The sequence below is a fragment of the Esox lucius genome, chromosome 16 (genome assembly GCF_011004845.1).
Source record: "Esox lucius isolate fEsoLuc1 chromosome 16, fEsoLuc1.pri, whole genome shotgun sequence".
Classification (NCBI taxonomy): Eukaryota; Metazoa; Chordata; class Actinopteri; order Esociformes; family Esocidae; genus Esox; species Esox lucius.
Window position 1 is genome coordinate 10749715 of NC_047584.1, and position 288358 is coordinate 11038072.

Genomic DNA, 288358 nt, shown 5'->3' on the forward strand with positions numbered 1-288358 from the left:
CCCTACCCTATATCTTAAATCTAACCATTTACCCTAATCCTAACCGTAACCCAGACAAAACCTTCACCCTAACCATTTTTAGAAATCAACTTAAATTGTTTGAGTTTGAGTGTATGTTTCGCCCTCTCAATTGCATCACATTCATCTCTGCTTTCAGGGCAGATCTGGCTGAGGGACATGATCGAGTAAGCAAAACTCCCAACACCCAACTAATGTCCTGTTGCACAAAAAATGTGTCCCTTGACCTCATACCTTCCAGGCCAGTGTCGCTCACCTTCTTCAGAAACTAGCACATGACACCTCTGACATCAAAAACTGCAGACCAGTTTACCTTCTGCATATCCTTTCCAAAACACTTGAGCGTGTCACTCAGGCCAGCTCGCATGTTATCTCTCTCAGAATGATTCCGACCCTAACCAGTCAGCCCTCAAGACAAGTCACTCAATCTTAACAACTCTACTGTGTTACAGAGGATCTTTGAATTGCTTGAGCTGATTCTCTTCTCTGTTCTCATTTTCCTAGATCTGTCTGCTGCTTTCAAGAATGTGAACTGTCAGATCCACCTTCTCAGAGCTGGGTGTCTCAGGGCTCTCCGCACTCTTGGATCTCTCCCTGATCCAAGAGTACTCACAGTACTGGTTTCCCAAAGAGCTTGGTTCTAGACTCCATCCTTACTTCTCTCTATTCAGCAAGTTGGCCCTGTCATGACATTAGTTGGTGTTTGTTACAAACCTGATTTCTTCATCCCTCATGGAAGCAATGTGGCAACATTTATTTCTGTGTGCCTGGCCGACAGCTCTGCATGTATGTCAGTTCACCACCTCCAATTCAAACCCTGACCAGCCAAAGCTGGAACGGCGTGTGCGCTCCAAGACCTCTCCATCAAGATCAACAACTTAACGGTGTCCCCTTCCCAGAGTGAAATAGCTTGGCCTGGTCTTGGACAACACTCATTCTGTCATTATCTTTCTCCACTAAGTTTGGGGTCTACAACATTCGTAGGGTATGACCTTACCTCACAGGTTGCGGCACAAGTATTAATCCAGACATTTGTCACTTTTCGTCTGGATTATTGCAACGGGTTCTTTGCTGAGCCACCTCTATTATCTTGGCTTTCCGATCCCTTTGGGAGGGTTGGTCATACTCAGCCCAGTCAAAGCTCTTCTCTGTAATGACATGCCCATGGTGGAACAGGCGTCTGTAAAACACTGGACAGCAAAGTCCCTGCAAAAACATTTTAAAGAGTATCTAAAAAAAAACTACACCAGCATGTTCTTCTTCCTTCCACCACTGACTTTGCTGATAGCTTCTTCATCGAGTGAAGTGTTCCTATTATTAGGTTGTGTGGTTGTCACACCTAGCTCTCTTAAGATTAACTAACAATAAGTCGATATATTGTGCATTATGCATTACACATTTTAACAGTAGAAAATTCTTTAATAAAATAATTACGATTGTTAACAATTGTTTTTTTCTTTAAACAATTTCCACTAAGTTAAAGGATAGATCTATATGATTTTTTATCAGCATTTTTTTATATTTACATAGGGTGCCAATAATTCTAAGGGCACTGTAGATATTTTACAGTTTTATTGGACAGAAAGTTAGACCCCTGGACCACCTCAGCACCCGTGTCTAAAAGGGAGTTTATGTATGTTTACCATCCACTATGCAAGTTTATTTTATGTCACACAAAATACTATATTTATTTATCTTAATTGTAAAAGGATCAGTTGAAAAGGACAGAGAACCCTCATGGCTATTTAATGGTTGCACTGTAGATTGTCAAGACTCTTGGCTACATAATGTTGCAAAATATAAAACATTACTTTCTGCCAAAAGTGTCTTTTGGGTCTATTTTTCTAATATTTTTCCTAAGCAAGTATAAATATTATCTCATTAATTAGTTATAGATTTATGCATGACAAACATTAATTACATTCAAAATATCGAAAGCAAAACACTTTTTCTTTTTTTCCACAAAGATGAGAAAGTAAAAAAAAGAATAGGGGCATCTGGTAGATATGGCCTGTGGTTATCAGTGATAATAAAGACATTGTCATGCTCTATAGAGACAGGGAAATCATCTGTGACTCATAATCCGCTACTTTACATATTCCCAAGCCTGTTAACCCCATATGACCTAAATCAGTAGTAATACAAATAATACTAAATCAGAGGCCTGGTGGAAGGTTGGTTCTTTGTTAAAACAAAAGATGAAAAGGCTTAGCTACAGCTTGGCCCAGTGCTCTAAATTTAGTGCAATCAGTGCAAGTATTGTATGCTCTATGTGGGTCCCATACATACTTATAGATAACATAGTTTATGAACTAATGATGTGTGTGGTGTGTTTGTGAAACAACATGTGGGCTAATGTGATTCTGAATGCCCACCATGACCTACTGCTCATTCTAACAGGGCCTATCTTAGTGGGAAAAGAATAATGACAGGTTAAAAACCTGAAAGGCTTTAGAAAATTACTTTTTATTTTTGGACGACAATGTAGTAAAAACAGAAGCTCTAGCCCTGTAATAAAGTTGCATTTCTTTCTACTCCTAGATCTGTTCTGTATTGGTTAACCACATGTGTTACAATGGCCAAACCACATGTGAGGGAATGTATCAATGAGACAGTCATTAATCAAGCTACACCACGCCTGCCCTGTGTTTGCTGAGGTTTATGGCTGCAGCTTCAAATGAAAAAAGAGCTCAGTAAAAGCCCAAGTAGCCTAGGAAGGCAAGCATGAGAAACATCAGACGTATTGGTAAAGCAAAAAAAAAAAGAATGAATAGCCAGTTGTGTTATGATGTGTCAGAAACAAAGCAACATGTCACATGTCATATATTGAGGTTTAATGTTTCCCTTTGTAATACCACAAAGACATTCATAATTATCATAACGGGAGATTATTACAGATGTCGCTGTTTTTATTTTGGTACATGATTTTTTTGCGGCCAGAGCAAAGCTTTCAAGTCTGAAAATGTCTATGCAATGTGAATCTGGACAAGGAGATTTTTAATACGGGTGTTCTTTTTATTGTCTTCAGCTCCTTGGGTTGAAGACCCTAAAAGACCAATCCAATTAATAAAAAATAATAATAATATATATCAATAAAGACCACCACTGAAAATATTTTAAACAAATCCTAAGAGATCCTGTTTATTTTAAACATGTTTATTTTCATTCTTTCCTTTTTTCACACACATTCACACAAGCAGACAAGCACTCGTGAAAGGAGACATACACCAGAATTGGTGTGTTGTGTGATGTAAACGATGCTGATCTGATCATGGGGGAAGCCCATAATGAAGGCAGGGGACATGAACTGGCCCTCATCACCCGCATGCAGAACACTTTGGTCCTCCTTTAGCCCTTCTATGGGTGATCATCCCCTTATGAATGAAATAAGTCAAAACCTTTCATCATTCCTTTCTCTGTGTGCTCAGTTTAGATGGGATATGGCCAAAAAAAATAACAAAAATCTGAACTGAACTTTACCTGTAAGCCTGTACTGTTATGACATGTCGCACTGATCTTCAAAGTGCTTCATTGAACTTGTTTCTTCAAAAACTGTGGGCTTGTCTATCCCTACCTCTAGCCACACGCAGACTTTGTCTCCAGCAGGCCTGGTGGAGTTGGGTGTAGGGCAGTAAAGGCTTTATAGGATCTCAAGACTAACACTCCCTCAGGCAGCTCTCACTGACTAATGGGGGGGGTGACAAAAGCAACTCCGACTGTGACCAGAGCATAGCTAAATGCTAAAGCAGTGTAGGATGGTAGAAATTGGCCCCACACCTGTACTGTGAGAAGATGACGCCATACAGGACTGTCTCGATGTCTGTCTACAGTATGTGGTTCTTCTGTCTTAGGGGGCCGATAAAAAACCAGCCGGTGGGGTTGAACTGAAAAGTCTGGAGCATGAAGGTTTGGGTCTGGTTGTGTTGCTGACCTACTTTGTCCTGATATATGATGGGAATGCTTAAGAGGTCGGCACAACTATGGTCTTGATAGATGGTGAGGTAAGCTTACTAGGGGCTTTGGAGTTGTGCAACGCATTGAAAAAAGATCATATTTGCTCATAATTTTTTTTACAATCAAATTAGCTACAGCATGACATAATGCACAATGAAGGCATGCTTGATTGTTGATATGTTCAGTAGCTTAATTTAGTCTTAATCTGTCTGAATATTGTTCTTTCTGTCTGAATATTGTTCTTCCAATCATTCTTTTGTGGATGTGGAGAAAAAATACATAAACTATAAATCGATAGGGCTGTATCATTCCCTGGACTCATTTTGTGTGTCAAAAACTCATAGACGGTTGTCTTTGTAAAGTCAGAGGGTTGGGGGTGAGCCAATGGGCAAACTAATTTCTCTGAGTGATGTTGACTGATGTGGCTGTTCGTAGTACAATGTTTTACCACTATGGAAACCTGATATACATTAGCACCCCTGTTCATGTTAACCACTTCTCTTGTAGCAAGACTTTGGTTTGGTCCAACGAAACACAGCTTGTTACTTATAGACAACATAAAATTCATATTATACTGAAACGTGAAATATCACAAACAATGGGAAATACGTCTTCCCAAGTCGGTAGGTCTTTTGAAAATCTATCTAAATATTATAATTCCAACTGTGATTACGTGTACTGCATATTCACAAATTAAAAACATCTGGATTACAAATAAACAAAGTTTAGCGATAGGTAGAACACATGCAAAATTTGCCTATTATCTGCTTACAAAATGGCATACAGTATTTATATTAGCTAAATATGATCACATTTGTTGTTGCATGAGTACAGTTTTAATATTAGTATACCCACTCCCAATCCTCTGACTTTGGCCATGTTATTATGACACATAGAGTATTATGCTGATGGTGTGTAACAGAACCACAATATAGCCTCAGTCTGCTTTAGTAATGCCTTTGTTAATGCTTTCTCATGTTCACTTTCTGTAGGGTACTTTGGTGCCAATAAAGGGAACATGCATGCGTTAGGAATATCGTTAAAAAATGTAACCACGTCTGACAAGACCCTACTGTTGTGTAGCAGCTGGGAGCCCCACCTACTTTTCTATAAATAGCCTGCATACACATACATTCACTGATTTACAGGTCTTCCGGGTTCATTCAAATCACTTGACTACTTCTTTGCTATTTTCTTTGCATAGAAAGTGTTTTCCTACTCTTCTCAATGCACCTTGCTTCCGTGCAATTTAACTGTCCCTTTGAGTCACAATCCTCCCGGGCATTGTTATGTGTGGTTGTTTTTGTGAGATTGGGCCCTGTCTTCTCGGTTTGTTTGGATTTGGGTTGTGCCACCTTTGCTCTTTATAACTTAGTGTAGGACGAAGTCAGTGAAAAGTCTGGTCTGACTTTGTGAGTCTTGCTTATGTGGGTTCTATGTCACGGTCAAGGATCCCCACGAGTTGTGTTTTGTATGTCTCGGTCTGCTGTGCTTGGATTGGTGGCCTCGTCTTCGTCTATAGCCTCCAACTGCAGGTGAAGTGATGTTGTTGTGCTTACTCAACTCGCCGTCACATGGGTTCTCTGGTTTATCGGAGGCTGGCTTTCCAGGGGAGGTTAATGTCATTTCAGTGACCGACTCCAGTGGCTTTCTTGTGATGGTATCCTCCTGAGCAAACACTAGTTCCCTCACCTGTTGCAGTGTCAGCTCCGCTATACAATTCTGCTTTATGATCTTTGCAATCTGTTAGTGGAACGATTGGGGGTTGATTGTTCTACCACACTTACGGTTGTTTGATTTTTCTGTCCCTAGTCTCTGAATTGGCGATGTAATATCTAAGTTTTTCCAAGTTCCTCTAGGAGTTCACTGCTATTTGACGCAACATGGGAGTTGCATCCCTCAGGCTCCCAGCTGACACACCCATGGGGGCTGGAAAGATTGGAGCTCCTCCTTATTCCTTTTATAGAGGACTGGTTTGGAAGCTATATGTCATAGGTAGCTGGTAGTGCTGGCCCTTGTCCCCATTTTCTCCCTGATTCTCAGGCATGTCTCACGTGTGATCATCCCAGGAAATTGTGCTACATTGCAGGGGTGACATTTCTTAGCACCGTGTCCATGCTCCAGGTTTAACTTTATCTAATTGTCGGCAGTGGTTGATCGAGTTTTGGTGGCTGGTCTCCACTGCTCAAACTGTCTTACAGTTTACTGCAGCCACCATTCTTTATTTTTCTCTGAGTGTGGTCTTAGCTCTTGAGAAAGGCATGGCTTCAGCGTTTGTTGGGTAACGCCACCTTTGGTTGTTTCAGTTGCATCTCGCTAAACTTAACCAACAGGTTTTTTGGTCTGGCTGATATCCCCCACCTTGCTTTTTAGCCATATGTTTGTTAACCTCCACGCTTGCCTGAAAGATCAAGAGCTCTCAGGCTCAATGGCCCTATCCTTCGTCTTCTTCACGTAGTGCTGTCTATTCCACTAAAAGTGGGAGTAAGAGGCTCTCCTAGCTAACACCATGGGGGTATGCCTGAGTTCTCCCTCCTTTGTCTCACCGCAGGCGAGTGGCGCCCTGTGTGTCGCTCATGGTGCCCTGTACCTCGGCATTCCCTTGCCTTTGGGGTGTTTTGGGCCACCCATGAGCACTATTCAGAAACCACAGCAGCACACTGCTCTACTTCTCACATATTCTCTTGAGACTGAATCTAGAGGAGTATTGCTTGTCTCCATCCAGTGGATTCAGTTTTTGGGTTTTTAGGTGTATTAATCTCTAAAACGCTTTTGCAATTTCCTTCATCTTCTGGGGGTGATGAGAACCCTGGTGGCTGTCGTATCCCCTGGGCGGTTATGAAAGTGGCCAGTCCAGCGCTGGTTGTCTGCCAAACACCTGAACCCAAGTCCCTTTCATATGTATACCATTTACTGGTACATCATAATAAAAAGGCACATTTAATTGTGAACTGCTAACTTGCGGTAGTACTTTATTTTGGTAAACTATGCCTCCACTTCTTAATCTTCTTCCTGCACCATGCTATCATAAAGCTGATAACCCCACAATCACAACTGTCATTCCTAGACTGACACCTAATGGTACAACTTCGTCATAACAGTATACTACTAACTGCATATTGATATCATTACAATTGGTTTCTCCAGGTGTCCCCCCTTGCTTCAGGGCTCTGGTCCCTTGGAGGGATTCCCTGCAGTATTTTTACTGAGGCTTCAATCCTCTGTGGTATCTGGGAGAGGTTCAGCAGTGCTTGCGTTGATCTCTTTGCCTCACAGAAAATGCACAATGCCCACTGTTTTCCGCGATCGGGAATGCGAACACTTGTCTTTGAGTGGACATGTTCATCAGTGGACACAGGCTCCTCTTAATGCATTTTCCATAGATCAATCTCATCCTCCCACGCTGGAAATAATTTGTTTGTTCCTCCTTCTTGGCCAAAGAAGCTGTGGTTTCTAAACTGTCAGAATCTGTATGATGGGCCTCCATGGTATCTGTCTGTCTGTCCAGAGGGACATGCTTTACCTAGGCAACGCTTTACCTGCACTCACAACCCAATAGTGGGACATGTGGATCTTGCTCCTGAGTGGCTTTCCTTGTTGGGTGGCGGCCTCAGATTGAGCCATTGGTGGTCATCCCTTGCATAACTACCATAATTACACGCTTTAGCCAGGTAAATGCAGTAGTCAGTTGGTGAAGTAGTTAAATATATGTCTATGCAGAAGAGTGTTGATGTTATTTTATTCCATGTGGATGGTGTAATCATGGATGGTACAAGATAGCTAACCAGTTGGAGGTAGCCAATGTTGTTCTACATGTAAACTATAATTGCCAAACAAAATGAATCTTGAGGTGTTTTAGCATTCACTCTCGACACTAGAAGTGTATTAACAATATCTCGCTATCACCTTTGTGATGAAAGGCACTTTATTACAAACTTGGTGAGATTACTCAAATCCTTTAGCTAGTTAGAAATTCCACACTGGTGGAAATTTTTTTGGGTATAGATTTGTCTTTTATTTTTTAGATTATCTTACATGAAGACTGTTGTTACGTACTTGAGACAAGAGTAATTGTCCATATTAATGACAAGGCTGCTGCTGTTCTGTCATGAACTTATCCAGACAGCCTTGGCTGTTTAAATTCATAAATTTAAACAGTGTCTCAAGCAACAAAAACTGCATCGCAAGTGTAAACAAAAAAACTAAAAAAAAGAAACAGCTGTGGGAATTTGATGAATACAAACAGGCACTATGCAAACCATTTTCTGTAGCCACCACGTATAACCTCTGCTATTCGGCAATGTTGCCATCATTAGCTAGCGAATGCTAAATGGTTGTGGAAAAAACATGGATTGATACCATTGCGAACAAAACCAACTGGTAAACATAAGAAGTAACAGTTCAGTTGAAAATTAGATTTATATAGTGAAAATGAACATGTTTTTCGAGGTAAACAAGACCACTGGTCTTAGTTGGAAGTGTTTTGGAGTTGGTTTTCGCTTGCAATGCAATGCTAATATTTGCTGTTCCAGGCTGTAATAGAGTTGAATAATGACTTGTAAAAAAATACTAGATTGGCTTTCGAGATCAACTCAAGGTAAGTGCAATTTTTCACATTTGGATAGAAATATGGGACCTGGAAATGTTTCTGACAGTGAAGAAAGCAAATTGACAGTTAATGTGTTAGACAAGAAAAAAGACAGGGAATTTTACATACAAATCCATTTAGACACTTACTTTTTTTCCTTGGTGTCAATTCTCTGCCTATAAAACAAATACAAAATGACAATCTATAACCCAAATGCCACAAACTGTAATACAAAAAATCCAGACAGAGCACTACCAAACAATCATCATATCATAGGGTCAATATGGTATCTTTGGTTAAGGAATATGCACACTATTGCTACAAAAGTCACAAATGTCATCTACGAGAACAACGGTTGTCAATGCAGCTGTTCACGTTAATGCTGGATGCGTTAGAGCCTTAGATTTCCATGGGGTCTAATTAACTATATCAAAAATGTTTTCCGTAAACACAGTCGTACGGAGCTGATTTCCCTGGGCCGTATTCCCATATGAGGAGTGTAATGTGACCTTGATTCCCTTAGGAAACTTATCCGTCTGGGTCCTGAGCAGCAGAGCTCTGAGGGGCCCTCTTCTGTGATCCCTCCCTCCACTTAAGAATGTGGCATTACATTTGCACAGGAACTGCTGAGGACAACAAGAAAGACTTTGATGAGAGTAGAACTAACAAACTTTTAGCAGAGGTAAACATACTGCAACCGACCCCAGCCCATCCTGTCTATCTCCCCACTTCTACCTTCACTCCAAATCTACAGTTGTCTGTTTTGTCGCTAAAGGGGAGGGCTGGGATGCTCCTCAGTGCTGATGAATGTCACAAAGATTGTGCACTCTGTGTCCTCCTGTGTCCTAACAGTCAGTACGAAGAAGGGGGGAAGGGATGCCAAACTTGAGCAATGAGGTGTAGAGAATTAGGCAAATAAATGGGAGAAGGAAGAGAGGAGGGAGGGATGTCTAACTAGCGACTGTAGCACAAGGGTCTGGGGAACATAAACCCCATTGAAGAGAACAAAGGTCACGACTCAGAGGACAAGCCCTCAGCCCCTTCATCCCTTTCAGCCCTCTTTTCTATCCCCCTTTCTTTTTTCCTTTTCCCCTATTTCTCCCTTAACTATTCACTGATCTCAACATCCTCCTCCCGCAACACAACCATGTCTGTAAACAAGAAGAAACTGTGCAGCATTCTGTTGTGTGGAGCTCTCACATTGATTGCTCCCTGCCACTGGCTGAATTCATGTTACATACCATTCCACTATTTTCACATACTTCAATTGTCACATTCTTTGTATAATTACTTCAAATGTCGTCCTCGTCCCAAATGAAACATGGTTGATCCCGTTTGGTGGTCCAACAACAAACACACGCATGGCCAAATGAAGTGCAATAGGATGCCATATGTCACAACGGTATTTGGTGTCATTAAAAACAAGTTCGTACTAGACAATTCAGTCAACTCAGAGACATACTGCTGTCAACTTAATGTGCCAAGAACAGAGAAGGTGTTGTTTGGGCATCAATTTGTTTTGAATACCAACTTTGATATGATACGCTAATGATTGTTTAGTGTATATCTCTTCCAGCTGAATGGCAAGTATTGTTGGTGAAAGAACAAACAACAAAAGATGACGAAATCCAGCACACAAAGCCAGTAAAAGCACAGCAACCTGCATCCCACTGCCAGCTTTTTCTAAATGGTCTGATATGTTGGTCCTGGTTGGTCCCTGGATGTTAAAACAGATGCTGCTGAAAGTGGTGTTGTCCAAGAGTGGGTACTCTTTTCCAATTTTGATCCCATTGTTCCAGGACAGTGATATGGGACATTGCCCTGTGTATCAAAAGACAAAGGGTGTTAACCCCAGTTTCCTGCCACTATTTCCTATAACTGAGCCCTCATACCATTATGGCCATTTAAATTAACGGTCAAATCCATTAATTGATCTAGTGTGATCTCAAGAAATACACACGATATATTGCACATTTTTTAAACAGGCATTTCATTCTTTTGCTGTTTTTGGTCTGTGTTTATTGCATAATATGATTTTCCCATTCATTCTTATTGATGTCAGAGTGTTGGTCATTCCTGGGCTTCTGAGGAGGACATAGGAAGCACAGCAGTGTTCCTTATGAGTTGTCCCTGGTCTGTTCTTATCACAGAGCCTAATCCGATGAGCTCACACTCAGCGTGTTCACTCGTGAGTTCTGCATGACTTACGCTGCCCTTAGAGATAAAGGAGAAGGGGAATGGGGTGCATGCCTGCCTGCTCTCCTGGAAGGAGGAAGGGCTTGGGGAAGGAGGGGAAGGGAGAGGAGGCGGAGGGAAGTAATAGGGTGCCTGTCTGTCTGTCCTCTTGGAAGGGGGGTGGAGGGAGGGGGGTGAGTATATGGGGGAGTGCAGGGGGGACCTACCGCCCTTGGACACTGACCTCTTTGTACGGTTTATATTATAACTCTGGCTCTGGAGGTGACCCCAACCTCTAATCCGTTGACCTCCAGCGCATTAAAGTGACCGTTAGTGGACATGCAAGGCCAGTCTGTCACTCCACTTCTCCGCTCCTTTTCTGGACCCCCGGTGGGGCTGGGGGGAATATGGAGGTAGATTATTGGGGATATTGGGTGTATTGTGCATGCTTTTGGGGGTGGTTGGGGGTCCACAGAAGGCCAGGCACGGTCAATGCCCAATATAAGGGTCTATGATAGAATTTGTTTGGGGAGGGGTGGACTTGAAGTTGCTCTCACACGATATCCACCACTCTGTGTCCTCCTGTGTCCTATTTAAAATGAGTTGCATTCTTGAGGTTTGTGTTGTACCCGTGAATGGTAGTTGGGGAGTTCTTGATGTATTCCATATTAAATAAATAACTTAGAGTTATAACCTTATGAATCGTTTAAACATATTCAAAACATTTATTCTCCTGATCCACCTTTCTTTTGAGACTTTTTGAGAACAACATTCCCTCTTGCTAGCAAGCTAATGGTTTTGAACACTTTTTTCACACTGACGATTGCAAATTGAAATAGGTCTGTATCCCCACAAAAATAGCAATTCATCTACATCTTATAATATCAATGATAGAATCTAAATTACATGATAGATAGAAAAAACTGTAGATATCATACTCTATTGAATTAGCCAAGTCACGACAGCTTACAAATTAAACAAGTTAATAGACCCCTGTTATCTTCCAGGTCGGAAAATGCTGTACAGGCTCTTCTGCATCTGGGTCTAACTCTGCAGCTCCACTACTTCTCCCTGACTCTGTTGTGGCATTATTTCCGCCTGACTCTGTTCCTCCACTACCTCTGCCGGACTCATTTGCTCCATAATTTTGCCTGACTCAGTTCAATCAATCAATCAAATGTATTTATAAAGCCTTACATCAGCAGTTGTCACAAAGTACTTTTACAAAAAACCCGGCCATAAACCCGAAGGAGCAAAAAACAGTAGTGTTGAATTTCAGGGGCTAGGAAAAACTCCCTAAGAAGGTCGAAATTTAGGAAGAAACAGAGTGAGGAACCAGGCTCAGAGGGGTGACCAGTCCTCTTCTGGCTGTGCCGGGTGAACATATTAAGAGTACAAATTGTAATAATTAATAAATGCATGTGAGCTGAGCCCAAAGTCTAATTAAACCTAGTCCAGGTATGACCAGATGGACAAGGACAGGGACGGAGATCACCATATCTCCGTGGTCCAGTTCTTTTGATCAAGTGCCCATTCAACAGTGGACAGGGGTCAGCATGGGCTCCCTGACTGGTCTGCGGCTACACAGCCCCCTACGCAACAAACTGCGAAGCACTGTGTGTTCTGACACCTTTCTATCAGTAGCAGCATTAACTTTTTTTTTATTTGAGCTACAGTAGCTTGTCTGTTGGATCGCACCACACAGGCCAGCCTTCGCTCCCCAGGTGCATCAATGAGCCTTGGCCGCCCATGAGCCTGTCGCTGGTTCACAAGATTATCAGTAATATTCACTTCACCTGTCAGTGGTAATAATGTTATGGCTGATCGTGTATATTCTGCCAAAACAAGTTTTTCAGTTACAGTGAGGGAAAAGATTATTTGATCCCATGCTGATTTTATATGTTTGCCCACTGACAAAGAAATGATCAATCTATAATTTTAATGGTAGGTTTATTTGAACAGTGAGAGACTATAACAACAACAAAATACAGAAAAATACATGTCAAAAATGTTATAAATTAATTTGCATTTTAATGAGTGAAGTAAGTATCTGATCCACTCTCAATCAGAAAGATTTCTGGCTCCCAGGTGTCTTTTATACAGGTAACGAGCTGTATAAGACCACACTCTTAAAGGGAGTGCTCCTAATCTCAGCTTGTTACCTGTATAAAAGACACCTGTCCACAGAAGAAATCAATCAGATTCCAAACTTTCTACCATGCCCAAGACCAAAGAGCTGTCCAAGGATGTCAGGGACAAGATTGTAGACCTACAAAAGGCTGGAATGGGCTACAAGACCATCGCCAAGCTGCTTGGTGAGAAGGTTACAACAGTTGGTGCGATTATTCGCAAATGGAAGAAACACAAAAGAACTGTCAATCTCCCTCGGTCTGGGGCTCCATGCAAGATCTCACCTCGTGGAGTTACAATGATAATGAGAACGGTGAGGAACCAGCCCAGAACTACACAGGAGGATCTTGTCAATGATCTCAAGGCAGCTGGGACCATAGTCATCAAGAAAACAATTGATAATACACTACGCCGTGAAGGACTGAAATCCTGCAGCGCCCGCAAGGTCCCCCTGCTCAAGAAAGCACATGTACAGGCCCGTCTGAAGTTTGACAATGAACATCTGAATGATTCAGAGGAGAACTGGGTGAAAGTCTTGTGGTCAGATGAGACCAATATCGAGCTCTTTGGCATCAACTCAAAATGCCGTGTTTGGAGGAGGAGGAATGCTACCTATGACCCCAAGAACACCATCCCCACCGTCAAACATGGAGGTGGAAACATTAAGCTTTGGGGTTGTTTTTCTGCTAAGGGGACAGGACAACTTCAACGCATCAAAGGGACGATTGACGGGGCGATGTACCGTCAAATCTTGGGTGAGAACCTCCTTCCCTCAGCCAGGGCATTAAAAATAGGTCATAGATGGGTATTCCAGCATGACAAGGACAAAATCTGTGGAGGGAGCCGAAGGTTCGAGTTGCAAAATGTCAGCCTCGAAACCTTAATAACTTGGAAAAGATCTGCAAAGAGGAGTGGGACAAAATAACTCCTGAGATGTATGCAAACCTGGTGGCCAACTACAAGAAACGTCTGACCTCTGTGATTGCCAGCAAGTGTTTTGTCACCAAGTACTAAGTCATTTTTTGCAGAGGGGTCGAATACTTATTTCATTCATTAAAATGCAAATCAATTTATAACATTTTTGTTTCTTTTGTTGTTATTCTGTCTCTCATTGTTCAAATAAACCTACCATTAAAATTATAGACCGATAATTGTTTTGTCAGTGGGCAAACGTACAAAATCAGCAGGGGATCAAATATTTTTTTCCCTCACTGTGGCTATTGATACTTTGGGGCTGAAACGCATCACTTAGCTTGCATAGCAATGGTGAGTGCAGCACCAATAAGATCATAAGGATCCAGCTTCAACTTTTTGGCTTAAAATAAAAATTACAAAATATCTTGAGAAGACTATATTCTTAAACCGAACCTGAAAGTTGATTAGAATTAGCAGTATTGAAGTAAATTGATCTTATTCAAATCAAATTCTGCAGAGCTTCTCACCAGGCGCTAGTGGATATAACAAAAACAAAGAATCAGAGAACCCAGACTTTTTAAAGAGAACTTGTTGATTTGGTACACCTGTACTATGCAATGATAGACCACTTAGAATAGGCTTGTCCAAAAAGAGTTGATTTCTGGCAGTGATTTAGTGCAATACTGTGAATTGCATACACTACCATAACATGTTTTGGGGGCACTTCAAAATATCTTGTTTTTGAGAGAAAGGCATTTCTTTGTCCATTAAAGTATCAAATTGATGAAAACTACAGTGTAGACATTGTCAATGTTGTAAATTACTATTTTTGCTGGAAAAGTGTGATTTTCAACGGAACATCTACATTGGCGTACAGAGGCCCATTATCAGCAACCATCACTACTGTGTTCCAATAGCTTGTTGTGTTTGTTAATCAAAGTTTGTATTTTAAAAGGCTAATTGATCATTAGAAAACCCTTTTGCGATTCTTAGCACAGCTGAAAACTGTAGTTTTGATTAAAGAAGCAATAAAACTGGTCTTCTCTAGACTGGTTCCGTGTCTTCAGCATCAGCATTTGTGGGTTTGATTGCAGGCTCAAAATTGCCAGAAACCAAGAACTTTCTTCTGAAACTGAAGATCTCGTACAAAGATGTTCATAAAACAGCGCAAACTGGCTCTAACCAGAATAGAAAGACTCCCAGCACACAACTGCGCAAGAAGATCAATACATTAGTGTCTAGTTTGAGAAACAGACAAGTCACAGGTCCTCAAATGGCAGTTTCATTAAGTAGTACCCACAAACACCTGTCTCCACGTCAACAGTTTAGAGACTCCGGGATGCTGGCCTTCAAGACAGTGTTCTTACTCTGTCCACTGTCTGTGTTCTTTTGTACATCTTAATCTTTTTATTGGCCAGTCTGAGATGTCTTTTTCTTTGCCATAGGCCTCTTCTAAAGACAATCGGTTGCACCACAATTTAATCAGGAGTATCATAGCAAAGGGGGTGAATACTTGTGCAAAAATTATTTGATATTTGGAATTAGAATTTGTTTACTTTGACATTATGGACTATTTTTTATTTATCAATGGCAAAATAACTTTTAATTTCATGTTGTAACAATGTGGAAAAGTCCAAAGGAGGGGAATACTTTTTAGTGCCACTGTATGCAATGTTCGGTGACAGTCTTCATCGCAAAGCATAGTTTTTTAGTGTCCGGGATCAGTGCACCTCCTAACATGGCTCTTAAGGACACTTCACTTGCAGCAATAAACTATGTTCCACCGCCGGATCCTGGAGTAGATCGTCTGACAGTGAACTCATTGTTAAACACAGAAAACAGTTGGAGGTCCCTCTTTTCAAAAGGGATTAGCTTAGGGTCAGGTGCATTCAGAGCGTAATTGCCCTTGACATAATATTTGACCATTCCATTGCCACCCAGGAGCAGGAACAATTATTAAGGGATCCTGAGCTGAAAGGGCATTTGGGGACGACATGGTCGACATGGAAGCAGTGTTTGGTCCAATGCCTGCAAAGCTAACTGTAATTATTACAGTGCATGTGCCTCTGTGTCTCAACTGGCAAGTTATTCTATACTTGGTACACTACTTCAGAGCAAGACTCAGAGTTATGTTCAAAGGTGGTGCACCATGAAGAAAATAGGATGCAATTTGGGATGTAACTAGGCTAGATATAGTGAAGGAAGGACCAACTTCAGTAAATGGTTATTTATTTAAAGTGAAGACAGATTTGATTGGAGATATTTGTCACATAATATATTGCATTTATACTGTGTGTAAATGTTGCCTTCATGAAGTATTCAGACCCTTTTTCTGGCTCTACATTTTGTTGTGTTATAACCTTACCCAGATCTATTCCTCAACTCAATTCTTTCTCTAAGGTCCAAGGAGAATTAATTTGACTTAATGGCTTGTTTTTGTTCTGCCACGCACTGTGAAATGTAGGACCTTTTGTAGACAGGTCTGTGCTTTTCTAAATAAAGTCAGATCAGTAGATTTTACTACTTGCCAATCAGATTGCCAATCAGATTCTCAAAGAAGATCAAAACACAGATGATGCATGTGGGCTCAATTTAGACTATCATGGCAAGGGGTCCAAATACTTATGAACATAAGTGATAAACGTATAAGAGATACGTTTTTAAATTAAATACATTGCAGAACATTTCTATAACATTTTCGCTTTACACTTATTGGTTATTGTGTGTAGAATGTGGGTGTACACTAAACAGCCATAACATTATGACCACCTGCCTAATATTGTTTAAGCTTTTTTTATATGGAATAGAAACTTCAAATTTCAATGCACATGCCCATAGGAATGTGTTTCCAACTAATGAGACCAGCAAAGCATTACAAATCATCATAATTAATGTAAACCCTTACTACAGGACCATAGCATATGGATATCTTCAAATATGTAAGTAACATAATTGTCTTCATCAGGACCAAATTTGATTTTAATTGTAATGGGTGCAGGTTTATAGTTCACTAAATGAAAACAGCTAATAAGAACAACATACACCGATCAGCAATAACATTATGACCACCTGCCTAATATTGTGTAGGTCCCCCTTTTGCCCGCCAAAATAGCCCTGACCAGTCGAGGCATGGACTCCACTAGACCTCTGAAGGTGTGCTGTAGTATCTGGCACCAAGACATTAGCAGCAGATCCTTTAAGACCTGTAAGTTGGGAGGTGGGGCCTCCATGGATCGGACTTGTTTGTCCAGCACATCCCACAGATGCTCAATTGGATTGAGATCTGGGGAATTTGGAGGCCAAGTCAACACCTTGAACATGTTGTTGTGTTCCTTAGACCATTCCCGAACCATCTATGCTTTGTGTCGGGTCGCATTTTCCCGCTGAAAGAGGCCAATGCCATCAGGGAATACCGTTGCCATGAAAGGGTGCACATGGTCTGCAACAATGCTTAGGTATGTGGTACGTGTCAAAGTAACATCCACATGAATGGCAGGACCCAAGGTTTCCCATTGCCCAAAGCATCACACTGTCTCTGTTGGCTTGCCTTCTTCCCATAGTGCATCCTGGTGCCATGTGTTCTCCAGATAAGCGACATACGCACCCAGCCAACCACGTGATGTAAAAGAAAACATGATTCATCAGACCAGGCCACATTCTTCCATTGCTCCGTGGTCCAGTTCTGATGCTCACATGCCCATTATAGGCATTTTCGGCAGTGGACAGGAGTCAGCATGGGCACCCTGACTGGGCTACACAGCCCCATACACAACAAATTGCAATGCACTGTGTGTTCTGACACATTTCTATCAGTACCAGCATTCACTTTCTCAGCAATTTGAGCTACAGTACGTCGTCTGTTGGATCGAACCACACAGGCCAGCCTTCGCTCCCAATGGGCATCAATAAGCCTTGGCCATCCATGACCCTGTCGCCGGTTCACCGTATTACCTTCCTTGGACTACATTTGATAGGTACTGACCACTGCAGACTGGGAACACCCCACAAGGGTTGCACTTGCTGCCCCACCCACAGACAGGTGCCATGATAATGAGATTATCAGTTTTATTCACTTCACCTGTCAATGGTCATAATGTTATGGCTGATCGTGTATAAACATTTAATCAATTATGAATTGATAGATAACATTGAAATAGTGAAATGCCGGGTAGGCCACCCAGTCTCTGGGATGGCCTCCTATTGGCAGTTTGGGAGGAATGGGTGCTGGTTGTCATTGTCTTGGCGGGCTCTGCTCCCTCCATATCTTTCCTCCAACTCCATTTTGTGCAGCATTGCATATTTCATCATTTTCGTGTAGCCCTGCTGGCAGCCCATGCAAGATTTTGGAAGCTGCCAGCTTTCTTTTGGGCATTGGTGCTAATTCAGCAGGTGTTGGGAGCATTTACGCCACTGTATAGGTATACCAATATAGGTATGGTGAAATATATCTAAAGAGATACATCTAGAGAGATATCAAGAGAGATACCCATGACATCCTGTATAAATATGTGGTGACACTCGCTAAACAACCTTAGTCATTCATCAACTTGGGAAAGGCCAGAATTGACAACACATAAATGAAATGAGACTAAAGGTTGTTGACCTACACAAATCAGGAAATAGCTATAAAATATGCCTTATGAATTACAATACCCACATCCATTATTAGGGCAATAGTTAAGAAATGTAAAACAACTGAAGCTGTGATGAACCTGCCTGAAAGAAGATGCATGTGTCCTTTGGCCCTAAACACAGTTAATAGGAGGGTCCAAGAGGCAAGAAAATATCCAAGGATCACAGTAGGTGAATTTCAAGTTAATTATATATTGGGGTCAACAAGTTATTTGGAAAGGTTGTCAAAAGAAAGCATCTGCAGTCTATTAACCACAAACATACTGTACCAGTCAAAACCTACGCATTCAAGGGCATTTTTTATTTTATTTTTTATTTAGAAAAAGAACCAAAGTACTTGCACAGATGACATTGAAAAAAATTAAATACAATTAATTTGATGATTTAATCCTTACTGAAAACTAAAGAAAAAGGTGCAAAGTAATTCATTTTAAGTAATGTGAAGCAAACAGCAGTGCTGTACATAGCTGTGAGACACGCACCCTTTATAAGATACAAAAACATGGTTGGCTGTGCAGTTGAAGGCAATTAAGCCCTTTACAATCAAGCTGTGTAAACACAAGGCTGCATTCAACAATGAAGAAGACAGCAAATAGACAATAAACACACAGTATAAATAGCTTAAAACTGGCTGTCAGTTATATTAATGGAAAATAGCACTGAAGAGAAATCTATTGTCATCCAATAGATACCATATACATAACATAATGTTGTAGAAATGACAGTTATGAAGGTATAGAACATGAATACCCTACTGCAAGAAGGACAATTGCAAGGTACAGTTCTTCATTGAGACCCTGGGGATGCAGAGTCCTAAGATAAAAAAATCCACCTGGCTTCACATTGGAGAAGACGCTCTACTGCATTGTGGCATCTACGGCTAGAAAAGACAGATCAACAGCACAAAAATGCATGTCACCAACAGTGTGACTGGCGTCTTGAAAGGGTCATGCCATTGGCGATTTGGGGTCATTCCTGCAAATGGCACTGTGATATTTGTTGAAGCGTACACCCAGTTGTTTGTGCATGATGCCAGTGTATTGTAAACCACAGGGGCATGTAAGATAAACAACGTTGTTAGACCCACAAGTGATGAATCTGTTGAGTTTGTATTCCTTATTAGTGATGAAGGACTTAAATGTGTATTTTCTGATCCCGGTACCCACTGCACAGCGGCAACAAGGGAAGGATCCATGGGCATTATCATCATTACGTTCCTTAGGGGATTTGGATGTATCAAAGGTATCAGTGTGTACCAAAATGTCTCTAAGGCTATGGGCCCGGGAATAAATGAATAGTGTAGGATTATAGAATAACTCTGAGCCAACAGTGTGCAGTAAAAGCCAATGCTTGCTAATGATATTCTTAACATCAAGGCTTTGAGGTGGTGTATTACGTCATACAGCCAACCACCGAAGAATCTTTACCCTCACTTTTGTTGTTGCTATTGCTTTGAAGTAGGTTAGCTCTATCACTAACGACCTTATTCAGAGCTGAGTCCAAACACTCTTTGGATTAACCTCTATTGAGGGAGTTGAAATACAGTTTGTTAGATTAAACAATAAAATCCTCATTACGGGTGCAAATACGCCTGATACGTAAGAACTGAAAGTATGGCATGCCACACCTAGGCAAGGCAGGATGGTAGCTAGATGTAAGCAACACACTATTCTTGTAAGTAGGTTTTACATAGAGTAGTGTGTAGCGGATTGTTATCAAAGACCACAAAAGTGTCTAGGAAATTGATTTGGCAACAGTCACATTCTAAGGTAAAGATGATGGAGTTGACAAGGCAATTCATGTAATGATGAAAATAATCTAGTTGTATTCTGGTGCCATGCCAGATAATGAAGATACCATCAATGTAATGTTTAAAAAAGAAGTGTGATCAAAAAAGGGTTGTTAGAATGAATGTATTTATAATGTTACATTTATTATATATACACTTTTTTGGTTGCTACATGATTCCATGTGAATTTCTAAGTTTTGGTCTCCATTATTATTTATAATGTGGAAAATAGCAAAATGTAAAGAAATACTGAATTAGTAGGTGTATCCAACCTTTTGACTAGCACTTTAAGTGCTTGGAGTTTGTTAAATGTCATTGAAATGTTGATTGGAAACTAAATGTGAGTTAGGTGTCAAGCAGAAAATAAGCTAATCCCCACTGTGCAGTATGATGGTAGATCACTGATGTTGCGGGGCTATTTTACTTAACCGAGTGCCCAGGGAACGTTATTAGGACACATGGCAAAATTGACTCATCAAGTTTTTTGAGATTTTAGGCCAAAACCTGCCTGCCTCTGTCAAGCGGCTTAAACTGGGTCGCGGACCTTCTTTCAGGACAACGATTCAAAAGATACCTCCAAATCCACACAAATTTTTTCACTGACTAATCAAGCTTTTGCAATGGCCAACAGAGTCCTCTATTCTAAATCCCATTGCAAACATGAAGTAACCTGACAAGGAGAGTCCACAAACAAGGACAAAGGTTTCTGTATGGAGAAAAACCCTTCCTGTGTGTTTTCACCTTTTCAAACATTATAGTAGATTTTATTTAAACTTCCAAAGGGAAGATTCACAAAGTATTAAATGCACGAGTGCCAATATTTGTCACTCAGTTATTAGTAATATTATGGTTTGGCAACATTGCAGCACCTGAGACAAAACAGGTTAATTTTTACAAAGTTCCTTTAGAATTTCACTTAAAAATAAATCCCCAGGATTCCAACAAAAACTGCTGAATACAAAATGTTCAAGAATTCATTACAAATGTCAAATAATATGTCTGTGTCATAATATAATCAAGGTACAGTATGGAATGCAACTGAGTCTAAGATATCATCAGTTTGCAGTGTGTAAATGATATTTATAATTATTATTTTTATGATATTCTGGCTCCCCAACAAAACTGAATCCAGTTGCCTACCCCTAGCTGCCATTCACACTGTGGTGACCCAAACATGTATGTACTTTAACCCCTTGTAAGCTGTTTTACCGCCTTAGTCAGCACATGATTTCATCACATTCTGTTATGAATATCACTGTGTTTATAGAATAAACTTTTGTTTGTTTCACAGAATCCGACAGACAGTTCTGAATCTGACATTATAAGCTATTAATGCATTGAATTGCATGGGGCTTGGGAAATGTGATTTACATTATTAGAGTGAGAAGATTTGGAAAACCATCACAAAATAGTCTATATAAATCCCAAACATTCAAGCTAGAATTATATATATTACAGAGTCTACTTTCTGTACCTTCATACATATGTCAATACTATGGTACATAGGTCCTAAAACTGAAAATGTAATTGCTAATTAATCCATGGTGTGACTATCATACAAAAACAGGACAAATTATTGGCAAATGTCAAGCAAAGCAAGTGTTTATAGGGAGAATACTGTATAATCCCTGCACTCTGGTACTTCGTGTTTTTTTTTTTTGGTTTACTGTAAGGATGTAACAAGGATACAGTATAAACAGTTGATCAAGAATGTCCCTATTTAACCTTGCAACCAGTCTGAATTTCTCTTTATTCTTTAGATTGACCATAATATATTCAGCAGAGGTGTGGACTCAGGTCACATGACCTTGGACTTGAGTCAGATTCGAGTCACAAATGTGATGACTTTAGACTCGAGTTGACAGAATTCTGAAAGACTTGCAACTTGACTTTAAAACAAATGACTGGTGACTACTTGGACTTGAGCCTTTTGACTCAAACTTAAACAAAGTTTATACACTCCACAATCACAAAAAAGGGATGCTATTAAATAAAGTGTGCAGCACATCAACTCTGCATTTAATGGTTTATAGTTTTAAACAAATTGTGCCAGTGAAGAAAAAGTTGCAAGTTGGCAGGTGAATTCAGTTGGCAGTGCAGAGGAACATTGGCAGGTGAATTCAGACGGAGTGTGCTTGGAAAGATAATGCCCCAAATTATAATTTTTTGATATAAAGTCTACGCTGTAATCAACTAAAAACAGATTGCAACTTGCAAAACATGGGGGAAGAAAATTAAAGGAGGCGCAACAAATTCCAACTTTGTTTAATTTTTGAAGCTCCACAAAGAACAATAGGTGGTGGCTAATATAGTTGACAGCTTGTTTTAAGTGTCTACAGTATGTCTGGAGAGAGAGCACTACACTATTTAATTTTTGTTGTCATATTTATGTGTTGTTCTCATGTCTACCCATGTATTTCCATGGAAATATAAAGTTTATTTGGAAAGTAATAAATAATAAAGGTTCTATGCCTGTCTCGACTGGGACAAAAAAAATCCAGCCATTAAAGCTGAACTCCCCCATAACGACCCCCCCCCCTCCCAGTCTATGCACCACAGATGTGTCTCTGCACTGAGCAGGGTGAGCATGCAAGGTTGCTGGTCCTGATGGCGTCCCCGGGCGTGTGCTCAGAAAATGTGCTGGGCAGCTGGCCGAGGTCTTTACTGACATTTTCAACCTGTCACTGGCCCAGGTGGTTGTTCCAACGTGCTTCAAGACTGCAACAATTGTGCCAGTGCTGAAGCAAGCGACTGCGTCTAGCCTGAATGACTTCCGACCTGTCACACTCACCCCCACAATCATGAAGTGCTTCGAAAGACTGGTTCTGGCCCACCTTAAGTCCTGCCTCCTCTCAACACTGGATCCTTGCCACTTTGCCTATTGGTCGAACAGTGGATGTTATCGCCACTTCATTACACTCTGCCCTGACCCACCTGGACAAAACCAACACCTATGTGAGAATGGTATTCATAGACTTCAGCTCAGCATTCAATATGCTAGGCTGGTCAACAAACTTCATGACCTGGGGATCAGCCCCTCTCTCTGCAACTGGACTTTGGACTTCCTAACCAACAGACTCCAGTCTGTCAGGTTAGACAACTTCCTCCTCCACCCTGGTGTTCCACCAGGTTGTGTGCTGAGCCCTCAACGCAAAGAAGGCTGCAATCACACCCCAGTTGTTATTGATGGCACTGAGGTGGGGCATGTGTCCAGCTTCAATTTCCTGGGTCTCCACATCTCTGAGGACCTTTCCTGAACCCTCAACACCTCAGTCAATCAATCAATCAAATGTATTTATAAAGCCCTTTTTACAACAGCAGTTTACTTTTACTTTTACAGAGACACCCGGCCTTAAACCCCAAGGAGCAAACAACAGTAGTGTTGAATTTCAGTGGCTAGGAAAAACTCCCTAAGAAGGCTGAATTTTAGGAAGAAACCTAGAGAGGACCCAGGCTCAGAGGGGTGACAAGTCCTCTTCTGGCTGTGCCGGGTGAGATATTAAGAGTCCAACTGGAATAATAAATAAATACATGTGGGCTCTATCCAGAGTCTATTTACATTTAGACTAGGTCAGAAGTATGACCAGATGGACAGGGACAGCAACGGGCCCCCCAAACAAGGTACTCCGCAGGTGTGGACCAGGACATCATGTCCTCCTAAAGTTTAAAACGAAAATTCATAAGATACATTCCTCATATCAACAATGATTTAGAGAGACAACAACAAGCCAGTGACTCTTCCCCCAAAAGGCTTTGGAGGGAGGGCATCCCAGTGGCGACGAGAGCCCACCTGGCAAGACAGCAAGGTTGGACAGTATCAAGCCTTCTGGTCACCTTCACATCCCCGGGCCAGGCTACACCTAATCATAAACTGTGCTGTAGAGATGAGTTTTTAGTAGACACTTGAAAGTTTGCACTGAGTTTGCATTTCTAACCTTAACTGGCAGATCATTCCACAGTAGTGAGAAAAGGCCCTGCCTCCGGCTGTTTGTTTAGGAATTCTAGGTACAATTAAAAGGCATGCATCTTGCGATCGTAGGTTACGTGTAGGTATGTATGGCTGGATCATTTCAGCAAGGTAAGTAGGAGCATGTCCATGTATTGATTTATAGATCAACAGTAAAACCTTAACATCAGCCCTAATCCTTGCAGCCAGTGCAAGGACGCTAGTACAAGAGTAATGTGTTCAAATCTTTTTGTTCTAGTTAGGATTTTAGCAGCTGTGTGCAGCACTAATTGAAGTTTATTTATTGATTTGTCAGGGTAACCTGCATTGCAGTAATCTAGTCTAGAAGTAACGAAAGCATGGATTAGTTTTTCTGCATCAGTTTTTGATAGAAAGTTTCTGATTTTTTGCAATGTTTCGAAGATGAAAATAAATGATATTTTCATCAAAGGAGAGGTCAGGGTCAAGGGTAACGCAGAGGTTTCTTACAGTTTTTTGGGATACGACCATGCAGCCGTCGAGGTTCACAGTGAGATCTACTAACAACGCTCTTTGTTTCTTGGGTCCTAAAATGAGCCTTTCAGTTTTTCTTGAGTTTAAGTTCTCTGTCATCCACTTCCTAATATCTAAAACGCATGCTTCCAAAGTAGCAAATTTTGGGGTTTCTCCATGCTTCATTGAAATATATAACTGTGTGTCATCAGCATAACAGTGAACATTTACATTGTGATTTCAGATTACATCGCACAGAGGCAGCAAATATAGTGAGAACAATAATGGGCCCAGAAGCGAGCCTTGAGGAACACCAAAGCATACCTTTGACTTGTCAGAGGATATGCCATCCACACTAACAAACTGATATCTTTCAGATGAATAAGATTTAAACCAGGCTAGAACATGTCCACGTAACCCAATATGGGTTTCCAGTCTTTCTAAGAGAAGGGAGTGATCAATAGTGTCAAAAGCACTAAGATCAACAAGCAACAGGACAGATGCGAAACCTTTGTCCGAAGCCATTAGAAGGTCATTTGTTACCTTCACAAGTGTAGTCTCAGTACTACAATGAGGTCTGAAACCGGACTGGAGAATTTTATAAATGTTATTTATCTTCAGAGAGTAATTCAGTTGTTGGTAAATACATTTTTCTAAGATTTTTGAGAGGAACGGGAGGTTCAATATTGGCCTATAATTGTTTAATATGTCAGGATCCAGAATAGTTTTTTTTTTAAGAATAGGCTTAATTTCCGCTATTTTTTGTGAGTTTGGTACACATCCAGAGGAAAGGGAGCAAATTTAGTGAATGTGTCGAGCGATACGGTACCAAAAAATTCAAGTGTCCCCATTGACACCTGGTCAGGGAGGTTGAGGACATTTTTAGGACAACTGAGATTTTGAGGACCATAACTATTTAAGGAGGAGTCAGTTATTTGTTTTCTAATGTTGATGATCTTTTCATCAATGTAGTTCATGTATTCATTACAACTAAAGTGAAGACCCACTTCACTTGTTGAGCTTTGCTTTTTTGTTAACTTTGCAACTGTATCAAAGATACATTTTGGATTGTCTTTGTTCACCTCAATCAGGCTGGAGAAATAAGCTGATCGAGCAGACGTGAGTGATTTTCGGTATTGTAGTGTACTGTCTATCCAGGCTAATCTAAATACTTCCAACTTGGAGGAGCACCACTTTTGCTCCAATTTTCTGGAGGCTTGCTTAAGTGCTCTAGTATTGTCTGTGTACCAGGGAGCAAGTTTCTTGTTGCATATTTCTTTTGTTTTTGTCTAATGTATTTTGCAGTGTTGAGTTTACCTCCTCGATTTGATCGTTTACAGATTTATTTACTTGTAAGAATATCAAGGAATTTATTTGTAGTCCGAGAATTTATAGTACGGCTTTTGAAACTCATTGTTTGCGGAGCAAGTGGATTTCTTGTTTTAATGGTAAATGTAATAAGACAGTGATCCGATAATCCAGGATTTGGGGGCGAAATTATTAGATCTACAATATCTATTTCTCGTGACAGGACTAAATCTAAGGTGTGATTGTGCCAATGTATTGGACCTGAGACATGTTGGATAAAACCCATTGAGTCAATTATGGTTTCAAAGGCTTTTTGAAGAGGATCATATGAAATAGCCCAAGATTTGAATACTATCTGCCATGACTACAAGGTTAGACAAGAATTCTGGAAACTCATTGAGGAACATTGTGTATGGCCCAGGGGGCCTATACATAGTAGCAATGTAAAACAATTTATCAGCCTGGTTAACTTTCATGAGTAAAACTTCAAAAGAATGTAAATCAGTGATGTATTTGAGAGTAAATTTATATGTACTGTCATAAATATTAGCAACACCCCCTCCTTTTCGGGATGCACGAGGGATATGATCACTAGTATAGCGAGGAGGAGAGGCCACATTTAAGGCAGTGAATTCATTAGGCTTTAGCCACGTTTCACATAAACCAATAACATCTAGTTTATGGTCAGAGATTAATTAATTTACTGCAACTGCCTTTGGAGCAAGGGATCTAACATTTAGGAGACCCATTTTGAGATGCGAGGTGATACAGTCATTTTTATTTTTATTTGTGACCGAGGTGGAGGAAGGCTTTATCTTAATAAGGTTGTTTTTGTTAGCACTACCTTGTTTAACTTTTCTCAGCCTGGAATGTGTCACAGTGGCAATAGGTAAAGCTGTACTAACTACTCTGGCTATGCTATCGACAGACTCCACTATGCTAGCAGGCTGGCTAACAACCTGTGGCCTGACCTGCGCCTCATCTCATGGAGAGGCTATCAGAGTGCAATTTGTTTATGTGCTGCAAAATGTATTTAATAGCAAACTTTTTTTGTGATTGTGGGGTGTATAAAGTCAATTTGAGTCAAAAGGCTCAAGTCCAAGTAGTCACCAGTCATTTGTGTTAAAGTCAAAGTCAAGTTTTAAGTCTTTCTGAAATTTGTCAACTCGAGTCTAAAGTCATCACATGTGACTCGAATCTGACTCAAGTCCAAGTCATGTGACCTGAGTCCACACCTCTGCTGAATATATTAAGGACAATATAAAGAATAAAGAGAAATTCAGACTGGTTGCAAGGTTAAATAGGGACATTTTTGATCAACTGTTTATACTGTATCCTCATTACATCCTTACAGTAAACCAAAAAAAAAAAAAAAACACAGAAGTACCAGAGTGCAGGGATTATATAGTATTTTCCCTTTAAACACTTGCTTTGCTTGACATTTGCCAATAATGTGTCCTGTTTTTGTATGATAGTCACACCATGGATTAATTAGCAATTACATTTTCAGTTTTAGGACCTATAATTCTAGCTTGAATGTTTGGGATTTATATAGGACTATTTTTGGGATGGTTGTCCAAATCTTCTCACTCTAATAATGTAAATCACATTTCCCAAGCCCCATGCAGTTCAATGCATTAATAAGTTATAATGTCAGATTCAGAACTGTCTGTCGGATACCGTGAAACAAACAAAAATGTATTCTATAAACACAGTGATATTCATAACAGAATGTGATGAAATCATGTGCTGACTAAGGGGGTAAAACAGCTTACAAGGGGTTAAAGTACATACATGTTTGGGTCACCACAGTGTGAATGGCAGCTAGGGGTAGGCAACTGGATTCAGTTTTGTTGGGGAGCCAGAATATCATAAAATAATATTATAAATATAATTTGCACACTGCAAACTGATGATATCTTAGACTCAGTTGCATTCCATACTGTACCTTGATTATATTATGACACAGACATATTATTTGACATTTGTAATGAATTCTTGAACATTTCGTATTCAGCAGTTTTTATTGGAATCCTGGGGAATTATTTTAAGTGAAATTCTAAAGGAATTTTGTAAAAATTAACCTGTTTTGTCTCATGTGCTGCAATGTTGCCAAACCATAATATTACTAATAACTAAGTGACAATTATTGGCACTCGTGCATTTAATACTTTGTGAATCTTCCCTTTGGAAGTATAAATAAAATCTACTATAATGTTTGAAAAGGTGAAAACACACAGGAAGGGTTTTTCTCCATACAGAAACCTTTGTCCTTGTTTGTGGACTCTCCTTGTCAGGTTACTTCATGTTTGCAATGGGATTTAGCATAGAGGACTCTGTTGGCCATTGCAAAAGCTTGATTAGTCAGTGAAAAAACGTGTGGATTTAGAGGTATCTTTTGAATCGTTGCCCTGAAAGAAGGTCTGCGACCCAGTTTAAGCTTCTTAACAGAGGCAGGCAGGTTTTGGCCTAAAATCTCATAGAACTTGATGAGTCAATGTTGCCATGTGTCCTAATAAATTTCCCTGGGCACTCGGTTAAGTAAAATAGCCCCGCAAAATCAGTGATCTACCATCATACTGCACAGTGGGGATTAGCTTATTTTCTGCTTGACCTTGGCTTTAACACCTAACCCACATTTTGTTTCCAATCAACATTTCAAAGACATTTAACAAACTTATAGCCTGCAAACTCCAAGTTTTGTTCTGTACATGCTGCCCTACATCACTGGTTGCCGCTACTGTTTTGTTTCATTTTTCATTAAACTATGGATTACTACCACCCTTTCGTCTCTGCACCTATGTCCTACCACCACAACGTGGTGAAAGTGCTTTTACAAAAAACCCAGCCTGAAACCCCAAGCAGCAAACAACAACAGTGTTAAAGCACAGTGGCTAGGAAAAACTCCCTAAGAGGGGCCAAAATTATGGAACAAGCCTAGAGAGGAACCAGGGTCGGAGGGGTCACCAGTCCTCTTCTGGCTGTGCCGGGTGAACATTTGGGCTGTGTACAGAGTCTATAAAACCTAATTCCACTAGTACTATACATATACTTAATACTTGTAAATACATTTGTTGTACTGTACATGTTCAATTACAATAAAGTTGAATGTTATCTAAAAATCTAATATATATATTTAAAAGCATTCTTGATTTGTGTTAATTTAACTATTAATCATGTTAAAAATATGAAATTGTATTATATTTGGTGAAAGCACAAACATATGACTTGTTAAGGACTCGAAACTCCAAGGTCAGGACTTAAGACTTGACTTGGACTTGCCTGTCTTAACTGCTTAAGGACTTAATACTTGAGACATGGTCCCACCTCTGATATTCAGTATGGTGAAATAAATACAACAAACAGGTGGACCACACAGTGTTTGCCCCTCCAGAGTCCTCTCTTTTTTATCATAACAGTTAACAAAAAAAAAAATTGTATTTGACAAATTTTAAAGATTACATAAATATTTATTCTCTGGCTTATCTACTCCAAACTGGTCTCTGGTTCCCAAGACATTACAGCCCATCTGACTAATCTGACTATATCTACAATATCCCTAGAAACACTACTGTTTGAATAATAAACATCTGTCTGATGCAGTTCCCTATGGGAAACAGTCAGCCCTTGTGTATTCCCACAGACTACACTGATTAACCGCCAAAACATTATGAGCCTTCTACGCTCTTGGTCCTCCGCATGCCGCCAAAACCGAGGCATGGATTCTACATGGCCCCTGAAAGTGTGCTGTGGTATCTGGCACCAAGACATTAGCAGCAGATCCTTTAACCTTCTCACGCGTGAGTTTCAAATATTCCTTACCGACCCCCCAGCGTGAGTTTTTTTGCTTGTGACTTCAGTTCTCTCTCCAGCATTTGAACTCACACCAGCATTTGAACAGTCACCTTGCTAGGTAAGGAATACTACATGCATTGCATTGCAAGCTTCTCTCGTTGACTCGAATTCTAAGAGCTGCAAAAGTTGGTTGATTTATAACTGTAGCAAGCTCGAAAACATCAGCTAACCGCTAGCAAACGTCAGCTACCCGCTAGCTAACAAATCGTGACCAGTAATTCAGTGCAGTGAAAATGAATAAACTATATAAAATGCATACAACGGGTAACGTAACTTCTAGAAAGTCTTTGACATGGTTTTGATCGGTAGTAGTAGCTAATATAATTTGTTTTTGTGTATTAGTGTTGGCTGTCTGTTGGTACGTAAGTAACACTTCTTGTCCCGATTTGAATGCTTTCTACCTGGTTAATATCATAGTATGGTCTTGAAACAATTACAATCAGGAAATAAAGTTATAAACACTGTTTGAGCTAAATGTGAGTAAATAATAGCGCGGTTTTACCAGCCATTGTTACGTTACTTGTAGCTAGGCATGCTAAAGGTGCATTCTAAACATGACGTTCTAATCACACCAGTGTGATCGTACGCTTCAGGGACCACTCTAGCCTGATCACACTGGTGTGATCGTACGCGTCAAAAGGTTAAGTCCTGTAGGTTATGAGGTGGAGCCGCCATAGATCGGACATTTTGGTCCAGCACATCCCACAGATCTGGGGAATTCGGAGGCCAGGACAACAACTCTTCATGTTCCTCAAACCATTCCCAAACAACATGTGCAGGGCTCATTACCTGCTGTAAGAGGCCACTGGTATCAGGGAATATCATTGCCATGAAGGGGTGTACCTGGTCTGCAATGATGTTTAGGTACATGGCACGTGTCAATCGTCCCGGACCCAAGATTTCCCAGCAGAACCTTGCCCAGAGCATCACACTCCCTCCACTGGCTTGTTGTCTCCTCACAGTGCAATCTGGTGCCATCACTTCCCCAGGTAAACGTCAGATAAGTCCATGGCCAAGTAATGTAAAAGAAAACCAGACTCCTCAGTCCAGTCCTTCTTCCAGTGCTCCAAGATCCAGTTTCGACACTCTGCCAATGTAGGCGCTTTTGATGGTGGACAGGCGTCAACATGGGCACTCTCATCCATACACAGCAGGGTGCGATGCACTGTGTTGTAGCACATTCCTTCCATAAGCATCTGGAAACTGTCTTTGACTTGTGCCACAGAAGACTTTGTCAGTTCAGACCAGATGGAATAGCTTTGGAAGTCCACGTGTATCGATAAGCCTTGGGCACTTAACATCCGGTCACCGGTTGGTGGTTTGTCCTTCCTCGGAACACTGTCGCTAGGTATTCACCACTGCTTACCGGGAGCACCCCCTTGCCGTGTCAGAGATGCGATCGTCTGGCCATACCAATTTGGCTCTTGTCAAAGTCACTCAGGTCTTTAATGCTGCCCATTTCTCCTGCATCCAACATGACTATGAGATAGTTTGCTTAGCATCTAATATACCCAGACCTTGACATGCGCCCTTGTTAGGAGATGATCAACGTTATTTGCTTCACCTGTGAGTGATCAAAATGTTTTGGCTCATCAGTGTACTTCATATCTTTGGACGGATACAGAGACAACACTAGCAATAGATAAACTAGCCCGGTAGCACTTTATTTGTATAAGAAAAAATGGTTGAGTTTGCAATTACTACTATAACATATAGAGGCAAGTTGGAGAGTAATTGGAGTGTTGAGGGAAAATGTAAAATGTTTATTGTTCCTTGAAAAATATATGCCCATATGTAATTTGATGACAGCAACACGTTTCAAAAAAGCTGGGACAGGGCCACCAATAAAGAAATTGTCTAATACAAAAAAAGAACATGGAGGAACAATCTCACAACTAATTAGGTTATATGGAAACAGGTCAGTAACATGACTGGGTATCAAAATGGGCATGTATTTTTCCAAAGACAATCAACAATTCACCATTTCATATGTTGTCTTTGTACTACTATCTATTGAATATAGGGATTATATGATTTACACATCATTGCATTCTGTTTTTATTTACATTTTAAGCAGCATCCCAACTTTTTTGGAAACTGGGTTGTAAGAAAAAATATCCCAGGACCATAAATGTGCCTATGGGGGGACATTTAAGTATTCCAAAGGCTTTGATGGTTATTGAATTATACCAAATTAATTGGACCAATTACCTTAAACTGCTTTAATAGCACAAAACATTAATATTAATTCTCATTCTTCTCCGCTCTGCCACCATTCATTTTCCAGTCAAATTCTCAGTCTCAAACAACACCAATGGCCATCCAGTCTCCAGTCACCCGTTTTGTTGTTGCAGCTGTTTTTAATTAACACTTTTTTTCCTTCATCCATAACCGTCGATTACATGGTGTTATGGTGTTACAGTGTGTGCCTGCCTGAGATAAGGGGACCAAAAACAACAAATAGCAACCAATTAACCTTCAATTATCTTGATGACTGCCAGTGCTGTATTGAATGCATTTTAAGGAGATGCTTTCCAAAACCAAGTTTTTAATTTACATACAAGCATGCATGCATGTATGATTTCACACACACACACACACACACACACACACACACACACACACACACACACACACACACAGACAATGGGCACTACAGTTCTTTCAGAGATGGGCCATAACTGTGCTGACTTGAGGGCAACAATGTCGTCCGTTTTGGATTAACATTGTGTAAGGATTCATGCTTACCAAACCTTATATACATTTCTAAAACCCTAATATCATATCTTACATTAACATTTCCATTTATGTCAAACTAGTGGCCGAGAATCTCAGAATAAAAATAAAAACGGGTTAAGAAAAAAGTGTGCTTAAACCATGTAATTATGGTGTAATAACACGGTCTAAACTGCTGGATTATTGAGTTCTGTATGATTAATTGTAATATCATGCACAAAGCATGTAGAGGTCTGTAATTTTTATCATAGGTACACTTCAACTGTGAGAGACGGAATATAAAAGAATCCCTCCTGTTCTCCACTCATTAACTGTATTAACTGCACCTGTTTGAACTTGTTACCTGTATAAAAGACACCTCAATCAAACAGACTCCAACCTCTCCACAATGGCCAAGACCAGAGAGCTGTGTAAGGACATCTGGAATAAAATTGTAGACCTGCCCAAGGCTGGGATGGGCTACAGGACAATAGGCAAGCAGCTTGGTGACAAAAATAGAGCTTTTTGGTCTAAACTCCACTCGCCATGTTTGGAGGAAGAAGAAGGATGAGTACAACCCCAAGAACACCATCCCAACCGTGAAGCATGGAGAAGGAAACATCATCCTTTGGGGATGCTTTTCTGCAAAGGGGCCAGTACGACTGCACCGTATTGAAGGGAGGATGGATGGGGCGATGTATTACAAGATCTTGGCCAACAACTTCCTTCCCTCAGTAAGAGCACTGAAGATGGGTTGTGGCTGAGTCTTCCAGCATGACAACGATGTGAAACACACAGCCAGGGCAACTAAGGAGGGGCTCCGTAAGAAGCATCTCAAGGTCCTGGAGTGGCCTAGCCAGTCTCCAGACCTGGACCCAAAAAAATCTTTGGAGGGAGCTGAAAGTCCGTATTGTCCAGCGACAACCCCGAAACCTGAAGGATCTGGAGATGGTCTGTATGGAGGAGTGGGCCAAAACCCCCCCTGCTGCAGTGTGTGCAAACAATTTCTATACCAAATACTTGTCATGCAATAAAATGCAAATTAATTAAATAAAATTCATACATTGTTATTTTCTAGATTTTTATTTTAGATTCCATCACTCACAGTTGAAGAGTACCTATGATAAAAATTACAGACTTATACATGCTTTGTAAGTGGGAAAACATGCAAAGTCGGCAGTGTATCAAATACTTGTTCTCCCTACTGTAGATGCCATCTTGATAAGAATCTAGCTAGATCTTATTGTTTTACCAAGGGCCCTATTCTATAGAATATGAAAAGAATAGGGTGCCATTAAATTTACTGTCCTTATGTTTCTGTTGGGGCTGTGCTGACATTATCTGCCAAAAGAAAGTGGAGCCACAAACACCTTTGAACATTATCATATCCTCACACAATTACAGCACATAATTATCCTCACGCATACCCTCACACAATAATGATCATATCCTCACACAATTAACTACTAACTTCAACCCCCAAAATGCTTTTCAGCTGCAGAAATTACAATTCATGATAAAAACTGAGCCAAATCAACTGTGTAACTTGGTTTGGGTCTGAATAACAGAACAAAAATGCAGCAATGGTTTGCAGCAAGCAGTCAAACAAACTAGCCAAATGCTTCAAAAGGTCCCTTGGAGTCGGTCAACCCTATTAGACTAATGAGGGGATCAAAATGATGAAATTAATGCTTGTTTCAACCTTGTAATCACATGAGAGGGGAAAACACTTGTTAAGTCTGTGTGTGAACCAGGGAGAAATCCGCATACTTTCAACATTCCTTAGAGCTCCCATCTTTCAGAGCAGGAAATCTTATTAAAATGACAAAAAGTGCTAAATATGTACAGTTAATACTGTTTTAGTCACTGCTTTATGAGGACACCTATGAGGAGTTTTACATGCAACGTCACACAATGAATGAAACCCTGGGTCTGCATTCATTGAGCCAGGCCATTTTTCCATCTCCCCAAATAACAAGAGAGACGCCTTTTGTTCCTCCATCATAAATCTTTCACTGAATCTGTTAAGTGTTTCTAAAATAAGCTTGTTTTTTCTTTTACAGTATTAGGCAAACTTTGGCGAGAAGTAATTTGAGAGTAAAGGATTTAATGGACTCCGGCCCAGACAGGTATAATTGCGATAGTGGAATAAACGTGTTAACATTTCCAGATCTTAAATTTTTCACACACAGGGCCTAAGAGGATATTACCAGAGAAAGATTAATAACTTACTTGGAATTAATTAATTCCAATAGTTTTTTTGGAGCCATCAGGTTTCATCTCACTCTCTTTGAATGCAAGCAGAGACAAATAAGAGTGAAACAAATTATTATATTTTCTATAACATTGGCAATTGAGACATTCAGCCATTTGTTAGATAGTAAAACAACTTATGTAAACTAGGTAAAAATGTGTCTTATGGTGAAGCATGTGAATAAAAAGCGCTCTGTAAATTGGGATTCCCAGTCTATTTGGTTTTGAGCATTGTGTTTACAAGCAATGGTTAATTACTGTGATCATAAAGTTGAAATTATGTTCTGAGATTCCAAAAATTGGAAGTTCCATGGGAGCAACAGCTGTGAAACAGCTGCAGGGCCACATTGTGCTCTTAACCTTTCTAACCATAACTTCACAGTCACATAGACACCCAGATCATTCCTGAAAGGTTTGTCCGCCCTGCCTGCCGAACAACGAGAGAACAGTGAGTCATGATGAGGCTTCGGGTAGGAGGTAGTGAAAAAACAAGACAGAGAAAAAAGAAACGAGGCAAACACAGCTTGAACGTCGGAGTACTTCTATCTCTGTCTGTCTCCAGCTATCCAGAGCAACAGAAGATGCATGCACTGTTAACAGTGGACTGGGCAAGGCCTTCTGCACACAATTCCTCCAAATCCAGGTAACATTCTAAAACACTAAATGGACAAGGCCTTACTTCAAATCTGACACTTTGTATCCAACGCAACTTAAAAAGGGGAGTCCATATATTTTCTTATGTTCTCTGCAGGCACTTAACCAGCTGCCTTGTTTATAGAGCCCCATTGGTAACTAAGCCACAAAGGGGCACGGTACAGGATCTTTAGGCCCAGTCATCTTCATAGGGATGCACATATAAGACTTTTCTTAGCCAATACTGATAAGCTGTATTCATATAACACAATTGGCCGATGTCGACACAGACGTTTTGTCATTACGATATTTGTGTATCCTGGTCATTGTTCCTTATCTCCGTATGTTTCGTGTACGTGGTGAATGTTTCAGTCTTTCTTTGCGATTCAGTTTGTTTGAGTGCTCTGTGTTCTTTTCGATTAAAATCATTACATCGATTGCCACTCTGCCTGCGCCTGGTTCCTCCTCTCCACCACTACACCATCCCTGACAGAATGGCCGACCGAAAAGGAACCTGCAGGCGTGCTAATAAAACAACTACCTGTGGCCGTGGGAGAAGCCGGAGACGCTGGAGGAGGAAGTTCGGCGTCTCTGCGCTTATTCCCTCTACTCCCCCCCGATTCGTTCGACGAGAGGGGAGTACACCTGGAAGGGGGACTGGGGATCGGCCCCCCTCTCGTCGAACGACTCGGAGGTGGAGTAAGACCATTGGTATGACGACGAGACGTAAGGAGTTCTGGCATGGGACCCAGTGCAGTGCCAGCTGGTTCCAGCCTTCCCAGAGGCTGGCGGGGGCTACAAGACGCCAGCACGATCCCCAACCCTGGGTCCGCGACCCCGGAGGAGACGATGACAGAGACGACGTCACCGTCCCGCCGTGAGGCAGCCCCAAGACATTTTTCAGGGAGGGGGCTATGGGAACAGGCGGAGGCCCCCAAGGCACGGCTGCCACCCCCAGAGGGGTGGGAAGATGAGCCCTTGCAGCCGCTCACGTGGGGGGTGACAGAGGTGCCCCAGCTATGCCCAGGGCCAGCTCCAAGGCGTTGGGCTACGCCTCAAGTGGGGCCTGAAAAAGCCCTCCTGGATGTCGGCAGGTGTGAGGTCTGGTGGGGTTTCCATGAACCGCCGTACCTGGTCTTACTGCCAGTGGTGGAGCCCCTGGCCAGCCTGGAGCAACCAACGCCTGTGCCAGCAGTGCCCCCTCCAGTCCCGGCCACAGTGGCGCCCCCTCCTTTGCCAGCGGCGCCACCTCCCCAGCCAGTTCCTGGCGTGGGTTGGTGGGGGTACGGCTTTCTCCTGCCCGCCCGCCCTCTCCTGTGGTTGGGGGTACTGTGACGGTGAGGTGACGGACAGCCCCGTCATTATCCCGCTTTTCCCGGTTTTCTTTTCATCCATGAACACATCCCGGACTCATCCATGAACACATCCATGAACACATCCCGGACTTGTGTCATGTGTCTCTGATTATCACTCACACCAGGTCCCAATCCAGTCATTATTACGTGTTTAAATGTTGCTCCTCTGCTCCCCTCATTTGTCGGTCATTGTTCCTTATCTCCGTATGTTTCGTGTACGTGGTGAGTGTTTCGCCTTTCTTTTCGATTCAGTTTGTTTGAGTGTTCGGTGTTCTTTTCTATTAAAATCATTACACCGACTGCCACTCTGCCTGTGCCTGGTTCCTCCTCTCCACCACTACACCATCCCTGACATTTCTGTAATTGTATACGTTATTCTAAATATTACTAGAGGATATTGGATGCCATTTCAGACAAAAGTTGTTCTGAAGTAAATCGCAAAAACGTACTAAAAGTAATGAGAAGGTTTAGTAAATTTTTTTGCATTTTAGGGACACCCGATTTGGTTGAAACTGGACTAATTTAGTTGATGCAATACAATGCTACGGTACCGGTATGTTTAGCACGGTCCCTAGGTGTGATAATAAACCTGTGTTGCTTTGAACGAAGACGTTTTGCTAGGGAGTTATGGTGGATAGGTGCAAATTCAACCTACTCAAACCCCAATGCTTGCAAATCAGTGAGAGACATACAATTTGTTTCCGAAACTTAACTCTAACCTTAATCCTAATCTCAATCACACAGGAGTAGTTTGAATACTTAACCCATGTTCACGTTAACCCTAAGCTGTTTTTCTTTGTCTAACCTTACTGGAATATTACAAGGCACAGAGCTTTGTTGTCTATAACCTTCACACGAGTATTACGAAGCTCAGCGCTTCCCTCCAAGTGCATCTGAATTTTGCGATCAACGTCACCCACGTAAATTAGTGCATTTAACAAACTGGGCCGATATATCGGTGCATCCCTAATCACCACGGCCTCTTCTTCAGAAACAGAAAACCATTGATCTTCGACATGTGGGCTAACCCCCAGATTAGACAAGCAAAACAAAATCCCTCTCCTTTCTACAGAATGGAAAGGTAAGGGAACGCAGAGGCCTATATTCCTTTTAGCTTTTCTTTCATGAAAGGGGTTAGCTGTGATTGCCACCATCAAAGTGACAGCATCCTTTATGAGCTGCTGGATTTGAACCCCGCCCTGGTTTGAATAGCCGGGTACTGATAGCACTGCCCATTGTTGGGCTCCAGGGGAAGCAGCCGATCCTATTGAGAGGGCGGGGTCTGGCGCAGTATGTCGGGTGAATAGACAGCTAGTGTGTCCATGCCCCCCAGTGCCCTCGGAGGGGGGGGGGGGGGGGAGCGGGTGCGCAAAGCACCCGCAGCGTCTTCACACAGGATCGCGTGCCAGCGTTGGACGCCCTGGCTGCCCCGACGTGACAGTCAAAGTGACTGGGGGTGTCACAGAAACCCTCCGGCGTTCAGTATAAAGCCTGTGTGCTTCGTGTCAGGGTTTCAAAATGGAGCCAATTCCCACTGACCCAGACTGGTACACACAGGGTGCATGTGTAGAGTAAGCATAATTATGATATGGGTATGTGAGGCGTTATAAAGACAAAACACACATGCATACACCGACAATTGGTCAAATGCAAAGATAATGTACACATAGAGTAAACATTTACATGCATTCAAGCAACGGTATGCATTTCCCTGATGTCACATTGATGATTATACTACAGTCCCCATTAGTATCTGAAAAACAGTAGATACTCTTCCTTTGGTCTACACAAAACATGACATTCAACAATAATTGATGATAACAGCAAAGGTAACTACATAGGATGGCAGTGATTACAGTATAGCACTGGATTATAACCCTTAGCATTTTTTGCAATGTCACGTGATGTTTGTGTTGCAATGATGTCATTCCAGGAATTCCTGCAAATAACAGGACCCCATGAAACAGAGATGAACGCTGGAAAACAAAGAAACATTCCAGGGACAAGTTTTAACAAATAATTCTGGTACATCAGGTAAACATCACAGAGCACGTTTGCGAAGCGTCACCGAGCACTTTTGCTCTCTATTTTACATTAGCTGATAGTGATTATAATTGGAAACCAAAAGTCCCCAACTTTAACTATTGCAACACCACAGGGTATATTCATATTGTCCATCTGTCAGTCTAATATCAAGCTTCTGAATACAAAATGAGTCACAGCCATGAGGTAAAAGCAGGGTGAAACTACCTTCTAAAATGATTGTGTTTTTGAAAGATCCTTTAGGGATTCTTCATGCCGAAACGGTGGGTGAACACCTTCCCTGAAGTTCTTTAAGGAAACATTTAAATGGAATCACTTTCATACCTCAGTTAGCCATGACATTTGTACTTTGTAAGCAAGGGTTTTTTATTACATGGGGCACAAATCCAGTGGCGTTTTATATGTAAAAAATCTGTGGGGCACAAACAATTTCAAAATATAGGATACATACCAGTAAAGCTACAAAACTCCCTCTTGCTACTGATGTGTTTATTTAACACATCAACAAACAGCGTGGCCCCACAAAACACTTTTAATGACAGAGCGGCTTGCTTCTACCAGGTGTTATAGTACACATACTGGAGAGAGAGAGAGACCTTCTTGTGTTATTGCTCTCCTTCTCTCTCACACACACATGTAAAATTACCACTGTCACATTTACAAACCTAAATTAGGAATGCAATCAAGCTCAGAACCAATGTGCCTACAGGGCCATACGCGAACAGCAATGAGCTCAACACCACTGAAGGCCACAACGAAGCGGAAAGACAACATTTTGGGGATACAGATCCATTCTATGACAACAACCTTAATAGATAAGCATGGACACACTGACACTCTTCACCATCTATATCAATTGATCCAGCACAAAATTATAACCAATGCACGGACCAGCACCACAAAGGCAGGATGATAAAATATGTTTTCACTTACCAAGGCTGAGGTCTCACTTGAAGAGAAAGGTGGCACAGCGGTTCTTCCTCTGAGCAAACTTTTTGATGACTTTGGGAATGAAGTCATGTTGCTGACGAATCAGCTGGCTTTCGATGGACAACATGGCCAATGCGTTGAGTCGCGGCTGTCCCATAGTATTGCGAGTAAAGGTTTTTACCCTCTTTAAGGTGGATAAGTTCCTCTCTGACTCGGATGTCGTCATAGATGTTGTCATAATAATTTTCAGCAGAGTGACTGTCTCAGCAAAAGCCTCCTCTAGGTTGTTCTCATGGATGGATCTTAACAGAGACAGGGCCGTCTTACAGAGTGGTCAGCTGAGATTTAAAATGTCCTCATTTCCTAGAGGCCATAGTTTCTCCGCACAGTCAAGCTCAGATGTAGGGAATGACAGGAAAAATTGTGGGAAGAGCGAGCTGTCAACCAGCTTGGCAGCGATCAGGTGGTCACTTTGTGAAAACCTCTGCTCCACCTGGAAGATGATTGTGTCGCATGCCTCCTTTATCACCGGCGCTGTGTTGGTTACTCGTTGGCCTGGCTCGTCTGTTCCATCTTGAACGGTGGCAGCCCATTCATCGGTTTGCTTCTGCATATTCTGGACATTCTCCTTCAAACAGGTGAGCGCACTGCGCGTTTTTCCCAAACTGCATTGACAGTTCAACTTTTAAAGTTCCATCGTAGAGCAGGTGGCCTTGGAATTAATCTCTTTGTTGCCTCAGCAAGTGCCGCAACACGGTTTGGAGCACCAGAGAAAAAGGTGGCAAAAGCAGTCAAATCTGCAGAAAACACCTTCAGGATGCTCATCCTTGCTGAACAAAGTTGCTGCAAGGTCAGGTTCAGCTGGTGAGCATAGCAGTGAACAAACTGGGCATGTGGGTATGTCTCTTTCATTAACTTCTGTACCCCTCGGATGTTTCCACTCATTACAGCCGCACCATCATAAGTCTGAGCAATCAGCTTTTCTCCCAGCTTCAGTGGTTCCAGCACACCCTTGATGCACACCCCTTGAGGCTGAGTCCAGTTTTATCTTTGACTTCCACAAACTCCAAAAACCTCTCTGTCACTGTATTGTCAGGCAATATGTATCGCAACACAACCACCATTTCTGATTTACAGGAGACATCAGTTGTCTCATCTGCCGGCAACAAATTATGTCTTATCCACTTGCTTGGCTATCTCCTCCCTGTACACTTCATACATACAGTCTAACAGTTCGTTTTTTACATTGCTAATGTCACAGGACTCTGGACTCAGGACAGAGGTAGGATCCAGAAGCAGATTCAGACAGATTCAGACAGACAAACAGCTCAGGAGGGCTGATTCCTGACAGCTAAATGTCCCTTTGAAGATGGGCTGAGCGTCATAGTGCCTCTGAAGTCTCGAATCGCCCTCAAAAATGCATCTGAATATTCCAGGATTCAGGGAGTCCACCGACTGAGAACATACCTGTTTTCCTCCACCTGTTTGTTATGCTGCTCAAAGGAGCACCTGTATGCCCTGTCAACTTGGGCTGTGACATTTACCCTTCCATGTAAGCCCAATGTCACAGCATTGTCCAGATGACTCCCGCTGCTCTCATGTTTTGCAATCCTCTCAGAAAGATGTTTCAAATCTTTGTAACCCGTCCTTGACCACGACCATCTCCACCAAATAGCAGACATGGAAAACAGAAGAGTGCCTTCTTTTGTATGCAAACCGTTAGCCACTTTTTCTTCAAAAACCACTTCACATCAAACCTGTGGTTACTTTTACCAGCAGTTTGAGTGATGAAAATATCCCGTGGCTGATGGGCACCAAGTCGCTTTACTTCAAGTTTCTCCTCTAAATTAAGGGTTTCAAACCAGTGCTCGAGTATGTATGTAATCTGGCGTTTGTGAAGCTAACAAGCTAGCTAAGACAATCTACCCTCCTCGCTCTTCTTCCCGCTTAATGTTGGCGCCAGACAGACAGCCAATCAGGTCTGAAATACGAAATGACGCTGTAGTGGGGCTACCGGCTGTCAGCCCCACCTGGCATTAAATTTGTATGATGTACATTGATCACACTAACATTCTGAGCATGCGTATTCATATTTTCACACTTACAATGTACATTGCATTGTGAGAGAGGGGCTAGCCCCACATTTACGCTTAGCCTATGGCCTACTACTGCAAACTCGAATCGGCAGAATGCAGTCTGAAGCAGCAAGGCAGGGACCAATGAACATGAAATAAAATCCTATCACAAATTATATGCACTTTAGGAAGATGCTATATTCATAGATAATAAATTACAGGAAGTAATCTTCAACAAAATTGTTATTTTATTTCTCACAGTTCTTTCTGTTGACAACAGGTGAGGCTGCACCCCACCTCCCCCTAATGACCTGTTGCCCCTGCACAAATCAGCACATACATGACACCATTATAGCCAGTGACCAAAAATTGCAGAATGCATCTTTACCATAGTCAATTATCTATATAGGCTTAAACATTTGCCATGTTAGTTTTACAATGTACATATAATGTTATATTGTGGCGCATTCACAAATTAAGGAAATACTAATCGTTGTTTTGAGATTAAGCTGCTTGCCCAGTGATTTTCCTTAGAGACATTTGACTGAACACATTCTAAAGCCCTGAGAGCCTGGTGTCTGGAGTCGAGAAATAGTCTTACCTCACAATGTGTCCACTGTTCCAGTGAGTGTATATTACTGTAAACTGGTCACTTCTGTGGCTGCAGGGGCTGAAGAGTGGCCAAAGACTTCAGCAGGACAGCTTCCTAATCACTTATAGAGCACTTAATTGGTTATGGAAGGGCAATCTTTTGCCCTTATGAAAAGAGAACAACCCTGCAACATAAGTGCAAATCTTATGATGGTGGATTATGTTGTCAATATTATGTGGACAGGCAGATCTTACTGTCAGGCAGAATAAGGTGCACACTATGCTAGTAAATGTTGTGGCTCTGATGCCTTTTTGCTAAGTGGCAAGTCACTAAGTGGTTGAATTAATATGGTTACAACCAGTTAGAAACCAGAGCAATATCACATCAACCAGCTTTGCCTAGTGTGAACAGTGTGATGTTTGATCAACGGAATTGGTGGAGTTTTTAAGACTGAGGTGTGGCGTGAAAACACCAGGATTATAACCATGCAGAATTATCTCTAAGAAACAGCAGAGAGCACCTTCACGAATTAAATATTATCTTTGTGAAAACGCTGTCACATAAAGCCTTGGCATGAGCACATATGTAGTGACATATGCCCGTTAAAAGAAATGCATTTTTGAGATGAAATCGCAAGATAGCCGTAGGGGCATTTTAGGACATCATGTTGCTAACACATGTCAAAGCTGGGAGGCAACTATCGGTGTGTGGTGAGGGGGTGGGCGGGGGGTTGGAGAGGGATTATGGAAACCATCTGTTGACCAAAGCTTTTGAGAAGAACACTAATATGGATGTAGGATATTATTCTGTCCACAGGTGGGACTGGTGTAAAGGCTCCTTGGGTTTCTCAGAGGGTCAGTTAAGGACACAGAAGGGGAGAGGAAAACAAGAATTAACGACGGTGCTTAATTATTGAATATCTCTTAATCCATTTCCTCCATTCATAATCAAGAGGACGTACGAAGCTGAACGCCAATCTCTGAAACACAGTTAAGTAAAACCTTCAGACGTACAGAGACTCGGCCCTAGGGAGAATGCCCATTTAAATAAAATACGTCAGTCCGCTGCAAAATGTATTTACAGAATTATTCACATTACATACCATTTGACCTTCCACTTCCACTCTACACCTGGTTATGGTAAGGTTTATTCGGCTTCTGTATATTTGCGGACTTAGGCCAAGTATCCGTATTTTACACCTTCTGATGTAAAAAGGGCTTAATGAAATTAATTTGAATTTTGATATCCACTGAAACCCAATCGCAGAAGAACTGTTTGAAATTGAGGTTGGCCCTTTCCCAGAGAGTTTGCATGTCTTAAATCCATTGGTTGGGTTTATTCCAGGGGCAGACGTCTTGTCCTGGCTTAGAGGACAATTCTCCTTTTGCATATTTGTTTGTTTATCAGGCTTGTAAGGCTGTGGAGCTTTAAGCTGTACATTGCTTTCACTGCGTCTCAATGGGACTTAGAGCCGAGTAGAACAGGCCATATAGGGTTAACTACAGTAATGTAACAGGCTGGTTGGCAGACCCACACAAGACACAGCAAATATATCAACACATCCTGTACAGTAGACCTCCAACCAACACTGTATGAGATGACCAAAGGTGTAGTAGTCTTGAAAAGAGATGAATATCTTTCATACTGTAATGCGAAAACAACACTGTCTCTTACTCTTGAACGACAAGCAGGTACCTGTGACAATTGGCTTGTAATAAAACACTATACATTTACATACAGCAAAGCAAAGCCTGAGTTCTGGCCCAATTAGGTGGATGTCAATGGATGACGGGGAAGCTCCCGAAACTGTAGCTCTTTTCCGGCTCGGCTCCCAGTAAATTAAACTCTCCCTCTAATCCTGCGCTGAATACCCAGGCACCCTGGGTCCAGACCCTGCTTCCCAATTAAAGCTAACGAGGGAGCGATCTGATATTCCAGGAAAGGCCCATGTTGAGAAACAGATTGCAAATTGGTAGTTAACCTGTCAGATTGGGTGGAAACATGCCATGAGATTGGGATTGAGGTAGAGATTGATGTTGGGATTGAAGCTGGGATTTGTTTTAGACCGTTGTCTCCCTTTTGGTTACAAAACTGGATGGGGGAATGGGGGGAGTGGGGCTTTCATTCACCCCAATCTTAGCTAGACCTTAAGGTCAAGTAGGCACACTCTGAGTGAGTCACATGAGCAGAAAAAAATGGATCAATGAAAACTGTTTGCTCGGTCTGTTGGCTGTTGCCCTTTCAGTGACAAACGTTAAAGGTTTATGCTTGTTTGTTGTTTTGTAGGTTTCATCGCCCTTTCATGTATTCAGCATAGGCCCTCCTGCCCTCTCACACTTGTAATTTAAAAGCGTCAGGGATTAATTGATTAATTAGGACAAGGCAATCAAATAGTTCCCCCTACACCCACCCATTACCCTCCACACGGGCCACATTCAGAACAGGGAGGAGGATCTTAGCCTTAGATGATTGCTACAACATTAAGCCATTAAAATCGTGTCTCTGACAAATTATTTGAAGGGGTCTTAGAATGCATTAATGCTCAATAAAAAGGGTCTAAGCCCTGATTAGTGGGCTTTAGCCTCTGTCCGTTAGACATTAGAGAGGAATCCAGTTAGAGGTTTTAAATTCAGTTCATGTACACACACACATACGCGCGCACGCCCCTCGAGCCACCGCACACTTAAGGGGTTATGCGGTTTGGCAGATTATTTGTGTTCCCTCCTGATGCTGTCGGATATCCTGCTGCTTTCCTTTAACTACAGCTCTCTGTCTCTCTCACACACATAGACAGCTAATGCTAACTACAGTAGACAGGTCAACTTTTCCTCAAGCCATGTTTCCATAAAAACAAGATTATATTCGATATATTCGATAGCAAATTGCCCAATTTATAGATCAAACATTGAAAACCTCTGTTGTTAGTCTACATTAAAAGACATCAAAGTTGGATATGAATGAGTTACCAGAAGGGGGTACATTTGACTGATGCACATGATAATCAGAAACATATGTAAAGCTATAACTACACAGCATTACCACAAACCAACTCCTTCCAGTCTACCTCAATGGAATCAGATGAGGAAATAGAATCTCACAACATAAAAAAAAATCAGTAGTATCGTACTATATCTCTGAGAAGTACCTTGATTGTTTGATTATTTGCAGATAGGCTACATAGGTGAATTTTAAATAATCTATTAGCCATAGTTGTGTACACAGTAGGCTGGTCTGTATGTAGTCCTGGTAAACTGAAACTGTGTAGCCATCAGTTTTTTATGCTCTTCCGGGGACTCCAGAAACACAGTTTCTGATCTCACATTTTACCTAGTTAGTCAACTGACTGATTTTATATTTTGCATGTTTGATCTACTGATTATTAAGTGATTTTTTGTAACGGCTTGACAAAACAATTGCAAATGAATACATTCATCAATACATGCTGACAAGACTGGACCTTGTCAATCATGATATTTCACCTTAGTGTCAACTCATGAGAATAGATTAACTGTAAACAATTAATAAAATGAATAATAATATCACAGGATCATTCTGACTTTGGTTCTGACAGGCAGCACAATTCTTATATTTTATTCACCTTTTTTTATCAACCACGTCCTATTTTTTCCCAGACCTAATCTGAAAAGACCAACATCAGAGTTGGGCTTTTGGTCTGAGATGGTTGAGCGGTATTGGATAAAAAAATATATCAAATGAATACATAACATAATTGGTCTGCCTGTGTGAACACCACCAAGGTCACTCAGCGTAGAATACCTCAGATTCCAGAAACGTGTCATTACTATCATCATTGTGCTCTACACTATAACATGTTACACTGGAACAAGTACAACAGGATAAGACAAAGACAGCTTACGTCACAGTTTGAATCATGTGATATAAAGAAAGGACTTTTGGTGCTGTAGTCTATTCTTGACAGAAAAATGTGCAATATAATGGCACATATTGTTGAGAACGCTTATTTGACTTTGCAGCTTATTTCTAAAGATGCATGCATGAGAGAGGCACACACACCACACACTCACCGCAGTAATGAGAGATATTGCACCTTTGTCATGACCAGATGTGATTGTATTAGGTTACCTCTCTGGACTGCGGTGGAGGAGAGGATGACCTTTCAAAAGTCGCTGGCTGCATGAGTTTCATAAAAGTTATATGAGCAGTGGCATGAAACTGGATATGGACTGAAATGTAGGAACTGAGCATTCCGATTACCTGGCTCAAACAATAGTTGTGTCCCATATGTTACCCTCTTCTTAGTAAGGTGTAATAATGCAAAATAAATGTAATGTGATGATTTGCAAAGCATTTAAAACTTAATAGCAAGACAAAATACCAAATGTTGAAATTGAGGAATGTTATTATTTCTTGGAAAATACATGCTCACTTTGAATTTGATGCCATCAACACGTTTCAAAAAAGCTGGGACAGTCACCAAAAGACTGGATACTTTGAGTAATGCTAAAAAACTAAAGCTGGTGGAATATCACAATTAATTAGGTCAGTTGGCAACAGGTCAGTAATATGATTAAAAGATAATTCCAGAGAGGGTAGGTCTGTCCGTAGTGAGGATTGGGAGGGATTCACCACTCTGTGAAAGACTGCACAGGCAAACAGTGACACAGTTAAAGAATAATGTATCACAACTTAAAATTGCATAGAGTTTGGGGATCTCATCATCTATGGTATAGAATATCAAAGATTCAGAGAATCTGGAGTAATCTCCGTACACATGGGACAAGGGTGAAAACCAATATTGGATGGTCATTATCTTCGGGCCCTCAGGCAGCAATGCATTAAAAACAGGCAAGATTCTGTAATGGAAATCACTGCATGGGTTCAGGAACACTTCTGAAAACCATTGTCTGGGAACACAGTACGTCGCAGCATCAACAAATGCAAGTTAAAACTCTAACATGCCAAGAAGAAACCATATATTAAAAAGATACAGAACAGCCACCATCTTCTCTGGGTCCAAGGTAATTTAAGATGGACTGAAGCAAAGTGCAAAACTGTCCTGTGGTCAAAATTTGAAATTGGATTTGGGAATCATGGATACCACATCCTCCAGACTTAACCATCCAGTTTGTTATCAGTGCAGAGTTCAAAAGCCAGCATCCGTGATGGTATGGGGGTGCATCAGTGCACATGGCATGGGTGAATTGCACTTCTGTGAAGGCACCATTAATGCTGAACAATATATACAGGTTTGGGAGCAACATATGCTGCCATCCAGACGTCTTTTTCAGGGAAGGCCTTGTTTATTTCTGCAACACATTCTGCACGTATTACACCAGCATGGTTCTGTAGTAAAAGAGTCTGGGTCCTAAACTGGCTTGCCCGCAGTAAAGACCAGTCACCCATTGAAAACATTTGGTGCATTATTAAATATGACAAAGGAGACCCCGAACTGTTGAGCAGCTGAAATCCTGTATCAAGCAAAAACGGTAATACATTTCACTTTCAAAACTACAGCAATTGGTCTCCTCAGCTCCCAAACACTTAAAGAGTATTGTTAAAAGAGGTGATGCAACACAGTGGTAAACATGCCCGGTTCCAACTTTTTTTAAACGTTTTGCTGGCATCAAATAAAAAATGGGCATGTATTTTTCCAAAAACACATTTTTTGCATTTGATATGTTGTATTAGTACTATTTTCCATTAAATATAGGGAAAAATTATTTGCACATCATTGCATTCTGTTGCATTTGTATTTTGCGCAGCATCTCAACTTCTTTGGAAATGGGGTTGTAGAAAAAAATGAATACATTTTGCAGTAGATAAAAGCAGATAGATATTATATGGTTTTGGGGAAAAAAGATCCAGATGACAAAAACCATGATTCTCAAATTATTAAAAGTAAAAATATTGTTTTCAATAACTAGAGACCATCAGCGTACTCAGGAGCAAGCTATTAGCAACCTAGGGTGTTTGTGAGTTGGGTACTATCAATGCTTCACTGCCATTTAACAACAAAAATATAAGGAGATTCACATTACTCAATGGTTGCATGGAATCTGTGGTAATGACACATGACTGCCAGTTTGATGGTAATATGGTCACCGCAACAGCCCGAGATAATGCTTGTCCTTTACTTTGGATGGTTAGTTAGTATTCTACTTATGTCCCTTCGGTGGTGTGGGGGTTGTGTTTTGGAAAGATGGTGGGGCTATTTACTGCATGGTTAGCCCTGTCTTTGCACAGGGCCCCACTTTAAAGTCTGGCTCCTAAAGGTTTCTTTCTAGATTTCTGCCTTTCAGGGTAGGATTTGTACCTTCTGTGGTTCATCAATATTGCTTGCGCTTTTGGCTTGCTATTATAAGGATTTTCTTAAAGGATTGTCATTGTGTTTGTTATGACACTGACAAAGGAGTTATATGACTAGTCAAAGACATTTGAGACCAAGTAATTCCAACAGTTTCAAATCAAATTCACTTAACTAAGCACAGTTAATCTCTCTCTGTATAGTGGTCATTCTCTTTTTCTGTCACTTTATTAATCCTTCTTCCAGCTTCCTTACTGCTTTTATATCGGATTTGAAAATAATATGTAAATGTTGTTAAGCATGGTGTACATTTTAAGGCACCTAAAATTATGTTTTTGTGACATCTTTGCCTTGTTGCAACCAATACATATTAATTGAACAGAGCAGTCTACATATCTCCTTTTTGATCGCAATTTTTCACAAGGGCCTTGCTGGATTCCTGGAAATATTATATCAACATGATTGGTTGAGAGAAAAGCACAACAGTGAAAACACAGTTCAGTAGCAACTAATGTACATGTGGGTTGGCAAACCAAATGCCATACATTTTTTCAGAATTTCACAAAAGCATCAACAGTCACATAACTGTACAACTGGGTCAGGCTTTAAGACAGACATTATTACTTTGGTTTGATTTAAAGCTTGTAATAAGTGTTGCCTTTTGGCAGTGTTCCCCTCTGCTAAAGTACTTTAAGAACAGTGCATTATAGTCTGTAGGCTACATTACCTGTAAGGTCAATGTAGACTGCAGACTAAGAAGTAATTTCTGGAATTGAGAACCGCACATATTGAGAAAAAAGTAATGTACTGGTGAGCTCAGCTACACAAAAAGGCCTGGATGTCCACGGAAGACAGTGGTGGATGATCGTAGGATCCTTTCCATGGTAAATAAAAAACCCTTCACAACATCTAGCCAAGTGAAGAACAATCTCCAGGAGGTAGTCATATCAATATCCAAGTATACCATAAAGAGAAGACTTCATGAGAGCAAATACAGAGGGTTCACCACAAGGTGCAAACCATTCATAAGCCTCAAGAAAGGCCAGATTAGACTTTGCCAAGAAACATCTAAAAAAGCCAGCCCAGTTCTGGAACAGAATTCTCTAGACAGATAAAACTAAGATCAACCTGTACCAGAAGCATGGGAAGTAGGGAGAAGGCTTGGACGGCTCATGATCCGAAGCATATCATATCATCTGTAAAACACGGTGGAAGCAGTGTGATGGCATGGGCATGCATGGCTTCCAGTGGCACTGGGTCACTAGTGTTTATGGATGATGTGACAGAAGACAGAAGCAGCCGGATGAATTCTGAACTGTGTAGGGATATATTGTCTGCTCAGATTCCGCCAAATTCAGCAAAGTTGATTGGTCGACGCTTTGCTTTACAGATGGATGATGACCCAAACCATACTGCGAAAGCATCCCAGGAGTTTTGTAAGGCAAAAAAGTAGAATATTCTGCAATGGCCGAATCAATCACCTGATCTCAACCCGATCAAGCATAAATTTCACTTGCTGAAGACAAAACGTAAGGCAGAAAGATCCACGAACAAACAAACAACAACTGAAGACGGCCTGGCAAAGCATCACAAAGGAGGAAACCCAGGGTTTGGTGTTTTCCAGACTTCAAGCAGTCATTGCCTGCAAAGGATTCTTGACAACAAATTAAAAATAATTATATTTGAGCCCCTGAAATAAGGGGACTGTGTACGAAAATGGAATTCCTAAACAAATATGATATTTTGGTTGAACCCCTTGAATTAAAAATGAAACAGATTTGAAATGAAACAACCGAGATGCTTCAATTGAAAATTGTGTCAGTATCCAAATATTTCCGGACCTAACTGTATGTTTGTAAGTACTCAGATAATTTGCCATTACACTTCCAGTTGAGTTCATATTAATCCTACTGTCAAAAGGAGACTGCACCATGTGGGCCAAATGGTAGATCAGGAAGAAGCATCTGCTCTCAAAAAAATATATGATACTGATATTTGCCAGACAACACCTGGGGAAAAATCTAAACTATATACTCTGAACAGATGAATTATTTGGGTGCAATGCCAGGCTCCTTGTTTAGCAAATAATGAAACTGTCTTCTAACAGAAGAACCTCATAAAGCATGGAGATGGTGGCATTATGATATGCTTGCATGCTCAAGGGCCTGTCCAATTTATTTAATTCTATATTGTACCATAGAGTTCTTGAGAAATATGAGGTAATCTATCAAAAGGCTAAAGCTATACCAAACATGGATCTTGCAAGAGGGCAATGATTCACAAAATAATTAATGGAGGGTTACGGAATGGCTGAGTCAATGCGCAGATCTCAATCCTATCTAAATGCTTTGGGGGGACTAAAAGTGGGCCATGCATGCAAGAATTTCAAAAACTTTGAATGTTTCTTTAAGTATTTGTCAAGCACTATGATGAAACACCGTAAACTGCAGTCCAAAAAATGGTAACTGCCACATCTCAAGATCAACTGTCCAGAGGAGACTTTGTCAATCAGGCCATTATGGTCAAATTGCTGCAAAGAAAACAATACTGAAGGACACCAATAAGAAGAGACTTGCTTGGTATAAAAACACAAGAAATGGACATAAGCTTAGCAGGTAACACTATCTATGATTTGTTGAGAATTCAAGTCACACTTAACCAGCATGGCTACCACAGTATATGTATGGATATACAGCTCTGGGAAAAATGAAGAGACCACTGCACCTTTTTCTTTCCTTTCCAAAAAAGTAGAAAAGTAAAGTTTTGAGTGAGGAACAGAAGCATTCAATTTGCAGTGGTCTCTTCATTTTTTCCGGAGCTGTATATAAACATATACAGTGGGTAGAGAAAGTCACCACCCCCTTTGAAAATGGTCACCTTTTGTTGTCGTACACACTGAAATATATATGTATTTTTTACAGCTTTAATTACACACAGTATCCTACAATATCCAAGTAAAAAAATAAAGAAAAACATTTAACAGTAAAAATACCCTATTTAGATAACACTCCCCCACCCCCCGAAGATGTGTACTTGCTCCGATCAGGCCGTCCCTTCAAACCGGATGACCGAGCAAACCGGATGAAGCAGCTTCAGGCCATTATGGCAAAGACTGGTCAATGTGTGCATGTGACCACAATATTACAACCACTCCACAAATCTGGACTCGATGGAAGGGTGGCAACACCAAGTCTCGTTTGAACTTTGCCAAAAAGCACATTGTTGATTCGGAAGCCAAGTGGAATAAGAAAACCAAGGAGATCATTCAGGATTCCAGGAATTCTAAAAGCTGTAGTCACTCCCCTGTTCTCATCAATGGCACTGAGGTGGAGCGTGTGCCCAACTTCAAATTCCTGGATGTCCACATTTCCAAGGACCTGTCCTGGACCCTCAACACTTAATCCTTGGTCAAAACGGTGCAGCAACGCCTGTACTTCTTTGAATTCAAGAGATCCCTGAATTTTCCACTTCTTAATAAGTGAATGAACTGTACTGACTGGCAAAGGGTTTGGATATCTTTTTATATCCTTTTCCATCTTTATAAAGTTCCATTACCTTGTTACCTTTTGACAGTTCTTTTCTGCTCCCCATGGCTCAGTATCTAGCCTGCTCAGTGCATCCACGTAAGAGCTAACCAACGTATTGACTATTTATACACAGACACTAATTGCAATTTAAAAAGCGACAGGTGTGGGAAATTCACCTTTAATTGCAATTTTCACCTGTGTGTGTCTGTAACAAGGCCAAACACGGTATGTAAACTTTTGATCAGGGCCATTTGGGGGATTCTGTTATAATTACAATTTGAAAAGGAGACAAACAGCTATATGATAATGAATGGCTTCATATGATCACTATGATCACTATAAAAGACAGTTTTTTTGCATGATCAGGCATGTTTTCAAAATCAGTGCCAAAGTTTCACAATTTCTGCCAGGGTATACAAACGTATGAGCACAAAGTGCAGTCCCTAAGTGGTCAACATGCAATTTGAATGAGCTTGAATATTTCTGCAAATAAAATATTTTGCAAGCAAGAATGGGCAAATATTGCACAGTCTAGATGTGCAAAGTTAGTAGAGACATAATATCATGGCCATGATTCAAGCAAAAGGTGGTTCCATGTATTAACTCAGGGGGGTGTTCACTTATCCCCATAGGGTATTTGTCTTGTAATTTTAATTAACTGTCAGAGTTTTTTATCTGTTTTTCACTTGGATATTGTGGTTAACTGAAAATTATAAAAATTATTGTTATAGCTGCAGAGCGGGTTAGATATGATCCCAAACCTCTGGGTTTCAAAGCCCTTTAAGCCATGCAAAATCCTCCCTCTCCCCCCTCGTCCAACCTCTCCACAGGGGCATAGACAATAGGCCTTCGTTCAAGCTATTTTCTTTTAAATGGTAATAAAATGTTTTACATTTCCTCACCAGGCAGTTAAATTCAGCTTACTGCCGTATACAACTTTCTACACCACTCTTTCTCAGAACCTCCCCTTGCTACCTTTTAAATTAGCTTTCTTCATTTCATGTCATGTCATTTCATGTTTCCCAACTCAGCTTTTGAATCCATTGTTTTCTCTAATTCCCAGTATCTCCAGTATCATTTCAAACCGTATTATCTTAGCAAACTCAAGCCAAGATGTGTTAATGTATTAAAAACTCAAACCCAAAATGTTTTAAATTAAATGGGAGGACTGTCAAACTTTACAAGCCAGAAACTTTAGATACATTGTTTATGTTCTAGGATTGCTTTTGGGCACACTGGAAAGTCTTTTTGAAATTTGAGAAGAGTGCCATTGGCAGAGCACTGGATTTTATATGTGGCCTTGTTTGCTGGGCCTCTGTTCCCAGCCTGGTCACAAGTGGAGCTGCCTCATGACAGCAAACCTTGCCAAATCTGCCATACAGCAGTCCATTTTATGTCCCCTCGGCCCACTGCTTGAACAGGACAGGTCTACAACATCCATCTACCCGCTCTCTCCTCTACCAGCTTATTCAGTGGCTTTCTAGCCCTAGTATCTACAATAATAGTATTTTCCACAGCACTTACTCAAATAAAGTATTTTGTTTGTTTTTATGTTTTACAAATTTTCTAGCGCTATCACACAGTCCTCATGAATTCAAGTCCTCAACTCAACTTTGATCCACATTGTATGTTGCCTCTGCATTAAAAACATGGATACAAAACAACATCCTGTAGATCAACAGTTATTAAATGGAACTCCTCAATGTCACCAAATCCCTCCCTTTAACCATCAACTCTTGATCAATCGACATCTTTTAGTCATCCCCAAAACCCCCACCTATTTCAACCCGACGGACCCCATCAACACACACACAACACTTACTCACTTATTCACTCCTGTGTCCCAACCCTCTGTTTTGTGTTTCTGTTTTCTCTTCTGTAGCCTTGTCTTCTGCTGTCATTTTTTATGTTGTAATATTTAGCGCTACATACTGTAAATACCTTCTCTAATTAAAGTTCAAATCCAGGGTGCTTATTTCAGTGCTGTTCTGTACACACATATACAACTTGAGTGAGAATGGAACATATTCCAACTCATTTAGACACTAACCCTGATTACTGCTGGCTAATGAGCAGATCAACAGATTACCTCGTCAGCTCAAGTTTTCGAACCAGCAACCTTTGGACAACTGGCCCTATGCTCTAACCGCTAGGTGACCTGGTAGTGAAGACTCAATTTACACAAGTCCAATGGTGTGGTATGATGTAGTATGTGAATGCCAAAGCAGCTTGAATGTCAAGGTCAAATGCAGGAGTGGATGTAAAGTTAGGGACTGAAGAGAGCAGAGCTTGGCACGATTTCAACCAAAGCACCCCAAATTGTTATTTTGTTAAATGACTCTAAATGGACCAGCAAAAAGTATAGTTTACCTGAATCATTTTAATTCCCTTAGACAGAAAGCACAGACCTTGGACACAGTTATGAAGGTGCTTGACAGGGTGCTGGAGGATTTTCTCTCATCAGAACGGAACCACAAAATCTCTTCTGACAAGGTCATGTCACACGGTTGACCTCTGACCCATGAGTAAGGTGACTGGTTGCTGGACTGAGGCTGGCTTCTAGAAGCTTCATGGAGTGAGTTCTGAGCATCCTGAAGATCAGATCAGTGTTTTTGTCAGTTTCACACTATAGAAATCTAAACACTGCACAATAAGAGCACTCTGGGCCTTAATCCTATGAGTTCCAGGGTCCCCGGCACAAGAAAATGTGTTTCTACTGAATTAATCTGCTTACTCATATTTAGTGTTCTACCATACTCTTTTCAACAAAACCAGATCTACAACTACAACACAAAATAAACGCTGAGAGACACGTATGCCCCATATGTCCATAGATACACCAAATGCGGCATAGATGGTTTTCCCCCGTTCAATGGTGCTTTCATAACACTGAGCATATGGGCACAGATTTAACCAAAATAGATTGTTCTGAGAACTACAAAAAAGTTTGCAAATAGGGACAGCCGATGAGCAATAATCTGTACCTGTGTACCGTGACATAAATTTAAAAAATTGGTTCTGATGATGCTACTAACTTCAACAAATTCATTAAATCATGAAAGTTATTTCCATATATTTTAATAACAAAACACTCACAACAATAAGTCTGATAATATAAAAATTATATGAGAACATAGCAATACGATAATAAATACACATTCTCTTTTTGTAATTGCACATTATACAGTACAGTGCCGGAATATAAATGCAATAAAAAGGTATTAGACATCAAAACTGCATCAGAGAAAAATTTATAATAAGGAAACAATAGGACACATGACTTTAGCAACAAAAATAAGGTATGCATCTAATCTCATCCAAAAAGCATTGTCAGAAAGTAATTGGGTGAATATGTTTGTAAATATATTAAATATTATTTGTAAAAGGTATGGCCTACATAATTAGAATTGTAATGACTAAAACAAACAACAAGCTGTTTGTATGTAGCTAACAAGTTATCCCCAAATTGCAGATATACTGTACGAGCAGACAAACGTTCAGTTGCTAACTTAACAAAATGTTCAGAACTTTTGCATAGCCAACTAACTAAAGTTACTGACCTGATAGCCGATTATCGGATTAAATCTTCTTCCATGCATTATTTGTAGCATTTATGTCTCTATTAATATCGTCTGACAAATCAAAAAGGGCAGGATACCCGGGCGACCGCACATGTCAGCCTCTCCTCTATGTATAGATACAGTGGATATAAAAAGTCTACACACCCCTGTTAAAATGCCAGATTCTTTTGATATAAACGAAAGAGACAAAGTTAAATAATGTCAGAACCTTTAATGTGACCTATAACATGAACAATTAATTTGGAAAACTTTGAGGGGGAAAAATAAAAAACTCACAATAACCTGGTTGCATAAGTGTGCACACCCTTCAACTAAGACTTTGTTGAAGCACCTTTTGAATTAATTACAGTACTCAGTCTTTTTGGGTAGGAGTCCATTGGCATGGCACATCTGGACATGACAATATTTGATTGCGAGGACATCTCATGTGCACAGCCCTCTTCAGATCACCCCACAGATGTTCAATTGGATTCAGGTCTGGGCTCTGGCTGGGCCATTCCAAAACATTAATCTTCTTCTGGTGAAGCCATGCTTTTGTGGATTTGGATGTGTGCTTTGGGTCGTTGTCATGCTGAAAGGTGAACTTCCTCTTCATCTTCAGCTTTCTAACGGATGGCAGAAGGTTTTGTGCCAAAATTGTCTGGTATTTGGAACTGTTCATAATTCCCTCCATCCTGACTAAGGCCCCGGTTTCAGCTGAAGAAAAACAGCCTGAAAGCATGATGCTGCCACCACCATTCTTCAGTGTGGGTATGGTGTTCTCCAGGTGATGTGCAGTGTTGTTTTTGTGCCAAACATACCTTTTGGAATTATGGCCAAAAAGTTCGACCTTGGTTTCATCAGACCATTACACATTTTCCCATGTGCTTTTGGGGGACTTGATGTTTGTTTTTGCAAACTTCAGTCGGGCTTGGATGTTTTTCTTTGTAAGAAAAGGCTTCCATCTTGCCACACTACCCCATAGCCCATTCATATACAGAATACAGGAGATTGTTGTCACATGTAGCACACAGCCAGTACTTGCCAGAAATTCCTGCAGTTCCCTTAATGTTGCTGTCCTGACCAGTTTTCTTCTCGTCTTTTCATCAATCCTGGAGGGACATCCAGTTCTTGGTAATGTCTCTGTTGTGCCACATTTTCTCCACTTGATGAAGACTGTCTTTCCTCTGTTCCATTGTATATCTAATGCTTTGGACCCTTCTCCTGACTGATATCTTTCAACAATGAGATCCCTCTGATGCTTTGGAACTCTCTGCAGACCATGGCTTTTGCTCCAAGATGCAACAAAGAAAATGTCAGGAAAATCCTACTAGAACAGCTGATCTCTATTTGTGATTAATCAGAGTCACTTTAAATGATGGCAGGTGTGTAATGACTTATATTTAACATGAGTTTGAATGTGATTGGTTAATTCTGAACACAGCTACATCCCCAGTTATAAGAGGGTGTGCACACTTATGCAACCAGGTTATTGTAAGGTTTTTATTTTTAATTTTTCCCCCTTGAAGATTTCAGTTTGAATAGTTCACATTATAGGTCACATTAAAAGTGGAAACAGTTCTGACATGATTTATCTTTGTCTCACTTTTTTACATCACAAAAACCTGGCATTTTAACAGGGGTGTGTAGACTTTTTATATCCACTGTAAGTCTTAAACAAAAATTATGTGCAGCGATATGGAAAGGGTTTGCAACAAAACGATGCATACACAACACAATTGGCTTATTTGGTGTGGCCGAGTAAGTCTTCACCTAACTTTTTTAATTCAGCTTTTCCACACCGATTTGGATATAATAAAATGGAGCTACTCACCCTGGACCAGCCAAAGCTACGTATCACTATGCCTGCTCATTGTAGTAGTTGTCAATTAAACATGGAGAACTACTGCATCCAGGTTAAGATAGCAAAGTTAGAGACTTGACCTCAGGTGCAATTATCAGGCAAGGATTATCTTAGAGTATGAAACTAAAATGCAGCATCTGTACCACCAGACAGAAATGATAGTTGTAGGGTTAGCTCCCCGGCTACTTTTTCATCGTCACTGGGAAGGAATGCTACAGGCCTGCTAAGCTTTAGTCGCAGTTTGAGCCGATGGAGGCATTCAACCGGTTTTCTCCATTGGAGTTGAAAATGAGGCCAGAGCCATCTCCCGGAAAAATGAGGCCTAAGCCGTCTCCCGGAGAAATGAGGCCAGAGCCATCTCCCGGAGAAATGAAACCTGAGCAGTCTTCTGGACAAATGAGGCCTAAGCAGTCTCCTGAGGGGTTTGAGCGGCAGATAGTTAACACCAGTTCTCAATGAAGAATATTGATGTGGTATCAGGACTGTAACAGTTCGGCTGCCTGGTCCCGGCATCACGTCAGTGCCCCACTTCTCTCCAGGATGGTGTTCGAACCTTAGTGATCTAACCCTCAATCCCCTCTGAGCACAACATCATACAGCAACAAATACTAATAGTTACACAGACTAATCTCCCTCCGACTTTTCTATCTCACACACGTACATATTCATTACTTTCCTTCTTATTCTCTCCATCCTCCCTATCTGTCTGTTTCTTTCACACTCCTGTCACTGAAAGCGAGAGATGAAAATACTTGAGTTTGTTACACCATGCTGTAACTCTTCACCTCATTTTTACTGTGAGGCCACTTAGGGCACAACACAATTATCTCTGAATGGACTGACAAGGTCCCTCATTCAATATAAAGACAATACATGACTCAATGTACAGGACATTTCTGATGACTCCATCTTTTCGGCGCGCCTGTAAATTAAAGTGTGTATATGAGGGGTGTAATTTGGAAGGAGGTCGTATGGGAGGGGCACCGCACAGTGGGCTTAGTGGCAGCTGCCTGGAATGACTGCGGAGTGAGGAGTGGGGGGGGGGCAGGGAGGAACTGGCAAATGGGATTGGAGTTATTGGGCTGGCAGGAGGGAGGGTTAGGAGTATGGAGTAAATGGTAGGATGAAAGACGGATGGGAGGGTTGGAAAAGGGAGGGAGGTTTGTAAGTGCTAGAGCCTGAATGAGGGGGCAGGGGTGGGAGTCTAACAAGGAATGGAGCTTGGAGATACTCCGAGGAGGGAAGGGTAGGAGGAGTGGGTGTGTAGCGTCCGAGCTAGGCCTCCAGCTGCCCAAGTGTCAGGGTTACTGGGTCTTGAGCCATACAGATAATCAGCTTTATTAGCGCTGCCTGCCGCTAAAACCAATTTACCAGCAGACTGTGGGATCAGACGGGCCAGCTGGCTGTGTTAGCGCCTCCCTTCAACACACACACACACACTTCAGCCGACAAGCCGAATACACAAACAAGCAATTTGCTGACAATTACTGCCTTCATTATTATTACCAAACAGGTTGAGCATGCTGTGAGATAGGCCTACATACACTGTACAAATAATGTACAATGCCGATTTTAGAATTTCTGCAAATGTTTTAAGTTATATTTGGTAAAAGGTGTTGTGGTTCGTAGTAGTGTATAGAGGGAGTAACAGAGAAAAAATATGAGTATTTGGTACTTTGTTCATTTGTTTGGTGTGCAAGGTCATCAAACATGCAACTTTAAAAAGAAAGTTAAACATGCCATCTGAGAAATTCATTTCCATCTGATTAACTCAACCCAACTAAAGGGAAATTAGAGCGAGCAGTCTGAGTGCTTTGGTAAACAATCAGGCCTGATTTGGGCCAGCCCTGTCCAATATAAATCTGAATTTGGTACTTACCATCAGAGTGAAGTTGTCACCTCACAGGTTCTAGATGCAGAGCCCAGAGTCCAAACTAAACATGGTCAAGCTGCATTTAGCAGTTATACTGCACACAACTGGAATAAACTACCTGAAGATCTTAGACGTGCCCCAAAACGTATAACTTTTTTATTCTAGGTTAAAAACACTTCTATTTTCACGCACCTATGACTGAGCGTTTAAACTTAACTGCACTGTTTAGCCTTACAGTTTTTATAGCTTCCTATATTTTCATCCCGTTTTTATTCTATTTCTATTTTCTTATTCTATGTTTGATTATTATGATGTTGTTTTGATGTTTTCATTTGAGTATTTGTTTTCATGCTATTGTTTTTTTATATTTTTGTAGAGCACATTGTATTGTGAGTAAAAAAGGAATGGAATAATTTACAAATCTTATAAACTTATATTTAATTCACAATAGAATATCGATAACATATCGAATGTTGAAAGTGAGACATTTTGTAATGTCATTCCAAATATTGGCTCATTTTGGATTTCATGAGAGCTACACATTCAAAAAAAGTTGAGACAGGTTGCAATAAGAGGCCGGAAAAGTTAAATGTACAGATAAGGAACAGCTGGAGGACCAATTTGCAACTTATTATGTCAATTGGCAACATGATTGGGTATAAAAAGAGCCTCTCAGAGTGGCAGTGTCTCTCAGAAGTCAAGATGGGCAGAGGATCACCAATTCCCCCAATGCTGCAGCGAAAAATAGTGGAGCAATATCAGAAAGGAGTTTCTCAGAGAAAAATTGCAAAGAGTTTGAAGTTATCATCATCTACAGTGCATAATATCATCCAAAGATTCAGAGAATCTGGAACAATCTCTGTGCGTAAGGGTCAAGGCCGGAAAACCATACTGGATGCCCGTGATCTTCGGGCCCTCAGACGGCACTGCATCACATACAGGAATGATACTGTAATGGAAATCACAACATGGGCTCAGGAATACTTCCAGAAAACATTGTCAGTGAACACAATCCACCGTGCCATTCGCCGTTGCCGGCTAAAACTCTATAGGTCAAAAAAGAAGCCGTATCTAAACAGGATCCAGAAGGCGTTTTCTCTGGGCCAAGGATCATTTACAATGGACTGCGGCAAAGTGGTAAAGTGTTCTGTGGTCAGACAAATTAAAATTTGAAGTTTATTTTGGAAAACTGGGACGCCATGTCATCCGGACTAAAGAGGACAAGGACAACCCAAGTTTTTATCAGCGCTCAGTTCAGAAGCCTGCATCTCTGATGGTATGTGGTTGCATGAGTGCGTGTGGCATTGGCAGCCTACACATCTGGAAAGGCACCATCAATGCTGACAGTTATATCCAAGTTCTAGAACAACATATGCTCCCATCCAGACGTCGTCTCTTTCAGGGAAGACCTTGCATTTTCCAACATGACAATGCCAGACCATATACTGCATCAATTACAATGTCATGGCTGCATAGAAGAAGGATCCGGGTACTGAAATGGCCAGCCTGCAGTCCAGATCTTTCACCCATAGAAAACATTTGGCTCATCATAAAGAGGAAGGTGCGACAAAGAAGACCTAAGACAGTTGAGCAACTGGAAACCTGTATTAGACAAGAATGGGACAACATTCCTATTCATAAACTTGAGCGACTTGTCTCCTCAGTCCCCAGACGTTTGCAGTCTGTTATAAAAAGAAGAGGGGATGCCATACAGTGGTAAACATGGCCTTGTCCCAACTTTTTTGAGATGTGTTGATGCCATGAAACTTAAAATCAACTTATTTTTCCCTTAAAGTGATACATTTTCTCAGTTTGAACATTTCATCTGTCATCTATGTTGTATTCTGAATAAAATATAGAAATTTAAAACTTCCACGTAATTGCATTCTGTTTTTAATCACCAAAAAAACACTTAACAGTTTACAATTTTCTGAAGACAGATGAGTCAACAGGGGAATTATTTTGCCAAAATGGGCCCTGTTATGTCTGGCAATATCCAAACACTGCATTCCAGAGTAAGAACCTCATACCAAAGGTAAAACATAGTGGTGGCAGTGTCATGGTGTGGGGATGCTTTGCTGCATTAAGACCTGGATGCCTTGCCATTATTAAATTAACCATTTTACTGGAAAATGTCAAACCATCTGTCCATGAGCAGGAAGCTGTCCATGAGTTGGGTCATTCAGCAAGACAATGATCTGGAAACCAAAAGCAAGTTTAATTCAGAATGGTAGAAGAAATTAAACATTTTGGAAAGGCCTAGCAACAGTGCTGACCTAAACCACTTTATGGTGTTGTGGCACCATCTGAAACGCACAGTTCATGCACGAAAACATACACACACACACCACTGAGTTGAAGCAGTTCACCACGGCATTGTGAGGAAGTAGTCAATAACTACAGGAAGCGTTTAGTTGCTGCTACAGGTCCTGTAACCAGTCACTGGGTCTAAGTGGGGGATTACTTTATCACATGGGGCACTGGGTGTTAAATAAATACAAATTGTATCTCCTTTTTGTGTTATTTGTTCAGTTTGGGTCCTTTTTTCTAATATTAGGTTTTGGTTTAAATCTGGTTACATTCAGTGCAAAAATCTGACTGGGTATAATTTCTTCACAGCACTGCTCCCGTACACCAATGTTAATAACCCAGATGAAATGTATTCTACTGATCATTATTTTATTTAAAGCTTTGAAAAGTGTTCCTTAAATTCAATGGGGTATGTCTCATTTCATGAAACAATTTAAATAGCTTTCTTTATTGCCTGTATGTATAAGTCATTATAAAGCGAGAGTCATAACCATCACCTAGGTTTGGGAATGCTAATGCCTTTGCTCATCAGAAACTAAGTAATACTTGGTTCACGCTGCTCTGCTTTTGGGCCAAACAAACATACACACCTTGAGGTATTAAGCCCATGATCCTGACAGTGACCTCATTTAAGATGACCTCAGAGTTTCCTCAAACACTCTCAGCCATGTAACACTTTAGTAGAGAAAAGACTGCCCAGTACATGAGTGGATGGGGCTGTACGACAGTGGCTCAGAACTTCTCCTAGTAACGATCGTATCTGTAAGAGACGCAGATTAATACCTCTTAATGCTGCTCTGCCATATCACCCTCAACCTCAGTTTCAATCTCAGTCACAACATTCAGATACAGACCTGCCTATTCTCTCCTGAGTAAGGCCAGATGTGCCAGAAAGGACAAGTGAAAAACAGGACACACATGGAATAATCCGGGATGTCTCAGATACTACTGTGCATGGACTCTCATGCCCTGAAATCTCCATTTATGACTCTCGCCTGGTACATGTTATATAAAAGTCAAAGAAGAATCATAAACAAGTGCTTGTGGAGAAAGAACATCATGTTCCTATCTGCAACTTTGTGACATTGTATACTTTTGTAGGTCTGGAATACATCCCTGCATAGCTCCTTGTGTGTATGTGTCTGTGTGTGTGCATTAACTGCTAATTTCTAGTAACATTTATTAAAACTAAAATAAATAAACCTGCAGCAAGCCAAAGTGTCCAGAGCTCCATATCAGAGCACAATATCTTGCACATTACCAGCTTTTTCTAACCCCTAGTTAGGCATTATGTGCATACATGCTGCTGAGGACAGAGGGACTGCTTCATTCAGGTAAAACAAAAGGCTAGTTGAAAACAGAAATCCACAAGGCACAAAGAAATGGCTCATGCCACCTGGGTATCAGATAGGGGGAAGGTAAAATGTTTCAGTGTCAAAACAATGGTAGCATAGACTATGTTAGGTTATGATGGAGCAAAGTAATGTGATGTGCAGGCAGAAGAGGAGGGGGCCTAGAACAAAGCCCTGGGGGATACCAATAGTGTGTGCCAATGGAGCACAAAGGTAGAATGCGATACATGTGCAAATGCCTGACACACCCTTCATCAAAAGGATGAGGTAAAGCATCTGATCGTTAACAGCGAACAGAAGATATAGTCTGGACAAAATCTGGTGGCTAATTGTGTTTGTTTAGTTGACAGAGATACAACCCAGTCGTTAGTTGTTTTTACGTAGTAGCGATGTTGTCTGTTGCACTGTTTGAGGGTTATCTTTCTTAACATTCTACTCAGTGCATTCTCACTGAGTGCTAATGATTTGGTATAAGGTGCATTACATGAAAATACGATATCTCTAAAGAAGAAAATAAATTGCTAAATCCTTTATCATTATAATTATACAAGATTAATTTTAGATTCAGTATAATGATAGCTAGCTTGCTACAGTAACAGTGCTGGGGTGTCCATGGAATTTCAGCTAACGTTAGAGTAATTTTTAACTGACTTCACTAGTTAATGACAACACTGCCATCTGTCTAAATACCTTTAATGACATGATGAAGACAATGTTGTTTCACGCTTAATATTTGCCCATTTTAGCAATTTCAGTATATTTGTAAGTCCATAGTGTAATTTAGATTAAACAGTAATTAGCCCGTTTAAAGTCCTTAGCCCTATTAAAATTTTAACCATCACGGGTACATGACCCGGTCAGAGAGGGGCAATTAATGACAAGCTTTCTAAAACAAATTAACATTGTATCCTTTATTGATGTTACAGCGTGCAAAGACGTACAACATACATACAGATGAGGGAAAGATTTGTTGTTCAATTTTGTTGATTGAACCAAAGTATTCTTCTGCATTTCTAGGAACTGAGAACTTCGAAATCTCAGATGTCAATGGATTTGGGGACTCCAAAAATATGCCCAAACAGAGAAAAATAATTTTGACGTCACCCTACTGGGCAACATTCTTTCTGCCTTGAAGATCTAATGATTTGGCGTTGTTCTTTACAGAGTTGACAGTTGTTTTGAAATCCAACCGTCAATCCAATCGTCTTCTACAATGGTCTTCGAAGTCTTGATGGAGTAACTGCAGCCATAGAATCAGCAGACACATTAACCCAACACTGTAACAGTCTGTAACACTCACACACAGTGTGTAACGGGGTAAGGCTGCTAGTTCACAGGGCTCAGGGGAACAGAGTGATTTAGTGTTCCTCTCAGCTACATTATAAACGCCAGGCCAGATTTAATGAGCAAATGACATGCAGCACGTTTCCACAGTGTTGGCCTTTATTTCAGTAGAGCCACTCACTGATTGCTGCACATTAAGGGAATATTCACACTCACATGAACACATAAACCCCCGCTCTGCAGCCAACCACACCAAGGCAATCAGAGGCTACTGCTTCAGATGCTAAAACAGATTTGTACACACATACATGGACTTGATCCTACTTATTTCTGTGAATTTTTCTTGCTGTACGTACCTACACATACTCTACGGTCACAAGATGCGGGCCTTATTGCTCCAGGAACTGCAAAATCAACAGGGCGGGGCTTTCTCTTATAGAGTAAAATTTTTTGTGGAACGATTGATCGATTCATGTTTTTAATTGTTTACTGAAGGCTGATCCCGTCGGTCCTTCGATCCTGTGAACAAGGCATTGGATTGACAAACCACCCTTGCTGTTTCTGCCTTGCAGGCTCCATTCTCTCCACTGGTACACTCTGCACCCGACGCTGTTACGGAGGGCAGGGTCACTGAGTTACTTGTACTTTCCCATGGTGTCCCTTAGTGGGTCCATCACGTCAAGGCAGGCTTTTTGCCATACTCAAGGGGCCGGTTTTGCAGACACAGATTAAGCTTAGCTCTTGACTAAAAATAGAGATTCTCCATTCAAATGGGATTTCACTTCCCTAATGACTGCATCATTGTTGACTTGCTTAAAGGGGCATCTTGACAGGCCTAATTAGCCCCTACAGCTGCAGTCATTTTCACTCCCTCAGCTTTAAAACACTTGTGCAATTTGTGGTGGCACACCTGCAAGCCTAGCTGAAGTCGTTAGGGGAACGAGCGTGCTCTCACATTTGTTGACCTGTGTCACTTCCTTGGAAGCTTGAAGTGAGGCATTTTTCAAATTTCACATGGGAATCAAACCTACAACACAGGCTTTTCCAACAGCATGCACTTATCTCATGAACTACACAGGACCGCTGTGAACAATAAGGATGCTTGAACATGAGGTCAAATCAATGAGTTTAGTAGCCCTTTAACTCAGTTTGCCCTGTAACATATGTTTTTGGCCAGGGCTTCCACCATGTGTGGGTTGGCAGGACCAACCACCTCAAGCAAGTACATGGGGAGTTCCCAGAAGGCCTTACTGATTATCAGAATCCAGAGGAATTGGTAGGGGCCTTTGGCAGAATCTAACCAACAATTCACAGCCCATTTGAGGGTATGCAACAGTGTTCTAACTGGCTCCTATTCCAGATGCTGCCAACGGTGGAACTTTAACACACATATTATTGGGGTCATCCTTCAGAAACCCTGTATACTGTAACCTTACTGGCTTCGCCTTCACGGGCCATATTAATCAACACTCTGCCATTCATTTTCAACAAAGGCATGCAAAGAAATGTTTGGGGGATTGTGAGAAGTTGAGTGGTGTGAATGTAGAGTGCCAACTCTGAGGTTTTTGTAGGAAGCACTATTGCCAAACTTAGCGTCTAGCACTTAGCGTTTCGTCTTGTTGCATCTCGAGTTGCTAGTTGCCAGTGTTTTATAGTCTGGGATCATCTAGCTAACATCACCATGACATTGGCTGCAGATAACCTATCTGGGATGTTTATTGGACTTCCTGTTTATATTGACACTAAACTTATGGTTTTGAATGAATGATGAATGACCCTTAACCTTATCAAATGATGACTTCTAACATTATCACTGTCAAATCACAAGAAACAGTGTGAAAAGTTTATTGAATTAAATTGTCAATGCTTAACTGTCAATGCTTTACATTGTCTTCTTAATGTGAGAATTGGCATGTTTTAAAGTTTCCTGCACATACAGGCACTAAGGAATCACTCATATGCTTCAGGAATTATCAGCTCTCTCTCTAACAAGTTCCGATTAGCAATAATAGCATTCACACTGGCCATTCTCAGCAGCAAACACTACATAGAGGTTTTTCTCATGTGCAAGAAATGCAAAGTCTCCCTCCCACAAAGATTTTTACCAAATGTTTCTTCTCACATTTTCTGATTGACTTAGAGGTCATGATTAGCGTGTAGTAAATGAAACAGAACAATCGCAAAAGGCTAAGTGCTAGCTCCAGATGGTCAACAAAACAGCACGAGCACTGCATGAGGAAACTTACTAATCAGAGGTAAGATGAACGCCAAGTGATTGACCTCTAAGGCCTTGGCACACATTGGGTGATTGTAGACCTTCGACCGCTTGTCTTACCTCCCATTGCTAACTCACCTCATGCTGTATTTTGTTGACCACCCAAGGCTAATGTCCGGCACTTAAAATTTCGTCTTGTTGCATCACCAGTTGCTAGTTGCCAGCTCTGACCTAATCAGAATATGGGAGAAGAAATCACAAGTAAAAGTAAACTACAGTGAGAAGAGGGTATCTTTAACTTGTGCAAACTGCTGAGAATTAATCAGTAATCAGGATGAGGTGCTTATTGCTGTGACATCTGAGTGCCAACCAAGTGCCTATATATGTTGAACATCAATTCGTCAAACGGTTTAAATCCATTCATCTTGACCAATTTATCCTCATAGCAAATAGCTTAGTAAATTTTTTAAAACATACTTTTGTTCCTAAAAAAATGCATTAAGCAGTGTAAAATTAAACAGTGCCCTAACAACACAATCACATGGCACTCTTAATTACTCAATTGAATCATTATAAATGAATATAGATAAATCAATATCAGTCTGACTGCTACTTTACTATTTTAACTAATGACATAATATGAATTAAAAATGACCTATTTCATTAATGTTAGATAGTTTGGCAACAGAGATTAAGCCTTTGCCCCACCCTTCATATAAAAAACAGAATTCAAGTAAAAGTTTGTAGGCAGTAGGAATTGCTGATAAAATATTTATTTTGGGTGTGTGAACCCATTTCTGTGATTCGAATATCTTAAACAAAAACTAGTTGATGGACACACTTGCCGCTCACCTCTTGTATAGACTGCTTATTCAGTGTTGCCAATTAGGTGACTTTGTCACTATACTTTTGTACTTTTCTTTCAAAGAGTCTAGCAATGAAGTCAGCAGCTTTTCAAGATGCCACAGTGAATTTGGGGGTTTTGTTTATATGTGGTTTTCAAACCTGGGCTGCTGCTTGTGTGCTCATTGTACCCTCGTCTCTCCCCATCACTGCCTCTTCATCACGCCTTGATTGTGCTGGGCTCCTGTTGTGTGGAAACATAGTTCCCTTCTCCAAGGAACCAAGGTTATGGACGTAAGTTCCCTTTCAACAACACATATAGAGTTAACACAATCAGCCTATGACAGCCTACCCGAGGGGAACCAACTTGCACTGATAAACGGCCATCTGGATAAAAGCGGAATAAGCAGGCTACCTATTCACCCACTCCTGCCCTAGCCTACAGCACAGTATGCGCTAGGCTGGGAAATTCTCTGCAGTCCAGCAAGATAACTGTTTAGACAAAGAAAGCGCTGTTTGTTGCAACAATCCCCAGATGAAAAGCTGTAATTGCAGCAGTTGTACCTCTAAATGGAGAGAGGACGGCACTGCTTGCAGAGCTCTTGACCGGCCTTGTCGTAGCGAGAACATATTGTCTTAACTTTTCCTCATGGGAACTAAACCCACAACCGTGGTGCAATAGATTCTGGTGCACCAAATGCGCTTCTTAACAGAAAATTATAAAATTTTATCCAAGAGCACCTCCCCTCTTATGCATGTTTGTAAAGAGTTGTCTCATAGGGGACAGATTATGTTGCTGAGATTATATTTTGGTATCCATGGAAAATAGGCTACTTTGATACAACTGACCAGATACTAACAAACCAGATCAAGAAAACAAGACACGACACAGCCCCCACTATTTTGCAAGGAATGTTATGGCATTTATATTTTCTGGCATTGGCAACATTGCAAAACTGCTCTACGTTGCAAATCAAAGGGGTCTCCATGAAGTTTGTAGTAGCTATTATCTAGCCCTTCCAGGAGCTCAGAAGCACTTTCTTGGCTGAGGCAGCATCCAAAATAGCACCTTTTCCCTACTTAGTGCGAAACAGACTGACGCAACGGGTTTTAGGAAAACCGAAGGACTAGTTAGCTGGAGCTCAGGGATTACTACTTCTCCACACCTTGATAGATAGGACAATTTTCATCTCACTCTTTGATGTCTGACATCAACGGAAGACCGAAGGTGAATACCAGCCCCTCCCTCACCTACCTTAATTCTATGTCGGCACCTAAAATGGGATCACATTCCCTATGCGATGCAGTACTTTCGAGCAAAGGTTTATAGGCTTTATTGCTTTCTCTTTGCCACTTCATCTTACTACACAACAATGGAGATGTCCTGCTTTCCATGTGACAAGGGTTCGGTCAAGTTTCCCATAGCAATGACTTTGCAAAGGGGTGACAGTAGCCTATATAACTTTGAATGAAAGACAAGTGACCCATTCCATTCAAGGAGGGCACAGTCTCAGGCTCCTCTCCTGCACTGACAAATAGATGTCAGCAACATAAGCTCACAATGGGAGTCCATCCTATTGTAAAACACTGTTTGCATAACACCTTTTGTGCCCCATAGGGCGCCTTATGGACCTTTATTACCGATGAAAGCCCATAGGGCTCTGGTCAAAAGTAGTGCACTATATAGGGAATAGGGTGATATTTGTGGATAGAGCCGGAGCGGTGCTGTGTCGACTCAGCCTGGCGTTTGTGTGAAAAGCAATATGCCATGTCCTCAGGGAGGTAACGCACACTGGTATGACACAATTCTCCAAGGAATTGCCAAGTTATATAAATCCTAAATATGCATCGCGTCAGGACTAAAACGCGGGACAATACCTTCATAATTCACGTTACCGATACGATAGGGGAACACAATGGGATGACAGGCCAAGTCACAATATGGGAGATATAAGCTGGGCGCTGTTTCTCTGCGGGAAAGACTTTTGGCCTCTTGTACCATTGGAGCCGGACAGAAAAACAACATAAGTCATTAGAACAACAAATGTAATTGTTCCAAGTTGTTACAATTCCATGTGTTCCAAGTGGTACATTTTCAGAGCCTCTCTGGGACTGACAAGTCAAGAGAAGTCATACTGCCTACAGCTACATTTTAATTGATCTTCGCGCTGTAGATGAGAAACGCTGAAAACACACAGGCACTTAGAAACCCTGTAGCTCTACTGCACTATCAATAACAGGGCTAATAGATAACAGGTGAGTTACATTACGTCAACAATGCAATAGGAGTCCACCTCTGGCAGTAGGTCAGATCCATCTCTTCAGTCCCCACTCAACAATCAAAGTGCAGATGCTTACTTTAGTACTCTGAAATGCAAACATACAGTACTATGTAGAGAATAACTGAAAGCCAGGCCAGGGATATCCCTTTTCAGATGTCAATCAAACAGTGAACAGAAAAATCCTAGCCTCGCGAAGACAAATAATTACAACTAGTTATTTTGTCCAGAACATTTGGATGACAACCTCAGAATGCAACTGCTACCCACACTAGGCTGCCACAGAGAGAGGGAGTTGGTGCTTAATTCAGTATTCAACACAGTTAAGAATACTCATTCTAAAATACAATGAAATTAACTGGCATCTTTTACATTTATTTGTTACTGAGTAAGTTGACAGAGAACATCTTGTCGTTTAAAGCTACGGACTAGGGAAGAGTTGCAGGGCGAGGAGAGGAGATGAATGAGCTAATTGGATGCTGGGGACTGGACGTTTAATCAAAAGACCAGATTTAAGTGAAATGGGATCTCATTACAATGACTGCAATGGGATCTTTATCCACCACATAGTCAGGACACATACTCTAACATCCTATTCGAAAGCAGTTACCCTTTGCAGGGCAATGTCACCTACATTGTCACCCCCTTAGACCAGAGACACTCCAACACCCCTTCTAGCAGTATTTTGGTTTCATCCAGACCATCAGGTGAAACCCAGATACAAACAATGGGAGGCAGATTGATGAGAAACAAGAGTTCTCTAAAATGAGTGCTGTTGTATACGTTTCTGTGTACTTCTAAAGATGCAATGCTTGTTTGTGCTCATTATGAGAACAGCCCCATTGCCCCCAGGAGGGACAAACATGTTCTATTTAATCCACATGTTCCCATCTGGAACATTGTCTTCCTCATAAACCAGACTTTACTTTCTGTGCAAATCAATCAGCTCTGCTTAAAAAGAAGTGCCCGGAAACACAGAAAAATGAAAGTGCAACAAAATCCAGTAAATAAACAAGATAGGGAGTGCATACATAAATACCAGAATATGAAATAGCTTAGCAGTCTTCCAGTCATTCATATTATTTTTTAGAAAGATTACCAATCCCTGTCCTGACAGCAGCCGGCTGATGTTCCACGCAGATTACAGCAGTGATTTTATTTTCATGGGATTAAGCATTGGTTGGAACTGCTGTTTGTGCGAGTGCTGGCCGGTCCCATCAGTCCACTCACTCAACCACACACACAGTCATTCATACACGCACTCGCAGAAATACACAAACGGACGTTGCTGTTTGACTCATGGATGCTTGGAGGCTGTGAGAGCAGATAGATCAGTCAGACTGTCTAGACTCTGGTACCGCTATAATGGGATTTACTGTCATTAAGCTAGTAGTCATAATACAGGGAAGGCCAGCTACTGGATCTGGGTAGCTTCCATTTCCTCCAACTAAATCCAAAACAATAGCCGTGTCCCAAATTGCACTCTATTACCTACATTTCCCTACGTCTGTGTTCAAATACAGTTCACTACATTGGGACCATATTGCCATTCAAGACATTGTCTTGACTATGGATCTCACCCTATACCATTGGATGATGGTATTGTTAAGGAAAGGGGAAGAAGAGTGATACTGCATACCCTGCCAAGGTCTTACTGTAGGTGTTTAAACTGCCTCTACCTGAGGAAGCTTTACGCTCCACATCACATCACCTAAGGACCAGATTTGGTAGGAGCAGAGCTAGCTGATATTTGCATGGTGGTTGTTCTGGGCGATTCAGAAAGGGATCTTGAGTTAAAGCTGTCAAATCCGTGAACAGCTCCTTGCATTAGGCCTTCCAGACATTAAACGACACTAGACACTGTGATTAGATTTAATGACACCACACCCAACTTACTTCTCCCACACACAAGTTGCAGCACTTAAAATGCATTGTGTTCTGTTGTCTAGTTCAGAGTTAGACTGGCTAGGAGTCCCATCTGTCCAAATGAACATGGAAATATGAATATGATTAATTATATCTATACATCATAGAGCCTATGCTGACTACCACAGTTTGAAACATCTGACAGGTGAGGGATCGGACACATAAAACAAGTGCTTCCGGATTTGACAGGTCTTAACACTGATAGACCTCCTACACTATGCAGGTGTTGGCAAACGCTCAATCTGATTGAGTCAAGATAAAAAATATATATAATTTTGACAACAAGAAGAGGTGTTGGCTTCCAGAGTAGGGAGCAAAAATAAATATTTACCTTTGAGCACCTGGGCAAGTGTTGCGAAATTCATAAAATATCATAATTTTTTTTTCACAAATTCCTGGTTGGGATATTTCTGGAATCAGGAACGAACAAACAAGAAATCCTGTTTCTTTCAACCAGGATATATTGGAAACAAGGTAATTCAATTGAAAGTTCACAAATGTTGATACCACAGGATCCAAGTGATGGGGTGGTCTACATGTATGTTGCTGTGTGTGCGAGTTGTTTGCTCAGTTCTAATTGGCTGCCAACAATAGCTTTTGAAGCCAAGTAATATGCCATTCTTTTCAAAGAAATTGCTTCTGGTCTAAAAAGACTCCTTTGTCATATTTTTGTCCATCAACTACCCAGTTCCACAAAAAGCAACAATAGGCAGGCAGCAAGTGCTAAGGTAACTTGATAGAATTCCTGGGTTCTCTGTGTGCATATATTGTATATCAGATACCCAAGAGGACAACTAACTCAATAACTATGTACTAGGCCCATTAATCAAAACCCCAAAACCCTTAAGATATTTTTTTCCTCTAAAAGGGACAAAGCAGCAATCAACCATGTAATACTTTTACATGGAATAGTGGAATTAAAGTGTAATTAAAGCAACTCAGCATGGACATTTAGGGATTTAATTCTACACAAATTCTAGTAAGCAAAGGTCTTTGTCGGCAATTAAGGCAAACGGGGCTCTCCCAAGACTGCGAGTGATGTTTTAAATTAGGTGAAGCCACATAGTGGCTGGTTTTCTTTCATCAACATCACCTGGCTGAGAAGAGAGAGGGAGCCTTTTCAAAAGCTTGTGTACTGTGACATCAAAGTACCTTTATTCACTAATACTGAAGGAAGAGACCACATTAAAAGATATAGAGAGGGAGAGAGACAGAGGAGGAACTATGTGACCTTGGACCTTTCTGTTAGGACTCTGCCATGAGGAATCTAATTGGAGTGTATACTCCAATTAGGACTCTAAGGTGTCACATTATGCAGTCAACTCAAGACGTATTGGCACCCTTCATGCAATGAGTCATATCTGGGGCTCAAACATAAGGTGGAGATGTACTTTTTATAACAACACAATCATTTCTCAAACAGTTTATTGTGTAGAACTATTTTCCTCCAAAACAAAGCATTCAAAATTATTCGCACCCCTACAGAATATTTAAATAAATCCAGACAAATTGAGGCAGTTGGCCTCAGTCTCCAGGCCCTGCATTGATGCATTTCACCTGTTCCAGTTTTCCTGGGGTACAAATATGAGGTTGCACTCATGTAAAATCCCTTTGTTATTCATCACCATGGGTTAAGCCATACAACTGTCAGATGAATGGAGACAGGTGGTAGGCCTACACAGATCAGGTAAAGGATATACAAACAGCTGCAAATTTCCCATGAAGCAAATTTGCATGTTTGCCCCACACACTGTGAGGAAGACGGTGAGGAACGTAAAGAAAAATCCAAAAGTCTACTAAGCATCTTGGTGATATCAAGTCTCAAAATCAACTGTATGACACCACCCTCAGGTAAACAAGCTCTTTGTAATGGTTGCACAAAAGAAGTCCTTACTAAGCCCAATCCACAAAGATTTTGCCAAATTATTTGAACTACAATTGGAATTGTGTGCTGTAAATGAGACAAAAATTTAACTTTTCGGCCATGCACACCATCAGCATTTCTGTTGCATAAAGGGTAGCTGATACCCACTGTATAATATGGTGGAGGCTCATTGAAGCTTTGGGGCTGTTTTTCTACTAGTGGTCCAAGAGCTCTTGTTAAAATCGATGGCATAATGAATTCCACTAAGTACCAGGATATTTCAGCCTAAAACATGGTTGCCTCTGTGAGGATATTGATACTTGGCGATGGATGGACATTTCAACATAACATTGACCCCAAAACATACATCAAAATCCATGTTTTCTGTTTAAGATATTAATATGTTGTAATGAAAAAACAGTGGGGAGAACAAGTATTTGATACACTGCCGATTTTGCAGGTTTTCCCACTTAAGTTTGTAATTTTTATCACAGGTACTCTTCAACTGTGAGTGACAGAATCTAAAACAAAAATCCAGATAATCACACTGTATGATTTTTAAGTAACTCATTTGCATTTTACTGCATGACATAAGTATTTGATACATCAGAAAAGCAGAACTTTTTGGACCTTCTCCAGATCTTTCAGGTTACCGGGCTGTCGCTGGGCAATACAGACTTTCAGCTCCCTCTATTGGGTTCAGGTCTGGAGACTGGCTAGGCCACTCCAGGACCTTGAGATGCTTCTTACGGAGCCACTCCTTAGTTGCCCTGGCTGTGTGTTTCCCAGCCACGACCCATCTTCAATGCTCTTACTGAGGGAAGGAGGTTGTTGGCCAAGATATCGCGATACATGGCCCCATCCATCCTCCCCCCAATACGGTACAGTCGACCTTTCCCCTTTGCCGAAAAGCATCCCCAAAGAATGAGGTTTCCACCTCCATGCTTCACGGTTGGGATGGTGTTCTTGGGTTTGTACTCATCCTTCTTCTTCCTCGAAGAGTTTAGACCAAAAAGCTCTATTTCTGTCTCATCAGACAACATGACCTTCTCCCATTCCTCCTCTGGATCATCAAGATGGTCACTGGCAAACTTCAGACGGGCCTGGACATGCGCTGGCTTGAGCAGGAGGACCTTGCGTGCGCTGCAGGATTTTTATCCATGGCGGCGTAATGTGTTACTAATGGTTTTCTCTGAGAATGTGGTCCCAGCTCTCTTCAGGTCATTGACCAGTTCCTGCCGTGTAGTTCTGGGCTGATCCCTCACCTTCCTCATGATCATTGATGCCCCACGAGGTGAGATCTTGCATGGAGCCCCAGACCGAGGGAGACTGACCGTCATCTTGAACTTTTCCAATAATTGCACCAACAGTTGTTGCCTTCTCACCAAGCTGCTTGCCTATAGTCCTGTAGCCCATCCCAGCTTTGTGCAGGTCTACAATTTTATCCCTGATGTCCTTACACAACTCTCTGGTCTTGGCCATTGTGGAGAGGTTGGAGTCTGTTTGATTGAGTGTGTGGACAGGTGTCTTTTATACAGGTAACGAGTTCAAACAGGTGCAGTTAATACAGGTAATGAGTGGAGAACAGGAGGGCTTCTTAAAGGAAAACATGTCTGTGAGAGCCGGAATTCTTACTGGTTGGTAGGTGATCAAATACTTATGTCATGCAATAAAATGCAAATTAATTATTTAAAAATCCTACATTGTGATTTTCTGGATTTTCTACATGCTTTGTAAGTAGGAAAACCTGCAAAATTGGCAGTGTATACAATACTTGTTCTCCCCACTGTATATGGTTCCCATTTACAGTGCCTTGCGAAAGTATTTGGCCCCCTTGAACTTTTCGACCTTTTGCCACATTTCAGGCTTCAAACAAAGATATAAAACTGTAATTTTTGGTGAAGAATCAACAACAAGTGGGACACAATCATGAAGTGGAACCTTTTTAACAAATAAAAAACTGAAAATTGGGCATGCAAAATTATTCAGCCCCCTTAAGTTAATACTTTGTAGAGCCACCTTTTGCTGCGATTACAGCTGTAAGTCGCTTGGGGTATGTCTCTATCAGTTTTGCACATCGAGAGACTGAAATCTTTGCCCATTCCTCCTTGCAAAACAGCTCAAGCTCAGTGAGGTTGGATGGAGAGCGTTTGTGAACAGCAGTTTTCAGTTCTTTCCACAGATTCTCGATTGGATTCAGGTCTGGACTTTGACTTGGCCATTCTAACACCTGGATAGGTTTATTTGTGAACCCTTCCATTGTAGATTTTGCTTTATGTTTTGGATCATTGTCTTGTTGAAAGACAAATCTCAGGTCTTTTGAAGACTCCATCAGGTTTTCTTCCAGAATGGTCCTATATTTGGATCAATCCATCTTCCCATCAATTTTAACCATCTTCCCTGTCCCTGCTGAAGAAAAGCAGGCCCAAACCATGATGCTGCCACCACCATGTTTGACAGTGGAGATGGTGGGTTCAGGGTGATGAGCTGTGTTGCTTTTACACCAAACATAACGTTTTGCATTGTTGCCAAAAAGTTTGATTTTGGTTTCATCTGACCAGAGCACCTTCTTCCACTGATACTCCTTCCATTTCAATATTATCGCTCGCACAGTGCTCCTTGGGATGTTTAAGGCTTGGGAAATCTTTTTGTATCCAAATCCGGCTTTAAACTTCTCGACAACAGTATCTCGGACCTGCATGGTGTGTTCCCTGTTCTTCATGATGCTCTCTGCGCTTTAAACGGACCTCTGAGACTATCACAGAGCAGGTGCATTTATACAGAGACTTGATTACACACAGGTGGATTCTATTTATCATCATTAGTCATTTAGGTCAACATCGGATCATTCAGAGATCCTCACTGAACTTATGGAGAGAGTTTGCTGCACTGAAAGTAAAGGGGCTGAACAATTTTGCACGCCCAATTTTTCAGTTTTTTATTTGTTAAACAGGTTTGAAATATCCAATGAATTTCGTTCCACTTCATAATTGTGTCCCACTTGTTGTTGATTCTTCACAAAAAATTACAGTTTTATATCTCTATGTTTGAGGCCTGAAATGTGGCAAAAGGTTGAAAAGTTCAAGGGGGCCGAATACTTTTGCAAGGCACTGTATGTTTCTGCCAAAATATGTCTCATTGTTTGTTGCGTTTCATGCATTCACTTTTTGCTCACTTTTCTTGAAGGATGCCAATTCTTCTTTAGTTGATTGTATGACCCCCACATATTAAAAAGTTGACAGCTTATGTTAAGGCAAGTGGGTGCGTTCTAGGATGTTGTAGCTAGATCATAAAGCAACTTTGAAAACGAATCCAACAGGATATCAAGACTGTATACACTGGGGGCTCTCTGATAAACAACAGGAGACAGATACTCAGCGTACCATTTGGTTCAAATTTGGTAGGACCGTGTATTTCATAAAATTAAAGTAAATTCAATTCATAATTTCATGTGAAGTTTGTTAGTAAAGAACAGATTGTAAGTATACAATCAAAGTCTAAATGAGGGGAAATGCTCTAAACGGTATGGCTATAACTACACAATATCACAGGCTAATGTACTGATAAGGATAGGGAAGGATTTCAAAGGGGGAAAACCTTGATCTCCGACATCTGTGGAGTTTTAAACTGAAGAGCTGGGTATGCAGGTATCTCAATAGGATTTAGGTTGTTCGGGGTGGGCCGAAGGAGATTTATGTAAGGAAAAACAAAGAGGTCAATTATAATAAAACATTTCTTGCATTACTCAACTTTCACTTGCATTTCTCAACTAGTATAGTGAAAACCAGCAACACAGATAGGGGAGTGTCCGAACCTGAATCTCGTCCACGCATAGCTTTTTGCTCTGGAGCCTCACCCAATGACACACAACAACAGAGAGAGTACAAAGAATGGTCGGGAGATTGAAAGGTATGCTTAAAGTAGTAGTAGACTTAAAGCGATGGGCTGATATCAGCCCGGCCTGGCTATCTAGATGAAACTCTCCCAGGGGATCCTCTAGCTCACTCCAGTGTTTGGGTCTGCATGAAAGATGAAGGCAGATAACTCCTGTGACAAGAAAGTGACGCACAAAGACGCCTCTCCTTATCTCGGGATCGGCAGCTGTGAGTCCAGCTCCAGCACTGTAGCAACAGCCTCACAGCGACATGGCCCAAAGTGGGCCATCACAGAAACTCATCACATGACGTCATGAAAGACACTACCGAAGATTTGACACAATAAAGAAGATACAGTGAGACAGTCACGCTGTGGAGGGATAACAGTTTTGAAATATTGTTTTGAACAAATATGTGCATGTTTGAGGGACAACAAAGAACTGACTCCAGTATAAATAGGAAAGAACCATATGCTTTTGCTTTCATTTATCAAAGTAGAAATTCCTTCTTACACAACATGTGCACAACATTTGTGGATTCAGAGTAAACCACTTTTTGAGAAGCCCTTGCCTTGAGATAATGAGCTGATTGCATTCATTATCTTAATGTGTTTGAGTGGATAATACGATCATTTTAAACAGATATGCAGTTAGAAAACAACAGGATACATGCACTAATTGAGATCCGGGCCGACTAAAGGGCCCCGGAACTCAGTTTCTGTGGTAAGGTATCAGGAATGTTTGCCCACTGTAACACTGTAAAATTGGAGACCTTGATGTCCTTTTCATAGAGCCCAAGTTAAAAGTGTGTCTAAAATACTTCCTTGTCTCTTGTGTGTATGGGTGTGTGCGTGAGTGACCACTAAAGATGTTGAACATTGCTCTGAGGACTTTCCTGCACTCCGCTCACAGAGACAATATGAAAGAGAGGCAGAAAGAGTCAGGGTGGAGAAAGGGTGGGTGGTTAAGAGGAAACAGTTGCAAAGAGCTCTGAATAGCATTAGATGGGCAACAGCAAAATAATTATGAAGACAAATAATTCGACAGTTAAAAATAGGCATCAGGTGGAAACATATTTCTTACAACATACAGTAGCAAGCGTCCGAGACCATCCAGGTCTATAGGACTAGATCTGAGCAGGATAGAGGTTTGTTGAGAGAATAGAGAACTCCCTATGTATTATGCCCTTGCAAAAATACTGAGGGACATGTAGGTGTTAGAGTGAACCAGAAAACCATGGCAGTGTTTGGGTCTTTCATTGTTTAGGGGCGTGAGACTCTCACACGTGCACAACAGTGGGGGTGGGGGGTGGTTGTAACTCAAAAACCTGTCACGGGGGTAAGCACGGAGGAGGTACAGGCCACGGGGTCGCAAAGCAATTTGTTTAGTTGTAGTTTGGGTTCTGACATTGCTGCAGTCATTTCTCTTTGTGTGACAGTCAGCTCTACCTTGCTATACTCCCCCGCTCTGCTTGCTTCAAGGTCATACACACACACAGTCACTGAGTAAATACAGTCGGTATGTGTGTGCGCGTGTCTGAGTTTTTTTAATATAATTAAATATCAAACAGAACACTATTTAAATATTCCATTTGTAATTGAGTTAAATGAGACAACTGGTCAGGGGTCAGTATAGTTCCGCAAAGGCACTATATTTAAAGATATTAGTTATGGTTAGCTTTAGGGTTACGGTTGAGGTTCAGGACATTTTGCTTGTCCCCATTAGGAAAAAGGCAATTCTGGTTTAGGGATCAGGTTCAGGGAAAAGTTGTGGTAAGAATTAGGGTTAGGAGTTAGATTCAAGGTTAGCGCTTAAGGTATTTGGAATTAGGGAAATTCGTATTTTGAATGGGTATAATGATTGAGTTCATAAGGATAGTAAAACATAAAATGTGTGTGAGTGTGTCTGTATGTGCCTGTGTGTGTGTGTGTATGTGCGTGAAAATGCAGTCAGTTTGGTCAGAGTAAATTAAAACAACAGTAAATGACAAAAATGAGTTATCTTAAGGTGTATGCTTGTAGCAGGCCTGCCCCCTGGTGTTTGTTAAGGTGTATGCCTGTGGCAGGCCTGCCCCCTGGTGTTTGTTAAAGTGTATGCCTGTGGCAGGCCTGCCCCCTGGTGTTCGTTATCAAAACTAGCAACATCCTGCCCTTGGTGACCTCTGTTTACGGTAAATCAGTACAAATAGAAATTCAGCAACGAAGCAGTAAAACATCCTTCCCATCACTACTCTAAAACATATGGGGTTCAAACACCCAGCCATAATAGTACCGTGCTTTACCGTAAAGTGGGGAAAACTTTACTGGGCCACTGACAGACTTCAGAGAGTTCTACAGAGTTCTCCCTCTCCTGTCAGAGACCCGATGAGTCATTAGTGGTGAAGACGCACGGCCAAATGTTCTGTGGGTCCGTAGAAAAGGCCCTGCACGATATCAAGGGGCAATAAAAGACCACTGGGTGTGAGTCAGAGAGAGAGAAAGACAGAGAGACAGAATTATCACATTGCCCAGTTCATTTCATCTCATAATGGGGTCCCAGCTGCAGGCCGACTCCTTCTTTTCATGTACTGAACCTGCACTGTTGGCATCCTGGCCAGCTGGGTCTTCAAGGGGGAACAGACGAGGCACATAGGGGCTGAGTCATTTGAGGAGGACATTAGCGGTCAGTAGGTAATTTGTGGGGACAACACCAACCCTTGCCCTTTCCTCTCTGTTTTCCCTCCCTTCCTCCCAGAGCTTTGAAGTGGTGGCAGTGTACAAACAACAAAAATTCTTCCTGCCAAAAAAATCCAGGAAAATGGCCCCAAAACCCGTGAACAGGACCTGTTCCAGTCAGAGTTTTGTAGCTCCAACCAACCAGATGAATCTTTTTCTGTGATAGCTGATTAGTTCATTTAACGATTTGAGCGCTTGAAATAAACTGCACTCCCACAATATTCATAGTCTAGACATGTAGCTCTCAGATCTCAAAATGTCTAGGTAACTAAACCTTAAAATACTACTATTCTGCTAACAAAAGAGTAAGTTGCTCTGTACTCAGAGGCTTGTATGAATATTTCCAAATTAGTATTAGCATTTGTTCTTGTTCGGACTGTTAACACCATAATGGTCTACATTGACCTGTTAGTTTATGATGACATTCTTAAGAGTGATGCATTTTTAAACATGGTATGTTATTTAACACAGTTTAGATACAGGCTTTATGTACTTTGGTGTGCCCTAAACAGCAGCAGGGGTTTACAAGAAGGCAGGCTTGCAAATTGCTTGCCTGGTCACAACAAATCCTAACAGGTTTGGCAGAGTCGAAGATCAACACAGGTTTCCATGATGCCAAGCCATTCTTATTAAATTTCTTCCTCAACCAGAAGAGCACATTCTCCAGCATTCTCCAGATTATACAACAAGTTCATATATTTTATCATGCTTTGGCTCAATTCTGATTGTCAAAGCCAACATGAGACGTCCAATTCACCTTCCAAAATTCACTTGGGGGAATCCCCAAGTAGACTAGACATCACAATCTATTTCTTCCGGTTGACAAATGAATGTTGCTATAACCTCCTCCCTTGCAGGCACTTTTGCTCCCTTGCAGATGTTGAGAAAAAATCCCACAAAAAAAAAACACAATCCATCTGGATCACTGCGATTGCCATGGCAACACTGTCATGACAATGACAAGCTAAAGGTGTAGTGTCATGTTAGATCCATTACTTGCAAGAAGCTAAATTTATTTTGCTGAAGTGTTTGATTGAATTACATAAATATCTGTCACATCCAAAACTATAAATAAACTGAGCAAGGAAAGAGGACTTGAATTGAAATGAAATATGGGCAGAATCAGAGCTAACCGAAAGATGCTCATAGAAATCTCTCAGAACCCCAGGGTAACTTCAAGAGATCTACAAATCTTTCTTGTCACTATCAATGTTGAAGTGCATGATTGAACTGTCAGAAAGTGACTGCACAAATTTGGCCCACATGGGAAGTGAGAAAGGAAGAAACCTCTGCTGTCAAAAAATATCAAGACACAACTCATATTTGCCAGACAACTTCTGGGTAAAGACTAGTGGAATAATGTGCTCTGGACAGATTAAAGTCAAAGGAGTTGTTTGGTCTCAGTGCTAGACACCATGTATGGGAAAAATGAAACATTGCCTTGTCTGAACAGAAAAAACTCATACCAAATGTAAAGTATGCAGGAGGTGGCGTTATGGTTTGGGCTGCTTTTCTGCCTCAGGGGCCTGGCCAACTTGTCATCATGCAGACAACTATGAACTCCATGTTGTACCAGATAATTGTTATGGAGAATGTGAGGCCATCTGACAAAAGGCTGAAGCTGAACTGAATATGGATCTTGCAGCAAGACAGTATTCCAAAACACAAGCAAAGCTACAAAAAAAGAGTGTAACAGAATGACAAAGTCAAATCCTAGATCTCAATCGTACTGAAATGCTGTGGGTGGACTTGAAGTGGGCTGTGTAAAAAATTACTTCCACTCAAGTGAAAAGACTGACAGACAGTTACAAGAAATGGCTACATGAAGTTACTTCACCCAAAGATATTTCAACATCATCTATTTAAGTTTGGGTGTTCTTACATATTCCACCTTTTAAAATTGCATGACATTTTTTGTTGAATAAATTATTTGAAATATAATCTTTCAATGTCATCACTTAAATTAGGTTACCATTATCTTTCATTAGTGTGGATTACATATCCAATATACAATCCAGATACAGTGGGGAGAAAAAGTATTTGATACACTGCAGATTTTGCAAGTTTTCCCACTTACAAAGCATGTAGAAGCCTGTCATTTTTATCATGGGTACTCTTCAACTGTGAGAGACGGAATCTAAAACAGAAATCCAGAAAATCACATAGTATGATTTTTAAGTAATTAATTTGCATTTTATTGCATGACATAAGAATTTGATACATCAGAAAAGCACTTAATATTTGGTACAGAAACCTTTGTTTGCAGTTACAGAGATCATACATTTCCTGTAGTTCTTGACCAGGTATAGCACACACTGCAGCAGGGATTTTGGCCCACTCCTCCATACAGACCTTCTCCAGATCCTTCAGGTTTCTGGGCTATCGCTGGGCAATACAGACTTTCAGCTCCCTCCAAAGATTTTCTATTGGGTTCAGATCTGGAGACTGGCTAGGCCACTCCAGGACCTTCTTACGGAGATGCTTCTTACGGAGCCACTCCTTAGTTTCCCTGGCTGTGTGTTTCGGGTCGTTGTCATGCTGGAAGACCCAGCCATGACCTATCTTCAATGCTCTTAGTGAGGGAAGGAGGTTGTTGGCCAAGATATCGCGATACATGGCCCCATCCATCCTCCCCTAAATATGGTGCAATCGTCCTGTCCCCTTTGCAGAAAAGCATCCCCAAAGAATGATGTTTCCACCTCCATGCTTCACGGTTGGGATGATGTTCTTGGGGTTGTACTCATCCTTCTTCTTCTTCCAAACACGGCGAGTGGAGTTCAGACCAAAAAGCTCTATTTTTGTCTCATCAGACCACATGACCTTCTCCCATTCCTCCTCTGGATCATCCAGATGGTCAAACTTCAGACAGGTCTGGACATGCACTGGCTTAAGCAGGGGGACCTTGCGTGCGCTGCAGGATTTTAATCCATGACGGCATAGTGTGTTACTAATGGTTTTCTTTGAGACTGTGGTCCCAGCACTCTTCAGGTCATTGACCAGCTCCTTTTGTGTAGTTCTGGGCTGATCCCTCACCTTCCTCATGATCATTGATGCCCCACGAGGTGAGATCTTGCATGGAGCCCCAGACCAAGGGAGATTGACCGTCATCTTGAACTTCTTCCATTTTCTAATAATTGCACCAACAGCTGTTGCCTTCTCACCAAGCTGCTTGCCTATTGTCCTGTAGCCCATCCCAGCCTTGTGCAGGTCTACAATTTTATCCCTGATGTCCTTACACAACTCTCTGGTCTTGGCCATTGTGGAGAGGTTGGAGTCTGTTTGATTGAGTGTGTGGACAGGTGTCTTTTATACAGGTAACGAGTTCAAACAGGTGCAGTTAATACAGGTAATGAGTGGAGAAAAGGAGGGCTCCTTAAAGAAAAACTAACAGGTCTGTGAGAGCCGGAATTCTTACCGGTTGGTAGGTGATCAAATACTTATGTCATGCAATAAAAAAATCATACAATGTGATTTTCTGGATTTTTGTTTTAGATTCCGTCTCTCACAGTTGAAGTGTACCTATGATAAAAAATTACAGACCTCTGCTTTATAAGTAGGAAAACCTGCAAAATCGGCAGTGTATCAAATACTTGTTCTCCCCACTGTATTTATGTAAAAGACAACTTTCCAGGGGGATTACTTACTTTTTCACATGACTGAATATTATTCACAGAATTGTGGTAAGAATGTGGTTAAAAAGTTACCAAAAGTTGTTAAAGTTTCAAAATAATAATATTGAATCTTTAACATTTAAAATAGATCTACATAGAATGTATGTAGTTCTGGATATATGTTAATTAAAATAATACACAATACACAAAAACACTGATAATCTCCTTATCATGGCACCTGTCAGTGGGTGGGATATATTAGGCAGCAACTGAACATTCTGTCCTCATTCTGTCCTCATACAGGAAAAATGGGCAAGCATAAAGATCTGAGCAACTTTGACAAGAGCCAAATTGTGATGGCTAGACGACTGGGTCAGAGCATCTCCAAAACTGCTGACCTCAAGGGGTGTTCCTGGTCTGCAGTTGTCAGTACCAATCAAAAATAGCCCAAGGATGGAAAAGCGGTGAAACGGCGACAGGGTCATGGGTGGCCAAGGCTCATTGATGCACGTGGGGAGTGAAGGCGGGCCTGTGTGGTCCAATCCAACAGACAAGCTACTGTAGCTCAAACTGCTGAAAAGGTTAATGCTGGGACTGATAGAAAGGTGTCAGAACAAACAGTGCATAGCAGTTTGTTGCGTAGCAACATACCAGTCAGTGTGCCCATGCTGACCCCTGTACCACTGCCAAAAGCGCCTACAATGGGCATGTGAGCATCAGAACTGGACCACCGAGCAATGGAAGAAGGTGGCCTGGTCTGATTAATCACATTTCCTTTTACATCACGTGAATGGCCGGGTGTGTGTGTGTCGCTTACCTGGAGAACACATGGCACCAGAATGCATTATGGGAAGACGGCAAGCCAGCAGAGGCAGTGTGATGCTTTGGGCAATGTTCTGCTGGGAAATCTTGGGTTTTGCCCTTCATGTGGATGTTACCACCTACCTAAGCATTGTTGCAGACCATGTGCACCCTTTCATGGCAACGGTATTCCCTGATGGCACTGGCCTCTTTCAGCAGGATAATGTGCCCTGCCACAAAGCTAAAATGGTTCAGGAATGGTTTTGAGGAACACAACAATGATTTCAACCTGTTGACTTAGCCTCCAAATTCCCCATATCTCAATCCAATCAAGCATATGTGCGATGTGCTGGACAAACAGGTCTGATCCATGGAGGCCCCACTTTGCGACTTACATGACTTGAAGAATCTGTTGCTAACATCTTGCTGCCATATACCACAGCACAGCTTCAGAGGTCTAGTGGAGGTCAGGGATGTTTTGGCAGCAAAAGGGGGACCTACACAATATAAGGCTGGTGGTCATAATGTTATAGCTGATCGGTGTATGTTGTTCTTATTAGCTGTTTTCATTTTGTGGACTATAAACCTGCACCCATTACAATTAAAATCCAAATGTGGGCCTGATGAAGACAATTATGTTACTTACGTATTTGAAGAAATCCTGTAGTAAGGGTTTACATTAATTAAGATGATTCGTAATGCTTTGTTGGTCTCAGTAGTTGGAAACACATTCCTATGGGCATGTGCATTGAAATGTGCCGGAGCTCTGACTTTCTGACCAAAAGATCTCTGGCGCAGGATTTCAGCAGTGGTCTTGAAAGCATAATCACTTTGTGATAACACTAAGAACCACTAGATGGTAGTGGTTTCATGCAAATGTCCTTTCATCTTCCAGCCTCAAATATTTCCTCTAATGCTTACAGAAAAATGTAATCCAGATTATCTACAAAAAGTACACCAGGCATTGGTGTCCAATTGTATTATTCCTTAATTAATGCTGCCTTTGAAAACTGTCAGAGGGGTGTATGTGTTTGTGACAGTAGCAGCTGAAATCATCAGGTATTGTTTTGATCTGCAACACATCCAGATCTACAAGGTCTTACGCTGCTATATTATTGTGCTGGGGGAGTAGGGTCAGTTCTCCTTCTCCACTACAAATCCTTGTAGATCTAAGGAAAGCATTTTCTACATTTTCACTCAGGAGGACATGAGGTCCTGGCCCACACCTGAGGATTACCAGGCTTGAAAGACCTATTGCTGTACCTGTCCAAAGTCCTCCTGGTTGTGTTACAGATCAAAACGATACATGATGATTTCACCTCCCCCTACCCCATGTTGTCCCTGTCCATCTGGTCATGCTTCCGACCTGGACTAAGTTTAAATAGACTCTGGACTCAGCCCACATGCATTTATTAATTATTACAATTTGTACTCTTAATATGTTCACCCGGCACTGCCAGAAGAGGACTGGTCACCCCTCTGAGCCTGGGTCCTCTCTAGGTTTCTTCCTAAAACCTAGATTTAGGTCTACCCTGATTTATCAGGGTAACCGGAAAGAAGAGCATTGCAGTAATCTAATCTAGAAGTAACTAAAACATGGATTCGTTTTTCTGCATACATTTTTGATAGAAAATTTCAGATTTTTGAAATGTTTTGAAGATGAAAATAAGCAACTCTTGAGACATATATATATGTTCATCAAAGGAGAGGTCAGGGATAACCCCAAGGTTTCTTACAGTTTTCTGGGATACAACCAACCAGTCGTCAAGGTTCACACTTGGGTTTTAAAACGAGCATTTCTGTTTTTCTTGAGTTTAATTAAAAGCAAGATGTTCTCTGTCATCCACTTCCTAATATCTGAAATGCATGCTTCCAAAGTAGCTAATTTTGGAGCTTCTCCATGCTTCATTGAAATACATAACTGTGTGTCATCAGCATAACAGTGGAAATTGACATTTTTATTCCGGATAACATCCCCCAGAGGCAGAATATATAGTGAGAACAATAATGGGCCCAGAACCAAGCTTTGAGGAATACCAAAACATACCTTTGATTTGTCAGAGGATATGCCATCCATACATACTAACTGATATCTTTCAGATAAATAAGATTTAAACCAGGCTAGAACATGTCCACATAGCCCAATATGGGTTTCCAGTCTCTCTAAGAGAAGGGAGTGATCAATAGTGTCAAAAGCAGCACTAAGATCAAGAAGCAACAGGACAGATGCGAAACCTTTGTCCGAGGTCATTAGAAGATCATTTATTACCTTCACGAGTGCAGTCTCAGTACTACGATGGGGTCTGAAACTGGACTGAAGCATTTCATAAATGTTATTTATCTTCAGGAAGGAATTCATTTGTTGGTAAACACATTTTTCTAAGATTTTAGAGAGAAACATGATGTTCAATACTGGCCTGTAATTGTTAAATAAGTCCGGATCCAGAATAGATATTTTTAGAAGAGGCTTAATTTCCGCAATTTTTTGTGAGTTTGGTACACATCCGGAGGAAAGGGAGCAATTTATTATGTTCAACATTGGCTGACCTAGCACAGGAAATAGTTTCTTAAGTAATTTTGTTGGAATCAGGTCTAGTTGTAAATTTGTGGGTTTAGAACTCATTACAAATTTAGTGAATGTGTCAAGCGATACAGGATCAAACATTTCAAGTGTCCCCATTGACACCTGGTCAGGGAGGTTCAGGACATTCTCAGGACAACTGAGATTTTGAGGACCATAACTATTTAAGAAGGAGTCAGTTATTTGTTTTCTAATGGTGATGATCTTTTCATCAATGTAATTCATTTATTCATTACAGCTAAAGTGAAGACCCACTTCACTTGTTGAGCGTTGCTTTTTTGTAAACTTTGCAACTGTATCGAAGATACATTTTGGATTGTTTTTGTTCACCTCAATCAGACTGGAGAAATAAGCTGATTGAGCAGATGTGAGTGCTTTTCTGCATTGTAGTGTACTGTCTATCCAGGTTAGTCTGAATACTTCCAACTTGTTGGAGCACAACTTTGGCTCCAATTTTCTGGAGGCTTGCTTGATTGTTCTAGTATTGTCTGTGGACCATGGAGCAAGTTTTAATATTTTTTATGGGTGAGTAACAAATTTCATTTTATGTATCCTTAGCATCAGCCAGTTGTAAAAATCCTCTCTTCTAAGCTCAGGGAATCAGGCAAACATACAGATTTTATCTACAAATGGATGCATTTGCATGCAAAGAACAATACATGACCGCAGTACGAACAGACAAGATCTGATTAGAATTGTAATAACTGTTAAAATGTTTACTGTATTGTTACTGTATATTACCGTCTAAGACACACTTAAATTGAAAATCATTTTTATTAACAATGTTTTGGTCAGATCTGCACCTTGAGTTGAAGGTTGTGTAATGTTGAAAGAATGCATGAGATCATGTGTCTAGTTGATCAACAACAAAGATCTCTCTGGTACTATCGAAACTGTTTCCTCTCGTTTGCAAACTATCTAGGCAGTGCTTATAAATACATTATGATGCCTCTGTAGTATTTATGAATACTTTATGAATGGTCTATAAAGCTCTAAAAAGTCACTACTCCTTGACTGTTTTGTTCCTGAGATCAGAAACTCAACTTGCTCATTAAAATTTCAGGCAATAGGACACTGGTATTGGAAAAAGCACTGTTATTGCAACTTCACTGGTTATAAATTATAATATGAATGCTTTGGATTAAAACATGAATTGTGTTGGTTTGTTTACGAGCCAATCCAAGGCCTTTGATACAGTCCGTACTCCGTATAGCCAACCAAGCTGACCTCTTTAGGTTTGGGAAATGACGCCTGCTTGTGGTTTCAGTCAAAACTTCCTCAATTGCAAAACTCCAGCAGAAAGAGTTTCTAAAATGTATAAAGGAGTTCCTCACGGTTAGATTTTTGGTTCATTATTGTTTACATTGTATATTAAAGACATTGGAAATTCTGAGAGAAAAAAAAAAGATACAATATGATATTGCTCTCTGCTATAACTGTAAACAAATCCTTTTTTCACAGGAAGTCTGCAAGCATTGTAGAAGGCACTCATAGACCTTAAAGGAATACTAAATATAAACACAAAACAAATACATGCCTTTCTCTCTAGGACCCATAACTAAAAGGACGTTGAAATTACTACTCTAGATGAACAACAAATGTTTTATCTAGAAAAAGGTCCTTCTAATAAGTACTATCTGGTATATGATTTCGTGACAATAAATTATTAGAAAAAAAAACTTGTTTAGTAAACATTAATTAGTAAAGAAGCAAAATATAAAGATTATATAATTTGAAGCAATACATCCTGTTTTCTCTTTTGATAGTTAAAATAAATGCCCAGGCCAATTTTATGTCTGTTTTTAGAAATATGGGGATAATAAACTTTAGACATATTTACCTTGTGTTATTGTCTATCACTTTGCACTTCGATGTGTCTCTGGTGACATCACTGTATATTGTATGAAGAGATGGTATGCAATTTCTTGTGTTTATTTACAAAGAGCTCTTGCTGAATCACATAGCATTCTGATATTACTTATCAAGGTTAAAACAATAAAATACAATACAAGAGCACAGGCTTGGATTGCACTAGATACGCCAAACTTTGCTTCAGAACTAGATTAAACTGCCTTTAATTTAAAGTGGAATAAGCAGCAGAATCAGTTATACTTGAATGTCAGTTATGCTTGAAAGCATTACTGGAGATTTTGATGAGGACAAATATGTTTGCTTTGTGGGAAATTTGTTTTTGTTTTAATTTGTGTGCTGTATTTTGAATATTTCTAAGAAATCATGTAAATACATTTTCAAAAGAGGACCATTGTTCACAATGTGTTTGCCCTGAATAAAGAAAGGGATATAACATTTAAAAACAGCAAACAGAAAAACAGAGGCACTGAGTGGGCGCATGTGCACTGCATGGTTTTGAGAGGGGGTATTCAGACATGATGTGCCCACAGAGAGAGTCACAATGGATGGACAAACCACGGGCCTCTAACCAGCCAGGCCAGATACTCACTGACCATTATTAATCTCTTTCTTTCTCTCTTTCTTTTGTTTCTCTTGCATTATTTCTACCTCGTTATCTCTTTTTTATTCTCCTTTCTCCCTACTTCTGTCCCTCTATCTGGCTTTACTCTTCCCCCTCTTAATGGATCTTTGTCACACATAAGCTTCTGAATGCACTTATTGAACCTAGTGAATGCAACCACTGTATTCTACTGACATCAAGAAGTTGTGGTTTCCTTTAATATCCAGTTAATTGCTGAGCACAATACCATCCAAACTCCAAGATGTGCTAAGCATTTGAAGTGTTGTCTGATAACATGGAAAGGCTACCATTAGTTTTCTATGTTAGAAAGATTAGGAGACATAATAAATAATTTGCATAACAGTGGCAAAAACTGTGATGAACACAGCTTTTGTTTAGACTACAATATTATCCACATTGAAATGCAAATCATCTTCAACTCATATCTCAGTAAAATATAATTAAAAAGCAACACCTATATAAGAATACATCCACTTTGCAAAAGTAAAGTCTTACAAGTCATGGGAGTTGCCAGGCACTAAGCATTGATAATAGTGGAAAGAAATGTCTTACCTATGCCTATTGTACATAGAGTATGGAAGGCTTGTCTCAGAATTGTCTTGCTGCTTCTGGTTAAACACTAGACAAAAACATATGGGGAGGTAGATTTTAATATCCATGTGTGGTCAGAAGTGGGTGGTTTTAGAGTAATAAAGTCATTCAAAAATGTATAATTTAAAAAAAGAAACATTTAACAACCGGATCTCCCTTCCTCTGAACAGAATATGTTGCAATACGTTAAACCCAAACAAACATGAACATGTGAAACACGCAGTTTTGCAAGTGTTTTCCTGGTGATTATTAGTGACATGCAAATATTAGCTAGCATGTCATAAATGGGAAATTTATGTTCAGTAGTTGGTTAGTATGACCCCCTATTATCGGCCGCCGCCCCCAATTTTTGGCCACCTTAATATTTTGTTGAATTACATTACAATTTATTTGTATTTGTATTACAAATGACAGATGTAGTCTTCTCTGCAGTGTCTACTAGGAAGTTGTAGCTAGCTTCCTTGCCTTCCGATAAAGAAAAAAAAAGACTGATCACTGATATTTCATGACGTCTAGTCTGTCGCGCAACTCAAATTTCACGATCTGCAAATTTTTGGTGGGCTAGCTGAAAGGTTATATTGATTAGCAAAACTTACCGTTGCTTTCCAGTACTATTACATTTTGAACTTGAGAGGATTTACTTATCCGACCACTAGAAATGTTAGCTACAAATTACAGCTCGCTTCAGATAAGAGTTACGTTCAAATCATCAAACTCAACCGAACATGCTGCGAAACGAACAAGATTCTACACAATTTCCATTCAATTTGTAAGAATTATTTATGGGATGGAAAGGTTGACGAAAAAATAAATCACGGAGAAAATATATTGACTGATATATTGATTTATTTGGGGGGGCTAATTAATATTTTAGTGGGGATAAATGGGTTATAGATTTGTTTAGTTGAGGGTTGTGTGAGTATGTGGGGCGTGGGCTATAGTCAATTTGGTTCCGGGGGCATGTTCATGAGACCTACTGCTGTAGGAAATAAACAGTTCTTGTGGCGAGAGGTTTCGGTCCTGATAGACCTCATCCTTCTGCCAGAGGCGAGAGCTCTGAACAGTCCATTTCCAGGGTGAGAGGGATCAGCCCCAATCATTGCCACTCGCGTCCTGGAGAATATGAATTTCACTTACTATAATACAAATGCATTTGCTAAATATATAATTCTGGTAGAAAATAATATAGGTCTTATTTATTTAAAAATAAGTTAAATGTGTTATAAGTGTCATAATTTGGGGCCAGTCCCACGAACACAGATTACGCCTAGTCGAGGAGTAAAAAAACAAGGTAAATGAAAAACTCTACTGGGCTTGATGTTTTTGTCCAAAACTAGCTTAATATGTATCCACTAAACCAGCCTTTTGCAGTTAAAATAGCTTTCTGTTTAATTTTCAACTAAACAGGACCAAGAAAAATGTATTAAGTCTAGATTCACTGGCTCTTTGGAAATATGAAGTGGACAGTGGTCTGACATAAATTGTGCTTTTGAAGTAACAATTTAAACCAATAGGATTTTAGTGAGTTGTATTTGTTTTCTGACATTGCTTATAGCAAACATACCCAACTTTCTGAACATTAAGATCAGATCAACAAAATGACTTATTACAATATGGTGATGATTGTCAAAAAGTGACTGTTGTTTTATTAAAAACTTAATGGTCCGTGTTGAAACCTTGCATCTCGGAAACACATCTCACTCTTTAACTTTAACAGCATTTACTATTCATAATTCCAACTTGAAGGTTCAAGTTAAAATTATCACTGGAAATAAGGAAATACCTGTAACTCTGAAAAGTTTTTTTGCTTTTAATGTTTATTTACACAAAGTAATTCTGATATTTGGTCTAATTGGTCTTTTGGCCAAATGCATAAGATTTTTCAACGCTGATTTGATTGGTCAAAAGACGAATGAGATGAATTAGCCTTGGGCTGTGTGTTTAAACGTGTTTGTTCTACATAACATATTCAGAAATGTACACAATTCCAAAATGTTGCCTATATTTCTGAGTGATCCACAACTCCTAATTTTGCCTACTTTTAAACGCCCCCATGGACATAATTACATGTTGCACAAGGCTCTCTTGTATTATGTAATTTGTTTCACCTGTGACACATTTCAGGTGCATAAAATGTCATACAATTTAGGACAAACTGAAATAATATCTTGTCAAGACATCGACTGAGAGATCTTAAAATCCTGTATAGGTATTTTACATCCCATCATAACAATCTGTCAGTGAATTTGTTGATAAATGCACTGTCTGACCTGGGGAATGTGACCATTGTCTATTCTTTATTGGGTATAGTTTCTGTGTTACATTTTTTTTATTTATTGAAAAATGTATTGTTTCGTATTTCATGTTCATTCTTTACACATATTCTTTATGGTATTTTAGTACAGTTTTTCTGGGTGTCTCTTGTTAAAATATGTGAACATACAGTACCAGTCAAACGTTTGGACACATTTACCCATGGGTAATGGTACTGTACAGTCTTGAATGTCACTAACATAAAATAGGTAAAATAACTGTATTGTTCATTATATCGTGTAATAAGGATTGTGTATTTCAATCAAATTTAATCAATCAAATGTATTTATAAAGCCCTTTTTACAACAGCAGTTGTCACAAAGTGCTTTCACAGAGACACCCAGCCTTAAACCCCAAGGAGCAAACAACAGTAGTGTTGAATATTTCTTTTATTTTTACTTTGTTCTTTGTACTTGTTCAAAGATAGATTATCACTTTTTTGTGTGTTTGTTTGATCCATGTCTATGTGTAGATTTGGGGAGCTAAATCCCCACAAAAATAGCAAAACATGAAAAAGTGTGCTCCATAAGGTTTTTTGGCAGGCCACACTAGGGAACATTTTATTTCTGGATTAGGGATTACATTTAACAAAAAAAATACAATTGGAGATAGAGTTGCTTTTAGGTTTAGGCATTACCAAATTTAGAGCTAGGATTAGGCATTATGGCTAGGTTAAATGTAGGCATCAAAGTTAGGTTATTATGCTTAAGGTTAGAATAAGGTTAGGGTAAGGGTCAGAGTTAGGTTTAGGGAACATGGATTTCAGGGTCAGATCTCAGGTCCCCACAAGGATTCTAAGGCAAATGTGTGTGTGTGATACTGCTTTTACTAAACTGTACATGTTGGGACCAGAAGCACTCAAAAAACTAGTGAAACAGTTTGTTCCCCACAAGGTTTTGATCAGGTACTCAATAAAGAAAAGGCTATTTAAGTTAAATTGAATTTGGGTTCTTTTTTAGGTTTAGGATTAGGTTAACCTGTAATGGCTTGGCTGTTAGGGTACGGTTAAGGCAATGATTGGGTTTAGGGCTAGTTGATAAGGATTTTTTTTGGTTTTGTATATGGTTATGTTTCAGTTATGTCCTAACTGTGATAAGTGAATTCGTGCGTGCGGCGTGAGAGGTGGACGGTTGGGTGATCTACTAATAAATTGCAATGAAATGCTAATCTCAACTGAAAAGACCAAGTGTGTGACAAAAATTTGCTATCACATACGGTTTTTTTCCTAAAGTCCGTGAAATCGAACAATAATGAAACTTTACCTAACTTTTCCCCAACTGAGTTAGCCCGGCCCATCTGGAGCAGCAAATAGCCGAACTCACCAGGGAGCAGGAGGTGGAGGGCAGTGAGGAGAGAGGGGGGAGAGAAAGAGGGGATCGGATTGAAAACAGATCAGTCTGAAGATCTCACCACCGCATGTCTGTAACAACTGACGATTAAAGTCTAGTCTTACTTTAAAAATTACAGCCGCGTATTCTTTCGAAAACACGCAATGCGCATTCTCATGAAGAATCTCAAAAGGGAATGAGAGAACTTTACCACTTGAAGATGATGGATTGTAAAAAATAGATGCGAGTAAATGCGCTCCACCGAATTAAATTACTTCTGCCGAGGGGATGCCATGTTGCAAACTTTGAGCAGAATTTCTAACTTTTGTTCAAGTGCACGTCAATGGATTTTTCTCAAGGGGACATATTCGATCTAAGCGGTTTTGATTGAAAAAGTACCGTTTTTGTCCTATTTCTCCCGGTTGTTTGCGGAGAGTCATCGGACAAAGTGAAAAAGAGCACCCGGGTCCAAGAAACTGTTCAAGGTAAGAAAAGTTTTTATTGTGGTGTAGTCTGGATGACAGCTTGCAAAACCGCGCACATTGTTGTAGACATAGCCTACGATAACAATGTTTCTTATTCATTCTTAATGTTAAAGGCAATATAGATATGTTTAAAAGTAAAGCACTATATAGTCACTTAGCTTAGTCGTGCGTGTCAAGGACATATGGTACTTGGTTCGGATAATTCCACATCTCATTTGCACTTTGAACTTATCTGACATAGGAATCCAAAAAATTCTTTCCTGCAACTTGATCCATATGTGAAGAGATGTGATCAGAAAGCTGCGGCGCCAATCTTTCTTCTGACATGTATGTCCCAGACTTTGAGTTGTGAACACAATTCCTTTTACAACGATCGTAAAAGTTTGTTCAGAGTTGAATGGGAAACAAAACTTTGATATTGCTATTCATTTCGTCCATATTATTGGACGTTGAGATTACATTTCTGTCATTATTAAAGGGTATATCTTCTAAGGTGTATGTATTCAAATAAAGTAATGAATTGTAATCCATCATAATTTCTACGTTTTTGTTATCAGATTTAATTGGTTTTATATGGGCATTCCAACATAGTTGCCTTTACCGAATGTAGCTAATGGCAGACTGGCAATAGGCCTGAACAGTAAGTATAAGTTGATAATGTTAAATAAATTAGATTCTCAAGAGTGTTCTCACTTCAGTCTGTGTACAGACTATTTCAAGATCCCTCTCTTTTAAACCCTTGCAAATACAGATTGAAACACATGCTTCAAGTGCTTGGCATGCTGTGGAATTTTAGGCCAGCTCCTTGGATCTCACAGGTCAGTAGGAGTTGTGTACCTATTGTTGAAAGATTCTCAGTTAGCTTGTTTGCATTGTAGCCTGAGTAGTCAACAAACACTCGATGCTTTGTGCTGGGTTAAAACAGCTATATTTGCTTTTGGCTTTTACCCATCTATATAAAGTGTGCTAATGATCCTTATAGGTTAATGCCTAAACTTAGAATATGAGCACCATTTTCTTTTTTGTTTTGGTCAGCATTCAGAACAGTTATAGAATAGTAATATCTTAATTGTAAATTAAATCAGTTAATCTGTGATTAAATCTAAAGCTTGCTTTATAGTAAAAATATTATCATTCCAAAATATTGTAGTAGACTTATCTTATATCTCAAACAGACCATTACAAAAAATATTTCTATTTCCTCAAATAGGATTGTCATCTTTGTGAGGATGACATTTCTGTCAACTTGCATTCATGTTTTTCTGTTGTTGACTTACCCCCACAGCATTCCAAAACATTTTGGAAAGAAAACATTTCACTCATATCATAAGCTGTTATACAGTAGGTGGTATTAAATAGAATCCTGGAAGCACTGGACAATTACTTTAAAACTGCAGGGTTTTCACAATGGAACAATAGGATTTCTCTGGAGAAAAAAGTGAAAAGAAATGGTGGAAGACAAATTAAAAGGAAGAAGAAAACGACGAAAAGACAATAGATTCAGAGAGAAATCTCTGACTTGCAAACAAGCATTTTTGGTGATTTGTATTTCTCTGTTGCGCATGTGTATCTCTGTGTATGCACCGTGCAAGTGTGTTTTTCATTTAATGCGATGATGCCCATGCAGTTGGAAGAATCATTAGCATAAGAAAAAAGTTTTAGTGCATTTGCCATTGTGCTGAATGAAGAGTTCCAGCAGTCAGACCCAGGGAGAGTGAAAGGATGTAAAGAAATGATGGGGCTATTCAGCTTATTCAGGCCCTGTTTGGGGCTCCCTTCTTTAGGCTCTGAAACCCATGGTGGCGATGTCACTTTCATCTCCCGAGCCAGAGTCAGCCTCTCTCTCTCTCTCTTCTGTGTTCCCCCGTTCCTCCTTTCCCTCCGTTTCTCTCTTTCACACATCTCTCCACAGCTCGCCCCACTTTATTGATCTGCTCCTTTTTCTTCTCTGGAAGTCTGCAGAAAATTTAATGAACCGAATACTGGAAAGGGAAAGGAGGGAGAGAGGGGGCTTTTTTTGAAAACAAATACCAATGAAGTCTAGCGTGCAGGAGGGAGAGTAGAAGAGGGAAAAAAGAACGTTTGAATGACTCCCTGGAGGATGACAGAGGATGACAGACCCCTTCCCCCCTACAGAGAGAACTCAAAAGTTGAGAAAAGAACAGGGTCTTGTCTTTTTCCTACTCAGCTCACCATCTCCTTATCCACAATGAGCTGTACAACCTAAAGTACTAATAAAGTCATTAAATTAACCACTGCATTGTTTTTCTAGATTGAACGTTCCCCTAAAGCTTAACTGACAGTTATCTGGAGTCATGTTTAAAGTTAAGAAAACTGTTGTGTTTAAGAATTTAGTTCATTGTGAAGAAAGAACTACAGCTGGTACATCTCTTTGTAGTTGACATGTTTTCCAGAAGGTTGCTGTCTCACAGTTGTGTTTGTCCCGATTACCAAACATCTTAGGGGTAAACACTAAGTTTTTGTACACTTCCTTTAAAATAATGGATGACCTTTTGCAGAGTTAATTTTAGGTAATGTACAGAACAAATGTGTTTATCAACTGAAGAAAACAGAGCTAAAGAGAACCATTCAAGAAATCAGTAGTAACAAGAACAAATGAAAGCACATTTACAAGTATTTAAAATTAGTAAGCAAATTCAACTACTCTCATATTTTGATTACTAGTAACCATAAAATAAGTGCCTGAGAGGCATGCCTTGACGAGATGAAGAAAACAACAACGAATCGACCAATCCAAGCAATGCAATAAATATGGAGGAGGAGTTAAGTTGCAGTGTATACCAGTTAATGGCCAAAAGAAAGCCACAGACTGTCTCTTTCCAATTCAACTTTTGCTTTTGGGTTATGCAGCAGTGGGTCGATGACTGTTGCGATCCAGTTATTTGTTTGATATATTACATAGCCATGCCGGGTATGTCCACACACTGCGGACATTATATGGTACAAACCAACGGTGCCATGACCGAGGTGCAACAGCATCTCTTCAAACTCGGCAAGAACTTTGGAATGTCACAGAAGACCCTCACAAACATTGTTGGGAGCGTGCACTCAGGTTTCATCACTGCCTGATATGATGATACGAAACCACCCGCAAGAGTATGGCCTTTTGGATGGTGGTGAGATCAGCCCAACAAACCAGCGGACATGGTTGCTGTAGTCCAGGAAATATACACAATGCTGCATGAAGGCGACGAAGAGCCTCAAGGACCACAGCCACCGGAACCATTGGCTGTTCATGATATTACCCATCTTGAAAATTGAGATGCCACCAAAACAGCACCAACCCGCTGGGGCATGGACTCTACAAGGCCGCTGAAGGTGTCTGGCACCAAGACAGTAGCAGCAGATCCTTCAAGTCCTGTTAGTTGCGAGGTGGAGCCACCGTGGATAGGACTTGGGATTGAGATCTGAGGAAACACCTTGAACTCTTCATCACTTTCCTCAAGCCGTTCCCGAACAATGTGTGCAGTGTGGCAGGTCTCATTATCCGGCTGAACGATGCCACTGTCATCAGGGTATATGACAGGTAGGGGTGTACCTGGTCTGCAACAGTTTAGTTAGGTGGCACCTGTCAAATTGACATCCACATGAATGCCCAGACCCAGGGTTTCCCAGAGCATCACATTCCCTCCACTGGTATGTCATCTTCCCACAGTGCATCCTGATGCCGTCACTTCCTCATGCAAAACGGTGCACACGTCCATGCTCGCATGTCCATTGTAGGTGGTTTGGATGGTGGACAGGGGTCATCATGGGACAGGGGTCATTCTGACCGGTCTCTGGCTACGCAGCCCCATACACAACAGTGTGTTGTGACAAATTTCTTCAGTAACAATCATTAACATTTTCTGTAACTTGTGCCACAGCAGACCTTCTGTCAGTTTGGAAAAGACAGGATAGCCAAAGTTGCCCTTGCACATCGATGAGCCTTGGAAGCCCAACACCCTTATGCATGTTTGTGGTTTGTCCCTCCTCTTACCACTGTTGGTAGATTCTCACCAAAGCTGACTGGGTGCGCCCCACAAAACTTGGCATTTCAAAGATGATCTGACCAAGTTGCCAGACCTTGACATATGGCCTTGATAGGACATGATCAACGTTATTCGCTTCACCTGTGAGTGGTCAGAATATTTTGGCTCATCATTGTACAAACCCGATTCCAAAAAAGTTGGGACACTGTACAATTGTGAATAAAAACAGAATGCAATGATGTGGAAGTTTCAAATTTCAATATTTTATTCAGAATACAACATAGATGACATACCAAATGTTTAAACTGAGAAAATGTATCACTTTAAGGGAAAAATAAGTTGATTTTAAATTTCATGGCATCAACACATCTCAAAAAAGTTGGGACAAGGCCATGTTTACCATTGTGTGGCATCCCCTCTTCTTTTTTATAACAGACTGCAAATGTCTGGGGACTGAGGAGACAAGTTGCTCAAGTTTATGAATAGGAATGTTGTCCCATTCTTGTCTAATACAGGTTTCCACTTGCTCAACTGTCTTAGGTCTTCTTTGTTGCACCTTCCTCTTTATGATGCGCCAAATGTTTTCTATGGGTGAAAGATCTGGACTGCAGGCTGGCTATTTCAGTACCCGGATCCTTCTTCTATGCAGCCATGGCATGAGTATGTGGTCTGGCATTGTCATGTTGGAAAATGCAAGGTCTTCCCTGAAAGAGACGACGTCTGGATGGGAGCATATGTTGTTCTAGAACTTGGATATAAATGTCAGCATTGATGGTGCCTTTCCAGATGTGTAGGCTGCCCATGCCACACGCACTCATGCAACCCCATTCCATCAGAGATGCAGGCTTCTGAACTGAGCGCTGATAACAGGGTTGTCCTTGTCCTCTTTAGTCCGGATGACATGGTGTCCCAGTTTTCCAAAATGAACTTCAAATTTTGATTTGTCTGACCACAGAACACTTTACCACTTTGCCACAGTCCATTTTAAATGACCCTTGGCCCAGAGAAAACGCCTGCGCTTCTGGATCCTGTTTAGATACGGCTTCTTTTTTGACCTATAGAGTTTTAGCTGGCAACGGCGAATGGCACGGTGGATTGTGTTCACTGACAATGTTTGTAATGCAGTGCCGTCTGAGGGCCCGAAGATCACGGGCATCCAGTATGGTTTTCCGGCCTTGACCCTTATGCACAGAGATTGTTCCAGATTATCTGAATCTTTGGAGGATATTATGCACTGTAGATGATGATAACTTCAAACTCTTTGCAATTTTTTTCTGAGAAACTCATTTCTGATATTGCTCCACTATTTTTCACCGCAGCATTGGGGGAATTGGTGATCCTCTGCCCATCTTGACTTCTGAGAGACACTGCCACTTTGAGAGGCTATTTTTATACCCAATCATGTTGCCAATTGACATAATAAGTTGCAAATTGGTCCTCCACCTGTTCCTTATCTGTACATTTAACTTTTCCGGCATCTTATTGCTACCTGTCCCAACTTTTTTGGAATGTGTAGCTCTTATGAAATCCTAAATGAGCCAATATTTGGCATGACATTACAAAATGTCTCACTTTCAACATTCAATATGTTATCTATATTCTATTGTGAATTAAATATGAGTTTATGAGATTTGTAAATTATTCCATTCCTTTTTTACTTACAATTTGTACAGTGTCCCAACTTTTTTGGGATTGGGTTTGTATGTATGTTTGGTGGATCATCATTGGATGTATGTTTGGTAGCTCTGGTAGAAAGTCTTTCTGTTTGATTACTAAGCCAACTACTCTTACGAGTTGTGAACAGCTCTTGTTAATGGGGTCAACTTTTCTTCACCACATAGAACTTTATGAAGCAGTGCCACCTCATAATAGGCAGTGCTCACTGTGAGGGGCACAGATATAGGTATCCTGTACATGCCCCTCACACCTCTCCTGGGTGCAGGAGATTTGCAACGCTGCGGCATTTCACCAACGCTCAAGTCATCTAGACATAGTAAATCATGTGTCCTATATAGTAGAACGGCTCACCTGCTCTTTTTGGTTTGCTGTGCAAGTGTGTATTGAATCTTTGGTCCTATAGCACTTATCTTGTAGTACTTTGCAACGCTGCGGCATTTCACCAACGCTCAAGTCATCTAGGCATAGTAAATCATGTGTCCTATATAGTAGAAAGGCTCACCTGCTCTTTTCAGTTTGCTGTAAGAATGTGTTCAGTCTTTGGTCCTTTAGTACTCATCGTAAGCCAAGAAATTGGGAGATGTGGCATTATTAAATCCAACTTTTGAATAAGGATTAACGTTTCTGACTCTGTCTGCCTAGTTGTCCAACTGCACTGTGCCTGCCCACTGTATGCCTGCATTTTCACTTTCTCTAAGAGGAAACAGTAGTTTAGTTAGTAAACGTCCTAGCTACTTCAGTGGATATTTTCACATTTCTACCAGAAGAAATATGTGAAATATGTTAAATTATAGCTGGAAGTTTATCATGGTTGTGATGGTGCCATGAGGTCACCTTGGCAGAGACCTTTACATTTTGTAAACATTGTGTACTTTTTTGTTAGGGTTTTTAAATAGTCAAATGATAATAGATTGTAAACAAATTTGTTTTCTTCTTGTGACTTCATGGCAAACCATCAAGGCTTAGCCTCCTAACCCAAAGAGGTCTACATTGCATGACTAAAATGTACAATTTCATCACAAAGGACGGAGCAACAGAGAGCCAACTGTACTGCCTGTCTGGCTCTGGAGGACCTGCTCATCTTCCCATTGCCCACATGAATCCCCCGTCTTCTAAAGGGATGTGGTGCCCTCCTTAATGTCACGCTCTCCGTTGTGGCTGAAATCACAATTGGTGACATTTGCAGTACAGACCTACTCTGGTAGAATAATTTCATTCTTTCTGTAATGAAAAATGCCATAGGTTATTATAAGTGAATTTTATTGTCAATATTATTATTATTTATCATTACACGTGCATTGTTTTTTTTGAGAACCTAACCCTAAACCATTGTTATTTTTCAACATTAGGCCACTATGATTTTAAACTAGAGACAGTCAAAATGTTGGTGGTTCAGTTGTATACCAAATACTCCACCCTGTGTTTAAACTGTAATTATCTTTCCATTTAAACTGTAATTATCTTTTCGTTACAGTAAAAACAATGTTGCATCCCAGCATGGTTTGTTAGGCCGGCTGTATGTTTCGCATCATTGCATGTTATCCTACTGTCTAGGTGGTTTGTGGCCCTGATGTTTGGTACAGCCGGTGAATGTCGTTGAGTTAAAAGAGCGTCATCATTCTGGACTTTTCAGATACACCACTTTGAGCTGGTCGGACAATGCCGGGCCAGGGGGAGGGGCCTGTTGAGGTTGGCTGAAGTACACTCATGTCTGGAGCTTAATTGATGGGAATGCAATGGCCATTTAGGGGCTGTGAAAAAGGGTCTTGTCTGCTGTGACACGCTCTTTTTATATCGAGCCTGTACTTGAGATGGGGAGGGGGGTCAACATGTGGGGGGGGGGGGCAGAGAGACAGGAGTAAAGTGATGGCAGTCGGCAGAGGAGCAACATTCATTTATTTTAAGAGTCTTTCTTGGAGTTCCTCTCTGTGTCGCCTTGGATGGCAAGAGGACACAATCAAGGCTTTTTAGTGCCTGTTGTCCCACACCCTCCAGGCATCCGGCTCATTCTCTCTCAAGTGTCTGGGGTTAAACAGGATCACATCATATCCGGTCTGGGAGGGGGAATGCAGCATGGCCTGCCCCGCCTGGCCTTGTCCTCTCATCTCCCTCTCTCGCAGGGTGTGCTAGGGATGAACACTCCCATCTCACCTCGTCCATTTCCCCATCTGACAAAGTGAGCCATGACTGCGACACACAGTGATGTGGGAAGAGAGGTCTCACGGGGTTGAGAGAATCCATTGTCATTGAAGCAAATGTATGGCCGCCTCTGTAAAATTGACACTTTGTTGTAAAAAAAATGAGAGCCCACTTTAATTTTAACTATCGATTTAAGCTGTATGTTAAAATCTCAGACAGTCTCCTTCCATGGAGATTGATGTCATTAATCATGGGAGGCAGGAGGCAAATTGAGTGCCTCATCAAAAGGCAAGATGCAAGGCTACAATATGGAAAGAGCTGGTTTCTCTCAAGGAAAAGGGTCTTTATTTCTAGATTTCGGTAATTCTGCAAGGCCCTAATGATCCATTTCCTTTAGGCCTTTTCATATATTTCACTAAATTCTCCCAGTCAATCACAGTCATAAGAAACACTGTCAGGACACAGAGAGCCTTTGGACCATGGTTTCACCCCCCCTCCGCATGTCCACACGGTTCTCTGAGGAAGAGAGGAATGAAACATGAACAAATTCAAACATGTATACAGTTTTCACTGTGTTATATGTGACGTGTCATCACCGGTACATCTCCAGGTTACCACAGCCCTCAGCCAGAGTTCTCCAAACACAGGCTATTAGCTGTGACTCTGCCGGTCAGAGGACTGAGTTGGAAATGGACGACATTTATGTCATTGTGTTCAAGGGCATTGGGCCACTATAAGGTCACTAGTTCAAATCGACAAGGTGAGAAACATTATTTTTCTGTGCCGTAGCGAAGTAATTAAACCTACTTTCCTCCAAGGTTGTTGCTGTAAATTAGAATTTGTTCTTAGCCTATTGACTTGGTAAAATAATGGTAAAAGGAACATTGAGAAACCCAGTGCCTGTTTTTATCTCTCTATTGTTCTGGTTCTTTTTAGTTCGGCAGCCTGGCCTGTTCCTCACCCTCTTTCTCACTCATTTTCTCTGAAGTAACACCATGACTGGAGGCTGCAGAAAGCTGCGCTCACCCACAAAAAAACATATACAACCTATTATAAACTGGTGGTTCAAATCGTGAATGCAAATTTAAGAGCTGTTCTTAGGCATGATGCATTGTGGAGTGCTTGGATACAGAATTAGCCCAAGTTTATTGGCCATGGACCAACCCTCTCATGCCTTACTGCTTAAGTAAGGAATTAAACTGAAAATAAACTAAAAATGCAAGTAGTCGTTTGGGACCAAGACAAACATACTGGGAACAGGTCAGGAGCAGAAGGGCAAAATCTGACCCTTTAGACCTGCGTCCTGCCTGCGTACATATGTTACTGACAATTTTATTAGGTTTCCTCAAGGAACAATAACCAATTTCTAAGTCAAACGTTGTAAATCAATACCATGGTAATGTCTGCAAAACAATAAATACCAACGTTTATAACAGTAAAAAAACACTGTCTCAAATACAGTCTGAAACGCTCGCCTTGGTCGGTCAGCTGGTTTCCTCTTATAGTAGGTTAGCTCAATTAACAACATCTTTTACATTAGGGACATCTTCCCTCCACAGCAACTGGCCACAGTCCAACGTGACATAATTACCGTCACTGTATTCTGTCTTTTCTAATGCCAGTGAATTCACTGTGTGTTGTTTCCAAAGACTGACATGGACTCCCAAGACAATGTAGTATTGTCCTGAGTTTGCCGGCTGCTTTAGTCTGACACAGAGTAGCAGCAGAGTTAGGTCTATGTCGAAGCCGCTGGACGCGCGCTGCACTTTTAACTAGGCGTGAGCTATACATATATTATGTGTGCTCTGTTCATGCTTCCAACACTGGGGTTTTCAGAAGGGTGGAAAAGCCTCAGATGTAAGTTATAAAAGGCCTCCCATGGCTACAAAACAAAGTTGACTTGCTGGTTTGCGCGTAGGGACTAAGAGGCCAAGCGGTTGGCTGGTGGGGCTGTTCTGATTGCGTTCCATATGATGAGCATTATTTACTCCCTGACTTTATGCCAGGCCACAGACTCCACTGTGAAAGACGGGAAGACTAGCTGAAAGCACAGAGCTACTTGTTGAAGCTATGCGGTAGTGTTTAACAACCAGTCCCCTTCTATGGCTCCTCCCTGCCAAACTCATGTCCACCTCCTGCCCTCCTGACACCATTGCACATCCATCTCTTTGATTCAGAAGAGCACAGTAGGTTCTGGGTTCAGTCCAAGATGAGGTCACTTTTGTTTTGGAATCTTTGCACTATATACTGTACCGGTCAAACTTCTGGACACACTTACCCTTTCAAGTGTATAGTGGTATCCAAACATTTGAACGGTACTGTATATGTGGATTGTATTATTGTTTATATGTTGCCCATTGTCATCTCTGTCTTCTGAAAAACTGAAGACTTGAGTATATTTTGTAATGTATATTCTGAGTAGAATCACTAACAGTCATGTATCGGTATTCCTGGGCGCCTCATTGTCAATGTTAAGAGAAGCTTGGAGCCTACTTCAAACTGAGAGTTAGTGAGAGATTTTAAAAGTCACTTCTGGTGTTGGTTTGGTGGAATGTCAGTGTGATTCCCAGATTGTAATGTCACCTCTTGGTGTGCTTGTGACAGCTGGTTAGACACTGAACCCCCCCCCACACACAAGGGCTCTGCCTCAGACAACAGCTAGTGTTGTTCCCTCCTCGTCATCGAGGTATCCAATCTGGGGAGCAGCTGACCAACCTACCACACACACACCAACACTTCAGCGATTGCCAGTCATGAAGTGTATGTATATTGGAAAGATAATGCCATTTTATGCGTTATAAAGCAGTGACAGTAAGGAAAGACAGCGGCGATTCAAACCCATGCTTCAGCAGGACATATGCACCAGAGACAGTGGCACGATGACAGGACCAACCTAGCCTTCGCCAACTTTATTTTCAGTAGACATGGCAAATGTTCGCTTAGTTCCTACTGATGCGTATCAAAGCAGCAAAGTGGAGGTAATATGCCATATTTATTCGTAAGGCAGATGGAACAGGTATTTTAAACTTAAAACTCAGACTGTCACCTCTTCAGAAGGCCTAGACACAACTTCCAATATACGGGATAGGGGAAATGTTTGGCAGTATTAAAGTAGACCGCGCCGGGCAACTTTACAACACTGGATAATGTGTTGTATCAACAATGTGGACGTGTCATCAACAGGCTGTTTGACAAATGGCAACTTTAGGTTAAGGAGATTCACCGTGCCACCCACAAAACCCACCATTTGCCAGTGCATCCTAGCGAGCGTTTTGACAGATTGACTGTTTAGAGTGAGTGCTAACAACATGTTGAGGATAAATGACCAGGCCAAATGCTGCCGAAGTGAAAGAAGCCGATTCTGCAAAGTGGCACAAACGACAGCTGATCTGTGCCCCTAGAATTATCCGATCATCTAGGTTTGGCTTCGGGAAGTAAAAAGTGGGTATAGCCCAAGTAGATGACTAGTTTTTTGCAATACGTGACACAACTCGATAGAGAACCCAAATTAGGAGGCTTGTCTGTTTTGTTTTGAGCAATTAGCTTGTTACCACATAGACAGACCATAACAAAACACTCCCCGACATAAAAACCCCTATGTAATTACATATACATTGGAAATGATCATTGTTAGCTCATATCGAACAGATGGGAAATAACCAATGGTTAGGACATTCTTTTGGCGACTGTGTGTTCGCAGTGAGTCTCTACATCTGTTTTGTATTGGTCGGGAGACAGAGATAAACCACAGGATATTGCATTTACCATCAGGGAGTGGAGGTGGGGGGTAGAGAGAGATCATCCACGGGACTCCTCTTTCCGTGTAGGTCTGTTCATTCTAGGCGTCCCTGGAAGAACATGACCTCTGAGTGATGGACTTGTTGCTTCCCAGTTACGAACAAAACCCAGGGTGTATGCAATGTGCTTTGTCACTTGATTTTCCTCATAGACAAAATCAAATTGGCCTCCTGCTCCCCATGTAGCGTATACATTAACTCTCTACCTGGCTCTGGATAATAGTAGTGCTATCATATCAAAGAGAGTAGTATGGGCAACTGGTAATCTTCTCAGACTTCCTCCTTCCACTGTTTTTCCAATTTGGCAATACACATTTGTATCATTACTATATAGCCTTCAAACTCACCCCGTTTAAACACGTGTTAGTCTGGCCTTTCTCTAAAGTGTGCTCGTATTCGGTTGACTCAGACTTGGATATGGATATGTTAAACAAATAGTTAACTTTCCCAGACCACTGACCAGTAGGACTGCTATCTTCAAACAGATATTTCTTCCTGCAGCTGAGTAACGCACATGACTAATGAAGGCTGCCAGTTTTTTTTCCACCATATATTTTTACCTGACCTTTTTAAACCAGTGCTATAAAATGTTTTCAGGGGTGGATGATTCGCCAGAGACAGTGATTCACCCATCTAGAATGTGCCTGTGTCTTAGCCCCGACTTGTCTTGTGTACTAGAGACATCTGTGGCCCTTAAGCCGAACAGGCCTAATGTGAAATGTCACTCCTGGTAAGGCTTGGAGAATTTGGTGTGGCATTTAATGATTTTAGTTCCAGTGGTAGCTTGTTTATGTGTACGATGTGTCATGTTTACTACACAAGCCATGCAACTTTGAGTGTAAATGAAAACCGCAGAAACGATACAGGGGTTGATCCCTGGCCAAACCGCTGGAGCTCAGATTGAATGATTCCAATTGGCGAGGGAGCTTGTAATGAGATGAACCTGCTGTACAAGGCCTGCAGATGACCAAACCACCACGTGAAGTGGGATTGGGTTAAAACTGAAGTGGTTTCTACAGAGAGTAACGATGCAAATGCACTTACCACAAATGGAACCTCTGTTATGCGTTTGGAGCCACTGAGCTGTTTGCCTGGCTAATATGCTAGTTCTGTTGGATCTGGAATAATTCTTTGGATTGTAGTAATACAACTTTATCTGTTTTGTAAGGGATTTTACTTGTGTCCCCCACCGCCCCCCCCCCCCCCCTCAGCGTTTCACTTACCCCCCATTCTGCATCCCACCTATCCCTCATTCTGACGCCCACCTTCCTCCCATTCTGCCCCCCTTTTAGGTTGTCTTACCAGACATCCAAGCAGGAGACTACCGGTGTTTCCAGGCTGTCTTATGTTGTGTGAAATGTTCTGCAAACGAGACTGTTGAGGGAGGTGGGCTAAAAGCCTTGGAGTCACATGAAATGGAATACATCAGATCTGTAAATTCTTCAGGGTTCTAAACAATAAGTAGTAAGACACAACCCCCCCCCCCCCCCATTATGCTGGTGGTGTTGACTCACCTGAACAACCCCAGACCATCTGATACCAGACAGGAGTATAAACACGCATGTTTTTAGAAATCACATGGTTTTTTCTGATGAGTGTGAACATATATTTTCCATGCGTACGTGTTCCACAGAACTGGTATGATTTGGTTTCCAGTGTTTCACGTGATAGGTTACTTTCTTAACCTGGGAAATTGAACCTGGGTATTCCATGGGGGGAGTCAATGACTTGAACATTAGACTAAAAGGGACAGTGTTTTCTCTTACAGTGTATTGACAAAGCTTTGACTGTCCAATTCAACATAGTGTAGTAGACTGTTTAAAAATGTTAAACAGCAATCACTGGATTCGCTGTATATTGAAATATGTTTTCATGTGAAATTGTCTAACATGTGAAACTGTAAGATGAAATTGTAAGATGGTGTGTGTGTGTGAGAGGGAGTGATAGGAGCATTATCATCTCGAGATAGGAAGAGGAGCACAGAGAAGTCAGGGGATCTTCAAATAAGAATGCCTTCTTTGATGTGTGTTTGCATTCCTTTCAGTGTTGATGAAAGGAGAGATGGTGAACAGTAGTGGAAAATAGGGAGACACTTGCAATTGAATGAGCCTCTAAGAAATACACCAGTTTTCTGAACTAAATCTATGGAAAGGGAGAAAAAGACCAAGACTAGATATCAACATTAAGGAAAACTGTGTGTTTTTTGTTTCAGGTGTAACTGTACTTGTGGGAATAATAGAGGATAATAAAGAACAGAAAATGAAAAGAAGAAGAACTAGTTGGTTTAGGGTAAAATGTAGAACTGGAGTAGGTCATGAGTTAGTTGTTCAGGAAACTAGGATTTTGAATTGAGATATTTAATTTGGTTCCCTTAAGGATAATTGTGTGTGGGCGTGTGTGCCTGTGGCATACAGATCAGATATTCAGCATCAACTACCTAAAGCATAGAGTGTTGTAGTCTGTGCTGTTTCAAGGCTTTAGTTTGGTGGAAGTACTAGTGATTTATCTGAGTAAATACTGGCAGTGTCATGTTGCGTACCAAATGGCCCTATTCCCCATGTAGCCTTGGTCAAATAAAGTGCACAAGATAGGGGATAGAGTGTCATTTGGGATGTACTCACCATTCGGAGGGGTTTATAACGAGGCAGAAATACAACATCTGGGTCTTCTCTCAGTTGTTTACAGCTGTTGCTACCCTCCCTAAACGCATTACTCCCAAATGGGGTCCTACAGGGGCAGTTTCTTTCCCTGTCGATTGTCTCCCTCCGACAGATGCTAGAATCACAAGTAACAACATCATCGGTTTGAAGAGGTTAACTGGAGGACCGGAAACGGAGGTGGGAAATGGCAACATTAAAATAACTTTCTCGTCGCAGTGCACTGTAGAACCTGGATGGAAGAAGACGCTTTTAGTCGTCCCAGGGCCCAGCCTTGGCCAGGTTGGGGCTTGCTCGCTGAGAAGTGGGGTATCGGGCTCGGGGCAGCAGAGGGACAAATCCGAGAAGGTGGGCTGGGGGTCCGGTGTAGGGGATAATCCCTACAGTCCCCTGCCTCTGGTCACGTGGGCTGGGGGGGGGTGGCATGATCCTGTTTGCGCTCTGCACTAGAATGCCCAGCCAACCAGAAGAAAGGGGAAAGAAGAAGAAATGGCCTCTTGTTGTTTGTTCTCCTCGTCCACCATCTGTCCATTCGGTTCCCGACACCTGTACTGTCCTGTCAGAGCCCGACACCCCTGTCACAGGGTTCGATAGGCCTCATCTTCAGGGACAGATGGGGGAGAGGGGGGAGAGGGGGGAGAGGGGGGAGAGGGTGGATAGAGGCTCCAGACTTGTGTAGCGAAGCGGTGAGGGGGATGGGGGTGAAGTCGGGGCCACTTTGCTTCTTTCCCGGCCACACACTTTCTAGCTCCAGCCCTTTACCCAAGCCTAAATAATGGACCTAACAAAGCATGTGTCTATTTAATACAAGGCTTAATGTGTGTTTGTGATAGTAAAAGGGATAGCTTTGGCTTGATATGTGGATTGATTTAAAAGTGGTGCTGTCAGCCAGATGTTTCTATAAAATATGATGTTATCATGAAGACATTGTTTCCTTTTCTGGGGTCATGCCTTTTGGAAGACAGATAGACACCATGGTTTGATATATACTGTGGGGCTGAAGATACCTTTGCTGATCCCAGAACCTGTGATTGGGAAAGAAACATCTCTGTTTCTAATGCGGCAGAACCCTTGGCACTGGCTAAGACAGATAATGCTCCCAAAGAACAACTCCCCTCCTACTACTGTAGCAGGAAAAGTTAACAGCTTCGTACGCCATTGGATTGTGATTGTAAAAGGAAATGTCCCATGACTTGTATGTCTCAGGGACAAAATGGCTACAAGGAAGATGACTTTTATTTGCTTTTGGCATGACAATAAAGACACAGATGCCTTCTAAACCTGTTAGCTGCCCAACTTTTAATCGGCTTACCCTGGCACAGAGATGGGCAGCGGGATGGGAGTAGGTTCATACCAATGGCCACTGGTCTACCATACCTCCAATGGAACACGACATGTTGGAGGACCACATGAAACCAAAAAGAATAGTTCACACATGAGCACACATTCAATTACTTGATAGAGTTCTGTGTGTGGGGTTGACAGTGGCTGGCGTATAACGGTAGGCGAAAATCAAAACGCGTATATTTATTCACTGCATAAACATAGGATATACACTCATTATTGCAAAGGCAATGTATCCTCAGTTGAGGTAAACACCATAGGACTGTGTGCCATAACTCAAATGTTAATCGTGACATAGCGCCGACTAAAAAATAATTTCCAAGTGCTGTTTGTGTTCTTAAGGTTTGAACCTGTCAAGTCCCCTGAACCCTTATAAGAGTACGATTTCAGCAATATAAACAGTGCAGAACATTCTCTATGTTGTACTACTTTACGTTTTGACTCCTAAGTGCCAAGGTGTGTCAACAAGTGTGTGGAAAATGTGTCACTTCACATTGACACCGCGGCAAAGCAAAGTTTGTTCTACAGCATAGACATTTAATGCACTATATTTAGGAGTAGTCCTAAACAACTACAGATCTGTCCATATCTACCCATACATTGGAAAACACACGTTTCCTGAGGTTGTATTTATTTTTTCCCAGTATCCTTACAATCACAAGTTTCATTTGTTTAGACACTCAGTCGGGAAGCCTTTCCGTTCTTTACCTAAAGAGTGAAACCAGTGTGGATAACCATGACCACAAGGTAGTGCCTAGTGACTAAGTGTTGAATGACCTCCCCTCTTAGCTTTAGACCGCTGCTTGTTTGCACTTAGCCGAGGATAATTGTGTAGGTTCCACAAAACTCAAACAAGTGGCTTGATGCCAAGTCTTCTGCCATTCAAACAAGCATGTGAATGTGTTGACATAGTGGCTCGGGACAGACTGCTGAGCGTGTTCTTGTCACACGTTTCCTATGGAGGGCATTTGGAACAGTGTACAGTGCAAAAGGTTTTCATATTGACTGAAGCTTTAAAACTATTGTAGCTAGAATATCGTAAGGCATAACTCTCATGACATGCAGACAAAACCAAGGGATGCATGTTTTGTTTGGCCAAAATGGGGTTTGGAGGACATGCTAGCAGAGATGCTAGACAATGTAATATGGTATACTAATTTCTCCTTTTGTGTAGTTTGACTAAACAGTGCCCAGTGAAACCTGCTTCTTTGTGTCAGGGAACTGAATAGTTTCGGTTTTGAATGATAAATCACAAGCTTATTCTTTCTAATTCATTTCATACCTAAACACAGTGTTGTACTCTAATACAAAGTGTATAGTCACCCTCTGTAGGTCATTTCCTACTTTAACACAGTGTTGTACTCTAATACAGAGTGTCTAGTCACCCTCTGTAGGTCATTTCCTACTTAAACACAGTGTTGTACTCTAATACAGAGTGTATAGTCACCCTCTGTAGGCAATCTGCTGGAAAACCTGCATGGGATGATACAACTTGTTTTTGTGTGTGTTTGTACTTGCTGTGTTGCCTTTCCGTATTTTGTGTCAAACCATCTGTCTGTCTGTCTTGGTTTATTCAGTCTCTCCACTGTCCACCATGGAGGCCTCTGCTCCGACAGCCACCGAGAAGAACAAGCATAAGGGATCAGGTATGGATGGAAGCAGCTTCTCAGACCTGACGAAGAAATCCTCTCCAACTACGGTGACCAGAGGTATGACAGAGAGCTATACCTCTCTCTAAATCAATGGATGCACACTGCAGCAATGCTTCCAGTTAAACATTAGCTTACTTGATATCCAAATCACATACATAGGAATCCCCCTGACATACGGTATTGATAGAAGTATTCATAATAACATTTCACACTGGCCTTATTTCACGTTTAAAGAAATGTGCTTATTGATCCAGTCAAATGCTTGAATTTCAAAATACTTCAGGAAATTACTTTTAAATGGTGTTTCTTCATTTCTGTGGTGCATGTTGGGAAATCCTTTTCATAGTGACTTATTAGTACATTCAGTGGCACGGTAGAAGAGAGAAATGGATAGGGACTGAATGTTTCAAAGATGTCAGAGACTGGGTGATGAAAAAAACACTATAATGAGGGTGAAAGACCTTGTTCCTACCTCCTGAGTATAAACGTTATAAATTACTAAGGCTGTCTGTGTTAACTGTGGATTACACGGAGCATCAGTCCTCCTGACACTGGTGAGGATCGTGAAGTACCTTTGATATGCTGATGAGCTGTATCTGATTTCGCGGCATCGGGTAGTAATGTTTAATGATACGCTTGGTGGCCTGCCATAAGAAGAGCTATATGAGCCTTAATTGTTTAGAGAAATACATATAAAAAAAAAAAAGGATGTTTATCTCAGCACTCACTGGCGCCTCAACAAAGAAATTGTCAAATTCTTGATTCAACTCATAGAGACCAAATAATTGTGATAATTGTAAATGAGGATGTAAGTAATATTGATGTGGCCCAAGAAAGTAAAGTACTTTTATAATCTCACCCGGCACAGCAAGAAGAATACTGGCCAGAATCCGACACCTCTCTAGGTTTCTTCCTAGGTTTCAACCCTACAAGGGAATTTTGTCCAAGCCACTGTGCATCTAATTCTTGTTGTTGCTTGCTCTTTGGTATTTCTAGGTTGGGTATCTGTATGAGAACCTTGTGACAACTTCTGATCTAAAAAGGCCTTTATGAAATAGCTTTGATTGATTGATTAATAACAAGCTGAGATGCGGGCAAACAAAGAAGCAGGCAAATAATGCCCTAGGGAGGGGTTTTCTGTTCAGTCTAGGTAGCAACACAGGGTTAGAGAAACAGACAAACGGGTTAGGGAGCAAGAAAGAGACAGGATAGGAGAGAATGGAAGACTTTTAATTCATTAAACATAAGACATATATTAACTTCACCAGTAAGTAAATGAAATATTTTTATGAGAGTATATGTGTGATGGAAACTCCCCATAGAAGGGGTGGGGGACCATGTTCTAGCCTCCAGAGGTTTGGAATTATAAATTAGTTGTATAATTTTATAATTATATAAATGACTGCGCGGAGAGGCAGTTCCAGTGGATCCTGACATGCTTTCTTCTGAGATGGACAAAGACAGTTAGTGAGAACCTGCCACAGAACCTGCTATAGAACTTGTCAGTGGGACATTTTTACTTCTTAATGAAGGGCTTGGTGGCCTGCCATCGCCCAACTATGATCATCATGCATTCTTTATTCGAGCATTGGCAACAGTGGAAGTAGAACATTTATACCCATATTTTTGTACATAGTTACAGCCCTATGTTTCTCCTTTGTTTTTCGCCTTTTCAATGGTTCTTTCATTAGAGTGGCCTAGATCATAACAGGAATATGAATATAGGGCATAATGTGAATAAATCAATAAGATAGTATATTATTCTTAGTGCCTTTCTCAGAGTAGCCAATATCAATGGCCTCATTCACTCAACTCAATTGAAAACTAGTGTAAAGTCATAGGCTAACCGAAAGATCATCAGAACACTCACTGAAAGGCCTTAAAACTGAAATACACAGATAGACTGCAGATAGGTACTTATCACAGTAGGGGGCCCATTTGTTCTCTTCTCTGTTGAAATGTGTTTGTGTGTTTACGGTAATATTTAGCAATTTATAAAGGTACTTTATACTTCATTTATGAAACCAGTAACAACCAGTGTTAAATCAATATATCCCTACTCTCTGTGTTTGATTACACTTTTTGTATTTTCCCACTTCAGTGGATTTGACAGACAAATGTAGGTCTTTATTATTAACAACAGATATTAATTGCACTACCAAAGCACTACCATCTCTCACCTCCTCTTGTGTCCTCTTGCCTTGCATCCTGCATAGGCACCAGTGTGTTCTTCATCCCTGTCGGTCTCTGCAAAGCAAAGGTTGAAATTGTAATTTATGGTAAAAATAAAAAAAGGTATATACCCTACCATTAAAGCATTTGGGGTCACTTAGAAATGTCCTTGGTTTCCATGAAAACATACATGAAATTAGTTTGAATAGGAAATATAGCTAAATGAATATGTAATACAGGGTCATTGACAAGGTTTGAAATAATGATTTTTTATTGAAATCATAATTGAGTCCTACAAACGTTCTGAGTAATTACAGCCTTGCAGACCTTTGGCATTTTAGTTGTAATCTGAAGATATTTCACCCCATGAAGCACCTCACACAAGTTGGATTGGCTTGATGGGCACTTATATACCATACGGTCAAGCTCCTCCCACAACAGCTCAATAGGGTTGAGATCCAGTGACTGTGTTGGCCACTCCATTATAGACAGAATACCAACTGACTGCTTCTTCCCTAAATAGCTCTTGTATAGTTTGTAGCTGTGCTTTGGGTCATTGTCCTGTTGTAGGAGGTTGTTTAAATCGCCTTTCTAACAAAACCGCTAAAGTTTCATAGAGTAACGCACTGCCCGGTTAGATGTGAGTCTATGATTCTCGTAGTGAATGCATTTCTGGCCTTTACATCTCTTAGTGCAAGAAGTGGAGGGAGTTATTTTGTCTTGGCATGACTCCTCCTTTTCCATGATATGCATCAAGCTGTTTCTCTAGCCGGGCCATGTTAATGATTTTAAATGGGCACCCGCATATTCTGTGACAGCCTGCATTTGTCCGGTGAGGCAGGCTCTTTGAGTGTGTGCGTGCCTGTAGGCTGCCAGGTTGCAACACGACCCCCAAGTATGTACTGTTTATTGGTCTGTCTCTCAGGTTGTGGTTCACCAGTTGGAGGATCCTGTGTACACTTCAGGTATTATATACCAGGCCAATAAATCGTCTCAGTGTTTCAAAGCTAAAGGAGAATTGGCCTGGCTATAGTGGATTTCCTCTCACATAGGCAGAGAACAGTGATGTATATATGTAGGTACACGTTATTTGTGCTACCTGATTGTCTGTTCTTTGTCTTCCAGCAGGCGTGATGCACGCTCTGCACTTGAAGATGCAATAGCTAGACCAGGAAAGCACAGGTGGATTTTTCTATCCTGTAACCCTCAGATTAGAGTTTTTTTCACCCCGCCCCACTCCTATAGCACTGACTCTACAAATGTGGACTGTCGATTGTGACCACTAGTCTTAGCTGTGTCTAGCGTATGCACTAGATGGATGGAGTTGGCCTGTGGAGTGTAATTAGTTGTTTCAGGAGAGTGGCGAGGCAGTGATAAGAACAGAGCGGTGTTTAATCATGGCTGCTGGGGTCTCCACAGCGTCTGCGTGAGTAATGGTCAGGGTGCGAGGGGTTCTTAGGGTTGATGAGGGGTTTATGGGGGTTTGTGAGAGGGCGCCTCTCTCTCTCCCTCTCCTCAGGCGTCTCTTTTGGTCACTGGGCTTCACAGGAGAAGGTGCTCTGAAGGTCAGGCTACAGGGAAAGAAAAATGTGACTGGAGAAAAAAAAGTCTAAAAAGGCTACCCACCCGGTCGACCGCACTCCAAGAGACAGCCACTAATCTTCCTGAGAAAGGAGAGAGGGATTTCTGCCCTTTCGTTCTTTCTCTCCTTCTAAATGAGGCCCTTAACGCCGCTGTGGTTCTGTGGGCCTGTGAAAGGCCGGGAGAGAATAGAGGATCTGTGACTCAGGTTAGCCAGGGCTGACTGCATTCAGTTCTGACCTCTCCCTCTCGTATGTGTTTAACTAACTCCATTGCCCTCCCCTGGTGATCAACTGGTCTAAGAATCATTCTTTCTCTGTAGCATTAACCAATGGGAGTCTTTGCCAATGTTAGACCCGTCCACCACACCAGTTTATCTAAAAGTTTTTTGAAACACTTCATATACTATATATATATATCTTTTTTTTTAGGGCTCATGTTGTGGGTGTCTTGCACAGGACCTGCATTGGTTCAGTCATTGACTCACAGTGGTTTATGCTATGGGGAAAGATACAGAAAGAGATGAATGGCTTCTGACAGCAGACATAGTAATATATATATTTTTTGGAGTGGGTGATGAGTCTGATGTAAAGTACTTCAACAGCTGCTAATGTGTTTATGTGAGCAGTTTCTGTCATCATGTAAGCCCTGTTGCCCAAACCCAAAACCCTGGAGTTGTAAGCGCCATGCTGTAAGTGGTACTGCCGAAGTTGAAATCTGGCTGTGGGGACGCCGAGGCACCGTTGTGAACTCTGACGTGGTTTTGTTAATGAAACGCGCTGCAGTAGTCTAAATTATTACTATTGCTGTCTGTTGCTTAACAGATTAGATGTAGTATGTGGAATTCACATAACCAAAAGTAGCCCGGGACTCGTCACAGCCTGGCTCTCATTTGGATCGCAGATCCTTGGACCAATCTAGTCCCTGCTAGCAACATTAGACAAAATAAGCCTGTTGTACTGTATCAAGAGAGTGATCCATTTTCATTGTGTCCTGGCTTGTTTAATTTTATTAACAGTTTAGCAAGGACACATACCTTGACAGCAGTTGTCCCCTAGTTTGAAATAGTTCTGATAACTGGAATGTACCTACAGCACATGTACATGTACATGTATTGACATTTTAAGCAATAGTACAACACAAACATGAAAAATATCGCCCAAACGATTCTTTTTCATATCCCCTGTTGATTGTCATGTTGGGAAAGAAAGGAACAACTCTATCCAGTGTCATCACTTTTACAAGATTGTGTCAATACTGCAGTGGCTAAGATCCGATACCTGAGAAGACTGTACCAGGCAGGTCTTACAGGAAAGCACAGCTATTGACTGGCCCGGCCCAGTTCTGTATTCCTGTCAGTGTGGTCTGTTCCGATCCACCACACACTAACAGGAACAGACTTTTGTCCTTTCAAACACAGTAAGATAGATTTCATTTCATCAAAGCGGGAAATACTTTAATGTTAATTTTCTGTAAAACCATATAGATCCTCCTTTATTTTGCAGTAAATATATTGTTTTATTAGAAATGTGTGTGAAAATATGTTTTGTCCTGAGCAGTCAGCCTTAATGTATGTATTTATACTTCTACATTCCCTTGACTCTGCATCTACGTCAGATATGAATAAAGATATAAAAGTAGATTTATTGTTTAATGGACACCCCTCTCGATTGCACATTCAGAATGCCATTGAGAATTGCCTCTTGTACCCACACAACAATTTATCCCACTTACAGTAAAGGTGAATCTAATTGAAAAATCACATTCTCTGAAACAATGAAATCCCATGAATCATTTGGAAATCTCCTCAAGTGTCAGTGCCAGTGAGACCCAATGCCCTCCCTCCCTCATTTGAATCACAGACACTCATTTTGTTGTTTATCCTCCTCACCTGTTTCCCTAATCACTGTTCCTACTTGAGTTCCTCCTTTCCCAGTGTATCTTGTTGGTCTCTGTTTGGCGTAGGCCTTATGTTTCAGTTGTTCTGTCCTGTCTCGTTTGTAGTGTTTCCTTTGGTTATAGTTCAGGTTCTTTCATTAAATGTTCTCCGTTCTCCCTGCTCTTGTGTCCTGCATCATCAACAGTTACATCAAGCATCAAGCATTGAGATTCACAACTTCTTCTTGGATTACAGAATCTGAAGTGTGCCTCAGACTGGCCAGGGCAAGCTTTCAAGCATGCTACTCCACTTTTGAAAACAATAGGTTCTTGAAAACAAGGTCCCTAGATGTTGAACTAAATATGTTATTTTTACAAGCATGTCCACTTATAAATGCTTTATTCATTCATTCTCCATACGTAAGAAACAAATAAATTGATTAATGATGCTTGTTTGGCCTGAGTGAATATTAGTCCATTTAATTACACCATTAACATTTCACATTGGTTGCCGTAATATGTTTTGCATTGAGTAGACTGGAGCATTGGTTTGGTGTTTGTGTTTTACATTAGCCCCAGTGAAACCTTGTTAGATTCAACCATCTCTGCATCTCACTCTCTCACTTACACACACAATCTTGCATGCATAATCACTCTTTTTCGAACAAGCAAACAATATAACCGCACAAACTCAATCTCACACACGCTCACACATAGAATGGGTGGGTGCCTCGGGGTGAGTACATACATTCACTCCTTTGGCTTGTAAACCGTTAAACTTCATGTCTTTCAATGGTACACCCCTCTCCTCTCCTGTCTTCTCCTTCCGTCTTTGGTTTCACTTGGAGGAGTGGCCAGAAAGTATAAAGAGGATTTGAAGATTAGATACGCTAATTGAAAGCAGAGGGGACATTTTTTTGTGTACTGTTTTTTTTTTAGACTCCACTTTCCGTTGATTGCAGAGTAGAACAGAGCTCCTTTGGAGAACACAGGTTGTGGTGTACTGGGCAGCTGAAGAAGGGGCTCTGCCTCTGTTGGTTGTCAGGAGCAATGTTCAAATCTGAGCAGTTGTACTCTAGATAGGCCCCTGAGTTTCAGCACAGGGTTCGATGCACTTCTGCTCTCTTGCCAGAAATGGGACAAAAAGTTTTAGATTTTTATTACCGTCCTTTAAATTTTGAGGTTTAGAAAGATTATCTGATTTAAACATTTAGAAAAAATACAATAGATGGAATTTTTGGGGAATATTTCAGAGGAATAGTTCAGATGTTAAGTAATCCAGAGTGATCTCATAATAAATATATACTGTAGTCTAATTAATTAATTGCTCACCGATGTCATCATATTATTAGGATTATATTGATAATGATTTTACAAGACCAACTCTGTTTTAACAACACCAAAGTCTACAGCAAAAGAATAGTCTCTGTATTCTTTTTCCTATTTCTTTAGATTAGCAGAATACACATAATAGCTATGTCTCTAATCTGGTTAAAATGCATGATTAATTCCGTAATAAAAATAAGTCTCTGATATATATATATTTTTTAACATCCTTCTGCCTTCTGCCATTGCTTCAAAGTGTCTTGTTAAGTGTCTTGTTAAAAGTGACAAAAAAAAAGTGCTTTGGGCACCCTCTATAAATCTCTCCTTACCAGAGGCCTCCACCCAGACACATACATCCTTACGCATAGATATACATACACCCACACGCAGCGTCTAAAGACACCCGTCTACATTCCAGGCCATTTACAAGTTGAGGGAGAGGAGTTGTATGCAATATATGGCCGCTTTAAAGGATTAGCTGACACCCCCTTCTACCCAGTCTCTTACGGTCTTTTCTGTCCTCCTTTTCTTCTTTTTCCCCCCTCTTTAATGGGAATGCCATTCCCAGCATGCTCTGTTTAATCCAGGCCTCTGACTCGGAGACGTTTCCTTCCCGTTTCTGAGATCCGATTTGGATCTGTCTGTCCTGGACAGACTCGACAATCCTGCTTCTCCCCTAGGCAGTCTCCGCCCAGTGCCTTCCCTGAATGGAGGGTTTTACACATCCAAAATAATAACAACAGCCAGACCAAAATAGGCTTCGGTACATTCAGAAAAGGGGAATGTCCTCGGACTGTTTTGCTGCCTTGGCGCTCTGGTGTACGTACTAACACACCCCTAACCCCCCCACCACCACCCGACTGACTGCTGTCGACCAGAACCAACTTGGGCCTTCCATGCCTGCTTTCATCTGCTAATTTAGCCTTTTGCCCTCACGTCTTCGAGTGAACAAAAATAAACCGATGAGGAGTTAACCGTATTTGAAACGAAAATGTGTGTGAAGCTGTAAACACAGGCACGGCGCTTATGTAAACAGCCCTGCTCCTGTAGCCTGGTAGACGAGCTACAGGCTATTCCTTCTAGATGCCTGAGGCCAGGGCAGTCCATCTGGCCCTCGTCTCCTCCGTCCCTCAGGGGCCTAAAGGGGAACTTGTGCACAGCTGTGTTCCTATCCAGCGAAAACGACAACGAGCCAGTCATCCAATCAGTCAGCAAGCCAGACAAGCAGTCAGCCACAATTCAAAGTGACGAGAAGTGCCTTTCTGGAGTGATAAGCAGTAAACAAATTCGATATGCGTCTCTTCTTTTAGTTGATAAGGTTCTAGGGAATGGGGTGAGGAAAGTTAATACCGGCATGGATGTGGATTTTGAACAACTATATAAACTGTATTATTGTCTCAGTTGACATAAACACACAATTCCTTACTGCTCTTAGCTAACATGAAATGCCACCAGAAAAGAAAACTGCTTTAGGCCTGTAGCCTATAGAAGCCAGATTTAGAGCGCTTTGTGATTGTGCTGTTGCAGCTCTGTTAAGCTCACAGGAAATTGATGTGTAGCGACACTAGAATTCCTCCTGAGGCCAAGGGAGTTGGTTTGCTGGTAATTACAGATCTAAGGTTACACTGCTGACACTGGCTGGTAATACCATTAGCCATTAGCAATTAGCCCCATTATTGAGGGCTTATAGTGGAGACCGAGTCACATACCACACATTCAATTACCCACACCTGCAAGCCAGTCTGGCTTTTTCTCAGTAAAACCAGTCAAATAAACACATAAGAAATCGTTTTTCTTTCGGTTTAAAAACAAACTGACATGGCGTTGTCCAGTTTTGTCCGAAATAAGAGTCAGGTCAGCAGCTTAGCTACTGAAGGAGGGAGAAATCCCATAAACATTTAGCGAAATGAAGCTTTTGCAGTATTTCTGTGGTCGACGCGGCAGGTCGAATCCTGTCTTAACACCCTTTCCCCCATTATGACCCTTTAGGCTTCGGTCAAAACAGGCGCGCTGTACGCGAAGTAGCCTGCCATTTGGGACGCACCGAACCTACAAACCCAAGGCCCTGACACCATTGCTGGCTACTGGCCTCCCTCCAAGGACAGGACGCAGGGAGGCAGGCAGGCAGACAGCAGGGCTACAGTAAACTGTGGGACCGGCAAAATAAGCACAAAGGGTAGCCTGAGTAAATGCAGCAGACCCAGTGATAACAAACAGACCGAGGCATCCCGGCCCACAACGCTGCCCTGGCCGCCGGCTTGTGGGCTGGAAAGGAGCAACCAAAACGAGCCTTTGTTTTCCGTTGCGCTGTGTCAAAAGTCCTCTTTCGTCATTCTCGTTCCCTAAGCGATGCAGTTAAGGGGTTATACGGCTCTGTTCTGTACTTGTCCCCTGACCCTTGTAATAGCGAGGCAAACGTTATTTCGGTGTGTCACTTTAGGTCATGGTTAAGTACAGCCTCTTCTGAATGGTGTACCGTATTTTTCCTCTCGCCCCTTTCTAGCAACACTCTATGTAGACGAAGTGTACCCTGTGATTACAGTACAGGCTTTGAGACCAGTGTTAACTCAATGTGCGGTTGTCATGGTACTGAGTAAACAGGCCACTGCTAGACACTACCAGCCACATGGAAAACTATTTTGTAATGTTTTGCATCAGTCTGCTCTGGGAAAAGTATCAGAGGATGAAAAGGGATGGGGGGAAATAAACAGTAATTTCCATAACAACCGTGGAGGAATGGAGTGACTGGATGAGTGAAATTCCTTAATGTGAGCTCTTTGGTTAGAAGGTGGGCAGATTTACAATTAAGGAGGATTCCCTATTTATTTATTTAACTTAAAAGTGCAGTATTTAAATGCATTTCATCCATATTTCAGCTCCTTGTCTTGATAAAGACCTGTGACTTCAACCTTATATTAATAATGCATGTGGATAGTTGTGCTTTGCTGAAAGTTGAGCTGAATATTGGGTTGGTCAGCCGCCTACCCTCTTAAACCAGGCCTAGAATGTCGCTAGGTCTGGGGAATACCTATAGGATTTTTTGTTGCAGGGGTGGGAAAAACTTTGTCAGATACGTCTCAAAACACGTTAACCCAATCAAATGAATTGCTTGGGAGGGGCTTATACAGGTGCTCACGAGAATAATGCCTTCATTTTTCCTCCGTCTTTGCTACATTTGTAATATGTTGTAACCTAGATAAAACCTTTCAGGAAATGTGTCCTATGCAGTTCGAAGAAATAGTGAAACCACCCCAAAGCCCGCCTTCAACAAGCCTGTGAGTGGTGGTTTATTCGAAAACTAACATCCAATATAAATCTTGCTGCTGAGAATAGGCAGGTTTCCAGACCTCCAAGGAGGCCCGACGAGATTGGAGGTGTGGCCTCGTAAACTAGACCCACCGTAACATCTACCATTCTACTAAAATGTTCATGTTACAATTTTTTGTAACGCATGCCACTAAAGGTTTTGTTATGTTACGAATTAGATTGAAGGTTAGTGTTAAGGTTAGGAAATAACCGCCCCTGGTGTCCACTATGTAGCCTAGAGCAGTGGTTCCCAGGGGTACTTGGCCTATTAAAACGGGGTACTTGAGAACACAGGCATGACAACACAGGCTTAATATTAAAATTAACATGAGTGGTTTTCAGAGCAAAGCAAAAATCTGTTGGTGGTAGAGTAATTGAAAAGAGTTGGGAAACACTGGCCTAGTGTAACGTAAAATATCTTACATCTCACTGATTCATGTATACTGTCATACTTATTCCCCTGAGATCAGCCTGCTCCGTCACCCTGAGATGCCCCCCACTCCATCAGTGTGGAAGCTCTTTCACATACACACACACATGCTCCACCTAAATCTCCAGATCCGGCTGCTTTAACCCAGGACTTGGAAAAGGTCCTTATCTTATCAGTGATAGTGGGGATGGCCATCAGGTTGTGGGAGTGAGGAAGCCGGTGCTCTCTGACGTCGTAGGGCACGTGGATATGGCGTTGTTATTGTCAACAGTCTCTGGACTGTCAGTGTAATGATGTGTACTGAGGTCTATAGCGTGATCATTTTCATATAGACACAATTCATAACATATTCTAATCAGTGTACTATTACTAGACATGTACAGGGCAATATGAATGTGTCATGTCTTGTCATGTACAGGGCAATATAAATGTGTCATGTCTTGTCATGTACAGGGCAATATGAATGTGTCATGTCTGTCATGTACAGGGCAATATGAATGTGTCATGTCTGTCATGTACAGGGCAATATGAATGTGTCATGTCTGTCATGTACAGGGCAATATAAATGTGTCATGTCTGTCATGTACAGGGCAATATGAATGTGTCATGTCTGTCATGTACAGGGCAATATGAATGTGTCATGTCTGTCATGTACAGGGCAATATGAATGTGTCATGTCTGTCATGTACAGGGCAATATGAATGTGTCATGTCTGTCCAGTATCTACGGTAGGGTACATTTAGTAGGCAAGGCAGGCAAGGCAAGGCAATTTTATTTATATAGCACATTTCATACACAATGGTCATTCAAAGTGCTTTACATAAATATCAATTTGACAGAGGAACTGTTACAGAAATAAGAAATAATAAAAACCATTAAGAATATAAAATCAAATACAGAACAGTGAAGAAATAAGAAAAATTAAAACCGTTAAGAATATAATGTCAAATACAGTTGAGAATAAAAATAAAATAAAAAGGACAGTGAAAACAGTCGGACGGACAGTGGCACAGTGCTCATTCATTAAATGCAAAGTAAAATAGATGTGTTTTGAGTCTGGATTTGAATGTGACTACTGTAGGAGCACATCTGATCTCTTCTGGAAGCTGGTTCCAGCTGCGACTGGCATAATAGCTAAAAGCAGACTCTCCTTGCTTAGAGTGAACCCTTGGTATTTCTAGCTGATGTGATCCTAATGATCTCAGTGTTCGTTTGGGTTTATATTCATTGAGCATATCTGCAATGTATTGAGTATGCATTCTTTAAGTGTTATCTTCGGCACTGATAGGGTTGCTATACTTAAGAGTGGAAAACCTCAGTAAATCCTTCTTATTAAACGCAGTTGTAGTTCCTGAGAATGTTCCTCCTGGCTATGGTATTCCCACGGGCTGTATTCACCACACAGTGTATTTAACCAAAGGGAAGGCAAATGTTTACATTTCAGCCTTCTTTAAACTTCCATGAATAACAATAATTTAGCCGGTGAGTTTTTACAGTTGAATTTTTTCATTGTGAGGGGATAACACTTTAATTATGACTGAGGAAGTTCCGTAATCCACAGACAGAAGGAAGCAGAGGCGGAGAGGTCTTGGGACTTTTTTCTTTCTGAGGCCACAATATTCGTTTAGTTTAGATCTCTGACAGTCTTTCTTGTTCTGTCTCTCCCGCTCACTTCCCCTGTCTCTCTCCCACTTTGTTTTCTTTTTTCTTTGTTCACTTATGAACATTTTCCCAGTTTATTAGCACTTTTGGGGGTGGCTGGGTCCCTTGCCAATTAGTGCTATGCTCCAGGTAATATTTCCTTCCCCTAGGCCAGTCAGGCCAGTTTCTGGTGGAGACAGACAGGCGTCTGGGCCTGGAGGGAGCCAGTCATGGGATGCCAAAAGCCCAGAGTCAGGCGGCATGCAGCCTTGAGGAACACTTAGCCAAGACTTTCCCAATATTTCTCCACTGCCTGATGATCACCCAATAACCACATACTGGACTGTCCACTGTACAGGTCAGCTGCACCTCAGCTCAAGCCTCAAGGACACCTGGAAAGGCTGGAGGAATTTCAGTTCATTCAGGTCTGAATTAAGATGGAATAATGTCCAACCCTGGTCTATTGTGTTTACTGTCTGTATAAGACCAATGTCCCCATTACAACATATTGAACCAGCTTATCCATTCATTCAACATTCCTCTATTGGCTAGTAGTAGCAGAACATTCTCTTTGGGGTTAACAAATTCAAGCTTTAAGGAAGATAAAGACTTTGTTTCTGAATTTGTTATATATTTAGTACACCAGCTGTAAATGACTACAGTACATGGGAGCTCACATTTAGTTAGGTTTTTCTGAATTTACAAGCGAAAAGGACAGTTATTCTTGTTTGCTTTGTGACAGACAAAACATGGATTTTTGTGGCTTTCATCCAGTATTCAACCACCTGGTTTATAATCTCTCGTAATACCATGCAGGACTGTTTAAAATAACATTGGGGTTGGAAACAGAGGGGGTTGTATTATAAGGGCAATATACCATGCTAAGGGTTGTGCCTAAAACAGTCTTTAGCAGTGGTATATTGGCTATATACCACACCCCCCTCTTGCCATATTGCTTATATATAACCTTTAGCAAATCAAGAGAAACAGTGAATCAGTGTTTTTATAGGTGTCCATGTACCAACTAACACTAGACAAGGCTTTATATTATTTTTTAAAAAGGCCCTGTGTGTCAGTGTTTAGTTAGCTCATGTTCAGGATAACTCAACAGCAGCTTGTCAGCCATGTAGAGACATCATAATTGCCCTCAACTCACTAAGCAAACCAAGTTTGACTGAAGAAATAACATCAATACCAAACGTTTTTGCATTTCCAATTGACGCCACTCAGCTCCAATGAGACCTAAACCATAACAGTGGAGCGACAAATCCAGTATTGCTGCTGAATTTCACAAGCCATTACATTGTAGGAAAAGACCTGTAAAAGAGCAGATAGAGTGTTTAACGTAAGTATTTAAAGTAAGTCTTTATTCAAAAACTGGAACCTTGTCCTTCACCTCTAGATGCACCAGTTCTCTATGACAAATAAAAGCGGGTGAAAATATTAGGTGAGTGGTTCTGTGTTCTCAGGTTTTATTACAATTGTTATAAAAATATAGTATGGAATATTTTCTCTCATTAACAGTGAAAGGTAAGTGTTCTGAATTGAACAGCTCCAAAACCATGTGCTTGTTTGTCATGGTTTGCAGCACAGGTGTGGAGTGGTCCAACTTTGAACTGGAAAGCTGCCTTTAGTAAGGCATAAAGGATAACGTTTGTCACTACGCTTTGAACTGGACTGTAACATTTTGCCAGGCAGACAGTTTCCCTCTTGTGAGGCAGAGGGTTTCTGGACTGATTCATAAACTTGGTTGTTACTGGGGACATTAACTGTACACTGTGATTTGTAGATCAGTAATTCCTTGTAACATCTCACTGAGATTGATCCAATCAGACAGGTATTTTCTGCAGGCAAATAAATCAAGTTTCTGCCAGTCTCTCTCTCTCTCTCTCTCTCTCTCTCTCTCTGCCTCTACCCTGTTAAGAGATCCATTATCTTGTCAAAATACAGCATGTATAACCTCAGGTGATCGCAGGCCCGGGAGCATGTAGAGTCTCCCGAGATGGGGGGCTGTTTTGGGGGACTGCCGATGGAGACGTGGGCTGTGGTGACCCCCTAGTTAGATGGTGATGGATACCACATGGAATACATGCCAAGTCGTGGTCCTAATCTGATCTGACAAGTATAGGTCTGACAGGGCAGATCAGATTCCTGCTGACTGTGGACACAGTTCTGTTCAGACCCATTGATGAAGCATCAGACACTGTAAAAGAGGCTCTTTGTGCAACTGGATACAGAATGTTGGACCTGCACACATCACTACTCAACATACCTTTAGTCGGGCTAGTAAATGCATATCGTTTCGATCCGGATAATACAAAATATTTTAACCCAATAAGGCTCCACTAACAGCCTTACTCACCAGCACAAACACAGTGGGTGTAGAACGTAGGAAAGACCCAGGAGTTACAGGCCTAAGGCTCAGAGGAGAGGAGGCTGTGAGGGCAGACAAAGAGAGCAGCTCTTGGGTGAGTCAGAGGTGGCGAGGCTAGGCTGTGTGTGGCTCTGGCAGACTATCATGTCTAAAGGGAAAATATGAAATGCAAAGCTATCAAAGCAACCAGTGGATTTATGCAACGTTGTCGTTCGGTTCCCACATCCAGCCGCTATGATCGCCTCACAGTCACACGAGAGCTCCTCTCTGTTGAGAGAGTAGAATGCGGTCGGCTTATTTAAAGTTTTTTGAATTAAAAATAACACCGGGGCAACATGTGGCACCCAGCGCAACCCACAAGAAGAACAAGACTCTCCTTGTCCCAAACGGCACCCTGTTCCGCTTATATCATGCACTACTATGGACAGGCTTTGGTCAAAAGGAGGCCACCTCCTAGGGAATAGGGTGGCATTTAAGACGGACAGTCTTGGATTAGTTTGGAGACATCTGTGGAACACGTGGATCATCTCATCATCAAGGCGGCGGCGGCGGCAATTGTTAAACTTCAGTGTGCCGCTCTTAGAAAATGGGTCTTTCTTTACTTTGAGGGAAAAGGAAAAGGCGTTTTAATCAGAGCTTTGGAAAAACAAGCACAAGTGCTGTTTCAACCCTGTCAAAACCATCCTAACCAAGCAACCAATATCAGGAGGCCAGATGTTTGTCTTATAGATGCATTCCTTTAGATTACAAGCACAGGATGTCAGTGTACAGTATTGTGATTTTACAATGAATGGCACTAAGGAAGGAGCAGACCAAGCAGATCGGGTTACTGTCAGTCAGGTGATGGTTGGCCAAAGTCCTGCTCATCCACCTTGGAGACTGGTGCAATATCCATTGACTCAGCAAGTCTTACCAAACTCCACCATTTGTGTATTTTCGATGGTAAGTTCAGACTCCAGCGTTAGGGTATATTCAATGCTAAGTTCAGACTCCAGCGTTAGGGTATATTCAATGGTAAGTTCAGACTCCAGCGTTAGGGTATATTCGGGGGTAAGTTCAGACTTCAGCGTTAGGGTATATTCTATGGTAAGTTCAGACTCCAGCGTTAGGGTATATTCAATGCTAAGTTCAGACTCCAGCGTTAGGGTATATTCTATGGTAAGTTCAGACTCCAACATTAGGGTATATTCGGGGGTAAGTTCAGACTCCAGCGTTAGGGTATATTCAATGCTAAGTTCAGACTCCAGCGTTAGGCTTTATTCTATGGTAAGTTCAGACTCCAGCGTTAGGGTATATTCTATGGTAAGTTCAGACTCCAGCGTTAGGGTATATTCTATGGTAAGTTCAGACTCCAGCGTTAGGGTATATTCGGTGGTTAGTTCAGACTCCAGCGTTAGGGTATATTCGGTGGTTAGTTCAGACTCCAGCGTTAGGGTATATTCGGTGATAAGTTCAGACTCCAGCGTTAGGGCATATTTGGTGATAAGTTCAGACTCCAGCGTTAGGGTATATTCAGTGGTAAATTTTAAGTCCCACTGTTGTATTGCTTCCATCCTCACATCAACATAAACATTAATGATGGTCCTTTTAAATCTTGATAGGAAACATAAAACCTCTGTGCGCTCTTTGAAATGTTCCCTAAACGTCTTATTAAAACAGTGGTAGAGGAGAGGTCTGCTAGTTATTTAGATGTGGGCTGAAGTCTTAATGACATACTCCTCAGTACTGCTTCTCTAGGACTAGAGACGATCATGGTGTGTGCGCGTGCGTGTGTTTGTGTAGAGTGGGTAGTACAAAGTGTTAGTGGATATTGCATGTCCACTTTCCTTTAAAAAATTAATCACATTTCCCATTATTTGGTCATGTTTTTTTTTGTTGATCTACTAACCACACACCATACACTTATACTGAGCATTATTTTTGTAGGAAGAACATAATGTACTGGTACAAATTGAAATTGTTTCAAACTGCAATTTCATAAGCATGTTGCCATGGTATTAAGACACTGAAAAACGTTCTGAACTACTTAACCCTACAGCCACTGGATACATACAAAACCCTATAAAAGTTAAGTCACAACCGAGCCTGTCTGAAAAGTGGATGCCGAGAAACACACACGCACCTTCTCTCCCGTCTCTTTTCACCTCTCATTCTTCCAAAGAGTAATGGTGCCTGTCATTAGCTGTGTAATTACCACATTAAGGTGTCTACTGTGATGTCTCTTCTACAGGATAATGGCCATACTGTTGGCCGTGACAGCGCCTATTGAACACTCCTCTCTCACTGTCAGTCCGAGCCCATTCACTCTCCCTCCTCGCCGTTCAAACGCCCGTGTCGGCTACGTCGCCGTCTCCTCTCACTAACAGCCGACTATTATCAACCTTTCATTCTCAATCCTTGGAATGAATCTTACATTGTGACAGTAGGAGGTGGGTTGATGACCTCTGCGGTTGTTAAGGATGATTTGTAACTCGGACCCGAAAGAAATGGAGGTCTGTACATTTGTTCGCCTGGGCCTGGGCCTGACTGGATCCATACAACTAGGATGCTTCAGATTGGTTTATTTTAGTGAGGAGAAAGACAGAAAGCGGCTAACTTAATGGCTGAATAATCTGTAATCATCACTACGAGACGTGGGAAAAAGGCACAAAAAGGCCTAAAAACCAGAACACTCCAGGTGACTGTGTTACTCAGCAGCCCTCGCGGTAGCCCTTTCTATTACCCAACGGCGTATTTCCCTGGCGTTGTTTATACTCGGTCTCTGAATGGCAGCGAGTTAAACTGACCGTATCCCACTCTGCACCTGTGTGTGGACGTGTGTGCTCAGCACCCCATTTACGGTGTTTACACAGGCGGGCCAATCTGTTGCTCCAACTCTTACCACCTATGCGCGCGCGCACACACACACACACACGCCGGACTTCTTTCCCAGCCACACGTTGGATCAATATGACACTTCTTTGCTGAGCAAGGACCACACTCTGAGAGACAGACAGCGACAAGAGAGAGCGGGATGGCACGCCCACCGCGGCCCTCGTCTGACAATATTTACCATGGCTTAGAGGAGTGTGTGAACAAAACTTAGCAGACTCTCAATTGACTCCAAACACACTCCACCTCGTGAGTGGGCCTTGATATGCATGTCTATGCAAACCTATTGCAGCTACGTATATAGTGTCAAATGGTTTATCACACTGTTTGTTGTTATCCCGCGCAAACTTTGGTGATATAAATGCAGTGGTGAACTTCTGCCGTCACACAATGGGAAAAAGCAGCAGGTCATTATTTACACAATGTAGCAGTTAGGGACTGTCACCAGACTCAATGGGAGAGATGATTTGTTATCAGGGGTGTTGTTGTTGGATCTGAGTTATGTTCTGGATGCCTTTACTCTGTTTAGTTCTCTCAATCTCTCCGTCTGTTATCTCATGAGGTTTGACTGTTACTTTCACCTGCCTTTCAGGTGAGACGCTGCATTGCAAATAACATGCATGCTGTTTATCAAGTCAACATCTGTACGAAAATAGTCCTTTAGTTGTAAATGGACTCCATGTCCTTACACAGCCTCATCCTGGGCCTTTACCACGCTACAAGACAGGCCTAGTCCCCCAGTACCAATGGAGCTGTGTGTCCAAGTTCTCCTACCACCTGACTCTAACAGCCCTTTACTTATGTCACTCATGGTGTTTGTATTGAACTCCCCCGTGTTTGATTTGCCTGCCCACTCTACCTAAATAAGGACTAATTAAGATCGACATGTAGACTAACAAAGATCAACCTCCCCCTCTTTTAACCTGTAAAATATTTCTTCACTGTTAAATATTTTGACCTCTCCGCCTGCCAGGGAGGGTCTCTAGAAAGCAAAGTGTGTTTCTCATAGATCCCTGTTTATTTTACTTTCATACTTTCATTATAGCCAGGTAAACATATCAGCTACTTTTGGTACACAAAGCCACCAAAACCATACCAGCTTCTGAACCATGCAGAGATCACTTACTGGGATCCACGTTTCCCTCTCAGTGCTATAGTTTGAAAAGAAGGATTGCTGGGGCACACACCCCTTCAGATTAAAATAATATATCTTCTCTTAGATATTAGCTTCTTTTTTAAATGTTGTATTTTCAAGAGACTGGACTAGGAGTGCAAATTGTAATTAACAAAAGACATTTCAGGCTATCTATTCGGTTTGAGTTGTTAGCTTGTCTAACTATCTTCACTGGGTTGTCTAACTATCTTAACTCGCTTATATGAAAAGCAAGCAATTACTAAAAGTCCTGAATAAGACTCACATTCCTTTTAACATTTAAGCTATATTGTAACAGATGCTGAGAAGCGTATTTGTTTAGTTTATTTTTTTAAGGACACGCTCCAGCCATCCTCTAGCACTTTGTGCCCCTTCAGATTTTTCAGGGGAAGGCAGTCCTTATTAAAATGTATTGCTCTGTATTGGATTAAAGACATTTACGTAATTGAGACGATGCAATCTGAGTGAAAGTACAACCAGTTGCAGTATAGTGCAAACAGTGTTTGTATAGCTCAACATTTCAAAAACAATATAAATCCACTGTATCTTACTTACCTTTCTAACATCTGGAAAACACTACGGTTTCCAAAACATTTAGTCACAATGGATATTGGTACTTGTGTCGGCCGCTCTGAGGCGCGTAGACAGTGTGTTGATGCATTGAGTTACTAGCCTTGTTTCCCCCTCTGTAGTGTTTGGGAAAGGAGAGCTCTTCTGCCTGAAGGGGCAGCCTAGTTACACAAGCACTTGTGACTGAAGACAGAAAGAAAAAGCCTGTGTTTACTTGGCCTATCCTGAGGTTAGCCTTTTAATTCATGCCATTGTTGACTCGGTGTCTCCCCCCATCCCCACATCCCACTCCCCCGCTACTCCAGCGTGAAGCTAGTCACACTGTTTATTTTTCTCTTACCGAACTGAGGATGTAGCAAGAAGACAGATAGCTGCCTTTTGATTTGGAGATTACCCGGCCACATTTCCCCCTTCCTCTCACCCAACCCACCAATCCTCAGACGTCTAATTCAGCCTAACCCACGCCCTTGAAACCTCCAACCCACTCACCCATGGCTTATCCTGGAGTTCCAGAGAAGTAGAGTCCAGTTTGGTAAAAAAACACCCTAGTGAACAACCACCCAACAACCCGACAGCAAGAATTCACCCCTATTGTTGAGGGAGAAAAGGACTAGCCTACCCACCCCCTTATCCCTCTTTGAGACTGTTCTCCTCCATGCTGGGCTATTGGACATTCCCTTGGTTTCTCCCACACCCCTGGTCGCCCTGCTGTAAACCAACCCGGATGCTCCAATTAAGAGCCTTAATCTATGACTTTGACTCCAGACAGAGTGAAGGGGGAGAGAGAATGGGAGATGGGGGAGAAAGGGGGAAGAAAGGGAAATGTCTCCCCACAGTTCATTATCTTTGTGGCTAAGGGGCTTTCACACTGGTGGCGCAGGACTGTGCCGTAAAAAGGCTATAAAATGAAGGCTGGCAATAAATCATATCACTTTCCCTCTGTGGAACGGAGCAGTAACCAACACTGCTGGTTTAAGAAGGACCATAATTGTTGTTTTTTATTGCAAATGTGATGTTGGATACTTCAGATAACATAGCCCAGCTAAGGCTAGCTGGCACAAAAAGCAATGAAGGCACTGAATGAATGCCCTATACGTCGCTAGTGTGAAGTCATACTTTACAGTGATGGGTGTTCATGGTTATAGAAAGTATAACAGTACGTAGGGTAGCGTTCTTTTCCTGACTGGTAAGCCCCCTAATAAAGGAACTGACCTATCAGACAGAGGCTCTATGACCCTCAACCAATCACAGCGACCTTCTCAGATCCTTCACAGCTGTTTTTCATTGGTGTTTGAACCAATTTCCTGAGTGAGATAGTTTCTTCTTGACTAGAAGTCCCGGGAGAATGATCCCAAGGCCTGACTGTGTCATTGTGCGGTGCATAGCACCCCAGTATGTGCTATTGCCTTATCTTAACCAACAACACTTACAATGTTTTCTCCACTGTCAGCTGAGATCTGCTTTAGGCCAGGGCTGAGAAACTGAATGTTTCAGGCCTAGAGAGAACATTTTATGGATGTCTTTTAGACAACAGGAGATGTCACTGATTTACCTATATACTGCTCTGGAAAAAATTAAGAGACCACTGCACCTTTTTCTTTACTTTCCAAAAAAGTTGAAAAGGAACGTTTTGAGCGAGGAACAGAAGCGTTCAATTTGCAGTGGTCTCTTAATTTTAACCCTTCTGTTCCTCAAAAACCTTCCTTTTCGGGTTTTTTGGAAAGGAAAGAAAAAGGTGCAGTGGTATCTTATTTTCTTCTGGAGCTGTATCTACTACATTTGACCTGAAATTTCTCCAAATATCAAGAATGATCTTTTGAGAGTACTTTAGGACAAATAATGGTGTCTCATTCACTGTATGAAATTAACCCTTTTAGTTATCTTTACAGTACACCAAAGAGAGCTACACCTTTATGGATCCAAAGTGGCAGTCTGAAAGTTTCCAGTATATGTCTCTCTTTCGTTCTATTTCTCTCTCCCTTGTTAACAATATGCTACATTTTAAAAAATGCATCTACAAAAATTTGAGACGCTAGATTATTTTATTTTGTGAACTTGCAGATATCGATAACTCGAAACGCCAACTTCCGAGCTAGCATGCGGCATATTTTCAATAGAGCACCCCTAACATGTGAAGACTGTATCAAGTATCTGTGCAGTGTGCACACATACCGCTCGCAGCTTTTCCCGCGATTGAAAGGCACAATCTTGCGTAAGAGGTCTTGAACGTGCTGGTGTAAATTCATAATTATGCAAACCAAGATAACTTTAATCTAGCATTTTATTCTCCCTTTCGTAATGTAAACAAGCTCTAAGACCCACCCCCATCAACCCCATTTAAGGCCCCCCAAAGGCTCTCACCCTGGGGTGACCCCCAGCCATAACCCCCCTAGATTGATGTTTCTTGCACCCACACTTGTCTGGCTATGGAGGGGGCTTCCTCTGTTTCCCAACCTCCCTTTCTTTTCCTGGTAAAATAGAAGACCCGGGGGAGCGAGAGTAGCTGAGGCAGCGCTGACCATGCCGTGATCGGCCATTAGCACCATGAGGATGTTCTTTGTATTAGCTGGCAGCTCTTCTATCAGCTGTGATTCAGAGGTCAATGGGTCATGCACAACTCAGCGCTAGCTGTTGTGCCCGAAGTTCCTGTGCTGGATGTGACGTGAGACTCTCTGAAAGGTAAACTAATGTGCACTTGTGCCACCCAAATAGTACGAAAATACTTGTTTAAACAGAAGTGCGGGGACTTGAATATCTTGTAGGACAATTTAATTCTAATAATTTTAATTCTATATATAAACATTATTTTATCGCAATCTCTCTCAGCTGGGGGGAAAACATAATCCCCCCAAGTAATTAGTGAACAAGGTACAATCCTAGGTGTCAATAAGGATTGGATATGCAGATCCGGTGATCCATGAGTCAAGTAGCTGATTACCCAAAGATCCCTGCTCCACCCAGGTCTGCTAAGCTACGCTACCAGCATGCTAGGCTAACATTTCAGTCACCTGTCTAAGCGACGGCACTCTGAAGCTAACTTCGAAGTGCTTTGAGGCTACACGACTGCCCACCTCTATAGAAACACCTACCATAATGTAGTCTAGTCTGAGCCGGATGATGCACGGCGGTCATTATCTGATCGCCCTGATCCCCAAGACACCACTGTCCATTGCTGATAGCTGATAGCCATCTGCTTATTGTCCCCATATTACTATAGCATAGAATTCCAACTGTTACAGCTCTATATGGCATGATAGGTGAAGTCTTATTTCTCGGCCTAAAGACAAGCATCAGAGGACAAGAGGCAGATCAAACGTCAGTTCAGCTATAGGCGACTCTCCAAAAAGCAGTGAAATTTGAGGTTGGCTGAAACAGAGAACATTATTTAGTTAGTCAGGAGTGATTCGTTGAATTACGCCTGTTGTTTGACAAGAGACAGATGACAGCAGAGAAAAGCCAGCATATGAGGGTGTCTCTGTTGTGAGAATGTTGGCTGTTAAGAGTCATCACGCAGGCTGTGTTTGGGGTTGGTTGCTATGGGCTCCCCCAGATGTGTTCGATCTTCATAAGGCATTGTGTAGCCGTGTGCTGAGTGCTTTTCCTGTTCATGTTTACACAACCCTCTCTCACACACATCATTCAAGTCCGTTTATATACAGTGCTCCTCACACACAGTTACCCTGCCTGATATGATTTAGTGAACACCTTCCAAGAATCTGGTGAACAAAACATTTTCTTTAGAACATCCTCCCGACACGGTCCCACCTCGTCCCTCTTTATCTTGTGTTTTAATACAGCATTAAGATGCCCCAGACAAGCTATAACTGTCACCTAATGGACAATGTACCGATTGAGACATAAACATCTTATTTCCTAATGTACTATGAAAGACTTAAAACAAATCATTTAATCCCCAACACTTGAACTTAAAAAAAAACGTAATTTTTCCACGCTGTGTGTTTACTTCTAGTCGCACACTTCAAACCAAGTTTGATCCGGGCCTTGACCTAATCTACTTACCTTCAGTCCCAAATCCCCCGTCAATATAACAGGTATAATTTCAACCCTGTGTCCCTGTCAGAGGGGAGTACAGACAACAGCACGTACAGACTCGGTCTCCCACTCTCCCACTCTTTCTTCCTTCCATAAACACACACCGTCGCACACACACAGTCTTAACACTTTGTTTCAGAGTGGGGTGCGGTGATCCTGGGCTCTCCTGTAAGCCCCTAATCTTTCCGTCGCCATGGCAAGCCCATGCCTCGGGAGGACTAGGCACCGCTGACTAAACCCGGGGTTGTGAACATTGAACTGGTCTTGGATCAGTCTTGTTACACTGGCCCATTAACCTGCCGTGTGTGTGTTGAATTGTACTAGGATCAGACCAACCACGCAGGCCTTTTAATCTGACTTGGTCACGCTGTGTGTCACACTGGTCCTAGGTCAGTCTATATACACAATAATTAACCTCTCAAACGGAAGCTGTTGCGGTCGGATGGATTCGGGGACGTTTGAGGAAAGGCCCCCCTTTGCCTTTATTCCTCCTCAGCTTGGCGGCACCAAATCGCACACCAGCTACCGAAGACTTTCCCTTAGCCATTGGAAGCCTCAGGCGGATCAGACCGTCGCTTTACTTACCGCGGCACAACGCAGATCAGGACAGGCCGTGACGGGGCTGTTGGTTCCTTGCGTGTAGCCGTTGGCATGGCGCTGTGTAGTTAGGAACCCGGCCAACTTATTCTGCTGGAATTTCCTGTCTGAATGGAACCCACTCTTTCTCCTCGCCTCCCTTCCCTCCTCCCCTCAGCTCCCTCCCTTTCTCACCCCCCCGCCCCGCTCATCCAGACAGAAAGAAAAGCTGTTTTAATTACCCCATCTCTCTCTCCCTCTATCTCTCTCAGGATATTATTGTTATTACTGAGTACTTCCTTCAAGGATGAGGCCCTTTATGTGTTCCAAGTGCCACCATTCTACCGATATAGTGCACTTCGTTTTGACGATGGCCCCAATGGTACTGGTCAAAAGAAGTGCACTGTAGGGTGTGGGTTTCCATTTTGGATGCCGACCCTCGCTTCACTTTAGTGTAGTGCCCTAATCTGATCTTTGCTGCTGCCGGCTTTGTTTGGACATGAAAAGTGAATGTTTCCCTTCTCTTCGAGCCTCTCTCTCTCTCTCTCACACATACCCACACGCATGTGCGCACACACTGAAACACACAGTCCCCTTTGTTAATAACACCTGTCTTTGTCTTTAGGGTGAGATCAAACCCGGCTTAAGACCAAAACAATACTAAGGACTGAGGAAAGCATGGTGGTTCTCGCCCGCTCTGTGACAGGATGTTTGGCACATCTCAGAACAATATTATGGGGGTTGGGAAGCAATAATATATTTTAAAGACATTTAAGCAAACATGTTATGATGACGGAACATCTGAAGGTGTGGGAAGTGTACCTGAACACAAACAAAGTGAAGCATGTTGCTATGAGGTGGGTGGATCAACTTTGCGATTTACAGTGAGATAAAAGCAACAAGCCTTAAAGTGAAAACGAGCTCACCGGCTAGAATCTGAACATCCTGGCAGTCACTGAAACCTTTCAGGTGCCGGAAGATCACAGCATATAAACACAGCATAATCCTATACCCTTTCTAGTCATTCGATTCCTATGCTCGGCGTTATGTTTGCCTGTGTAACGCACAGAGAAAGGTTCAGGCTGGTTGCCTTGGCTTGTGAGGCAGAGATACCAGGTATGTGCTAGTAGCACAATCGAAGAGATCATTTGCACCTTCCCAATGCCCCTTGCAACCTGCAGAAAGCAGGGTGAAAGTCTGTTCAAGACGTTTTCAGATTTTCCTGCCGTATGACATTGAGAGTTTCGGGAGACCTGGGCAGAATGTACCTGAACGGCTGCTCACCCTGGGGGAGCGTATCAGCCCGCTGCCTCTAGACCCTCCCCTGTAATCCGAACGTCTTGTTGTCCCTCCGGCCTGGGAAACAATGCAGCTGTCAGGGTGATGGAACAGGCCTGCTCGAGTCTATCCCCCTGGATCGGGTTGGTCCTTTTCCCTCTGGTCATCACTTTGTACGGGTAGATAAAAGTTGTTTCTGTTTTCTTGTTTTTCGAGTCAACTTCAGCAGACTCTTGAGTACAACTGACACCTCCTTGACCCTGGCCCACTCTACCCCCGAACCCTTTCCACCAACTCACTCTACCCCCAAACCCTTTTCACCAACCCACTCTACCCCCGAACCCTTTTCACCAGCCCACTCTACCCCCGAACCCTTTTCACCAACTCACTCTACCCCCAAACCCTTTTCACCAACCCACTCTACCCCCGAACCCTTTTCACCCGCCCACTCTACCCCCGAACCCTTTTCACCAACCCACTCTACCCCCGAACCCTTTTTCACCAACCCATCTACCCCCCGAACCCTTTTCACCAACCCACTCTACCCCCGAACCCTTTTCACCAGCCCACTCTACCCCCGAACCCTTTTCACCAACCCACTCTACCCCCGAACCCTTTTCACCAACCCATCAACTCCCCGAACCCTCTTCCCTAGCACACTCTCCCTGCCTCGTACCGGGCATTTTCAGTAAAAGTTGGAACTTCTCCCCCAATTTGTTTTTTACTGGGTGGCTTTTTATTGCCTCCAGCGTACAAGTACACTTGTGTCTAATGAAGAGAAAGGCTTGTTGGCAGATGTCCAATGGTTTAGATCGTTCCGGAGACGACGGCGAGGTTGGAGGACGAAGGGAGTGGATGTGCCATTAGACTTAATGTCTGCATTTTTGAAGTTGTGCTTCTGGTCCCTCTGGTGTGTTTTGTATCATACCATCCAGAATGGAAACTGAGACCTACCCATACCTTCTTCATTATAAAAGCAACAATACTGGTAAACAATTCCACGCAGGTCTGGAGTTTGTTACAAACATCTCAGTTGTGGGACAGTGCATACCTCAAATGATTCATTTCCACGTCACAATAACCCACAAATAATGGAACGGTACAACAGTGGCAATCATGGCAACAATAGGCTCAATCACGTCTAAGCACTAATAACGTCTCACTTCGTGTTTGCAGTTCCCAAAGAAAAACATTGATACATTCCTGTTTGGCCTGTGGGCAGGCAGAGTTGTGTTACAGTGGCTTGTTTTCTTAGCCACAGCTTCAGAAGCCTTCAGTGGTCTTTGTGCTCTAATGGAGCTAAGTACATCTCAAACAGAGAGGTGCCAAGGAAGGAGCCATCGTGTTCAGAGAAGAAAGTTTCCAGTCATGTCTTCAGACAGCCAGAGGCAAATGTTCAGGTGCTGGTCATAAAATTAGAATATCATCAAAAAGTTGATTTATTTCAGTAATTCTATTAAAAAAGTGAAACTTGTATAATGTATACATTCATTCCACACAGACTGATATATTTCAAGTGGTTATTTCTTTTAATTTTGATTATTATAACTGACAACTAATGAAAAACCCAAATTCAGTATCTCAGAAAATTTGAATATTGTGAAAAGGTCCAATATTGAAGATACCTGGTGCCACACTCTAATCAGCTAATTAACCCAAAACACCTGCAAAGGCCTTTAAATGGTCTCTCAGTCTAGTTCTATAGACAACACAATCATGGGGAAGACTGCTGACTTGACAGCTGTCCAAAAGACAACCATTGACACCTTGCACAAGGAGGGCAAGACACAAAAGATTTCATTTTCCAACAGGACTTGGCACCTGCACACAGTGCCAAAGCCAAACCAGTACCTGGTTTAAGGACCATGGTATCCCTGTTCTTAATTGGCCAGCAAACTTGCCTGACCTTAACCCTATAGAAAATCTATGGGGTATGGTGAAGAGGAAGATGCGATATGACAGCCCCAACAATGCAGAAGAGCTGAAGGCCACTATCAAAGCAACCTGGGCTCTCATAACACCTGAGCAGTGCCACAGACTGATTGACTCCATGCCACGCCGCATTGCTGCAGTAATTCAGGCAAAAGGAGCCCCAACTAAGTGTTGAGTGCTGTATATGCTCATACTTTTCATGTTCATACTTTTCAGTTGGCCAACATTTCAAAAAGAAAATTTGTATTGGTCTTAAGTAATATTCAAATTTTCTGAGATACTGAATTTGAGATTTTCATTAGTTGTCAGTTATAATCATCCCACTTAAAAGAAATAAACATTTGAAATATATCAGTCTGTGTGTAATGAATAAATATAATATACAAGTTTCACTTTTAGAATGGAATTACTGAAATAAATCAACTTTTTTATGGTATTCTAATGTTATGACCAGCACCTGTATGTGCCAGGCTTAGCCTCAGTCCCCTGTGTAATTGCTTTCTCTACCTGATGGAACACAAGGCCTTGGCAGTTGCTGGATTTTGCCTGTTTGCGGACTGAGCTTTCTAGTGTGGTGGTTGTTCATCGAAGTGAGGGGGCGACTGCTGTCCTTTAGTAATGACCCAGGAATGCTGACTCATACAGGTCGAAATGAAGAGATGTGCACATACTCTCACACACAAACACATACTCTCTCTCACACACACACACCTTATGCCTACCTCTACATCCTTATATCTCCTTCATCCCGTTATCCTCACAGAAGGAGATGATAATGATCTGTGGTCCCCTCTAACCTCTGACCCTTGACCCCTATGGTCTTTGCTCCCCAGGTCATTTCTGACTCACCGGAGCGCATGATGCCGCCTAAAGAATCTTAAAACAGAGATCCCAGAGATCAGCCAACCAACTCATGGGATTTGACCTGGCCTCCTCCTCTTGTTCTCCTCATTTTCTTTCTCCTCAGTGCAATTCACACACTGTTACTTACTCCAGTGCCATTGTTGGGGAGGGATTGGCTGCTGAATATCCACGCTTTGATTTCAGTCTGCATACATTTTAAAAGGGGAGGATGTATAAAGTGTTTAATGGCAGTGCTTTAGGAATATAGGTCTTCTCTGTACTGTAACTTCATACAGAGAGCCAGGGTTTTACTGTGTGTGAGGTTCTTATGGATCACTGAAGCTATATAGATTTTGTGATAGACATTTGATGGCCATTTATGATAGAGACGGCATACTGTTTTAGCGGTTACCATGAATGCCGTGTCCGCGGATGAAGGGACATTAGCTTTCAATTGCAACTGGGCGTTATCTGTGAATTTTCCCAATACCGACTGAAAAGAGCCCTCAAAGAGTGTGACTGGAGAGGCTTGGTTTCAGACGCTGTATCCCTCTAATTAATGAAGGCCTGTTGTTTTTAACAAGACGTCCCCCGAGCTATGAAGCTTTTAATGGCAGGAAATCGTGATTTGTGCATTTTTCTAGTCATTCACATAAAACACACTCATGGTTAAATAACGGTTTTTGGCCCCCATTAGAGATGGAGGAATATTAAAGGACACAGCATCCAGGGCTAACGACCCAGACTAAGCCTATTGTAAAGTAAGGTTTCAATTACTGTGGTATTATGGGAACTGTAAATAGGTACAGTTACAGTCCAAGGTTTGTCTCGTTCTGCGCTCTCTCCCTCTTACTCTCTCTCTCACACACAATTTCTCTCAAACAGACACATGCACACACACACACACACACCAAGTTCAAAGGACTGCATTGCAGCAGGTCTTTGTCAAAGGCCCAGTGTGAACTCTCTCATCTCTCTAGTTTGAGATGTAGTAGGATTATTTATTTAGCCACTCTTCTTCCTGTGTGATAGTGCCAATATTGAACACGAAACTGCTCAGCCAGCTCTCTGCGGCAGTTCATGTTTTCTCCATTGTAACTTTAGGTTTTGGCCCTTTGAACTATTTCACTTGAAAGTGTATATTGAAGCGCCCCTCTTTCTTCTCTCCCTCCTCACCCTGTATCCTCACAGTTTTTTTGCGCTTCTTCACAGGTCCTCACCCTCTCTTCCCCACGTTCCACACACCGATCCCAATAGACATGCGTCACCATGAGGGGCGGTACCATTACGAGCCACACCCCCTCCACGCCATGCATGGGTAAGTAAGACTAACGTGTTCAGTGGTTACCGAAGTTCTGGTTTTCAGTTGTTACACAGGAGGGCCTGATGGACGTACTGGCTTTTGATTCGGATTGGCTTAGTCATCTAACCAATCAAATGAAAGAATGTACTTTTTCCATGTCGTAGTAGATCACCCCTCCTGTGGGTACATACAGCAGGTGACCATGCTTCCCTGCTTTCAGTTGAGCCTTAGAATGAGCAGTTATTCCAAACAGAGAGAGAGAAAGCCAGTTTCATATCGAAAACATATGATACAGACATAAAAAGAGAGAGAAAGAGAGAGAGCTGGGAAAGAAGCAGTCAGTTGAGCACAAATACAACAGAATGTTAACATTTCCGCTACCATCTCCCTTCCTTACGTTTCATGTTGTGGGACTTGGACCGCTCTGTGGTCCTCCTGGCATGGTGCACTGAGCCAGCAGGGAACACTGCCAGGGAGACATCCTCTTCACATTACAGGAGATCTACAGAGACAGAGAGAGATCAGACAGACACAGAAGAGGCACAACTTTGGCCTAATTGGCTTTCTTTTTGTCTTTCAGTCTCCACCCACACTGACACATTTCTTTCTAGTCCACACTTTATTTGTTGTTCGTCGCGGATACTTAATATTTCCAGCCCTCCTCTCCCTAATCTGCTTATCTTTAAAAGAAACACAAAGAGCTGGATGAAACTAATCAATACGTTTCTGGGACTTATTCTGTTCCATGTGCATACCCAGCCCTGATGGTAATGGTGATACATACAATAGTTTGTACCTGCCGTGGAAAAGCTATTCATCACTAGAAGAACCAGGGAGGAGGACAGAGGACTGGAAAACAGAGTCCCTACTCTGACTGCCATGATTTATGTGACTTGATCTTGACAGTGCTCCCCTAATTTATCACACGCCTGATATAGCTGTCTGTTTCTGTCCCGTGCCGAAATCACCTAATTAGGCATTCGTCGCTCTGCAAATTAAGCGGTGGTTTCCTCTGTTAGCATCGCATGTCGCTTTGTTACCTGCCCTGCAGTTTGTCAGGGGTTCCGCCTCCTGTCCGCCTGAACATGAAACAACGACGGCTCCCCGCCGTCACGTTCATCACGGTCCGCATGGAACGTAATGAGGGCGTGGGTCGTTTTGTCAGAGCTGTCATACTTACGGCAATGGGACTGCTCCTGCGCTCATAGAAAAGGATGGTGCTGCCTGTTCGTCTGGCTGGCAGGGCTTCAGTGTAAAGCTGACTTTGGGACTGTTGTCTTGATGCGAACAACATGGAGTCAGGGAGAATGAGAAAAATCAAACCGGGCAAAGCAATCCTGGTGAGAGATATTACACTAGACAGTGCTTAGCTTGCTGGGACTCTTGGACACTCATAGAGATATACCTAAGACGTTAGAGTAAATGCCCTTTACATTTTCTGGGTCTAGCCAGAAATGTTGATATAATACTTGTGGAAATATTACAAAAAAGTACAGTACTATGCGTTTGATTTGTGACAGTGCTTCATGTGTAGTGTAGCTTTACATTGAATTGTGGAATTGTGGAAATGGGCATCCTCTGTGTGGACCCATAAGTCAGAAAAGAGGGAAGTCAGCCTCTTCTCTATGCCAACATGTTGGAGGGGGTAATTAGTATCCAAAATCCAGCCTTCCGTTCCCAGAACCTCAACAACAACATAAGAGGAAGAGGAAAACAGATCACCACCCATTCCAGACCAGCAAGACCACTATTTATTCTTTTGGTGAGTTGGAGGGAGTATTGAAATTAGCAGAATTCTGCCCCAAGGTTGTGCGGTGGAGCTGTGGAGCTGTGGTCGGCACCAACCCTGTACACAAACGGATGCTTTACAACATACCAGGCAATCAGTCTTGGCTTGGGTTTTTTTTGTCAGCTATTTTTTTCTTGTTAGGCTTGGTTAGCTTTCTTGTTTGCAAACGTACTGATCAGTTCGTAATTTGAAAATCAGTTTCTGAGAATGCTGTTTTGGTGAAAGTCTGTTGACACTGTTTTATGCCTTAATTGTAGAATCAAAGGTAGATTCAGCCAATTACATGGAAGCAGAACATATGGATCAGTTTCACTTTGACTTAAGATTATTGAATCGTGCCTCTGTATTGGTTCTGTAGCCACTTCGCAGTTACAGCGTGAAGCAAACTTGTTCCCATGCATAGTTTGAGAGGTCTTACATCTCCCCCATGTCAATGTGTAGTGCTGCTTGTGGCATTGTCATTTCACTGAGGATTGGTTTAAAGTGCTTCTTGATTCCTTTATTTTTTTTTTCGTGTCCTCAAAGAACTGAAACACTGAGGCATGAAGCTCCAGCACAGTAGCTCGCTGGCTGATGTTGGCTGGTACACCAACACAGTATACTTCAGCCTTTCCTGCCAAGTGGTGATTTAAAGTTCAGTTCAGTTAGCATTACTGCAAGTAAAGTAGCTAGCCAACACTTGCCTTGCTTGGGCATTGTCAGAGCTGCAGTGGCGTGGTGTTCGTCAGGCAGGGCCAAAGGACACTGTACGGATGTAGATTAGCCTAACTTCCAGGCTTCCCATTTGACCATCTAGTTAGCGTAGCTGGTAAGCGAGTTAACATACTTGACTTGCTAACATTTGTGAACTAGCAAAATGTCAATGTAAATACAGCATGTCAACAGGAATAAACAACCAGAGGGGAAGATGGAAACAAAGTTACCTCTTGCCAAAATCTGTCCAGAAGAAGCCTACTGGTTTCTATAGGCTTAAGCAGACCGTCGAGGTCACGGAATCCCATTGTTAGTATAGGGAAACAAGGATCTTGCAATTATATACAGATCATTCAGAATAGGATATATAGCAAAGAAAATGTTTGAGCTAACCTACAGTACATATCTGCATATGGGAAATTGGTTTAGCAGTATAATCTATTTCCCACACAATTGACACACTTGACAAAATCAGAACTAAATCATTGTACTACTCCATGTGCAGCCTCAGAATGTCATATATCAGCAAAACATGACTTCAAAATGTCAGGAGTGAGGAATCCATTCATGAAATATTGTGAGGAATCCATTCATGAAAGGATAGAAACAGCTATCAATTACATTAAAGGCTCTTAAATCAATGGTTATAAAATGCCACAGTTTATCTGGTGATATTTAGTTAATTTGCACTTAGTTTGAAGAACTGCAGAGGTTACCAAGTTAAATCAGAATAAAAGATGTGTTTTCTTTGCATACTAGCTTGTCGAGCTACATATTCCTTTTCCCCTTTGTTTCTAGGTCATCACCATTCCTGTATATGCTGAACACTTTCCTCTCAATAAAGAATATTATGTTTGTTAAAGAATGGTATATCAATAGCTGCAAACCCATTCACTGCCCTTCAGGGCAACGCAGGCTTCGTCCCAAACAGCACCCCCATCCCCTTTCTAGTGCACTAGGTTTGACCAGGGCGTATAGGTAGTGCACTAAATTTGGGCGTCATTTGAAAAGGAGTTCCAGTGATTCATCTCAATTGGAGCGCCTGCCCAGAAGTACAGACGAGAGAGTGTCACATCGTAATTCATCCACTGAGCCAGCAGGGAACAACATGCCAGAGAGGCAAATACTAACTTGTTGGCTTGTCGGTGGTTTCTAGTAAAAGATAAAAATAAAAAAACTGTCTCACACCGAAAAACGTTTGTAGAGGAAGGACTATCGGATAATGAAGTGTAGAATGCAAAGAAAATCGGTCACACACTTTGATTTATGAATTAAAGCGCTAAGGTTATGTCATCAGGAGGCCCTCTTCTGGGTTGCAACATGACTGTTTGAAACTAGGTTCAGTGCAATTAGTGTAGACAATGACAATAGTGAGGGGTCTAACCACAATAGCGAAGTTAGGCTAAACATTTTCATTTCACATATTTGTTTAATTATTTCCATGTAATTGAATCAGTCAGTAAGGCAGAGAACAGAGAGACATCCACTGAAACAAGCCTGAATTCACATAACCTGCAGTGTTCATGAACTGAGGTAAATGTTTCTGTCTTTTTCTGTCTGTTCGTCCGTCCAGACCGAAGCTTTCTTTAGTCTTCGTTCCCCCACCCTGGAAGTTACAGAATAGATTCAAGTTGGAGTTCTTAAGAAATGTATATGCTTTAAACATCAGTCCATCTAGTGCCCTGTCCCATGAAAAAGGACTGCACAGATCTCTGCCCTCTTTTGTCCCCTGTACTTGACACACGCACACACACACACATACACACACACACACACACACACACACACACACACACAGGTATGCACTTACTCATAGGCTTTTGAAGCTCAAACAAGCAATCCCTTGTCCAGAAGATGTCTTTCTCACACAAGGATTCCAACAATGGGATGATAGAGTAGCTACACAAGCTGGTAATCATGCAGTGAAGAAAACAACAATTACTTTAAGTGGAAATGTATTGTACTGTTGCTTTTCTGACTTGAATCACTCTCTCCTTTTTCCTGTTTCTGGAACACGCTTTGCAGTACGTAGATACAAGTGAAAACAAAAAAGAGATGACGGCCTGTTACGTCAGTCTTTTAGCCACCCATGGAGCTATATATGACAGATTAGGTTAAGGGCCTGGAGACTGCTTCCCTAGATTGCTCTAGTTTGTGCTTGCGCTGAGACCCCCCCCCCACCCACCCACCCCAATGACAAAGAACTGATGGAAACAGTTCAAATAACATCTTGTCAAAAAGAGGGTGGTTCGACAAGACTTCAGTAATCGTAGCTGTCAGCGAGGCTGCCTGTTTGTTATTTTCTGACAGGCCAAGATAGTACATTTGACCTTATTATCAGAGACTCAAACATGCCTGCAGTAATTTGCGTGATTTACATATAGGTAAAATATGTTCTGGTGTCATACAGTAACATACATACAAATTGGTTGAGATGTGGGAAGGCTAAATAATGTTACTGAACATTTTGGCCTTTTGAAACATAGACATTCAGAAATGCTTTACCATTTGAACAAAGGAACTGAAAAACTGTACAGAAGGTGCATATCATGTCCATTGTATATTATCTGTACATTTCAATCATTTGAGGCTGGGTGGCAGGGCGCACAGTTGTTCTTCATATTCTGTGCACTTTATTTTCTGTTTTGATTACATCTGGGAGGAGGCTTCCATAAGAGGGAGCATTCAGAACCCTCACAAACTAGCCAAATTATATTTCACAGTTTCAATTAAGTCTACTGACTTATATTGCAAATACTTGAAGGAGTTCCAAAGCCAGTGTATGTATAAACACAACATTGGCCTCTTAACAGGGTTTAAATGTTGATTAAGAAATGGCACTTGTGTACTGGATGTGTTGATCCTCTGTGGCTGAGGTGGGGACCACAGGTGAGTCAGCGCGCTCTAAAGGCTCTTTGGGGTCGTCACACCACAGATCCTAGATCCCCACCACTGACACCAAAAGACGCTCCCCCTATAGCGCAGCAGTAACCGGGAACACTGTGGCTAAACATGAAGGACAGTAACAAACCGCCACGACCCATAATAAATTACTCAGACAGATAAGAGCGCTCCGGTGCCAGAAAACCGGAGTGCCAGCAAGGCCGAATGCTAATCTGTGGAACTCGCTCAGACCTCTCTCTAACTCCGCGCTGTGTGTGGAAGCACCAAGGGGAGGGAATCAGCATGTGTTTTTTGTGTATGGAGCGTCTGTTTCTTCTCAGCTCCTCCAGAACAGAACAGAGACCTCTTTATGGGCCGTCCATTGGAGCGGGTTGACGGCAGAAAGTTGGCCGTCAGACAAGGCTGGTTGTCTGTAGGCGTTTACTGGAAACGGCGGGAGCAACAAGGCCTGGGTTGGGTTCGGTGCAGGTTGGCTCCCATACAGAGGAGGGTATGAATGAGAGACTGAGGTGAACCCAGGCCTTGCCAAGAACGCTAACATCTCAGACCCACCTTTCAGACCAGTAACTAGCCTCCGCCAGCCTCTCGTCCCGGTGGATTTCAGTGATTTAGAGATCAGTATACCCAAATCCACAGATTTTAAGGGAAGGAACCATATCAGTATGTCTGTTTTGACTTGGTGAGTCCTTGGCACTTTTAATTTACTATCTGTGAGATACAGAACTTTATGTTTTAAAGGCTCCCATTTTTGTGGAACTATTTTAAGGGTCAGTGGAAAAAGGTAGAGGGGAGAGTCCCTACTGAAATCAGGCCCATGCTGTAGCAGTACCAGACCATTGGACCACCCCAGGTCACAACTTATTGAGATTGACCTTTGTCTAACTTTGGATTTTCATAACTCTAGTGAAACTGTCATATTCCAGACTACATTAATGTACTGACATGCCAAGTGAGCCTTTTTTTATTTTTATTTGGTTAGCTAACCAGATCTAACCAGATCATTAATTATAATGCAGAATCCCTCAAAAATAAAATAAATAAATCCATGAGCCAGGAGGCCCACTGCATTTGTGAATCGTAGCATCTGGTTGTATGTTCCATTCTCCATGGGATTAGGAAGACCAGTGTTGGGCAGTGGAATCGTATGGACGGAGATGGACTTTGGCCAGGTTTCAGCAGATTTGTACTTTAAATGAAGCATTACATTTCAAGACAGGGTTCTGCAATATATTTATTATATACATCTTTTAAAATCTGTAGAGCTTGACCAATTATCTAATGGATTATTCTACTTTTGCCATATCTGGCCAAGCGTAGTGCTGTTTTCATAAACAAGTAGGAGGTGGGAAATTACTAGTTGTGATGTCATAAATATCACCTGAATGTTTTCACATGCTTTGATCTGTTGATGGCCAACAAGCTACAGAACCAAAAATATTAAAAACAGTTACTGTATACATTTTTTTACAGATGTTTTAATATAACTATTTTTTTGTTGTCAAGTACTTAGTAACATCAGAGGTCACCATGAGGGAGAAGTGGGAGCTCAGACTTGTAGAAGAGTTTCCTGTTAGTAATTACCAGTTCTGTTCAAGTGAATTTTTCCCAGTTGTAACAAATGCATCATAGTCTACGGTGAAACACTGTTAGATCATGACATGCCAGAGGAAGAATGTTGCCGATGTTTCAGATTAATAAACAATGCGTGCTGCTGGGTGCCAACATTGGAAATATAGCTCAACCTTGAAAAAATACGTAGGAAATATAACTCAATCCTGAAACAACACAGGAAATATAGCTCAACCCTGAAACAACTCATAGGAGATATAGCTCAACCCTGAAACAACACAGGAAATATAACTCAAACCTAAAACAACACGTAGGAAATATGACTCAACCCTGAAACAACATGTAGGAAATATGCCTCAACCCTGAAACAACATGTAGGAAATATACCTCAACCCTGAAACAACATGTAGGAGATATACCTCAACCCTGAAACAACATGTAGGAAATATACCTCAACCCTGAAACAACATGTAGGAAATATACCTCAACCCTGAAACAACACATGGGAAATATAACTCAACCCTGAAACAACACATAGGCTGAAAAGAATGTGAAAAGAAAGTAATGTCATAGGAAAATACACTACATTTTCATGGAGTTACTGTATACAATGAATTCAAGGCCAAATACTGCATATCATAATTTGACTAAAATGATGACCTATTGATGCACATTGTTGTGGATTGTCATGGGTATGTAGTCTTTTTCAGGTAGAAAAAGCATACTTTAAGTCAATCATCCATATAGTATCCACTAATGATATTATTATCATGAAAACAAATAGATGATATAACACCTTTGTGTGTACCAGCTTATTTCTGCTTCAAATACTTTTTTCATTAAGCCAGAAGCGAAACCAGAGCATTTTGGGTGTTTTTTGTGTTCAAACCAGACTCACGTCTTGTGTTCTGAGCGGCTAAGCTTACTATCCTACTCCCTCCCTCCCCGCTCCACTCTCCCACACCCCACCGTCCGTCCCACCCAACCATCCCCCTCCATCTCATCCCCCCACCTCCCCCTGGTGGACAGCTGGCTGTGACTCATTAGAGTGGTCATTTCCTCCTGCTTGGAAAGTGACGGGAGAGTAATGAAGTGTGTGGACGCAGTGCTGGCCCGCTTTGTTGAACTACTCATGACACATCTTCTGAAGCTCCAAGCCTGGTGAAGAAACTTATATGCAGGCCTCTAGAGAAGCAGGCAGGCAGAGATACAGTGGAGGTGTGTTAAGTATATGTGGGGCAAGTGTGAAGACGTGATACTGGTTTACTTTGTTTGAGTTAAAAACTCCTTATACATTCTCCCTCTCTAAAGCTCAGTCTATAGGCGCTAGCCTGGTCCCAGATATGTTTTCTTCTCTTACTACATCTGACAGTGATTACAAGAATTAGCCAGATGGCTTCAAAAAGATCTGGGAACAACTGTAGACCTCAATATCAGCATACGGTCAGTGGACTTGTGTTAGTAAACACTAGCTTAAATATAGCATAAAACATCCTTTAACTGATAAAAGTGTCTGAACTTGCAAGAAGGTGAAGTTAAGAAAGTTCTTAATGTAAACGTTAGTACAACGCTTCAGTGATATGAGTTTTGATGGAGACGGTTGCTGAGGGCAAACCAGAGCAGCTCGTTTCCAGGTGTTTGGCTCTGACTGCTGCCACACACTGAGGAAGGTCTCAATTAAACCCGACTAGCAGATTCGCAACAGGAGTATCCTGCCCCTTCAAAGACCTGCGCCAGCGAACGGCAGACAACCTGTGCAGTATTCCGCGTTCCTCTCTGGCTTCAGGGGGTAGCTATCGCGAGTCCCAGCAGCCTCCCCGGCTGGGTTCCTACAAGCAGGTCTGCTAGTTACCTGCCAACAGATGACACATTTATATCCCGCTGACTGTGGCCTGTCTATTATCACTGTCTCAACTTCAATACGACTATTTTGTTCTATTAATCTAGCTCGGGGGTGGCCGACGAGACGCCGAATAGATGTGCTGTAACGTCCGGACGGATGCCTCGTTAACGGTGGTAATGTTAGAGACACCTTGGGTTGTGACCACCCAACCAGTAGGCAAGATGTTCACCGCCCCGGGCCTAAGTCTGATGAGCAGCACAATAAAGGATTGCTATTACACGTCGGGAATAAGGAGAGCCAAAACTCCAGTTGAACGTGCTTAAATTGTGTATTTACTGACCTGCTGTTTTGCTTCACAGTTTTGCCATTACCCCTAGACGCTCTCCAGTGTGTGCGACATGCTCGCGCACGTTTGCCTCTCACTGTCTCCCCCTTTCACACATCATGCACCTCCGTGTCGTCCTCTTCGCAGACCTCCGGGCCTAGCGGGCAGCCCGGTTATCTCGGACGGCATCTCCCTGATCCGTCTGTCCCCTCATGCCGCCGGGACGGGGGAGTCGCCGTTCAGCCCCCCTCACCCTTACGTCAACCACCACATGGAGCAGTACCTGAGGTCCATGCACAGCAGCCCCACCCTGTCCATGATCTCCGCCGCCCGCGGACTCAGCCCTGCAGACGGTGAGACGCACACACATCCAACGCACACATCCGCACGCGCAGGAGGGCGCCCGCGTGCAATGTCCTCGCAGTTAGACGGGAGATTACAGTAACAGAGAACGAAGGCAAACAAAATGGATGAAAGATGTCAGAATGTTTGCTCAGGTAGTAATGGTGTGTTCTGTTATTGTAAGTGTCGCGCAAGGGTGTGTGTGTTCGGCGCTAAGAGGAGACGGGCCATTGTGGATAATTCTTGATATAAAAGCAGAGAACGTCTAGCAGACAACCATGTCCCAGAACGCACCTCAGTATGTTTTATGTTGTTTACACACTAAATTACACACCATACTGTGATAATTAGTCTAACACATAATACACTTGGCTACATTAAAACGTTCTCCTTTCATCCTCTCTTGTAATAGCATGTGTATGTTGTGTGTCTTTTTGCGTACATGCCTGTACGTGTGCTTGCTTGTGTGAAAGTGCGAGATAGCGAAAAATACAGTGCGCGTCCACATGCACGTGTTAGAATGTGTGTATACGTTTGGGTATCGGAATTCAGAAACCATACCCTCACAAATGTTTGGGTATCGGAAACCATGGAAATTAGTGAAGGCAAACAAAGCCCCGTTTTTCTCCCCTTTCCCCCGGCTCATATGATGTCAGTCCTGTCCTCACGACCCTGGCTGAACAGAGATCGGCCTGAAAAGGCAGAGAGGCCCACAGATAAATCACGGAGTGTTCTCTGTCGGCTGTAATGGCTCTGTGGATCTTAGGAGAAACAGCGCAGGGGAGATCGTGTCACTGATAAAGTGGTTGCAGTGGCAGAGAAGTATGGCATAAAATGGAGGGCCCTCAGCTTGAGTGAACATGCATAGTGTGTAACCATAGAGCTCGAGTGTGTAACCATCAGGGCGCACTGTGGATAATCCTTGAGATAACGTGGTTGCAGCGAGGAAGTCGTGGCCAACTGGTTTGAGTGGGGTTTTCGTAACCTAATGGTCCTGAATATTCTTCATTTCCCTGGGTTTTCGCGGAGCTATGGAATCAGTCAATTTTACACAGCATATCCACTGAGTGACCTTGGGATCGGACCGATCAACACTTTCAACTAGACGCAGAGGTACAGAAAAGGGTAACCCGAGCCCTCATCCTACCTCCAGCCCTCTGAGTCTGACGAGCCGACTCCACTGGCTTGTCCTCCGCCACCACCGCCACTACCACCATGCTCCTGCCCTCAGCGTATGCAACGTTCCACCAACTACCATCCACCGTCCGTGCTCTGTCCAGCCCCACACAAAGTAGATCTACTGGAAGTGGTTATGTGATCCGGCAGGCGAGGAGAAAATAAAGCTTCTCTGTGGGCCTCCTGGCCGGCACAAACGCACGCCTGTTCTCTTTTACCAAAGCTAGCACTAATTGGTCTTGATAGGAGCGTTTTGGTGTGGCCTGAGGTTTTGGCACTGCAGAGGAAAGGGGCTCCATCCTCAACCCCCCTATTTTTCTCTTTTCACCCCCCGTTTGCCGAACGGTTCGCTCAACCCTCTGTGCTTCCGCCCCCCGCCCTATTCTGTAACAGCAGAGCTTGTCTGACCCCGTTCTGTAATGGTAGAGATGTTAGCCCCTGACATCCATGCAGGGAGAGCAGGAAGTATGGGGAGGACAACACAGTCATGGCTACGGGCCACAGTGGACTGCAGGGAAAAGAAAAGAAAGAAAAACAAATCCGTCCTTCACTCTTACAGGTCTTGACATTTTTAAATGTGGATTTACTGGGAGCCAGTGTTAACACATTTCACATCAATATTACAGTTTACCTTCCACTCACTACGCTATTGTGTGTGTGTGTGTGTGTGTGTGTGTGCATGCAGGCATGCATGCGAGTCTGTCGAAATTCATTTCTGTACAAGATAGAGGAAGAACAGGAATGCGCAATCCCTTTATTTTTCTCCTTCTTTCACGTCCTCCATTTCTCCCCCGGGTCATTCACACATCTCAGCAACCTCAAAGACTTCAACCGTCTTTTATCAAAAGCCTTTTGCCCTCCAGGCATCTACAGTAGCATAGATCTTCAGACCTGTGAAGCTGTGAACCCTGTCCATTCCACTCTGTTTCTCTGTCTCTTTCACTGTCTGTTCATCTGTTTCCTTCCATGTCCATTCGTTTGTCTCTTTCACTGTTTCTTTGTCTGGCTCCTTCACGTGTCTCTTCCAGTCTCTTCATCTGTCTCCCTGTCTGTCTGTTTCCATTACTTTCCTCATTCTTTTTGTCCGTCTCTCATCTCTATGACGTCTCATATCAGCCCCCCACCGTATCCCTTTGTCAGCCTGTGTCAGTTGTGGTTAGTTTGGCCTGTGTCTCATGCCAGACGTTTCTCCCTCTCTCTCCCGCAGTTACCCATGAGCACCTGAAGGAGCGCGGCCTGTTCAGCCTTCCCCCCCCTCCTCCGGGAGCCAACCCCACAGAGTACTACCACCTCATGGCCAGTGGCAGGAGCACCTACGGGGACCTCCTCATGCAGAGCGGCGCGGCGGCGGCACACCTGCCCGACTACATCAGCCCAGTAGACGGTAAGTTTTCCCCCCGACACACTCCTGACAGGGCAACGACCACCCGGGGATGATCTCCCATCATGAGACACCACACTTGATTCCCCCAATCACCTCAAAGCGGATTCAGACGCAGGTCTGCTGAACACGAAGTGGCTGTGTCACTGAAGGATCGAGGTTGCCTATAGCAGTGGTTCTCAACCGGTGGGGCCTGCCCCCTGGGGGGGGGCGCGGACACTTTCCCAGGGGGGCGCAAGTAGGCTACAGGATGGGAGAAGAAAAAAAAAAACACGAATTCCCCCCATGTTGAAATGCAAGTGGTTGGACTATTATAACACACAAATCATCCTCCTGGCATCTTTTGTGTCAAAAGCGACTTGCGACAAATCTAGTGACGTATATAGCATATTTGTCATAATTTAAACAAGTCTCCCGAAGAGAAAGGGTATCTCTCTCTCCCCCGCCTCTGCCTGCTGCGCTGTGGACATGTGTGTGTACGCGCTGCAGCTGGACGAATCCACTGATATTGCTGGGCAGGCACAGCTCCTCACCTATGTCAGGTATATGCGGGACAAGGCGATTGAGGAAGATGTCCTGTTTTGCCGGCCTCTTCAGTCGCACACTACAGGAGAAGCCATCTTCAATGTCCTTGATGTTTCTCTCAGTGAAAATGGTTTGACTTGGGACCGATGCTTTGGCTTATGCACAGATGGTGCGCAGGCAATGACGGGCCATGAGCGTGGCCTAGCTGCTCGCGTTCAGCAAGTAGCTCCACTTGTGAAATGGATACATTGCATGGTCCATCGCAAAGCTCTAGCTGCTAAAGAAATGCCAGTTCTCTTTGACTCCGTGCTGAACCAATCCGTGAAAATGATAAATCTCATCAAATCACGGCCGCTAAACTCTCGCTTGTTTGGGGTCCTCTGCCAGGAGATGGGGTCAGGGCACGAACAGCTGCTTCTGCACACTGAAGTTCGCTGGCTCTCCAGGGGGTGGGTGTTACAGCGGTTGTATGAGCTGCGAGAGGAGGGGAAGTGTTTTTTGACAGAAATCACATCAGATCTGGCGAAGCATCTGGATGACACTATGTGGCTTGCGTCTCTGTCCTATTTGGTCGATATATTTGACTGCTTGAATGGCCTCAACCTGTCTTTGCAAGGCCGCGAAACTCATATTTTGCTCCTTGCAGACAGAGTGGACACCTTCACACAAACACTTCACCTCTGGCATGGCCGCATCATGTTCCCCAGCCTTGCAGACTTTATCACTGAAGCAGGCACGTCACACAATTTCTCCTCTCTATTTCAGTCAGCGTCTGAGCACATGTCAGCAATGAGAGAACAATTTCACACCACCGACCCCACGTAGCCCAGGTTACTCTGACTCTCCTCTGTGACTCTGCCGACCCCACGTAGCCCAGGTTACCCTGACTCTCCTCTGTGACTCTGCCGACCCCACGTAGCCCAGGTTACTCTGACTCTCCTCTGTGACTCCACCGACCCCACATAGCCCAGGTTACCCTGAATCTCCTCTGTGACTCTGCCGTCCCCACGTAGCCCAGGTTACTCTGACTCTCCTCTGTGACTCTGCCGTCCCCACGTAGCCCAGGTTACCCTGAATCTCCTCTGTGACTCTGCCGTCCCCACGTAGCCCAGGTTACCCTGACTCTCCTCTGTGACTCTGCCGACCCCACGTAGCCCAGGTTACCCTGACTCTCCTCTGTGACTTCGCCGACCGCTTCGCTGACCCAGGTTACCCTGACTCTCCTCTGTGACTCTGCCGACCCCACGTAGCCCAGGTTACCCTGACTCCTCTGACTCCTCTGACTCCCCACCTCACTGCTACTGCCGTCATGTGTTGTAAAGGGCACTGCCAAAAGTCTAAACACTAACAGCCTGGTTACCCTCCGTGCTTATCTCCAGGTAAGTGGATGTGATGCTGTGCTTTTCATAGGTGCCCTTTCTTCTTCTTGTTGTGGTTTTTCGATGTGTAAGACTTCCCCACATCAAAGCGAGAGAAGCTTTCCTGGACTTCTAAAAACCCTGAGTCATAGCAGGGGGCCATATAAACACACAAAGGCTTGAGGCTGAGGACTCGTAAAAACCACCACAGTTCTTCCCACAGACGGTCGCACAGCGTTTCAGGTGTGCTCCTCTGTTCTGAGTAAAATCCACAATGATAACCTTAAAAGGGCAACCATTTGGAGACACGGGGAAAGACGGGAGAGACTGACGGGGGGTCAGCAGTAGAGGTACTATATCACAGGGAACATGTTCCAGGGCTTCTCAGTCCGACTCGTCTGTGTTTCTCATTGTTATGGCAGTTGTACTGTAATTCCGTGGTCCCTCTGCTCTCAAAGAACTGGGAAAGAAGCTGGAGGCAAGTGATTTAGTGAAGTGGCGAACAAACGTCAACAAACACTGACGGACCAGAGCCTTCTGCTAGTTATTGTGTTATCGTAGGCCCCAGGCCAATGAGAGACAGTGAAACTAGGGCCTTCCATTGCTCGACCAATCATTTGGAATGTCACTTTGCGTTAAATGACCCAGGAACCAATCAGTTAGCTGTATGAATGGGCAGCGTAGTGCCGAGTGGAAAAGACATCCACAAAAGTAAGCCTTTCGATACATTTCAATAATCACATGAACACATTCACTGCCGGCCTGTCGGAGACTCCTGGTCCAGTATCCATGTCACTCTCATCCAGTCTCAAACCACCCAAGGAAAACCAAAGGGCCTGCCGTCTACCGTCTAACACTCTCTGCACCTCCCGTGTCACTCTTTCCATCCGCCCTGCGTGACTCCGACAGACCGATCCTCACGCGCCTGCTATTAAAACGCCACCGCCGCGATCCCTGCCAACGCGCGGTCCTCCTCGAAAAGAACCATTGAAATTACCCCTCAATCAGTAAATTAAACATAGAGAGGGAGAGGGAGAGGACTGGAGTACAGGTTGGGGGCATAGAGGTTGTTGACTTCCCCCTCCGCTACTCCATACCGCTCCCCGCTCCTCTCCATACTCCTCCCCGCTCTCCTCTCCATACTCCTCCCCGCTCTCCTTTCCATACCCCTCCCCGCTCCTCTCCATACCCCTCCCCGCTCTCCTCTCCATATCCCTCTCCGTACCCCTCCCCGTTCCTCTCCGTACCCCTCCCCGCTCCTCTCCATACCCCTCCCTGCTCCTCTCCATACCGCTCCCCGCTCCTCTCCATACCCCTCCCCCCTCCCCTCCGTACCCCTCCCTGCTCCTCTCCATACCGCTCCCCGCTCCTCTCCATACCCCTCCCCCCTCCCCTCCATACCCCTCCACGCTCCTCTCCATAACGCTCCCCGCTCCTCTCTATACCCCTCCCCTCCATACCCCTCCACGCTCCTCTCCATACCGCTCCCCGCTCCTCTCCATACCCCTCCCCTCCATACCCGCCCCCCCCGCTCCTCTCTCCTGGTATGACCGCCGCTGCTGCTGGCTACCCGCAGCTGTTTGCAGAGGCTGTTTGCTCAAACACCCACAGATACCAACTCACTGAGCACAGCACCGGCCCTTCTCCTCCCCCCCACCTACTCGCCTCCTCCTCGCTTCCTACTCATCTCCCCTCCTCGCTTCACCCCCGGCAGGTTTATTTGGTGTTCTCTCGTTCTCAAATCTGGCCGGGGTTTGATGTGGTCCAAGTCCGGGCCCACTCGGCCTGGGGCTCTCCGTTAGTGCGGTTAGCGGGGCTAACAGCTCCACAGACACACACACACAGCCTCTGTGTTGACCCAGTCAGCCGGCTAATGGCTAGCAGCTCAGCAGACGGCCCGGCTGAATGAAGAGCCCCATTTAATGGCCGAGAGGGCAATACATATGCATTGAGATCCCAACGTTGGTTTTGGAAGCCTAGTGCTGATAAAATTAAATAAATTCATATGCGTATTTCAAAAATCAATTTATGCACTAATAAATTCACTGGACCCACCACAAGAGCCGAGTCCTCAGTGAACCCGGAGTTACAGTATGTCTGGATTTGTTTTTTTTCCTTCTTCCCTCCCGGAGATTCCTATTAGCACACTGCAGACTTCGAGGTTTAAGGTTGAACTGTAAAATAGCAATCGTCGTTAATAAAAGTGAGACATGTTCATGGAAAATTCAACACATCGGCCCCAGTGCCAGTGAGTACAGTCACGTTTTAAGCCTGCCTGCTCGCCTCGTAACGCCATATGGCAAAATGTATAGATTTATTGTATGCTTTCCATTATAACCCACTAGGTATTTTCTCAGGAACACGGGGGTGGTGAAAATACATTAAACCGGTCACCTTGTTGATGTCCGGTTTACCACTAACTGCTTGTGAAGGGCGTACATTCTAGTGTCTATGCTCGTTGCCATACTGTACGTTGCCAAGTGTCCATGTAAACCACCTAAAGACAACTGTCAAGAACCAGTGAGCACTCACAGTTTTGTCTTCCTTTGTTAAAGGCTTCTGCTCGGCAGAGAGTAGCAAGCAGTGATATTTCGTCTAAGAACACACAGGCCTTGGTGGAAGGCGGGATGCAGGCAGTTACTCTCCGCTTCTCTCCTCAGCCCGCCGTGTAACCGACTGAGACGGTGCCATGTAGGCTACAGGCAGTTAACTTTGACAGGCTCACAAAACAAACCCGACAGATCCTCCTGCCTGCTGTCTGCCGGTCGGTTAGTGTGGGCCGCGCTGGAACGCTCCACTTCGCTCTGGTCCGCTGCCGTGCCAAGTGCGCGTCCGTGCCGTCGGCGTGCCTGGACGCGTTCGTCTCAGGTCACGCGCGACTGGCGGGCCGACACGCGGGCTGAAAAAGACATGTCTCTCCCTAAAACAACAAAGACCAATCTCTCCCCCCCCCCCACCCCCCCACCCCCAAGTAGCTGACACAAATGATTCCACCAGACCGGACAGAGGGCAGTTGGGCCTCGTTCCATGAAGCCCTTTGTATATGTGAAGTAAATCTGAGGCGTGTGATGTTATGAGTGCTCTCACCCAGCCACCGCTCACAGATAGAAGGAAAGATATGGCCTGTGGTTGGATGAACGTGTAAATAAACACGCCTGTCAATAAATAACGGCGGGGATATACAAACGGGTTAGTGGAATAATGTGGCGTTTCTTATCCTGATAGCGGGCCAAACTCACAGGACCAAAAACTGCACGTACAGAACATCCCAAAAGGGATGAGAACGCGCTAGCTATTATCTAAACGGTCTGTCCTCACCTCTCCTTCACTGCGCTGATCTACAACCAACCGGTTCTTTAAACATTTGCACAAAGCAAACCCAAATGCGTCCTATGGATTGCGGCACACGAAGACTAAATCGCAAACTCACGGAGGAACGAGCCAAGCCACGCTGAACGGGGTGGGATCGTCTCAACGAACTGACTGCTGAGGAGCCTGCTAGAGGGAAAAGAAACTGAAGGTCCCATGACAATAGACTGCTGCCAAAGTAAATGTCTGCCATCCAGTCAGAGGAAAAAGAGATCTTAGTGTTTTGGGTATGATGGGCGAATGAGGGGAGAAGTGAGTGAGTGAGGGAAGGAGAACCCCCCCCCCCCCCGCCCCCGATTTGAATACATGCGCAAACATTTACTGTACGAGCACACACGAGCGCCTGGCCGAAGTGTGCGCGCAAACAAACACACGGCTGGCTTCGGGAGGACACTGGGGTCTCACAGGGGAATCATCGCTGCGAGCCCCCTGCTTATAAAAAGTGCAGTGATGGTATTAGTAAGACTTACCAGGGAAAATAAACATTCCTCCCCGCACGGAGGAGAGCGGGGCGGAGCCGGGGCAGCTGGGCTGGGCGGGGCTATTGGCTGTCTAACACTCCGGAAGCGGTGTAGTTCAGGGGTGAGATTGAGCCTTGCACCTCAGAGGATCAACGCCCCGGCTTCACCTCAGGCTGGGGTCACCTGAGGGGGGGCGGGGGGGGGGGGGGGCAGTAGAAGTAGTGAAGCCACTGGAGAGTCACTGTACAAGTGGGAAGGAGAGAAAGATTTCGGGAGAGAGAGAGACAGACAGATGGATAGAAAGAGACATGGAACAGCATTGGTAAGGAAGTGTTTGGTGCCCACGATACAATAGGCAGGACGCACAATGGAATTCTTACCTGCAGGTCCCTGCTCTGCAACTCTGGCAATATACATAGGAATGATATGTGTGTGTGTGTGTCATCATTTGTGTCAGGGTTCTAACCCACACAAAGCCCAGGCAGCATATTACTCCCATTTTCAAAAAGCTCCGCTGGTTGCCAGTCAAGTCTCGCATCACCTATAAGATCCTCCTGGTTACCTACAAATCTCTCCATGGACTTTCACCTAAATACCTCACAGAACTACTCCACCCCTACACACAGTCACGTTCCTTGTGGCCCTCTGACAAAGACCTACTGGACACCCCCCGTACCAGGTTGCGGACATTTGGAGACAGGGCTTCCTCTGCCAATGCTCCAAAACTGTGGAACAGTCTACCACTCCACATCCGCTCTGCCCCATCCTTGCCCATATTCAAAAAGCACCTTAAAACATTTCTTTTCAATAAGTCCTTTGATCCCTAACCCCCAAGTCCCCCCTCCCCCCTCATTTGTAAAGTGACCTTGGGTATTATGAAAGGCGCTATATAAGTATAAGTTATTATTATTATTATGACAATAACGCTGATAACGAAGATGATGGTGATAATGACAATGATACCAGGACTCAGTATCAATGATAATCACACAGTGTGTTTACACAACACTTATACGGTGTGCGCATATTTGTGCTTGTCTGTTCCTAAGTGGTCCAACAAATCAGCAACCACAGTGTCTTTCCTGACTGATAATGAGAGCCCACATCCCATTGTAATAGCATTCTCCCAGGCTAACTACTAACTACAGGCCCCTAAAGCCTGTTAGAGTGAACAAAGGAAGACTACTTTTGTGCTCTGTGTGTGTGGAACCTGTGCCAGCTCTCATTCGGGGGGCTTTGGTTTTGGGGGGCTGGACTGGTGCTGGCATGGAGGGAGGGACGGGGGGGGTAAAGGATTACTACCCTCCAATTACGGTATTTTGATTTTCCACAAAGCCAGTTCAATTAAAACAGCAAGGCAGATGGTTAAAATAATCACTCGGCCCCTTTTCTTTTTTTCACGAATGTGCACTTAAGTGCCTGTAATTATAAGCCTATATATCAGTCCAGATCCCTCAATTATAGCCAGCCCTCCACCTGCTATATTCTGCTCCCACAGAGACGGATTTAGAGATGTAGGGCACAGGACATATCCCTCCACCAGAGCCTCACCACCTCCCGGCACCACGGCGTATACCGCCTCATGCAACATCTGGTTTCTCACTCCCCACTGCCAGAATCTGGCATACCCCAGAATTAGAGCGCTGTATTCAATAAAACACTCCACGGCTGTGTGTTTGTGTGTGTGTTTGCATATGTGTGTGTTGCATAAGTGACCTTGGGCAGAGCAGACGGTACAGTGACCTCAGGCGGCTCTAGGATCTGCCATGTTCACGTTAGTGAGAATGTCGACTAACCTGTTACATAGGGACTGCTGATGGAATAAATGAAGTTGGATTGGATTGTAGTGAGGGAATTCTCTTGGGCGGTATAGATGCCAATTTGGGATTGGAGGTATGAGGTTATATGGGGGATCAGACCATGTCACTGGAAGGTGGGGTTGGTGGGTTCAGACTGCAGAACGTGTATTGGGTGCGACGGTGAGGTTTTGGAAAGGGGTTGAGACCATGTTTGCGGCTTGGTGTTTAGAGAAATGGAGGCTATGAGGTATATGCCTATTGGGATGAGTGCCTAGGTGGAGAGTCAAGCTGCATACATAACTAAGCACATTTCCTCTGGTGTCCTGGTCTGTTCCATGGCTTGCAGAGGTGAATAAATCGTGTTCACCGAGAAAACACACACACCCAGTGGCTAAACCAATGGGCCAGCCCAGTCAATGGCGGAGAGAAGAATCCATTAGAAAACAATCCATTAGATTGAATGCTATCTGAATGTTAAACAACCCCTTTCGAACTGATAACTGTAAACCGACCGCTATATTGGCAACACTCTCCCCGCCTCACCCGCTCTCTCCCTTCATCTCCCTAGACAGAACCCCGGTTTTCTCGATACGCCCAATGATACACAACGCGTTTATTTATTTGCTTCGCAGAGGGACATTCCTTGGGACCGTTTGTTGTTTTTGCCAGCTCCTTCATAAATATCGCTTGGATGTCTTACAGCTGAGTTTTCGTAGAGCAGTCATAGTCCCTCTGAAGTCCCTCAGCTCTCCAAGCACATGGCTCTTGTTTTACGACTTGGCACCTCAGCGTCGTAATAGTTGAAAAACGCAAGACACCCATTTTGACACACACACACACACACATCACATTTTATGGCTGTAAATTCGGTATAGTATATGGGCCATATTGCTTTTTTACATATTGAGGGGTCAGAAGATTAAGTGCAGGTTGAAAGTGGTGTGTTTGACATGTTGGTGTGTGTGTGTAAAAGGCAGTGCATCTTGGCGAGGTGCGATGAGAGCTATTAAGAACTTCCTGTTTCCACCGCTCTTGACGATGCCCCCTGTCAGGCCTAATAGCTGCCCGGCCCAGTAGCCCGGGTCTGTGTCCTGTCCTGTCACACCGCGTTTAATCCTCAACACCCGTTGGCCCACAGCAGCTGGCTGAATGCTAGCCGCTAGCGACGACCCCTTCCACCCCCCCGACGCTCGGTGACACATGGCGTCTAAACCCGTGCCACTGGGGGGAGAAACGATTCGGACACCGGTGAATTTCCATATGTATTTGACCACCTGGAACCGTTTTACTCAGCTAGTTAAGGCGGCTTGCTATGCATGTCTGAATAAGGGAGGTTAAAGTGAACGATAAGAGGAATTCTGGTCAAAAATTACGTGCACGGTTTCTCTACTCGTGCATTCAGTCTTACGTAGAATAATTATTATTTTTATATACAACCCGAGGGAATTAGTGTCAAAGGGGTAAAGGTTTACGCAAAATACCAAATCAACAGTTAATGGGGGGAAGAAAATGTGTTCATTGTCCTAAAAGCAGCTTAGTACAAGCCCACTACCTCTCTGGGTCGACCTCTAACTTTTGAAGCTATGCCTCATTCTATTAATGGTATTCTCAAATCAATTTGGTTAAATTGCCTCCATTTAACTTGCTGAAATACAACTGACTGGGTTAGATTCTTATCAAGGTAATTACAGCAAATGATTGGGAGTGATTAATTGCGCCTAAGAGGATGTGAATGTTAACGAGGGTTGGGGTTGTATGAGAGAGATGATTGAAAGAGATAGAGACTTGGGTCCCAAATGGCCTCCTCTTCAATATATATATTTGACTACTTTTGGTTTAATGTAGGGTCCTGTATAGGGAATAGGATACAATTTGGGCTACAAACATAAACAAACTGGGGGGGGGGCTGTACTGTAATCTAGGCTAGATAGCACTAGAATGACCTCTACTAGAATGCCTATGGACAAATAAGGAATGTTTCTTCTGCTTTCATCTAAAAATTGTAACTCTTTGGGGGTTTACTATGACTGACTGACCTCTGTTTTTAGTGTGGCATGGGAACACACTGGACTACTAGTGACATTCAGTCTACTTTTTACTTTCATTCTCTCCAGCTTGTTCTACTGCGCATGTTGAGTGTACGGAGCAAGGCCCACTAAAAGGTCATGGAGGTCTGTGGGGCGACTGATGTTAAAAGTAGACCACGATGCCTCTCCAAATCGTCCTTGTCGTTTTCCCTCCAGTGTCACGGTTCTCCAGCCCAAGACTCACACCCAGGCTGAGCCGGAAGAGAGCCCTGTCCATCTCCCCTCTCTCGGACGCCAGCATCGACCTCCAGACCATGATCCGCACCTCGCCCAACTCCCTGGTGGCCTACATCAACAACTCGCGCTCCAGCTCTGCAGCCAGCAGCTCCTACGGACACCTGTCGGTCAGCGGTATCAGGTACAGAAAACACAAGCGCACACAAGACAGAATGTTCCACACACACCAAGAGATGCTATGTCACTAATGTATTCATTTTAAAAAGGTAAGTTTAATTAGTCACGCGATACATTTGTTTATTTTCTTTTTTTCTATCTTGAAACACATTTGAATTGAAAGGATTGTGCTTTATAAGGGACGTTTGATTTTTGTAATCTACACATAGTTGAGCATCAACGTGGTATTGAATGTTCATCCGTCCAAGTAAGTGCGGCTCTTTGGCTGTTCTGCTTCAAGTCGAGTTCCTCCACTGATCCCTGTCCTCTCCTCTCCCAGTCCCTCCTTTACCTTCCCCCACACCATCAACCCCATGGCCTACCAGCAGCTGCTTAACCAGCAGAGAGGCCTGAGTGCGTTCGGCCACACCCCTCCCCTCATTCAGCCTTCACCCTCCTTCTCGGCCCGGCAGCACGCGCACGCCCTGGCCGCCTCAACCCTCAACACTGCCTACAACTCATCCAGCTCCGATTCCAACCAGGTGAGTGGAATCGGGTTGAGTTCGGATATCTGGGATTATCCAGAAAGCCCGGTTTAATGTCAGCCTAGTTGTAGAGATCCTAAAATGTATGTTTCACAAGAATGGGCTAAGGAATTCCTAGAGAGGGATAATGGATGAGTTTGATTTAGTCGTACCGCAGAAACCAGAGGTATCTAACATGGAAGCCTGGCTAAAATATGTCCAAAGTTGACCGACTTCTTGCTGAGATCTGGATAATGGGATGGTATGCTAAATGAATCCAGAGTCATAAACTCTCACATGTTTTTGGTTAGATGGCTCACCTATGTGTTGGAGGACGCCATTAGCAGACGTTTTTATCGGTCTCTGTTCATAGAAGGGTTTCCTGTCTCTTATATCAACATAATGTATACAATATAGACTTTACAGCATAAACTTCCCCCTCATTTACCATCTTCACACACAAACGCACGGACACCATGAATTCCATCATGATGTCTATTTTAGTGTGCCAATGTACACACAGACACACACACAAACACACAGACACACACACACACACACACACACACACACACACACACACACACACACACACAGCTAAACCGCCTCCACCCCCCACTCGGCTTGACAGTGATCAGAACCACATTTTCTCTGGTTTCCAGCCAATGAAGTCAGTGTTAGCGAGACCATGGGGCCCCTGAAGAACAGTCACTGATGTGCTGTACTATAGTGGCTGGGTGGGATTCGAAGACAAAGAGGCCCCCCCTTTACTGACTTCATATACTTTCTTATGATGCTTGAACACACACAGACACACAGACAGACCATTTGGTCCACACAGTCTGAGACTTAGATATAAAAAGGCCCCGTCTTTCTGTCGCGTTAATAACCAGTCGGAGGATCAAAGCTCACAGTGTTGCCATGGTAATCATTTCTCTCTTTTTCATATTTCCCCTGGCTGACTCTCATAAAGCAGTCTAAATTGTTTAGTCTCTGTGGCGGGTCGCACCAGGAGTTATGGGCTCCGAGCCGGGTCTCTGGCTGGCTCTGGTTGACTTTGGAGCCGACCAACCTTCACATCGTCACATTAGAAAAGAAGCAGTCAGCAGGAGCCAACTGCTAGACAGTGATATCTCTCTGACTTAGCTTTGGGTTATCTTAACCGCCTCCATTAACATTGCGTCTTCCTCTGTTAGGCCCGTCAGCACACACTTTTATGTGACGTCATGTCTCTCTATCACCCCCCACCCCACTCCCTCCATCTCTATTACCCCCCACCCCACTCCCTCTATCTCTATTACCCCCCACCCCACTCCCTCCATCTCTATTACCCCCCACCCCACTCCCTCCATCTCTATTACACCCCACCCCACTCCATCCATCTCTATTACCCCCCACCCCACTCCCTCCATCTCTATTACCCCCCACACCACTCCATCCATCTCTATTACCCCCCCACCCCACTCCCTCCATCTCTATTACCCCCACCCCACTCCCTCCATCTCTATTACCCCCCACCCCACTCCCTCCATCTCTATTACCCCCCACCCCACTCCCTCCATCTCTATTACCCCCCCACCCCACTCCCTCCATCTCTATTACCCCCCCACACCACTCCATCCATCTCTATTACCCCCCCACCCCACTCCTTCCATCTCTATTACCCCCCACCCCACTCCCTCCATCTCTATTACCCCCCCATCCCACTCCCTCCATCTCTATTACCCCCCACCCCACTCCCTCCATCTCTATTACCCCCCACCCCACTCCCTCCATCTCTATTACCCCCCCACCCCACTCCCTCCATCTCTATTACCCCCCACCCCACTCCCTCCATCTCTATTACCCCCCACTCCCTCCCTCCATCTCTATTACCCCCCACCTGCTCCTTCCCTGCATCGCAATTACCCCCACCCGCTCCCTCCATCTCTATTAGCCCCCACCTCGCTCCCTCCCTCCATCTCTATTACCCCCACCACACTGCCCCCATCTCTGTTACCACCCACCCCACTTCCTGCATCTCCTTAACAGCACTGGTATTGTTTGTATCTGACATCTATCTCTGTGGCTCCTGCAGAATGCTGGTGGTGACCCTGCGGTGAGCAGCACAGTCAACCCCATGATCACCAAGAGACACAAGGTCAAGACAGAAGCAGAGGGTCCTCGGCCCATTTCGCCATGCTCTCAGGTTTGGGACCCAATGACCTATCATTTAACTGATCTTAATAGTATTATTACACATATGTAATACCGATCTATAATGACACATGCATCTGGGAAGTCATTTTATAGTATAATTTGTTGGTTTCCATTGGTTCATATAATTAGTTTATGGAAAAGAGAATATTTCATTTAAGTTGAGGTGAAACATAAATGATCATTAAAAACATTTAGGTTGTGGAACATCATTTGGCAAAATTTGGTTTATTATTAGTGTAAGTAGTAGCATTGAGTAGTAGCATTACGTAGAATCAAACAGATACCATGAGGGCTGTTAAACTATGTAGAATCAAGAAACCTAACTTCACAAAATGTTCTTAGGTTCCTCAGCAACAAACAACAACAATACAGCATTTCTTATGTATAAATGGTCGAGATGAGACCAGGTTTGGTGTTTCTTGCCTATTTTAACAGCTAGTTATACAAATCAACTGTACATCAATAGAAAGCAGAGAAGCTAATGCAAACAGGACAGCATTGTGGGTGATGATATCAGCATGCGCTGTCTGTCGTCAACCCAGACCGTACGCACGTCAGACGCCTCTCTGACCGTGTCCCATCATTCCACAGGAGCACACCCTGGATCTGAGCGAGGAGCTGGACAAGGACGAGTGTAAGCAGGAGCCGGAGGTGGTCTACGAGACCAACTGCCACTGGGACGGCTGCACCAAGGAGTACGACACCCAGGATCAGCTGGTTCACGTGAGTTATTGAGAGATCTCCGTAGATGACATAAAACACGACCGTTTCCCGCTGTTACAATGGCAAGGTGCCGAGACGAACACAAAAGTCTGAAAGACACACAGTCCTGTTTAGCACTGGCAACTGCCTCCTCTGCTGCTTGTTAAAGTGTGCGTTGTGGAGTGAGTACGATCAGGCGGAAGATTTAACCGGTCGAGGCAGTGGTAACTGATCCTTTCCTGTGTCGGACAAGCGCGGGGTTAATGAGGCTTGTTGATTCTGACCGATGAGACGGAGGTACGCTAACAACCCGGCAGCTGTGACCCCCCCAACCCCTGGCTCTCGGCCACCTCTGACCTTTGCGAGGTTGTAAATCCATTGTCATGCTCCGAGCTCTGGCACTCGGTCCTGTTCCTTTCCTCTCAGCGGACTGCCTGACACGGCTGGCTCAGCTGCTTGACTTGAGTCAAATAAGTTGCATTGAGAAACCGGGGTTTCCCGCTCACGCAGCTCCCCCCCGACTGGAAGACTGCGCCGGGTCTGGAAAGGTCATAGCTCCCAGAGTTAGGGTCAGCATTAGAGCCACCTGAGAGCCCCACCCCCCCCTTTCCGCCTGCACGCTCCACTCCTAGCCCCCCCCCCCCACCTCAGTATATCTGACATGGTTTCTCCAGGGGTAGACCCACCTTGGGAACCCTTTTGCCCCGTCAGCCCCCCTTTAACTCCCCTGTCCCCCCCTGCCCACTTACTTCTCCCCCTTCCTTACTTCAACCCGGGCCTCCCGGCCCCCAATCTGTCATGATAAAGGACAAGTCCAGACCCGCTCCAGTTAGCTCCACCCTCCGAGTCCCCAGCTCGGCTGCTCTGTCAGAGGTTAAAGGTATTATGGGAAAAGGCTAGTGTTTGGTGGTGTGGATGGACAAGGTGTCCCAAAACACATTCCACAACTTTCACTTACAAACGAAAAAAGGGAAAGGCAGCAAGCAATGAAAGTAGAAATATGGCAACCGTAAATGCCAATTGTAAAGTCAGTGTTATAAAATGATGTTCTTCAGTAAGTGCAGTGTTGTATTGACAGAAAATTCTGGTTTTATGAACAAGTCTCTTGTTACTGTAACTTGTAATTACATACCTACTTAGATATATACCTGCATATGAAATCAGTGAGTCTGCTAAGAGTTTGACAGCACTTTATCCCTCCATGTACAGTACACTCACTCTTCCAAGGTACAGTACTTCCAAAGTTTCACACACCTTGAAAAAAAGAAAATAAATTATGGCACACGGCTTCTAGGTTCTATTTACCCAAAGTAATCCTTCCCCAATAGCCCCAAATTATGGTTTTGGTGTGGTATGAAGAGTACACGGCTGAACATGGACGCCTGCTACAGCCCACACACCGTATTTCTATCCATCCACTCCTCTGAAAGGGAACTGGGCTGGGATTCTCTACCACTGAACCAGAAAGTGGGTGGACATGAAAAGAACATGGAGTCTTGCGCTATTTGCTTTCTGTTTTTGGCCATGTACAGTTGAGTATTAGTGTGAGTAGATATGTAGTATAGGTCCAGAGGAAAATAATGTGGTTGGTGTAGTTGTGTAAATATTTGCTGTGTCTGTATGTATGTGTGCGCATGACTACAGTTTTTGCTATCCTGGTGGTGACCAGAAGTACAGCAAGGAAATTACCTTTTCGTCTGTCACCATTACAAAAAAGTATTTTGGACTAAAGGGTTAGGTATGAGGTAAAAGTTACATTTGACGTTGTTATTTAATGAAATTGAGTGAGGGCACTCCGGTACCTGGTTAGGCCAGGAGGAGGTATGGTTGGCTAGATGAGATAGTTTGGCAAAAGGGAGGACGCTGATGGGGTGGATATTTCTTACACTCCATCCTGTTGAGTTCAATTTGTATGATGGAGTCAATATCATAGGAAACATGCTCTGTCGAGCTTTCTTCCAGCTAGGGTTAGGTTTATGGTGAAGGTTAAGTTAAGGGTTATGAATTGGAATGCTGTTCGGCATCCCCACAAGGATAATAAAATGTGTGTACTCTATACAGTACTTATACACTCCTAACATGAATTGTTTGGGTTAGGTAATGGTAATCAAATGTTGGTTCTCAGGTTTACAAACACACAAGTGTGTGTGTGTGTGTGGGAGTACTGGCTTGTAACGTGAGTATCAGGGGTCTGGCCTGAGGATGGGATGTACTGTCATTAAGGGCTCAGGGGACAACGAGGAGGTTGGCCCTGAAGTCCTGAGACAGGGTAATCCTACAAAGTGGCCCTGCATGCCTAGACAATACACAGCCAAGCAACAGAATTCATCTCCCGCCCTCCTGACCACACACACACTTGAAGGACAGGCAATTCCACTGAAAGAATGGCTTCATTCAACACTCAGTTAGTTTTCTGTAAATTAATGGAATGTAACTCTGTAGACACGCCTGTCCAATCAGTCAATTGTTATTAAAACACTCCTGGAAAATGGATGCATGTCTCCACCACCCTTTGACAATCTTTCAACCACGTCTGTGCCAACTGACGTTTGAAAATCCCAGCCCAACCTCAGTTTGTACAGTACAGACTAACAGTTAATTTACCACGAGTTAGAAAACAAAATCAGCCATTCAAGCAGGGGCATTTCAGAGTAGCTTTTGGTTTTGCTGATCAAAGTGAGCAGTAGAAGTGTTAATCTTAGGTGTGACAGGAAGACCAGGGCAGGATAGCTCCTGGTCCTGATTCCTCCTCCGGGTAGTTGAGGAAGTCCCCCTTCTTCTGATCCACGCCGAGCCTGAGAAAACGTTGCATGCCTGTACGTGTGTGACTGTGTGGGTTGCAGGACCTGACAAAACAACCCCACCGCATACACGTCGCAAGCCTTTGTCACCAATGTGACATACTGTCAACCATAATGGATGGTGTTGTCACATGGTGGTCTGCTGACACAACATCTCAGCCTCCCGCCCATACACACACACACACACCATTCCACCACAGGAAATGGGCGGTTTTAAAGACGTTGACCAAATCAGTACAACTTGTCGACTGAGGAGATTGACACGGACGCGGCTGTTGTCGAGATTCTCTTGTAATCACGTGATCCCCTGTCCTCTCTGCAGCACATCAACAACGACCATATCCACGGGGAGAAGAAGGAGTTTGTGTGTCACTGGGACGAATGTTCTCGGGAGCAGAAGCCGTTCAAGGCTCAGTACATGCTGGTGGTCCACATGAGGAGACACACAGGGGAGAAGCCACATAAATGCACAGTAAGAACTCCAACGCCTAACGTGATCAGAATTCCCAGAACCCTCTATTCTAATGGACGAGCTACATGCATAACTATCTCTCCTCTGTATTAATCCCATTCCCTAATATTGGTTGTGGTTCTACTTCACGGCCTGTAACAACTACATAAAAAAGCCATGAAACTGTACTTTAGCTTTCCACTCAGTCTGTATCTCAACTTGTTCTTCTGGCCTTAAATAATTGTCTCATCTGTTGTGCTGAATCAGTCATGATCAAATTCAGTGTAGTTCCCTCAGCTTCAAAGCTCCAGAGTCCAGTGTAGAGAAGTTCTATGAAGAGAACTTCACAAGGCTGATTGACGTGAGTGGAGGATGTTAGTTATTAAAGCGTAAAGAGGAGAAGGGAGCCATGGGTCCTTATTAGCACCTAGTGGACTGTATACTTTAGTTGGTAAATCCCACTTGTCTCATTCAACCCGTCTGTCCCTGTCTACCAAGTCTTGTGTTTGTGAAGGGAGGATCTTAGGTCTTTTATGTCCATTGGAGCTAATCTAGTTTGATTCTCACACTCCCCGTCAGTTACCCACAGTGCAATGCACTGCACACTCTGAAGGAATACCAAATCACGGCATAATAATGAGTATCACCCCGAAACTAATCACAGAACACTAAACACATTGTTTTAACAAAGCACTTCCTTTTCTCTGACACTAATGGATCCTCAAAACAGAAATGTTTCTCAGAGTAAATCATTTTGCGTCAGTTTCTGATGCCATTGCTAACTTTGACCTTTGTCACTGTCCCATCTTCCTCTCTGTCCCTTTCATCCTTCCCAACCCTCTCTGTCTAGTTTGAAGGATGTTGTAAGGCCTATTCCCGCCTGGAGAACCTGAAGACTCACCTGAGGTCTCACACGGGGGAGAAGCCGTACGTCTGTGAACACGAAGGCTGCAACAAAGCCTTCTCTAATGCCTCAGACAGAGCCAAGCACCAGAACCGCACACACTCCAATGAGGTATACACACACACACACACACACACACACTCACACAGACAAGGTACCTCACACAAACCTACGGCATCCTACCACTGAACAGAATTGCAGTTAACTGCTAATAAATCAGAAGCTTGTTAAATCTAGTCACAATAAAGAGATTTAAAGTTATTTCAGGTATTGTTTAAAACTCCCATTTTACAGAAACCGTACATCTGTAAGATCCCCGGGTGCACCAAGCGCTACACTGACCCCAGCTCTCTCAGGAAGCACGTGAAGACAGTCCACGGACCCGAGGCCCACGTCACCAAGAAACAACGCGGCGATGTGCCCCCCAGGGGCCCTCCCAAGGGGAACGGAGAAAATGAGGCCAACGCCAAGCACAGTGGAAGAGGGCTGGACGGGAAGACGGAAGCCAACAGCACAACCAGAGGAGAGGAGGACTGCCTGCAGGTCAAGTCTATCAAGACAGAGAAGATGATGGTAAGACTGGGTGTGACATTCCATTAACATCATAATCACACCTCATATAAGGACATATTGACTTCTAATTGCTTGATACTGTCAAACGCCTGTTCTGCGGAACCATTCATACATGTTCTATGTTATTCGAGTCTTGTGAGAATGGCATTTCACTATTTATCCCCATCGCCTTTCACACTTTCCTCACTGATCTGTAATTGAGAATTGAACTCCTGCTGGTGATCCTTCTAACCTAACTCATCTCTTCGGTCACTACTTCAATGTTTTCTTTCCTTAACCCTTTCCTTAACGGACAGCCTTCTCTGAGGTGAGCACCACCGCTCTTTCTATTCCGTTGAATGCTATCTTACTCTGCATGTCAGTTACGAGTCAATACATTTCAAAGTCCACTACTCTGGCCTCTCTGAAAGGCAAAAGAATAACAGGCTTTCCAAGCAACTGTATAATGTTATATTGAATTTTTTTATATTTATACATTTGGATAGCATTGCATGAGTTGTGATGGGCCCCTATACACACACGCAGGCGCGCACACTTTATTCTGTAATATTCCTCCGTGGCCTGAAGATCTGACAGTCACGTCTGTCGGGCCCAGATAAAAGTCGTTATCAGATAAATATTCAAAGGCCGGGGCTGTTCAGCATGTGTGCCGAACAAATGGTGCCAGTAATCAAGCTGTGATCAAGACGCTTTCTAGTTCAGATTGGGTCAAAATTAATCACTATCAACACTTGACTGTGATGATCTCCCCACTATAGAGGCTTTTACTTTGTAAATGAATCCAACATAGCCATGATAAATAAGATTAAGGAACTATAGCTTGGCTACATAATTTATTTGTTTTTTTCTTTTAGCAAAAAGTTTACATAATTGATTCATGTGAATTTTTATTTATAACTATATTTCATCTTTATACTTGAAACATTACTATTAAATTTCTTTACGCAACCGCAGCCCGGCTACGTCTCAGTGATACCCAGTTCTCATCGACATGCCGACCCGAACCAAACCGCTTGGAAGAGCTTGATTTAGTTAGCCCCTCTTTCCTTTAGTAATGTGGCATTCATCCAGTATCAGACATAAACTGGCCATCCTGTCCCCCTCTCCAGACGTATCAGTCCAGCCCTGGCGGTCAGTCGTCATGTAGCAGTGAGCCGTCGCCACTTGGAAGTGCCCACAACAATGACAGTGGAGTAGAGATGGCCCTGCACAGCGGGGGAAGCTTCGGGGACCTGAGCGCACTGGACGACCTTCCCATGGTGGACTCTTCCACCCTCTCCCCAGGAAACTCGGCCGGGGTGGGGCTTGGGCTCCGCAAAGGGGGAGGGGTCACCATCAAGCTGGAGAACATCAAGAAGGAGAGGCTGAAGAATGTGAGGGACTCATGTCCATGGGCCAACACCGCGCCTCAGGCACCTCTGGTCCGGAACATTAACACCAAGCTGCCTCCCATTCCAGCTGTTGGTAAGTGTGGACTTGAGTACTTTAACCAAATAATTTTTTAAGAGCTCACACAACAGCGGAAAGATTAACAGATTGTCATGAGGAATTAACAAAACAGCTCGTGAAATGTTTTGGCACCTCCATGAAAGATGTTGAGTAAGCATGAATATCTGATATCCTTGGATGCTAGGGAAGATGTTTAACTCCCTGATGTGATTCCTGTGGTCTGTCAGGTTCCCTGCTGGAGAACTCCAATATGATCGGCCCACTGGGGCCCTGCCCTCCCCAGCGTTTTGGTGACCTGTCATCTTGCGAGGTGACCATGCTGAACCAGCTAAATAAGCAGGGGCGCCGGGACAGCAACACCAGCACTGCCAGCTCAGCCTACATCAGCCGGCGCTCCTCCGGCATCTCTCCCTGCTACTCCAGCCGCCGCTCCTCCGAAGCCTCACAGTTCGGCGGCCGCCACAATAACATCAGCTCGGCCGACTCGTACGACCCCATCTCCACGGACCTGTCGCGGCGATCCAGCGAGGCCAGCCATTGCGGAGGTGGCGGGGGCAACCTGCCCAGCCTCCTCAGTCTCACCCCGGCTCAGCACTACCGTCTCAAGGCCAAATACGCGGCGGCAACCGGGGGCGCTCCCCCAACACCCCTGCCCAACATGGAGCGTATGAGCCTCAGGACCAGGATGGCCCTGTACGGAGAACACTCCCAGGAGAGGGAAAGCTCAGCCCACTCCCACCTGTTCCACCCCGGCACCGGAGCGGTACCTAGGCGCTGCAGTGACATCGGCTACGGCAACCGCAGCGTGATGCCCCACGAGGTCCCCGGGAACCTTCCCCGGCGAGCCAGCGACCCCATCTGCAGGCCCGCCCCGGACCCGCTGTCCCAACCGCGGGGTGAGCGCTACAACAGCATGAACGGTATGATTTTGAACGCCGCAATGCCTCCCTTCTCCGCCGACCGCCGTGGCCTGGCCTCGCAGGGCTACACGCGCTCCGACGGAAGCCTCCACCGCCACCCTTTCGTCCCCCGGCCCCCCAGCATATCGGAGAACGCCGTGATGGAGACCATGGCCGTGGACGGGATGGACCACGTAGGGGACGAGGACCTGATGCTGCCCGATGACGTGGTGCAGTACCTCAGGTCGCAGAACAACGACCCTGGCCAATCAGTGGGCCCTGCCGACTACTCCGGCGGCCAGTCACAAGGCTTCCAAGTCCAGAGCTTAGGTTCCTCCCAGTATGCTCAGCAGCAGCAGCATTTCTATGGACAGAGGAGGATGGCTTTGGCGGACACCAACACACCCCTCTCTGGGTCAGGCCACCCTCCCCTGCCCCCCTACCAGATGAGCTCTGTTTCTGGGTCACTGCAGCAGCAGTTCCCAGCCCCTCCCAGCATGAACAACAAGAACAACATGCCAGTCCAGTGGAACGAAGTTAGCTCAGGGACTGTGGACGCCACAGCTACCTCTCGGCTAACCAAACAGAACCTCCTCAGAAACAATAACCTGGCAGTGATCCAGCAGAGACAGAACTTCGGTCCCTTCCAAGGGGCCGCTTCCGGTAACGGCAACCACCAAGTGATGCCAATGAGTCAGAATGTGGCGTTACACGGCTACGCCCCGAGATGCAACGCCCAGAGGATCAACCCCGCCCAGCTACACCAGCAACAGAGGCTGCCGTGTGGCATGAGCTACACTGAGCAGATGAGTCCCCAGCAAGGATACAGCCAAGAAATCGCCCCCATCCCTAACTCCGCCGATGGCGTCGTACGACCCGACTACGGCAGCGTGGACCCGCTCAGTAACAGAGCGATGGGAGCGCACAGCAATCCCGAAACGCAGAACTACAGGTCAAGAACTCAGGTTGAAATCTATCCCCTTCACGTCAATCAGGTTGACCAGCTGGACAACAGTATTTCGACTCAGCCATTGGCCGTCCTCAATGGGAACAGATCCGGGATGCAGCCCAGGCCTCCCCCGGAGCCTAAATCTATGAGCGGTAGACAGCACTCAGGGTCCGGAAGCAGCGTGCAGCAGAACATTTTCCCTCAGTCTGACTTCAATCCCAACAACACATCCGAGGCCAGTCCCAAGAGGCCAGGGGGCTTGTCAGCCCATAACGCCAGAGGTAACGCTCCAATGTTCTATGCCGGCCAGATCCACATGTTTGAGCCCAACAGCGACGCAAGCTTCATCTCCCCCATGTCCCCCTGCGCAGGCCAGGCTCCAGTAGGCGCTACGGTCGCATTGGCGTCCCCAGGGGTCAACCAGGTCACCAGCACTGTAGACTCATCCGGCTCTGGAGCGACCTCTGGCATAGAACACGCCCAGATTGACTTCGACGCCATGTTGGATGACGGGGACCACTCCAGCCTGATGTCAGGGACCCTTAGCCCCGGACTCCTGACCAGCTTGTCCCAAAATTCCTCCAGGCTGACCACCCCTCGTAACTCGGTGACCCTGGCCTCTGTGCCGGCAGGCATCGGTAACATGGCCATTGGAGATATGAGTTCAATGTTGACCGCCCTCGCTGAGGAGAGCAAGTTCCTCAACATGATGAGCTAAGGCCTTCGCCGTGTCCCATTCTTTCGTCCTGAAGTGTGCACTGGGTAACTTTCCTGCCTGTAAATGAAGGGAGATGCTTGGTATATGGAAACTCCCCAAGCTCATGCCTACTGTATTCCAGTGCTTTAAAATTTGCAAGTAGCAAACAAGTGCATGCTTCAGCAGGAAGGAGAGATTATTGAGATAACTCTGTCGTGTATTCAGACCATTTCAAGTAAACATCAGGAAAATGAACTGTAAAAGCACTGATTATATGTAACAAAACCTTATGGAAATAGTTACTTATCAGGAGAATGTCAATCAGACCTGTATAGAGACATTGCTTATCCAGTAACGTAAATATTTGCTCAAGTACATTTTAAGTACTCTTGATGTTGATAAAGTAAATAATATTATAGGCATAAGGGGCATTTGTGTCACTGTTTGAAAAGCCATACTTTGTATTTACACATAACAAAAGACCAGGGTAGAAAACGCATCAGCAAATAATAGTCCTTTGCTCAGTATTTGTTCATGTTTGTTACCCTTTAAAAAGCAGTGCACTGAAAGCAGTTCACGAAGTGCCTTTCTAAATATATTCAAATAATATGTGAACTCATGAAGCATAAATAAATGGAAAAATGGATCCAGGAAAAGGGCATATGGAAATATTCAAGTAGTATTTTTCTCATTAAGACCTTCAATCATGTTTATAGATATGCCATATGGTACATGCTTTAAATTATGTTAAAAGACACTTGATCCTTGCGAGCTGAGTACAGTAGGATGCAGACTACAGGGCAATGTGATGCTACTGTACATGGTTTCCATCCATCCGTCTGTGGAGGAGCTTGCAGTGGAACGGGATTCTTTGCCAATCTAGAGGTGGTTTTCATGGACCCACACTTTTGAGCCGGGTGCTGGACTTTGACCGTGCGAGCGGAGATTCCTTATTGAAAATGATATGAAGTGCCGGACTAGGATTAAACCGTGGAAACAGGGAAACATGAAGCTGCTGTATAGGTAGGATATGGCCTTGTACAGTAGGATCTGGCCATTCTCATGAGACATATTCCAGGATAAACCTAAATGGAGGCTCTCACACATGAGGCAGACTGTGTGATGGAGAAGGACAGGGTTCCGCCATAGTGTCAGTTACTCTATGGAGACGCCAGCACCCCAGTGCCTGTTGAGGATCTGTCAGATCTCTAAAGGAATATGCAAGTACTCCATGTGCTCTCTGTGGACATGATCACACACTAATTAGTGGATTCATTATCCCTCCATTCTGACTAGAGATGGACTATATGGAGATTGAAATGAGGAACATCTTTCTTTGATTACCAATTACACCAAGGACAATGATATACTGCAACCTCCTCGGTTTTTGTCATCTGTTTGCTGGAATTTAAGTAGCCTTACAGTATGTGCAGGTATGCTTGCCATCCATGTTACTATGCTCAATGTGTGTTTATGTGTTGTGTGTTGTATATAGCTTTTGTACATTGCAAATACAGTATCTCAGTTTTTTCTGTTTTTAGTCTTGTGCTGTTTCTCCTTTGATCTCACATGGGCTTGTCCCTCTGGGACACATGAAAGCGAATTGTCATTATTCAAACTGTCCAGCACACACACTCTGTAGAGATCTAAGATAGCGTGAAACCATCCTCATGTCAATGAATTCATCTTGATGAAAAAATATGTCAGCGTTGGATTCTATCGATGTTAGCTGAATTTTCTTCATAATGTTAACACTGTGAGTACATGTAGCGCATGTTCAATACTGTTAAGGGCATCCTTCTTATAGAATTGCATACAATCTTTATTATTACTGCCCTTAAACACTGCTTCAGATCTTACATCCCTTTTCACTGTCATTTGCACACATCACACTCTTACTGATCATAGCGAATTTTTCTTTTAGCCTTCAAAAAACACGTGTATCTCACTGGGATTTCTGTTGCTTGAATTTTTCTTTCTGTTTTTGTTTTTTACAATGTTGGCAAGGGCAAATATTCTAACTGTGTCTGAAAACCCAGGCGAAAAAGGATCCTCCAAAAAAAAAAATGCATACAGAGCAGTTTCTAAAGTTAGCCGGCGTGTTGTCCAAAATTAACAGTGGCAGGCAGGCCCTGAGGAAATGGCTTTCAGGAACCACATAAAACACGGCAGTAGAGAAATAGAGGGAGAGAAATGAAAGAAGGACAGAGGATGAGAGAGGGAAAGACAGAGGGGGAGAGCAAAAGACGGGGTTGATGCATGGAGAAAGTATAAAGATGGGGGGGAACAAATGATTTTACTCTGACAGGCAGCAGAGCTCTGCTGAGCATCTTTTGGATGTGTTTGTCACTGATTGCTCTTGCCATTGAGATTCCTTATTCTCTCTGAGAAAAGATGGAGGAAAAATAGCCCCAGGGTAAAAAAAAAGAGCTCTCAAAGAGAACAAGAGGTTAGCACAGGAGCCAAGATGACTTCAAATGGAGAAGACATTAGATAATTTGACAAGGACACAAATGAGGTGAGAGTCAACACCATTACATAGAGAGATGAAGATAGTTCACAGAATGACCTGGAACAATCCTCACATACAATTTGCGAGGATGCTTCTCTGGGCTGAGTTTGGAGATAGATAAGGGTGGTTCAACTCTATAGAGGCAAGCTGGGAAAAGCTGGCTATTCAAAGCTACAGGTCGAAGAGTAAGGGAGAAAGAAAGGTTCAATGAGTTACATTCTAGAATCTGCACCAATGTGTTCTCCAGGCTGCTCTGTTCCAGGGTAGCAGTGATTCTAGACTAAGATGTATTTTTATCAGAACCGGTCAGAATATATGTATTTTTATCAGAGAATTCTCCCTCTATCCATAAAGTAATTTACCAGACTAGGTTTCCAGGGAGACTGTATACATTTCCATACTGGCCATCCATGGGAGTCAAACGCACAACTGGCATTCCAGGAGCCAATGCTCTTAACAAGCTACACGGGACCTTGTTGGCAGAATAGGCAGAATTACGAAGTAGCAACCTGGCCTCCTCAGCTTTAGTAACATTCTCTATGTATTTCCAAGACACTGGAAGGAGAGAAAAAGAGAGAGATCGCAAGGCAGGACAGAACAGCTTTTATCTGCTGTGTAGGGAAGGTTGTATCCTCACACATAATATATAATGTTTTTAGCCTTTGTGCTTCCATTCAGGATCTTCCTTCAGAGTGCCCTCTGTGTTTTCAAGCAATTTCATGGGAATTTCTGGGAATTTGCCAACTTTGGGGCATTGAGTTGCTATCGCTGCGATTATATAGGTAGGTTTCCCAATATTTTAAAAAGTGCAATACAAAATACAGATTTTCCATTGGAAAACATTTTTAAATGGAAAAGCTACATCCTCCATTTCTTCTAGGGTGAGTAGGAAGTGGGGGAAGACTTGGTTTGAATGTGATCTGCTGTCACCTAGCTTCCACATGGAGAATAAATTAAACACATTTATCCTTTATCATACATACATACATACATACATCTTCTTCCGCTTCATCCGGGGCCGGGTCGTGGGGGCAGCAGTCTAAGCAGAGATGCCCAGACTTCCCTCTCCCCAGACACTTCCTCCAGCTCTTCCGGGGGGACACCGAGGCGTTCCCAGGCCAGCCGGGAGACATAGTCCCTCCAGTGTGTCCTAGGTCTTCCCCGGGGTCTCCTCCCGGTGGGACGGGACCGGAACACCTTCCCAGGAAGGCGTTCCGGAGGCATCCGAAACAGATGCCCAAGCCACCTCAGCTGACCCCTCTCGATGTGGAGGAGCAGCGGCTCTACTCTGAGCTCCTCCCGGGTGACCGAGCTTCTCACCCTATCTCTAAGGGAACGCCCAGCCACCCTGCGGAGAAAGCTCATTTCGGCCGCCTGTATCCGGGATCTTGTCCTTTCGGTCATGACCCAAAGCTCATGACCATAGGTGAGAGTAGGAACGTAGATTGACCGGTAAATCGAGAGCTTCGCCTTGCGGCTCAGCTCTTTCTTCACCACGACAGACCGATACATCGACCGCATTACCTTTATCAATCCAAGGATCTATTTAAACCAGAGCACTAATAAGGCAATCCCGTGCATACACTACAGTAACATTACATTTATGTAGCACATAAAAAACAGGTCTTGAAACTCATTGTGAAGAAATTAAATGACAGTGGATGAAACAACAGTGTGTTGCATTGATATTTGACCTTAGAGGGCAGGTCATCATAACAAAGCAATTCATTGGACTGGGTCACTCTCCCGTTCTCACTCTCATATCAAAGACTTCCTGCAAACACAGCCGGTCCAATGAGATCAGAGGGACATGACCCATAAGGTGCCTCCAGGCAACCCATACAACACTACACCCTAACACCATAAGTTATTGCCCTAGTCTGAGCCCACAGGATGTGCACACTTCTCCATGAAGGGTTACATTGTGGCCTGACTCTTGATGGAGACCATAGAGTTCCGGGACCTCCCTATGATCCATGACCTCTCATATAGTGCTACTGCTGTGACGAAGCAGAGGAGACAAGGGAGTGGGCGCTTAAAGAAGAATTAGTTTGTCAATGGGTTTTGGGTCCAGGGCAGGGAATTTGTGAGGAGAGGGGAGAGAATAGCTGACCCTGCTGGGACCCTGGTCAGGGACTTGGGGAGGCTCCAAGTTCCTTATTTTTTCCTTTCCTTTTTTAATTGGTCTTTGGGACCACTACTCACTACACCAATCCCCTTGATTACATTCCTCCGGAATTCACTGTTGTAAGGGCTTTATAGCTCAATAGAAACAATTTTATAAAAACTATGGAAGCCCAAAGTTTTTTATATCATATTCTTAAAGTTGAGGAGTTCAACTGGCCAAACAACTGAGCAAAGAGTTAAAAAGTTCTAGAGGGGTAATATAAGTATGGGCAGTTTAATTCTGGCCAATGTTCTACTATTTTGGCGCACTAATGTCTTTTTACCCACTAACCCCAAAACCTTCCCTAAAGCTCCTGTTAACTTGAGAAAACCCTCTCATTTCCCTGTTTTGGCTTCTTTCAGGAGGATTCATACAATATTGTAAGCAGTGTCCCGCCCAAAACCTATCCCTGTGACCTTGTAGTTGCAGGACAGACGGAGACCTAAACTAGGTATTCCACAAAGTGGAACACATTGGGTGGGAATGGAAACATCTCCTGCTCTGTGCCTATTTTCATAACTTCACTATTGTAATTATGCACTAAAAATACAGAGATAAACTACAGTTTGGACAGCTGAACATATAGGCTTTGGAATAATAGAAAAACAAGGTTTTAGGCTTACAGACACCTCTGGTATGTGTGGGCCAATGATCACGAAGAGTCTCCAAATAGTACTGATCTAGAATGACATTGATCTCAACCAGAAAAAGTGTTAAATAAATCAAAATACATTCATAATTTAGATTCTTCAAAGTAGCCAACCTTTGCCTTGATTACAGATTTGCACAATATTGGCTTCTTGAAGGAGTTCCCACATATGCTGAGCACTTGTTTGCTGCTTTTCCTTCACTCTGCTGTCCTACTTATCCCCAACCATCTCAATTGAGTTGAGGTCAGGTGATTGTAGAGGCCAGATCATCTGATGCAGCAATGCGTCACGTTCCTTCTTGGTCAAAAATCCTTTACACAGCCTGGCGGTGTGTTTTGGGTCATTGTCCTGTTGAAAAACAAATGATAGTCCCATTATACGCAAACCAGATTGGATGGCGTATTGCTGTAGAATTCTGTGGTAGCCATGCTGGTTGAGTGTGCCTTGACCTTCAAATAAATCAAAGAGCGTCACCTGCAAAGCAACCCCACACCATCACACCTCCTCCATGCTTCACAGTGGGAACCACACATGTAGTGGCCATCTATTCACCCACTCTGTGTCTCGCAATTACATCGCGGTTGGAACCAAAAATCTGTCTAATGTGCATTTCTTGTATTTCTTGGCCCAAGCCACTCTATTCCTTTTGGTGTCATTAAGCAGTGGTTTCTTTGCAGTAATTCAACCATAAAGGCCTGATGCACGCAGTCTCCACTGAACATTGGATGCTGACATGTAGTTGTAACTCTGTGAAGCATTTCTTTGGGCTGCATCTAAGATGCAGTAAATTGCAAATTTATAAGGCTGGACTTAGTGTCTGCATTAGAGCTAACTTTTGGTCATCTTTTTCTGTGGCGGCCCTCATGCGAGCCAGTTTTATCATAGCGCTTTATGGTTTTTGCAACTGCACTTGAATTTTATTTTCTTAAGATTATCTACCCTTTATGTCTTAAAGAAATGATGGACTGTCATTTCCTTTTGCTTATTTGACCCATAATATGGACAACTACAGTACAGACATAATGTGGTCTTCTGTATACCCACCCAACATTGTCACAACGCATAAAGGAAAGAAATTCCACAAATTCTATTTTACGAAGGCACAACTGTTAATTTAATTCCAGGTGCGTCCAAACTTTTAACTGGTATCGCATATATACAGTATTTATATACATTGCCCTCAAAAATTATTGGAACTTTAAGTAAAATGGCTGTGAAAACGCCATTGTTGATAATACACTCAAAATTCCATATGAATATAAGTTTTAATTTAAAATTTTTTCATCAAGTAATAATTATTTTGTTCTATGGCCCGATGAGACTGAAGTGGAGCATATTGCAACAACCACCAGACATGAAGTGTGGTGGATCTGTGATGTTTTTTTTACTTCACAAGGCCCTGGTTAGGATACATGGCAACATGAATTCCATCAAGTACCATGAGATTTTATTCCAAATCCTGTCTGCCGCGGCCAGGAGGAGAAAACTGGGTCAACATTGGATCCTTCAGCAGGATAATGATCCAAATCATACCTCCAAATCCACACAAAAAATTATTCACTGATGACAGAATCAAGATTTTGCAATGGCCATCACACTCCCCTGACCTAAATCCTATTGAAAACCCATAGGGCTCATTTCCCTTCTTTTGTTCTACAATGGATATAAAAAGTCTACACACCCCTGTTAAAATGCCAGGTTATTGTAATGTAAAAGAAAAAGACAAAGATAAATCATGTCAGAACTTTTTTCACCTTTAATGTGACCTATAATGTGAACAATTCAATTGAAAAACAAACTGAAATCTTTAAGGGGGAAAAATAAAAAAACTCACAATAACCTGGTTGCATAAGTGTGCACACCCATAGACTAATACTTTGTTGAAGCACCTTTTGATTTTATTACAGCACTCAGTCTTTTTGGGTAGGAGTCTATTAGCATGTCACATCTTGACGTGGCGAAATTTGCCTACTCTTCTTTGCAAAAGTACTCCAAATCTGTCAGATTGTGAGGACTTGTCCTGTGCACAGCCCTCTTCAGATCACCCCACAGATGTTCAATTGGATTCAATCTGGGATCTGGCTGGGCCATTCCAAAAATGTTAATCTTCTTCTGGTGAAGCCATGCTTTTGTGGATTTGGATGTGTGCTTTGGTTTGTTGTCGTGCTGAAAGGTGAAGTTCCTCTTCATCTTCAGCTTTCTAACGGACACCTGAAGGTTTTGTGCCAAAACTGCCTGGTATTTGGAACTGTTCATTATTCCCTCCACCCTGGCTAAGGCCCCGGTTCCAGCTGAAGAAAAACAGCCCCAAAGCATGATGCTGCCACCACCATGCTTCACAGTGGGTATTCTTTGGGTGATGAGCAGTGTTGCTTTTGCGCCAAACATACCTTTTTGAATTATGGCCAAAAAGTTCAACCTTGGTTTCATCAGACCATAACACATTTTCCCACGTGCTTTTGGGGTACTTGATGTTTGTTTTTGCAAACTTCAGCTGGGCTTGGATGTTTTTCTTTGTAAGAAAAGGCTTCCATCTTGCCATCCTAACCCATAGCCCATTCATATGAAGAATACAGGAGATTGTTGTCACATCTAGCACACAGACAATATTTGCCAGAAATTCCTGCATTTCGTTTAATGTTGCTGTAGGCCTCTTGGAAGCCTCCCTTACCAGTTTTCTGTCTTTTCATAAATTTGGGAGGGACATCCAGTTCTTGGTAATGTCTCTGTTGTGCCATATATTCTCCACTTGATAGTGACTGTATTCACTGTGTTCTATGGTATATCTAATGCTTTGGAAATTCTTTTGTACCCTTCTTCGGACTAATATCAACAATGAGATCCTTCTGATGCTTTGGAAGCTCTCTGTGAACCATGGCTTTTGCTCTGAGATGCAACTAAGAAAATGTCAGCATAATCAATTGTGAATCAACGTCACCTCTTTTGGTGCAAATGAAAGTGACAACAGGTGCACTGGAGAGGCAACAGCAAAACAACCCCCAAAAAGGGAATGGTTTTGCAGGTGGTGGCCATAGACAATTGCTCTCTGCTTTTACTTCCTGGCTGATTCTTCCCTAGTTTTAGCTAGTGTCCTTGATTCTTCTCTAGTTTTTGCCAGTGTCCTTGTCACTACTGGTATCATGATGCGGTGCCTGCATCCCATTCAGGTTGCACAGGTAGTCCAGCTCCTCCAGGAAGGCACATCCATACGTGCCATTGCAATAAGGTTTGCTGTGTCTCCTAGTACAGTCTCAAGAGCATGGAGGAGATACCAGGAGATGGGCTGTTACACAAGGAAGGCTGGGCATGGCCGTAGAAGTGCATCAACCCAGCAGCAGGACCAGTATCTGCTCCTTTGTTCAAGGAGGAACAGGAGAAACCCTGCCAGAGCCCTACAAAATGGCCTCGAGTGGTCTACTGTTGTGCATGTTTCTGACCAAAGGGGGTTTCTCCATGAGGGTGTCATGAGGGCCCGACATCCTCTAGGGGGACCTGTGCTCACAGCCCAGCACCATGCATTTGGTTTTGTTCTTGTCCATTTTGTTTTCATTCATTAAATGTCCTCCATTCTCCCTGCACTTTTGTCCTGCCTCCATGTTCCAGTGTTACAGAAAGACTAACAGAAAAACCAGGACCCAGCGGGTGAACTAAGGCCCCCCGAGAGAGGGTACTTGACTGGTGGATAGTTCACCCCGGTTTTTTTGGGGGGAGGAGCAATAACAGTGGGTGCAGCTACTGGGTTGGCCGGCCGTGAGGGTTGCCCATGGTCGAGGACGCTACAGTGTGCTGGCACCATCAAGGGAGCCCCATGGAGGCTGACCTGGGAGCGAGAGAAGAAGGGCGCTCAGCAGCTGCAAGAGGAGTGCCAGCGATCGGGTTCGTCGGTCACGAGGGGTGCCCGTGGACTTTACAGTCTACCGGCTCCAGCGTAGGACCCCAAAGGAGGCTGGTGGCTTTGGTTTTGCCCTGCCCACCCAGACCTGCCCCCCCCCCCCACTTCTGGACTCTGTCTGGTGGGAGCTGGACCATCGGGCGGGGGGTGGGGGGGGGATGTCACGTCCAGGCACTGCAGGATTTGTTTATTCATTTTCCTCCATTCTCCCTGTGCTTGTGTCCTGGCTCCATGTTCCAGCGTTACACAGATATTTTGGTATCAGGGTCCTCAATTCCTGGTGCGACTATTGCTTTTCGCCGCAAATATAAAATGTCTGGAAACGTATAATTTTGAGAAATAAATTATGTTCCAGGGAATATATGAGAAACCCCTAAACAGTGGATATTTTACACAAAATGTAAGTGTTCAAGACAATAACTCACTTTAATGATCAATCACAAAGAGGATATTTCAAAAATCAACACCGTCATTGGCTAGCTTCCCCCCCCATACCTTAATCCCTAGCCATGTAAGAACCATACACCAACATCGAGGCCTACTTAAAAGTATTTTATTTTACAGTACACTGATGTTCCCATAGGAGAAGCCCTAGTGAGATGTGCTACAGATCGGAAATTTGCCTTAATAATGTTTTAACTGAGTGTCAGAGTGATAGCTAAGGCTCGAATCCAGGGGGTTTGTTCAGAAGGCATATTATATTGCTATCGCCTAAGGGTTCCTTGAACATGTTTCTATTGATATTCACTTTAACAAGCTAAATATGCAGACAACTAAGACACTGCAGAAAAAAGCTGATCTAATTCACTGAAAAGAGCAAACATACTAGGCCAGCTTTAGAATAGTACATCCACTTTACATGGACTTTATAGGAGTGTTTTTCTTTTCACAGTTTTGAAGGTTATTCTTTCAAAACCACTTGCACACACTCTAACAAACACACACACACTGAACTCTTACGTTATAAAACAATGTGCTGACATCTTGCATATACTGCATGTGATTGTGTGTTTATGTCTCCGTGTTAGTTTGCCCATCTCTACCAGCATGGATTTACAAAGAGTTTTAAATCAAACCCAGTGCTGTGGTCAGGGGTTCCCATTCACCAGAAACAAGCTACAGCTGTATAGCAGAGTACAACTGTTGTTGTACAGTAAATACATGGGTCCAAATGCTATTTGATACCTTTCGAATACTTGTCCTTAAATAGAAATAGAAAACTGGCTGAGGGTGGTCTTGAGGTCTTAGCTGCAAATCTTTTCTGGAAGGGTTCGAATCTGGTCTCAGCATTTTCTATCCTCTATCGATGAATGCACAAAAATCCCCAAAATATTATCTTATAAAGATACATTTGCATAAGCACTCATAGGTCTGTGTTTTTGTTCTTTCTTCCTTCTTCATAAACAGTTTCTGCCTTTTATGACCTCCATTGTACATTGTTTTCTGAAGAAACCCTCTGCCTTTTCATAATAGGGCAAATAACTGTTGTTTGAGGGTTTTTCTTCCTTTTTAAAACAGGAGATATTTTACTGAATGTTGATGAACAAGCAGGTAAGAATACACCTATCAGCCATAATATTATGACCACCTGCCTAATATTGTGTAGGTCCCCCTTTTGCCGTTGAAACAGCCTTGACCCGTTGAGGCATGGACTCCACTAGACCTCTGAAGGTGTGCTGTGGTATCTGGCACCAAGACATTAGCAGCAGATCCTTGAAGTCCTGTAAGTTGCGAGGTGGGGCCTCCATGGATTGGACCTGTTTGTCCAGCACATCCCACAGATGCTAGATTGGATTGAGATCTGGGCAGTTTGGAGGCCAAGTCAACACCTTGAACTCGTTGCTGTTTTCCTCAAACCATTCCTGAACAATTTTTGCTTTGTGGCAGGGTGTGTAATCCTGCTGAAAGAGGTCAATGCCATCAGGGAATACCGCTGCCATAAAAGGGTGCACATGGTCTGCAACAATGCTTAGGTTGGTGGCATGTGTCGAAGTAACATCCACATAAATGGCAGGACCCAAGGTTTTCCATAAGAACATTCCCCAAAGCATCACACTGCCTCCTTCTTCCCATAGCGCATCCTGGTGTTCTGCAGGTTAGCGATGCACACGCACCCATGTGATGTAAAAGGAAACGTGATTCACCAGACCACTCCACCTTCTTCCACTGCTCCATGGTCCAGTTCTGATGCTCTGATGTGCTTTTGGCAGTGGTACAGGGGTCAGCATGGGCACCCTGACTGGTCTGCGGCTACGCAGCCCCATATGCAACAAACTGTGATGCACTGTGTGTTCTGATATCTTTCTATCAGTACCAGCATACATTTTTAAGCAATTTGAGCATCTGTTTAATCAGACCACACGGGCCAGCCTTTGCTCCCCGCCTGTCGCCGGTTCAATGCTTTTCCTTCCTTGGACTACTTTTGATATGTATGGATCACTGCAGACCGGGAACACCACCACAAGGGCTATAGTTTTGGAGAAGCTCTGACCCAGTCGTCTAGCTATCACAATTTGGCCCTTGTCAAAGTCGCTCAGATCCTTAAACTTGCCCATTTTTCCTACTTCTAACACATCAACTTTGAGGACAGGTGCCATGATAATGAGATTATCAGTGTTATTCACTGAGTTATTTTATTTATTCAAATTACCTTTGAGGTACTACTTGCACAGTTTTTGCCTTACAGGTGGTCCTATTGCAAGATGATAGGAATAACCACAGCAGTGTTTTTTATACTTTTCTTTGTTAGATAAGGTTTGGTTTTAGGTAATTACCTAATTAGTACCTCATTAAGTAAAATGAGGTATGCCTGTGTTGAAATTTAACAGACACTGGAATGGAATGGCATACAGTGGGGAGAACAAGTATTTGATACACTGCCGATTTTGCAGGTTTTCCCACTTACAAAGTCTAGAGGTCTGTAATTTGTATCATAGGTACACTTCAACTGAGACGGAATCTTAAACAAAAACGGAATCTAAAACAAAAATCCAGAAAATCTCTGTATTATTTTTAAATAATTAATTTGCATTTTATTGCATGACATAAGTATTTGATCACCTACCAACCAGTAAGAATTCCAGCTCTCACAGACCTGTTAGTTTTTCTTTAAGAAGCCCTCCTGTTCTCCACTCATTACCTGTATTAACTGCACCTGTTTGAACTCGTTACCTGTATAAAAGACACCTGTCCACACACTCAATCAAACAGACTCCAACCTCTCCACAATGGCCAAGACCAGAGAGCTGTGTAAGGACATCAGGGATAAAATTGTAGACCTGCACAAGGCTGGGATGGGCTACAGGACAATAGGCAAGCAGCTTGGTGAGAAGGCAACAAGTGTTGGCGCAATTACTAGAAAATGGAAGAAGTTCAAGATGACGGTCAATCTCCCTTGGTCTGGGGCTCCATGCCAGATCTCAACACGTGGGGCATAATGATCATGAGGAAGGTGAGGGATCAGCCCAGAACTACACGCCAGGACCTGGTCAATGACCTGAAGAGAGCAGGGACCACAGTCTCAAAGAAAACCATTAGTAACACACTACGCCGTCATGGATTAAAATCCTGCAGCGCACGCAAGGTCCCCTTGCTCAAGCCAGCGCATGTCCAGGCCCGTCTGAAGTTTGACAATGACCGTTTGGATGATCCAGAGGAGGAATGGGAGAAGGTCATGTGGTCTAATTGTGGTCTAATGAAACAGAAATAGAGCTTTTTGGTCTAAACTCCACTCGCCGTGTTTGGAGGAAGAAGAAGGATGAGTACACACAGCCAAGGGAACTAAGGAGTGGCTCCGTAAGAAGCATCTCAAGGTCCTGGAGTGGCCTAGCCAGTCTCCAGACCTGAACCCAATAGAAAATCTTTGGAGGGAGCTGTAAGTCTGTATTGTCCAGCGACAGCCCCAAAACCTGAAGGATCTGGAGAAGGTCTGTATGGAGGAGTGGGCCAAAATCCCTGCTGCAGTGTGTGCAAACCTGGTCAAGAACTACAGGAAACATATGATCTCTGTAATTGCAAACAAGGGTTTCTGTACCAAATATTAAGTTCTGCTTTTCTGATGTATCAAATACTCATGTCATGCAATGAAATGCAAATTCATTACTTAAAAATCATACAATGTGATTTTCTGGATTTTTGTTTTAGATTCCATCACTCACAGTTGAAGAGTACCGGTGATAAAGATTACAGACTTCTACATGCTTTGTAAGTGGGAAACACTGCTGATTTGGCAAATAGAGTGAAATGTGATACTTAATTCATATTTAATTTAACACACACATGACTATTCAATGTAAAGTCAGACAGTAAAAGGACCAATTGCGATTTGGCTTAGAATAGCTGTGGACCGACTTCAATTTGTTTGAAATTCTTTTTCCTTGACCTTACTAGCTAGGGGACAGACAACATACAACATGCGCCAATGACCCAGCCCTGTCACACACACACACACAATATTGCATTCTTCCTATAGGGATGAAAAGATGAGACAGTTGCCCCTTTTAGTTCAAGTTAAGCACAGTGATAAACCCCACACCAATATCTAGGCTTTTAGCACTTGCAACGTGTCAAAACCCTCCATTTTAGGTGGGAAGGCACTCTGACACATCACATCAACATGGATGGAGGTGCCCAGTCAAACCAGTGGACTGACATCGCCATTATTATTAGCTAGAATAGAAGACGTTGTTCATCCCCCCCAAACGGTCGTCCTTGTTATTAGGCATTAGGTTTGCTCTAATATCTGTCCTTCCTGAATCTTACGTTAAACAACATACTTGATCACGTCCATATGACTATAATTTGCTAACAATTCCTAAAGAATGTCTCCCGGAATCTTATAAGCAAACCACAAACCTCGGTATGTTATCAATGAAGTGAAATATTTTTTAGTCTTTACTCTTCATAAAATAAATCCACTGTGATTCTTTCTGCTATGGGTTTAAACCGCTAACCATAGGCCAGTTTAACGGTCAGGAAGACAGCCATTATATTCTGGAGCAATTATGGGGCCAGTTAATGCAGAGGGAAGGTGACTCACAGGGCTGGTATTATAGGCTTATTCCAGCTCCACATTACAGCACTATGAAGCTTGGCTGGATTTTGGTGTAGATTCAACCAATCCCAAACTGATAAAAGCTTTTATTAGTCCTAATCTATGCGTGTGAAGAAAAAAATATAAACTCACAGTAAGCTACACACCATTTATTCAACAGTGTTTATGTCTTTCATACAAGTCAATTCAACATTTCCTCTACTAGCTATTTTGCGTCTTTCTTACAGTAACATCATAACACCTTTGTCTAAAGTCTTGTTTATATACCTGCTGTTAACATGCATCTTTCTTCCTGCTCTTGTCCTGATCCTGCCTGTTAATACCAGGTAGAACTTGTTCTTTATACCTAAACCATTCCTACTATTCTCCTATATGCCCTGTCCACCAGCGACCAAAGAGATCTGTGGAAAGCGTCTTCATCATGATTATGACTAAAATTTATTGGGAGAGCGCCGGCCTGGCCCTGACTGTCCCGTAAGTTTGAACAAGTTCTCAGAGGATGCAACAGTTTATGGTCTAGAGAGAGCAGGATGGAGAATGAGTAGGGATATGACTTACCTAGGCTGCTTTTCATTTAAACATGATCCGTGGGGCAGAAAGAACAGGAGAAATGTTTTGTTCAACAGTGAGATCCTGAGTAAACTTGCAGCGGCCAACAGGAACAGGAAGAATATATCTGCTCCATACTAATGAACCAACTGAGCAGCATATCTTTATACACACACATATGTATATACAATGGGGAGAACTAGTATTTGATACACTGCCGATTTTGCAGGTTTTCCCACTTACAGAGCATGTAGAAGTCTATATTTTTATCATAGGTACACTTCAACTGTGAGTGACGGAATACAGTAAATCACATTGTATGATTTTTAAGTAATTAATTTGCATTTTATTGCATGACATAAGTATTTGATACATCAGAAAAGCAGAACTTAATATTTGGTACAGAAGTTGTTTGCAATTACAGAGATCATACGTCTCCTGTAGTTCTTGACAAGGTTTGTACACACTGCAGCAGGGATTTTGGCCCACTCCTCCATACAGACCTTCTCCAGATCCTTCAGGTTTCGGGGCTGTCGCTGGGCAATACAGACTTTCAGCTCCCTCCAAAGATTTTCTATTGGGTTCAGGTCTGGAGACTGGCTAGGCCACTCCAGGACCTTGAGATGCTTACGGAGCCACTCCTTAGTTGCCCTGGCTGTGTGTACTCATCCTTCTTCTTCCTCCAAACACAGCGAGTGGAGTTTAGACCAAAAAGCTCTATTTTTGTCTCATCAGACCACATGACCTTCTCCCATTCCTCCTCTGGATCATCCACATGGTCATTGACAAACTTCAGACGGGCCTGGACATGCGCCCTCGTGTGTTACTAATGGTTTTCTTTGAGACTGTGGTCCCTGCTCTCTTCAGGTCATTGACCAGGTCCTGGCGTGTAGTTCTGGGCTGATCCCTCACCTTCCTCATGATCATTGATGCCCCACGAGGTGAGATCTGGCATGAAGCCCCAGACCGTCATCTTGAACGTCTTCCATTTTCTAAACAGTTGTTCCCTTCTCACCAAGCTGCTTGCCTATTGTCCTGTAGCCCATACCAGCCTTGTGCAGGTCTACAATTTTATCCCTGATGTCCTTACACAGCTTTTACATTCCATCTCTCACAGTTGAAGTGTACCTATAATAAAAATTACAGACCTGTACATGTTTGTAAGTAGGAAAACCTGCAAAATCAGCAGTGTATCAAATACTTGTTCTCCCCACAGTATATATATAAGTTCACAGTTCCAGGAGCCAAAATCTCCTCTCATTTCAGCCATTACCGATCCAGAAACATAGAAACATTTAGTGAAAAAGAAATAACTACTAACAACAGAGAGCAGGAGACAAAAAAACATGGTAATTACATGAAATAATTGCAAGTCCCAATTTCAAACAGATGTGGTTGGACTTGGCTTGGCCAGGCGGCCAGGGCAGCTTGTGTCTTTGTCAAATATAGTAATTTTATTGGACAAACAAGCAGCGAGTATGAAATGGGCTGTGGGCCAACGGGACCATTCCGAGAGCATTCTCCTGACCCTGTGGGTCAAGGGTCATCAGAGTAAAAGCAGATCAGAGAGGATGTGAAGCACATAAATCCAACTGGCTCAGCTTCCCTTTTCTCAGAGGAAGTCATCTTTTAGTTTGCTGTTAGAATTAAAACACAATCACAACGCTTACACTGTGCTACAGCCAGCGCCAAAACCACAGACAGGCCCACTAGCACGCTATGTGGATCCCAGAGGTTAGAATTCACAGCAAACAGCGGATTGGAGGGTAAAATGGTAGGTCAATAAGGTCATTTATTTTAGGAGAGTCGAGGAGCGTTGTGTTTCTGGTTGCTCTTCGTGTGATTGAAGAGTTGTGGGAAACTGTCCTGAACTCTGTGTGGATTTAGAATTGAGAGTACAGCACAGGTAGTGATGGTGAACCCAAGAACTATGACTAACAACCTTACGAATGTGACCTGTTACAAAAAGATGTACAACATGAAACATCTGTGGTTTTCAAACAATTAGGATACAATGTTTTGAGGCAACGGTCATGTAATGCCCCCTGAAGAAAAAGGCAAATGCATGCCAGAAAGTATAAGGTATTCTTCCATTTCTTGCCAGCCACTCAGTCAGCCAACTAGTCAGTCGGTCATTCAGCAAGTAGCCATACAGAGTTTTTTTAACACTGAGCGAACAGCTGCAGTTTATGGAAGAAATGGTGCAAGACGATCAGGGTCATTTTCATGGCTTGGCCCTGGAGAGAACACACGCGCCTTTTCAATTCTGCATGTAAAAACTGTCAGCAGGACGGCAAACAAAGATGGAGAAAGAGTGTGAAGAGGGGAAAATGGTTTTCCTTCACTCAGCAACAGCTTAGGACAACCTGAGTTTTCCTTCCCCTCGCCAGCCCAAAACAGCCAGGGGACTTCACTGTGTAGCAGCTCTGATGTACCCTCTAGTGGTGAAGGGAAATTATGGTTTATTTTCTTTTTATAAACATCAAAAAAGGAACCAAACTAGAGGAATCACCAGGACCTCAGTGTAGGATGAAAAGAAGGACGGGGCATATTGGTGTATGTGGACACATGGAATTGTGTGACCCTTGGGATTTGTACAAAAGAAATGGGATAATACAATGCAGTGAATGTATTGCATTGTTTCTTTTTACAGATAGGATACACAGAAAGACCAGAACAGTACCAGAACATTTACACAGACCTAAATACATTTAAAACAATGGCTGTAAATTACATCTGTGTATAAGAGGGACAGTTTGTTCGATTGTGTGTTACTAATAAATGCTTGATTCATAAAGATTAAGAAATAAAAAAAAATGTATCAATGCCTTCCAACTTTCAGACCCAGTTGACAACCAGCGCAAATGGGTTTTAGCTCAACAATCTGACCCCTCACCTCTGACTCCTGACCTCTAGAGCACAACCTCTTGTGGATCCCTTTAAGTTGGGGGGCTCAATCCCGTTCACTATATTAAATCATGAACAGAGTTAATTCCGCAGGCCACACCACATTCCTACACCTAAGCCGCGTCAGATAAAGATGTTCTGGGGGTTATGTGGGTGCAAGAGGAGCTGAAGCCTCTATGGTAAGGTTTAGTCTAGAGATTCTGTGGTGATTTGTAGTTTATTTTAGTGGTAAACTCTGTAATACACAGCTGGACCCTAACACAAATCTCTTTACCCAACAAGCTTTCACAAACAAGAGATTACCCTAAAAATATAAAAACTCAGCCATCAGGTTGCTACAAAATACCAACTAAGACTATAGGCTATTTGCCTTTCACAGACATCTCATCGTTATGATACCATTCTGAAAACGCTCTTTCCTGACCACCATGAACACCTTAGTCATGAACGTAAACATTCACAGCCGGTGTCTCCAGGGAAACCTATCAGAGGACAGGGTTCCCCCGAGAAGCCAACCACACCCCTGTCTGTCATCCCTCCAATCAGGTACAGAGAGGACTAGAGGGGATAATGTGCTAAGGTAACACCGGTTCTTAAAAAACTAATTCAACATCACAAGGACATAGAGAATAAAAGAGTAAGTCAAGCTTAAGAGAGTGAATAAGACATGGATATGAAGGCTAAATGAAGCATTAAGTTATGTCCTTTTCCCCACAGGTTACCAGTGTTCAGGCAGTGGAAGCCTATGGAACAGAGATTGGAACTGTACCAACATTATCAAACTATTGATATTCCCATCACCTGCATTTAAAACTCATAAAACCTGACAGAAAACCAGTGTGCTTATTTCGTTATTATATTTTTATGAAAACAAACAATGGTGACAGGGTGAGGGCATCATAAGAATGTACCAACATGACATGCTCTAATAAATGGAAAAACAATAAAAACAACCAACATAGACATACAGATGATCTTTGAAGACAAAGTAAGACCATGACAGACGGCGTGTTTGGGGTGTAGTCAGCCTTCCCACAGCTTCTGAGACTCGTAAGATAATCAGTTGGGGCACAGGTACAGAACATCTTGCACCTCAAGGAGGATCTGTATCTATATCTGTATCTAAATATAAAATCAGGCATTTTTATGATTTATAGACAAAAATTGTTGTGAAAGAGTAGATAGGTGTTGCTAAAAGAGCAGTGGGACAGATTCAAACCTATGCTGCAGCAACTTATGTGCGCCAGAAGCAACCGCTTACATTGCTGGGCCACCCTTAGCCACAACATTCAAACAACATCTGTATTTCTGAAAGTGAGACCCGGAATGATGATCCCATCTGTTATTAGAATTTCATCATTATATATATCATACCACAAATTGAAACAAGTAATTTAGATAACTATTTTACCCAGCCAGAATCAGGTTTGTGAGTGTTAGGACAGAAACAAAATGTGCACACACTGGGGTCCACAGGATTTTTTTATATTTTTTTATGTGCACCCTTGGCCTTGCTCTCAGAGTATTTTCAAATGTCTTGCCCTCATACCAGACTCTTTATCTTGGGGGAATACCTGACAAAAGTTCTAGAAATATATAGTAACTCGAGTTACTTACTGTGCTACTTGATATATATATTTTTTGTGCTATATTTTCAATGGGGAACTCAAATGCTCCTGGTTTCCTTGTCTCATGCATTAAGCACCATCTAGTGTACAACATAGGGCAGTACTTCCTTATTCATGAACGCTTAAGGCCAAACTGGGCCAGACTGGGCCAGAAGCCATTTTAACATTGAAGCCATTGAGGTTGGAACATTGCCATTGAAGGCATCTGCAATTTTCATGTAGTCAAGTGGTTTGGGCATTCAGATTCATCCAGATTCATCCACTTACTTGGCATCCTTTCTGAAGACTCAGTCAACTTGGCAGTCAAATTCACTGGATGATCCTTCCTGATTTACCATTTTAATGCATTGTCAAACTTGGTAATCGAGAAAGGAAGAAATGTATAATCCCCCCCAGGTGACAATCCATAAATAGTGGATCCCTTTAATGGTAAAAACAGATTCTTGTACAGACTCCATAATGTGAAATTTATAGGAAAGTGTCCCATAAATTGCTCTATGGGCAGAAGCCTCCAGGTAGATTTAGGTAACATTAGCGCCTGAATTTCACGACTGCCATGGCGGTCTTTATGGAATGCCATTTAAAGTCAATATAAAATAAATAAATATGGCTATGAAATAAATCTTGAAATTAAGAAATGAGTCAATAAATATATATATATATATATATATATATATATATATATATATATATATATACACATACATACAGGGGCTGGTCATATAATTAGAATATCATCAAAAAGTTGATTTATTTCAGTAATTCCATTCAAAAAGTGAAACTTGTACAATGTATACATTCATTCCAAATAGACTGGTATATTTCAATGTTAATTTCTTCAATTTGTGATGATTATAACTGACAACTAATGAAAACCCCAAATAGAGTATCTCAGAAACGTTGAATATTGTGAAAAGGTTAAATATTGAAGACACCTGGTGTCACACTCTAATCAGCTAATTAACTCAAAATACCTGCAAAGGCCTTTAAATGGTCTCTCAGTCTAGTTCTGTAGGCTACACAATCATGGTGAAGCCTGCTGATATGACAGCGGTTCAAAAGACGACCATTGACACCTTGCACAAGGAGGGCAAGACACAAAAGGTAATTGCTAAAGAGGCTGGCTGTTCACAGAGCTGTGTCCAAACACATTAATAGAGAGGCGAAGGGAAGGAAAAGATGTGGTTGAAAAAAGTGTACAAGCAATAAGGGTAACCGCACCCTGGAGAGGATTGTGAAACAAAACCCATTCAAAAAATAAATGCGGGGAAGATTCACAAAGAGAGGACTGCAGCTGGAGTCAGTGCTTCAAGAACCACCACGCACAGACGTATGCAAGACATGGGTTTCAGCTGTCGCATTCCTTGTGTCTAGCCACTCTTGAACAAGTCACAACGTCAGAAGCGTCTCGCCTGGGCTAAAGACAAAAAGGACTGGACTGCTGCTGAGTGGTCCAAAGTTATGTACTCTGATGAAAGCCAATTTAGCATTTCCTTTGGAAATTAAGGTCACAGAGTCTGGAGGAAGAGAGGAGAGGCACAGAATCCACGTTGCTTCAAGTCCAGCTTGAAGTTTCCACAGTCAGTGATGGTTTGGGGTGCCATGTCTGCTGGTGTTGGTCCACTGTGTTTTCTGAAGTCTAAGGTCAACCTGGGCTCTCATAACACCTGAGCAGCGCCACAGACTGATTGACTCTATACCACGCCGCATTGCTGCAGTAATTCAGGCCCCAACTAAGTATTGAGTGCTGTATATGCTCATACTTTTCATGTTCATACTTTTCAGTTGGCCAACATTTCTAAAAAAAATAATTTTTTATTGGTCTTAAGTAATATTCAAATTTTCGGAGATACTGAATTTGGGATTTTCATTAGTTGTCAGTTATAATCATCACAATTAAAATAAATAAACATTTGAAATATATCAGTCTGTGTGCAATGAATGAATATAATATACAAGTTTCACTTTTTGAATGGAATTACTGAAATAAATCAACTTTTTGATGATATTCAATTTATATGACCAGCACCTTTATATATATATATATATATATATATATACAGTCAATTTATAAATAAGTAGGTTTTTATTTAAAAAATATTTTTATCAAAGCACTACTTTTATTTATTTCAAGGAACTTTTATTTCAAAATGCCACATTTCTATTTGGTATATTCAAATGAATGGGGCATTGTTGTCTCACAGTTTCAGACCAACGCAACAGCAGCACTGAATCACTGATTTTGAAATACGAGAAGGGCGCAAACGTTTCTGGCGGATGGAAAGGACAGTAGGCTACCAAAGAAAACATTGTGGTTGCTCAATTGTTTGGATGCGTGCAATATCTGATTCAGATTCAGACATCCTGACTTGCACATCCATTTGAATCAGGTAAGAGCTTTAGGTAAAGTTGCTTTGTAAAGTGAACATCTTTACTTCCATATTATATGTATGTTAGCTATCTAGATGTTTGTTTTATGTAAACCAGATAAACACGACGACACTGGACAGGTGCATGGCAAAATGTTAGATACAATAGCTAGCTCCCGTCCTAATGTAGCCACTTGTGTGTGTTGACTTAGCGATTGTTTTTGCCAAATAATAATAACAAATAACAGTACAGTAACCTCATGTTTGCTAAGTCGGTCTCATACTTAATCGTTAGTAATAAATGCTACCAGTTATGTGTATCTTGTTAGTTAATCAAGGTAAACATGTGCAACCCTATAATAATAAATCATGTATTAAATTCGGTACATACAGAGGTTGCTTCATATATAGACTAAATTGACATATTTGCCATGATTCTTGGTAAGCGATTTGCTTGAATACTTAGAGTTTTACATATTACTGTTTTATATGTACACCACTAGGAGATGGATGTCCCAGGATAAGTGTGAAGAACCGGTGCCCACTGTTGATCATCCTGGTCTCCAGGCACTGTTGAAAGTGCGACAGACAATTAATGTCCAGAAGATCATGTAGCGATGACATGAGTATTTGTGAGAATGGTAAGCATGTCATACTGTTCTGTCTCCCATTGCTGGCTTGCCTCTCAAGTTAACAGGGTAGAAAAATATTTGGGACTCCTGAACATTGTGCTGTCTTTTGATTGGGATGTTAAACGGGTGTTAAAACGTGTTGGGCTGGTGACTGAAATGTTGCCGTTTCAAATTCCCCAAATTCTCTCTGTCTCAGAGTACCTGCTAACTTACCAAAATGTAAAAATTTGTGGAGGGAGAGGTGATTGGAAGATGTATGATAGCTAGCTGCTTGTGGAAAATGTTGGTTAATGCCCTGAACTACCCAATTTACAATTTAAGGGATAGATATTTTTAACTCTTGATTTGTGATTGTTGATTTCTTTCTTTGGCAGTGTTAATCTAATTAGATCAGGTGTGTAAGCAGTTAAATATTTTAAATACATGGAATAACAGAGTACCAGAGCAGTTTTGACAACCACTGCAAAAGTCCAGCCACCATGTAATCTCTAGAGTATAGAGGCCAAAACAGTAAATCTACAGTTTCTTGTCTGTTGTGCTACTACAAGAGACATCTGTTAAGACTGAACATTGTATTCCTTGCTGATTTTCTTTAAGTCCTCGACACATGAGGGTGAAAACACCCTAGATACCTTGAGGGAACAGAGGACCAGACTACTTTCAGGGCATGTCCTCCTGAGTCAGTTTACTACTCCCAGTTCCAGCCAATCTCACACATTCTGAAAAGTCAAATTCAGTTTGGCACCAAGCTTCACAGGCTTCCCTAATAACTAATATTGTCCTTTGCTATCCACTTCATAAAACAAGAACTGTTTTTCCAGTCTGGATGTATGCTGTCCTGTGGTTGGATACAGCTTTGACATATACAGACTCAGTCATTACCATGGGACTTACATTTAATGAGTTTCCATATTTAATAATATTATTTTAATGACCTTTTTTTGTCAGTCATTCTTCAATATTCATACTTAAATTGTCTCTGAATGATAAATGGTGATGTAAGATATTTAAGCAATTAGGCAGGAAGGGGTGTAGTATATGACCAATATACAACAACTAAGTTCTTAGGCACAACGTGACACATATTGCCTGGATACAGTTCTTTAAATTGTATATCAGCCATTCACCTGAAATGTCCTGCGTTACTACTATTATGTACCAGATCCTATAGCTAATCAATATTTAGTGTTTGAACAACCCAGTTTATAATGCCATACTACTACTCAGGTGATACATATTAAACAACATTAAGATCTTAATTTCATCACTAATGTAAATAAAACATTTCACACTAAGTACAGCACTGGTACTTGTATCTATAAAGTGATGTAACAGTAAGTAAACTTCCAGCATACCTCTGTACCCTTCTCTGGCTCAGCTCTGGTAGTTATCAGCTACACTCTTCCAAGTGGTTGCTTTTTAATGTACCTCGGGCGTTGACAGATCTGGGGAGAACTGCATTTTCCTACAATGCACCTTGGGCATGGAATAATCAGCAAAAAGATCTCAAATTTGACTTTTATTTATATATACACTCACCTAAAGGATTATTAGGAACACCATACTAATACTGTGTTTGACCCCCTTTCGCCTTCAGAACTGCCTTAATTCTACATGACATTGATTCAACAAGGTGCTGAAAGCATTCCTTAGAAATGTTGGCCCATATTGATAGGATAGCATCTTGCAGTAGATGGAAATTTGTGGGATGCACATCCAGGGCACAAAGCTCCCGTTCCACCACATCCCAAAGATGCTCTATTGGGCTGAGATCTGGTGACTGTGGGGGCCATTTCAGTACAGTGAACTCATTGTCATGTTCAAGAAACCAATTTGAAATTATTCGAGCTTTGTGATATGGTGCATTATCCTGCTGGAAGTAGCCATCAGAGGATGGGTACATGGTGGTCATAAAGGGATGGACATGGTCAGAAACAATGCTGAGGTAGGCCGTGGCATTTAAACGATGCCCAATTGGCACTAAGGTGCCTAAAGTGTGCCAAGAAAACATCCCCCACACCATTACACCACCACCACCAGCCTGCACAGAGGTAACAAGGCATGATGGATCCATGTTCTCATTCTGTTTACGCCAAATTCTGACTCTACCATCTGAATGTCTCAACAGAAATCGAGACTCATCAGACCAGGGAACATTCTTCCAGTCTTCAACTGTCCCATTTTGGTGAGCTCGTGCAAATTGTAGCCTTTTTTTCCTATTTGTAGTGGAGATGAGTGGTACCCGGTGGGGTCTTCTGCTGTTGTAGCCCATCTGCCTCAAGGTTGTGCGTGTTGTGGCTTCACAAATGTTTTGCTACATACCTCGGTTGTAATGAGTGGTTATTTCAGTCAAAGTTGCTATTCTATCAGCTTGAATCAGTCGGCCCATTCTCCTCTGACCTCAAGCATCAACAAGGCATTTTTGCCCACAGGTCTGCCATATACTGGATGTTTTTCCCTTTTCACACCATTCTTTGTAAACCCTAGAAATGGTTGTGCGTGAAAATCCCAGTAACTGAGCAGATTGTGAAATACTCAGACCGGCCCATCAGGCACCAACAACCATGCCACGCTCAAAATTGCTCAAATCACCTTTCTTTCCCATTCTGATTCAGTTTGGAGTTCACGAGATTGTCTTGACCAGGACCACACCCCTAAATGCATTGAAGCAACTGCCATGTGATTGGTTGATTAGATAATTGCATTAATGAGAAATTGAACAGGTGTTCCTAATAATCCTTTAGGTGAGTGTATATATATATATATATATGTATATATATGTATTTATATATATATATAAATATATAAAATATGGTGATGAAGGCATGTGGTTGTTTTTCTTGAGAGGCCACAGTGTTTGAATAGTTGTCTTTTATGTTTTCTTTGTCTGACAATGTTGCTGATGATAGATTCTAAGGAAAAATCACGACCCCAAATGAGTGTGTGCTATACAGGTCCAGGCATTCATGTGATTATCATTATTATTATTTTTAATAAAAAACATAAAACATTTTACTGGTTGTTGAGACTCAGGCTGATCTTCTGTTTCATCAGAAATTCTGCCAGGCTGTCCACCCAATGCATTGCTGGTAAGTTGTGTTCATCTACTAATTGAAAGACTGTCAGCACTCATTTCAAATTGAACATAGATTTTTCTGTAGATTCTGTGTGTACTATCAAGTGGTTCTCCTTTGTCATCTGTAAATATTCATGCTGTTAGGTTGTATCAGTGTTCAATACAAATCATAGCAAGAGAACTTATTACTGGAATAAAGACCATATGTTGTGTGAGTTATAAGTTGTTCCACTCACCCACTGGTGTTATCTGTTCATCAGATACATTTTATAAAACCCTTTTTGCATTGGCAGAAAAAAACACTAGTGGGAATGAGACCTAGGAAGAAACTTAAGAGGAGCCAGACTTTGAGGGATCCTCTTCAGCTGTGCTGGGTGATATTTATAAGAATACATGACCTTTTTGGGCCAATATTTTGGAATGTTCCGATTACAGGCTGGTCAGTAAATATCGGTGGGCTGAGTCTTTAGGCAGAATCCAGATCAGCTGCACAACCAGATGGACAAAGACAGGGGTGACCAGGTGGCCCATCATCACTGTGTAGATCTGCAACACAACCAGGTGGACTTTGAGCTGGGACAGCTAGAAGACATAAGGACAGGTAATCCTAAAACACAGTCCAAGGACTTAGGTTCTCTTAAGATTCAACAGGACACAACAGTAATTAGCAGGAGCATTCCTTAGATCTAAAGGGATACCTCAGAATTCAGACTGACCCTTGTCCCCCAGGACAAACTACTGCAGTATAAAAACTAAGGACAGTGGTTTTGTTAACATCTTTCAGTCCCAGTTCCGTTGCAATGGGCCTTCTCTGTCCTTTGGTAGTCGTCAATGTCAGAGCTCTGAAAAATACATGATAAGACAGTTGTGGTGACTGATGAGATGGACAGAAACAGTAAAGAGAGAGAGCAATTAAGAAAGATTAATTAAAGATGTTTTGATAAGTAGGTGAGATTTCTATTTTATCTAGCCGGTTATTTTACCACGTAAGGTGTCTGAGAACAATTTCTAATTTAGGGAAATAGTTACAGAAGGAGAGAAGATCATCCAATTGGAAGCGGGGGATGGTTAGTTGGCCATGCTGTTATCGGTTTACATTTTGCCATCACACTGGTAAACACCCCTTCTCTTACAATCAGTGACATGGGATCTATGGAGACCACAAACAGTCTGGACACCCATTTACCATCCAATCCAAATCACAGCACCCAGTGCAAGTTACTTAAGCAACATGTAGTCTCCCATCCCAGGACTGACCAGGCCCGACCTTGCTTAGCTTCAGAGGCAAAAGCCAGCAGTGGGATGCAGAGAACTTCCATAGACATATAGACAGAACTTCTTCAGTTTGCCATGCTTGTCATTCTCACTAATATTCAACTAATCATATGTTCTACAATTATAGCTAAAGGAGAATTCAATTCAATGCCCTTTTTTACTTATGCTTTACAAACACACCTGTAGTAAGAGATATTGTACTCTGGCCTGACATCTGGATCTCTCCCACAAGGCTACCTTTATAATAAAAGCAGTACATACATTTTGTGCAAATTAAGCTGACGTGGTCAGCCTCCATACCTTATAGAGAAGGGTTGGTGGTTAGGCTATCTGCTCTGCTGGACATTATTGCCTGTCACACCTCCAACGGTGTATTGACCAGCTACAGGATGATCAACAGTTAGTGGCCGTTCACACTTATCCTGGTACATCTATCGCCTAGTGGTGAACATAAAAAACAGAGTCATTTGTAAACCAGTCAGTATTCAAGCAATTGGCCAACCAAGAATCAAGGCAAATTAGTCCATTTAGGCTATATCAGTATCTGAAGCAACTACTGTATGTACTGAATTTAATAAATACATGATTTATTGGTAGCTACGGCTGCACTTACATTGATTAACTTACATTGATTAACTAACAAGATACACCAACTTAGCAAACATGAGGTTACTGTACTGTTATTTAGCCAAAACAATTGCTAGCTCAACACACAAGTAGCTACATTAAGACTCTAGCTACTGTATCTAACATTTTGCTGTCACTTGTGTCCACAATTTTGTCGTGTTTATCTGGTTTACATACAACATACATATAATACGAAAGTAATTATTTTCACTTTACAAAGCAAATTTGGCTAAAGCTCTTACCTGAATCAAATGGATGTGCAAGCCAGGATGTGCTGAATTAGAGACCATACCTTGTCCTGTCCCATCGAGGCGGTTGGCAGCCTCTCTCAATAATTCTGAGAAGATTTTCTTGGAGCCATAAATAGTTTTTTAATATAGACTTCAATGGCATTTCCTAAACCACTACGTTACCAGCCCATCAATGTGTCACGCTTAAAATTAGTGCGTCCTACCGCCGCCTGGTGGCAAAACATACAAATCGCCACACGCATTTGCAAATCGCCACACGCATTTGCAGATCATAGAGATCTCTGCTGCGACAGAAGTGTAGCAAAAGTCACCTGTAAAAAGACAGCGAATTGAGAGGCCCGTCTGAGTTGTAACTGATTACTTGTCCATAAACGCATTTACAGATTAGTCTATGCATTTACAGATGTCCATACATTTGCAAATCTCAATACACTTACAAATCTTTTACACATACAATTCTGATAACGCACACACAGAATACACATTTGCAGATTCCCATACACATTCACATTTTGTGATAACAGACAATATAAAAATAGCTTTCTAAAATAAGGTTTGTTCCTTGCTTGCAGTAGATGTTTTGCCTTCATTCTAAATCTCTAGTGGAAATGGGTGTGGTGTCTGGGTGGATATTGGATTCTGAATAGAATTGTACAAAAAGATTCTTTAGGTCTATAGTACCCAGTTCTGAAAGATGAAACATTAAATTCCAGTGTGATTTAAATTGCACAAGGGCAGTCATATAAAAGCTCTATTGTATTTTGAGCATAAACCAGGGTGGCCACAAGGTTTACAACTGTATGTCACGCGTGAATCCGCAAACCCCCGCCATAAATCCTAAAGTCCGGGGCTTGGCACCAAGTGAGAGCCGGGCTACTCACCCGACTGGACCTGGCCTGTGTCAGTGGACTTTAGGTTAAAACACGTGTTTGGCACCAATGGAAACACGGCATTAGGTCCTCTACGTTGGACCGGTAAAACCTCATCCAGGGTAGGCTCTTATTTCCACGCCCCCGTTGAGGGGGGAAACAAACTTGTACAAATATTCAGACCCCTCTGGTGACTCTTTTTCAAAAAAGCGACTGGCAAAAAAAATTTATGACTTTTTCTGGTGTTATTCTTTTCTCAATGAGCAGCGGGTGCTGCCGTGGGCCCCTCCCAAGGCACTCACAGGCGGCCCAGTCCTCGCACAGCAGTCCCTCCCAGCTGCAGTCAGAGCAGATTGAATCACGCATGCGGGAAGCTGCCGCTGGTTGATCCCACCCTGGCTTAAATAAATCGCTGCATTTGTGGGCCCAAGTCAGGATAAAGCAGGAGGGTTGAAACTGTGACATTAAAATAAACAAGAATCGACAGAAGAAAGTTACTTTGTAGAAACATATATTTAGGGTGTTTTTTACTCCCTTTTTGTCTCTCCCACGACGTTATTGCTCTCTCCTACAGCGTCCATCACAATGACATGCACTTGGCCAATTATGCAAATTAGGTGAGGATGCACATATAGCAACTTCTTGCGACTTTTGGGACAGCCAATAGCTACTTTCCTTACTGAGGAGTTGGCAACACTGTATACTACAACAGCATAAACAAGACAAACCGACCGGTTTAAATTAATAACGCTTGTTATGCCGAAGAGTTGCACCAACAATAAAAACTAAAAAACTCTGATCAGAAATGTGTTCCACTTCCAAAAGATCCCGATAGAAAGGCTTTATGGGTCCAAGCCATAGGTAGGCAAAAACACACTTATGTTTGTGGAAACAATTTCATATCATGTAAGAGCTCATTTAGGTAACCCTGTGTCTGATTAAGAATTACATGCTATGGCCAGATAGATGTACATATGAAAAGTATCGCTGTGTTTAGGTTACTAAAAGCCCATCGCTATGTATAACATGTAAATGCTTAACTTGGCTAACTTTGATACATCATGATTTCGTCCTGCTTGCTGTGTAAATTCCTATATGATTAGAATTAAAACGACAATCACGTGTTAAGTCAGAAGTCAGTTCACATAGGCATATGTTACAGCCTTGTTATTGGTGATTCCCTCTCACCATTCCGTTTTAAACCCATGACTTTTGTTGTCATGCCGTACTGCTGTCAGTGTCACCTACTCAACGCATACTGACCGGTGTTAAACGGTGCCAACAGAGCTAACAAGGTCAGTTGTCAGAGCATGTTGCTATCGCTAGCTAGCATACTATCTGTAGAGCAGGAATGAAAAGTAAACCATTGCACTGGTAATTTGCTTACTGGAGACTCAGTAAGGTAGGAATAGATGTCTGGGTAGGACACCTCTGGCCATAGAGACGGGATTATTGCACCAGTTTGAGGCTGGGAGACTGAATGGACATGATTTAAGATGGATCAAATATATATTTTTTATGTATCTTGCACATTCTATGGCAGCCATAGTAGACATTGACTTGAAATAATATATTTTGGGTCATTTATAAACTTATTAAATTATTGTGGTTTTCTATTAGTGTTGTTTTGTACTGTTATTGTACATTAGGGATGTGCAGTTTGCGAATTATTTGTTCGTTTTGAACAATTCTTTCTAGTGACTCGTTCAATTGTATCGTTCATTTGAACGTTTGACAGCGGATTACTACAACATGATCACTTGCTTCACACCCGGTTCTCCAGCTCAGTTCTCCGATCAACCTCTATGTGCATTCGCAGAGAAAAAATAGATCAAGGCAGGAACGTCATAAAGACATGTTTATAAATGATAATTGAACACAGACTATAATAATTAATATAGTTAGTTAAATTGATGCCATGAAAAAGAGATGAAAACAAGCATGGAGCCGCAACATTTTCCTAAGTAAAAATTACTTGTGAACGACTGACTCGGTCAGTTTTATCATTCAATGAACGGTTGTTTCATTCATTTGAACGACTTGCAGAGTTCAACCCAACCACGGAATACACTGTTAGTTTTACGTTCGCTAAGAAAAACAGATAAAGACAATAGCATTATAAAGACATGTTTGTAACAGATAATTGGACATATGGTATGTCTAAAATAATGAATGTAGTAATTCATTTTTGATAGTAATGATAAACACAGATAAAATCATACACTGAGCCTTTGCCTAAGTAAAAACACTCGTGAACGACTGACTCGGTCAGTTTCATCATTCAATTGAACGTTTGTTTAATTCATTTGAATGTCTGCAAACAGAGTTCTACGCAAGAAAAAGCAAAACATCCAACAGTCCTGTTGCCACAGCTGAAAGTTGCTGTTAGTGTGTTACCTGATGCTAACGATGCCAGTTCTATCCGAGAAGGTTTTCCAGGACAAATTATAACCCAAAGGAGGAACAAAATCAGCCCTACAAAAGTGAGACAACTAGTGTTTTTTTAACACTAATCTTCCCTGAAGAAGGATCTCCTCATCCAACTACTCTGTGAAACACTCCATAGCTTTACTAAGGCCAGCACATGTTATTATGGCCGTTAGATAATTTCAGTTTATTAGATTAGCAACACCCATCAACCATTTATTTTACCACTAGAAAACAGGCACAGTGTACGCAACATTTTAAGCACAATACAAAAGATAGGCAACACAGTCCGCCCTACATGCTGATAGGTGATGATCAAGAGGGCTTGTAATTTATTATACAGATTAATTTTCTCTTAATAAAGACCTGTTAACAAAGACCAATAAATACATTGTAAACGCAACAGTTTTGTTTTTGCCTCCATTTATCATGAGCTGAATTCAAAGAACTAAGACTTTCTCTATGTACACAAAAGGCCTATTTCTCTCAAATATTGTTCACAAATCTGTCTAAATCTGTGTTATTGAGCACTTTTCCTTTGCCGAGATAATCCATCCACCTCACAGGTGTGGCATATCAAGATGCTGATTAGACAGCATGATTATTGCACAGTTGTGCCTTAGGCTGGCCACAATAAAAGGCTACTCTAAATCATCATGAACACAGTAGCAAAACTGCGTGTTTCACAGATTCATGCTTGTTTGGGTTTGAAGTTAACGTATTGCAAAGTATTCTGTTCAGAGGAAGGGAGATCCGGTTGTTAAATGTTTCTTTTTTAAATTATGATACATTTTTTACTGACTTAATTCTAGAGATGGGCATTCCGGGTCTTTTTCGTGAGCCGGCTCGTTTGACTCAGCTCACTTTTGGCTCACAAACTTTTCTGTAAAAAATTTATGTTTTAACTATGACTTTCACTATGACAGGTGTGAAAACAGTTCTAATTAAATTATTAAATTAAATCATATTCACAATGTCTCACAGTTTCTTTAAAAATGCATTGATTAGTTATGAAAACATTAAACTTAAAACATTAAACATTTACATTTAAATTATATATTTTTAATGTATAGAAACAACATTCAAAACAAATACAATCTGAATCTGAAACATAATAGAACCCATATTAAAGAAAAATAAATAACTGAAAGGATTAAACCGGTCCCACTTTTTCTCTCTTCTTTATTGCCATGTTATAACCAGCACACACACACACATACACACACACAATGCTGACCATATTTTTATTTTATGAGAGATTTGCATTCAGAAATGCAAGCTGCCTCACTTTCGAGGGACTGATGCGTTTTCTTCTCAGTAATTATTTGTCATGTTTTCGAGAAGACCTCAGAGGGAACGGATGTGGCCACTATGCAGAGTCTCCCTGTCATGACTTTAGTAAACCATGGGTAGATAGAGGCCTTGTTCTTCCACCAGCTCAGAGGATCTGCAGATCTTTGGAGGAGGGGCTCCTCCAAATAGGATCGGACCTCCATCATGGAATCTGCTGAGGGATTCCTTCCTGCTGCATCTCCAGTTGCTCTCATCAAACAGCATCCAAACAGCAGACGTTTATGCCACTTCTGCTATTGCTTCTGCTCCCTCTGCTTCCTGGTTGTCCTGGTGTCTGAGCCAGCTGACTCCTGGGGCTGTCCCTCCCTGCTGCTGAGGTGATTCTTTGAAGGGCCTCATCAATCGCTCTGGCATCACTGAAGGCTAACTTCAAGTGCAGCGGTTTCTGATAGCACGTGATTATATTGTATTCTATGGAACTTTCTGTCCATTGATGAACATAAGGTGTCCATCAACTCTATAACTTGTCCTGTGGTTATATTTGCTTCTCTCTGGGGTTGGCTGTGATTCGCTGCAGACCCTTAGGAGTATCATCTTTGAGGCAGTTACATAGCTAAAAAGAGAAGATATATATAATATAATATAAAATACAGGATACAATGTAGAAATAACTGCTTACTGTACCTCTCTCCACTGAACTCTCAAAGTAACCTGCTCAAAGGGCTCCAGGACTCTGCAAACCTCTTCCACCACCTCCCATTCCTCTTGGGTCAGAGGATCAACAGGTGAATTCCACCTTGTAGTGCAGTCTTGTTTAGGCCTTAGCTCAGGCATTCCATCTGGCGTTGTGTAGACTTTAGTTTTTCAGCACCTACAGTGCTCACTGCTTTCACTTAGTCCACAGTGGGCTTCATCACCTTCAGAGCATCTCTTACAATCAGGTAGGTTGATTGTGTGGGCAAGACAAGGATGATGGGTCCACTTTAAAATGCTCACAGCTTTAGTTATGTTAGCTGCATTGTCACTAACACAACAGACCACTCTTCCATCTACATGGAATTCTTCTGCCACTCTCAACAGTTCCTCTGCCAAGTTCTCTGAGGTGTGTCTTTCGCCTAACTCAAAGCAGTCTAGAAGATAGCTAGACATTGAAAAATCTTCAATGAAGTGACATGTAACTGACAATTAGTGGTTATCCTTGATGTCCTGCAGTCAGAGGTAAGGCTGCAGGAAATTACTTTCCTGCTTGGAATTGCGTACATTGGATTTAGACTACTGCTATAATTTCTAAAACCTCTGTCCTCTACGATCGAAAAACGGGACCGCTAGTTTCTCAAAGCTCCGCTAGTTTCACAGTTGGGTGCACAGTTCGCATATGCCGGTGTAGGTTTTTTCGTAGAACCGGCTTTTATATGAGAATTCGTTTTGCCAAATTCTACACTGTGCTTTTAGTATTGTCTACATCATTCAAATTATTCCAAATGCTGCTGTGCTTCCGACTCATTTTCCTGCTTTTGTTTTCACAGCTGTTTTTCCTCTCCTGCTAGTTTCGACTACTCGTCTGACTGTGTGTGTGTGTGTGTGAGAGTTGGCTCGGCCCTCCCTCATGCAGTATAATTGGTTGACACTGCGTGTATGATTGACAGGAACCGACAGTGGAGGCTGATCAGACAGTGGAAACGAATGTGTGCGCCTTTAGGTCTATATAATATTTTTTTTGTTGTTCTTTTAATTAGTCAATTATATTAAATAAATAAAAATTATTCTGTATTTCATTATTACATAATCATTTAATTTTTATAGGTTATATTTTTTTAAACAGAGTCGGCTCTTCAGATATGCGAGCCAGCTCCCGACTTTTTTTTTCTATTTTGGTACATTACCAAAAGTATTTTAATCTAATTTTATCAAACTGTATAATGAATTTGAAGACCCTTGTCCCGTCCCACCAGAATACTTTTATGTGGAGAACGTGGATCCCTTGCAGGGCCCCTAGATGCGGGGGGCCCTGCTGCCTATGCCCCATCACCCCCCGTGCTATTTCCGCTTCTGTCTGGGATGTTATGTATTGGTGCATCCGACTCCGCCAAATAGAGCCATAGACTGTCCAGGAGCTCACTGATGCCCTGATCATCTCATCAGGAGCATGCCCAGGCATTGTCAGGAGTGCATACAGGCACATGGGGGCCATACACACTACTGAGTCATATTTGCCAAGAGAGTTGATGAAGTTGGAACAGTCTGTGATTTCAATTGTTTACATTCGGTGTGAGTTTGAATCCAGTCCTCAATCAGTTGATGATTTTGGTTTCCATTGACCATTGTTATGTAATTTTGTTCTCTACGAATTACATAATGTACAGAGAAGAATTTGATCATTAATATATTTCGTTCATCGAGACCTGATGAACGACCTGAGACCTGAAGTGTTCCCTTAATAATTTTCATAATCAGTGTTGCTTCTGATATATCTGCCGATTCCGCATAGGGCCTAGTGTATGCTGGTTTTTGTTTATTCCTTCAAATTGGTGCCCAGTTGATATCTTAACAACCAGGTGAAGGTAGATCCAAACTAATTAGTGACCTCATTAGTGCATCAAACACAAGGTAAGAGCAACAACCTGCTGACACTTGGCCCTTCAGGGGAACCGGTTCGACACTCTGGCCGGGTGTGTTCCTGATCTTTTCTTTTTTTGTTATTCTTTATGGTGAGCTTTCTTCTAATTAATGTACCAGTTGAGTTTAGTCTAATGTTTTTTCTATGTCAGTGACAGGTTTATTCTGATCTGCATCAAATGGGGAGGACTATGTACAAAAGGTGCTGTTACAGTGTTTCTAAATGGTTAATCCCATATGGATGAAAATACCCTCAAATTAAAGCTGTCAGTCTGTACTTGTATCCCCATTATCATTGTCTCATTTCAAATTCAAAGTGCCAGAGTACAGAGCCAAAACAACAGAACTTGTTTCACTGTCCAAATACTTTACTGTATTTATGATGAGTGAACATATTGTCAATAGTTCACAAACACATTCGATCAGTTGGTGAAATTTGACTCGGTTTCATTTAGGACTGACAGAGCTGTGGACGATGCGGTCGACATGGCTCTTCACTTCATCCTTCAGCATCTGGACTCCCCTGGAACCTACAAATTATTTGATCCCCTGCTTATTTTGTACATTTGCCCACTGACAAAGAAATGATCAGTCAATCATTTTAATGGTAGGTTTATTTGAACAGTGAGAGACAGAATAACAACAACAAAAATCCAGAAATAAATTCAAAAATGTTATAAATTGATTTGCATTTAAATGAGTGAAATAAGTATTCGACCCCTCTGCAAAACATGACTTAGTACTTGGTGTCAAAACCCTTGTTGTCAATCACAGAGGTCAGACGTTTCTTGTAGTTGGCCACCAGGTTTGCACACATCTCAGGAGGGATTTTGTCCCACTCCTCTTTGCAGATCTTCTCCAAGTCATTAAGGTTTCGAGGCTGATGTTTAGCAACTGGAACCTTCAGCTCCCTCCACAGATTTTCTATGGGATTTAGGTCTGGAGATTGGCTAGGCCACTCCAGGACCTTAGTGTGCTTCTTCCTTTGTTGCAGTGGCCATGTGTTTTGGGTCATTGTCATGCTGGATTATCCATCCACTTTGCTCCAAGTCAAGCTGTCCCAACTGGGAGTGCCCGAGTCCACATGCAGGTGGATCTTCAATATTTGCTCCTTTTTTCACTCACCATGTCACCCGCTCGCCCTGCCCTGTTGGCATCCTCGTGCTCTCTCACTCTCTCTCCCTCTCTTTACTCTGAACACACCAGTGTGAACATGAAATAAATACTATCAGTAAACAAGTGGTGTTTCTTGCCATGATGTTCAGGAATGGATTACTATCCATTTCTGATCTGAATGGCAATGATTATTATATCAATAAATAAATCTCTTGTGCTACTGTATACTTCTATCATCTGACTGGTACTGATTTTCTCACTGCTTTCAGCTTACTTTTATTTTCTGAGGCTGTCCAAAAATCTGATGAATGTCACTGCCATCCTTCCTCTTGCTCATGATGACACTCACTGTGAATGAAAGCTGACAAATAAAACTGCTTGCACTTTAATCAAACAAACTCTAATAATGCTATTTATCATAAGCAAATACAGCTATACAGTATGCTATAAGAATATACAGTCAATGAAAACGACTACTGTCGTTATGTGCATAAATTACACATGAAGCGCAACATGTATGATTGACACTTTACTCAGACTTCACGTGGGCTTTCTGACGTATCTAACAACATCATCAACGTAAGACATTAACGTTATTTGAATACGCACATGAACACCATTGTTGGTCACTGGGTGAATGTGTGGCTAATTAGCTTTCCAAGTAATTTAGCTAATTGGGTCATGACCGAAAGGAGAAGATCCCGGATACAGGCGGCCGAAATGAGCTTTCTCCGCAGGGTGGCCGGGCGATCCCTTAGAGATAGGGTGAGAAGCTCGGTCACCCGGGAGGAGCTCAGAGTAGAGCTGCTGCTCCTCCACATCGAGAGGGGTCAGCTGAGGTGGCTTGGGCATCTTTTTCGGATGCCTCCGGAACGCCTTCCTGGGAAGGTGTTCCGGTCCCGTCCCACCGGGAGGAGACCCCGGGGAAGACGCCTCGGTGTCCCCCCGGAAGAGCTAGAGGAAGTGTCTGGGGAGAGGGAAGTCTGGGCATCCCTGCTTAGACTGCTGCCCCCGCGACCCGGCCCCGGATAAGCGGAAGAAGATGGTATGGTATGGTATGGTAATTTAGCTACGATAGATAACGTTAGTGATTGATTAGCACATCAAAAACTTTTGTTTACACTCCATGCAATTAATGACACTTTAGCAAACTACACTGTAAAAAATGATAAATGCAACACTTTTTGCCCTCATTTATCATGAGCTGAACTCAATACTTTTTCTATGTAAACAAAAGGCCTATTTCTCTCAAATATTGTTCACAAATCTGTCTAAATCTGTGTTAGTGAGCACATCTCCTTTGCTGAGATAATCCATCCACCTCACAGGTGTGGCATTTCAAGATGCTTATTAGACAGCATGATTATTGCACAGGTTTGCCTTAGGCTGGCCACATTAAAAGGCCACTCTAAAATTTGCAGTTTTACTGTACTGGGGGGGTCCGGGGGGGTCCGAAAACCAGTCAGTATCTAGTGTGTATAATTTTGTGTCAAATTCACAAAAGATTTTGGCAAGTACAGAATGAAAAATATGGGAGTTACCTCTGGGTTAAACTAATGGCTGGTTGTTCCGTCTGTGGAATTTATCATGACTTGTAGCAAAGTAATTTCATCAATACACAGTATAATTATAGTTCTTGCATGCATGAACTTACACCTAATATCGACATATTAAATAGGGGCATTTACTTCAGAACATTTTATTTTTTAGGAAACATGATTACAGTATTTAGTCCATGGTTAGAATAGTGTTTAGGGGTTATTTAAACAAACTTTTTGTCACATACATCAGTGCATTTAGAGACATAATAAAGAACACATTTTTAAGTTAAAAGCTGGAGTGCCCAAATACATTTTAAGACATTATAGCAATATAATTTTAAAAACAAACCCTAAAATATCAAATCAACTTTTGAATGCATCTACTAGTAAAAGTACATGATAAAACCAAATTAAACAGTAAACTAGAAATGGAATGCATGATGTAAGTAAGGGTAAAAGGTAAAACCAAAAAGAACAACATAACAGTACAAACAGTAAATGAAAAGTGGAATTCATGAAGTAACAGGACAAGGTAAAAACCAAATAAAACCATATAATAGTCCAAATATTAACTGGAAAGCTGAATGCATGAAATAAGTAAAAGTACATGGTAAAACCAAATAAAACAATAGAACAGTAAAAAACAGTAAATGAAAAGTGGAATTCATTAAGAAATAGTGCAAACTAAAACAATATAAGAGTAAAAACATAAAATCCAAAATGTATACATTATACATTAAAACCAAATATGACAATATAACAGTACATACAGTAAATTATAGGTGGAATGCATGAAGTAATACAACATAGTAAAACCAAATGGAATCAAATGGAATATTTCCTTACTAGTTTTTAAACTTGAACATTATTTTACTTAATGTGATGGTATATTCTGGGATTTTATGTATGCTATTGCAATAAATGTGACAAAAACACAGGTTAGATCATGCTTAAAGGTTTGAATAGTGAGCCAACTTTAAGGATTTCTGTTAATTGCTGGTATTCGATGTGGTCATGCTTGTATAAAAGATTTTAAATGCAAGGTCACCACATTCATGGAGAGCACTTTCAAGTTAAATGATGCACATGTTGGCTCCATTTTTAGCTTTTAATGTAAAATTCACAATAGTGCTATTAAATCAATCTGAGCCATAAAACCTTATTTAAAAAGTTAAGAAAAAGAAATACTTTATAGATCTTCCAGGATTCATTTTTTTTGCATCAAATAGGCCTATCTTATGATCAATATATGTCAAAAGCTAGTGGCCCCTTCATTGAGAAACCAATGACAAATGAAACTTTGGCTCCCTCCAATTTCCCACAAAGCTGGCTTTTGTTCATTGGAATGAGTTCGATCTTTGAGCCAACATTCCTGGTATCCACTAAAATGTATTTCCTTTGTACCTCTCCTGTCACACGGCAAAGGAGCTCCTTGACTCGCTCGTGCTTCCATATTTTGCCATTTTGCCATAGTGAAGCAAAGTTTTCCTTTGAGCTTACACACCTTTCAATTTCCCTAAGGTGGACCAGATGCGCATAGCCCTGCTTCTTTCCCAGGAAGAAATGAACAACAGGTGACTTGCCATTAAACACAGATTTCATCTCATTCCAGAATGATGTCCTCATCTGTGACACATAGATTGCCACCTTCTGAGACTCTACAGGCTGCGACATAACAATCTCTGTTGGCCACATCATTGCAACGGCAATGAAATACAATGCCAAGGACTCCCCATATGGTATCTGCCCTTGAAGAACTTTGCAAAGAAGATCAATGAGGAGTTTGTAAGGGCGAAGGTGTTGAGATTCAGGTTTGACACAGCTTAGCACAACATTGGCATAGATTAAGTTGACCTTATCTCTAACACTTCTGTCAGATTCAGGAGTGTGACTTAGAATGAAGGCATACTTTCGTACTACCTCCACCATTATGTCAGCTGGGGTACCATTGGAGAGGCAGTTTAGAATCCCAGAGTGAGTATCAGCTTTTTTCATTTCCAAAAATTGTCTTCCTTTGTGAATTTGGAGCTTGATGCTAAGGTTCTTGTTTTTCATCAATTCTGTGGAGTCCATTTTGCAGAATAGTTCACTGTAACGCTGAAAGCATCGGAAGAGTTCCTGTTGAGTTCTTTCTTCTCGGCTGTCTTTCAGGGTGAACCTGTGACTTAAGTTGACATGAAAGTTGTCAAGAAAATCAAAGTGCTTCTTCATGTTATATCTGAGACTATGCAGAAGCTCGTCAAACTCCTGGAGAATGTGGTAATACGAGGCATGTTTGCTGACTTTAGAATCATTCATTTTAACCTTTTGTATTGTAGTTCTGCCAGAGAGAACTTCACTCAAAATGTCATGACGGACATTGCCTGAAGAAAACACTGGAATCTTCTCCAGTATTTCAATGATGATGACTGCAACCTGAATTTCACCAAGGCACCCTGCAGTATTGTAAGGAGAGTTGTCTCTCTTGTTTTGTATCCTCAGAGTAGCCTCCTTTTTTGCAATGACCTGTGTTTCCCTGAAAGACTCTGTTGCTGACTGGGCCATTCTAAGATAGTCTTTCAATTTCTCAGGTTTTATGAGATCTTCTTTGTCACTTTGTATTTCACTCTTTAGCTCATGCTTGATCACTTGTGCAGATGTGTCATAAATGTAGGAGTTATCCTTCGAAAGCTCTTTGGCATTTTTTGCCCAATCCTTTGCCTCTCTGAAATCCCTTTTTTTCAGATATTGGTATCTGGCAAGAAGCTGAAAGATAATAGCATCTTTTTCAAACCGCTTGGCTGCGTTGAATAACACATTTTCTTCAACACCTGGTGTTTCCTTTGAAATATCCTGGATGAGTGGTGAGAACTGGGAATCTTCACCCTTGACCAAGTGTTGTCTTTTGACTAACATGGTGTGAACATCTTTTTTGAGTTTGTCCCTGCCTTGTATGCACTCGTAAAACTTCTCTGTGGTTAGCAGTAAATCAGTAATCTCAGCTTTGGTTACACTGTATGTGCTTGTAAGCTCCCGCAAGCAATGCTCAGCCATGCTTGAGTGAATCATTCTGACAGCCTCGAATACAACGGTGCCCTCCTCTGTGCAACACGTCACTAACGTGGAAAATTTCCCAAATCCAGCCTTAACATCAGAGGATCCACAATGTGGCTTTGCCTGGAGGTCAAGGAACTCCTCACAGAGAGAGACGGAGAGGGTTGCACCTTTGCAGTAGACATTTAACAGGGCCAAAACAGCAATGAGCTGTGCCTGTTTGTGACGTATACTGAAGCTCTTAAGGGTGTTGCGAGCCACACCCTGTATATATTCAGGGGCAAAGTTTTTCTTCATGATCATGAAAGCATAGAATGTGTCTGCATTTTTGTAGGTCTTCTCAATCTCCTCCAGTTTTTTCTCAAACTGCCTCTGCTCCATTTCAGAGAGGTTATTTCCAATGAACACGGCATCTTCAGTTGATTCAGCCTTTTCCCAAAATTCAGTCATCATGCAGTTTAGTAGAATGACCTGTGGCGACTTCGATCCAATTTTCCTCTTGACACATTCTTTCTCAATGAGCATTTGCAAATCATATGTATCCTCCATCTCCTCAAAGTCATCTAGCATCAGCAACACAGGAATCCGGGACGACTGCTCAGTTGTTTCATACATAAGTAAATTAACCACTTGCTCTGCAACAACTGCATGATCTGCAGTTCTGTCCTTTAGAACAGCACAACGGTACTTGTCTTTCAGCGTCCATAGTACATGCATGCCAAGTGTCGTTCCACCACATCCTGTAAGATGGAAAAGGTTGAAGGACACACAAGCCTTTCTCAAAGAATTCAACAGAGGTAGGATGGTGTCCACGATGAAGTCAAACTTGTCCCGTTTGATGAATGGCATGGATCCTGGCTGTTCAGAAAAATAAAAGTTCCACCACGAGACTTTTCCTCCTTTGTAGAACGTCTCCTCTATGAGGGATTTGTCTTCATTACCTCCCTCACACTGGTTCACACACAGAACATTCAGGGTGTCCAGGCTGGTCTCCACTTTCTTTTTGAGCATCACTTTGCTGCCTCCGCCACAGGGTAAGAAGCGGCTGGATTTACGGTTGTCTGACAACAGGCTGAGGATGGTGCCATTAACCTCAGCAAAGCTAAGCTCATAGATCGACCTTTTCTTAATGTCTAATCCATAGCGGGTTTCAATCAAGTCCTTCCAACAGGTGAATGCATCTTCATTTTCACAAATGCAAAGGATTTGCTCTGTTCCTCTGAGCTCCTGCCAGAATATGCTGAAAGTCTCAAGCAGAGGGTCCATTTTCTCACTTACAGTAGAGAGCAATAAGAAAACAACCAAGAATCTTGTGTGTGGAAGCACATCTTTCCGACACAGGAATGAAATAACATCTCGTACAGACGCTCCCTTCTCTATCAACCAGTCATCTACCTCAGAGGGCATCTCTCTTTCAATACCCCCATTGCAGAGGATCCAGCTGATGTTTCGAGTCAGTTTTAGCTTACAAGCTATATCCTCAACAGCCTCTGTGATTTTATATTTTACTGGCAAGTGGACATTTATGGTACTCTTATCTTCAAAATGCTTTTTCAATCCACTTTTTGTCGTCTCTGGGTCAAAGTCCAAGACAGCAGTTGGGTTGAGTTCAAGAAGAAATTCCAGGGATTCCAACTGAACTAAATGTGATTTGTTGGTCACTATCACATACCTCTCATAGTTGGACTTATCTAAGGATTGGGATCCGCCCGTTATCATTTCGCTTAGTCTGGATCCCTGGACACTACTTTTAACTACACGAAGGTGCTTTTCCTCTGCTTGTTTTCTTAACAGTGACAACTGAGACACACTGTCAAGAAATCGATTGTATTCTTCTAACGGCTTGGCAAAAGTAGTGGGTGCAAGTAGATCCCTGCTGCTACTGTGGTCACGAATGAAGAGCCTTTTCATTTCTTCTTTTTCTGTTTCTTTGCTTTTGACTTTCTTCTTTGATTTCCTGGTATCTAAACTGAAAATGTGATAGATGTTCTCTTTACAGATTTCAGACTCTGGCACGATGTCCACCTCTATCACAAACTTCTCTGTTGATGTCATGTCAGGATTGAGAACCTCAACAAACCGAGGTGGCTTGATGCACATCTTGGCCGCCGGGATATGTTTGTGCTCAAAATGACCCTCAATGGCTTGTGGCAGTGCAGTGACGTATGCCTCTTTGTCTTGGACACTCACTCCCAAAACTTGACCATGGATAAATTCTGGCTTGTCACCCACTCCAAAATGTATGGTGCCATTTGTACGGCTATTCATGCAGGCTGCAGCAAATCTAATAACCTCGTCAGTAAACTTTTTCATTTTGTTCTCTGCAGTGGCTTCTGATGTATTGATGTATCCTTTATATTCATGACAGGGTTCGATATAATCAGATGCACCTGATTCTGTTACATCAAGAACGCTGTTCACCTTGTATCTGCAGGCATCATGGTGTCGATGAAAAGGGTAGGGCTTGCAGGGTCTCCCAGACTGATTTGATGTTGGGTTAATCAACTGCTCTTTCTTAAGTTTCAAAAGTTCATCCCTCTTGTGAATAATCAATTTTGCCGGCCCCAGTGTGACACCCACCTCTAGTAAATCGGATTTCTCTAAAAGTAAAAGACTGGGGCCATTAATGTTCTGCTGAAGAAGGATGTCTGCACATTCACCTTCTACACAAGCCATATTCAGAGCCCAGTGTTTCACATGATGTTTACTCCAATCCCTGATCTCAGTTGGCAGGTAAGTTGAATTTTCATCCCCTTCATTCTGAAATAAAACAAGTTATTTCAGACAATGTATTATTCACAATGTAGCAGATGTGACATTAAACACTGAGATAATTACTAAAATACTAATGTAAGGCACCACCAGAAGTAAAACCTTACCAATGTGTAAACTGTATAATAAACCAAACCTAACATGAGGTGGACAGTCACAGATTTGCAGATTAACTTGTTTAATACCTCCATTTGGCCTCGGTCAGCCATGATGAAATTCTTTAGATACTTGTAACTGAAGTTAATTCTTAGTCAAACCTATGGAAAAATGGGCATAACAGTTAATATTCTATTACATGTATTTTTCACCAATTGAATATGCATGACAATAAAACAATAACGGGAAATATATTGATTTACCAGTTTGTTTTCTGTCCTCACCACACCCACATAAAGACTGCGTTGCTATAAACATAAAATCAGGAAGGGAAGAATATACTGTTCTCACTTGAATGGCAGAACAAAGGTCAAATTGTCCAACTGATTAATACCTAATAAAAAACACAGTATTTCACAAACATTTTAACTACATCTAATTGTTTCAGGGAAAAGATTAAACTAAGAAGTAACATACACAGGCTATGATATTAGGACTATATTTGGAAAGTTGTAGCCCGTAGCCACTCCCCAACAAACAATATTATGTTGTCACAACGGAACTTAGATTTCAACTTTCAGGTAATGTAACTATCAGGTAAAGAACTTAAATAACCACAACCTTAAAAGTGAAACTCCTATTTTTGTTGCTACAATGTAATTTGCTTATGAATGCCTTATGCCTTCAGGACGTTGCCACAACGTAATCCGACAAACTGACAATATAACTGACATTACTAACCAGTTAGGTAACAACCGTTGCAAATACATCCTGAAATGTAATTTATTTAAAGATGCCAATTTGTAATTAGTAAAACCATATTTTGAACCAGGTATTGTTTTATGCCGTAGCCATTTTTGCAATTATATTAATATGTACAACTAGTATAGTTACAGCTGAATTCATTTCTGTCCAGTCATCATATCTTACATCACACTTTTATCAAACTTTATGTTTATCTATGTTCCATACTCTCTTAATGGTGCCCAGCATATTTCAGGAGGTCTCTACACAGACTTTAGTTTTACAGTAATGTGAGGTGTTATGTATAAAAATTATACATTTATTTTGTCAACCCCTTCCCAGATATAACTAGGCCAAAGCTGTTAGTTCATCAGTACAGACATTTTCTCCTAGCAAAGTACATGACATTTCTTATAATATGATGTTTTGTTTATTTATATGCATGTAATTTAAATTGTATTTAATTGATCACCCACCTTACACTCTTCCAAGTTGGTCAGCAGTACAGAAATTAAAATCATAACTGTGTGGGAAATTAAAAACAATCAGGAAGGATAAAGTAGAAAGTCCCACCTGTTTGACTCCAATTAAATTTCAGGTCTTCAATTGCAATAACCATCATTAACAATTATTTTATCCACTAATTGAGTTCTATCATTCTCCAATCATTCAAAAAATGGTGTAACTATCAACTGATCTAATAATAAATATTATCAAACTGGCTATTTTACAAATAATTTATACATAAGAATACAGGCCAATAGGAACTCTTCAATGTGTTCTTTTCTTCTCTAATGGTAAGGAATTGTGAAAAATCCCCCCAAAAATGTAATGAAAATATATCAAACAAGAAATATTATCCAACTGACAAAATACAATAACACAAGCTTTACTCTTCCTCGTTGTCAGAAATGAGTCTGAGTGGTCATGCCATCTTCACTTCTGCCATTGGGACCCACTGCTGCACCTGAGATCATGGACAATCAAAACAAATTTGAAAAGAGTATAAATCAAACTGTCCTCAATCTGATTCAGTTTTTTAATAATTTTATTATATAACTTTTACATTTTATCAAATGTCTTGTTAAATCGTGCTTTGTGTCAATTCATAGTAAATATCTTTACAATTGAGTACTTCTGAGGTGACTAAATGTTTACATATGTAAGATATACACTCCACCCCCTTCTTGGAGTTCGTTACTCAGAGGCAATGTACTGAGCTGTTTATCCGTCTTATACCCCAGTGGCCAAAAACAACAACTTAAGCAAACCTTTCCTAGCACAGCAGTGGGAAGTAGGGGTGCTGGTGATACTGCTGACACCCTCTGTTGTGGTTTCAGCACAGATAATGAGATTCGACAGGCACTTTTAGTTTTGATCGACAGTAACATGGCGTGTTCATCCGTCCATTATCTTTCTCCCCCCTCTGCTCAGCTGTACTCAGAACCCCCTAATCAAAACATTTTTGTGCTATGTTTACCACTAGACAGAATGTGTTTTCATTTATGTTTACATATTTTATGTGTGAATTTGAGCTCTCTCATGTTTTGGTTGCTACAGACACAACCCAATTGTTTAGGCTTTGTTCTCTTTCTACAGACACGTCATTCCCAGTCATTCATTCTAAATGTTCCATTTTCAGTGATTTTAGTTATCTGCTTTGTAAAGAAGTTAAATAAGCTTCCCTGAGATCCTTGTCCAGAAATGATGACGGTGCTCCAGAAATTATGCCGGCTTAACAACTAAGCTGTTTGTTAATGTCGTTGTAGTGTTAGCTAGCTGTAGTAGCTAGTTAGCCAGGTACGTTTACAGAAAACTTGTGCTACAGTGTACCTGCAGCAGCAATCCAGGTATACTATACTATAGACTACAGGGCTGCGCTTTGTCACCAATCCTGTTTGTAACTTTTATGGACAGAATATCGAGGCGTAGTCGGGGTGGGGAGGGGTTGCAGTTTGGTGGGCTGGGGATCTCATCCCTCTTTTTTGCGGATGATGTGGTCCTGATGGCATCATTGGTCTGTGACCTTCAGCACTCACTGGACCAGTTCGCAGCCGAGTGCAAAGCGGTTGGGATGAGGATTAGCACCTCTAAATCTGAGGCCATGGTTCTCAGCAGGAAACCGATGGAGTGCCTACTCCGGGTAGGGAATAAGGCGTTACCCCGAGTAAAGGAGTTCAAGTATCTCTGGGTCTTGTTCGCAAGTGAGGGGACAATGGAGCCGGAGAATATTACATTCGTTTTACCGCAACGTTGTGACGAAAAGAGAGCTCTCGATATACTGGTCAATTTTCGTTCCTACCCTCACCTATGGTCATGAAGGCTGGGTCATGACCAAAAGAACTAGATCCCGAGTACAAGCGGCTGAAATGGGTTTTCTCAGAAGGGTGGCTGGCTTCTCCATTAGAGATGGACTAGGTAGGACTAGGTGGAGAGATTATATTTCGACATTGGGGGTTCCCGAGGCGTTCCCAGGCCAGTTAGAGCTGGCAAATATGGCTCGGGAAAGGGAAGTTTGGGGGTCCCCTGCTGGAGCTGCTGCCCCCGCGACCCGATACGCGGATGAAGATGAGATGAATTGCTGGGATTGGGGAATTCTTTAAAGATCTTCATATGGGCTAAACTAAGGTATATGTGGTTTCTGATGTGGTGGCAAGTAATGCCATCATAATCAAAGTAAATTGTAGCCAGTGACATCGTTAGGCATGGGCGTTTAGGACTATAGCCCCGGGCCTTTTATGAATAGCCATGGATCTCAAATTGACAAAAAAAAAATAGCCCCTGATCTATGCATCTATAATTCCGATCACACACTATGACAATGTATACGCGTAGGCCACTAGCATGTACATTCCAATTTTCTTCAACCCAGTTCTTTCTATCCCGGGGTGGCTGGGGTGTGCTATTTCCGAATTTATTGAGATCTTAGCAACGCCTCTGGTTGTAGCAACAGAAATAGGAGGTTAAATTTGACAGTTGTAGTTATGTAAAATCGTAACCAAACAGGGACATAAGTAGTTACATTGTCTGTATGTTGTGTACTTACGTTGCTGCAATGTACTGAGCAGGTAAGGAAGATTACCAATTATGTGGTCATTCTTTTACCTTCGGATAACGTTGCCACAACACTGTGAGGCGGTGGTGTCGTTACATTACTAATCCATTACGTCACAGTTGGTCGTAGTTGTGTAACGTATTTGCTGGGTGACCGGAAAGTGATGCAAATAAGAAGAGAAAAAATAAGAAATGAATCAGAGAAACAAATACATAAGTTTTATCTTTACAAGTTAAGTTACTGGGACTTGCTTTAAAGCTTTCAAAATATATTCTGGATGGTAGGGGAACACTTTTTCTGACAAGAAAGTTTAAAAGCAGAAATGTTGAACAGACAAAAAGTGTTCGTCATAGTCAATATCACGTATCACTTAAAGCATTTTAAGTAGGGATAGCCTAACTCTGAAACAAAGTTGTTTTGGTTTCTCTAGCTTAAACAGTTTGAGAACCACCATTTCACAGGTAATGAATGCTAATAAACAAACGTATACTTAATAAAAAGTCTGTTTAAGATTGAACCTAGGGGATTGCTGTACAAGCTGAATTAATTATTCAATGATCCACACTGGACAAATAGCCTATTGTTGTGTAGTTACCATTTTCTGCTGGATGTCAATTATTTAACCGTGGTAAAGATAGTTTGACATTCGATATTTGACAGATATTCAGACATTCAAAGCTCAATAGCTCGCAAACAATTTAAGCTACAGGCCTCGGGTTAGTCTCGTTATGAAGGAAAAGTTGGACAACACTGCACAGGTCTCGTTTTCTCGATTCCGACAAGAGTTTTCAAATGGCAGGAGACCTCTATGGTAATATTGTCAGTCTGCACATAACCAACAATGTCGCAAGGGAAAGTTAACAAATTGCATCGTCAACATTTTCAAATCTCAACAACTCTTTGACTGCATCACCTATAAACCTCAAACCAATGTTAAACTGTTCAGGAAGAAGGGGAAATGGGCTGCTCTTTATAGATTGAGACTTATATGGATAATATATATATCAATATATTTTATATGAAGACATGAAAACGTAATGTACAGTTTAGAATTGCAACAGCTGTCTGATTACATGACTTACATGCTTCAAATCAATGTTGTATACTTCAGACGGAAGGGTCACACATTGCACAGCCTTTGGTTTCCCAGTTAAGCACCTACACAATTTTAGAGAAGTCCTTAAAAATGTACATTTTCAAAAGCTTTGTCAACATGTTAAAGAGATGTCATTTTACTGCAAAAATATTTCCTACATACATACATAGAGCAGCATGTTGCACAGCATTTGGATTTTCCTAAAAACTTTTCCAGATTTTTCAAAAAATACATAAATATATTGAAAAATCGCTTGGAAATTAAATAGCTCCCTGATCACATGTTCTAGATCAAGGGTGGCCAATATATTTTTCACTGGGTGTCACACTGAAAATGCTAGAGAGCATCGTGGGCCAGATTACTTTAAACTACATGCCTAAAAAACACACAACATAGCTAACTCTGTTAACTTGCATATTATATTTATGCATATTTATTTTCCATGCAACACCGTTTTCATAATTGAACCTAATTTACCATACCACCATACCATACCATACCATCATCTTCCGCTTATCCGGGGCCGGGTCGCGGGGGCATCAGTCTAAGCAGGGATGCCCAGACTTCCCTCTCCCCAGACACTTCCTCCAGCTCTTCCGGGGGGACACCGAGGTGTTCCCAGGCCAGCCGGGAGACATAGTCCCTCTAGTGTGTCCTAGGTCTTCCCCGGGGTCTCCTCCCGGTGGGACGGGACCGGAACACCTTCCCAGGAAGGAGTTCCGGAGGCATCCGAAACAGATGCCCAAGCCACCTCAGCTGACCCCTCTCGATGTGGAGGAGCAGCGGCTCTACTCTGAGCTCCTCCCAGGTGACCAAGCTTCTCACCCTATCTCCAAGGAATCGCCCAGCCACCCTGCGGAGAAAGCTCATTTCGGCCGCCTGTATCCGGGATCTTGTCCTTTCGGTCATGACCCAAAGCTCATGACCATAGGTGAGAGTAGGAATGTAGATTGACCGGTAAATCGAGAGCTTCGCCTTGCGGCTCAGCTCTTTCTTCACCACGACAGACCGATACATCGGACGCATTACTGCAGAAGCTGCACCGATCCGTCTGTCAATCTCCCGTTCCATCCTTCCCTCACTCGTGAACAAGACCCCTAGATACTTAAACTCCTCCACTTGAGGCAGGCACTCTCCACCAACCTGAAGTGGGCAAGCCACCCTTTTCCGACTGAGGACCATGGCCTCGGATTTGGAGGTACTGATTTTCATCCCCACCGCTTCACACTCGGCTGCAAACCGTCCAAGTGCGTGCTGAAGGTTCTGGCTTGAAGGGGCCAACACGACAACATCATCCGCAAAGAGCAGAGACGAAATCGTGTGGTCCCCAAACCTGACACCCTCCGGCCCCTGGCTGCGCCTAGAAATTCTGTCCATAAAAATTACGAACAGAACCGGTGACAAAGGGCAGCCCTGCCGGAGTCCAACACGCACAGGGAACAAGTCTGACTTACTGCCTGCAATGCGGACCAAGCTCCTGCTTCGGTCGTACAGGGACCTGACAGCCCTTAGCAAAGGACCCAGGACCCCATATTCCCGAAGCACTCTCCACAGGATGCTGCGAGGGACACAGTCGAATGCCTTCTCCAAACCCACAAAACACATGTGGATTGGTTGGGCAAACTCCAATGAACCCTCCATCACCCTGTAGAGAGTATAGAGCTTGTCCAGTGTTCCACGGCCTGGACGAAAACCACACTGTTCCTCCTGAATCCGAGGTTCTACTATCGGCCGTATTCTCCTCTCCAGAACCCTGGCATAGACTTTCCCGGGGAGGCTGAGAAGTGTGATCCCCCTATAGTTTGAACACACCCTCCTTCTTAAAAAGAGGGACCACCACCCCGGTCTGCCATCCCAGAGGCACTGTCCCCGACTGCCACGCGATGTTGCACAGGCGTGTCAGCCAAGACAGCCCCACAACATCCAGAGACTTGAGGTACTCAGGGCGGATCTCATCCACCCCCGGTGCTTGCCACCGAGGAGTTTCTTAAACACCTCTGTGACTTCAGCCCGGGTGATGGACGAGTCCACCTCTGAGCCCTCATCCTCTGCTTCCTCAATGGAAGACGTGACGGCGGGATTGAGGAGATCCTCGAAGTACTCCTTCCACCGCCCGACGACATCCCTAGTTGAGGTCAACAGCTGCCCACCTCTACTGTAAACAGCGTTGGTAGAGCACTGTTTCCCTCTCCTGAGGCGCCGGATGGTTTGCCAGAATCTCTTCGAGGCCAGCCGATAGTCCTTCTCCATGGCCTCACCGAACTCCTCCCAGGCCCGAGTTTTTGCTTCCACAACCACCCGGGCTCCTTCCTCGCCAGCGAGGTGACGTTCCACGTCCCTAGAGCTAGTTTCCATGTCCAGGGATCGGGTTGTCGAGGCCTCCGCCTTCGACTGCCGCCCGATCCTCTCTGCACCGGCCCCTTATGGTCCCTCCTGTGGGTGGTGAGCCCACGGGAGGGCGGCCCCATGTCGCTCGTTCGGGCTGGGCCCGGCCGGGCCCCATGGGGAAAGGCCCGGCTCCAGGGTGGGGCCCCGGCTGCGCCATGCCGGGCGCCCGGCATGGCGCAGCCGGGGCCCCACCCTGGAGCCAGGCCCGGGGTTGGGGCTTGTCACAGAACACAAGATTGTTTTCATCATTAAGGGGTTTTTGAACCCCTTAATGAACCTAATTTACTTTAACAATTATTTTTTTTCTGTTAACAACTGTTATTATGGCAGGCAAAGGCCTAAAAAATCCCTTTTTAGGGTTATTACTCAACAGAAATGTTACAACACATATTTTCCTTAACTTTCAACTCAATAGAGTAAGCTACATTACATAAGGTATAGTGTATAACAGTTATATAGGTATAATAGTTATTAGGGCAGACATAAGTCTATGAAATCACTTCTGAAGATTTTCACTCAAAGCAAATGTTGGTTTAATTTCCCTCATCTAACTTCATAGTACTACGTCCTTTTAACGACAGCGATTCCAGCAGCCCAGACCCAATAAATCAACTTTTAGGGCTACTCACTCAATATGAACAGGACAGCCTCGTATGGGCGTTGACAAGTGAGGTGAAGTCAGGAGTCTTTTCTGTTTAAGCAGTGTGCGTTTCTATTGAAGCAGTGTGCGGTTCTGTTGAAGCAGTGTGCGGTTCTGTTGAAGCAGTGTGCGGTTCTGTTGAAGCAGTGTGCGGTTCTATTGAAGCAGTGTGCGGTTCTGTTGAAGCAGTGTGCGGTACTGCTGCAAGATGTTCATCAGAGAGGCCGCATCTGCGCTTGGGCTTGTTGAATTGTAGCATCGGGTGACAGTTTTTGTATTCCGCTGCATGCTTGCTCTGGAAGTGCCTCTGCAAATTGTACTCTTTAAAAACTGTGACATTAGCTCAACATATTAAGCAAGTTGCTTTACCTGCGACATCTGCAAATAAATATTTTCCTGTCAATAGTTTTTTAAATACCCTGCGTTCGTTAACAAATTTTCTTAGGCTCATTTCCAGAGATCGCTAGCCATCATTTGCGTATAGTACGTACAAATGATAACTTCTGTGCGTGGATTGTGGTGCTGGTCCCTACGTATCATAGCAACGCAAATACCTTGTTTCAACTTATATGTATTTTAAACAGACAGTATGATACTGCTGGACTTATTACTGGGAGTGCCACATGACTTTTAATTTGAAAATAAATAAATATGCAACAGTAAATAAAGTAACATTATCTGCTGACCTCGTCAGCTATTTTTTATTTTGTATTTTAAAAGTTTTGGATGTATCGCGGGCCAGATAGAATGACTCACCGGGCCGAATCCAACCCGGGGGCTTTATCTTGCCCAGGTCTGATCTAGATGCTTCAAATCATCTTCATGGGGAAGGGTCAGACATTGCACAGCTTTTGGTTTCACAGTTAAGCACTATAAAGAGCAGTCTATTTCCCTTTCTTCATGAACAGTTTAACATTGGTTTGAGGTTTATAGGTAATGTAGTCAGAGTTGTTGAGATATGAAAACGTTGATCACGCACTTTGTTGACGCTCCCTTAAGACGTCCTTTGGGTATGTGCAGACTGACTGCAATGTCGCCATAAATGTCTCCTGCAATTTCAAAAACAGTCGGAATCGAGAAAACGATATCTGTGCAATGTTGTCCAACGTTTTTCTTTCATAACGAGACTAACCCGGGGTGTGTAGCTTCAATTGTTTGCGAGCAATTGAGTTTGAATGTCTGAATATCTGTCAAGTATCGAACGTCAAACTCTACCACGGAATGAAACAATTCAAGAACACTTTACGAATATACGTTTGAATGTAGGCCTAGACATTTGATATTTTGTAAAACTCTGTTTCAAAACATTAAACATTTAACATAGGTTAAAACTTACCAGTACAAATAATGATTAGGCTATAGCTAAAAAACGACGGTTGACTATTAAGATCAAGGTGATGAAGTATGGAATAGATTATGTCGAAATTATGCGGAAGACAAAATTACTTACGCGGAGGCAGGAAGGGAAGTACAGTACCGTTAGTGTTAAATATTTGTAAAAACCTGTGTACACATTTAATGGAATAGTTTAATAAAAACGTTAACGGTTTTCGAAAATCCTTAAAACGAGTATTACTGTAGTCTGGATTTTTTTTTATAGAAATGTATGCGAGGCTGGTCTCTCCTTATGCCAGGCAAGTATTTCCCGTTCCTCGGTATCCTGACAAATATCAGCGCATCTAGCTGAAACGAAACTTATAAGGTCTAGGATTCTCAGCCTTTCAGCATCCTCGCCCTCCCACATCGTCTGTGTGTTTTTCAATTCACATTTAAAGGGGCACTTCACCCTCGGGAGACATTGGGTGGAGTTTATCATATATGAGAGATCTTTAAGGCTTTAAAATTGTCCAGGTGGAGTGAGTTAACTTTAGCGTACCAAAAATTACATACTATGACGTCAATGTGTATTGAAGGGCAAGCGTCTTGCTGAACAATGAATGTAGTCATGTTTTGTATGTCACTAAGACTCCATCTTGTATAGGCCCCTATAACTATTGTCCTACAAGTACATTTTATATATAGTCAGGGTGATCCTTGATTGATAGGGCCATCAGATATCTTTCAACAATGTTCCTATCAGCAGATGTATTGATAAATGCACAAGGTGTCAAGATTTTTACTCTTCCTAAAAGACAACTCTAAACCTGCAACTTAATGCCCTGCCAAAGTCCCTTTCCTTCCTGTCCACTTGGCTGGTTCTTTAAATTTGCAGAATACCATATACTAGCTAGCTAACGTTACAATAAGCAGCACAATTTTGACTTGTGGTCATGTTTTGAAAGATTTATCTTACAACGTGATATTCAACAATACATGTTTGAACTGTAGTAGAGTGAAACACATTAAATACAGGTTGAAGAATGTATTTCACATTTGGACTACAGCAGTTTAGCAAAACCAATGCGGCAAATAAGTGCATTCTATTGATTTATTCTATTTATTTATGTATTCTATTTATTTGTGCATTCTATTTATTTATGCATTGCTTCTTGCTAGACAAACAGTCAGAATTGACTGCTTATTTAGATTAAATTAATAAAATAACTATTGAGATCTTTGGCTGGTAATCTACTGTAAAATTTATAACCTACTTTTTTTTTTTATTTTTTTTTTACATATGGCTAGTTACTGTTGAACAGGACATTCTTTTGTAGGTTATTTCATTTTTTGTAGGTTTTTTCAAGAACAGTACCACAAAATGCAGTTAGCATCTAACCAGAAGTTCAAATAGAGGAGGTCAGAAAATGTACAAGTATTAAGTATGTGTATGTACAAGTGGAATGTGTAGATGTGCAATTAATGTAAATACATTATATGTGAATTCTAAATGTGCAGTGGGAAATTTACAAATGTATAGAATATTTACAAGTATAATGTATGTACAACTGGGATAAATAGTTGTGCAGCTACAAGTGGCAATTCTCAATGGCATCTGAATTTGCAATTGAGGCAAATTGAAGGAGTAGGGTAGCATGTGCGACGGAAATACAAGGATAGCAGCAATGAGGTTCCCAAGGCAGATGAGTGTGTAACAATTGAAAATGTAAGTACAATGGCAGTTATAAATGTGCAATCAGGGCACATTTAAGGTGCAAGTCGGCATATGAAAATTAAATACAGGAATAGCAGCAATGCCTGTAAACACATGCCTGTAAACAACTGAAAACGTCCTTATCAAACGTGTAAGCCAGTGACTGAGTCCAATAGTACAAAGGGTGGGTATAGTTAGTGATAGAAAGTCCCAGAGTTCAGCAGGGTTACAGTTGATGGAAAGAAACGGTTCCTAAACCTGCTGGTGCGAGAATGGAGACCTGTACCGCCTGCCTGATGGGAGAAGGGCAAACAGATTGTGGCAGGGGTGTGAAGGGTCCCTGGTGATGCCGCGCAGACGCCGCTTATGCTGGAAGTCTTCAATGGCTGGGAGCTGGGCACCCATGATGTGCTGGGCCTTCCGGTTGGCTACGGAGAAACCACCAAACCACACTGTGGTGCAGTTGGTCAGAATGCTCTCGATTGTGCAGCGGTAAAACCATGCCTGTAGAATTTACTGTTGAGATCTGTTGCGTGATTTGTATGGTATACTTCCTGTATAATGTCTGTATAATTCCTCCTCCAACCCAAGGATGACAGAGTAAACACATCTGTTAACACTAATCGAGGCACTAAAATGTAACCTTGTGTTACCGATGTGGTTGCACCCAACGGCGTTGGAGTGAGTTTCATATTGGGGGGGACACATTTAAAATGTTTGCAAAACATTATTGCAGGGGACCAATTGATATGCTTCTAACATTGGGGGGGACATGTCCCCCCCAAAAGCAACAGTCAACCAGTGGAGTGGGCCTTCACTTCAGCAGTGATGAACACCATAACCTCTTTGACAAAAAGATCATCATCATTAGAAAACAAATAACAGACTTCTCCTCAAATGAGCCTAGTCATCAAAAACTCTGTTGTCCCAGGAATACACTGACCTGCCCTGACCTGGAAACACTTGAATTGTTTTTTTCCTATATCACTCTGCACGTTCACTAAAAAGGGAGTTCAAAACCCAACAGATATCAGTTTGACCCTATACCAACTCAATTATTTAAGGAGCTACTTCTTGTGCTTGGTTCACCTATGTTTCTACAAAATACACTGCTCAAAAAAATTAAGGGAACACAATCATCGCAGTATAACACCAATTCAATTAAACTTCAGAGATATCAATCAGTCCAGTTAGGAAGCATAAGCGATTGTGAATCAATGTCACCTGTTTTGGTGCAAATGAAAGTGACAACAGGTGAACTGGAGAGGCCACAGCAAGACAACCCCCAAATAGGGAGTGATTTTGCAGGTGGTGCCACAGACAATCACTCTTTCCTTACTGTATCCTTCCTGATTGATTCTTCTCTAGTTTTGCATTTTGCTAGTGTCCTTGTCACTAATGGTAGCATGAGGCGGTACCTGCAGCCCATTCATGTTGCACAGGCAGTCCAGCTCCTCCAGGATGGGGGCTTCTTTGTGCAAGGAGGAACAGCAGGTACACTGCCATTGCCCTACAAAATGACCTCCAGCAGGCTACTGGTGTGCATGTCTCTGACCTAACTGTAAGAAACAGACTCCATGAGGGGGGCATGAAGGCCCGACATCCTCTAGTGGGACCTGTGCTCACAGTCCAGCACTGTGCGGCTTGATTGGTATTCACCAGAGAACACCAGAATTGGCAGGTCCACCACTGGTGGCCCGTTCTCTTCACAAATGAGAGCAGGTTAACACTGAGCACATGTGACAGAAGTGAAAGAGTCTGGAGACGCCGTGGTGAACATTACGCTCCTTGCAACATCATCCAACATGACTGGCTGGGCGGTGGGTCAGTGATGGTCTGAGGAGGCATATCCTTGGAGGGTCATACAGACCTCCATATGCTAGCCAACAGTACAGGTATCAGGATGAAATCCTCAGACCCATCATCAGAACTTACCCTGATGTAGTGGGCCCTGGGTTCCTCCTGGTGTAGGACAATGAGTGTGTAGGTGGTTCCTGGATGATGCTATTGACTAGCCCTCACGTTCTCCAGACCTGAATCCAAATGAGAACCTCTGGGATGTTATGTATTGGCACATCCGACACCACCAAGTAGCTCCACAGACTGTCCAGGAGCTCACTGATGCCTGGTCTGGGAGGAGATCCCTCATGACACCATCCGCTGTCTCATCAGGGGCATGCTCAGACATTGTCAGGAGTGCGTACAGGGACGTGGGGGACATACACACTACTAAGTCCCATTAGGAGGCAAAGTGGTGGAATTAATCCATGGTTTTAATGAAACAGAAACAAAACAAAAGCGGCAACCAGTGACGTAGGGCATTCAAACAAAACCAAAATGAACCGCCCCCGGGTGTGGCCACACATAGAACATAAATAGGGTCCCCAATTGGAGGCAACGATCTACACCTGCCTCCAATTGGGGAGACCAAAAGGATCAGAGGTGGCTAGAAGGCACACCGTTCGCCGTTTCCTGACTATGACCCCAGCCCAGTGCAGAGATGGCTAGGGGCATAGCCAGGACGTGACATAGCCTTCCATGACATTAAGTTGACATAATGACCCTCATTTATCATTCTTGTGTAGAAACAGGCGTATATGTTGGCTTAAGATTTTGCTTACACTCCTCTCACCGCCTGATTTATGAAGCTGTGTGTACCTTTAAAATCCAGGTGTACGCAATACCTGCCCTTGATAAATGCCGCGGCTGAAAACGATCGTCATTAGAATAACACGCCCCTATATATTCAAGTCTCCGCTTCCCCCATGCCCTCATTTTAAGCCATGGACACACGGAAGACGGCAAAAAAGAGAAACTTCTCTGACGTGGAGATTGAGACGATCACCAGGGAGGTAGAAAGAAATAAAATTGTTTTATTTGGCAGTTTAAAAAGCGGAATAAAAGATGATGATGTGATGTGGAGTACCATTCATTCACATTAATAATTGCATGACAATTTGTAATATTCATCTTATTATTTTATGATATTTATTATTAATGACGTTTATTGTTATTTAGAAGAAGAATGTCGTTATTATTATTATTTCTTTTATTATTTAAAAGAAGAAGAATGTCATTTTTATAATTTTGTCAGTCTAAATTTTATTTTGGTCATTAAAACCCTTTTGTTACTGAACCCAGTCCGTGCGCAACTGCCGGGCCTAACCTTGAAACGTCATGTAAAGCGCACAGGCTCGCATCTGAAGGAATACATATAAATCAAATGCTTTGGTAAAGTCAAACAAATTAAACCTTGAAGTCCATTTTGCACAAAAATAAACACTGAAGTTTGTAATTATGTTGTTGTTTTTTTTTACAGTGGGTCATAATATATCATATCTTTTAGTTTGTCAGTGCGTTAGGATTTTTTTTTCTGAGCATTTCCGCACTAACTCAAAACGTGCGTACACCACCTCCTGAGCTGGCGTAGGATTTGAGAGTGCCGTACGCCAACGTCCATATTGATAAATCTCAAAGTCACCGTGGTTTTGGGTGTACGCCAGGTGTACGCTGGAAATTTGGTGTACGCACTTTTGATAAATGAGGGCCAATAATTCCAATCTGATTACACTTATAAAATTACCGATTTAGGCCTTTATTAAAATATTTAATCATTATGGTTTTGGGGATTTGGGCGCTTTCCTCTGCGCATTTCATTTCTGGGGGACAATGGTACAGTATAGTTTTTCCTTTAGAAACAAAATAAAAAGTCTGTGGCCTTCTGTTGCTGACCCCTGCTGTACAGCAATTAGTACTGCAATCGGGGTGCTCGCCAAGGCCAAAAGAGCTTGAATCAATTGAATGTCACTGCCAGCTATACAGCCCCGGAAAAATTTAAGAGACCACTGCACCCTTTTCTTTCCTTTACAAAAAAGTTGAAAAGGAAAGTCTTGAGTGAGGAACAGAAGGGTTAAAATTAGGAGACCACTGCAAGTTCCTAACTCAAAACCTTCCTTTTCAACTTTTTTGGAAAGGAAAGAAAAAGCTGCAGTGGTCTCTTAATTTTTTCCAGAGTTGTATATGTATCTAAATATGTTTACAAACATTCATTAATTTACAAATGTTTTGAAGTGCCTGTCTTTCATTACTTGGTCAGTTATGTATGAATATGTCTGCTCAGTACTTGTCACTGACACAGTTGCACATCAGTTTGTTAAATCTTGTCAACAACAAAAAAGTATTCCATTTGTGGAAAATATCAAAGGCTGTGGTAACAATTGACCTTCAAAGGATGGATGGAGCTGAGTTAGTATTTTTGCACAAAATTTCACTTATAGCTGAGATTTTTAACCATCATTCTTTACATCATTAATCTTTTTTTTGAAATGCACTACTAAATGTGCAATAGTTCTTTGGGGGATAAGTACTGATTCAATGTGTTTTAAAGGATATTGTGGTATTTATCTAATTTTAATATATTCTTCAAATTATTGAAATTGTTTAGTTAACTTAGACCTAGATTTGATTTTTAATACATTGCACTTGAGGTAGCCTTAAGGTAATGATTTAATTAGGTAATGAAAAAAGACATCACTCCAGTTTGGAGATCTCAGATGTGAAACCACTGATGCTCAATATCTCAGAACATATGTTTTGTGCAGACAAAAGTCTCTAGTCCCAATCGACACGCTTTTTCAAATTGTTAATTTCAACTAATAACAATTCTTCTTGTTTAATACATATTTTGGTGAATTATTAATGTCATTAAGAATAGTAAATAGCAGTGCAACATACTTTGTATTGAGTGAAATCAACATCACATTCAAGGCAGTCCAAATCAGATGTTCTTTTGTTGAAATTCAAGCATTGGCTGTTAGAATTAGAGTTGCCTTACAGCCTGAAATGAAAACACGTGATCTGACACATTCCGGCTTTATTTACATACAGTAAACCCCAAGTAACCGCTTATGGACCACTCTCTTCAAGTCATTTTCGCTACCATTCAAAAGTTTGGGGTTGCTAAGGCAAATTTGTTGCCTGTTAATATAACATCAGATTGTTCAGAAATAGTGTTGATATTGTAAACGACTTGTAGCTAGAAACAGCTGAGTTTCAGTGTATTATTGACATAGACATACAGAGGCCCATTATCAGCAACCATCAGTCCTGTATTCCCATGGCACGTTGTGTTTGCTAATACTAATTTTTTATTTTAAAAGGCTAACTGTTCAGTAAAAAAAACTTTTACGATCATGTTATCACCACTGAGATCTGTTGTGCTGATTTAAGAAGCAATGAAATGGGCCTTCTTTAGACTAGTTCAGTATCTTCAGTGTCAGCAATTGTGGGTTCAATTATAGGCTAGAAATGGACAGAAACAAAGAACTTTCTATTGAAACCTGTCAGCCTATTCTTGTTCTGAGAAATGAAAGCCTTTCCATGCGAGAAATTGCCAAGAAACTGAAGATCTCGTACAACGCTTTGTAGTGCTCTCTTCACAGCACAGCAACCAGAATAGAAAGAGGAGTGGGAGGCCCCGGTGCACAACTGAGCAAGAGGACAAATACATTGGAGTGTCTAGTTTGAGAAACAGATGCCTCACAGGGCCTCAACTGGCAGCTTCATTAAATAGAACCCGCAAAACACCAGTCTCAACATCAACAGTGAGCTGACTCCGGAAAGCCAGCATCAGATGGCTTTTCCATTAGGTCAGTCAGCCAGGCGAACCAGTGTTTCCCAATCCTGGTCCTCAGGACCCAAAGGGTTGCATGTTTTTGTTTTTGCCCTAGTACTCATACACCTGATTCAAATTAAAGACCTGATGATAGGTTGATCACTTCAGTGTGTAAGTGGTAGGGCAACATTTAAAACAGATGTGTGTGTGTTAGGGCAAAAACTAAAATGTGCACACCTTTGGGTCCCAAGGACCAGGATTGGGAAACACTATCATGAACAATAGGATCCCCAATTAGGGCAGCAAATAAAACGTAAGAGATGCCTACAGGGCATCCCTACTGGCAGGGATGCCTATATAAGTAGCCCTTTAGTACTGATTATTGTTTATTGTAAACTGAAACGTAAATTATTGTTTGTTCTTCGGGCCTTTCAGTTTGAGGTTGCAGTCACTCCTGCTCAGAAAGTAATAAGGGAATGTTGATCTACTACTGCTCTGTCCCTTGGGCCCTGCCATCCAACAATAACAGGTAGCCTCTCTGATCAGTCTCCTCCTTGCCCATTCAGTTTTGAGGTACTGCCAGATCTATGTAAGGTCTGGTTGGTGCCATAAACCTTCTTCTTAATAACGGTTGTGTCTGTGGTCCAAGGAATGGACAAAAGCCTTTGAAACCATTTTATATCCACCCCCCAACTCTATCTCATAGATCTTTTGAAAGTATGTTTACACACATAGTGGATTCTTTGCTTTGAATTGCACTAAGTGGAGACTGCTTTTATTCTGAACTAATCAAAGTCAATACAGCTGATCACATATGGAAGACAATTATCTTGATTTGTGATCTGGTGGTTGGTTGCCTCAGCACATTGGCAACTGAAATTCTAAGGGGGTGTTTGTTGTTTTCATTTCTTTTTTTTCACTTGGATGTTGTGGGTTACTTGGTGTTAATGAAGTTGAAAGTCAGATTTAGTTTACCTTTTAGGCTTTGTTTACATTTTAGGCTGCAACAAAAGGTTAAAATCTTTGAAAGGGGGAATACTTTGTATGTGGAACAATGTAAAATGTTAAATTAAATGCAGATAACAGAAACAGAATATAATAATCACTCAGCTATTACGTGTAGATTATTTGTTAGATATGTGCATTTTCTGTAAGTCCAGGTCTTCAAATGTTTATCTGGATTCTTCTAATTCAAATGCTAAAATCTGTGAAGCAAATGTGTCATGAAGCAAAATTAGCTTTTGAAAAACTGTGGCCTTGCAAAACCATCCACTTTAAAATCAAAGCAAGATAAATGGCAACACTAGTGTAACAAAAGAAAGCCAGTAATGTAGTAGCAATGTCGGATTCCTTTGAACAACACTTAATAAAACATTTGACAAACTTGAATGATTATTTTTATACATTTTTAAAATACACTGGAGCAATAATATATTTTCGAAAGAATTGGAAGTAACAAAGATATTCAAAAGAATTAATTACACATGATCAAAATAAATCAATAACTTAATAAAAAAATACAAAACTGTCAACTAAAAGGGCATCTTTTTTATTTCAAGGGCATATTTACTGTGACTGAATTATTTGACAACATACATTTACACTAACATTACAAAGTTTCTGTGCTCTTCAACAAGACGGAAGGGACCATGCTGAAACTTTCCCACTCCACTCCAAAATGGTCCTCTAGTCACTTCAACACAACATGGTAGCCATCATGTTTTTCATCTGCAATTAGAAGGCACATTTTACACAACAAATGACACATGTATCAGAATTGCATAAATCCTCATAAAGTATTTCTGGACACTTACCTTTCAGTGTGCTGATTACAAAGCTTGTTTCCTCAGTGAAGTTCTGCACCATCTGAGAATGACGGTTATGAAAAAACCCAGATTAATAATATTATTAAAATAGAAATGTGATTTCTGACTATTCATTTGTTTGACACTGGTAGTTACAAAGAAAGTTTGCAGCACAATATAGCTCAAATCCAATTTATTTAGTAATACTTCAACAGGAGGATGCCTTCATCATGGCTGCATTCAGTACATTGTTTTACATTCTGGAATGTTTAATTGAACATAAACCGTGTTGTTCTGAGAGACCAGATTCATAAGTGATTTTTCATGCAATTGCCTTTTACACAGGGTCATTTGTGATATTTTGTGTCCCCAGGCTGAAGCCTGACTGACTGACCTAAAGTTTCATAAAAAACCTCAATACAAATAACCAAATTAAGCCCTACAACACCAGCACTATCAGTACTCACTGACATACAGTGGGGAGAACAAGTATTCGCTACTCTGCCGATTTTGCAGGTAAAGTTAAGGAATTATAGTATACAATAATTCCTTAACTTTCCACAGTAAAGACCCTGACGTCCAAAGTATTTTGAGAGAGAGGTGAAGTAAGAGAATGCAGAAGTTGAATTGGGCAGTAGACACCTTTGTTTAGCAGCAGGCATTCATGGGTTGTATGTAGAGTGGGGAGAACAAGTATTTGATACACTGCCGATTTGCTGGTTTTCCTACTTACAAAGCATGTAGAAGTCAAATTTTTATCATAGGTACTCTTCAACTGTGAGTGACGGAATCTAAAACAAAAATCCATAAAATCACATTGTATGTTTTTAAGCAATGCATTTGCATTTTATTGCATGACAAAAGTATTTGATACATCTGAAAAGCAGAACAAAAATATATAATATTTTATATATAATTACAGAGATCATACATTTCCTGTAGTTCTTGACCAGGTTTGCACACACTGCAGCAGGGATTTTGGCACACCCCTCCATACTGACCTTCTCCAGATCCTTCAGGTTTCGTGGGCTGTCGCTGGGCAATTCGGACTTTCAGCTCCCTCCAAAGATTTTCTATTGGGTTCAGGTCTGGAGACTGGCTAGGCCACTCCAGGACCTTGAGATGCTTCTTAAGGAGCCACTCCTTAGTTGCCCTGGCTGTGTGTTTCGGGTCGTTGTCATGCTGGAAGACCCAGCCACGACCCATCTTCAATGCTCTTACTGAGGGAAGGAGGTTGTTGGCCAAGATCTCGCGATACATGGCCCCATCCATCCTCCCCTAAATACGGTGCAGTCATCCTGTCCCCTTTGCAGAAAAGCATCCCCAAAGAATGATGTTTTCACCTCCATGCTTCACGGTTGGGATGGTGTTCTTGGGGTTGTACTCATCCTTGTTCTTCCTCCAAACATGGTGAGTGGAGTTTAGACCAAAAAGCTCTATTTTTGTCTCATCAGACCACATGACCTTCTCCCATTCCTCCTCTGGATCATCCAGATGGTCATTGGCAAACTTCAGACTGGCCTGGACATGCGTTGGCTTGAGCAGGGGACCTTGCGTGCGCTGTAGGATTTTAATCCATGACGGCGTAGTGTGTTACTAATGGTTTTCTTTGAGACTGTGGTCCCAGCTCTCTTCAGGTCATTGACCAGGTCCTGCCGTGTAGTTCTGGGCTGATCCCTCAATTTCCTCATGATCATTGATGCCCCACGAGGTGAGATCTTGCATGGAGCCCCAGACCGAGGGAGATTGTCCGTCATCTTGAACCTCTTCCATTTTCTAATAATTGCGCCAACTGTTGTTGCCTTCTCACCAAGCAGCTTGCCCATTGTCCTGTAACCCATCCCAGCCTTGTGCAGGTCTACAATTTTATCCCTGATGTCCTTACACAGCTCTCTGGTCTTGGCCATTGTGGAGAGGTTGGAGTCTGTCTGATTGAGTATGTGGACAGGTGTCTTTTATACAGGTAACAAGTTCAAACAGGTGCAGTTAATGATCAATCAATGAAATGTATTTATAAAGCAATTTTTACAACAGCAGTTGTCACAAAGTGCTTTTACAGAGACACCCGGCTTTATACCCCAAGGAGCAAACAACAGTAATGTTGAATTTCAGTGGCTAGGAAAAACTCCCAAAGAAGGCCGAATTTTAGGAAGAAACCTAGAGAGGACCCAGGCTCAGAGGGGTGACCAGTCCTCTTCTGGCTGTGCCGGGTGAGATATTAAGAGTCCAATTGGAATAATTAATAAATGTATCTGGGCTAAATCCAGAGTCTATTTAAATTAGTATGACCAGATGGACAAGGACAGGGACAGCAACGGGCCCCCCAAACCAGGTACTCCGCAGGTGTGGACCAGGACCTCATGTCCTCCTAAAGTTTAAAATGGGAAGCGACTGGGAAAATTCAGAAAATGCATTCCTCATATCAACAACGATTTATAATGGAGAAGGAAAACTAAGTGGAGAAGGAGAACTGACCCAATCCCCCAACACAGGTAATGAGTGGAGAACAGGAGGGCATCTTAAAGAAAAATGAACAAGTCTGTGAGAGCCGGAATTCTTACTGGTTGGTAGGTGATCAAATACTTATGTCATGCAATAAAATGCAAATTAATAATTTAAAAATCATACAATGTGATTTTCTGGATTTTTGTTTTAGATTCCATCTCTCACAGTAGAAGTGCACCTATGACCTCTACATGCCTCTACATGCTTTGTAAGTAGGAAAACCAGCAAATCGGCAGTGTATCAAATACTTGTTCTCCCCACTCTACGTACCACCCATGAATGCCTGCTGCTAAACAAAGGTGTCTACTGCCCAATTGGACTTCTGCATTCTCTTAATTCACCTCTCTCTCAAAATACTTTGGCGTCAGGGTCTTTACTGTGGAAAGTTAAGGAATTATTGTATACTATACACTGGAAATGGAACCAAACTAAGACCAAATAAATTATACTGGAAAATATATATATATATTTTTTTTATTCTCTTTATTTGGGGGAACAACTGAAAACAGATATGCTAAACAGGGCTTGACATTGGCACCCACCCACCCGCCAAATGCAGGTGGAATTTGGCTGGGGCGTGTAACGCAGTCACTTTGACTAGCCACTTTGGCGGGTGGGATTCTATATCTATACACAGGGTTATTCCAGCTTTCAAATCTCAAACCAAAATCTCCCACTGCCTCTGTGTGTTGGCATGGTAAACCATGATTTTGCGCGGGAGAATAGCCCTACTAGGCGACGGGTCAGACTAAGAGCGGTTCAAAACCTTTTAATGATGAAAAACATTTTGAGGACCGTGACGTCGCCCGGTATGGCACAGCCGGGGCCCCACCCTGGAGCCAGGCCCGGGGTTCGAGCTCGTATGCAAGCACCTGGTGGCCGGGCCTTTCCCCACGGGGTCCGGCCGGGCTCAGCCCGAAGGAGCGACGTGGGGCCGCCTTCCCGTGGGCTCACCACCCACAGGAGGGACCATAAGGGGCCGGTGCGAAGAGGATCGGGCGGCAGTCGAAAGCGGGGGCCTCGACAACCCGATCCCTGGACACGGAAACTAGTCCTAGGGACATGGAACATCACCTCGCTGGCGGGGAAGGAGCCTGAGATGGTGCGTGAGGTTGAGAGGTTCCGATTAGAGGTAGTTGGGATCACCTCTACGCACGGCTTGGGCTCTGGAACCACACTCCTTGAGAGAGGATGGACTCTTCACCACTCTGGAGTTGCCCATGGTGAGAGGCGGCGGGCTGGTGTGGGTTTGCTTATAGCTCCCCAGCTCTGCCGCCATGTGTTGGAGTTTACCCGGTGAACGAGAGGGTCGTTTCCCTGCGCCTACGGGTCGGGGATAGGTCTCTCACTGTTGTTTGTGCCTACGGGCCGAACGGCAGTGCAGAGTACCCAACCTTCTTGGAGTCTCTGGGAGGGGTGCTGGAAAGTGCTCCGACTGGGGACTCTATCGTTCTACTGGGGGACTTCAACGCCCACGTGGGCAACAACAGTGACACCTGGAGGGGCGTGATTGGGAGGAACGGCCCCCCTGATCTGAACCCGAGTGGTGTTCAGTTATTGGACTTCTGTGCTAGTCACAGTTTGTCCATAACGAACACCATGTTCAAGCATAAGGGTGTCCATCAGTGCACGTGGCACCAGGACACCCTAGGCCGTAGGTCGATGATCGACTTTGTTGTCGTCTCATCTGACCTGCGGCCGTATGTCTTGGACACTCGGGTAAAGAGAGGGGCGGAGCTGTCAACTGATCACCACCTGGTGGTGAGTTGGATCCGATGGTGGGGGAGGAAGCTGGACAGACTCGGCAGGCCCAAGCGTACTGTAAGGGTCTGCTGGGAACGTCTGGCCGAGTCTCCTGTCAGAGAGATCTTTAACTCCCACCTCCGGCAGAGCTTCGACTGGATCCCGAGGGAGGCTGGAGATATTGAGTCCGAGTGGACCATGTTCTCCACCACCATTGTCGAAGCGGCCGCTCGGAGCTGTGGCCGTAAGGTCTCCGGTGCCTGTCAAGGCGGCAATCCCCGAACCCGGTGGTGGACACTGGAAGTAAGGGATGCCGTCAAGCTGAAGAAGGATTCCTATCAGGCCTGGTTGGCTTGTGGGACTCCTGAGGCAGCTGACGGGTACTGGCAGGCAAAAACTCGGGCCTGGGAGGAGTTCGGTGAGGCCATGGAGAAGGACTACCCGGGCCCGGATAAGCGGAAGAAGATGGATGGAGAATAGCCCTACTGTCAATGAAATCTGGCAACCACACAGGTCCTGACATCGCGGAGATGAGTAACGTCAGAAATACAAGTGGATCTTAGTTTTCTTTTACACCCACGCATGTCAGAATATTTCAATAAAACGTAATAACCTCAAACAACATCCAAATGCTAATACACATACACAAAAAATGTTTTAACTGTAGTCTCATTGCAATGAGAGTGACATTCCTACCTACTTCTCTACAACTCCCATGAGCACTATCTGCATACCATGTTTCTGGTCCATTTGTGTTAGGCCTATTGCCTTGCACGCAAGTGACCAACAGTGTGAACTAGACAGGCTACGATGTAGCACTGATAAACAAATTAAACAAATTGTTTGCTAGTGAAAATGCTTAGTGGCTAGTAACTTTGGAAAACCACTAGCCACAATGGCTGGTGAGACAAAAAGTTAATGTCAAGCGCTGATCCTAAATAAAGAAATGTTTTTCTGAGCCCCCCCACCCTTGGCTGTACGCTACATTCTTTCTCTAAAATATAAGCCCTGCCTCCTCTTACCTCGTCAGAGACCAGTACATGTATCCCTGTGGGACCTTGTCTGTATATATGGCTGATCTGCTGGGGAGTTACGCTGTAAAGCAGAGCTATCTTCTCAGAAAGGCTTCCCACTGTCAGGTCCTCCAGATATAGAGCATGGTATACTAGACATAGAAGGGATGGAAATTCACAAAAGGACAAAGATTATCTCAAGTAAAAGATTATTTTGCTTATACTGGAGAGTTACTAATGCGTAGTCACAGGAGGTTCTTAGTCCAGAACATGTTTCTGTGAAACCTGGCCCTTAGTGTCAGATGTATGTTACTCAAAGTAATTGGAGATGTGCAGTGACCTACCTTCTCCGCTTGGTTTGGTTTTTGGTTGGTTCCTGGCATGTTGCTGACACACATAGATGGTAAGGCGAGGTTGGATACATCTGCACAGAGGACAACCGACGACACATATTGGGATTGACCATGGTACATATCTGATGTGTGATGTACCATTGTTTTTGGCCTGAATTTCTTGCCACTTGCACTCCAGTCTCACCTTCCTTTGATGGTGTTGAACAGTCGGATACCATCTGCTGGACCACAGATTTGAATCAGGTCCTCTCTGCTCATTTTCAACAGATCAGCACCTACAACATTCGCACAAGATCCACAGTCACTTACAAACTGGTCTGATGACGTTTTGGAGAAACAAAGACATAGAAAGAGAAAACAAAATCCTGGTTATTTTTTGCCTAGGCTATTGGCATTAAAAAGTTAGAAACAATTCCACATTTCGTTTTTGTATCGGAGTACCAGTTATCTGTGAATTATTTAACTTTGAAATATTTTTTCAAAACTAATATTTTTTCACTGGAAATGTCTTATGCCTCAGAATGTTACACAGACAGCAAAAACTTTTAGAAACAGGCCTAAAATTCTCAAGGAAATGCTTTCTCTGGTAACAGTAGTTAAGAAAATATATTGAAGTTTAGACTTAAGTTAGTTAAAACACAGACAAACCCTACACAGTACCTGTGAAGCTGGAGAAGAGCCTACAGAAAGGCGAGAACCTGTGACGCTGAAGCCACTGCAGAGTGTCCTGTGGTGAGGACGATGACACAAGGTGCTACATGTCAAAAAGAAGAAGAGCCCTTGAAATCAGTAGCTATAGCACCCACTGACTGCCCACTGTCTCCAAAAAATCGCCTAAAAAGATAAGAGATGAAAGCAATGGCATTAATACTACTTCTCTCTTTACTTACATCAGAAGAACAGCCGGACAGAATCAGCTCCCCCTGCTGGATTGGAGAGCTGTTGCTATAGTGTCACAAACAGGGAAGAGGACATAAGTTGGGTCATTGAGTAAAGATTCGCCCTGATAAAACTAGTACAAATACGTACTTTCCATTGGATTGCAATGCAGATAATGGAGTATCCAGTTTGCTAACCTCTTTTCCTACTTAAAAGTTATCTCCTCAAAAATGGGTGGCCCTGCAACTAAACTGCCAAAAATGCAGATGTTTTCTATTTGCAGTCTATGAATCCAGAAAGGAAAGGGGTCTTACCCATCATTGAAGCTACAGGACTTCGGGGAGGTGTGACAGACGGGGGAAAGAGAGCTGTTAGTGCTACTGAGATTTGGCGCATCAGGCCAGGGGGAACACTAAAAAAAATAAAGAGATATAAAAGGTTACTTTACTAAGATATTCCTAGCAAAGAGAGACACTTCTGGTTACTTTTTAACTAGGCCACTGTTGCCTCAGACAGGTGAGATTTTAAAACCAGGTTCATAGAAAACAAGCACTTCTGGGTCCAGAACAACAAACACTATTGGTTTTAGAATAAAAAACAGTTTTGCTTTTAGAACAAAAAACACTATTGGTTTCAGAATAAAAAGCACTATTGGTTTCAAAATAACAAGCACTATTAGTTTCAGAACAGCACCATACATTACAGAACAGTGAAGCACAATTTGTTCCAGAATAACAGGCACTATTGGTTCCAGAACAACAATCAATATTGTTTGCAGCATGCTGAGTGACACCATAAGAAAAGACAATGACGCACTGATGTCAAAACAAGCTATAGCTGATCAGAATAACTTTGACAACTGTGTTTAACAAATCAAGGAGAGGATTAAAGCAACATATTGAAATGTAATGACAGAATATCTTGTCTAGTGTCAACCAGCCTCTGTGTCAGGATCCCATACCTCTGTAAGCATGGTTGTTTCATGAGAGGGTTGGTATTTCTCCCTGTCTTGATGGGACTTTTTGTCAATCTTTTCCCTATCAGTTTTCAGTTTGCGATCAGCTCCTTTTGGCTTCAAGACAAACAGAAGTTAGTACATTAATGAATAGTTCATGAAAGTTCCTCATGAGTACGAAGACATGAGTGAAAAAAAGACCCTTCACCTTAAAGACCTTGACCTGACAGCTAGAGGAGTGGACATGCTCCAGGTATTCTCCGTGTTGGTCCTGGGTGAAGGTGTCTATCTGGATACGGAAGGGCACTCCCTTCTCACCACCGTGCTTTCTAGGAGTGAACTCAGTGCTGATACAGTTGACCTGCACACAAAAACCGACACAGGATCCATTCAAGTATGTCATTAGAATTTAAAATGCAAGGGACAGGGGTACCATTGGAAAATACACTAAGTCACACTGAGACTGTATGTGAACATTTATTTAGTTTTACCCCAATTTCACCTTTAGACACCTGTACTGTAATCTACTAATGCAGGCAACAATAAAAAAAATAGGTATGCTACCTGGATGCAAACAGAGGCATTCTTGACAGGATCCCAGAGGAACTCTATAGTGTTGAGCTGCATCGGATTAGCACGAGGCTCAACGACACCCACAGAGAGGGGGATGTCTGGACACAATCACTCAGTCAGTCACAGCAGGCCAGAAAAAGATGTACCACTATTTCACAGACCAATTTAAAATCACTTAACTTACACAGTAATTAACCACATTTGTGTATCAGGGGAAAATTCTAAAGCTAATACAAAGGCAAAGTAAGAACTGCTTGGATATTACGAATCAGTCACCAAACTGACTACAGTGATGGTGTCTGCAGGAGACCAGACTCACCGATATCCAGGATCCTGTCCCCGGGCCTGTTCCACTTCCATCCCTCTAACTGCTGATGCTCTGTGTACTGCAGGCGTCGGTCATGAAACACCACTCGTACAATGCTCTGTAAAGAAGCAGGCTCAAGCATTAGCACAGAGCACTATCACATATCAGACAAACACATCAGACTTGCAAATATCCAATCGCCATGTTTGCAAAGTGCAAAAGCTGTGTCCCTCCCTTTTAAGATTATTTCTTCAGGTAACAATAAAGGAGTTATATTCACATGGAGATCATTATTTTTGTCTTCAGAATCTATGTAAAAAAAAAAAAAAAAAAGAAGCAAGGATCCCTATTATTAAAAACATATAAAGATAGATAACGCCTGGGTAAAGACATCGCAATTCATTGTCTGACGAATAGGCAGTAATCTAACTGCCATGATAAAATACTTTTTATAAACCATTTGTTCACAGGTGATAGGGATAAAAGGTCTTATATGTTCTTCTGAATGTAGCATAAGTGCGGAATCATTGGTACTGATTGAGAACACACAGAAGTCTTAATTTAAATGCACTGGTCTGGATGGCTAACTACACAGTGGATAACAGCCTGTGTATACTCTATGTATACTCCACTATTGTCTCCACAAAAACCATGGGACAACATTTCATGTTCTTCCTCACGGCTGCATTAGTATAAAGTCAATTGAACACATTAGAACCCACTAGGAACATAAACAAATCATAAAGTTAACAACCTGTAAAAACATTACATGCTTGCATTCATTTCAACCTAGAGAATCCTGCCCAGAGCCCAAGGCCATAGACAGACAGCATGTCATATGTTTGCACAAGTGCCACCTGTTCCATTCTGGTGTTGTTAGACTGCTTCAGTGAACATAACCGAAATATGGCAGCCCATTCCTAACAACCTGACGACACAGAACTTTGAAGTGGACTGAGCTTTGCATTGGGACTAAATGTCTAAATTTAAAAAAAAAGTCCTTCATGGAAAATTAGATACCAGCCTTGGTTTTAAAAAGAGTAATATCCTTGAATTTCACTGACGATGAACAAAGAAGTCTATCAAATTCCTGACTCATTATTTAATTTACAAAGATCAATTAATTCAACATTTGTTAATAACCTGCAACACAATGTGCAAACAGGGAGACCTTGCAATGTACTAATGGGTGTTATTCATAAACAAATGGCATCTTCAGTATTCCACTTGTTCTTTTTCAAAAAAAGAAATCTGTCATATACCAGCTATAAGATCAGTCATTGAAGTAAATGTCACATTTGAAATACTGTAGAAAATCAAGAAACACATTTCGGTAGGGTAAAAAGATGTCCAAACGTTATGAATAAGTCCCAGTAGCAGTCTATAGACAAAAGTGGAATTGTACATCAAATGTACTTGTGCAAAAAGAGCAAGTAAAAAGTAAATGAAACTTGAAGGTTGGTGACGTGGGTAAGGTGTGGTGTGGTGGGGTAAGTTGAAGTGAGCTGAATGTGTGGTAGTATATCAGTTCAGAAGAGATGTTTAGTGATAGTACCATGTCATCAAAGATGGCACCCGCCCAAACCCAGATGTGGAAAGAGGGTTGAGGGACTGTGTGTGGACAGTTTCAGTAAATGGATGATGCATATAAACATTCAAGAAAAAAGATCAGGAAAGAGGTCACATGAAAGTCAAATACATACACAATACCTTTAACCTACCTTAACACATTTGCTGCTTATATCTGTATACTCCACTAGTTTTCTGTTAAGCATACGGATTTCGTAGGACTGACCTACATTTTAAAACATTAAAACAAACCTGATTAAAATTGAAAAATGGGAAATCAATTATTCAGTAAAAGGGGCAGAATAAGAATAAAACTAATTCAATTCAAAACCTTTACAAGTCAGGGTTTGCCCCCAGACAGCTTTAGCAGCACCCCAAAATGTCACATTGTAGTTGAGCCTGCTAATGTTAATTCAACAACATTTACTTTGCAATTTATTGTTATAATATCAATCATTTCAAGTACATGCTCCTGTGCAAGTCATATCGTGTAAACATATAGAATTATAGTTCAGGCAAATATGCCTAAAGAGTAGACTCATAACTTCATATTTTTTTCAATCATTCTTTGCTGGTGAACCAATGCTTCCCAAATCCATTCAATGACATGTGAAACTAGCCGGTAACTTTTGTAATATGGCCAATTTAGATGCACATATCCTGAACCAATGAATGCATTATTTAAATAATCTAATGGATGATCATTAATTAGACCACAGAAAAGAATAAGATCAGAACAAGGAAGGGAAATGGTCCAAGATGAATACCCAAGAAAAATAAATTCCCCAGGAAGAAGATTTATTAAATGTCTAAAGTGGAGATCTAAAGTGGAGTCAATCTAGAAATATATGATTCCTGATGAGGGACTTGGGAGATTGTTTTTACATAAATAAACTGAAGACGATTTACAGGAATTATAAGGTAATCTTTTGTAGGTAGTATATGTGTACATTTGTGTGTGTGTGTAAAATTTCAAAGGTATTTTAACTATTTTCCACATTGTACAATAATAGTGAAGAAATAAACACTAAGATATAACACATGGAAACATTTAGTAATCAAAGAAGTGTTAAACAAATAGATTTTTTTAAGTAGCAACCTTTTGCCTTCATGGCAGCCTTGCACACTATTGTAATTCTGTCATCCAGCTTCATGAATTAGTCACCTGGAATGCTTTTCCAACAGTCTTGAAGGAGTTCCCACATATACTGATCACTTGCTGCTTTTCCTTCACTCTGCTGTCCAACCCATCCCAAACCATCTCAATTGGGTTGAGGTTGGGTGGTTGTGGAGACCAGGTCATCTGATGCAGCACCATCACTCTCCTTCTTGGTCAAATATCCCTTACACAACTTGCAGGTGTGTTTTGGGTCATTGTCCTGTTGAAAAACAAATTATAATCCTACTAAGCGCAAAGCAGATTGGATGGCGTATCGCTGCAGAATGCTGTGGTAGCCATCCTGGTTGAGTGTGCCTTGAATTCTAAATAAATCACGGACAGTGTCACCAGCAAAACACCACCACTCCATCACACCTCCTCCTCCATGCTTCACGGTGGAAAACAAACATGCAGAGATCATCCATTCACCTACTCTGTGTCTCATAATGACACAGCTGTTGGAACCAGAAATCTCAAATTTGTATTCATCAGATCAAAGGGCAGACTTCCATCAGTCTAATGTCTATTTCTCATGTTTCTTGGCCCAAGCATCTTATTATTGGTGTCCTTCAGTAGTGGTTTCTTTGCAGCAATTCAACCATAAATGCTTGATTCACATTGTCTCATCTGAACATTTGTTCAGATCTGAACAGTTGATGTTGCAATGTGTCTGTTACTTGAAATCTGTAAAGCGTTTATTTGGACTGCAATATGAGGTGTGGTTAATTGTCGATTTCTTACGGTGTGATTCCAATGAACTTATTCTCCTCAGCTGAGGTAGCTCTGGGTCGTCTTTCCTGTGGCGGTCCTCATGGGAGCCAGTTTCATAATAGTGCTTCATGGTTCTTGCAACTAAACTTGAAGAAACTTTCAAAGGATTTTTTTGGATTGACTGACCTTCATGTCTTAAAGTAATGATGGCCTGTCATTTCTATTTGTTAATTTGAGCTGCTCTTCCATAATATGGACTACTACAGTACAGACATGATGGTCTTCTGTATACCAACCCAACCTTGTCATTATCTGTATACCCACCTTAATGCATTGAAAAGGAAGAGAATTCCACAAAACAATGCACATCTGTTAATTGAAAGGCATTCCAGGTGACTACCTTGTGGAGTGTGCTACTTTGAAGAACCTACAATATTACCTTTATTTTTATGTTTTTGGTTGTTATACAATTACGTGTTATTTCCTAGTTTTGAGGTTTTCAATATTATTGTACAATGTGGAAAATAGTCAAACTAAAGAAATACCCTTGAATGAGTTGGTCCAAAATGTTGACTGGTACTGTATATATGGAGAGATTATCACCAACATAATAACTTCCTAAGCCTAAATTGAGATTGTAATTGTATGTAAGGCATTTGTTTCCTGGTGGGATGTTTTCCATTTTTAATCTGAGTGAGAACGTTCTTCTCAGTGAGGACTACACTCAAAGACATAAGCATCAATTCTATCCAATCATCTTTTAATTTGGTAGCTACCTTGATTCAGATATGTCAGAGTTTCTTCTTGACGTTTTACAGCAGGTGAGGTGGCTGCACAGAGAACATACTGGAAAGGAGACAGTTTGGCACAGTTCTCTGTTGCGAGCCGCTCCTCCTCATGTTTCAGGAAAGGCGTCAAAGCATCTCTGAGAGCAGAGAGGGAAAGGTGCAGTTGTTCATTAAAATACTTATTAATATTTGAAGCTAAAAATAAGAGAGGCTTCAGAATAGTCAGCCAGATGGTATCAGCACCTCAAGAGGAAAAATACAGCAAATGCCAAAGCATAATGGGTGTGCTACACATTATCTGGAATATATAGTTGTGAGATATACAAGAAATCAGGCCTACAACCTACCAAAGTTAGCTGCACTAGCAGGTCTCAGATTCTCGAGACTCAACTGTAATACTGCTCAATTACGTTTGGTCAGTTGCTAAACATACAGCCTCAAAAAAGTGGTCTAATATTATAATTTTTTTTACATTTGTTTAAGTTTAATTCAAATATAGCATAAAAAAGCTTTTTATTTTTTTATTTTAAAGGACTAACTTCTTATCAGAGATGTCCACTTACCGAATATAACTTGCAGTGGAATGACGATAGGGCTCGGGCTGGTTGTACCAAAATAACATGTTTTCCAGTGCGGCGGTTATTATCCCCAGAAATGGAGAATAGGAGTTGGGTATGGCACCCTCTTCTTTTGCTTCCCCAAAAAGTTAGATCTGCTAGCTCTCTGAGGTTTGCTGACCACAATTCTGTCACAGGGTTATATACCTAGTATGACATCACTCTCAATTCATTAGCATACCTTACATGACCTTTGTGAAGAACACTGAGTCTCAAAGGCTCCGTCCCAGGTGGCAGCCTGTACCTTAGCTCACTGCTTTTGACAAAGTCCAACAGTGCTGTTGTGGAAAGCACTGCACTACGTAGGGTGCGATTTGGGACAAAAACAACTGACACCTCCCCTGCCTGTAGCAGGGCAAACAGGTAGTCTACAGTCTAATCATTGATTTATTGACAGCCGGGTGACATACATGCACTGTCAGATCTATACCAGATCTTTGCTTTAGCATCGTATCTAGCCTCTTACATTTTTCTGTTTTAAAATAATCTTTAATAACAAGTCATTTAATGGGCTGCGTCAATCCCGATCTCAGCCTCCTTTAACTTCTACTTAGCTTATCTTGGCATTCTCTAAGAACCTGAAAAGTATTTGAAGGTTTCAACCGGTTGGTTAATCTTTAAACAGAAGAACGAAGCACACCTCAGCACTCAAACTTAAAAACAGAAATGAATGGAACATTAAGCAATCCAACTGCATGACAATGCAACCGATAGTACTGCTATTTGAGCAAAGTAAAAACTCTTAGATCAAGTATATTATAACAAGTTAATGAACTTCCATGTTTGTTTATTTCTAGAGCAAATGAATGTACATTGTTGCGAATCATCTATCACAGGTGGATGTTAACAAAACCCTTCTGTACAAGTTGTCATGAAAAACAAACAAAAAATAGTTATATAAATACAGATATAAATCTTACATGACAAAAATGAAGCGAAAGAAATAAACAATAACATGCATCGTGAACAGATTGCTAGATATATACCTTCTCTTGATGACATCAGCATATGATGCACACCATGAACAACCCAGATCATTACGGTTCATCAGCCAAAACTGTACTTTGTCTTTAACAGAATCGTCGGCTTTTCCCTGACACAAAATCAAATAAAATGACTTGCTAAAGAATGGAGGCCTCCGTTTGAAAACAAAGCAAACAATTATGTCATTTGAACTGTTGAGCAGGTGGGAATAGATGCCAGACACTACTGTAGTACCCAGGCGCACGCACGCACGCACACACCCGCACACACAACATATTTTCATAAAGCTACATGCCCAAATGTGTAGTACTGTACTTAAGCAGGACTAAGTTGCTATTCCAGTACTGTACAGGTATTGAGGCAGGCGTGTAATGTAGTGTTGTACAGTGGTGTTGGACTAACACCATCTTGTTTTGGTCAACTCACAGAGCACTGGGAGTGTATTGCCGGGGTTCTACCCTCCACCATGTCAAATGAGAATTAAACTGTGGTAAAGGCTGAATGAACTGATGACATTACAAGTGCACTTCAAACAACCAAAATAGGACCCATTGATTGCAGACAATGCAAAAGTAGATGTGCTGTCCAAAAACATGCAAGCTAATTCACTAACGTGCAAAAAAGTGAGATAGCTGACTTTTTTTGTGTTTCATTTTGTGAAAGTTGCGAAGTAGTGATTTATCAAGATTTATGTACAAAATACTTCGTTTGCTCCTCATGGTATTTTCTTTATTGCAAAAGCTGGAGTTACGTGGAGGGTGGGCGAGTAGTGCGTAATACTGAAAAAAACAACTCATATTGGCTTTACTGTGTTGAAGATTATTCATCGGTTTGCAAGCTTGTTTATTGTAATTCCTGGGGTAAGAAAATGATGTTTTTAAGAGATAAGAGCTTTTGTATGTACATCCATGCTCTTCTTTCAACATTACTCAGTTCCAAACATTACTGAAGACAATGTAACATAAGGCCTAGAAAGGACAGATTCCTGGACACAGAAAGACTAATGCTAAATCACACTTTTAATGGATATTCTCTATTGAGAATATGTTTTAATTCAGGTCAAGTATTATTCCATGTCCAGGAAACTAGCCTGTAGTGTCTTTAAATTCTGCCTCAAATAATCCACTAATTTCTTTCAAAAACATAGCCTGGAACATTGAATTATCTACACTATCAATGGGCTTTCTCGCCATAAAAGTATACATTCAAGCAGCAGTATCATATTTAACAGGTAAAATGCCATAATCTGGCAACTCAAGTTTCAAATGACTAAATTTGACCCTTGGGACTTGTTAAGTGTTTTCATTGGCAACGTTGCTTGTGGTCATGAGTGACGGCCCAGTTTTGTAATATCTGATAGGTCCATTAAATTATACTTCATTTGACTAAGGGAATGTCACTTTTATTTACTTGTCTTAAGTAAATAACGGTATTTATTTGACCATGGAAATGGAGTTAACTTCACACATAACTGACTGTGAGTTAGAACGACAGATTGAATTTCCGCCATCTTTATCTCTTTTCATATTTTGAACAGGTTAATTTTCACATTGTATATTTCTCAAATATGTCTTTATATAGTACTTATATATTTCCCCTCCTGATACAGCTAAGCAGATAGCTGCAAGCCGACCTAAAATGGTTCCCTCTCTCATTTTACCCAAACCAATGACTACTAATAATCAAAGTAGATTTCATAATGATTATTGACTTAAATGGTCTACTCTATAACACTTTATTTTTTAGGACTGTACAAAATCATTCCTAAAATAATAATAAAACAATTAGAATTCTACAATATTGCTGCCTTATTGTTTTTTTTATTATTTCAAACCTGTATATCAGGGCTTTGTATTATCACAGCTAGCCAGATGATTCTTATTACAAATCAAATGTGATCTGGTCTCCTGTGGGAATTGGGGTTTGCTTGTTAAAAGCAACAGTATTATTCTACTGTGACCTTTCAGGTTGTGTCTGTTCTTTCAATTACAATTGCAGGGATGTTGTTCTAGCTGGAATCAATATTATCTCATTGCTACTGGATCATACCATTGTTAATGGACAATATGGACATAACACTTTGAGACGTTTCTTCCCTTACTCTGAAAATGCTCAACATAATAAGCATCAGGGGGGAAGATTTTTATGAAGTAATTAAATAGAGAGAGAAAAAATAAATAACTGAAGAGCCAAGCAGGTAATGGGGTCACCAGTTGTCCAGTGGGGTAACCTGGGAAACGAAGCTCCAGAATGGAGAGGTCTGGAAGAGGCCCCACATTGTCTGCATACCAACTGGCACCCTACTCACAATCAAGGGAACAGTGTGCCATTTGGGAAACACACATTATGTCCCCTAAAGTACAGACAGGTAGACTCCTTCTACAGCTAGCTGTGTGAGGACACATCTGAAGAACTGCTGCTGTTGCTGTTGGTCGTCTGGGCCCTCTTGATGTACAAGTTCAGCAACTTCATCTGCAAGCAGAACACAATATTAGATTGTATTTTATGACATTGCTGTCATCATGGTAAGGCAAGGAAACATGAAAAGACACCAGACTTGGGTTGAATTCCATTTAACTCAGTTGGGAAGTAAACAGAATTTCCTATTAATGGGATAGTGCAATCTAGATTCGTATTTGGGTGAAATTCTGATTACTCTGCCTTTTTCTTGAAAGGCCCATGTAGTAATTTTTCACAACAATCCATTATTCACCTCTGTCCCAGCCTGGAAATAGCATTATTAGCAGCATCCAAATTCATGAATTGATACTGTGTGTCCCGAGCCACAAAAGCTGCATTGCAAGCGGAAAATAAGAAACCAAAAACCTTCAAACTAAATTCAGTGTCTGGTACGCAAGCAAAAAAAAGATTCACTGAATACTGACAAAACAGCGAGTGGAATCTGATGACTTGAAACTGGCACTATGCAAACAATTTTCTGTAGCTACCACACACAGCTTCTGTTATTCGGCAATGATGCTCAGTTGCTGTTTACGAGTTATGCTGACAGCCACCCTCCCTGAAAGATATGACAGATATGACAGGTTCTTTGAGGTAAACAACCTCACTAGGCTTAGTTTGTAGTGTTATGGAGTAGGTTTACACTTTCAATTCATGAATTTGGACGATGCTAATAATGCTGATTCCAGGCTGGGACAGAGGTGAATAATGGCTTGTTGAATTCCGGTGTCCTCCAGGTTTTATAGAATGTTCTGCAATATGAGCTAGGATAGGGCACAACTTTCTGCAAACTCTGCCTTCGTAGTCTTTGTGGTCACGTTGATGAACTTAACCCCTGGTACCAGTAACAATGCAGCCACTGGGTGACAGGGGACCATCAACCTGCTAATTCAAAGCTCTCCAGAAATCAAGGGGAAGTGTGACAATCCCTAGTTAAGGGGAAAGGCTATTGGCTACACAAGACTCAGTTGTGAATGATTTATTGACCAATCTAATGACAGAGTAATTACCAGGTGAAATTGCAGAAATGTCTCAGGTGTTGTGCCAATTGCATTTGTCCTCAGACATGTTCCTTTAAAATCTTCATAAAATCTACATTCGCAGCCTGAGCGGCTGAGTATCATTGGTGTGTCATTCCAGTGGAACGATCCACTTGAGGGGACAGTGTCTACATAGTGAAATGCGGCTGGTGTTATCATCTGAGTGTTATTCACTCTCTAACTAAGTACACCGCTGCCCTGGCAGGGATCCAGTGCTCTGTGACCCGGTAGGTTACTCAATCCAGCACCCCCCTCCCCCCCGCCTCTCGCATCACATTACTCTTTCCCAGGTTACGGAAGAAACGTTTTCAAACTGACTCCTTGTCCTTTTTTCCTGTTTCCCAACATCATGCTACAGCGTGGCCTACGGAGTACGACCCTGATGGACTCCGGTCACGTACCGTTACGCAACCAAAGGACCGCCGCAGAAGTGGGGCAAAAACCACCCTGTCCCTTTAAACACATCATAAACCGGGGGGGGGGGGGGGGGGGGGGGGGGGGGGGGGGTGTAACCTATGAAAAAAGTGGTTTATGTTTGGGTTTCTGTGAAGACTTTGAGACGTAGTGTACCTTGCTTCCCGTCAGTAGCTGCAGGTGTGGTTTGAGCTCTTCTCCAATCACAGAGTAGATGGCCACCAGGCAGAACACGCTGGCCTTGCGGACACTACTCTCTGTGTTGTCATAGCCCTGGGAACAGACGGAGACTATCACTGGACTGGCTGCCCATGGGAGAAAGGCCAGACACGCACATACACGCCCATGGACCGAAGCGCAGTTAGCAAAGCGCACACTTACAAAGTCATACATACACACACACACACACACGTCCACAGAGAACCACAGGTCATTGGGAATGTGGGAGGAGTGATGGACGTGTGTGTGCACAGGTGGAGAGTACAGTCAAACATTTCCAGGTACAAATAAGGCAAACTGTTCCCACTGTCCAAATATGAACAAGGAACAAATATGCGTATAGGCCTAGATACTACCACCTATGTTAGTTCTTTATTTTCTCACTGCCCCCAATGCTAAATCAAGTCTTCTGTAGCAATCTGTACAACATTTCAATAGATTACACAAAGACAATGTAATCCTAAACATCTTGGTCAAATTTAACAGTTTAAGTTAACTCACAACTTTGACAACGGTTTTCCCACTTGATTCAATCATTTTGAATTCAGTTACGTGAAGCAGACTGACTTAACAGGTTTGTGCCCAGAGGGTTGGCGTGACCAGCCCCAGGACCCATGCCTAACCTGCAACAGTCCCGGTATGATGTCAGGCAGCAGCTGGTGGAGGGACTCCTTGGTGATGCGTTCTATCACCTTGGTCTGCATCTTGATGGCGGCCAGGTTGATGGGGTAGTCGGCCGTCTGGACGATGGGACACAGCACCTTGATGCACTGCTCTGGGTGGATGGAGCCGGCCAGGGTGGAGGCTGACTCCTCGGCTGCCCGCACCACCTGGTCCGACAGGGAAGAGACCACAAGTGGTTAGCGCATGGTGCACTGCCGGGGTTCCCGAAGTGGGACGAGAAGACATCTCATTTTTCTAAATATACGAGACTCCTCTTAAAAAGTTACAGCATTCCCCTCGGATGACAAGAAAAACATGTAAAAGTTGCCCATTTAGCGGGAGAGAAGAGATAGCTTCAGACTTGAGCTCTCACTTCTGTCCAGAACTTTAATGTACAGCAATTGAGTAAATATTTAGGCACTAATCAATATCCCAACCTGCCATTTACAACCTTCATTTAGCTTCAAAGATCTAACCTGCCATTTAGAATCTGTATTTAGTAATAAGTATTAGGAGCTAACCTGTCATTTAGAATCTGTGTTTAGTAATGAGTATTAGGAGCTAAACTGTCATTTAGAATCTGTGTTTAGTAATAAGTATTAGGAGCTAATTTGTCATTTAGAATCTGTGTTTAGTAATGAGTATTAGGAGCTAACTTGTCATTTAGAATCTGTGTTTAGTAATGAGTATTAGGAGCAAACCTGCCATTTAGAATCTGTGTTTAGTAATGAGTATTAGGAGCTAACTTGTCATTTAGAATCTGTGTTTAGTAATGAGTATTAGGAGCAAACCTGCCATTTAGAATCTATGTTTAGTAATGAGTATTAGGAGCTAATCAAGGTACTGGGAAGCTCAGATGAACATCCAAGAAGATCATCAGGCAATAACTTTGTATAATCCCTGTCAAAAATAACATCAAAGATGATCTTCTCAGAGTGTCAGAGTGGCTCGTCCTGTCAAATAAGTCCTGAGCATTGTAGAGAAAAACAGACACTTCAAGGACACTTCATACTAAGCTAAAAAAAAAAAATCTGTGTTTAGTGCGACATTTAGTGGCTACCTGAGATTACTCATGCAACCCTAGATCAATGTAACAAGGACACGTGTCCCCACTCACAATTTTGTAGTATCATATTTGATATAATGGCATTGTCTTGTTGCAAAAACTCCACAGTAGTTAAGGAATAGCGAAAACATTTCCTCCAAGCATGTCCACCCAAGCCATTTTGATTGTTATCACACTGCTGGCTTAACCAGTGAGTGCTTAGCTGGTAGACATTGCCCAGATTTATAACCATGGTAGGTTCCTGTCCTTACCACAAGAAATTGAGTGCAACGTAACAAAGCAGCTCAGTCTGTGGGCTGCACAGAGACAAATTGCATCACCCTATGCTAGACCATCAGGAATCATGGGTTTAATCATGGGTATTTGAACCTAGCCACAGTTTTGAACCTAGACGCAGTTTTACAACAAGGCAGAGACTTAGACCACTGCGCCACTCAGGGGCAAGCACTACAATTCCCCCCAGTTTCTCTCGCAACACAATTGTGAAATCAGGTGATCCCATATGTGGTTGTGACCCCAAGAGAGGACCTAGTACTGAGCCCTGGGGACTCCTATGTTTTTTTCAGGTGGCTGTTGTTTTGCAGTGGCTTTTGTCTTGTTTCCCAATCTGACATTTTGCCTCCAGTGTTTTTACTAGATCCGTTTTGGATATGCGATAGACCTCCAATTATCGAGATGGTTATTTGTTAACATCCATAGAGGAACATAAGAGCATAGAGTATACCTCCTTGTGGGAGTCTTTGTGTGCCTCCAGGGTCTTCATGATGGTGAGTTCAGCATAGTTTTTGAAGCGTGCCGGCTGGTTCCTCAGTATCTCCTTCAGTACCCTCAGGGCCAGGGCCCGGATCGTGTGCTAGTAAGAGGAATGAATTTCTGTCAAACCTCCAACACAGTTGTTACATGTATGTGTCTACCTCGGGAACCTCATTGTTGCTATCCCTGCATTTCAGTTGCACATGCCACCTTGCACCTTCAATTTGCCTTCAATGCCATTTAGTATTGCCATTGTACTTACATTTGCTCAATAAAGTTGAATCTAATTTAATCTAAACATTGTACAGCATTCTGCACACCCAAATACTGTATACACCCACATTCCTATGCAAGCCAGAATATGGACACTTAAAGCCCAAATCTTAAGGAGTTTTTGAAACCACTTTCCTAGATGTTGATGGTCTAATAATTAAGCATATATTTCACAACGCATTGTAACGAGATACATTTAGTGCGCTAACCTTATGCATTTCGTCAAGTGGAGGGGTAGCTAGCTATTTTGCTTCCCAAAGGTATTCTGTCCTGCTCATATTTATTTTACATTTACAAAAACTACCCTCTTACAGGTATTTTATTGTCAGGACCCTCAAGTGTCAAATTTAAAGTTTAATCAGGAAATTGTAGAGGTACAGATACCAAAAATCCCTTAGCTGCTCATCTCTTTTTGAGGTAAAAGCCAATTCATTAAGTCAGCATTCCACTGCCACATTTTTCCTTGACAGATCTTAGAATCTGACCTTGGCCATTAAGAATGGAAACCAATTTAAGACTGATTAAAGTCTGTGGTCAAGCGCATGAAGACTGCGCTAATTTGCTAACATGTCCATTGACCATTTAAGTCCTGCTATGTGGTTTAGGTCTTTAAAACAGGCAGACTTCTATCTTCTGGATTGGGATGCATCATCTCTGCCATCTGCCGATGTACAATGCCCATTGAAAAAGCATTGAAAAATGAAAGGACCCTGACAAAATCAATGTGCCAGTTGATGAATACATGTTAGCACTACTACAATATGTGGTAGTGCTGCTGTGGCCCGTTTATTCAGTATACATATAGCTCCGGAAAAAATTAAGAGACCATTCCAAAAAAGTATTTCCTTTTCAAAAAAGTCCAAAGAAATAGATTTTGAGGAAGGAACAGAAGGGTTAAAATTAAGACACCACTGCAAATTGAACGCTTCTGTTCCTCACTCAAAACTTTCCTTTTCAACTTTTTTGGAAAGAAAAAGGTGCAGTAGTCTCTTAATTTTTTCTGGAGCTGTTCATGTGTCGGCCATAATCACTGTCAGTTAAACCAACACGGCAGCTACATGCCCAATTAGAGTGACTATGAGTACAGGATCCTACATCTTTATCCCCCAGAGTCTCCAGCAGTAGAAGGAGAATGGTCTTGAAGTGTTCGTCCCACACGGCCAGGCTGTCCTCTCGTGTGATCTTCAGCAGCTCCACCAACGCACCCTTGCGCTCATCCACACGCTCGTTGTGATTGGACAGCTCCTTCAGAAGGTCTGCTACCAGGTCTGAGTGGTCTTGAGAACCTGAGGTGGGGAAAGAGGTGTGTGGACTGGGTCAGTTGTACAGCCCACACACTTTTCAGCCCCCATGTACTTTTCCAAATGTTATTGTCTTACAACGTGAAATCAATAATGGATTTATTTTGGAGTTTTTGCCACTGATCAATACGAATAAGTCTGTCATGTCAAAGTGAAAATTTAAATTGGTAAATTGTTCTAAATCTATTAAAAATATATATTTTTTAAATGAAGTATTCTCCCCCCTTTGCTATGACACCTGAATGAGCTGTGGTGCAACCAATTGTCTTTAGAAGTCACATTATTAGTTGAAATAAGGTTTGACATTATTCTAGGTTAAATACACTGGTCTCTGGGAGGTCCCACAGTTGGTTAGTACAATTCCTAACAGAAATGACATCATGAAGTCAAACAAAAACACTGAATCAAAAACGCAAATCCAGAATAAGGTTATTCAGAAGCACAAATCAGGTGTAGGATACAATAACATTTCCAAGATATTTCCCCAGAATATCCCCCGGAGCACAGTAAAGTACATTATTAAGAAATGGAGAGAATACGGAACTGTGAATCTATTTAGAACAGGCTGTCCTCAAAACTGAATATCTGGATGAGAAGGGCCACCAAGAAGCCGATTTTATTTTTCACATTATGTTGTTAAGTTGATAAGTGGCAAAGAATCTAATCTATTTTGATTTCATGTTGTAAAGCAATAAAACGTGGAAAGTTCCTAGGGGGTCAATACTTTTGAGAGCCACTGTACTTGGCTAGTACCATAATGACACAACAAAAGTGACAGCCAATCACTCAGGATGCTGAAATGGATGGCAATGAAAGGAATACGGAAAATGGTTGGCAAACAATAAGCATAGTGGAGTGGTGCATCTTTACCAGGAGCAAAGCCCTTAGGCAGCACCATCTTGTTTTCAACACTGCCCTCCTGCCGACGGCCTGTAGAGGGAGGAGGGAGGGGAGAGGATGACAATCTTAGAATGGGCCAAATCTGTTCTTTCTTTGTTTCGCCAAAACCTGAAGATGTAACAGCGTCACGTCATGACTTTACAGGATGGATCGGAAGTGGTCAATGGAGCCGGTATCACAGGGTGAAGGAGAGGTCAAGGGTGACTCACAGTCACGAAACTGCTCTACGTCGTCATCAAACACGGCCTCCTTCAGGGCACTCTTGTCGTAGGATGAAGTGATGGTGTCTCCATATCCATAGGGAGCGAATTCCCTGGTCCGAGGCCCGGAGAAAGAGCGGGGAGATGGGGTGTTGAGCAGGGAGGTCTTGTTATCCAGGGCCGTCCGCCCACCCTCCACCACATCCAGCCCCAAACGGGCATCAGAGCCTGGAGAGGAGGCCACACCTTCACGTCCCGCCTGGAGAGAAAAACAGATGTGTTACAGTGGTGATGATGGGAAAAGTGCTTAATAAATAAACGTAATAATACGTATATTATCTCCCTGGTTATCACTAAGCTAGTGATAACCAGGGAGAAGAAACAGGTAGCAAAACGTTACTCCACCTAATTTAACAAAAATTCCACCTAATTTAACAAATCCCTGCTTAATTTAACCATTAATTATTTTGTAAAATGCGTCTTCCTGAGGTCTGATTCCTCCCCGACATCAGACAATCAATCAATCCATCTCCTTTCCAAAGCGGAGCGAATGACTCACCGCATCGTCCCTCTTCCCCCGGGGCTCGTTGAGGTCCTCCTGACTGCGGTAGCTGAAGCTCTGGATGGCTTCCGTGACTCCACGCAGGGAGCTGTAGATCTCGTCCGAGTTCATGTTCTCTGTGTCATACTCCAACATGCTGAGGAAGACATAAGAGAGGAGTGGTATTGCATACAAAGTGGTTGGAGCGACGACACGAACAGAGAACAAAGGCACATATGGTCAGACTACTTGGGTTAGTCCTACACCATGCAAGGAGTCATATTCACTGCTCTAGCTGAAGACCTTGGATGCTGCTCAGACCATTGGTGATGCTACAACTGGGATGGATAACTACCCAGTGAAGAGTGGATGCTATAATGCAACAGGAAGCGAGGACCGGCTATTTGGGTCGAGGAACACCGGGAGGACTTGCTGTCCCTCCCCTCCCGTGGCCCTGAGGCCCCGCCCCCTAGGCGTGTTACCTGGGAGAGTACGCTCTGCGGAGGACCCTGAGGGCGGGGCCGGAGGGGGTGGAGTGAGGCGGAGGAGGATGAGGGGGAGGGGGGTGCTTAGACAGCCCATCGCCACTCCAACACCCACCCCACAACCGACTTTTGGCCGCGGCACATCAGGACCACGAGGGGAGGACGGGCAGAGGGAGAGAACGGGGCAGGGTGAGGGCAACAACACAAAGGGCGACACACACAGAGAGGAGACAGACAGAAAGAAAGAGTGTAGCAGAGGGAGAAAAGAGAAAAAGAAACTATAGTCTGAGTTGGGGTTGGATCAGAAGCTAGATCAGAGTCTAGGTTAGAGGCTAGCATGCGTTCATAAGCGCAGAGCATCAGGATGCGTAGTGAAGGAGGACAAACAGCTCAACCGGTCCTCTATGGTTTAGCCAAGCAGTAGGATCAACCGATCCTCTATGGTTTTGCCAAGCAGTAGAATCAACCGATCCTCTATGGATTTGCCAAGCAGTAGAATCAACCGATTCCCTACGGTTTAGCCAAGCACTAGGATCAACCGGTCCTCTTTAGTTTAGCCAAGCAGTAGGATCAACCGATCCGCTACATGGAAACCACATATTAGGATCAACCACTCAGCCAGTCCTCTAGTGTTAAACCATGCATTACGATTAATCATTGCTGTGGTTTGGCCATGCATTCACATACAAATCGGAAGTGTAGACTGAGTTCTGGGGGGAGGGGGGGGGGGGTTACCTGGGAGACAGCCCTCCATGGGAGCAGTTTGTCGGGGAGGTGAGAGGGCTGGTCCTGCTGGGGGTGTGGCGTACAGGGGTCCGACCAATAGTGTTGCTGGGAGAACTCTAAGGAACAGAATGACATGGAAGCTTAGAAATAAAAAACATGAAAGAACTAGTCTGCACCAAAAAAGGTTAGAAAACTAAGTATTCTAAATCACCCAATCTAAATGAATACGGCTGTTAGCGTAAAACTAATTTTTCCGTCTTATCCCCGATTGTGTTCATTTACCACGCTGCTGGTATTGCTGGAGTTCTTGAGATGGTGGTGGAGCAGTTTGGTGGCACCATCCTGGAAAGTTTTGGGCAAAGCCCCTAGCAGCATGGTGAACTCTGGCGTGTTCAGTTCAAACAGAGAGATCAGGACCACCTGAGCTGCCTGGGAAAAGAGGACAGGGTTGTGGGTTCCGGGCCCTAAGGGGCCCTGACAGGGACTGGGACATCCAGTAGTCAGTGGTTATTAGGAAAACAGAGGGACTCGGAATGTACAGTGTTAGGTGGGCTGCCTCTGGGGCAATACTGTGTTCAGTATTCCTACAGGAAGGCCATTTGTCCCAAATTGAGCTAAAAGTGATATCAGGAAGTCAGCTTTTACTCATGCTTTGAAAAAATATACAATTCATTAACCACATCTAGCAGGTTAAACATGACTAATAATAAGAACTTAAATGCTTTCCTAAAACATACAATGTTAAATAATTAAAGGAATTCTTTCGACTACGAACTACCATGTCAGCATGCATGTGGAGAGGAAGTTAATGTGGATCAAAAGTTAATGTGTTAGGCAAACTGAACAGAAAATGGAAAAACAGCATTCAAAGTTTCACGCCGTTATTCAGCAATGACAATGGTCAGTAGAACTCTCATTACAAACAAACGAGGCAACAATCCATTCTCGTCATCCTATGACCTAATAACAGAAAATCTCTGTGGTGTTTTGTCGGCCAACAACAGTAGTTTCTCGGTCAAACCAGTCCATTTGTCCACAATCAAATTCACAAGGCATAGCTACTGGAGGTTAGAGCGAGCGACAGAAAAGGCTAGAGAGCATAAGGGTGCGGTAGAGAGGCAGGGCCACACTTGAGATGGTTTCACACTCGTTGGGTCGGTTAGGCATCGGTGCGGCTCAGCGGGCGTGCTTGGTGGTGGACAGTGATTGGTTGATGAGGCTACCTGCTTACAGCGCTCTTCCAGGTGGCCATCCCCGGCCTGCTGGGACAGTAAGGCTGCTGTACTGGACCTGCCTGACAGCTCCTCCACCACCCAGTTATGAAGGGTCTGGGGCACAGTGGCAGTTGGGTAGAATTATGGGTATTGTAGTTTTGACAAAGGAGTGCGGCTGTTTATAGTGGTTCACTATAAACAGTGACAAGGTTATAGCTGTTAGTGAGACAATAAATGCTCCACTGAGTGTTAAAAACACTAGAAGTGGGGAAAACAAACCCAGCCACAGAGGGGACACATGTCCAGCCACAGCACAGGGAGATAGTGGAGACTGTCTGTTAGCCCAAGGACATTCCTGGTGGTACAACGACTTGTTGCCAACAATGTTTAGAACACCGACAGAAAAACAAGAAAATGTGTAGCAATTCAAATGTGATCTAACAGAGTTAATCAATGACGAGCTACCAAACTAGATCTTAGTATGGATAACGTTTAAAATAATGTAAAAATTAACATTTCCTCTTAAGAAGGGTTTATTAATAAATGATAATAGACAATCCAAGTGAATCAATTCTAATAACAAGTGGAATCTACATCAGGATCCAGTCCGAATATTATATGATTAGCGCTGCATTATTAGCACAGCTTTGTGCCTAGACAGTTATTATGCTAGCATGTACTGAGCAAATCTATAGGGACTAAGGCAGTAGCCTAGCATTTCCTACTTCCTCCCGACACATACCTTTCTGACATCGGAGCTCTTGGGTTCTGTGGTCCAGGTAATAATGCGAGATACAGCCAGCCGGGTCTCACTGGAGTTGACAAAGTCTGTAGGATCCATCTGCCGTGCCAAGGACTCTATGTACTTTAGGATGGCCACCTTTACCTGCACGATACATAGATCAGCTTCATGAATCACAAGCAAGCTCACTTTAAAATGTTAGCACCGCTGAACTCTACTGGTATTTCAACTCGCACTGTAACGCATTAGACCAAGAGCCATCAGTAAAACAATTAGTTAGGTTGAGTACTCTGATGATCTACCTTGAGGTTGGGTGTCTGTGTCTGGTCCACAATGAACCTCATCAGGATGTTGAACTGCTGATCAAACGGGAACGACTCCCTGGGAACAAAACAGAAAATAATGTAAAATACTACAATTCTACGATATAAATATACATAATATTATAATATTGCTAAAATACCTAAACCAGCACAGATTGCTTTGGGTTATTTATATACAGCTCCGGAAAAAATTAAGAGACCAATGCACCTTTTTCTTTCCTTTCCAAAAGTAAAAAAGGAAGCTTTTGGGTGAGGAACAGAAGGGTTAAAATTAAGAGACCACTGCAAATTTAACGTTTCTGTTCCTCACTCCTCACTGCATTGGTCTCTTAATTTTTGCCGGAGCTGTATATTCAAACATAATTTTTTGATTATCATTTTTGCCGGACCGCATAAGTGGAGCCGGCCTAGAAGATTGATGCCTTAGGATTTGTTCAGGACAGACAAAAACTTTGCTGGCTACAACCTTCAGTAGCTACGTTATAGGAAGCCTAAAATAAAACTGTTCTTGTGGATTTTCGAATTATGCATTAGGATTTGTCCAGGATAGAAAAACACTTTGCTGGCTACATGATTCTCTCGTCTTTTCACGAAAAAGTCAGTTATCGTCACCTGTATTGATAGTTACTGTATCAAAGTAATTCACGAATGGCTAATAAGCTGTTAAAACAGCCTGTGGCAAAAGCTATACAGTTCATATATGCTATTTGTGGTGGAGGTAAACTTAATAAGAAAAGTCAGTTTAAAACAATGCTTAATGGTGTCAAGCAAAATATTCAAACTTTGCGTGATGTTAAAGGGTGACAGAATGATCTAATGTCGAGACGGTATACAGACACTAGCTAAGTGAGCAGTTCTGCGGTGTAGTGGCTAAAGAGAGCCTCTCCTGAGAGCTTTCAGTGGTGGGCCGGCTGAAGTAGGCTTGCCTGGTTCCTTTTCTGGTTTTTATTATTTCATTAAGATTTGAAATCTTTTGTCAGAGAAAAGAAGTGTGTTCCGAGATGTTACTAAATGGTGGATTTGGAGCTCCGTACCTGGTGATGTCTAGAGACTTCTGGACCTTGGCTTGGACCGACCCCAGGAGGTCAGCGCCCATCTTCTTCAATAGCTGGGTGAGTAGCACAAAAAGCCAGTCCTGAAGGTCTTCTCTGTGCACCAGGATAAAGTCCACCAGAGTCTCCAGAAACATACTGAACACCTGAGAGACACACAACCCCCAACCCTCCATCAACAGCTGACAACACTGCACTGTAAAACAGTCAATAAAAGCCTTTCCAAAATAAATAATATTAATATAAACACACACTTACTCTCTGTTGTTTAAAATCCACACCAAAGCAGACCATGCAACAAAACACACAATTAGTTTTTCAGACAAATCACTGCAAAGCAATGGGTTTCTGAATGTCCAAAGTAAAAATGTATGAGTGGCTCTATCGATGCATTAGATGTGATCCGTGAAAACAGCGCCGATGAATACCCTGTTACCAACCTTGCTGTGTGGGTCAGCAAACATCCTGGTGAAGATCTCACATAGTCTCTTCAGTTCTACTCGGCTGCAACACACACGACAACATCCACACCCAGACATGAATAACCATGAACACAGAGAACAGACATCAGAGAGGCTCAGTTAAAAGCAGCCGGAACGCTACAGCCATGACAGGGAACTGTCCTCTTACCGTCATTAAAGAAAACTAGAAAAAATTAAACAGCCTGCAGGTCCTTTCAAAGTTTTCCCAATAGAAATGATTGTGAAAAATGATAAAGAATCACAACTAAGTCAAATCCAGTACGTACAACAACCTAAACGGCAACAACTCCTCTTTCTGTCTCGGGAAACATAAAGAACATGAGAGGCATCACTGAAACAAACGTTACAGGGGTACAAGCAGATCCTTGGTCTTAGTTACAGTCGGAAGCCGTACACAGCAGCATTTCCGAATGGTCCGACCTCAGTATTCTTTGGCTCTTCAGCAGGTTCTGCAGACCCAGCAGTCCTTCTTTCCTCTCGGACCAATTGGAACTGGCGCAGTGGTTCAGGACCTCGGCCACGTCCTCGGTCTGGCGCAGGTAGTGAGGGACGCCGCCGTTCCGGGAACCGTAGGAGCGCTCCGAGCAAGCGCTAGACGCGTCGCTGTTGGCATCGTCATCAGAGTAGATACCCGGGGACTCGTAGCGCCGCCTCACGGGCTTCCTCTGTCGGGGGTGGGACGGAGAAGAGGACAAGGACGGGGCGGGTCAGAACTGGGCAGGAAAACTCCAGGTAGCAAGGATCCAAATGTTAATATGATTCAATCTTTCTGGTCTAACTATCATTTAGCAATTATATTCTGCATTATATATCATCTTCGCTGATAAGTTAATAGAATAATTATAGATATGTTTCACAAATAAGAAAACTACCTTATTTCTGGAGTCTCCTAACAGCTGAAGGAAAAAAGAAGAAAGATATTTAGGGTGTCAAGCAAGCAAATATCATGCGCATTCTAGCTTGCTTTCATCAGGACAAACATCAGAGCATGTAGTTTGTTAAACATCAATCTAACGTTTATTGGAAACAGAGTATTGTATTCAGATGCTATGTCCCCATGAAAGAGGATTTCTTCTGGCAAGACACCCAAATAGTTCGACGGTATAGGTTCAATGAAATTATACAGTTCTTTAACTCTTTCAGGGAAGGCAAAATACACTTGGGACCTCTCCCAGGCAGGTTAATCACTGCAGTAGTTAGAATGTAAACTTCTTAATTATTGCACTAATAGTGGAGATTAGTATTCATTTAGGTGTGTATACATTTTCTTTAATAGCCATTTAGGTCAACAACTGTTTGTCTCATTTCATTGGTGTTAACCTAACAATCCCCATGTTGATAAATGATTAAGGGAGTTTGGCGGACGTTTCGCCTCATATTAATATTCCAGTAATACCTAATGACTCAGATGAACTTGGAAAAAGCTTGGACACACCCATTCAAGGGTTACTGTACATACACCAATGGGTTGATACTTCTATTAGATATGGTTGATAAAAATTCCTAGTGGTGCCAATAAGAATTCTTTGCTCAATTTTACCTCAAGAGTTAGACTTCTTTCATATTTTCAGGGATCAAGCTGATAAAATGTCATAGCCTTTTTTGCTCAACATTACCAATGTATATACAGTATACACACCAAAACATGCAACAAGACAGTCAAGTAATAACACCAAAACAAACATGGCAAAGAAGCACTTTTCTGGACTTAAATGCAAAGCATTTTGTCTAGGACAAATGTAACAGCATATTATTAATTGTGTTATTGAGGTATAAAAGCTTGTTGTATTAATGAGATATATAACAACTCAATCAAAATAAGACAAACTTAGGGGTCTAATACTTACTATAAAGTGTGTGGTTCAAATCCTGCGCTGATTGGCTAAAAGCCAATGTATAGCAGAACAGGTATGACATCACATCACTCTTTAGTCCTCTTATTACATTTGTAAATAGTTGAAATAAGGCATGTTGGGTGTTGTGTTACACTGCCTATATACAACGGCTTACTACCGTATCCCAGCTCTCAACAATGTGTCATGACTAAAACAGCTATTATCCATGGTATTTTGGCCATACGACTATGTGACTTACCAGGGCGTCTGCCACGGCAGCCTCGACTTCAGTGCCCGTGTTTAACACCCGCATGGCATTGACCGAAGCAGAGATCCGGGCCTGATGGATCAAACCGAAACGATCTGGGAGACGGCAGCGATTGAGAGTGGTGAGTGGAATAAAGATAGGGGGAGAAAGTCAATAGGATATACCTATAGGTAACTAGGAAGACATGTGGCAATATTGACAGGGTTTACAGAGCAATAACATAACAACGTTTGAAAAGATAAAAGAAAACACCAGAAGACCCTGAAACAGAAACACCCCCAAAAAAATAATAACGAATCACATCTGAAACAAAAACACTAAAAAGCTTTGAGTGATGTGCAAAATCAATTCTGAAATGCAGAGGAGGTACAAAACACCAACAGAAATGATTAGTTCTCATTTGAAACACCTCATGAAAAATGAAGAAAAAAGCAGCCATGATACTTGCAGAGGGACAAATCTAAAAGGAGATACTTATTAAAAGTACAAATACATTATAAAATGATCAAACATCCCAAACAAAAAAGAAAATAACATAGATAGGGCATTTAATTATGCGGTATGACACAAGCATTTCAAAATAAATGTCACAATAAAAATCATATTAAAGATGACCACGACACAACGACAAAGGACGCGGTTGAAGGTCTCCCCAATGGAAAGAAAATACAATTCCAAGCTTGGAAACTGCAACAAAAGGTTGATGGTAAAGCAATGTCCCCGACGGCAGGGTGGGTGGGTGACGGGTGGGAGAAGGTTGGGTCATGCAGGTCACCTGACTGGCCGTGGGGGTCGGCCGCCGACAGGGCGCTGGTAGAGCGAGAGGTACGCCGGGAGGCTGCGAGGGAGAGGAGGGGCGGGTGACACCGGGGCGTTAGCGACACATTAGCCGCGATTACGAGCAACCTATCACGTCTACAACGGTCGTGGAACGGGAGGGCATTCCACCGTCCCTGCCTTTTGTCCCACATGATTAAGCGCCAGCCGACTCGTCCTGTGTGACGGCGGCATAGAGCCGAGGAGCGTGTCAGCGGTGGACGTTGAATACGATGACACATACAGTCATATTTTCACCGTAGCCACCGGCCTTTTGCCCCGACGTAGTTGGGCTATTTGAGCGCTGATCAGGTTGTTGGAGCCAAACCGGATTCCCCCCCCCCAGAAGTTCAGGGAAATGTGATCTAAAAATCATTTCATATACCGTAGAAAGGCACAAAACAGTACTGACACAGCATGCATTGCCAACAACACAGAACAGTGTACTAGTTATTATCCCAGAACCTTAGAGAGGGTTAGTGCATGCAGAGTGAAATGAAGAGGTCTACAGCCTTTAGTTCTAGAGGGGAATCTCTATGGGTGTCCCCCCCGCTGTGCAGAAAGCCTGGAACAGAGGCTATGGTTCTACCTAAGGGGGGCTGGACCTAAGACTCAGGGGTTTCCACTAGTGGACCTGGCTGCTTCCGAAAGGCGTCCGGGGGTCTGATCGTGGTACTCACCGAGGGGCTGGAAGCCCCGGGCAGGGCTGGTGTCTCGGCTGCTCTCCCTAGAGGTGTCCCTGCTGCAGCCCTGACTCATGCTGGGCCGGGGGATACGGCTCCTGGCTAGCGTGCGGTAGGGGGAGAGAGGAGTACCAGGAACAAGAGCTTTACCACGCAGCCTGGCTGTCAGTAGGGCAGTAGAACACAGGTTCTGGCTTAATGAGAGAGCCGTGGGGCCGAGGCGAGGCTTTGGTGTGGAGGTGGTGGGGCCGTGGGGGGGCTGTGGTGTGGGTGTGGTGGGGCCATGGGGGGGGCCATGGGGCAGAGTCTGAACGGTTTTAATTAGGTTAGGTAGACATGAGAGGATGTCGGTGGATGTCAGGCTGTTATTATCACAGGACAGGGATTAGGTTTCCTGGGAAAGCATGACAGGTAGGACCTTGTCTTACCACAGAATATAACATAGTTAACAGGCACACATACAGAAAGCAATATGTGTATGAGCATTAAATACAAACGTTTGTTCATTACAACTGGTTATTAAATATTACAGGTTACATTTTAACTAAATGACTCAACATAAGACAAAACACATAAGGTAAAAAAAAAAAAAAATCCAAATAATAAACCTTAGTTACAAAGTGAATTGTCACTTTGGTGAATACATGATGTTTAAATCCATGGACAGATACCATCAAAAAGGCAGCCAAACCCAATGAGATCGGCTTGTTCACAACATACTGACAGACAGACCTCAGTCAGAACATAGTTTACAAGCCAAAAAGTAGGGAAATTATTGGTCAATTAAAGTCCCCCCCACTGGAAACTTCTTATTGGGACTTATATTGGGACACATCTGAGCTAAATTCCAACCACATACATTGATAAAAGTAACACAATCTAACAAATTACACAAAAACGATTTAAACAATTTATGCAATAAAAATTGACATAATTTTGTTATACGAGAAATAAATGTACACCCCTACTTTTGGGGGTGGGGAGATGACATATCCACATGTCCAAATATGTACAGAGAAAGACCCATTTCCAGGGGCGTACTAACTTTTACACATTACTGAATGCACAGCACTGTCAGTCACAGTGACTTAGACTGACTGGAAGGACACAGGCTTCTGATGAGAGCTACCAAAACCATGGTCCATCCTCTGTTCCTGAAAATGGAGGCTCCGACCCAATGACCCTGATGAGAGCTACCAAAACCATGGTCCATCCTCTGTTCCTGAAAATGGAGGCTCCGACCCAATGACCCTGATGAGAGGTGGCTCCAAAACCAGTGAGTTACCCCGAGCTGTTATCCCATTAGACACTTAATGACTCAATATTACCACTCGTCCCACTTCACAAAGTAGTATTCTGCCATTCCATATCTAAGTGCAAAGGTAAAATGGGGGTTCCTTGCTTTCGAGGCTTATCAGTCGAGTTCATTGTGTTTAATTTTTATGGGTTTATGACTAGAAAACCAAGATCATTTATATCTGAGCTTCAAACAGACATACTCAATATACTGTATAAGGTTATCAAAAAGAGTACAGTAGAGTTTAAAACATTAGACACATGATATTTTGAAATCAGGACACCCTTGGGCCAAATCATTAAACTTGTAATGAAAAGAAAACAAAATTGAAGGTCACGCTGATGCGGCCAATTAAAAATGTTACTTGAAACACCAGGAAAAGGGGCTGCAAAATACAACCATTTGGTCACAGTCTGGATTCCCAGTGCCGACAAAATGCGAAAAACTCCAAGGGGTATGAAACCGTATACTGAATAGCCCTTGACAGCACATACAGTATCTAATGTATGTACAAACACCAGCTACAGTATGCATGGGCATCTGTTGTGTCAGTGATATAAACCACCATCAAAGTGGTTAGTTTATGCTAGCGGTTCTATCCAGTGACAAATCCCTCTGGCTAGATTCGGTTAGCATGAGCGATGATGACACCTTAGTAAATGACACTTACCTAGTCCCAGTCTGTTGGGGGAGGTCTCCCGACTGCAGCCCTGACTGCGGGGGACCTTGCTCCTCTTGTCCGCTGGGGTGCTGGAGGCTGAGGGGGGCCGGGTGATCCGTCCGTACCCAGACGAGTGGCCCAGCAGCTTGCCGGGGGAACTGGAGCGACTACCAGCTGCAGGACGAGCGACGCACAGGTCCGACAGTCAGAGGGTGGGCCGTTACAACGTTTCAGACGAGCAAAGAACCCATCCGAGGCATGCTGGGAAGGTTCTGGCGCTGTTCAAAGCTGAATTCCTTCCCTCGCTATCCCTCCCTCTTGGGTAATATTTTAAAACGACCATGTTTCGAATCAGATATGTTGCTTTTATGTTAGTCATACTATAATAGTGTACAATAATATGCAATATTACCATGTAATATTAGCAGACGCTTAAGCGAACTGAGTGCATAATAATATGTGAACCCAGTAGGAACTGAACAGAGGACATTGGTATTCTAGTGCCACATTCTTACCCTTCTTGTGTGATCTGGAGAAAATGACAGAATCTGCCATACTAGGGAAATAACATAAGGTATATGTGGGATTTCAGCTTTGATGGGACTGACAGGGACAAACATCTAAAATACAGTTGCAGGACAAACAAGATGGGATTGAATCCAGGTTCTAACTGGGCTGTGGGAAAACCAACCAGTAATTACGTCAACAACTAAAAACGACAGTTCAGAGGAGACAACAACCGACGTGAACAAAACAACCAGCACTGACAACGATGTGAAAACGATCACAAATTAAGACAATGAGGTAATATCGACTCCAAACAGAATGTGAGACTGTAAAAAAAGAAGATAAAGTACTAATTATAACAGGCGAACAGAGCATGCAACAGGGGAATGGCAGGCTGATACGACATGATGAGTCTAACATCTAAAACGATGAGTTGATCGACATGCAGAGATCTGCTGAGAAGGAAAGGGGTGGAAATAAAGACCGGATGCTTTACTCGGATTGGATGGAGTTCGGGCCTTACCACCCCCAGTGGGGTTAGCAGATCTGGATCCTGTGGTGTTTAAATGGTAGCGAGCAGCAGAACGGGACGTGAAAATAAAAAAAACGGTCAATGTGACAGGAGTAGTGTTTACCCAGCATGCACCGAGCCAGTTCACTGTGTTTGCATGTTACACGTGCCATAACCGTTAAAGCCACTCATCAAGGCTTCACAGAGGGGGGGGGACACAAACATCTGTGGAGAGGGTGGAGTAATACGTGTGGCTCCAGGTTCCTTCAGGATGCCGAGGAACATAGAACATGACACAGACTGACACGAAGAACTTAAGGGAACCTAGTATGGCCTCGGAGCAGGCAGAGTGAAGGTCATACTCAGGGTTTACATGAGGGTGAGAGAGACCGGGGGGTGACCTTTCGGACTGGCTTGAGGCCTCCCTGAGTTTAGACAGTGTGCTGTGAGGGAGTGAAATCTGTCTTACTTTGCAAACTGTGTGTGTGTGTGGGTGGTTCTGTGTACTCACGCTGGGACTGGGATACCATTTTGGCTCGGCTGCGCCCCCTGCTGTCAGTCACAGTAACAGTGGCACCGACAGCACTGCCAGAGCTTGTTCTCCTTGTACGCACACGACCTGAAACAACACACACACATACACACACATACTGAGTGTTGAAGCCATCTAAAAATAATATTGTATCCAGGCAGCTGCGAAGCACTGCTCCCCACAACACTGTAAGAAACTATAAACAGACTGTGACAAAACACCTAGACAAAGGGAGAGACTCCTGAAACAGACATAGGGAGAGACAAACATGGTGAATATTTCACACATTGAGACATTCAGTCCAACGCTAAATCTAAAAGGTAAAGGATTACAGAGAAAGAGGGACAGTAAAAATTAAAAAAGGGTGGGGGGGGGGGGGGGTTGTGCACTGCTGACTGCAGATTGATCAAACCCAGAGTGTTGTCAGTCGTCAGTGATTAGGACGATGTACGTCTGGGAAAACAAGAAGGCCTGCCATGTGTCACACGAAACTGATCCCAGATGGTAGGAAACCACACAGTCAGGTACACAGAGAATATGATTCCTACAAAGGAGGTGCTAAAGGTTGCATACCAACCTCTGGGATAAAGACTCACAGTGACTTTTTGTCAGTTGGACTTCTGGGGGACAATATAAGTTGGCAGATTAACAGGGGACAGGAGGACCATGCGCACAGTCTGTACATGCAGAGATCCACGGGGTGATCCCAGGGGTTGGGGGGGGGGGTACGTCGGTGTGTAGACAAGACAGAAAAGAGAACGGCCAAGCCGTCGACCGTTCACCACAGACGCAGAACACACACACACACATATCTTACCAGAATACATTTTACCCGGTGTGCCATCTTTTGGGCATAAAGCAAAGCAGGTGGGTGAGCGGAGCAAGCGGAGGAAGAGGAGTTAGACATTAGTACTGGTTAGGCAGGACAGAGTCACAGGGAGAGGAGCCAGAGACAGAGATGGAGGGACACAGGTAGAGACACACACACAGACAGAAATGGAGAGACATAGGTAGAGACACACACACAGACAGAAATGGAGAGACAGAGATGGAGGGACACAGGTAGAGACACACACACAGACAGAAATGGAGAGACAGAGATGGAGGGACACAGGTAGAGAGACACACATAGACAGAAATGGAGAGACAGAGATGGAGGGACACAGGTAGAGACACACACACAGACAGAAATGGAGAGACAGAGATGGAGGGACACAGGTAGAGACACACACACAGACAGAAATGGAGAGACAGAGATGGAGGGACACAGGTAGAGACACACACAGACAGAAATGGAGAGACAGAGATGGAGGGACACAGGTAGAGACACACACACAGACAGAAATGGAGAGACAGAGATGGAGGGACACAGGTAGAGACACACACACAGACAGAAATGGAGAGACAGAGATGGAGAGAGAGAGAGAGAAACTGAGACAAAGACACACACAGAGGGACAGACAGACACACACACACAAACAGACAGAGATGGAGGGACACACACACAGACAGACAGAGATGGAGGGACAGACACACACACACAGACACACAAACAGACAGAGATGGAGGGACAGGGAGAGAGAAAGAGAGAACTAAGTGGGAAGAAGATGTCTCATTAGTAATGGACGGCAAACTGAGGATGTGTTGGAGCAAGAGCGGAAGAAGAAGGGCTGGATTGATTACAAACACCTAAAGTTGTTCATCATAATTACGAAAGACATGAGTATTTGTCAGAAGTGAAATCATAGGTGTGTTTGACAAGTGAGGAAGTCATTTTTGCAAGAGTTGTCCAAACCTAACAAGGCAAAATGCCAAGTACTTGGTGGATGTTTAGTATGAAGTAGCAATCGGAGCACACTTCTTCCAGATACTTTGTTCCCAGTATTCATTGGGGGTTTAGCACGGTTGGACACTTGTCCTCTATCATCATGGCAGAGCACAAACCAAAGAAGCCAGTGTGAACAGAACATGCATTATGTTGTTATATTTGCCACTGGCCGTTTTAACAGCTTGTTAGCCAGTAATAGGCTTACTAGTATCTACTAACTTGCTATTTGGAATAGTCATAAGAATTGAAAAATTGTGAGACTGAAGATGAACTTGAAAGACTGAAGATGAACTTGAAAGACTGAAGATGAACTTGAAAGACTGAAGATGAACTTGAAACTGCCAAAGCTATTTCATTTCATGGCACAACAACGCTCATTTTTCTTTCACTCATGAAAGACATTGACACAATAACTATCAATATAAGTGACGATAACTGACTTTCTCATAAAGAGAAAAGACGGGAGAATCATGGAAACCCCTCCTCTTTTCCTGTGTAATTGGTTGTGATCTACTGTATATTACCCCAAAAAGCATGCACGGTTGCGTACTTCAAAGATCCACCAGAAACAGTTGTAATATAACCATAAACTATTTTATTTAAGGCTTCCTATAACATGGCTTCTGAAGGTTGTGGCCAGCAAAGTTTGTTTCTGTCCTGAACAAATCCTTATGCATAATTAGCTTTGACTGCGGCGAGACTTGAACATTGGTCCTCTGCGTGGGAGTCCGTGTCTCTAACCACTACGCTATTTAACAAGGGTAAGTAATTTGCTCTTCTTGGTCGGCTCCACTTACGCGGTCTGGCAAAAATAAGATACAGTATATATAACATGTATAACATTTTGTTGGAAATAGCGTCAGTCCATTTAACCTAAGTAGCTAACTAGCAGAACAACACCTAAAGGCCCAAAGTAGCTATCAAGTAACAACTGACAGCTGGGCTGATGATGATGATGATGCGGATTCATGTCTAGAATGAATCCGCATCATCATCATCATCATCCCCCATACAAGACATTAGAACTTCACAGGTGCTCTTGAAAGTTCACCCTCAAAAGAACGTGAGAAGACAGAACATATGCACGCATTTTGAAACCCAGTTTAGAGGGATTGGATGCAGCCATGTTCTGGTTCATTAGTTTACAGACAAATTCAGGGCCTTTCTCATCTGCAAAATTGTGCATTTTTTATGTTCCTCTTCAGAGCACAGCTTAATGATTTCTTACTTAAAACCATCAACATTCATTAATATGCACCATCCTGCCGTAAAAGCCAGTAGTTTTCACATTAAAATGTCCTCATTAAGACCTCATGGAGACTTTGAGTAATGACTGTTGAAGAAGTGACACCGTTTTAACATATTGGCTGCTATATGTGGTGGTTAGGGCGTGGCGCGGGCGGTGTGTGGTGGTCAGGGCGTGGCGCGGGCGGTGTGTGGTGGTGAGGGCGTGGCGCGGGCGGTGTGTGGTGGTCAGGGCGTGGCGCGAGCGGTGTGTGGTGGATAGAGTGTGGCGCGGGCGGTGTGTGGTGGTTAGGGCGTGGCGCGGGCGGTGTGTGGTGGTCAGGGCGTGGCGCGGGCGGTGTGGTGGTTAGGGCGTGGCGCAGGCGTTATGTGGTGGTTAGGGAGTGGCGCGGTTGGTGCCTGTTGGTTAGGGTGTGGCGCAGTCGTGGGCGCTGTGTGGTGGTTAGGGTGTGGCGCACGCGTGGCTGGTGTGTGGTGGTTAGGGTGTGGTGCGGGCAGTGTGTTAGTTAGGGCGTGGGCAGTGTGTGGTGGTTACAGCATGGCACGGAGGGTGTGTGGTGGTTAAGGCGTAGTGTGGACAGTGTGTGGTGGTTAGGGCTTGGCAAGGACGTGTGTGGCGTGTGGTGGATAGGGCATGGCGTGGGCGGTGTGTGGTGGTGAGGGCGTGGCGCGGGCGGTGTGTGGTGGTTAGGGCGTAGCGCGGGCGGTGTGTGATGGTTAGGGCGTGGCGCGGACGCCGGCGGTGTGCGCGGTTTACCTAGAGAAGCGTAGGACCCTGGGGGCAGAGCAGCCGCTGAGCTGAAGGGAGAAGCTGAGGGCACAGTGACCAGCCGGGATTTGGCACTGGCCGCGGCGTTCACGTCGATGTCACTGCGGGAACGCTGGAGTGAACCGCTGGGGTTGGAGTTCACCCTGGAAGTCACAATCTTGCCTGCCGAGGGGGCGAGGAAGTTGAAATACAGTTGTGCTCATAAGTTTGCATACCCTGGCAGAGATTGTGAAATGATGGCATTGATTTTGAAAATATGACTGATCATGCAAAAACATATAAATATATTTAAGGATAGTGATCATATGAAGCCATTTATTATCACATAGCTGTTTGGCTCCTTTTTAAATCATAACAGAAATCACCCAAATAGCCCTGATCAAAAGTTAACATACCCTTGAACATTTGGCCTTGTTACAGACACACAAGGTGACACACACAGGAAAAAATTTCAATTAAAGGTGAATTTTTTCACACACCTGTGGCTTTTTAAATTGCAATTAGTGTCTGTGTATAAACAGTCAATGAGTTTGTTAGCTCTCATGTGGATGCACTGAGCAGGCTAGATAATGAGCCATGGGGAGCAGAAAAGAACTGTCAAAAGACCTGCGTAACAAGGTAATGGAACTTTATAAAGATGGAAAATGATATAAAAAGATATCCAAAGCCTTGCAAATGCCAGTCAGTACTATTCAATCACTTTTAAAGAAGTGGAACATTTGGGGATCTCTTGATTACCAGCCAAGGTCAGGTAGACCAAGAAAGATTTCAGCCAAAACCGGAAGAAGAATTGTTCGGGATACAAAGAAAACCCAGAGGTAACCTGGAAAAAGGTGTGGTTGTTTCAAGGAGCACAATACGACAACACTTGAACAAAAATGAGCTGCATGGTCAAGTTGCCAGTGTTGGCTTCTGGCTCTTTTGCAGAATCAGGGGGAGAAGTCAGGGGGAGAAGCGTTCCTTGTTGTTTATTCACAAAATATAGTACTGTACTATATGTCTGTACTATAATACACCTATATTATCAGGAAAATACATGCTTTCTCACACCAGAAAGAAGCCTTTACTGCGCTAATGCCAAAAAAAAAACCTGGTTACTGTAATTTGGAGTGACAAGACCAAAATAGAGCTTTATGGTCACAACCATAAGCGCTATGTTTGAAGAGGGGTCAACAAGGCCTATAGTGAACAGAATATCATCCCCACTGTGATGAATGGTAGTGGCTCACTGATGTTTTGGGGAAATGTGAGCTCTAAAGGCACAAGGAATCTTGTGAAAATTGATGAATGCAGTATGTTATCAGAAAATACTGGCAGACAATTTGCATTCTTCTGCATGAAAGCTGCGCATGGGAGATTCTTGGACTTTCCAGCATGACAATGACCCTAAGCAAAAGGCCACGTTGACCCTCCAGTGGTTACAGCAGAAAAAGGTGAAGGTTCTGGAGTGGCCATCACAGTCTCCTGACCTTAATATCATCAAGCCACTCTGGGGAGATCCCAAACGTGTGGTTCATGCAAGACGACCGAAGACTTTGCATGACCTGCAGGCATTTTGCCAAGTCGAATGGGCAGCTACACCCCCTGCAAGAATTTGGGGCCTCATAGACAACAATTACAAAAGACTGCACGCTGTCATTGATGCTAAAGTGGGCAATACACAATATTAAGAACTAAGGGTATGCAGACTTTTGAAAAGGGGTCAGTTCATTTAATTCTTTGTTGCCATGTTTTGTTTTATGATTGTCCCATTCTGTTATAACCTACAGTTGAATGTGAATCCCATAAGAAATAAAAGACATATGTTTTGCCTGCTCACTCATGTTTTCTTTCCAAATGGTGCATATATTACCAACTCTCCAAGGGCATGCAAACTTTCGAGCACAACTCTAGCAATTTCTAGTAATTTCTCATAAAGAACGCGTAGGAAAAAGGTGGTCTGGAACTGAAGAGATGAAGTGAGGTGTCATCTTACCCCGGGACATGCTGCCTCCCATCACGCTCTTGACAGACGGGGGACGGCTGAGGAGAGGACACCAGTAAGAGGTTAAGGCCCGTCATCTCCATCATCATCTCCATCATCATCTCCATCATCAGAACACTTCAGACTCCCGGGATGAGGAGCATTTGGTGAAAACCCATTGTCTGTCTCGGAGGGAGATGACATCACCCTGTCCAAATCCCAAGCCGGGACTTACCGGAACAGACGCTGTGTGCCAGTGGTTCATGGTGTGTGAGATCACTAAGCGTCAGCTCACTGAGCGGCCAACTCAATCAATATAATCAGTGCCGGTGTTTTTCCTAATCCAGCAATGACTGCTATCAGCGAGGTAGCTGGATACATTAGTGGCGTCTTCAAATCAATGTTAACTACCCCTTTAATATCTCCTTCCATACATCATCATGAATCATAGCCACATTTCCCTGAGGAAGGTAAGAAGAAAATGATGGACAGACCCGGGAAGAGAGAAGGGGAACAGATAGAGGGATGAGGAAATTGAATGGGTACAGTATCTAGTGGACGGATGAGGGGAGAGGTAGATGGATGGGTCTCTAAATGTAGGGAAGAGGTTGATGGATGAGTAACTTACTTGAGGCTCTCCTGAGAGGAGGAGGACGAGCGGTCGGATTGTGGGAGGGAAATTATGCTGTCAGAACTCTTCAGGTGGGACTGTAGAGCCTTCTGATAGGTCGACTCTAGAGCCTGGAACAGATGCTCCGCCTCCCGGCTGTAGTGGCCATGGAAACCCCAATAACATCTATGAGGGAGGGAAAGGTTGGAGTCAGAGGTCACATAAAGGTCCAAGAGGTCACAGACCCTGAGTACACCAACAAAATGATCAGCATGGCCGCACACAGTCCTAATGACACCACCAGAAGAAGTGAGACAATTCTAGCAGAGTCATTAATACTTTTCATATCAGTACTGGAATCCAGGACACAAAAAGATGAAATATTACTCCACGTTTGGATCTACACGTGTGGGTCACAAATTCCCAAAGCAATATATTACCCATTACCGAACTGCAAATTCATTGTTTCAACAAAGACAAATTCAGACTCAAGCGCCAAGCAAACAACCATCGACCAACTCACTTTCTGGCGACTGATCTGGCCTCCGAATCGGCATCGTGGATCCCTTTCTTGATGGTCTCGGTGAGAACAGCCACGTGCCTGGACGGGTAGTAAGGAAACATGACAGACACCAATTCAGGCACAGCAGCCAGGACACCACAGCTACACCAGCTGAGAGGACACAGAGACCTCCTCATTCCCCCGGGATTCTGGATGACACCCTCTCTCTCTAGTATCCCGTAGCTCTTCTATTACTCCAGTCCCCTCGTCTACAGTGGGAATGTGACCACGCGGCACGCTCTCCACATGCTTTTAAACCCTCGGCGGGGGACACATCCGTCAGGGTTCTGATAGTGACGGCCCTCTCCGATTCTCCGCCGTCATCAATCCATTGGACGAGGCTCATCAGTGGCCCGGTGAGCCAAAACACAACTACTTACAGCAAATGTCAAACGCCAGAGCGGGAGCCCCGCCTTCGCGAGCAAACGCCGGCTGAGCTCCTGAATGGAGCGGCGGGTTACCCAGAGCACGCTGCGGCGCATCACCATCTACACACCGGATAATGTGGTGTTAGCCTGTGGGACGGACGCTAAAACGGCAGCCGCTCACCTCTCCAGCGTGTGCGTCTGCCACTCCAGCAGTAACAGCTCCAAGAACTCATAACTGCGCCTGAAGAGAGAAGACACGGCGACAGTGAACGGCGTGTTTAGGGGGATTCCACGGCGAGCCCGGTTGACGCGGACGGCGGCCGAAATGCGGTAGCTACCTTCTGACGGCCACCGACTTGGACGTGCAGTTGCTGGTGATGATGGGGATGAGGCGTGGGTAGTGGGTGTGCTGGAAGAGAAGAGGAGGACAGGGTCGCCCGGACATCGTCAAACACGTGATAACTTCACCGTGTCTCAACAACGCGGACCATTTCACAACTGGACATTTGTCATAGAGAGGGACAAATAATTTACTTTCAGTTTGTTACATTGTATGAACCCCCTCATCCATTGTACCCCCTCATCCATTGTAAATGCCTTGCATATGACAGCCAGTGTGTGTGTGGGTGTGTGTGGTACTCACCCTTAGGATGAGCCGAATGGCGGCCACCCCGGACGTGGCCATGACTTTGGCACTGTTGGGCACCAGGTTGAGCAACGTGGGCATCAGGGTCTCGGCGCAGTGGTCAAACCTGTTGCCCATTAACGTGGACAGGTAGCTGGAGAGATTCCACATACACACAGTTGAAGCAGTAGCCGTGTCCAGACACGGTACACTTCCTTCACGGAAGGGAGAGGTTGGGCGAGGTGGTGCGACGTGTGGCGGTCCTTACCCCAACGTGATGCAGGCCTCTCGTACCACCTGGGACCGCAGGTCTTTGGCAGACAGCTTTAGCGGGGCCTCCAGGAGACGGAGCTGCTGAGGGAAGCTGTCGTAGTCCAGCGCCCCGGCCAGCAGCAGCGAACGCACCTTCTTCAGCTGGACGGGAGCAAACGCACGAGAACAGTTATGACGCTATCGTCCCAGCGATAACGCGCAGGGGGAAGGCCTCGCACGGGAATGGAGGCACTTGTGTTGTGGCAAGGTCCTTACAGCGGTAACTCTGTGCTCCCAGTCGTTTTTGTCGTCGGACAGAACGTCCCGGACTTTGGAGAGGTTGTCCTCCAGCTCTCTGTTGGAGTGGATCTGTTGACAAAAGGAGAGACGCGACAGGAGTGAGAACGATGCTTTAAGCCAGAGTGTACCATAAACACACACACTCAAGTTACCTGGACGGTAGGAACCTCTTCGAAAGCCTTGATGAAGTCCTCCTCGTCCACGGCACCTGCGGCGGCGTCTTTAGCGGAGATCTTGCCGGGGGCCGCGGCCGAGCTCGGCCTGCGGACGGAGGCGGCAGCTCCCGTCCGTCTCCCACCAGGGGGCGCCTTGGAGGAGGACGCAGAGGAGGAGGACCGGCCCCCGTCCACCGAGTCCTCATCGTCGAAGTTCTTATCTGCCAGGGGAGAGGAGAGGGGAGTTCATCTCAGTGACTTCAAAGTCTGCGACGGAGTCTTTTCTGCTTCCGTGACCTCGGAGTTGGGTTCACTGAGACGCACCGTAGGAGAAACAGTTCAATGACCTGGACATTGCTTATTTCCACTGGGTGAAACAGTGTGTCTTTATCCACCCATTTGCACCAGTGCAGCTAGTCTATCTAACCTGGATGGTGACAATGACACAAAAACAAGCCATCCTGTACAATCTCCAGTTCAGTTCACACAGGGATTACTATGACAGGAAAGCCTCAGAGTTGCTGTGAGCCAAGTCGGACTTATTTCTGTACGCTGGGACAGACAACAAGAGCCATGTTATTCTCAACATGAAATAAAGCAAGACAATAAAAGAGGATTTTGGCAACAAAGCTCTTCTCCAGAATCAGATGCATTTATGGATACTGTGTTTGTCTCAGTGTCCAGTATCAAGAAAAGTAGTATTGGAAGCCAAAGCTAACTAGCATTAGCACAACAAGTGGTGCATTATGGTATCTGCTTACAATGTAGCAGATAAAAGAGACTTCCGTTTATTGCCCCAAATGTATCCCTTAAGGGACAAGGTATGTAGCTTCGTTTTAACGGTTATTACTGGACCCCCATAGTAGTGATAATAACGGAATTATTTATAAAACACAAAACCAATCAGACCCAAGAAACACTGCTACAGGCAGACGGTGAGAGACACGCCCCGCTCACACAGCCCTGCCTCACTGTCCCTGACAAGCCCACCACTATTCAGCCCCAGATGAAAGCCAGCCTAGAAGCACCATGAAACAGATCATCTACAGACAGCCAGGCGTGGACAGGAGGGAATTTTAGAGAGACATTGGGTGAAAGAGAAGAGGGGAAAATAGGCATAGAAAGAGATCACGTGAAGAGATCAAATATAGAATGAGATTCTTACGAGCACAGATCTTCTTGCACACCAGCTTCCTCAGCAGCATGATCTACGGCACGCTCTCCAAAGCATATTCCTCACACGGTGTCAGCATCAGCAGTGTGTGTGTGTGTCTCTGTGTGTGTGTGGTTGACAGTGCTAGACCAGCTCCCCCTTAAGCCCCTCTGGCCAAGCTGTTAACCACAGTGCTGTGTGTGTGTGTGGCAGGAGGATGCTGCTGGCTCCTGCATGATTTGACATGTCTGTAGGAACACTGCTGACCACAGAGGGAGGGGAAGCGGCCAGTGCGTGTGATGTCACCTCGTTCCAGGCATTGGATGAAGGAAAAACAAAAACAAAGGATCCTAGCTGTTGTGGTCATCGGTCCAGGAAATGAGAACTGGTATTAATTACATAAAGGTAGTCTTCTTTTGTCTTTGTTCTTTATTTGCCACCAAACATCACACCAACAAACACCAACACTATGGATTTCAACATTACATCAGCATTATTCTATTCCATAAAGCCTCATTAGCATGCTGGGAATCTCGGCAATCACAATGTCACCATCTCCACCCACCTGGAGACAAGAAGCTTCGGTTCCAACATAACCAATTTGAAGCCCAAATCAGTTCTGCTTCGCATCAAGCTACTGAACCTAGGCACAGTTCACCTTGAGGCTCTAGGATCAATCCCCCTTTGAACAGAAAAGAGCTGGACCTCAAACATAAACTAGAAGGGGAAAATGTCCTGTTATGTATTCCCCCTTAAGGCAGCTAGTTCTAGCACCGCCTCCTCAGCTCCTTAGTGATGTTTATCTATCACAACAGTGAGATGAGGTTAGGGAATGCTGTGAAAGACATGGGATGATGATCAATCTTGACGCTGGGATCGCCCAACAATCCTACTTTGCTGACGGAACGCCTTCCATTTGCTTTCCACAGAGGCAAGCAGAGTTAGGGATGGCAGGGACACTGAGGAAACTGGTGGGATGATGGGTCAATCCTTTACTACCGCAGATGGATGAGTTCTCCAAAGAATCAATCATATAGATGGAATACCTTCCGTCTGTTTTGTTTCTCGACTGATGATGTAGAGGGTTTTAAACATGGCGACGGCACGAGTCTTGACAAATTATTGCGTCCCTGATAAAGATGAGCTTATATTATGATATTCCAACACGTGGAATACATTGATGGTCCAAGATATCCAACCAAACTTTCAATTTATAAATGTACTTCCCAAAAACCAATCATAACTATCAGAATCCGTGCATTCAGAACTGTGTGCTTCCTTCCCTCGCAAGGATAACGACAAAGGATCTTAGACCATCTGTCAGGACAGAATCATGCCAGATCCTTAAGTCCGCTAATATGATGGACTTCCCTCTTCAATTAAAATGTTTCAATGGGATTCCAGCACGGAGACAGAGATGGGCCGATGATATAGTTTGATTTTGTGGTCAATTCATTATTTCTTTGTGGATTCTGATGTTTACTTGGGGTTGTTGTATTACTGGAAGATCTATTTCTAGACAAGTTTTGGCCTCCTAGCAGAGGCTGCCAGGTTTTTGGTTGAAGTGTCCTGGTTCATGGTAGTTCATGATGCAGTTGACATTAATTAACAAGTGGCCCCAGGACAAGTGGAAGCCTAACAGCTCCATAACATCAAAGATTCACCACCATATTCTACATGAGGTATGAAGCTCCTTTAAAAAAAAAATATATGCCAAACCCATTGCTGGTGTGTATGGCCAAATATGTCTTTTTGTATAGTCTGGCCTTAACAGTTTAAATTCCAGCGCCAACACAGTTTAGCAAACCCCAGTCGTTTACATTTGTTGGTTGATATCAATGTTTGTTTGTGCCAACACGCTACTGGCAAATTGGCATTCAGGTGCCATCTAATTATAGATTGAGACTTGGTGACCCAAAGATGCAAACATGTTGTGGAACTCCAACTGAGGCCCTTGGATTGTTCTTCAGCCCCTGACAATCTCTTTCTGCTTGGGGGGAATACGAACCTGTATAGCACCTATTCCATTGGTTTTGAACTTCTAAATGATTGCAAGTTATTGCCTGAGCTACTCATTTTGTTGGTTTATTCCCTATAGCTGCCAATAATTTAGAGGGTGAGTTTAGTTAGAACGTTTCTGGCCAGAGAGCAAGGAAACAATAGCCATAGAAAAAAAGAATATCCATGATTACATTTAGGCTACAGAAACAGTGCACAAGAGACTCGTAAAAAGTCCTCCCAAACACCAGCTTGAAACACAGGCTGATTACTAAAACACATTTAGTCAAAACGCAAATCACGGTCATGCATTTAGTTTACAGAGACGGCGGCACTTAATCAAACACTGACACAAATGTCAAGCTGATTTATACACACATACAGGGAATAATTAAAACAGCAGGCAGAGATATGTGACTGACGCGCGCGGACACACACCCGGAGCGGAAACACATTAGGCTAGGATGTTAGTAGAGTGCTCGGTGACTCCACATCAGTCATCTTCCATGGCTGCCTGGCCAACAGAACGTTCCGGAAGCAACTGTGTTAAATGTGTATTGTATGACCGGACATCTTTCATCAAAGGATGGGGCAGGTAGAGTAGACAGGTACAAGTCTCTCTTCATGTTTGTTGATGACGGAAGGGGTAAGGCCTTAAGGAAGTCGCATGCTCCTTCGTTTCGTTTGCTAATCCAGTTAATGTGCTAAATTGAAACTGTGTGCGCTCATCCTGTCTCAAATGGCATTCCTTGAAAAAAACTTAGAAAGGAAGGAAAGCTTCAGTATTACTCTGGGACCACAGAGAGTAGGTAGTAGTCATATGGCTTGACCGAGGAAGAAACCCACATCATGGCTGTCGCTGCCAAAGTTGCCCAGTCACGATAAAAGGGCTCAAACTTCGATTACTAGACTTGAGTTACTCAAGGAAAAACATAAATACACACAAACCACACAAAGAAGACGCGTGAAATAACCAAACACACAAAGAAGACGAGCGAAACAACCAAACACATCACAAAATGCCATAATGATACCCACACACATCATTACAATTGGGAAGCATGCTATCAAAAGCTTTACTGGCTCCCTCTGCTGGTTGAGGTAAAACTGTATTAGTAATTTTGCATCAAATCATACTTTCTTCTTAAAGGCTTGCCGTGGGTTTCGAACCCACATCCCCTCAAGTGCCATTCTCAACTAGACAATCCGCACATGGTCCAGGACACATTCACATTGTGGGGCTGTAGCTGTCCGTCCCTGTATCCTTCAGGAAGTTCAACAGCTCGTGTCAACCAACCACCATAGCCTCACTCTCCCACTGTCAAACCTCCCCAACAGAACTGACCCCATTCTGACTGCTGCTGGAGTCTAGCTATCAAACGATATTGTGCAGGAAACAAACCGCTGGCTAGAGCTAGACAACCACATGGAAGAGAAAACAAAGCAGATGAGAGGACTAAGGGGGATCAATATACCTCTGTAGTGTAGACAATACACTAAAAATAAAGAGAAATAAAGAGAAAGGGGGTGTAGGAAAGAGAGAGAATTAAGAAAGAGAACGTTGGATGGATGCAGAAGGAGGTTGCCAAAATGCTGTAAACTGTCAACTAAATTATGGAAATGCTGTGTCATTGTAGTTGAAGGATTAGAATAAAAGACAGAATGACAAACACCAGCGTAGGAGGCTCACTGAAGGAGGCTGCTATAAGCACGAAGGACACTACCTGATATACCACCTAGATGGCGGAGTAGCTCCAGCAACTGGAGAAGCAGACAAGAATCCTCATTCTACTCTCAATGCAGCATCCTAGCTTCCTTGGCAGACAGTAATGGTAAACCTTAATATTTTATGTTACTTACGAAGCTCAGGTGATGTTTTTCTCCTGGTTGGCCTAAAGCTTTTAGAAGGGAAAGGCTTTTCTTTGGTTCCTTTAGATCAGGTTATGCAACTATACATTGCAGAAAACGGTATGCATGAATAATCTAGGAGTGCGTGAAACAAAAAAACAATATGCTCTTGCGACCATCTACGTGGAGCCATCTACGCTTAAGCCTTGTGCACACTGCCAGCGCTAGCGCTACAAAGAGACACGCTCCCATTCATTTCCAATGAGAGACAGCGATTCACGCCGACAGTGGGCGGAGCCACGCTCTGAGATAAAATCTTGGCAGCGACAGACGTTTTGCCGCCCACCTCCCAACTCCAGTTGAAAGTCTATGAGACCTTGGCCACCACCGCAGCCCGTGCAGGTGCCTTTAAGGCTAACGTTAGATTCATCCAATGCATGCGCGGCCCAAAATGCAATGCCTCTGCAACGCAGAGCTAACGCTCCGTTTCACTGCAAACGAACGTGGTGGCGGTGTACCGTAACGACACGTGGCTGGGGAAGGAGACACTGTGAGGACTGTTGTGTCATTCTGTTATTACCCTGGTATTTCATTACACTGACGACCTGGGGAATTAACAGGGACCTCTCAGCCAAAACAGCCACGTGTGACCGTCCCTGGCACTCTCAGACACCCGCGCATTCTAACACTCTGATGCTGTGGCGACCAAGCGCCAACGCAGGTCCACGTGCGCACATACATAACTACATCCATAAATTAAGCCTTTCATAATGTTCTCCTTCGGTTTGCCTATACTTTATAAAGTTCAAGAACTCACCAATTCCTCCTCTGGAGAAAGGCCAGACTACATTCAGGTGGATGAACAGCCCGGGGCTATGGAGCATAGCAAGCAGTGACATTCTAACAGGTAACGTTGGCATAAACGCTCCGGCCCAACAGGAAGCCATGACATCACTGTATGCCACATCTAGTCAATGTCGACACACCCCACCATGAGGCTTGAAACGGGCCGGAATTCAAGTCACAGGCAGACATTTGAAATCCAGCATGTGGATTAACGCAGGGGTCCCACAGAGAGGGGTGCAATCCGCCAGCAACGATGGGGTTTAGGGGGTTAGTAAATGAATAAGTTTGCCTGGTCTTCTTGCGGTCTTAGGCACTTGGCATGGGTGCCCGTGTGCGTAACTGAGTTAGAAGACAGAAGGGTGTGTTCCTTCCGGTGCGCAGTGATTCCGGCTTGGGGAGTTGCTACAATAAAAGCAGGGTTTTAGTCACAAATTTGAAATCACTAAATTGGGGGGTAAAAACATAAATGAAAACTATGAAGAAAAACTACAAAACCCTCTCCAAATTCTCAAATTAATCATTTTCCTCAAATTGTCAAGACAGCATAACTGTGTTTTTATTGAAAACACACTCACAAGCCACATTGCTATTAGTTACATCTAGTATCAGGTAGGACCCTTTTGCCTCTGTCCATGTAGGACAAGACAAGTAGGAGTTAACAGAATGACAACTATTAAAACAACTAACAGATTTTATTTCCTTGATTCAAGATTTACTTTCCAAATGGCGTGAAGCTTTATTGAATGATACAGCTTCTGTCCAACATAAACCTCCTGTCCTACTCTGCGGTTTGAAGACAAAGCCTACACACATCAGTACATCCACATTCTGTACTTGATAGTTATTTGGAAAATGTTCTCCAATTACCACACTTTGAACATCGGAAGTAGATTGTGTAGATGTATAGGGGAAAAGGAATTCAATACATGTGTAAAATGTAAGTGCAAGGCAAGAAAATGTGAAGACTACTCA

General features: G+C 42.6%; 4 protein-coding genes and 1 long non-coding RNA gene across 49 annotated transcripts in view; 1 reads left to right on the forward strand and 4 right to left on the reverse strand.

Annotated features, from left to right (window-relative positions):
• Window positions 1–66703: 66703 nt before the first annotated feature.
• On the reverse strand, window positions 66704–90925 carry LOC105024676. Its single transcript, XR_829068.3, has 4 exons — window positions 90844–90925; window positions 90209–90275; window positions 67675–67779; window positions 66704–66900 (listed from the first exon to the last, which is right to left on the reverse strand). It is a non-coding gene; the product is annotated as an uncharacterized LOC105024676 (long non-coding RNA).
• Window positions 90926–93900: 2975 nt separating this feature from the next.
• gli2a (GLI family zinc finger 2a) lies at window positions 93901–176556 on the forward strand. Its single transcript, XM_010894755.4, has 14 exons — window positions 93901–94373; window positions 111557–111688; window positions 140828–140933; window positions 150189–150394; window positions 152767–152943; window positions 162696–162897; window positions 163213–163414; window positions 165474–165584; window positions 166187–166318; window positions 169421–169570; window positions 170400–170564; window positions 170748–171026; window positions 172136–172490; window positions 172703–176556. The coding sequence occupies exons 2-14, from the start codon at window positions 111574–111576 to the stop codon at window positions 175039–175041; spliced, it is 4539 nt and encodes a 1512-aa protein (XP_010893057.2). The 5' UTR covers window positions 93901–94373; window positions 111557–111573; the 3' UTR covers window positions 175042–176556.
• A 35848-nt stretch (window positions 176557–212404) lies between these two features.
• On the reverse strand, window positions 212405–227972 carry LOC114828665 (sterile alpha motif domain-containing protein 9-like). Of its 12 annotated transcripts, none has more exons than XM_029113535.2 (7): window positions 227745–227972; window positions 222221–222315; window positions 220009–220082; window positions 219592–219638; window positions 218635–218679; window positions 218461–218532; window positions 212405–218263 (listed from the first exon to the last, which is right to left on the reverse strand). In XM_029113535.2, the coding sequence occupies exons 6-7, from the start codon at window positions 218482–218484 to the stop codon at window positions 213713–213715; spliced, it is 4575 nt and encodes a 1524-aa protein (XP_028969368.2). In that variant the 5' UTR covers window positions 218485–218532; window positions 218635–218679; window positions 219592–219638; window positions 220009–220082; window positions 222221–222315; window positions 227745–227972; the 3' UTR covers window positions 212405–213712. The 12 variants fall into 12 exon arrangements, with proteins under 12 accessions (XP_028969368.2, XP_028969360.2, XP_028969363.2 ...); XM_029113527.2 differs by having other exon boundaries at window positions 222162–222315; XM_029113530.2 differs by having other exon boundaries at window positions 219985–220082; window positions 222162–222315.
• Window positions 227973–236467: 8495 nt separating this feature from the next.
• tfcp2l1 (transcription factor CP2-like 1) lies at window positions 236468–250109 on the reverse strand. 4 transcript variants are annotated; one of them, XM_020054800.2, is made up of 15 exons: window positions 249863–250109; window positions 249288–249436; window positions 246794–246867; window positions 245085–245190; window positions 244757–244863; window positions 244401–244553; window positions 244199–244309; window positions 243552–243649; window positions 243249–243303; window positions 243019–243085; window positions 242543–242633; window positions 242350–242429; window positions 242015–242157; window positions 236754–236805; window positions 236468–236667 (listed from the first exon to the last, which is right to left on the reverse strand). In XM_020054800.2, exons 1-15 carry the CDS (start codon window positions 249919–249921, stop codon window positions 236630–236632), a joined length of 1383 nt encoding a protein of 460 aa, XP_019910359.1. In that variant the 5' UTR covers window positions 249922–250109; the 3' UTR covers window positions 236468–236629. The 4 variants fall into 4 exon arrangements, with proteins under 4 accessions (XP_019910359.1, XP_019910358.1, XP_010878079.1 ...); XM_020054799.2 differs by having other exon boundaries at window positions 242543–242675; XM_010879777.5 differs by having other exon boundaries at window positions 243019–243112; window positions 249863–250107.
• Window positions 250110–250668: 559 nt separating this feature from the next.
• The window catches only part of clasp1a (cytoplasmic linker associated protein 1a), a 72159-nt gene continuing 34469 nt past the window's right edge, over window positions 250669–288358 (reverse strand). For 4 of the 31 annotated variants that reach the window (XM_010879751.4, XM_034286853.1, XM_010879768.4 and 1 more), the window contains 36 exons: window positions 281539–281762; window positions 281363–281455; window positions 281103–281248; window positions 280853–280988; window positions 280548–280618; window positions 280391–280450; window positions 279803–279880; window positions 279298–279465; window positions 278682–278728; window positions 276695–276868; window positions 273682–273708; window positions 272844–272951; window positions 272318–272374; window positions 271324–271488; window positions 269354–269518; window positions 268633–268695; window positions 267849–267952; window positions 266627–266650; window positions 266175–266419; window positions 265713–265776; window positions 265531–265533; window positions 265255–265418; window positions 264200–264278; window positions 263898–264041; window positions 263165–263269; window positions 262224–262370; window positions 261951–262057; window positions 261213–261341; window positions 260749–260887; window positions 260199–260448; window positions 259960–260019; window positions 258884–259074; window positions 257487–257615; window positions 255657–255863; window positions 254971–255087; window positions 250669–253372 (listed from right to left, as the gene is read on the reverse strand). In XM_010879751.4, coding sequence (XP_010878053.2) covers window positions 253286–253372; window positions 254971–255087; window positions 255657–255863; window positions 257487–257615; window positions 258884–259074; window positions 259960–260019; window positions 260199–260448; window positions 260749–260887; window positions 261213–261341; window positions 261951–262057; window positions 262224–262370; window positions 263165–263269; window positions 263898–264041; window positions 264200–264278; window positions 265255–265418; window positions 265531–265533; window positions 265713–265776; window positions 266175–266419; window positions 266627–266650; window positions 267849–267952; window positions 268633–268695; window positions 269354–269518; window positions 271324–271488; window positions 272318–272374; window positions 272844–272951; window positions 273682–273708; window positions 276695–276868; window positions 278682–278728; window positions 279298–279465; window positions 279803–279880; window positions 280391–280450; window positions 280548–280618; window positions 280853–280988; window positions 281103–281248; window positions 281363–281455; window positions 281539–281762 — 4277 coding nt within the window. In that variant the 3' untranslated portion in view covers window positions 250669–253285. Of the gene's footprint in view, window positions 253373–254970; window positions 255088–255656; window positions 255864–257486; window positions 257616–258883; window positions 259075–259959; window positions 260020–260198; window positions 260449–260748; window positions 260888–261212; window positions 261342–261950; window positions 262058–262223; window positions 262371–263164; window positions 263270–263897; window positions 264042–264199; window positions 264279–265254; window positions 265419–265530; window positions 265534–265712; window positions 265777–266174; window positions 266420–266626; window positions 266651–267848; window positions 267953–268632; window positions 268696–269353; window positions 269519–271323; window positions 271489–272317; window positions 272375–272843; window positions 272952–273681; window positions 273709–276694; window positions 276869–278681; window positions 278729–279297; window positions 279466–279802; window positions 279881–280390; window positions 280451–280547; window positions 280619–280852; window positions 280989–281102; window positions 281249–281362; window positions 281456–281538; window positions 281763–282706; window positions 282802–288358 lie in introns of those variants that run through there. The other 27 variants (XM_020054795.2, XM_010879754.4, XM_010879756.4 and 24 more) reach the window with 27 other exon arrangements.

What these genes read in the sequence shown, in the direction of transcription:
- tfcp2l1 (XM_010879776.4), bottom strand. Translation starts at nt 249,921, where the DNA reads ATGTTATTTTGGTACAACCAGCCCGAGCCCTATCGTCATTCCACTGCA. An exon ending in TCCACTGCAAGTTATATTCG is followed by an intron (nt 249,437 to 249,862) that starts GTAAGTGGACAT and finishes CTCTGCTCTCAG; the next exon opens with AGATGCTTTGACGCCTTTCC. An exon ending in TCCTGTAGCTTCAATGATGG is followed by an intron (nt 243,304 to 243,551) that starts GTAAGACCCCTT and finishes GTGACACTATAG; the next exon opens with CAACAGCTCTCCAATCCAGC.
- gli2a (XM_010894755.4), top strand. Translation starts at nt 111,574, where the DNA reads ATGGAGGCCTCTGCTCCGACAGCCACCGAGAAGAACAAGCATAAGGGA. An exon ending in CTGTCGGTCAGCGGTATCAG is followed by an intron (nt 162,898 to 163,212) that starts GTACAGAAAACA and finishes CTCCTCTCCCAG; the next exon opens with TCCCTCCTTTACCTTCCCCC. An exon ending in CCATTTCGCCATGCTCTCAG is followed by an intron (nt 165,585 to 166,186) that starts GTTTGGGACCCA and finishes ATCATTCCACAG; the next exon opens with GAGCACACCCTGGATCTGAG.
- LOC114828665 (XM_029113540.2), bottom strand. Translation starts at nt 218,484, where the DNA reads ATGGCTGACCGAGGCCAAATGGAG. An exon ending in CTGACCGAGGCCAAATGGAG is followed by an intron (nt 218,264 to 218,460) that starts GTATTAAACAAG and finishes GTTTTATTTCAG; the next exon opens with AATGAAGGGGATGAAAATTC.